This window comes from Artemia sp. Qi Xiang Cuo, chromosome 4 (genome assembly GCF_049724085.1).
Source record: "Artemia sp. Qi Xiang Cuo chromosome 4, ASM4972408v1, whole genome shotgun sequence".
Classification (NCBI taxonomy): Eukaryota; Metazoa; Arthropoda; class Branchiopoda; order Anostraca; family Artemiidae; genus Artemia; species Artemia sp. Qi Xiang Cuo.
In genome coordinates, this window is record NC_142797.1 from 58,668,197 (window position 1) to 58,956,554 (window position 288,358).

Consider the following 288,358-nt stretch of genomic DNA (forward strand, 5'->3'; position numbering starts at 1 on the left):
GTTGGTATTTTGGTTAAGTTATGTTAGTTTAGGATACGTATTTGATATATTGCGCTCTGGGCGGCCCACCTTCCATAATTCTTTGTTGTGGTTTTCATAATTTTGTTACTAAAGTATTGTATTTTCATCATATTTTTTTTTATTTCATTAGCATTCACCAAACTTCACTTCTCTAATGTGTATCATGCAACACACATAAGTACCCTACTGACTGTTTCTACTGGCTGCATAAAAGTTTTTCAAACAAAAGTAAAGAGCCCCTTTAAAACAAAACACAAGAAGATACAAAGTCCTATAATACCATTGAAAGGTTTAAACGAACATAAACCACTATCAATGTATAAATAAAGGCAAACTCAAACAGATATTGAAATGAATAATCCCATCAAACAAACAGATAAGGATACTACTATAGATGAATAGATGAATTGAAATGAAAAGAATAAGAAATTGAAATGAATAATGCCATCAAACAAACAGATAAGGATACTACTATAGATGAATAGATGAATCCTGAAGCAAAGAAAAATTAGAACAAATATCAAGTGAAGAAACTACAACAAAAAGGAGCAGCGTCATTTGCGCTTTACTGAAAAATAATTCGTATTTCAAGCAGTGTGTTTGTTTTTTGTCATAATATCAACAGCATGGCAACAAAAATACTATCAAAAGACTAATCAAGGCTTGCAAACCAGAGTGGCACTACATAACCCTCCCTTTCAAACCCTCGAATAGCTCGGGTATCAATTGTGTTCAGTTGAAAACGGTAGGCTATGGGTTTTGAGCATTGTGGTTTTTATTTGTCAAAACATTTAAAAGGAAATAAAATGAATAATCAAGTCAAACATAAACAACCAAAAATAGGCATAGACAGAAGAAGGGTTTCTGACGCCTAAACTCTCTAAAGGCCATAGCGTCACTTGCTATTCCAAGAAGAGAAGTGGAAATGTTTAATATGTATTATGCTTTTTGTAAAGTACAAATGATACTATGGGCATTAGAAAGCTTTGGATGCAATAGCCCTAATCGTGTTTGGGGTAATTTATTCATTGACAGTAACCTATATCCGTTTATTTAATTATTATAGGACTTAATTTCTGATCGTCTTTGGTGTTAATTTTCCCTTTACGTTTATTTAACAGACCTTTTTCATTAAAGTGTTTTCTTAACTAAATGTAAAGAGAACTCACATTTGGCTTCTGCCTTCAAATGCCCCCTTTTTAACTTCATACGACTGTTTTCGGAGCGGAAGATAAGGGGCTGCCTGAGATTTACGGAAACTTAAAATTGCATAAGTAGAGAAGAAATAAGGTCTCTTAAATAGATAACCTGGCATTATTTTATTAGTATATATTCGTTACCCTGGGTCTCTACAGATGTTTTTTTTATGGCGAAATTTGCTTTTAAAGAAGATTTAGCACCTAGCTTCAGCAGCTTTAGTTGTTTCGTCAAGCAATAAACAGGACTGAGAAAACTGAACTCTGACTCACAGTTTTATTCAGAAAATCTAAAGTTATACAAGCTAGACAAGTTATAAAGTTAGACAAGTTATTCAGGCAAGCAAAGTTAGAGCCAAAAATTTTGATGAAGTTGAATCCCAGGTGAACATAACAGAAAATAAAAGAACTGCTGCTCCCTCAAACACGATTCTCCAAATTTACGTTTAACATTTGCACAACAATACTTCGAAAGAAAAGGCTCATTTAGTGTGTTCGCTTTTCGGAGTATAGCGCAATTTTACAAAATAATCTTTAGTGTATACTAAATAATAATTTTTTTTTCAATTGAAAATAAGGAGTCACGTTAAAACTTAAAAAAAAACACAGAAATTATTACGTATAAGAGGGGGGCTTCCCCTCTCCTCAATACCACGCTCTTTACGCTAAAGTTTGACATTTTATTCGAATTATTTAAGAATGACTCCTGAAACACAAGAGTCGTTTCATAGGCATAGCGCTAGTACTGCCTAAGTTAAGAACGATGTGGGCACGATGTGTGTGTTTTTTTTTCTTCCATACCCGGGCACTTCGTATCGAAGAATTTGTCGTAGAAACTTCAAAAAGGGCTCATTCGATTGAAAATTGGAGTGGCTATTGTCCTTTTTAATAGTCAAAAGTGATTGGAGGGAGACTAGCCCCCCCCCCCCCCACGCCGATCAATCCCCCAAACACATCCAATCAACATTTTGAGATAGTCATTTTGTTCAGCGTAGTTGATTTCCAGAGAGAAAATATGTTTTTGAGGAGGAAACTCCCCCACAACCCTCGGGGCAAGGGTTTTAAGTTATGCCCTGAGGGCATATAAGAACGATGTTGGCACAATGTACTATATATTATTTTTTCCTTTAGAGCAGGGCACTTCATATAGAAGGGGTCGTCGTAGAAACTTCAAAAGGGACTCATTCGATTGGAAATTGAGAGTTCTAGTCTCCTTTTTAATAGTTGAAAGTGATTGGAGGGCAACTATCCCCTCCCCCCATGACCATCATTCCCCCAAACACATCCAATCAAAATTTTGTGATAGCCATTTTGTTCAGCGTAGAGGATTTCCAGATAGAAAATATGTTTTTGAGGAGGACACTCCCCCTAAACCCTCAGGGCAAGGGTTTTAAGTTATGCCCTGGGGGCATATAAGGTTTTTTATAGAAGGCGTTGTCGTGGAAACTTCAAAATAGGCTCATTCAATTGGAAATTCAACGGGCTAGTACCCTTTTTAATAGTCGAAAGTAATTGGAGGGCAACCAGCCCCCCCCCCCCCCTACGCCCATCATTTCTCCAAACACATCCAATCAAAATTCTGAGATAGTCATTTTGTTCAGCGTAGTTGATTTCCAGATAGAAAATATGTTTTTGAGGAGGACACTCCCCCAGAACTCTCAGGGCAAGGGTTTTAAGTTATGCCCTGGGGGCATAAAAGGTTTTTAAAGAAGCTGTTGTCGTAGAAACTTCAAAAATAGCTCATTTGATTGGAAATTCAAAGGGCTAGTGCCCTTTTTAATAGTCGAAAGTGATTGGAGGGCAACTATTCCCCGCCCCCCGCCCATCAGTCCCCCAAACACATCTAATCAAAATTTTGAGATAGCTATTTTGTTCAGCGTAGTTGATTTCCAGATAGAAAATATGTTTTTGAGGAGGATACTCCCCCACAACCCTCAGGGCAAGGGTTTTAAGTTATGCCCTGGGGGCATATAAGGATCTTAAAGAAGGTGTTGTCGTAGAAACTTCGGAAAAAGCTCATTCGATTGGAAATCCAAAGGGCTAGTACTCTTTTTAATAGTCGAAAGTGATTGGGGGGCACCTAGCCCCCCCCCCCCTCACGCCCATCATTCCCCCAAACACATCCAATCAAAATGTTGAGATAGCTATTTTGTTCAGCGTAGGCTAGTTGATTTCCAGATAGGAAAGACGTTTTTGAGGAGGACACTCACCCACAACCCTCAGGGCAAGGGTTTTAAGTTATGCCCTGGGGGCATATAAAGTTTTTATAGAATGTGTTGGCGTAGAAACTTCAAAAAAAGGCTCATTCAATAGGAAATTCAAAGGGCTAGTGCCCTTTTTAATTGTCAAAAGTGATTGGAGCGCAATTTCATCCCCCCCCAGGCCCATCATTCCCCCAAACACACTCAATCAAAATTTTGAGACAGCCATTTTGTTCAGCGTAGTTGATTTCCAGATATAAAATATGTTTTTGAGGAAGATACTCCCCCAAAACCCTCTGGGCAAGGGTTTTAAGTTATGCCCTGGGGGTATATAAGGTTTTTATAGAAAGTGTTGTCGTAGAAACTTCAAAAAAAGCTTATTCAATCGGAAATTCAAAGGGCTAGTGCCCTTTTTAATAGTCGGAAGTGATTGGACGGCAACTAGCCCCCCTCCCCCACGCCCATCATTCCGTCAATCACATCCAATAAAAATTTTGGGATAGCCATTTTGTTCAGCATAGATGGTTTCCTGATAGAAAATATATTTTTGAGGAGGATATTCCCCCACAACCCTCAAGGCAAGGAGTTTGGGCTATGCCCTTGGAGAATTAAGGTTTTTTAAAGAGATTATTGTCGTAAAAGCTTCAAAAAGGGGCTCTTCCAATTGAAAATTCAAAGGGATAGGGTCCTTTACAGTATTCGAAAGTGATTAGTGATATTTTTTGTTGTTGTTGTTTAGACCGGGGCACTTGGGATTGAAGGAGTTGTCGCGGGAACTTAGCAAGGGCCCCATTCGATTGAAAATCGAAAGGGCTGAAATAGAAAATGCCCTTTTTAATAGTCGAAAGGGATTGGAGGGCAACTAATCCCCTTTTCACTCCAACCCTCCCACGTATACCCTCCCATTTTCCCATTGTGTTTCAAAACTAAATGTTGCGTTAAGATTAATTCAAAATGCACTGTGATAATACTAATTCCCAATAAGGCATCTCAGCAGTATCCCAATAACGACTGAGGGTAATATGTTGAAACTTTCGGGGCTACTTCTGCTCTTGACATTTAACCACATCAAAATAGCGTAAGTGTATCCAAGCTATCAGAGAAAGTAAACAGATTTTTTTGCGAATGGTAGTTTTCCATTTCAGGTCAACTAGAGGAGGTATGAAACTAAATTAAACAGTACTATTTGTTTCCAGATTTTTAAAAGGGTTTATGTTGTTAAAAATTGCTGAAAATTTTTCTCCAGCATACAAATAGCAGGCGAAACTATACAGTCTTAAAAAACGAAAAGATTTAAAGTGTTATTTTCTTTTTCCCTGAAAAAAAACTATGTCAATATAAAGCGAACAGGAATTAATTAAAAAAAACTTTTTCCACAAATCAAGTTTTTCAAAGAAAAGGAAAGAACTTTATTAAACAAAAAATGAGCAAAAATACAATCAAATAATCTACCAAGCGAGAAGCTACCACAAATCAGCATCGATAAACAAATGAAACCCAAAACGAACAGATATTACAATAAATAACCGAGTCAAACTCAAAACGAGCAGAAATTAACATAAGTTGGGTGCAAAACCCCTATGCCTTCCCAAGGCCAGAACAAAATTTGCACTTTACTGAAAAAATACAAATGAATGTGCATTGTCAGTTTAATATATATATACTTATATTTAGCAATCAAAATGTTAATATTATTTGATATATTAAAGTTATAAAAGTAAAAACATTTATATTTTTTTCAGTAAAGTGCAAATTTTTATCTGGCCTTGGGAAGGCATAGGGGTTATGCGCCCAACTTATGTTAATTTCTGCTCATTTGGGTTTGACTCGGTTATTTATTGTAATTTCTGTTCGTTTTGGGTTTCATTTATTTATCGATGCTGATTTTTGGTAGTTTCACGCTTGGTAGATTATTTGATCTTATTTTTGCTAATTTTTTGTTTAATGGAGCTGTTTACTTTACTTTGAAAAACGTATTTTGTGGAAAAAGTTTTTTTAATTAATAATTAAAATAGTAAGCTTTATTAAAATTACTACTAAAACTGTAGCGTAAAGAGATGTATTGAGGAGGGGTCAACCCCCCTCATATACGTAATAATGTCTGTTCGTTTTAATTTTTAATGATGCTTCTTACTTTCGGTTGAAAAAAAACTTTTTTTCTTATTTAATTTCTAGTCGTTTTTGTTAATATAATGCCAGGAAATGCAGCTCCCCCTCCATGGAAATTCCCTCTCTCACAACAAATTTTTTCACGGAAAGATCCTCCTACGTACCTCTACCCCTCCCCCAAGCTATCCCCCTAAAAGTGTCTGTATATTTTCCAATAACCAATACCGTTTGTAAGCAATGGGCAAAGTTTATAACTTGCAGCCCTTCTCCGGGAACTTTGGGCGATAAAGTCATCCTTTTAGACATAGTTATTAGATCTTTAGACTATGCTGAAAATAATTGCTGTCTCAAATTTTGATCGAGCAACTTTGGGGTAAAATGGGAGGCATGGGGCATAGGAGGAGGGTAGCTGCCCTCCAATATGTTTGGTCATTTGAAAAGGGTACTAGAACTTTTTATTTCCGATGAAATGATCTCTTTCCCGATTTTCTATGATCAATGGTTAGATACAATCACCACTGAAAAAAAATAAACATCAGTTTCAGAAAGTTTCAGGGGATATATTGTGCATGTTAAAATAAAAGGAAATACACTATATACATGCAAGATTGCAAAAAAGCGTTGTCAGTAAGATTCCTAGAACAGCTGATACTATTAAATTTAACGTTTCAGGGCTTCTACAGATACTGCTGTAAATTCTGCTATTCCTACTAATGCTGCAACTACTACTTATGCTACGACTATGGAGTTAATTGTGACGTAGTCACAATTAACTCCAATTGTGACTATGTATAACTGCGATTAAAACAAGTTTAACCGTCTGCTACAACTTACGACAGCTAACGAATGCAACTGCTCGGGACTGTGACTGCCACTACTTGACACAGCGACTGTGACTTCTTGAGACTGCTACTAGTTACGACTACTGCTTTGACTACTTGGAACAGCAATTATGCCTACATGTGACTGTGACTCCTTGTAACTGCGACTACTTGCGACTGCTACTACTGCAACTGCTACTACTACTACCGCCACTGCGACTGGGACTCTTACTATTGCCACGACTACCATTATTACTGCTGCTACTGCTACTAAACTAAATCAAAATATTTTAAGTGCATCCATGTTGTCAAAATGGTAGAGATGCAATATGTCGATAACAAAATACGGTATTAATTTGGTACTTTAAAGGAAAGTTGAGGGGGATTTACAACTAAATAAAACGTAATATGCGGATCAAAATTGTCAAAAGGTTGCCTATGCAATATCATGGGAAAAACTAAAGGTATTAAAATGAAGGTTTAGGGTATATTTTGGGAATGATAAACAGAATCAAGAGACACTATGTCCCTCCATTTTTGGAGGGGCAATGAATACTTGCTGCATCTCAGGAAAGGCTAAAATATTTCAGTCAAAACTGTCAGGACATGTTAAGGGGGAAGCTGAACTACATCAAAAGATGCTATTCCCATCCAGGGTTGACAAAAGGGTGTATCTGCGATTTTTCAGGAGAGCTTAATAGAATTATGTTAAAACTTTCAGGGTATGTGGAAGGGGATAATTGATTAATATTTGCCTATAGGCTATTCAAGGTTGTAACAAGATGCGAGTTATACTTCCGTCAACCCTATAGAATCACAAAGATTATGCAGATTTTTAACCCATATATTTGAATTTCTCACGTGCCTATGTGTCCAAACCAATGTAGAAGAACTATTATTAAAAATTGTCAAAAAATGTTGTCTAACATATAAATAGTCAACCAAAATCTAGATCTTTATAGAGATTAAATAAAACAAGAAGGTTTTTAAACTGAAAGTAAGGAACGACATTAAAACTTAAAATGTACAGAAAATATTCCGTATATGAAAGGGGCTGTCCCCTCCTCAACGCCTCGCTCTTTAGGCTAAAGTTTTTTATTTTTTTAAAAACTAAAGTTGTGAGACAGAGTCAAACTTTAGCGTAAAGAGCGCGGCGCTAAGGAGGGGACCGCCCCTTTCATATACGGAATAATTTCTGTTCGTTTTAAGTTTTAAAGTCGCTCCTTAATTTCAGTTTTAAAAAAAACTTGTTTTTTTATTTAATTTCTGATCGTTTTTTAGTTAATGCAGCTTTTATTTTGGCTCACCGTCATTGAATAAGTAAACAAAATTTGCATAAAAATTTTAATTTTCTTTTGCTAGATGGCTGTCTCTAAATTTGGTTCTGACGTAATTTACAAATTAACTTACGTAACGAACTTCTATATTCGTATGTTTTTCTTCTGGCAAAAAAAACGTTGCAGATATAGTTGCAGATTTTTGCAGATATGAGCTTGAAACCTATGTAATAGGGTTTTCTGATACACTTAATCTGACGGTGGGATTTTCATTAAAATTCTTTCACTTGTAGGGGATGTTTCCCCCCTCTTTAAAAAATCAGGTAAATTTCCTCAGGCTCGTAGCTTTTGATGAGTAATACTAAACTTAATAAAATTTATATATTTAGAATCAGCATTATAAGCCCATTCTTTTGATACATTTATTTACATCAAAATTCTGTTTTTAGAAGTTTCGGTTACTATTGAGCCGTATCGCTTGTTTGTTTTATTTATTACGTATATGTTATTACGTATATGAGGGGGTTCTCCCCTTAGTCACTACCAAGCTCTTTACGTTAAAAGTTAAAAAAAAAATTTAATTAACAAACCCCTGAATCACACAGGCCGTTTAATGAGAACAGATAGCTCTTTTGAAAGTACTAAAAAAACTGTAGCGTAAAGAGCGAGGTATTGACTTGGGGGAGAACCCCCTCATATGTGTAATAATTTCTTTTCGTTTTAAGTTTTAATGTTATTCCTTACTTTCAGTTGAAAAAACTTGTTTTTTTAAAATTTAATTTCTGATCGTTTTTTAAGTACTGCTGGGATATCTGCCGCCCCCTTCATAGAAATGTCCCTTATCCCAAAGAAACATCCACCATGGAAAGATTCTCCCGAGAAACCCCCTCCTCCAACCCCCCACCCCACCAGAAAAAAATCCTTCCTGAAAATGTCTGCATACTTCGCAATAACCAATACAATATGTAAACAATGGGCAAAGTTCATATCTTGCAGCCCTTCCCCTGGGAACTGTGAGGGATTAAGTCATCCTAAAAGACATATTTATTAGATTTTCGACTATGCTGAACAAAATGGCTATCTCAAAATTTTGATCGGGTGACTTTGAGAAAAAAATGAGCGTGGGAGGGGGCCTAGTTTCCCTCCATTTTTGGAGGGCACACATCGTGATCTTTCTTCGAGCAAAAAATGCAAATTTCCGCCTTTTTGCAGATAGGAGCGTGAAACTTCTTTAAAAGGGTTCTCTGATAAGCTGAAAGTGATGGTGTAATTTTCGTTAAAGTTAATTAAAAATGCAAAATTCCACATTTTTGCAGATAGGAGTTTGAAGCTTCTTTAATAATGTTCGTTTATAAGCTGAATCTGATGGTGTGAATTTCGTTAAAGTTAATTAAAAAAATTTGCAATTAAAACAAAATTTTATTGTTTAAAAAAAAATTGAGCTTTGAGAAAGTCAAACTTGAGAGTAAAGAGTAAGGCGCTGAGGAGGGGCCAGCCCTTTCATACACAGACTAATTTCCGTTCGTTTTATGCTTAAACGTCGTCCTTACTTTCAGTTAAAACAAACTTGTTTTTTTTTATTTTATTTGTGAATAATTTTCAATTGTTGAAGGTTTTGATTTTTCCTCAGTATGCATGAATAATTAAAACGAAATTTGCATATTAATTTGGCTTTTATTTGCTTAAATGGCTTTCTCGAAACTTGTTGAATTTTATTTACGAACGTTTTTATTAGTAATAAATATGCATAACTTACGAATTAACTTACGTAACGAACTTCTATATTCATATGTTTTTAATACGTATATTAGGGGGTTTTCCCCCTAGTCAATACCTTGCTCTTTAAGCTAAAGTTCGAATTTTTGTCGAATTCTTTAAAACTGACCCCTTAATCACAAAGGCCGTTAATTAGAATAAATAGCTCTTATGAAAGTACTAAAATGAAAGATCTTAAGCCGAACTGGCCAGCCATGACAAAAAACCAACAAAGAGAAAAATCTCTAAAAAAAAACAAACAAACGAGACTGTGGCCAGTGGAGAGAAAAGAAAACAACAGAAACAAAACAACGCGGATATTTCGCCTGTATACAAACAAGGCGTCTTCAGCACGAAAGATCACACAAGATAAAAAAAAAAAAACAAGATAAAACTAAAAACCAAAAAAACCACCACAAAAAAAAAAAAACAAAAAAAAACAAAACTGTACAATTGGCGCAAACTGATCCACGTAGGGAAAAAATGCTAATATAGAGTTACTTCAGTGAGGACAACAGAGTAACTAAGGAAAAAAACTGTAAATTACTTTAATTATTCTGTTGCGAAATAATCCCTTTGTTAGCTATTACTGAAGCAAATCGTTTTGGTCTAGGAGGTAAAATAGTCCCCTGGTGATTATTTAAAATCTTTACTCCCTTATTGACTGTTGATTCACGCTTTAGAAGGTTATCATAAATTGGGTCAATATTTAAATTACCCGTGTCCCTGTTTATGGAAAGGTTAGCAAACATATGTTTTTTAATTTCTATGGCTTCTCTGGCCCATTAGGTGTAACCCTTATCATTAGAAATAGCCAAGGCTTCATCAAATTTTACAAAATGATCTGGTTGAAGCCAAATATATTTGGCTTCAACCAGATCATTTTGTAAAATTTGATGAAGCCTTGGCTATTTCTAATGATAAGGGGTTCACCCAATGGGCCAGGGAAGCCATAGAAATTAAAAAACATATGTTTGCTAACCTTTCCATAAATAGGGACACGGGTAATTTAAATACTGACCCAATTTATGATAACCTTCTAAAGAGTGATTAAACAGTCAATAAGGGAGTAAAGATTTTAAATAATCACCAGGGGACTATTTTACCTGCTAGACCAAAACGATTTGCTTCAGTAATAGCTTACAAAAGGATTATTTCGCATCTAAATAATTAAAGTAATTTACAGTTTTTTTATTTTTCCTCAGTTACTCTGGTGTCCTCACTGAATTAACTATATATTAGCATCTTTTCCCTGCGTGGATTCGTTTGCGCCGAGTGTACATTTTTGTTTTGTTTTTTTGTTTTTTTTTTTGGTGGTGGTTTTATTTGTTTTTAGTTTTATCTTGTTTTTTTTTTTTTATGTTTTTATTCTTTTGTTTGTTTTGTTCTGAAGACGCCCTGTCTGTATAAAGTCACAATATAAAAGGTGTTTTGTTTCTGTTGTTTTCTTTTCTCTCCACTGGCCACAGTCTCGTTTGTTTGTTTTTTTTAGAGATTTTTCTCTTTGTTGGTTTTTTTTTTAAGTTTTTTTTTTCAGTTTTGCCAGCACTCCTAAATCAAGCTATACTAGTCAAAAGATATTAGTTTTTTAACTTCAAACATTATTTTTCCTTTTAGTTCTCAATGTCCATTTATTTATTATTTTATTAACTTTAATCATTATTTTTTATTTTTTTATTGCTCATTAACCATATTTTTACATCTTTGTACACTTGTTTAATACTCCTAAATTTGAATTTTCAGCTTTCACAACAGTCCTACACCAAGCTATATTACTCTAAAAACATTATTTTATTAACTTCGAACATTTTTTTCTCTTTTATTACTCATTGTCTAAAATTTTCGTACACTCATTTAAGACTCCTAACTTTAGATTTCCAAATTTGTTAACACTCATACACCAAGCTATATCAATCAATAGACATTATTTTACTAACTTCAAACATCCATTTATTTTATTATTCATTAACCCTTTTTTTGCATTTTCGTACACTCCTTTCGAACTCCTAACTCTACATTTTTAGTTTTGCCAACACTCCTACACTCAGCTATACTAGTCAAAAGACATTATTTTATTAACCTCATACATCATTTTTTTTTTGCTCATTAACCATGTTTTTACATTTTTGTACACTCATTTACGACTCTTAAATTTAGATTTTCAGCTTTGCCAACACTCCTGTACCAAGCTATATTAGTCAAATACGTTATTTTAGTAGCTTCAAATATTTTTTTTTTCTTTTTATTACTCATTAACCAGGTTTTTAAGCGTTCGTACATTCATTTTAGACTCCTAACTTTAGATTTTCATACACTTCTTTCGGACACCTAACTTTAGATTTTGAAATTTGGTAACCCTCCTACACCAAGCTACATTAGTCAAAAGACATATTTTATCAACTTCAAACATTATTTTCCTTTTATTAGTTATTAACCCTTTTTGTGCATTTTCGTACACTCCTTTCGGACTCCTAAATTTAGATTTTCAGTTTTGACAGCCCTCCTACATCAAGCTATTCTTGTCCAAAGACATTATTTTATACATTAGATTTTGCTTTTATTGCTCATTAATCATTTTTGACATGTTCGCATACTTCTTTAAGACTCTTAACTTTAGATATTCAGCTTTACCAACACTCCTAAACTAAGCTATATTAGTGAAAAATATTGTTTTACTAACTTCAAACATTATTTTTTTTTCTTTCTGTTACTCATTAACCATGTTTTAACGTATTTGTACACTCCGTTAAGACTCCTAACTTTAGATTTTCAGCTTTGAAAACTATCCTAGACCAAGTTACATTGATCGGAACACATTTCTTTCTTTCTTTTGTTGCTCATTAAACTTATTTTTACATTTTCGTATGCTCCTTTTGGATACCCAACTTTAGATTTTCGAATTTGCTAACACTCCTACACCAAGCTATGCTAGTGAAAAGACATTGTTCTATCAGCTTCAAACAATATTTTCTTTTTATTGGTCATTAACCAATTTTTCGCATTTTCGTACACAACTTTCGGATTATTAACTTTAGAGTTTCAGTTTTGCCAGCCCTCCTACACCAAGCTATAATAGTTAAAAGACATTATTTTATTGACCTCTTACATTAATTTTTTTTCTTTTATTGCCCATGAAGCATATTTTTACATGTTCGTACACTCCTGTAAGAATCTTAACTTTAGATTTTCAGCTTCGCCACTCCTTCTAGACATATATAATAACTTCAAACATTCTTTTTTTTCTTTTTGTTACTACGTGTTTGCACACTCCTTCTAGACTCCTAACTTTAGTTTTCTAGCTTTGACAACAGTCCTACACCAAGTTATATTAATCGAAACTCATTATTTTATTAACTTTAAACAATTATTTCTTTTATTACTCAATAGCCTTGTTTTTTATTTTCGTGCTCTCCTTTAAGATTTCTAACTTTAGACCTTCAGCTTTGCCAAGACTCATACAAAAAGCTATCATAGGCAGCGCGCTAGCGCTGCCTAAGTAAAGAACGATGTGGGCACAATGTTTTTTTTTCTCCATACCCGGGCACTTTGTATCGAAGGAGTTGTCGTAGAAACTAAGAAAATGGCTCATTCAATTGGAAATGGGAGTGGCTAGTGCCCTTTTTAATAGTCGAAAGTGATTGGAGGGTAACTAGCCTCCCCATGCCCATAATCCCCCAAACACATCCAATCAAAATTTTGAGATAGCCATTTTGTTCAGCGTAGTTGATTTCCAGATAGAAAGTATGTTTCTGAGGAGGACACTCCCCCACAACCCTCAGGGCAAGGGCAGTAGGAATGACCCTATTGATCTGAGATACACTGCGTGCTGCCACCTACAATTAAGTGCGCATGTGCCTAACCATATAGACAATGTATTGATCCACGAGAGGGAGACTAAATTTCCGAGAACTTGATTTGCATAATCGAGGGGAATTATTGATTTACGAAAGGGGAATAAAGAAACAAATATGGCTTCTTTGATCTTAGGTCTGAGGGATAAACACTCTTTAGGTCAGAGAGAAAAATTAATATTCTATTTTTAAATAAGGCTTCATTGATCTTTAGTGTCAGGAATTAGAAATGACATCACTTGTTATCTTGGAATTATGCGGGAGTCTAAAGAGATAGAAATTCTATTTTTAAATACGGCTTCACTGATCTTTAAGTCAGAGAGATAAATTGATATTCTAACGAAACCATAATAGTGTAGCTAGGAACATTTATGAGATTAAGAGATGAACGCGGGAAAGGGTTTCCTAGGAATTTCAAATGTGACAGCGCAGTGATGCCAAAACAAAAGGAACACGTAGAAATTACGTTTAGGGATTATTTGGGCGAAACCGTTTTGAGACATTTTAGAAGATGATTTAAGCGAAACCGTTTGAGGTATTTTAGAAGATTATTTAAGCGAAACCGTTTGAGGAATTTTAGAAGATGATTTTAGAAAACAAAAGCAGAACTTTTAAAATCACAACTGAAGGTCAGTAAATAATTTCTTTGTTTTTTTTTGTTAAACACGATTGGCTGAAACAAAAGCGGAACCTTTAAAATCACAACAACTTAAGGTCAGTAAATAATTCCTATTGTTTTTTTTGTTAAACACGATTGGGTGAAATAAAAGCGGTACTTTTAAAATCACAACAACTGAAGGTCAGTAAATAATTCCTTTGTTTTTTGTTACACACGATTGGCTGAAACAAAAGCGGAACTTTTAAAATCACAACAAATGAAGATCAGTAGATAATTCCTTTGTTTTTTTTTTTAAACACTATTGGCTGAAACAAAAGCGGAACTTTTAAAATCACAACAACTGAAGGTCAGTAAATAATTCCTTTGTTTTTTTGTTAAACACGATTGGCTGAAATAAAAGCGGAACTCTTAAAATCACAACAACTGAAGGTCAATAAATAATTCCTTTTTTTTTTTAAACACGATTGGCTGAAAAAAAAGTGGAACTTTTAAAATCACAACAACTGAAGGTCAGTAAATAATTCCTTTTTTTTTTTTTGTTAAACACGATTGGCTGAAACAAAAAGGGAACTCTTAAAATCACAACAACTGAAGGTCAGTAAATAATTCCTTTTGTTTTTTTGTTAAACACGATTGGCTGAAATAAAAGCGGAACTCTTAAAATCACAACAACTGAAATTCAGTAAATAATTCCTTTTGTTTTTTTTTTAAACACGATTGGCTGAAATAAAAGCGGAACTCTTAAAATCACAACAACTGAAGTTCAGTAAATAATTCCTTTTTTTTTTTGTTAAACACGATTGGCTGAAATAAAAGCGGAACTTTTAAAATCACAACTGAAGGTCAGTAAATAATTCCTTTGTTTTTTGTTGTTAAACACGATTGGCTGGAATCAAAGCGGAACCCTTAAAATCACAACAACTGAAGGTCAGTAAATAATTCCTTTGTTTTTTGTTAAACACGATTGGCTGAAACAGAAGCGTAACTTTTAAAATCACAACAACTGAAGGTTAGCAAATAATTCCTTTGTTTTTTTTTAAACTCGAATGGCTTAAAAAAAAGGGGAATTTTTAAAATCACAACTGAAGGTCAGTAAATAATTCCTTTGTTTTTTTATTAAACACGATTGGCTGAAACAAAAGCGGACTCCTAAAATCACAACAACTGAAGGTCAGTAAATAATTCCTTTTTTTTTTGTTAAGCACGATTGGCTGAAACAAAAGCGGAACTCTTAAAATTAAAACAACTTAAGGTCAGTAAATAATTCCTTTGTTTTTTTTTTCTAAACACGATTGGCTTAAATAAAAGCTTACCTTTCAAAATCACAACAACTGAAAGTCAGTAAATAATTCCTTTTTTTTGTTAAAAACTATTGGCTTAAACAAAATCGGAACTATTAAAATCACAACAATTGAAGGTCAGTAAATAATTCCTTTGTTTTTTGTTAAACACGATTGGCTGAAACAAAAGCGGAACTCTTAAAATCATAACAACTGAAGGTCAGTAAATAATTCCTCTGTTTTTTTTGTTAAACAAGATTGGCTGAAACAAAAGCGGAACTTTTAAAATCACAACAACTGAAGGTCAGTAAATAATTCCTCTGTTTTTTTTGTTAAACAAGATTGGCTGAAACAAAAGCGGAACTTTTAAAATCACAACAAATGAAGTTAAGTAAATATTATCTTTGTTTTTTTTTTTAAACATGTTTGACTTAAACAAAAGCGGAACTCTTAAAGTCGCAACAACTGAAGGTCAGTAAATAATTCCTTTGTTTTTTTGTTAAACTCGATTGGCTTAAACAACAGAGGAACTCTTAAAATAACAACAACTGAATATCAGTAAATAATTACTTTGTTTTTTTTGTTAAAAACGATTGGCTTAAAAAAAAGCGTAACTTTTAAATCACAACCACTGAAGGTCATTAAATAATTCCTTTTATTTTTTGTTAAACACGATTGGCTGAAACAAAAGCGTAACTTTTAAAATCACAACTGAAGTTCAGTAAATAATTCCTTTGTTTTTTTGTTAAACACGATTTGATGAAACAAAAGCGGAACTTTTAAAATCACATCAAATGAAGGTCAGTAAATAATTCCTTTGTTTTTTTGTTAAACACGATTGGCTTAAATAAAAGCGAAAATCTTAAAATCACAACAACTGAATGTCATTAAATAATTCCTTTGTTTTTCTGTTAAAAATTATTGGATTAAATAAAAGCGTCGCACTTAGAATCACAAAACCTGACATTAATTAAATAATTCCTTTGTTTTTTTTTTAAACAATATGTGTTTAAATAAAAGGGTAACTTTTAAAATCACAACAACTGAAGTTCAGTAAATAATTCCTTTGTTTTTTTTTTAAACACAATTGGCTGAAACAAAAGCGGAACTTTTAAAATCACAACAACTGAAGGTCAGTAAATAATTCCTTTGTTTTTGTTAAAAACGATTGGCTGAAATAAAAGCGGAACTTTCAAAATCACAACAACTGAAGGTCAGTAAATAATTCCTTTGTTTTTTTGTTAAACACGATTGGCTGAAATAAAAGCGGAACCTTTAAAATCACAACAACTGAAGGTCAGTAAATAATTCCTTTGTTTTTTGTTAAACATGATTTGCTGAAACAAAAGTGGAACTTTTAAAATCACAACAACTGAAGGTCAGTAAATAATTCCTTTGTTTTTTTTGTTAAACATGATTGGCTGAAACAAAAGCGGAACTCTTAAAATCACAACAACTGAAGGTCAGTAAATAATTCCTTTTTTTTTTTTAAACACTATTGGCTTAAACAAAAGCGGAACTTTTAAAATAACAACAACTTAATGTCAGTAAATAATTCTTTTGTTTTTTTATTAAACACGATTGGCTGAAACGAAAGCGGAACTTTTAAAATCACAACATCTGAAGGTCAATAAATAATTCATTTGTTTTCTTTTTGTTAAACACAATTTGATGAAACAAAAGCGGAACTCTTAAAATCACAACAACTGAAGGTCATTAAATAATTCCTTTTTTTTTTTTTTTGTTAAAAACGATTGACTTAAAAAAAAGCGGAACTCTTAAAATCACAACAACTGAAATTCATTAAATAATTACTTTTTTTTTTTTTATAAACACTATTTGCTTAAACAAAAGCGGAACTTTTAAAATCACAACTGAAGGTCAGTAAATAATTCCTTTGTTTTTTTGTTAAACACGATTGGCTGAAACAAATCGGAACTTTTAAAATCACAACAACTGAAGGTCAGTAAATAATTCCTTTGTTTTTTGTTAAACACAATTGGCTGAAATAAAAGCGGAACTCTTAAAATCACAACAACTGACGGTCATTAAATAATTCCTTTTGTTTTTTTTTGTTAAACACGATTGTCTTAAATAAAAGCGAAACTATTAAAATCACAACAACTGAAATTCAGTAAATAATTCCTTTGTTTTTTTTTTAAACACGATTGGCTTAAAAAAAAGCGGAACTTTTAAAATCACAACAACTGAAGGTATGTAAATAATTCCTTTGTTTTTTTGTTAAACAAGATTGGCTGAAATAAAAGCGGAACTATTAAAATCACAACTGAAGGTCAGTAAATAATTCCTTTGTTTTTTTTTGTTAAACACTATTGGCTGAAATAAAAGCGGAACTTTTAAAATCACAACAACTGAAGGTCAGTAAATAATTCCTTTGTTTTTTGTTAAGCACGATTGGCTGAAACAAAAGCGGAACTTTTAAAATAACAACAACTGAAGGTCAGTAAATAATTCATTTTTTTTTTTGTTAAACACGATTGGCTGAAACACGAATTGGCTGAGGAATTTTAGAAGATGATTTTAGAAAACAAAAGCGGAACTTTTAAAATCACAACTGAAGGTCAGTAAATAATTCCTTTGTTTTTTGTTGTTAAACACGATTGGCTGGAATAAAAACGGAACTTTTAAAATCACAACAACTGAAGGTTAGTAAATAATTCATTTGTTTTTTTGTTAAACAAGATTGGCTGAAATAAAAGCGGAACTCTTAAAATCACAACAACTGAAGTTCAGTAAATAATTCCTTTGTTTTTTTTTTAAACACGATTGGCTTAAATAAAAGCGTAACTATTAAAATAACAACAACTGAAGGTCAGTAAATAACTCCTTTGGTTTTTGTTAAACACGATTGGCTGAAACAAAAGCGGAACTTTTAAAATCACAACAACTTAAGGTCAGTAAATAATTCCTTTGTTTTTTTTTTAAAAACAATTGGCTGAAACAAAAGCGGAACTTTTAAAATCACAACAACTGAATGTCAGTAAATAATTCATTTTTTTTTTTTTTTAAACACGATTGGCTTAAATAAAAGCTTAACTCTTAAAATCACAACACCTGAAGATAAGTAAATAATTCCTTTGTTTTTTGTTAAAAACGATTGGCTTAAACAAAAGGGGAAATTTTAAATCACAACCACTGAAGGTCAGTAAATAATTCCTTTGATTTTTTTTTAAACACGATTGGCTGAAACAAAAGCGGAACTATTAAAATCACAACAGAAGGTCAGTAAATAATTCCTTTGTTTTTTTGTTAAACACGATTTGCTGAAAAAAAAGCTGAACTTTTAAAATCACATCAAAAGAAGGTCAGTAAATAATTCCTTTTTTTTTTTTTTAAACACGATTGTCTTAAAAAAAATCTGAAATATTAAAATGACAACAACTGAAGGTAAGTAAATAATTCCTTTGTTTTTTTGTTAAACACGATTGGCTGAAATAAAAGCGGAACTCTTAAAATCACAACAACTGAAGGTCAGTAAATAATTTCTTTGTTTTTTTAATAAACACGATTGGCTGAAACAAAAGCGGAACTTTTAAAATCACAGCAACCGAAGGTCAGTAAATAATTCCTTTTTTTTTTGTTAAACACCTTTTGCTTAAAAAAAAGCGGAACTTTTAAAATAACATCAATGGACGGTCAGTAAATAATTCCTTTTGTTTTTTTTTTAAACACGATTGGATGAAACAAAAGCGGAACTCTTAAAATCACAACAACTGAAGGTCAGTAAATAATTCCTTTGTTTTTTTATTAAACACGATTGTCTGAAACAAAAGAGGAACTTGTAAAATCACAACAAATGAAGGCCATTAAATAATTCATTTTTTTTTTTGTTAAACACTATTGGCTTAAATAAAAGCGGAACTTTTAAAATCACAACACCTGAAGGTTATTAAATGATTCCTTTTTTTTTTTTGTTAAACACGATTGGCTGAAAAAAAAGCGAAACTCTTAAAATCACAACAACTGAAGGTCATTAAATAATTCCTTTTTTTGTTAAGCACGATTGTCTGAAAAAAAAGCGGAACTTTTAAAATCACAACAACTGAAGGTCATTAAATAATTCCTTTTTTTTTTTGTTAAACACGATTGGCTGAAACACGAATTGGCTGAGGCATTTTAGAAGATGATTTTAGAAAACAAAAGCTGAACTTTTAAAATCACAACTGAAGTTCAGGAAATAATTCCTTTGTTTTTTGTTGTTAAACACGATTTGCTGGAATAAAAGCGGAACTTTTAAAATCACAATAACTGAAGGTTAGTAAATAATTCATTTGTTTTTTTGTTAAACAAGATTGGCTGAAATAAAAGCGAACTCTTAAAATCACAACAACTGAAGGTCAGTAAATAATTCCTTTGTCTTTGTGTTAAACACGATTGGCTTAAATAAAAGCTGAAGTCTTAAAATCACAACAACTGAAGGTCAGTAAATAATTCCTTTGTTTTTTGTTAAACACGATTGGCTGAAATAAAAGCTTAACTTTTAAAATAAAAAAATCTTATTTTTAGTAAATAATTCCTTTGTTTTTTTAGTTAAACATTATTATATGAAAGAAAAGCGTAACTTTTAAAATCACAACAACTGAAGGTCAGTAAATAATTCCTTTGTTTTTTTGTTAAACACGATTGACTGAAACAAAAGCGGAACTTTTAAATCACAACCACTGAAGGTCAGTAAATAATTCCTTTGATTTTTTTTTAAACACGATTGGCTTAAACAAAAGCGGAAATTTTAAAATAACAACTTAAGTTCAGTAAATAATTCCTTTGTTTTTTTGTTAAACACGATTTGATGAAACAATAGCGGAACTTTTAAAATCACATCAAAAGAATGTTAGTAAATAATTAATTTGTTATCTTGTAAAAAACTTTTGGATGAAATAAAAGTGGAACTATTAAAATCACAACAACTGAAATTCCTCAAATAATTCCTTTGTTTTTTTGTTAAACACGATTTGCTTAAATAAATGCAGAAGTATTTAAATAAAAACATCCCAATGTCAGTAAATGATTCCTTTGTTTTTTTTAAACCAGTGGGACTGAAACCAAAGCGTAAATCTGAAAATAACAAACACTGAAGTTCTTTTAAGAATTCCTTTGTTTTTTGTTATACACGTTTGGCTTAAACAATCTCGGAACTTTGAAACTCACAACAGCTCAAGGTAATTTATAAATCAATGTTTTTTCTTGATAATGAATATTGGATTTAATAAAAGCTGAACTTTTAAAATAAAAAAAAGTAAAGGTAATTAAATGATTCCTTTGTTTTTTTTTGTTAAACACGATTGTCTGAAACAAAAGATTAACTGTTAAAATCACAACAAATGAAATTCATTAAATAATTCCTTTGTTTTTTTGTAAAACACGATTGGCTGAAATAAAAGCGGAACCTTTAAAATCACAACAACTAAAGGTCAGTAAATAATTCCTTTGTTTTTTTTAATCACGATTGACTGAAATACAAGTGGAACTTTTACAATCGCAACAATTGAAGGTCAGCAAATGATTCCTTTGTTTTTTTTGTTAAAAGAGATTGTCTGAAATAAAAGCGAAACTCTTAAAACAACAGCAACTGAAGTTAAGTCAACAATTGCTTTGTTTTTTTGTAAAAAATGATTTGCTTAAACAAAAGCTGAACTCTTAAAATCAAAACAACTGAAGTTCAGTAAATAAATCCTTTGTTTTTTTTAAACACGATTGACTGAAACGAAAGCGGAACTTTTAAAATCACAACAACTGAAGGTCAGTAAATAATTCCTTTGTTTTTTTATTAAACACGATTGTCTGAAACAAAAGCGGAACTCTTAAAATCACAACAACTGAAGGTCAGTGAATGATTCCTTTGTTTTATTTTTGTTAAAAAGGATGGTTTGAAACAAAAGTGGAACTATTAAAATCACAAAAACTGAATGTCATTAAATAATTCATTTTTTTTTTTTTTGTTAAACACGATTGGCTGAAATAAAAGCGGAACTCTTAAAATCACAACAATTGAAATTCAGTAAATAATTCCTTTGTTTTTTTTGCTAAACACGATTGGCTGAAACAAAAGCGGAACTTTTAAAATCACAACTGAAGGTCAGTAAATAATTCCTTTTTTTTTTTTTTAAACACGATTGGCTGAAACAAATCGTAACTTTTAAAATCACAACAACTGAAGGTCAGTAAATAATTCCTTTGTTTTTTTGTTAAACACTATTGGCTGAAACAAAAGTGGAACTCTTAAAATCAAACCACTTCACGGTAATTAAATAATTCCTTTTGTTTTTTTTGTTAAACACGATTGACAGAAATAAAAGAGGAACTCTTAAAATCACAACAACTGAAATTCAGTTAATAATTCATTTGTTTTTTTGTTAAAAACGATTGGCTGAAACAAAAGCGGAAATTTAAAAATCACAACAACTGAAGGTCTGTAAATAATTCCTTTGTTTTTTTGTTAAACACGATTGGCTGAAATAAAAGCGGAACTTTTAAAATCACAACTGAAGGTCAGTAAATAATTCCTTTGTTTTTTGTTGTTAAACACGATTGGCTGGAATAAAAGAGGAACTTTTAAAATCACAACAACTGTAGGTCAGTAAATAATTCCTTTGTTTTTTGTTAAGCACGATTGGCTGAAACAAAAGCGGAACTTTTAAAATCACAACAACTGAAGGTCATTAAATAATTCCTTTGTTTTTTTGTTAAACACGATTGGCTGAAACACTAATTGGCTGAGGCATTTTAGAAGATGATTTTAGAAAACAAAAGCGGAACTTTAAAAATCACAACTGAAGGTCAGTAAATAATTCCTTTGTTTTTTTTTGTTAAACACGATTGTCTGGAACAAAAGTGGAACTTTTAAAATCACAACAACTGAAGGTGAATAAATAATTACTTTGATTTTTCTTTAAACAATATTGGCTTAAATAAAAGCGGAACTCTTAAAAGCAAAACAACTTATGGCCAGTAAATAATTCCTTTTGTTTTTTTGTTAAAAAGTATTGGCTGAAATAAAAGCGGAACTCTTAAAATCAAAACAACTGAAGGTCAGTAAATAATTTCTTTGGTTTTTGTTAAACACGATTGGCTTAAAAAAAAGCGGAACTTTTAAAATCACAACAACTGAAGTTAAGAAAATAATTCCTTTGTTTTTTTTTTAAACACTATTGGCTTAAACAAAAGCGTAAATTTTAAAATCAAAACAACTTAAGGTCATTAAATAATTCCTTTTTTTTTTTTGTTAAACACTATTGGCTGAAATAAAAGCGGAACTCTTAAAATCACAACAACTGAAGATCAGTAAATAATTCCTTTGTTTTTTTTTAAACACGATTGGCTGAAACAAAAGCGGAACTTTTAAATCACAACAACTGAATGTCAGTAAATAATTCATTTGTTTTTTTTTTAAACACGATTGGCTTAAACAAAAGCTGAACTTATAAAATCACAACATAAGTTCAGTAAATAATTCCTTTTTTTTTTTGTTAAACACTATTTGCTTAAACAAAAGCGTAACTTTTAAAATCACATCAAAAGAAGGTCAGTAAATAATTCCTTTGTTATTTTGTTAAACACGATTGGCTGAAATAAAAGCGGAACTATTAAAATCACAACAACTGACTGTCAGTAAATAATTCCTTTGTTTTTTTGTTAAACACGATTGGCTGAAATAAAAGCGGAACTCTTAAAATCACAACAACTGAAGGTCAGTAAATAATTTCTTTGTTTTTTTAATAAACACGATTGGCTGAAACAAAAGCGGAACTTTTAAAATCACAACAACCGAAGGTCAGTAAATAATTCCTTTTTTTTGTTAAACACGATTGGCTGAAAAAAAAGCTTAACTTTTAAAATCAAAACAACTGAAGGTAAGTAAATAATTCGTTTTTTTTTTTTTTAAAAACGATTGGCTGAAACAAAAGCGGAACTTTTAAAATAACAACAACTGAAGGTCAGTAAATAATTCCTTTGTTTTTTTATTAAACGCGATTGGCTGAAACAAAACCGGAACTTGTAAAATTACAACAAATGAAGTCCATTAAATAATTCCTTTGTTTTTTGTTAAACACGATTGGCTGAAACAAAAGTGGAACTTTTAAAATCACAACAACTGAAGGTCATTAAATGATTCCTTTGTTTTTTTTGTTGAACACGATTGGCTGAAACAAAAACCGAACTCTTAAAATCACAACAACTGAAGGTCAGTAAATATTTCCTTTTGTTTTTGTTAAACACGATTGGCTGAAACAAAAGCGGAAATTTTAAAATCACAACAACTGAAGGTCATTAAATAATTCCTTTTTTTTTTTTTTAAACACGATTGGCTGAAACACGAATTGGCTGAGGAATTTTAGAAGATTATTTTAGAAAACAAAAGCGGAACTTTTAAAATCACAACTGAAGGTCAGTAAATAATTCCTTTGTTTTTTGTTGTTAAACACGATTTGCTGGAATAAAAGCGGAACTTTTAAAATCACAATAACTGAAGGTTAGTAAATAATTCATTTGTTTTTTTGTTAAACAAGATTGGCTGAAATAAAAGCGAACTCTTAAAATCACAACAACTGAAGGTCAGTAAATAATTCCTTTGTCTTTGTGTTAAACACGATTGGCTGAAATAAAAGCGGAACTCTTAAAATCACAACAACTGAAGGTCAGTAAATAATTCCTTTGGTTTTTGTTAAACATGATTGGCTGAAATAAAAGCTTAACTTTTAAAATCACAAAAACTTAAGGTCATTAAATTATTCCTTTGTTTTTTTGTTAAAAACAATTGTCTTAAACAAAATCGGAACTCTTAAAATAACAACACCTGAAGGTAAGTAAATAATTAATTTGTTTTTTTTTTTAAACACGATTGGCTGAAATAAAAGCGGAACTTTTAAATCACAACCACTGAAGGTCAGTAAATAATTCATTTGATTTTTTGTTAAACACGATTGGCTGAAACAAAAGCGGAACTTTTAAAATCACAACTGAAGTTCAGTAAATAATTCCTTTGTTGTGTTGTTGAAAACGATTTGATGAAACAAAAGCGTAACTTTTAAAATCCCAACAACAGAAGGTCATTAAATAATTCCTTTGTTTTTTTGTTAAACACGTTTGGATGAAATGAAAGCGTAACTATTAAAAGCCCAAAAACTGAAGGTAAGTAAATAATTCCTCTGTTTTTTTGTTAAACATGATTGGCTGAAATAAAAGCGGAACTCTTAAAATCACAACACCTGAAGGTCAGTAAATAATTTCTTTTTTTTTTGTTAAACACGTTTGGCTGAAACAAAAGCGTAACTTTGAAAATCACAGCACCTGATTTTCGTTACATGATTCCTTTGTTTTTTTGTTAAACATTGTTTGCTTAAATAAAAGCGGAGATTTAATAATCACAACAACTCATGGTCTGTAAATGTTTCCTTTTTTTTTGTTAATCACTATTGTCTGAAATAAAAGAGGAACTATTAAAATAAAAAAAACATAAGTTCATTAAATAATTACTTTGTTTTTTTGTTAAACACGAGTGGCCTAAACAAAAGTTGAACTTGAAAAATTACAACAACTGAAGGCCATTACATAATTCCTTTGTTTTTTGTTCAACACGAGTGGCTGAAATAAAAGCGGAACTTATAAAATCACAACAACTGAAGGTCAGTAAATAATTCCTTTGTTTTTTTTAAACACGTATGGATGAAACAAAAGCGGAAATTTTAAAATCACAACAACTGAAGGTCAGTAAATAATTCCTTTGTTTTTTTTGTTAAACACGATTTGCTGAAATCAAAGCGGAACTCATAAAATCACAGCAACTGAAGGTCATTAAACAATTGGTTTGTTTTTTTTTTAAACATGATTGGCTGAAATAAAAGCTGAACTCTTAAAGTCAAAACATCTGATGTTCAGTAAATAAATCCTTTTTTTAAAAACGATTTGCTGAAACAAAAGCGTAAATTATAAAATCACAACTGAATGTTATTAATTAATTCCTTTGTTTTTTTGTTAAACAGTAATGGCTGAAACAAAAGCGGAACTATTAAAATAACAACATCTGAAGGCCAGTAAATAATTCCTTTGTTTTTTTCTTAAACACGATTGGCTGAAAGAAAAGCGGAACTTTTAAAATCACAAAACTGAAGGTCAGTAAATAATTTCTTTGTTTTTTTTTTAAACACGATTGGCTGAAAAAAAAGCGGAACTCTTAAAATCACAACAACTGAAGGTCAGTAAATAATTCCTTTGTTTTTTTTTTAAACACGATTGGCTGAAACAAAAGCGGAACTTTTAAAATCACAACAACTGAAGGTAAGTAAATAATTCATTTTTTTTTTTTTTAAACACTATTGTATTAAATAAAAGATAAACTCTTAAAATCACAACAACTTAAGGTCAGTAAATAATTCCTTTGTTTTTTTTTTAAACACGATTGGCTGAAATAAAAGCGGAACTTTTAAAATCACAACAACTGAAGGTCAGTAAATAATTCCTTTGTTTTTTTTTTAAACACGATTGGCTTAAAAAAAAGCGTAAATTTTAAAATCACAACAAATTAAGGTAATTAAATTATTCATTTTTTTTTTTTTTTAAACACTATTGGATTAAAAAAAAGCGGAACTCTTAAAATAACAACAAATGAAGGTCATTAAATAATTCCTTTTTTTTTTTAAACACGATTGGCTGAAAAAAAATCGTAACTATTAAAAACACAACAACTGAAGGTCTTTAAATAATTCCTTTGTTTTTTTGTTAAACACGATTGGCTGAAATAAAAGTGGAACTCTTAAAATCACAGCAACTGAAGGTCTGTAAATAATTCCTTTGTTTTTTTTGTTAAACAAGATTGGCTGAAAAAAAAGCGGAACTTTTAAAATAACAACAACTGAAGGTCAGTAAATAATTCCTTTTTTTTTTTTGTTAAAAACGATTGGCTGAAACAAAAGCGGAACTCTTAAAATCACAACAACAGAAGGTCAGTAAACAATTCCTTTGTTTTTTTGTTAAACACGATTGGCTGAAATAAAAGTGGAACTCTTAAAATCACAACAACTGAAGGTCAGTAAATAATTCCTTTTTTTAAAAACGATTGACTGAAACAAAAGCGGAACTCTTAAAATCACAACAACTGAATTTCAGTAAATAATTCCTTTGTTTTTTATTAAACACGATTGGCTGACCAAAAAGTTGAACTCTTAATATCACAAAAACTGAAGGTAATTAAATAATTCATATGTTTTCTTTTTGTTAAACACAATTGTCTGAAACAAAAGTGGAAATTTTAAAATCACAACAACTGAAGGTCAGTAAATAATTCCTTTTGTTTTTTTTTAAACACGATTGGCTGAAACAAAAGCGGAACTTTTAAAATCTCAGCAACTGAAGGTCAGTAAATCATTTGTTTGTTTTTTTGTTAAACACAATTGGCTTCAACAAAAGCGTAACTTTTAAAATCACAACTGAAGGTTATTAAATAATTCCTTTGTTTTTTGTTGTTAAACACGATTGGCTTGAATAAAAGCGGAACTTTTAAAATCACAACAACTGAAGGTCAGTAAATAATTCTTTTGTTTTTTTTTAAGCACGATTGGCTGAAACAAAAGCGGAACTTTTAAAATCACAACAACTGAAGGTCAGTAAATAATTCCTTTGTTTTTTTGTTAAACACGATTGGCTGAAACACGAATTGGCTGAGGCTTTTTAGAAGATGATTTTAGAAAACAAAAGCGGAACTTTTAAAATCACAACTGAAGGTCAGTAAATAATTCCTTTGTTTTTTGTTAAACACGATTGGCTGAAACAAAAGCGTAACTTTTAAAATCACAACAACTGAAGGTCATTAAATAATTCCTTTGTCTTTTTTTCAAACACGAATGGCTGAAATAAAAGCGAAATTTTTAAAATCACAACAACTGAAGGTCAGTAAATAATTCCTTTGGTTTTTGTTAAACACAATTGGCTGAAACAAAAGCGGAACTTTTAAAATCACAACAACTGAAGTTCAGTAAATAATTTCTTTGTTTTTTTGTTAAAAACAATTGGCTGAAAAAAAATCGGAACTATTAAAATCACAACAACTGAATGTCAGTAAATAATTCCTTTGTTTTTTTTGTTGAACAAGATTGGCTTAAATAAAAGCGTAACTCTTAAAATCACAACACCTGAAGATCAGTAAATAATTACTTTGTTTTTTGTTAAACACGATTGGCTGAAACAAAAGCGGAACTTTTAAATCACAACCACTGAAGGTCAGTAAATAATTCCTTTTATTTTTTGTTAAACACGATTGGATGAAACAAAAGCGTAACTTTTAAAATCACAACAATTTAATTTAAGTAAATAATTCCTTTGTTTTTTTGTTAAACACTTTTGGATTAAAAAATAGCGTACATTTTAAAATCACAACAACAGATGGTCATTAAATAATTCCTTTGATTTTTTTTTAAACACGAGTGTCTTAAAAAAAAGCGGACCTATTAAAATCACAACAACGGAAGGTCAATAAACAATTCTTTTGTTTTTTTGTTCAAAACGATTGGTTTAAAAAAAAGCGTAGCTCTTAAAATCACAACAACTGAAGGTAATTAAATAATTTCTTTGTTTTTTTTTAAACACTATTGTTTTAAAAAAAAGCGTAAATTTTAAAATCACAACATCTGAAGTTCAGTAAATAATTCCTTTGTTTTTTTGTTAAACACGATTGGCTTAAAAAAAAGCGGAACTTTTATAATCACAACAACTGAAGTTCAGTAAATAATTCCTTTTTTTTTTTTTTAAACACTATTGTCTGAAATAAAAGCGGAACTCTTAAAATAACAACAACTTTAGTTAATTAAATAATTCCTTTGTTTTTTTGTTAAACACTATTGTCTGAAATAAAATCGGAACTTTTAAAATCACAACAACTGAAGGTCATTAAATAATTCCTTTGTTTTTTTATTCAACACGATTGGCTGAAACAAAAGCGGAACTTTTAAAATCACAACAACTGAAGGTCGTTAAATGATTCATTTGTTTTTTTTGTTAAACACGATTGGCTGAAACAAAAGCGGAACTCTTAAAATCACAACAACTGAAGGTCAGTAAATAATTCCTTTTTTTTGTTAAACACGATTGGCTGAAACAAAAGCGGAAATTTTAAAATCACAACAACTGAAGGTCTTTAAATAATTCCTTTGTTTTTTTGTTAAACACGATTGGCTGAAACAAAAGTGGAACTCTTAAAATCACAGCAACTGAAGGTCAGTAAATAATTCCTTTGTTTTTTTTGTTAAACAAGATTGGCTGAAACAAAAGCGGAACTTTTAAAATCACAAAAACTGAAGGTCAGTAAATAATTCCGTTGTTTTTTTTGTTAAACATGATTGGCTGAAACAAAAGCGGAGCTTTTAAAATCACAACAACTGAAGGTCAGTAAACAATTCCTTTTTTTTTTTTTTAAACATGATTGGCTGAAATAAAAGTGGAAATCTTAAAATCACAACAACTGAAGGTAAGTAAATATTTCCTTTTTTTAAACACGATTGACTGAAACAAAAGCGGAACTTTTAAAATCTCAACAACTGAAGGTCAGTAAATAATTCCTTTGTTTTTTATTAAACACGATTGGCTGAAACAAAAGCGGAACTCTTAAAATCACAACAACTGAAGGTCAGTAAATAATTCCTTTGTTTTTTTGTTAAACACGATTGGCTTAAATAAAAGCGTAACTAATAAAATCACAACAACTTATGGTAAGTAAATAATTAATATTTTTTTTTTTAAACAAAAGTGGCTTAAAAAAAAGAGGAACTTTTAAAATCACAACAACTGAAGGTCAGTAAATAATTCCTTTGTTTTTTTTTTAAACACAATTGGATTAAAAAAAATATTAACATTTAACAAAACAACAACGTAAGTTCAATAAATAATTCCTTTGTTTTTTTGTTAAATACTATGGGTTGAAATAAAACAGGAACTTTTAAAATAACAAAAACTGAAGGTAAGTCAATGATTCCTTTGTTTTTTTGTTAAACACGATTGTCTTAAAAAAAGCGGAAATTTTAAAATCACAACAAATGAATGTCATTAAATAATTCCTTTGTTTTTTTGTTAAACACGATTTGCTGAAAAAAAATTGGAACTTTTAAAATCACAACAACTCATGGTCGTTAAATGATTCCTTTTTTTTGTTTTTTTAAACACGATTGGCTGAAAAAAAAGCGGAACTCTTAAAATCACAACAACTGAAGGTCAGTAAATAATTCCTTTTTTTTGTTAAACACGATTGGCTGAAACAAAAGCGGAAATTTTAAAATCACAACAACTGAAGGTCTTTAAATAATTCATTTGTTTTTTGTTAAAAACGATTGGCTTAAACAAAAGTGGAACTCTTAAAATCACAGCAACTGAAGGTCAGTAAATAATTCCTTTGTTTTTTTTGTTAAACAAGATTGGCTGAAACAAAAGCGGAACTATTAAAATCACAACAACTGAAGGTCAGTAAATAATTCCTTTGTTTTTTTTGTTAAACACGATTGGCTGAAACAAAAGCGGAACTCTTAAAATCACAACAACAGAAGGTCAGTAAATAATTCCTTTGTTTTTTTGTTAAACATGATTGGCTGAAATAAAAGTGGAACTCTTAAAATCACAACAACTGAAGGTCAGTAAATAATTCCTTTTTTTAAACACGATTGACTGAAACAAAAGCGGAACTTTTAAAATCACAACAACTGAATGTCAGTAAATAATTCCTTTGTTTTTTTTTTAAACACGATTGGCTGAAACAAAAGAGGAACTCTTAAAATCACAACACCGAAGGTCATTAAATAATTCCTTTTTTTTTTTTTTGGTAAACACGTTTGGCTGAAACAAAAGCGGAACTCTTAAAATCACAACAACTGAAGGTCAGTAAATAATTCCTTTTGTTTTTTTGTTAAACACGATTGGCTGAAACAAAAGCGGAACTTTTAAAATCGCAACTGAAGGTCAGTAAATAATTCCTTTGTTGTTTGTTGTTAAACACGATTGGCTGAAATAAAAGCGGAACTTTTAAAATCACAACAACTGAAGGTCATTAAATAATTCATTTGTTTTTTGTTAAACACGATTGGCTTAAACAAAAGCGGAACTTTTAAAATCACAACAACTGAAGGTCAGTAAATAATTCCTTTGTTTTTTTGTTAAACACGATTGGCTGAAACACGAATTGGCTGAGGCATTTTAGAAGATGATTTTAGAAAACAAAAGCGGAACTTTTAAAATCACAACTGAAGGTCATTAAATAATTCCTTTGTTTTTTGTTGTTAAACACTATTGGCTGTAATAAAAACGGAACTTTTAAAATCACAACAACTGAAGGTTAGTAAATAATTAATTTGTTTTTTTGTTAAACAATATTGGATTAAATAAAAGCGGAACTCTTAAAATCACAACAACTGAAGGTCAGTAAATAATTCCTTTGTGTTTTTGTTAAACACGATTGGCTGAAATAAAAGCGGAACTTTTAAAATCACAACAACTGAAGGTCAGTAAATAATTTCTTTGTTTTTTGTTAAACACGATTGGTTGAAACAAAAATGGAACTTTTAAAATCACAACAACTGAAGTTCATTAAATAATTCCTTTTGTTTTTTTTTGTTAAACACTATGGGCTTAAAAAAAAGAGCATATCTTAAAATCACAAAAGCTGAATTTAATTAAATAATTCCTTTGTTATTTTTAAACACGATGGTTTTAAATAAAAGCAGAAAATTTAAAATCACAACAACTGAAGGTCAGTAAATAATTCCTTTGTTTTTTGTTAAACACTATTGGTTGAAGTAAAAGCGGAAATCTGAAAATAACAACAGAAGGTCATTAAAAAATTTCTTTTTTTTTTGTTGTTAAACACAATTAGCTGAAATAAAAGCGGAACTTTTAAAATCACAACAACTGAAGGTCAGTAAATAATTCCTTTGTTTTTTGTTAAACACGATTGGCTGAAAAAAAAGCGGAACTTTTAAAATCACAACAACTGAAGTTCAGTAAATAATTCCTTCGTTTTTTTGTTAAACACGATTGGCTGAAACAAAAACGGAACTTTTAAAATCACAACTGAAGGTCAGTAAATAATTCCTTTGTTTTTTTATTAAACACGATTGGCTGAAACAAAAGCGGACTCCTAAAATCACAACAACTGAAGGTCAGTAAATAATTCCTTTTTTTTGTTAAACACGATTGGTTGAAACAAAAGCGGAACTCTTAAAATTAAAACAACTGAAGGTCATTAAATAATTCCTTTTGTTTTTTTGTTAAACACGATTCGCTGAAATAAAAGCGGATCTCTTAAAATCACAACAACTGAAAGTCAGTAAATAATTCCTTTTTTTTGTTAAACACGATTGGCTGAAACAAAAGCGTAACTTTTAAAATCACAACAACTGAATGTAAGTAAATGATTCCTTAGTTTTTTGTTAAAAACGATTGGCTGAAATAAAAGAGAAACTTTTAAAATCCCAACAACTGAAGGTCAGTAAATAATTCCTTTGTTTTTTTTTGTTAAACACGATTGGCTGAAAAAAAAGCGGAACTTTTAAAATCAAAAAAACTGAAGGTCATTAAATAATTCCTTTTTTTTTTTTTTTAAAAACGATTGGCTGAAACCAAAGCGGAACTATTAAAATCACAACAACTGAAGGTCAGTAAATAATTCCTTTGTTTTTTTGTTAAAAAAGATTGGCTGAAATAAAATTTGAACTCTTAAAATCACAACAACTGAAGGTCATTAAATAATTCCTTTTTTTTTTAAACACGATTGACTGAAAAAAAGGTGGAACTTTTAAAATCACAACAACTGAAGTTCATTAAATATTTCCTTTTTTTTGTTAAACACGATTGGATGAAAAAAAAGCTGAACTTTTAAAATCACAACAACTGAAGGTCAGTAAATAATTCCTTTGTTTTTTTTTTGTTAAACACGATCGGCTGAAATAAATGCGGAAATTTTAAAATCACAACAACTGAAGGTCAGTAAATAATTCCTTTTGTTTTTTTTTTGTTAAACACAATTGGCTGAAATGAAAGTGGAATTATTAAAATCACAAAAAATGAAATTAATTAAATAAGTCCTTTTTTTTTTTTTTAAACACTTTTTGCTTAAAAAAAAGCGTAAATTTTAAAATAACAACTTAAGGTCGTTAAATAATTCCTTTGTTTTTTTTGTTAAACACGATTGGCTGAAACAAATCGGACCTATTAAAATCACAACAACTGAAGGTCATTAAATAATTCCTTTGTTTTTTGTTAAACACTATTGGATGAAATAAAAGCGGAACTCTTAAAATCACAACAACTGAAGGTAAGTAAATAATTCCTTTTGTTTTTTTTTTGTTAAACACTTTTGGCTTAAAAAAAAGCGAAACTATTAAAATCACAAAAACTGAAATTCAGTATATAATTCCTTTGTTTTTTTGTTAAACACGATTGGCTGAAACAAAAGCGGAACTTTTAAAATCACAACAACAGAAGGTCAGTAAATAATTCATTTTTTTTTTTTGTTAAACACGTTTGCCTGAAACAAAAGCGCAACTTTTAAAATCGCACCAACTGAAGGTCATTAAATCATTTGTTTTTTTTTTTTTTAAACACGATTGGCTGAAACAAAAGCGGAACTTTTAAAATCGCAACTGAAGGTCAGTAAATAATTCCTTTTTTTTTTGTTGTTAAACACGATTGGCTGGAATAAAAGCGGAACTTTTAAAATCACAACAACTGAAGGTCAGTAAATAATTACGTTGTTTTTTGTTAAACACGATTCGCTGAAATAAAAGCGGAACTGTTAAAATCACAAAAACTGAAGGTCAGTAAATAATTCCTTTGTTTTTTTGTTAAACACGATTGGCTGAAACACGAATTGGCTGAGGCATTTTAGAAGATGATTTTATAAAACAAAAGCGGAACTTTTAAAATCACAACTGAAGGTCAGTAAATAATTCCTTTGTTTTTTTTTGTTAAACACGATTGGCTGAAAGAAAAGTGGAACTTTTAAAATCACAACAACTGAAGGTTAGTAAATAATTCTTTTGTTTTTTTGTTAAACAAGATTGGCTGAAATAAAAGCGGAACTCTTAAAATCACAACAACTGAAGTTCATTAAATAATTCATTTTTTTTTTTTGTTAAACAAGATTGGCTTAAATAAAAGCGGAACTATTATAATCACAGCAACTTAAGTTCAGTAAATAATTCCTTTGTTTTTTTTTTAAACACGATTGGCTTAAACATAAGCGTAAATTTTATAATCAAAGCAATTAAAGGTCATTAAATGATTCCTTTGTTTTTTTGTTATACACGATTGGCAGAAATAAAAGTGGAACTCTTAAAATCACAACTGAAGATCAGTAAATGATTCCTTTGTTTTTTTTGTTAAACATGATTGGCTGAAACAAAAACGGAACTCTTAAAATCACAACAACTGAAGGTCAGTAAATAATTCCTTTTTTTTTTGTTAAAAACGATTGGCTGAAAAAAAAGCGTAACTATTAAAATAACAGCACCTGAAGGTCATTAAATAATTCCTTTTTTTTTTTTTTAAACACGATTGGCTTAAACAAAAACGGAACTTTTAAAATCACAACTGAAGGTCAGTAAATAATTCCTTTTGTTTTTTTGTTAAACACGATTGGCTGAAATAAAAGAGGAACTCTTAAAATCACAACAGCTGAAATTCAGTAAATAATTCCTTTTTTTTTTGTTGAACACGATTGGCTGAAACAAAAGCGGAACTTTTAAAATTACAACAACTGAAGGTCAGTAAATAATTCCTTTGTTTTTTGTTAAACACGATTGGCTGAAACAAAAGCGGAACTCTTAGAATCACAACAACTGAAGATCAGTAAATGATTCCTTTGCTTTTTTTTTTAAATACTATTGTCTGAAAAAAAAGTGGAACTTTTATAATCACAACAACTGAAGGTCAGTAAATTATTCCTTTGTTTTTTTTTTTAAAAACGATTGGATGAAAAAAAAGAGGAAGTTTTATAATCACAACAACTGAAGGTCAGTAAATAATTCCTTTGTTTTTTTGTTAAACACGATTGGCTGAAATAAAAGTTGAACTTTTAAAATCAAAACAACTGAAAGTCAGTAAATAATTCCTTTTTTTTGTTAGACAAGATTGAATGAAAAAAAGGCGGAACTTTTAAAATAACAATAACTTAAGGTAATTAAATAATTCCTTTGTTTTTTATTAAACACGATTGGCTGAAACAAAAGCGGAACTTTTAAAATAACAACATCTGAAGGTCAGTAAATAATTCCTTTGTTTTCTTTTTGTTAAACACGATTGGTTGAAAAAAATGTGTAACTCTTAAAATCACAACAACTGAAGGTCAGTAAATAATTCCTTTTTTTTTTTTTTGTTAAACACGATTGGCTGAAAAAAAAGCGGAACTCTTAAAATCACAAAAACTGAAATTCATTAAATAATTCCTTTGTTTTTTTGTTAAACACGATTGGCTGAAACAAAAGCGGAACTTTTAAAATCACAACTGAAGGTCAGTAAATAAATCCTTTGTTTTTTTTGTTAAACACGATTGGCTGAAACAAATCGGAACTTTTAAAATCACAACAACTGAAGGTTAGTAAATAATTCCTTTTGTTTTTTTTTTAAACACGATTGGCTGAAATAAAAGCGGAACTATTAAAATCAAAACAACTGATGGTCAGTAAATAATTCCTTTTGTTTTTTTTTGTTAAAAACGATTGGCATAAAAAAAAGCGGAACTCTTAAAATCCCAAAAACTGAAATTAAGTTAATAATTCCTTTGTTTTTTTTTTAAAAACGAATTGCTTAAACAAAAGCAGAAATTTTAAAATCACAACTGAAGGTCTGTAAATAATTCCTTTTGTTTTTTTGTTAAACACGATTGGCTGAAACAAAAGAGGAATTTTTAAAATCATAACTGAAGGTCAGTAAATAATTCCTTTGTTTTTTTGTTAAACACGATTGGCTGAAACAAAAGCGCGACTTTTAAAGTCACAACAACTGAAGGTCAGTAAATAATTCCTTTGTTTTTTTGTTAAACACGATTGGCTGAAACAAAAGCGGAACTTTTAAAATCACAACAACTGAAGGTAAGTAAATAATTCCTTTGTTATTTGTTAAACACGATTGGCTGAAACAAAAGCGGAACTTATAAAATCACAATAACTGAAGGTTAGTAAATAATTCATTTGTTTTTTCGTTAAACACGATTGGCTTAAATAAAAGCGGAACTCTTAAAAGCACAACAACTGAAGGTCAGTAAATAATTCATTTTTTTTTTTGTTATACACGTTTGGCTTAAATAAAAGCGTACCTCTTAAAATGACAACGACTGATGGTCAGTAAATAATTCATTTTTTTTTTTTTAAACACGATTGGCTTAAAAAAAAGCGTAACTTTTAAAATCACACCAACTGAAGGCCAGTAAATCATTCCTTTTTTTTTTTTTTACGCACTATTGACTTAAAAAAAAGCGGAACTCTTAAAATAACAACAACTAAAGGTCATTAAATACTTCATTTGTTTTTTTTTTAAACACGTTTGGATTAAAAAAAAGCGGAGCTCTCAAGATAATAAAAACTTAATGTCAGTAAATAATTCCTTTATTTTTTTTTTAAAAACTTTTGGATTAAAAAAATGCGTAAATCTTAAATCACAACAACTTAAGGTCATTAAATAAGTCCTTTTATTTTTTTTTAAACACTATTGGCTTAAACAAAAGCGGAACTTTTAAAATCACAACTGAAGGTCAGTAAATAATTCCTTTGTTTTTTTGTTAAACACAATTTGCTGAAACAATAGCGGAACTTTTAAAATCACATCAAATGAAGGTCAGTAAATAATTTATTTGTTTTTTTGTTAAACACGATTGGCTGAAATAAAAGCGGAACTCTTAAAATCACAACAACTGAAGGTCAGTAAATAATTCTTTTGTTTTTTTTTTAAACACGATTGGCTTAAATAAAAGCGGAACTCTTAAAATAAAAACAACTTAAGTTCAGTAAATAATTCCTTTGTTTTTTTTGTTAAACACTATTGTCTAAAACAAAAGCGGAACTTTTAAAATCACAACAACCGAAGGTCATTAAATAATTTCCTTTTTTTTTTGTTAAACACGATTGGATGAAAAAAAAGCGGAGCTTTTAAAATCGCAACTCAAGGTCAGTAAATAATTCCTTTGTTTTTTTTAGACACGATTGGCTGAAATAAAAGCGAAACTCTTAAAATCACAACAACTGAAGGTCAGTAAATAATTCCTTTGTTTTTTTGTTAAACACGATTGGCTGAAATAAAAGCGGAACTTTTAAAATCACAACAACTGAAGGTCAGTAAATAATTACTTTGTTTTTTTTTTAAACACGATTGTATGAAACAAAAGCGTAACTTTAAAAATAAAAACAACTGAATTTACTTAAATAATTCCTTTGTTTTTTTTTTAAACACGATTGGCTGAAACAAAAGCGGAACTCTTAAAATCACAACAACTGAAGGTCAGTAAATAATTCCTTTGTTTTTTTGTTAAACACAATTGGCTGAAACAAAAGCGGAACTTTTAAAATCACAACAACTGAAGGCCAGTAAATAATTCCTTTGTTTTTTTGTTAAACACGATTTGCTGAAACAAAAGAGGAACTTTTAAAATCACAACAACTGAAGGTCAGTAAATGATTTCTTTGTTTTTTTTTTTTAAACACGATTGGCTGAAACAAAAGCGGAACTATTAAAATCACAACAACTGAAGGTCATTAAATAATTACTTTTTTTGGTTAAACACGATTGGATTAAAAAAAAGCTGAACTTTTAAAATCAAAACAACTTAGGGTTAGTAAATAATTCATTTGTTTTTTTGTTAAACGCGATAGGCTGAAAGAAATTCAGAACTCCTAAAATCATAAAAACTTAAGTTCATTAAATAATTCCTTTTTTTTTGTTAAACACGATTGGCTGAAACAAAAGCTTAACTTTTAAAATCCCAACTGAAGGTCATTAAAAAATTCCTTTTTTTTGTAAAGAATGATTTGCTGAATCCAAAGCGGAACTTTTAAAATCACAACAACGGAAGTTCAGTAAATAATTCCTTTGTTTTTTTGTAAAACACGATTGGCTGAAAAAAAATCGTAACTCTTTAAATCACAACAACTGAAGGTTAGTAAAAAATTACTATGTTTTTTTTTTAAACACGATTGGCTGAAATAAAAGCGGAACTTTTAAAATCACAACAATTGAAGGTCAGTAAATAATTCCTTTGTTTTTTTGTTAAACACGATTGACTTAAACAAAAGCGTAACTCTTAAAATCACAAAAACTAAAGGTAAGTAAATAAGTCCTTTGATCTTTTGTTAAAAACGATTGGCTGAAATAAAAGCGGAGCTCTTGAGATCACAACACCTGAAGGTCAGTAAATAATTGCTTTGGTTTTTTGTTAAACACTATTGGCTGAAATAAAAGTGGAACTCTTAAAGTCACAACATCTGAAGGTCATTAAATAATTCCTTTGTTTTTTTGTTAAACATGATTGGCTGAAACAAAAGCGGAACTTTTAAAATCACAACAGCTGAAGGTCAGTCAATAATTCCTTTGTATTTTTGTTAAACACGATTGGGTGAAATAAAAGCGGAACTTTTAAAATCACAACTGAAGGTCAGTAAATAATTCCTTTTGTTTTTTTTTTGTTAAACACGATTGGATGAAAAAAAAGTCGAACTTTTAAAATCACAACAACTGAAGGTAATTAAATAGTTCCTTTGTTTTTTTTTTAAAAAAGATTGGCTTAAACAAAAGCGGAACTTTTAAAATCACAACTGAAGGCCAGTAAATAATTCCTTTGTTTTTTTGTTAAACACGATTGGCTGAAATAAAAGCGGAACTTTTAAAATCACAACAACTTAAGGTAATTAAATAATTCCTTTTTTTTTTTTTTTACACACTATTGACTGAAACAAAAGCGTAACTTTTAAAATCACAACAACTGAAGGTCAGTAAATAATTCCTTTGTTTTTTTGTTAAGCACGATTGGCTGAAACAAAAGCGTAACTTTTAAAATCACAACTGTAGGTCAGTAAATAATTCCTTTGTTTTTTGTTAAGCACGATTGGCTGAAACAAAAGCGGAACTTTTAAAATCACAACAACTGAAGGTCAGTAAATAATTCCTTTGTTTTTTTTGTTAAACACGATTGGCTGAAACAAAAGCGGAACTCTTAAAATCACAACATTTGAAGGTTAGTAAATAATTCCTTTTTTTTTGTTAAACACGATTGGCTGAAATAAAAGCGGAAACTCTTAAAATAAAAACAACTGAAGGTCAGTAAATAATTCCTTTTGTTTTTTTGTTAAAAACGATTGGCTTAAACAAAAGCGTAACTTTTAAAATCACAAAAACTGAAGGTCAGTAAATAATTACTTTGTTTTTTTGTTAAACACGATTGGCTGAAACAAAAGCGGAACTTTTAAAATCACAACTGTAGGTCAGTAAATAATTCCTTTGTTTTTTTTGTTAAACACGATTGGCTGAAACAAAAGGGCTCTTACCTTCACCTTCAGTTACCTTCTTACCTTCACTTACCAAAGCTACCCTAAAGACCCAACTCATTCTTGAATTTCTCCCAGAGATTCTTTCTCTGGCCTGCCGGTCTTCGTACCCATGGGAAATAGTCAAAGAGTTCGTGGTAACGAACTGTAAGTAAGGAGCAACCCGGCTCAATGGTAACCAAAACTGTAAAAAACAGAATTTTGATACCAATAGATACATCAAAAGAATCAGATCTTAATGCTGCTATCAAATATATAAGTTTTATCAAGTTTAATTATACCCTTCAAAAGCTACGCGCCTGAGAAAATTTGGCTGATTTTGGAAAAAAGGGGGAAAGACCCCCTAAAAGTTGTAGAACCTTAATAAAAATCACACCATCATATTCAGCGTATCATAGAATCCTACTGTAGAGGTTTCAAGCTCCTATCTACAAAAATGTGGAATTTTGCATTTTTTGCCAGAAGAAAGATCACGGATGCGCGTTAATTTTTTTTTTTTCTTCTTTTTTTTTGTTTTCCCCAGGGGTAATCGTATTGACCCAGTGGTTCTAGAATATTGTAGGAGGGCTCATTGGAACGAAAATTAAAAGTTCTAGTGCCCTTTTAATGTGACCAAAAAAAATGGAGGGCAACTAGGCCCCCTCCCACGCTATTTTTTTTCTCAAAATCACCCAATTAAAATTTTAATATAGCCATATTGTTCAGCATAGTTGAAAATTTAATAAATATGTCTTTTAGGATGACTTAATCCCCCACAGTTCCCAGGGGAAGGGCTGCAAGTTTTGAACCTTGCCCATTGCTTACATATTGTATTGGTTATTGGGAAGAATACAGACATTTTCAGGATGGATTTTTTTCTGGGGGGGGCGGCTGGCGGAGGGTTTTACTCGGGAGAATCTTTCCTTGGAGTATGTTTCTTTGGGGTAAGGGACATTTCTATGAAGGGGGTGCCGGATTTCCAAGCATTATTTAAAAAACGATCAGAAATTAAATTTAAAAAAACAAAAATTTTCAACTGAAAGTAAGAAGCAACATTAGAACTTAAAACGAACAGAAATTATTAAGTATATGAGGGGGTTCTCCCCCAAGTCAATACCTCGCTCTTTACGTTACATTTTTTTTTTTAGTGCTTTCAAAAGAGCTATCTATTCTAATTAAACGGCCTTTGTGATTCAGGGGTTTGTGAATTAAACAATTTTTAACTTTTAACGTCAAGAGCGTTGTGTTGACTAAGGGGAGAACCCCGTCATATACGTAATAACATATACGTAATAAAAAAAAAACAATAAAAAAAAACAAGCGATACGGCTCAATATTAATCAAAACTTTTAAAAACGGAATTTTGATGTCAATAAATGTATCAAAAGAATGGGCTTATAATGCTGATTCTAAATATATAAATTTTATTAAGTTTAGTATTACTCATCAAAGGCTACGAGCCTGAGAAAACTGACCTGATTTTTTAAAGAGGGGGGAAACATCCCCTACAAGTGAAAAAATTTTAATGAAAATAACTCCGTCAGATTAAGCGTATCAGAAAACCCTATAACATAGGTTTCAAGCTCATATCGGCAAAAATCTGCAACTTTGTATTTTTTTTGCCAGAAGAAAAATATACGAATATAGAAGTTCGTTACGTAAGTTAATTTGTAAATTACGTCAGAAGCAAATTTAGAGACAGCTATTTAGCAAAAGAAAAGTAAAAATTTTATGCAAATTTTTTTTACTTATGCATTGACGGTGAGCCAAAATAAAAGCTACATTAACTAAAAAAACGATCAGAAATTAAATAAAAAAATAAGTTTTTTAAACTGAAAGTAAGGAGCGACATTAAAACTTAAAACGAACAGAAATTATTCCGTATATGAAAGGGGCTGTCCCCTCCTCAACACCACGCTCTTTACGCTAAAGTTCGACTGTGTCTCACAACTTTATTTTTTAAAACAATAAAAAACTTTAGCGTAAAGAGCAAGGCGTTGAGGAGGGGACAGCCCCTTACATATACGGAATAATTTCTGTTCTTTTTAAGTTTTAATGTCGCTCCTTACTTTCAGTTTAAAAAACTTTTTTTTTTATTTAATCACAGGTAAGGAAGTTCCTTGATATGGCTCCAGGTTGCCATTGTAGTGTGGGCTGCAAAAATTTTAGTATTCGGTGTTTTACGTTTAGCAAGAGGGGTCTTTTTGCACACAGCCTATTCAAACTTGAGCAATTGAGGTACGAGACCATCGGGTGACTTGTATAGTCGCAGAATGTGTTTACTGAAGTGATGGTTAAATACTTCCAAAGATCATATTTCACATTTCTTTGAAATGCTTTATTTCTAGAATATTTTAAATTAATAAGAATGGTCTTCTTAATAAAAAAAAACTGCTTTGGCAACTATCAATCCCTCATAATGACAAACATAATCATAAATATACTTTTGAAGGGTTTTAAAACCAGCCAAAAAAAAAGAAAACAGTCAAATGATGTGAGCAGTATAGGGGAATACAGAAAAACCACGAAAATCTCAAAATTTAGATGAAACCTTGCATGAATACTCTCTCAAGTACAATCTCCTGCTCAATTGTCACCAGAGAGAATCTTTGAATAGCTCGTCTTGTCAAGACTGTATTATAAATGGGCAATACAACTACACTATAAAAATCTCACCTATAAAATCACGGATATCTTTTTGGGGATGACAACTACCCTCAAATAATGGCCTTTGCATCTGTCAAAGATGATGGCACCCACTCGTTAGGCTGTATTTACACTCACAGCTAACTTATTTATTCTTCAGCTAAGAATTTAAAGAATATTTGAACGATTCTTTTCTTTTCCCTCTTTCTTGCGAATAAAAGGAAACATCACTGTTGGAAAATGAAGCTGCCTTTCCGCTGAGTAATTTTACCTGGCTATTATCTATTTTCTTTCATCTATTTTAAATTAAGAGTGGTCTTATTATTTATAGTCTTAGGGTTCGTGAGACCCATAAAAGGAGCAATCAATGTCCAATATTATCCAGTCCGTTCAGAAATTATGATGGGACCCCAAGTCAAATTCTTTTACGGTAAAAGCAATATCATGAGACTGGTATTCCAAAATTGCTTAGGAATTCGGGGCTCCAATATATTTCTATATCTGAAAAGAATTCCATAGGAAAATCATGAAGGATATTAGGGAAGTAAAACCATTAGTGACCTAGATCCCAGAACAAAAGATTTCTCAAATTAAAAAAGATATCCTCTTTTATGAAAATGTTCCCCCCAGAGATTTCTCCAAATAGAAAATGAAAGAACGCCTACAATGAATAATGGTTTTCTTGTATTACGATTTGTTTTTCTGAGCAGTAAGGATGGAATAAAAATGTAGAGTAATTGAACTAGTTTAATATTAAATAAAAAAAAAAACGAACAGAAATTATTCCGTATATGAAAGGGGCTGTCCCCTCCTCAACGCCTTGCTCTTTACGCTAAAGTTTTTTGTTGTTTAAAAAAAATAGAGTTGTAAGAAAGTCAAACTTTAGCTTAAAGAGCAAGGCGTTGAGGAGGGGACAGCCCCTTTCATATACGGGATAATTTCTGTTCTTTTTAAGTTTTAACGTTGTTCCTTACTTACAGTTAAAAAAAAACTTGTTTTTTTTATTTAATTTTTGAACATTTTTGAATTAATGCTGGTTTTGGCTCACCGTACACGAATAATTAAAAAAATTGCATATTAATTTTACTTTTATTTGGTTAAATGGCTTTCTCGAAAGTTGTTTAATCTTATTTAAGAATGTTTTTATTAGTAATAAATATACGTAACTTACGAATTAACTTGCGTAACAAACTTCTATATTCATAGATTTTTAATACGTATATTAGGGGGTTCGCCCCTTAGTCAATACCTTGCTCAATAAGTTAAAGTTCGAATTTTGTTCCAATTCTTTAAAAATGACCCTTAATCACAAAGGCCGTTGATTAGAATAAATAGCACTTATGAAAGTACTAAAAAATCTTTAGCTTAAAGAGCGAGGTATTGACTAGGGGGTGAACCCAATCATATACGTAATATTTTCTGTTCGTTTTCAGTTTTGATGTTGCTCCTTACTTTTAGTTGAAAAACTTGTTTTTTTTAATTTAATTTCTGATCTTTTTCTTTAATAATGATGGGAAATCAGGTGCCCGTTTCATAGCAATTTCCCTTCCCCCATGAAACTTTCTTCATGAAAAGATCCTCCCATATAACCCCAGACCCCCCCCCCCACATACCAGAAAAAATCCCCCCTGAAAATGTCTGTATACTTCCCAATAACCAATACTATATGTTAACATTGGGTAAAGTTCATAACTTTCAGCCCTCCCCCCGCGGACTTCGGGGGATTAAGTCATCCTAAAAGACATAGATATCATATTTTCGACCATGCTGAACAAAATGGCTATCTCAAAATTTTGATCAGGTGACTTTGGGGAAAAAATGAGGGTGGGAGGGGGCCAAGTTGCCCTCCATTTTTTTGGTCACTCAAAAAGGGCACTAAAACTTTTAATTTCCATTCCAATGAGCCCTCTTACGATATTCTAGGACCACTGGGTCGTTACGATCACCCCTGGGAAAAAAAACAACAAAAAACAAATAAACACGCATTCGTGATCTTTCTTCCGGCAAAAAATACAAAATTCCACATTTTTTTAGATAGGTGCTTGAAACCTCTACAGAATGGATCTCCTATACGCTGAATATGATGGTGTGATTTTCATTAAGGTTCTATAGCTTTTAGGGGGTTTTTTCCTTTTTCGAAAATCAGCCAAATTTTCTCAGGCGCGTAACTTTTGATAGGTAATACCAAACTTAATGGAACTTATATATTTTAAATCAGCATTGAAATTTCATTCTTTCGATGTATGTATTGGTATCAAAATTCCGTTTCTTAGAGTTTCGGTTACCATTGAGCCGGGTCGCTCCTTACTTACAGTTCGTTACCACGAACTGTTTGATCAAGTTGACTGCAAGATATTAAATCTACAAAGAGGGAATTATCTCCATTAGAATCGTCCATTAGAATCTACCCATTAGATAATCTACTACATTAGATAAATCTACCCATTAGATAATAATATTACCTCCATTAGAATCTACAAAGAGGGAGTTTACCTCAATTATCTCCATTAGAATACCCATGGTTTAGAAAACAAAGCATTTGTTTGCAGATTCTCCTCGTTCTTTTCGCCGATGAATGAAAAAAGACATGGATGAAAAAATAAAGTATCCCCTTATTCTTCTGTATTATAAAGAAACAAAATTTTACTATTTTACCATTTTTAATATATGTATTAATAGCTTGTAATTCTAAGTTGTTTTTTTTTGTTGTTGTTTTTTACACTTCTATTCAGTTGTGGTACTACCTAAGGGTAAACAACTCCAGTACGTTTGTAGTCGAGGAAGTGTGTGAAAAAAAAGGGCCTAACCCGGAACAAATTGCAACAGAAATGAGTCTTTGACTACCCGCCTCAGAAAAATGTGCTGATTCTGAAAATGCAAATTTGCTCATCTAGCTGTTTCACAAATACGTTTTTTTGGGGTTGAGGTAAATAACGAGGAGGAGAAATATGTCTTTTGCAGAAATGCGTAGAACCACGAAAAACAATATGCATTTAGGGGTAATAAAGTACGCTGAATCTGAAAATGATCTCTAACTGCAAAGATAAACAACGGTTATCAATATTTAAAGGGGAAGTATGCGGGAGGAGGGTGAATTTTCTCATCTAGTGTTAAACCACATTGAATCTGAAAGAAACCGGTCTTAAAATGTAGAATGACAACTATCACCCATTTTGATGGTTTAATTAACGATTAAAGCATTCTGAACTTTTTTAGTTATATTATATACAAATGTGATAAAAAAAAACGAAATATCAATATTCATAGATCTTCGTTATCTTCGAGATCATCAACTCCGAGAAACTCAGTTGTAACACAGTTCGCACAACTTGTTCCCTTGAAAGCTCCACAGGCCCAGGTGCATTTCATGCCATTTCTTTTGCAAGTACATCGCATATTTGAGCAGTCGGTTTTGCAGTTACAGCGAAAAACTGCAAGGAGAGAGTCGGGGGCAGCGGGGAGTTCACCAAAAATAGGGTGATATAATCCATTCTGAATTACCCAACAGAACTGGCCAGGGTCGAGATTACATCCCAGGGTTTTCCACGATTCAACTTGCAAATAAACTCGAAATAAGTGGAAGCTGCAAGCATCACTGGTGGGAGGGAGAACTTTAGACGCAACATACGAAGAAGATGCTGTAACTTTCTCGATGAATCTGAGATAACGAAATTAATCGAGGGTTGAAGTTGAGCCTGGACACTTAGACAAAAGCATCAGTGCTATCTTCTCAGCTGGTGAAATTTCGTACTAGGTGGATAGTTGGTCCATAAAAATTTGAGTGGATTCGTGAAACTCATTGCTTTTTATCAGAAGCTGTAGTCCCGCTGAATTTCCAATGCCACAGACACGAGACGCTGAATTACACCCAAGGAAGGCGCGAACATACAGAATTTTGCTGCATATACAAGCTCTAAGTTTGAGTTTCGTTGCATTTGTATCCCAAATTCTTTGCTTTGAGATTTCAGCTCGAGGTTCAGAGTAAAAGTAGATCGCTTGGCTATCTGTCTGTGCGTGATAACCGAGGAGTATAAGCAGATCTGTGTCGTCTCCAACCAGGACAGTAGGCATAAGAGAAGCAGATGGAACTGCGGTTAAAACAATGAGAAGATCAGCCTCCCCTTCTGATTGGTATACCTGACACCCAGCTTTGGTCAGGTACTCAGTGGTCATGGCTATGATTGCTTGCTTGTTCTTAAAACTGCTTAGGAACACTTCTTTCTTTTTAGAACAGACTATATTTCTGCTAAAATTGGTTTGTTGGTAGTATCGTGTCCCTCTCCGTCTCAAAGGGGTGTTGTCTTTGATTTAAGGTGCTTGGTCGTATCCGTCGAAAACCACAGACGTCCTTTGCGCCCCGTATTTTTGTGCAACGTAGTCAACGTACTTCTGGCAGATACTATCATAAGTTGAGTTTTTTTTTCCAAGGAATTCGCTGAAAGCAGTGCCCTACCACCGAGAACTATATGCTTGTCACTGAAATCTTTGACGAAGTCTTCAGTTTTCAGCTGCTGCTCTGCAACTAGATGCCACATCGCATCGGCGAGGGCAGGCTTATCGGCTGTTCGTGTAAGTCCTTTTGCTTCAAAAAGTGACAGAGGCGGTGAACACAATTCATTCTTAAAGTATGACTCCAAATCATCTTTGCTATTTCTAGCAACTGTCACCAGCCAGCAGCAACTGTCACCAGCCGCTGTCACCTGTGCAGCTTTATTAGCAAGCATTACGGTCAAAGACTTTTTCTTGAATGTGTACGTGTTGACGTTTTCCCCTGTCATGCTATCCATGATTTCTTGTCCGACGGATCTAGCTGGGTCGACGTTACCTTTTTCATCAGCCGTAACTCCAGAGCTAATGTTTCGCAAGGTCGGGTCTTCTGCGAAAGGGGTATTCTCAGCAAGAACGCAAATGAGCTTGCTAGTGTCATGGTTGTCGTGTCCAATCCTCGACTCTCTAACTTCTTTGTGCTGTTTGCTCGTCTCGTATTGAACCTTAGCAAAAGTTAGCATCGACGAAATAATTGCACTACAAGTTGGTGCTGAGAGTAACCAAGTCAGCCTCTGCAACTCACTCATGCCGCTTCCCCTTGTAAGACCACCTTTAATTTTCAACGAGCGCATGAGGACCTGCTCAATGACCAGATCTGACGACAGGCCCGCCCAAAATTTTTCGGATCTGCGGATAACATGGCTCCCGTTCTGAAAATTGTCAAACACGTCGGGATTGGTAGTTTCCAGCTGTTTCATATTTTGCAGATACACCCTGGCAGACTTCGCATATAGGAAGTGGTTAGACGCTGCGAAATACGGCAACATATCTTCAACTGCCTGAACGGGAAGATCCCAGTTCCCCGTACGCTCTGCTTGGATGAACTTCTTCAGTATGTCTATCATTTCCATCTATTGTATCCACAGTTTCGCCGTACGCGACTTTTCCAAAGTGAATGTTTAAGAGAAGAAAATTTCTTAGCGACTTCTGCCAGGGACAGATTTTTCTGTATACTTCGCATGTCTGTGTGACCTTCCAATGCACCAAGATAAACAGTGAAGAACTCAATAAGCTCGTCGGTGGCACTGAATATTTTTTCCGTGTCTGCTGAATCAGCGCCATTTTCAGTGCCGTAAAGTTCAGTGAATAAAAGTGTGTTCAGTGCCCAGTCAGTGAGTATGTATCCTCGTATAGCTCTGGAATAAGCTTTCCCAGAAATGATTTGTAGAACAGTATTTGGCGCATATATCATTTCCAACGTGTCATGAAGTCCAGAGCCTTCCATAATCCGTCCAACAGCCCCAATGTAGCTCATGAGTGTGTGGAAGCCACCCAGCCAAAGGACGATTTTTTTATAGGACTTGCATCCGTCTCGGCAGCATTAATGGTCAGAACTTTCCAGTAAAGTGGCTGATCAAAGGTCAGTACTGGAGTCGCACCGTATCTGGAACACTGTTCGCAAACGAAGCTGAGTGTGGAGTAAATACAAATGGGATCACTTGGGCACACATCTATCATGGGCATGAAGAGAATGGAGGCTTTCCCTGTGTAAGAGCCTGACTGCGTATAAACATACAGCTCGCTCATAGCTCCCTGCCAGCTAGGCAAGGGTGCATGAAAAAGTCTTGACATCTTCCATAGCAAGTCGCAATATTTTGAGGGATCCAGAATTGAAGCTCGTGGTAGCGGATCGTACAGAAGGTTAGGTTGTCCTAGTGTCTGTCTGAGATACTTAATGGGAATTCGGTTCGGTTCAGTTATCTGCCTTGACGTAACAAACTTTCTCCTCTCAAGTACTGTTGAAGACCTCAACAGTGGCGTCACAGAAACAATCATGCCCATACCGTGAAAAGTGCCGTTACCATCAAGGGTTCGGACGTTGTGGTCGACGTTATCAGCTATGTACTGCATGCAAAAAGTTCCTCCCAGTCCTTCTATGTTTATGCTGTTATAAACCGCAGCGTTACGCTCGAAGAGCTTCCTCTCGTAATATGATGAGCTGAAACCCATAGCACTGAGCATGTCAATTAGAAAGCGGCTGCCAAACTGATGATGCAACTGGACAGCTAATCCAATCTGAAGAGATGGTCTGATTGCCTTTGGCCGACAGGCTTGAAATATGCACTGACCTATTTACGCAACCTTCCTTTCTGTTTTGTCTCCTACGAAGAGAGTGTTGAGAAAAAGCCGCAAAGATGAGGGTAGGTATTCGAGGTTGTCTATTATCTCCCCGAGGTTTTCAGAATTGGGAAACACATCAATTTTTGTTTAATACCTTTGGCATCACTTTTGATTATAGCTGCTGCAGCTCGGACGATAGCTTCCTTCTCTAGTTCCACATCGATGTTTTTTGGCTTTAAGTAATACTCGTGGAGAATGGCATGAGCTGTGGCTCTTAGCGTAATGACGTTCTGTCTGTCGTTTATCTCTGCAAATACTGCGCTTTCACCAAATCTCTCTCGTATCTTTTTTTTTTCACTATATCCAGAATCCTGTGAATCGCCCATGAGCTCGTTCATCATACTAACAAGATCATTCAGTGTTAGTTGCTCATCATTGTTAGCCTGGAAAAACTCGACAACTTTCTCGAACGCCTCGTTCTGATTCAATTTCTGTGGTCGACCAGATTTTCATTTTCCAGACTGTGAAGGAATTCCGCTATACTTGTTGGGGATATTACGTTCCGCTAGAAAGTTTGAGTAGCAGGATTTGTGGTAAACTTCATCAGCAGCGTGTAGATCGGCAGTGGCAGCAAGAATTCTAGTCATCACTGCTCCTGGCCAGTCATCATTTCTCTTTCCACAAACCTCTCTTAGTGCATTTTCTAAGTCTCTTGTTCTAACCTTGAAACTGTCTTCCTTCTTCTTCGTTCTGTCAAAGGTAACTGGCGTAGAGCAAAAGAGACAATCGGATTTGAAGTTGAAGTTTCCAGATAAACGGGAAGATTCTTGCCTCTGACTTTGTTTCACCTGCGACAACGATGACAAGTACTGTTCAATAGATTTCTTGTTTGTGAAGCTAGACCTGCATGACTTATGGACAGGATCCCCAATAACTGCTGTGACATCTTCACGCTTCCTTGATCGACTAGCTTCATTCACCGAGTCTGCACCTTTCTCTCCAAAAACGACCTTTCCTGACTCTTCCACTATTTCTTTTTTGCAAATAATACAATTCATATTGACAATTTTAAGTTTAAGAGTAGTTTGGTATATATTCATCGTTCATCCTAAAAAGATAAATGAAAGTTTTAATTTTACGTTCAAAAAAAGGTGATTTTCATACTCACCGTGATCTAGTACCCTATTCTAGACATCAATTCTGTTGTTGTACGTCTTTATATGGAAACACGAATTTCACCTCCTCAAAATCAACCTCAACCTAAAAAAAAAACATATTTGTGAAACAGCTAGATGAGCACCCTTTGCATATTTGGAATCAGCACAATTTTCTGAGTCGGGTAGTGAAAGAATCATTTCTATTGCAATTTGTTCCAGGTCAAACCGTTTCCTTCCTGGACTATTAGCAAAACCCTTCCTAAAACTTAAAAAAAAACTCTGGATGCACGTGGCAGATGACCATAAAGATAGAAATAAAAATATAAAATGCACCTGTTTATGTCTATTATTAAATAAAACAGACAAGTTTTTTTAACAGAAAGTAAAGAGCGACATTAAAACTTAAATCGGACAGAAATTATTCCATATATGAAGGGGGTTGTCTCTCCTCAACACCTCGCTCTTTGCGCTATGGTTTTTTAGTACTTTTGAAAAAAGTACTTCCATACTCACACCGCACTTAGCAGAGGCTCATGTTAAAGTCACCTAATAAAATAATTTAGAGTCAGAAACAAAGAGAGCTGAGTGATGTCGCTAGTATATATTTATCCTGCTCTTTTCCCAGGAGGATTCTTTCGAGTATAGTATCTGTAAATTACTGTTGAATCAAAATCGTACTTCAATAATTGTTCCAAACCTTGATTTCAAACTGAACATACAATATTTATATTTTATAAAGTCGAAGCTAACGCTCAGATAATCTTATGCAACTTATGAATTTGAGTTGGATATTTTAATTCTTAAGCTGAAGAACTGAAAAAGCGGGGAAAATATTTATTATATAAACAAAATACATTATATAACAACGAAGTAAAACAAAATACACAATAAATATATTCACTTCTTTGACTTTAATAAATAAAATCGTATCAAAACTTTAACGAATAAACATCAGTATATGTATATGAAACTGACAATCAACATGCAAATTATGTTCCGGTCTTGTGAAGAAATTGGGTTGTTAGTTCTACTCATATAAAATTTGGCTCGTTTTGAGTTTGACTCGGTTATTTATTGTAATTAATTAAAAAAAACTTTCCGAAAAAATATGTTTTTCAAAGAAAATTAAAGGCCTTTTTTAAATTTAGATCGACAGATACAAATACATGTTAAAATTCAACATACAAACAACCATAAATTACTATTAAAGAATAAATGAAACCCAAAAACAACCGAAATCAAATAAACAATCATAGCAAAAACATATAACAGGTAATAATATAACTGAATAATAAATCTCAAAGCGAGTAATGCTTAGATTGAATATGAAAATCAATCTGGAGACGAAAAAAATATTTACCTATTGAGATACAAATGAAACTTAAAACGAACAGAAATTAAATAAAAAATCAATGCAAACAAACATACAATAGATATTAATGTAAATTAATAAATAAATCTTAAAACGAGTGAAACTTAAATTGAATTTGCAAACTAAGCTTGAAACAGACAAAAATCACCACAAACAAGAGTTTGGGTATCACCTCCTTTTCTCACTGTAAAAGTCTAAAACCTACTGCGTCATTGCCGCTTTACTGAAAACCAATTTTGTAACAAATATTTTCTTTTGTACTTATCTCTGAAAATAAATATTGAAATTATAGTAACATTTTGAACTGATGAGCTTTCAGCAATTAATATCATTATACATCAAATATTCAGTTTAATTTATTAGATCTTTTTAAAGTTGTTAAAGACGCATATAGTTTCCTACAAACAAGTGATTGGATACTGCCTCCTTTCCTAACTGTAAATAAAAACCAAAAGCCTACTGCGTCATTGGCGCTTAACTGAAAACGGATTATATTACAAATACTTTCTTTTCCAGTTCTTACAGCATTGAAAATAAAAACACATTTACAGTGAAATAAATTCTTGAACTGATGTATCTTTCAACAATTAATATCATTATACATCAAATATCCAATTTGATGTTGTTTATACTTTCCAAGAATGTTCAAGACGCATATAGTTTTCAGTAAAGCGCAAAAGACGCAGTAGGTTTTAGACTTTTACAGTGACAGAAGGAGGTCATACCCAAACTCTTGTTTGTGGTGATTTTGTTTGTTTCCAGCTTAATTTGCATATTCAATTTAAATTTCACTCGATTTAAGATTTACCTATTAATTTACATTAATATCTATTGTATGTTTGTTTGCATTGATTGTTTATTTAATTTCTGTTCGTTTTAAGTTTCATTTGTACTTCAATAGGAAATATTTTTTTCGTCTTAAGCTTGATTTTCATATTCAATCGAAGCATTACTCGCTTTAAGATCTATCTATTCATTTACATCATTACTTGTTGTATGTTTTTGCTATGATTGTTTATTTAATTTCTGTTCATTTTGGGTTTCATTTATTCTTTAATAGTAATTTCTGGTCGTTTTGAGTTTGAATTTTAAAAAGTATTTGTATCTGCTGAGCTTAAGTTTAAAATGGCCTTTACTTTTCTTTGAAAAACTTATTTTTTCGGAGAGTTTTTTTTTAATTAATTTTTGTTCGTTTTTGATTGCAAAAAATTTCAAGTTTTTAAAAATTCCTTATTTCAAAATCAAACTTTAAAAAAAAATCAAATATTCATCAAAGCATCAAAACTGATATCAAAGTAACAATATCAAAGTGAATTAATGGGTTTGTGTCAACCTCGGAGTTTTTATTATCTGATGTTTGAACTATTTTTAACAAAATTGTTATCTCAAAATTTTTATCGGATAGGTTTGGGGAAAAAGGGCGTGGGGGGACTAGATTAAGCTTCGTTCTCTTTTGACTCTTTAAAAGTGAACTAGAACTTTCTATTTTCAATCAAATGAGTCCTCTCATTCCTCTCATTCCGAGTATCCCTTCTTTAAAAACCATATAAATCCCCAGAGTTTAACTTACAACGCCTGTCCCTCGGACCTGGGAGTTTGTGTCGACCCTGGAGTTTCAATATCTGATGGTTGAACTATTTCTAACAAAATGTTTAACTGAAATTTTTATTGGATGGGTTTATCCATCCGATACGCCCAAAGGCGTGGAGGGTGGGAGGGGCTAGTTGCCGTCCGATCTGTTTCACCCTGAGAAAATGAACTAAAACTTTTAATTTCCATTCAAATGAACCCTCTCTGAAGTTTATACGAGTATATCTTCCATAAGAACCATATATGCCCCCAGAGCAATACTTACAACGCCTGCCCCGGCCCTGGGGGGGGGGGTGTGTGTCGAAAGAGGAGTTTTTTTTATCTAACCTTTGAACTATTTATAACGAAATGACCATACGTAAAGTAGTTTTGTTATATGATCTTTGAACTATTTTTAACAAAATGGCTACCTCAAATTTTTATCAGATGTATTTGGGGGAAAAGGGCTTGTGGGGTCAGTTGCCTTCTGATCACTTTTGACTCTTAAAAACGGCTGGATTTCAATATCCAATCAAATAAACCCTCTCTGAAGTTTATACGAGCATCCCTTTCATACGAACAATATATGCCCCAGGGCATAACTTACAACGCCTGCCCCGGGACCCTGGTGGGTTGTGACGACACCTGAGTTTTTGTTATCTGGCTTTTGAGAAATTTTTAACCTGATGCCTATCTCAAAATTTGTATTGGATGCATTTGGGGAAAAGGGGCGTGGGGGGCTAGTTGCCCTCCAATATCTTTTGACTCAAAAAAACTTAACTAGAACTTTCAATATCCAACCAAATGAGCCATCTCTGATTTTTTTACGAGCATCCATTCAATAAGAACCATATATTCCCTAAGGGCATGACTTACAACGCCTGCCGTAGGGCCTAGGGGGGCTGTTTCGACCCCGGAGTTTTTCATTATATGGTCTTTGAACTATTTTAAAAAAAAACTATCTCAAAGTTCTTATCGGATGGGTTTGAGGAAAAAATGGCGTGGGGGGAGGGGCTAGGTGCCCTTCAATCTCTTTTGACTCTTAAAAAGTGAACTAGAACTTTCAATTTCCAATCAAATGATACCTCTTTGAAGTTAATACGAGCATCCCTTCCATTAGACCCATATATGCCCCCCAGGGCATAACTTACAACATCTGCCCCCGGGCCATGGTGGGCTATGTCAACACCGGAATTTTTGTAACATAATCTTTGAAATATTTTTGACAAAATAGCTATCTTAGAATTTTTATTGGATGCATTTGTAAAAATAGGGTTTGGGGGGGGGGGAGATGGTTACTTTCCAATATCTTTTGACGTTTAAAAAGTGAACAAGAACTTTCAATTTCCAATCAAATGAGCCCTCTCTGAAGTTTATACGACAATGTTGTCCATACAAAACCTTATATGCCCCCAGGGCATAACTTACAACCCTTGCCCTGAGGGCTGTGGGGGAGTTGTCATCCTCAAAGACTAAATTTCCAGAACTTAAAACTACGTTTATTTAAAATGGCTGTCTCAAAATTTTTATTGGATGTGCTTTGGGGAATGGTGAGCGCGAGAGGGGGGATAGTTGCCCTCCAATCACTTTAGACTATTATAAGGGGCAGTAGCCCTTTGTATTTCCAATTGAATGAGCCCTTTTTGAAGTTTCTACGAAAATGCTTTCTATAAAAAACCTTAAATGCCCCCAGGGCATAACTTAAAATCCTTGCCCTAAGGGTTGTGGGGGAGTGCCTTCCTCAAAAACATATTTTCTATCGGGAAATCAATTACGCTGAACAAAATGGCTATCTCAAAATTTTGATTGGATGTGTTTGGGGGAGTGATGGGCGTGTGGGGGGCTAGTTGCCCTCCAATCACTTTCGACTATTAAAAAGGGCACTAGCCCTTTGAATTTCTAATCAAATGAGCCTTTTTTGAAGTTTCTACGACAACACCTTCTATAAAAACCTTATATGCCCCCAGGGCATAAGTTAAAACCCTTGCCTTGAGGGTTGTGGGGGAGTGTCCTCCTCAAAAACATATTTTCTATCTGGAAATCAACTACGCTGAACAAAATTGCTATCTCAAATTTTTCATTGGAGGCGTTTCGGGGACTGATGGGCGTAGGGGGGGGGGGGGGTTAGTTGCCCACCAAATATTAAAAAGAGCACTAGAACTCTTGATTTCCAATCAAATGAGCCCCCTTTGAAGTTTCTACGATGACCCCTTCCGTATGAAGTGCCTCTGGGAAAAAAAAAAAAATAATAAAACATTGGAGCTGTATGGCCTTTACTATAGGCAACGCTACAGCATTGCCTCTTATTTCTGTTCGTTTTGGGTTTCATTTATTTATTGATTGTGATTCGTAGTAGTTTTATACTTGGAAGGTTATTTGACTATATGTCTGCTCATTTTTGGTTTAATAGAGCTATTTACTTGTCTTTGAAAAAATTGTTTTTTGGATTTTTTTTTTTTTTTTTAATAATTTCTGTTCGTTTTTTATTGACATAGCCTTTTTCACGGAAAAAAATATATTTTATATTTTTCCGTTTTTTTTATAAGAATCAATAGTTTGGCTTGTTATTTGTATGCTGGAGAAACGTCTTCCGCAATTTTTAATCCTGATACAAATACCCTAGTATTGTTTAATTAAATTTTAAACCTCCTCAAGTTAACCAGAAAACTAAAACTTAATACCATTCCCAAATATTTTATCTATGCTCTCTGACAACCTAGATACACTTAAACTCTTTTGATTTATATAAATTGTAAGAGCAGAAGTAGTAATGGTAGTAGCCCAGAAAAATTCAACTCAATACCCCCAGTCATTCTCGACATATTGCTGAGGTGTCATATTGACAACCATAAACACAATGCCTTTCGATTTAGTTTTGAAGCATAATTGGCCAATTGCATAATTGTGGGGGGTTGACACATTCAATATCCATAAAGAAATGGTTACTGGACCGTTCTACTGTGCTGAACAAAATGACCTTTTCAAAATTTCTACTAGATGTGTTCGGAAAATGAATTGGTTTGGAAGGAGGGCTGCTGGCCCTATTTTGACTCTTGAAAAGAACCCTAGAACTCTTCATTTAAAATCAAATTAGCTCCTTTAAAAGATTCAATTATACTTCAATCCATTATAGATCGGCATAGCAATGATATTGCTCACATGCCCTTTTGAAAACCAGCCTGCATATATTTTTTTCATTTAATTGAAACTTCCCCTAGACGTTCTCTAAAATTGTCACCTTAATGTCATTTGCGTCAATAGTTACAGTAATTGTAGTGGTAATTTTAATAGTATACACTTAGTACCTTCTGGCTAGTTCAAAATCCACCATAACTTAATAATGTATGCCGTTCTTGAGATATTGCTTTGTCACCCTTTTGATAATCTACATGCTCTGAGTTCGTTTTGATTTAATTCAACATCCACCTAAATATTCCTTGAAACCTTCACCTTAATGCTTTTCGCTTGCGTAGTAGCAATAGTTGTATAGTACCTTCTGGCTAGTTCAAAATCCACCATAACTTAATAATGTAAGCCGTTCTTGAGATATTGCTTTGTTAACCTTATGAAAATCTGCATGCTCTGAGTTCGTTTTGATTTAATTCAACATCCAGCTAAATATTCCTTAAAAGCTTCACCTTAACGCTTTTCGCTTGCGTAGTAGCAATAGTTGTAGCAGTATGAGCATAGGGCCTGTGTTTTTTTTTAACATCCCCTTCAGCACACACTGAAAGTTTAAGTTAATACCATCAAATCTCCCTGAAGTATTTCTGATATGTCCTCTTGACAACCTGTTTTGGTATAGAGCGTTTCGAATTAGATCGATACAGTTTCCACATTTCCCAAAATTTTCATCTTAATATTCTTAGTTTTAGTAGCAGCAGTAGTAGTATCAGCATTAATAGTAGTAGCAATAGAATTATTAATAGTAGGTTTAAGCATAGTTGTAATAGTAGTCACAGTAGAAGCATTGGTATTATTAGTAGCAGTATTGATAGTAATAGCGGTAGCACTAGTAGCTGCAGTAGTATTAATGTATTGCCTCTTGTCTTGTTGAACATCCCTCTTATCAATTCATGGAAGTTTCAACTTAATACAATTAGCCATTGCTATGACATTGCTGATATGTCCTTTACATAACATGTATATTCATATACTTCTTGAAAATGTCATCTTAATGCTCTTAGCCTTACAAGTAGCTGCAATAGAAGTATTAGTTGAAGTAGTAGTAGTAGCAGCAGTGAATGTAGCACTGATAGTAGTTTTAGTAGTAGCGTGCATATATTGCCTTTTGGTCAGATGACCTTGCCCTTTAAGTATTCTCTGAAAGTTCCAACTTATACACAAAACAATTATTGAGATATGCTCTTTTGGCAATGTGCATGCATACGGTGTCTTTTGATTTAGTTCAAATTTCCCCTCATTATTGTAAATAGAGTAGTGTGGTAGTAGTAGTAGTGGTGGCAGTTGTAGTAGTAGTGGTAGCATGCATATATTGCCTTTTTGATTCACCCTTACTATTTTCTGAAAGTTCCTAATTAATCTAATCAGTCATTCCTTAGTTACACCCTTTTGACAATCCTTGTGCATATAACGTGTTTCGACTTAGTTCAACATTCCTCCCAACATTCTCTGAAACGCTCACCTGAATGAAACTCCTTTCTTTCGAAAGTAAAGTTCAAACATGCATACCTTTCTCAATAACCTATTCTATATGGAAACAATAAACGGTCCCTGAGGACTGCTTGGAGGTTGACATCCCCAAAGACATAAATACTGGACCTTTCAACACTGCTGAACAAAATAGTTCTATTAAAATTTTGATCAGGTGTGTTTCGGAGAATGATGGGCTTGGGGGAGGTTTGCCCACCATTCACTTTTGACTTTTAAAAAGGGCACTAAAACTTCCAACTTTCAATCAAATGAGCACCATCCAAGGTTTGTAAGACCACTCGTTCCATTCAAACCTTATATGCCCCGAGGAATAATTTACAACCCTTTCTCCTGGGATATGGGGGGGGTTGTTTCCACCCTGGAGTTATTGTTAAATGCTCTTTGGACTATTGTGAACAAAATGGCTGTCTCACAATTTCAATCGGATGTGTTTGGAGAGAGGAGGGTGACGGGGAGAGGGCTGGTCGCCCTCCATCACTTATGACTCTTAAAAGTGAACTAGAACTTTGCATTTCCAAGCAAATGAGCCTTCTCTAGAGTTTGCGCAATCACCCCTTACATAAGAACCTTATATGCCCCCGGGGCCTAAATTACTTACAACCCTGGTGACTTTGAGGATTGTGTCCCCCAGACTTTGGGGGATTGTGTCCACCCCGAAGGCCTTTTAATATGATCTTTGGACTATTTTTTGAACAAATAGCTATCTCAGAATTTCTATCGGATACATTTGGAAAAAAGAGGACGTGAGGGGGTCGACTAGTTGTCCGCCGATCGCTTTGACTCTTAATAAAAGCAAAAGAACTTCTGATTTCTATTTCAATGAGCCCCCTCCGAAGTTTACACGACCACCCTTTCTATTAAACCATTATATGCCCCGAGGGCATAATTTGCAACCCTTGCATTGAGGGCTGTTGGGGGTTGTTATCCTCAAAGACATAATTTCCAGACCTTCCAATAACGCTGAACAAACTGGCTATCTCAAAATTTTGATTGGATGTGTTTGAGGCAATGTTGGGCGTGGGGGGTGGTTGCCCTCCAATCACTTTCAACTATTAAAAAGGGCACTAGCTCTTTCAATTTGCAATCGAATGAGCCCGTTTTGAAGTTTCTACCACAACCCCTTCTATATGAAGTGCCCTGGTCTAAAAAAAATAATAATAATGATAATAATAATAAATACTATATTGTGATCACATCGCTCGTTACTTAGGTAGTGCTATTGTGCCGTCTATGATTACAGATGGGTTTTTAAGTAAATAAATCATATTAGTAATTATCAAAGACCCATGTCATTAGAAAGATATTGAATATGGCTTGTGACATTGCTGACGCCTGTTGCTTCGTGCTTTTCCCACTATCCTTAGTAAGGGATTATCTATTTTTCCCAAAGATAGAACATGTATTGTGCTAATTATGAAAAGTCATGAGAAGAAAACTTAACGGTTTGTAAGGATAGTTTTACTCGTTAAGGACTTTAACCCTAGTAGTCTCAGTGGCATTTTACTTACTACCACTTTACGATTATAAAGGTTACACGTACTGAAGTAGCAGTGCTGCTTAAGAAATTACAGTACTAAATAGTTAAAGCGTACCCACTAGGTTCTTAGTCAAGATTGACATTTGGTCTAATAAGGTTGAATAGAAAAAGGTTTGATAAAGAAAAAAAATTAATTAAATTAATGTAAATAAATAAAATTTTATAAATAAGTAAATTAGTAAAAAAAATAAAAATTTTGTATAAACCATATAATGACGATAGAAAAAAATCTTGATGAGTATACAGTACCTGGGGAAAACTCAAGTTTCAAAGAACTTCCAAAAGCTATAGCATTTTGTCTGAGTTTTTTTCCCATTTTGCATACATTTTCTATACATGTAAGTATGGATAAAGGGGGCAATTCGTTACCCAAAAAAATCTTGAAATTTTGAAAACTTTAAAATTCTCTTTCTGATTTTCTCATTACATTTGGACTTTTTCGAGTTTAAAATGCACACCCCTTAAACCTAACATATAGTTTACTACACCAAAAAGAAGGTCCTGCCAACATGTTTTGTGCCTAAAACGTCATGTTTATGCCGAAGCCATCTGACATAGGGAACTTTAGGGACATAGAGGATGTGGAAGTAGAGAACTAAGTACCATTTTGCTTAGACGTACAGGAATTACCATGCTATTTGCTTAGACGTATAGGAATTCCCATACTATTTGCTGGGACCTCTACACCTTTTCAAAGAGAGTGAGTATCCTCTCACATGGCCTTCCATTTTGCTTGAGGCCCTAGGAATTACAATGCTATTTGCTTGCAGCACGTTTCTTAGCACCTCGCCATGCTATTTGCTTGCCTTATGTTCCCTTGGTACCTTTCCAAGCAACGTGATTAAACACGTTTTGAAACTATAGTCGAGATTGTATAAGACAATCATACTGGTTTTTGAGACAACGCCCATTCTTTAGGGCCAATCAGAGACAGCGGAGGTTACTCCATACACGATAACTTTATTGGTAATTGGATTCGAATAAAAGGAGTGATTTTCATTGCAATTCATATTAGTAAGAGAATTGAATTCAGAGAGAATAGTTTATTTGAGAGGATATTAGTAGAGAAAATGAGTGGAGCATTTACACTATTGGAGATTGACTGTGGAGCCGGCAGCAGCAAAGATATACGAGTACCAAACGTGGCTGTGGAAATAACAGAAGGCTGTAGACTATGCCTTGAATGGGATGATATGTATGCTAGATATGTGATGTCATTAAGCAAATTTATAATGGAGGAGCAATTATGTTTTGCTGCAAAACTGAACATTGTGCATATAAATAGACTTCAGTCTGCATTAGATTTGCTAGTGAAATATATTGATGAGAACAAAATGAATCATTGATTATTATTGTTGTAATTATGCTCAATTAAATTGTTTCTAAATCAAAGGTATTTTTCTTTCTATAGTAGACTAGCGTATATTTTTAGAGTAGAAAAAAAAATTCTGTTTAGTCTGAAGTTGGTTGTGAGAGTGTTAGGACTCTAAAAAATGGATAGATTTGAGAAAGAGCGAATCATGGGGAATCTAGTTCTTATGGAAAAATGTTTGATTCTAGATGACGATTTTCTAGAGCTGTCTATTCAAAGGAAGATATTTTCTCAGGGAATGCTTGTTAATATAATGAAAACTGATTCTCCGTCATTAGACTATTGCACGAAGCTTCTACGTTGTGGTCCAGATGCATTTACACAATTTATTGATATATTAATCACGACACGGCAAAATGATATTGTGGATATACTTTTAAACACTAGTTTAGAAATTTAGACTTTTTTTCTCGTGAGAAAGATGGAGTTCAAGGATGACTTACTCCTCTCTCTCTCTCTCTCTCTCTCTCTCTCTCTCTCTATCCCACTCAATTTGATGTTGTTGCTAGCTCAGTTTCATTGTGGCAGTGAGAGTGTCAACACATGAAAAAATGTTCCATACATGTCCGCTCTGCATGTACACACTGGACAGCTGGTCATCATGTGAGAATTGCACAATGATTGATGAGTATGATGAAAAGTGTAGATTATGCGACCCATGTATATTGCATAGAGGATATTCTGTACAAATTAAAGGTTTTAATTCCTGTGTTGAAGAGGTGTGTGACTCTCATCCTAGAGGGCACCTATGCTCCAATTACCACTATGATAAATGTAATCAATGGGAGAATACATATCCCGGTATGATTGGAAAGAATCCTAAGCGTGATTTTAGTTTATTGCTAAGAGATTGGTATCGTCATGGTATTAGATTGTTCTGGGAGGAGGAACCAGGTCAGCGATTCAAATGTTGGAACAACAAAAGAATTTGGTTTCTACGTCATCGTTGTGAAGACAATGACTACTACGATTATAAACCCACTGATTTTTATTTGGCAGTGACGAAATGTGATTCGCCACTTGAGGACACTGTGACATAGCTTCAAATAAGCAAATTGAAACACGTGAATTGTATAGAATAAATGAGAATAGTATCTTTGACTACACAAAGAGATATGACAAGACTGAGGTTATACTCTACTGTAGAAAATGTGACCCTGACATTGCAGTACATGAGGATCAGTATACTGTGAATTCAGATAATCTACCCGCATTAGTTGTTCTCGACAAATACCTATACCTAGTAGAAGATGAAATCTAAAGAGTAGAAAAGTCGTTTTTATCATGTATATATATTTTTCATTTATTAATAAACATTTCACATACATTTTTAGAACATTTCATTCGTAGGGTACTTAAATCAATATTAAAAACGCTTGTAAGTATATTTCCCACTAGAAAGTCGTTCAATCGAGGAATTCAACGTAGATGTCACGAAACTGCTTTTAGGTATAGCCACCACATCTGAACATGAAAAAGAGTAGTGCATGAAAGCCACATGTCTTAGTCGTTAAATACTGTACTCTTCGTTGATTTTGAATAATAGTTTTCCCACTGCTTTCAATCAAGGAGCTGATGTATGGAGTGTAGAATTTATACGTTAGGCCAAGAGGATAAAAAAATTCAATATTCTTCGCTGTTTGAAAGATGCATAGCCAATGGCCTATCTTAAAAGTTGATGGACTGCTATTAACAATGATTAGGGCGTTGTTAAAACAAAGAATTTCTTCAATCAAGTCCGATGGTATGCAATAGGACTTTTACTGGGACATGTATGGATCCATACTAAATACGTTGATTATTTGGTTTGTGTTCATGGTGCTAGGTCTAGTAGAACACTCCCGTCGGGTATGATTTCCCAATAGGTTTCAAATTGACTCAATGATATTAGCGTGATACTCTCAGTCAAAGCATCGGCAAACGTGCACTCTAAGCGTGCATTCCCTGTTCGTATTTTGCTCATATTCTTGCTCCCCGACAGGTCCAAAATATTTAAGCCAGAATTTTTTTGAAAACATTGAATTGGTTATTCCATTTTCAAACAGTTGGGAGTCATAATCTAGGGATTGCATGGTCTACTCGTACAGAGTTCTATAGGATTTTTTGTCAAATGATAGAGTGTCCAGTTGAATACCATTCACTTTGCACACAAGTCTAGATATAATGAAAAAATTGAAGTCAATGGGAGATTCAGTCCAGGATTCAACAGCAGTGTCACTCTTCACAAGGTCCAAAGCCCATTTTTATGGGACTTCTCCATTAATCAATGATGAATCGGTATAGGTACGAGAGCCGGTGGCAATGTGACGTTGATTGGTGATCGTATGGGGGACAAGAAGTTTAATGTTGTTGCCATCTGCTCTTAGCTTTTCCACTGCCAATGCAACAGAGCTAATAGCCTGTTGTTTTCGGACGTAGAGAATTGCCGATGTGATAATGACATTTGCATCGGGTGCTGCAGGAAGTGTTTTTCTCAAAATGAAATTCGACGGGGCTAGTTGCAACTTTATGTCAATCTTGACATTGGGGGTAACCATTAGGATATATTGAATATCTCATGATTTAATTTTCCAATCAGATGATATTCCTTGGTCACTGAAATAGTCAACTCACCGTCAGTATCAACATCTGATCGATATTCATAGCCTAATGGCTGTCCTCTCAACTCCTTATAAGCCTTTGGTGTCATCATCATAAATTGTATGTAGCTTGCATAGTTGGATAAGTTGGATAAGTTATTGCTAGTGCTCACCAATGTTCCATTAATAAATACATTAATTTGTTTGAACAGTTTGTGTAGAATACAGTTTTCATAGGAGAGACCCTTGGCAGCAGTTGGAGTTGTATTATCTGACTTTTTCTTCACCGCAACATTTAAATCAATAAATGTTGATGACATATCAATGAAATAGTCTTCATTGGAAAATATTTGAAAGTGTATATTTTCCGAGAGGGGTTGTTGGGGGTGAAATTGTTCATAGTAGCAATACATCACACTGACATCAACATTTTCAGCATTGAACAGATTCAATGAGGAACTGATTGATGGATGTGATTCCTTGTGGGGGAGATAAGTCATCTTAAGAGAAGAATTCCTTCTTTGATCTAACAATCTTTTCTTTTTCTTCTTCTTATTGTTCTTCCTTGTTTAATTCTTCAAAGTCCTTGTTGATATTTTTCGCTTCCCGCTTTGGTAGAGACTGATAAGTGAATTACGCGCACGTATCCTTTTCAATCCCTTCCCATTTTACTGAGACTTTCATTCCTCATCAACAGATCTTGCTGAACATCTAATATTTTCCCTAACACTCTCCTTGAAATTCTTGCCTGTCCCCCAGTCCGTTAGCATGGAGGCAGAAAAATTTGATACAGCAGGTACATGATATTTTCTGGCAAGGGGTAGTGTAGAAAGAAATAGCCTAGCAAACCAACTACCAAGAGCATGCCAGACATTGTAGTACGCCCCTTGTAATAGTCGAATCCATTGCCTATTTGACTTGGACTCAGAACACCGACAGAGCACTCGATGCCGGGACAGAGAAATGGAATTCTTCTATTGTTCATTTTAGGTGAAGGTGCTGGTATCGTTAATAATTGGTCAAAATCGATATGTAATCACTGCTAAGCTTTTTTTTATTGATTGAGGGTCCCCCACTTCACTGGTTAGTATTAACTGACAGAGTTCCAAATACGAAGTGTTTACAGGAACATACTGAAGATGCTTTATATTATAGTGATGAACAAGTTCATGAGTTGTTTTTCGTTCAAGAACACGTAGGAGGGGGACATTTGAATTACCAACTCTCGATGTTTCCACAAAGGATGCATAGAGACATATGCAAGAGTCCGAGGCGAAACCAGGTGGATACTCAGCAAAAAAACTTGGTCCATCCCGTAAACGGTGCCAGCGTTTTTCCCATTGATCATATTCTGTTTAAAGCCAAGAATGTCTCTCAGATTATCATTGAGAATAATCATTTCAGTGTCAACAGGTGAGGTAATGTAAATCCTATCTTGTTCCATTGAATAATTAAAATGGAATCTACCATTCCTACGATATGAGATTTTTCTATTGATTGTACGACACAGAACTATCATATTATCATATTCAATATATTTCAATTTGACATGTGGATATTCGCTAGATTTAAGTGCTTCAACCCATTCATACTCGACGAAGAGTGAACAATCGAATGGTATAACTTTTATGTCATACACACGATCCTTTCTCAGGATGTCATAGGTATTTTTGAGAATACAGTCAACAAGAGCCACTTCATACTTTCCGTCATCGAATTTGACGGCGGGGGAGAGTTTTGTCCAAAACTCACTTGTTTTATTCAAGTCATTGTAGAGAGGATCGGAAACGTTGGACATAAATGTTACATAGAAATCATTGGGCATTGTCAATATCTTCAACACTTATCCAAGAATCAAAATCAGAGTTGTATCCTAGCCACCGAACAAGTAACTGTAACCTACCCCTGTGAGTACGAGTCTTTAATATCTATTCAATTTGATAGATTTCATTATTATTTTTAACTTTTTGTAGTTCATAGTCATAAAAGCAGCCGAGAATCTCTTCATCTTTGGTATCGTGCAAACGATAAGTTATGGGTTTAGTGTCTAGGATTTTTGCCACTTTAAAAAGTTCTGCAGGCCACAAGTAATTGCCCTTTTCAAAAACATTAGTTGTACAATTATGTCAAACTTCATCACAAACATTGAATTAGTTCTTTTTGACAATCGTTTCATTGCAATATGGCTTAAGAAATGTGTCAATTGCATCATGATCAAATTTATAAACTTCCGTTGGGGTTGAATTGGACAATGATTGATGAGGTCGTTGATTATAAATCAACATGATTTTGTCTAAATCATGAATAAAAGCAGATGTATTTTTCAATGTACAATATCTTGAAATTAAAAGTCAAATAGTTCTTATCAATCGTTCTGCCAATGCAGCCTTTATAGGGATATGACTATGATAGAGCAGTGTATTATATTTCGCTAGTACTTTTGCAACATGGGGATTAACAAATTCACTACCGCATTGCGTTTGAATTTTTTTATACGAATCCTGTTTTAGAAGACTTTAAATGGCCTGAGCAACTTCCACACCTCTCTTTGTCCGCAATGGAATGGCATATGCATAGCGACTAAAAACACTGATTGCAAGTAGAATGTACTTGTACGGTGTATTGTGACGTCTTTGAATCTCATCTAGAGTTAGGAGATCTGCTTGCATTATATGCAATGGGGAAAAGGCTTTAGTTTTTCGATAATGATTAGCATGAAGCCTATGATTTCTATGCAGAGTGTAACTTGATTCATTTTGTAGATAGTCTTGTACACTTTTAGCGTGACCACCAGTGACTTTGGAAAGAGTGGTGGGGGAACTTAAACTCCCCACTTCACCAATATTTTCATAAACACGTTTCAGAACTTCAACCATTTTGAATGTAAACGTGTAGTGTAACGTCCGCTACCCTTTTGCATACTGGTGGTTGGTGGTGGTGACTTTGACTTGATACGTCTTCGTTTTTGTCTAGCTATCAGTGGTGTACTGCTCCTCCTTATTGTCAAGTTTCCACTAGGTGTACTAGTATTTTCCAAGATTGATTTAAAATCTTCTTTTACTTCTTCATATTCATGTTTTATTGGTGTTGATGATGATGATGATGGTACATGTTCATTTAATTTTTTTAGAATTTGTCTATTGATAATAAGGCTTTTTGGGAAATTTATTGTATTTAGAAAGTTGTATAGATTAGCGTCAAATGATAAAAGTCCTTTCAGATTTGTAACCATATCATAGATTAAATTAAGTAGATTATAGCTCTTGCCTTGAATTATAATCTCTTTCCCATTGCTATCAACTTGAATATGATCTTGACCACTTTCCATGAGATATATTATGAGTCGTGTACTTTGTTCACGATATTATTGGGGCATTAGATTTTCAATTTTAAATACAATTGAATGCAATTCCTCCTTCTTTAATTGTGTTCCAGCAGCAGCAGCAGCAGAATCCTGAGGAGATGATTCTTTTTTGTGATCAATACCACTGGCCTTCGCACGATAGGGCTTATGTTTGTCCACTCGGCGAAGTGCATCTTGAAGTAAAAGCAGTTTTCTATCATCCTCAATATTCTCGTTGTCAATAAATTTACTCAGATTGTCCTCAAAGTATTCCACGGGAGAGAGAGCGAGTTCTATTGGAGTCAATTTATAGGATTTGGCCATTCTCAAGAAAAAACTGTTTACAAGGCCTGCAATTATTGGCAGTATAAGTGTGAAAAAGCTACCGCCCGCCTGAAGAAAACTTTTCCTTTTAAAATTCTTTCCTTTTTTTAGAGGCCAATGTACGTACAATGGAACGATGTTGCTTTGCCTGTTGCTTAACTACTTCTAGAAGTTGAATTTTGCCCTCGGTCAAATTTAAACAAAGTTCAGATATTAGATTAATGAAATCATTGTCAATACCATGTTTGAGTATGGCTTTCCTAAGTGGGGGTTTTGAAGTGCTTAGAACTGAAAATAAATGTCGTTTCTTCAGTGTCATGATAGCAACTAATAGGCCTTTTTACTATTCACGGGGAGATATACTGTAGTTTCATTGTCAAAAATATCTTTGACTACACGCAAATCCTCGGGTGTATTTTGATTAAGATCCAATAGGATGTAGCCATAGGGTTTATTAGTCGCCTGATTGTATGCTGAGAGTAGAAATTTAGGTGCACCAGCGTATATTTGTTTATTGAGAGTTATTAGCAAGCCAGAATTAAGAACAACTCTGTAGATGATATAGTAGGTGCAGTTCAATGCAAGTGTTTACATACAATTTCTCTGATGAAAGAGGTTGTTTAGAGCCAGAGTAATGGAAATCTGTTCATGATGAGAGCGAACGGTGAACAATTGCGGCATTTCCTGGGACCATTGTTCAATAGATTCGGCCAGATCGTCAATAATCAGCCAAGAGTTTGGTTCAACAATGTTGAAAACATCAAGTCCCTGTATAAATTTTATCCGCACCAATCCCGCCGTGCCAATTGCTTTTATTTTATCGTATGACTCTTGCCAACTACTGTAACAATAGTAGATTTTTTTCGGCTTTTCCACAAACATTTTATCACAATTTGTAATTATTTTAGTTCAGAGTGTTGTTTTGCCTGACATTGATGGCCCACACAGAAACGATCTGAATGGAGTTTTAAATTGATACATGTTCCCTTCAACAGTTCACCTAGACAACTAACTGTAGACTCTAGTTGTCTAGTGACTCAATAATTTCCCTACTAGTCCGTTCAAGAATAATGAGAAGAACAAAATCAATAAGGAATCATATTTCTTGTATTAAAAAAACAGCACTTTACAGAAAACAAAGAAAAATACACTTAAGATTCTTTATTTCTTTATTTATAATAAAAAAAAATATTTATTTTAAAAAATGCACTAGAAAAAGCACTTTAATAAATATACTTTATTTTAAAAAAATACAACATTTAATGAAAAAAAATACACTTAGAAGAATATCACTTTTTTAAACCATTTTTTTTAATTTGAATGCAACATGTATATTTAAAAAAAAATCCGCTCTATGTAAAAAAAATAACTTTAGTAGTGGCGGCGCGCCCCCCGCTGGCGGTTGGCCGGGCGCCTCCCCGGCGATTCCTATTGCGAACCCTCTCGCAAATTTTACCAAAAGCCAAATTCAAAATGAGCTTATATATTTCTTTTTCGGCTATTGTCTGCGCTTCAGAATGTTTCTTGACAAAAGTGTCAACAAATGTTTTCAGATAGGGTTTTGGCGAAAATGAAGGGCTCTATGAACCTTTGTGACGTTGAAACCATTGTTGCACATCCATTTTAAAGCCACATGATGTACAACAATATTTTTCTTTGGCAGAAGGTCAGCAATAAGTTTTTGTTTTGAAGGTGACCATTGCAATCCCTCCACCTCAACCAAACGTCTGTTGCAGGGACTCAAAGAGGCACTAGTCACAGGTCTATTGATGCATGGAAAAACAAAATCCTTTACCGAATCATGAAGCTCCACTGGTATCTCCCCATCAATTTCAAAAAACCATCCATCCGGCCTATTGTCCTCAACACTGTCAATGTTGGGGAAATTGGGGGCATGAGGGTCATTGAGCCATTCATAGTCATCGCAGGGTAGCGCATAATGGGACATGGCCGAGGGGTAGAGAGAATTCATATGAAGGAAAACTGCATCTGATTTTGTCCCCGTCTTCTCTCCAGTTGGATCAGTTTCCAAGATACGATCCCCGTGAAAAACGTATCCACCCCTCATTGACCTCTCGATGAACAGGTGCTGATCGATGTCGGTGATCAGCCTGATTTTTTGCCCGCTAAGTTTTAGGAAGAGGTCCTTTTCCAGATGAGAAAATGAAAAATAATACCCTTAATCAAGATTAAATTCCTCATTTATTTTGTCCGTATTTTTACACATAATTTCTAACAAAGTTGAAACATCACTCGACATACACAGCTTGCAGTAGTCAAATCCATTTTTACATCCTCCCTCTGCCCACACTTTTTCTGCCAAACTGTATTCATCAGGGGTGCACCTAAGATCGTGTAGAATGTCGTAAAACAATTCGATCGAGGGAATAGTTTCCTCGGTGAATTCTCGACATGGAACAGTAATAATCATAAGGATATGAGCCTTTTACCGTCAACAAATCATATAAATCATTTGGAAATTGTTGCTTGAGAAAAGTAATTGTTGCTTGAGGAAAGCGTTGCAGCCGTCATCATTTTTCTGCACTTGAATTAATTCGCTCAATGATTTAGGGAAAAAACTGTAGGAATTTAAAAAGCGAATTTTATTCGTTTACTCAATGTCTTCCTCAACATATCTCCACATAAATTCCAAAACAAGCAAATTTTCCGACGATTTAGGAATGACTTTGTAGGAAAAGCTGTCTATCACCCATACATCATTCACTGTTCCATTTCTTTGAAGATGTGCCATTGCTGGTAGCACATACTTCAGATCGTAGTTAGAATTATGTATAAAAACCGGAAGAAAGAGTTGCTGTTTAATTTTTAAATTACATGAATTGTGATCTCACCCTCGAAAGTTACTTTTCCCCGTTGAATTGGGGTCAATAAGATGATTGTGATCCCTGACCGCGTCTTTTGGGGCAAGAGTACCCCTACAAACCCAACAAATTGTCCCCTTTTCTAGTGCCCGTTGCTCCTTATCTGATAATGACATTGGGTAGTTGGTGTGAAGCAATCCTGAAATTGCACCGTTTGCAGTTTTTATTAAAGACACCAATAACTTCTCCATGCTACCCTCCTCATCCATAGTAAAAAAACTCTTCCAATTGCATTTTATTATTGGAATCGTTACGGGCATGCGCATAGGAACACGCAACCAGTTTGTGTTCCTTGACTATATTTGGCCTTGATGAGTCCGATACCTCCAACAGTTTTGATTCACAATCTAAAGATACTTTATCAACCTGTAGCAGGGAATTTTGGAAGTCTTTAAATTGTAAAGTATCTTTGCCTTTTGCCGGCATTTCTATTCTTTGATTGCCATGAATTTTGCAACATCTCATGTGATCTGTCAATGTTCGTTCAGATCTAAATGGGGAAAGGCACATGGGGCAATAGTGACGTTCCTGTTTCTGAACACCTTGAGATAAGAGTCGACTTATTGCCGTAACGGGGAAAAAATGACCATAGGAATTTACATCTTTGGGAGGTTCATAAATAATCCAAGCCCAGTTTTTAACATTATCAACCAACGGTGTCCTAACTGAATATAAAACCCCTTTTTTATTTGGTTTCTTTCCCCCATTTACAAATCCTGTGTCAAACTGGAGAACAACCACCCCCAACCCAAAATTTTCATTTGCTTTTTTAAATATGGTTATTTCTTTTAAGGACACCGGATATTTTCCCTCTTAACAGTCAAAATTTACTTTAGGGAAATTTTCTCCACCGTTACGTGCAAGTCTGTCGAGATTTTTTATTTTTGAATCATTTTATAATGTTTTATGGGCTGCTGCTAAAAATACATATTTAAAGCATTGCAGCCCTGTGTCAAATCTGAAACCCTGAACCCCTCCTTTAGCTGACAAATCTGGGTGGTATTTTATTTTGTTACCCCGCCCTCCCCTTAAAATAAAGTTTTTTTTTAAATCTACTGAGATTCAGATCCATTTTTTCAATGTATAAAATGATGGACCCGCTTCCCCTCTCGTTGAATGTGTATTAATTTATTAACCCAATTAAAAAAGTTACCCTCAAATTCATTTAGACCAGGGTAAAAATTTTGGTTGCCAGTTGAAAAATTAAAATAAAAAATGTCCCAAGATTTCCCCTTTTGTAAATAAACTTTTTTATTTACCTATGCTTTAATCCCCCCGTGACCCCCCCCCCCCAATTCTGAATCTGAATCTCAATATTTGCTTGAATTCAGTCGATGTAGGTATGAAGAACATTTACAGTCTGTTAAAATGACACCCCCGTCAACCAGGTTTTCCTCGGAGGGATTAAAATCTACCCTATGTGTTTGCAAGTGACCTAGAGCAGACTCTAGCAAATAAAATTCACGTGACATTATTTTCATGTCCTGCACCTATTTGCACTGGACCCTATTCACTAATAATAAAGTCATCGTCAAAAATGTCCCTGGAAACATTAGATCCAACAATTTCCATAAGGCTATCCATTTCTTCTGTTGTAAATTGAAAATCCAGGGGGATAGTAAACGACGTACCTTCACTAACATCATCCGATTGTTCCGGCGATAGTGGATAATTACCAATGATATTCTGAAGTCCTGGGCCAGGGAAGGCAGTTGTTTTTGTAGCTTCCCCCTGAAACTAAAATGAATGGATTGAGTTTTTTTTCTTTGAGGAAAGTTTTATCACAATTATTACACACTATTTATTTTTTCTTAGTCGGATTTGCATTCATATTATTTATCAAACAAATGTTGGGTTTTTTTCTTAATTGGATTTGTATTTAACAAATAAATGCATAATAAATTACAAATTTTGCTTATAGCATTATTTATAAAAAAAGTGCATAATAAATTACAAATTTTGTTAATAGAACACACACACACGTACACGCTCACACACACACACGCTCACACACACATACGCACACGCTCACACGCATACAAAATTTTTGCATATAGTATTATTTATAAAACAAGTGCATAATAAATTACAAATTGTGTTAATAGCGCACACGCACACATTCACACACACACGCATACACACACACACACATGCGCACAAACACATTCCCACACACACACATGCACACACACACACACACACACGCACACGTACATGCTCACACACGAACACACGCGCACATACACAAACTCAAACGCACAGACGCATACAGATTTTTGCATATAGCATTATTTATAAAACAAGTGCATAATAAATTAAAAATTTTGTTAATAGCGCACACACACACGTTCACACACACTCACAAGCTCACACACACACACACACGCGCACACACACGTTCACACACACACGCACAAACACACACATACACGCTCACAAACACACACACACATACGTACACAAGCGCACGCACACACGTTCACACACACATGCACACACACACACACACACGTACACGCTCACACACACACACATTCGCACAAACGCGCGCACACATCGCAACGTTTGACTAATAGCAATAAAATACTGTAAAAAAAAAACTCAATAATTGTCTTAATACCTCATTAAAAAAACTGACTCTTTTTTCCTACAAATCTAGCCATCAATAAGAAATAGCGATCAGACTAGAAGCAGATTCCTTTTCCTACAAATCTACCCGTTTACAAATCTACTATTTGTAATAGCAATAAAGTAAAGTACATTAGGTAAAAATGCTTACAGTTCCAAATTCAGACAGCACTTGTGTGCCTGAAGGCCCTTGGCAGAGCATGAAGGGGGGCAACCTCACGCTCTTGAGTAGACGGGGCTGAGGCATTATGAGAAGCCATCCACTCTCTTTTCAATTTTCTGCCAGGTTGCATAGAGGTTTGCGTAGAGCTGGCACTGTCGTTCGAGGCTCCGGGCATTAAAAGTTGAGTGGACAATGGGTGGTCCAGAGCATGTGTAATGGAACCGGCATATCTTATGATGGAGGGCCTTGCAGCTTGCATCGATGTGGCATCGTTCCCTCTAGCTCTCTTTTCAGGGGGAGAGTAATTGTCGGAATCCTCCTTAAAAAAGAATTTAATTTAGTAAAAATTTAGTATGGAAAAACGATTCCCCCTTTTTTTACAGAAGAAAAATTAGTACCCCCCGTCCCATAACCAGAATTTTGTCTAGAAAGCACTTATCGCAAAGAAGCCTCCCCACTCCTCTTTTCAGCTAAGCAAAAAGTAAAAATTTGCAAGAAATATAGTAGGCTTAGAAATCAAACGTTTTATTGCACGACTTGTGAAAAAATAAATCTTGACAACCAGTAATCTGTAATCTTAGGATAGAAATCAGTGTTTCTATTTTTTACCATTTAGAAAAAAAATTAAATGCTCCAGTCTATAGTTTTTAAATAAGATAAAAGAGATTGTTAACACACAGCTTACAGGCCATAAAAATTGCAATCATAGATAAAAATGCTATTAAATTTACGCATAATAAAGCTCTGTATCTTTTTTGCTTAACCCCCCCCCCCTCCCCCCATATAAACACTGAGTACTCAAAATCGATAACAAATACTTTATGAAACTAACACCCATTCCCTCTTTGCATTTCAAAGGATTTACTCTCGCTAATTTGACCAAAAACAATCTCTTTTTCAAACTGGCTAGAATTACACAAACGCATCTGGCATTAATCTGTGCCGATACCAAAGGCGTGTTAACTTTGTTTTATAAAAATTACCCTTTTGTAAAACGATTAAGCAAACATGGTTTTAACCTATACTGCAATCAAAGCACAATTTAAATGCATGATGGGAAATGACATTTTGAACGAAATAATTATTTCCAATGAATGAATTAAACTCGTAAACAGAGGGGGGAGGGAAGAGGCGACTTACATAATGGAAAAAAGAGCGAATTTTACGCTTTCTAGCTATTATAAACATCATATTGTGGAGTTTGTATTGTGGGGGGGGGATATGCCCTGAATTTGAATTTACTGGAGGGGGTGACTACGTAAAATGATTTTATTTGGAAACAAATAAAGAAAATTTACTAAACTGAACTCACATTATAAATTGATGTATCCATAGCTTCAAAGTCAATAATATCAAATGTGTTATCCATGGTGTTCTAAAACATTATGAAAATTTAATCGTAACGCATGCCCGTTATATACAAAATCTCAAGGACGAATGAAAATCACTCCTTTTATTTGAATCCAATTACTAATCAAGTTATCGTATATAGAGTAACCTTCGCTGTCTCTGATTGGCCCTAAAAAAGGGTGTTGCCTCAAAAAACCAGTCTGGTTGTGTTATACAATCTCAACTATAGTTTCAAAACGTGTTTGACCACTTTATAGGGTTGCTCGCTTTTTGCAATTTGCACGTCAGACTGTACTGCATATTCTTGTGTAATTCCATGTGTACTTTCAATCAATAGCAAAAACCAGTCTGATTGTGTTATACAATCTCGACTATAGTTTCAAAACGTGTTTAATCACGTTGCTTGGAAAGGTACCAAGGGAACATAAGGCAAGCAAATAGCATGGCGAGGTGCTAAGAAACGTGCTGCAAGCAAATAGCATTGTAATTCCTAGGGGCCTCAAGCAAAATGGACGGCCATGTGATAGGATACTCTCTCTCTTTGAAAAGGTGTAGAGGTCCCAGCAAATACTATGGGAATTCCTATACGTCTAAGCAAATATCATGGTAATTCCTATGCGTCTAAGCAAAATGGTACTTAGCCCTCTACTTGTGGAATCCTTGTTAAGGCATTTTTGACAATTTTATCAGGCCTTGATAGCATTTTAAGGCATTCATTCAAATCGCATGGACTAACAAATCGTAATGTAAAATCAGTAAATATGCTGCACCTTAATTTTCCTTAGCCCTTTTGTAACACGACGGTGCCCTTTGAAAAGAAGCACATGAAGCTCTTCATGTCGATGTTAACCTAGCTACATCTTACAAATAGTGCTTAAGTTTCTTTTCCCATATTTGTTAGCACGTGACGTCACCGCCAACTTTTCAATTTAAAATCTTTCAAACAGTTCATGGTAACGAACTGTAAGTAAGGGGTGACCCGGCTAAATAGTAACCGAAACTCTAAAAAACGGGATTTTGATACCAATAGATACATCAAAAGAATCAATTTTGAATGCTGATTTCTATTATATAAGTTTCATCAAGTTTAGTCTTACCCATCAAAAGTTACGCTAAAAAGAGAAAATTTGGCTGATTTTCGAAAAAGGGGGAAAGACCCCTAAAAATTATAGAACCTTAATGAAAATCACACCATCAGATTCAGCTTATCAGAGAACCCTACTGTGAGGGTTTCAAGCTGCTTCCTGCAATTTTGTAGTTTTTGCCAGAAGAAAGATCACGGATGCGTGTTTATTTGTTTTTTGTTTTTTTTGGGTGTTTTTCCCAGGTGTGGTGATCGTATCTACTCAATGGTCCTAGAAAATCGTGGGAGGCCTCATTGGAATAGAAATTAAAAGTTCTAGTGCTCTTTTTAAGTGACCAAAAAATGGAGGGCAACTAGGCCCCCTCCCACGCTCATAAGTCACCCGATCAACATTTTGACATAGGCATTTTGTTCAGCATGGTCGAAAATATGATAACTATGTCTTTTAGGATGACTTAATCCCTCAAAATCCCCGGGGGAGGGCTGAAAGTTATGAACTTTACTCAATGTTAACATATAGTATTGGTTATTGGGAAGTATACAGACGTTTTCAGGGTGGATTTTTATGGTAGTGGGGGGGGGGTCAGGGGCTATGTGGGGAATTCTTTTCATGAAGCAAGTTTTCATGGGGAAAGGTACATTGCTATGAAGGGGGCCGGATTTTCCAGCATTATTTAAAAAAATATCAGAAATTAAATATTAAAAAAAACAAGTTTTTCAACTGAAAGTAAGGAGAATCATCAAAACTTAAAACGAACATAAAATATTATGCATGTGATTGGGTTTGCCCCCTAGTCAATGCCTCGCTCTTTAAGCCCCAGATTTTTTAGTACTTTCATAAGAGTTATTTATTCTAATTAACGGCCTTTGTGATTAAGGGGTCATTTTTAAAGAAATGGAACAAAATTCGACGTTTAGCGTAAAGAGCGAGGAATTGACTAGGGGGCGAACCCCCTAATATACTTTTTAAAAATATATGAATATAGAGGTTCGTTACGTAAGTTAATTCGTAAGTTACGTATATATATTACTAATAAAAACGTTCGTAAATAAAATTAGACAACTTTTGAGAAAGACATGGAACCAAATAAAAGTAAAATTAATATGCAAATTTTGTTTTAATTATTCATGTACGGTGAGCCAAAACCAAAACCTACATCAGTTCAAAAACGTTCAAAAATTAAATATAAAAACAAGTTTTTTTAACTGAAAGTAAGGAGCGACGTTAAAACTTAAAACTAACACTGTGGGTTAAAACCTAGAATATTGTGAGAGGTCTCATTGGAACTGAAAGTAAAAGATCTAGTGCTATTTTTAAATGACCAAAAAATGGAGGGCAACTAGGCCCCCACCCACACTTATTTTTTCCCAAAGTCACCCGATCAAAATTTTGACATAGCCATTTTGTTCAGCATGGTCGAACATATAATAACTATGTCTTTGAGGATGACTTTATCTTTCAAAGTCCCTGGGGGAGGGCTGAAAGTTATGAACTTTACCCAGTGTTAACATATAGTATCGGCTATTGGGAAATATACAGACGTTTTCAAGGGTGATTTTTCTGGTAGTGGGGGGAGGGGGTCAGTAGATAGTATCTATTGAATTCTGATGACCCTATAGCAATTCCTATGTTATTTGCGTACGGCACGTTCCATGCTAGCTTTCCAAGGCATAGTCTACAGCCAGCGGTTATTTGGCAGTGTATAATGTCCTCAAGCAGGTTTTTTTTCTGTTTTTGTTGTCAATTACACAATGAATGTAGGTCATGAGTTCACATACACATTCTTAAAACTACACGTGATTAGACACGTTATAAAACTACATGCTATTTGCTTATGTCCTGTTGGTACCATTCCAAACGAGTGGGGATTCCCCACCTGTTCCTAAACATTGCAAAAAAGATAACAGTATGAATGGGGGATTCCCCGCGCACATTTGTTTCAACTCCAAGTTTTTCAACCAGACTGGTTTTTCGAAAGCATAGTGTGTACATGTGTGTAGGCTTTGTTATTAAAAACTTGGACACTACAATAAGAATTGTTTGATTAAACGTTTAAAAAGGGGTAATGAGATTTGCGAATTGGAATACAAATTTTTAACTAGAAATGGCTGAAAAGTGTTTTGGGGGAGATGGGGTGATTGTGTACTGTATAATACACATGTGATATTTGGACAGTGTTGTCAGTTTAAAATAGTTTAACGTTCCCTTCGTTCCCCCATTTCTGAGGGCAGGGGGGAGGGGGGGTCAATTTTGGAGGGCAAACCAAAAATACTCAGAATCGAAAATAAATGGGATCTGCCTCAAGGGCAAGGCTCAGAGGCCCTTCGTTCCCCCATTTCTGAGGACAGGGGAGGGGGGGGGTCAATTTTGGAGGGAAAATCAAAAATACTCAGAATCGAAAATAAACGGGATCTGCCTCAAGGGGAAGGCTCAGAGGCCCTTCGTTCCCCCATTTCTGAGGGCAGGGGAGGGGAGTCAATTTTGGAGGGAAAACCAAAAATACTCAGAATCGGAAATAAATGGGATCTGCCTTAAGGGGAAGGCTCAGAGGCCCTTCGTTACCCCATTTCTGAGAGCAGGGGGGGGGGGTCAATTTTGGAGGGAAAACCAAAAATACTCAAAATCGAAAATAAATGGGACCTCCCTCAAGGGCAAGGCGCAGAGGCCCCTCCTTCCCCCATTTCTGAGGGCAGGGGGGGGTCAATTTGAGGGAAAATCAAAAATACTCAAAATCGAAAATAAATGGGATCTGCCTCAAGGGGAAGGCTCAGTGGCCCTTCGTTCCCCCGTTTCTGCGGGCCGGGGAGGGGGGGCTCAATTTTGGAGGGAAAGCCAAAAATAATCATAATCGAAAATAAACGGGATCTGCCTCAAAGTCAAGGCTCAGAGGCCCTCCTTCCCCCTCAGAAAAAGTTTTAACAAGAAATGTCTGAAAAGTTTTTTTTTTTGGGGGGGGGGGGGGGGGGTGAGGGCGATGACAGAGTGGATGTCTTAGACTAGTTATAGTGCTGTGGTACAAATTGCTTGTGAAAAACCCGGATGAATTAGTTGAAAATAAAGTTTTAACAAGAAATGTCTGAAAAGTATTTTTTTGGGGGGGTGGGGCAATGACAAAGTGGATGTCTTAGACTAGGGATAGTGCTGTACTGTGGTACGAATTGCTTGTGAAAAACCCAAATGAATTAGTTGAAAATAAAGTTTTAACAAGAAATGTCTGAAAAGTATTTTTTGGGGGGTGGGAGGCGATGACAGAGTGGATGTCTTAGACTAGTTATAGTGCTGTACTCTGGCATGAATTGCTTTCGAAAACCCGGATGAATTAGTTGAAATGAAGTTTTAACAAGAAATATCTGAAAAGTATTTTTGGGGGGGGGGGGGCGATGACAGAGTGGATGTCTTAGACTAGCTATAGTGCGGTACTCTGGCATGAATTGCTTTCGAAAACCCGGATGAATTAGTCGAAATAAAGTTTTAACAAGAAATGTCTGAAAAGTATTTTTTGGGGGGATGGAGCGATGACAGAGTGGATGTCTTGGACTAGTTATAGTGCTGTACTCTGGCATGAATTGCTTTTTAAAACCCGGATGAATTAGTTGAAAATAAAGATTTAACAAGAAATGTCTGAAAAGTATTTTTTGGGGGGTGGGGCGATGACAGAGTTGATGTCTTAGACTAGTTATAGTGCTGTACTCTGGCATGAATTACTTTCGAAAACCCGGATGAATTAGTTGAAAATAAAGTTTTAAAAAGAAATGTCTGAAGTTTTTTTTTTTTTTTTTTTTTTTTTTTTTTTTTTTTTGGTAAACACAATTGGCTGAAATAAAAGCGGAAGTCTTAAAATCACAGCTCAAGGTCAGTAAATAGCTCCTTTGTTGTTTTTTTTGTTAAAACATGATTGGCTGAAATAAAAGCGGAACTTTTAAAATCACAACAACTAAAGGTCAGTAAATAATTCCTTTGTTTGTTTTTTTTGTTGAACACGAGCTATTGTAGAAAATAATTTCAAAGTACCAAGTCACATGATAGTTACACTATTGTAGAAAATAATTTCAAAGTAACAAGTCACATGATTGTTACGCTATTGTAGAAAATAATTTCTAAGTACCAAGTCGCATGATAGTTACGCTATTTTAGAAAATAATTTCAAAGTACCAAGTCACATGATAGTTACGCTTTGGTAGAAAATAATTTCAAAGTACCAGGTCACATGATAGTTACGCTATTATACAAAATAATTTAAAAGTACCAAGCAACATTATAGTTAAACTATTGTATAAATTAATTTCAAAATACCAAGTAACATGATAGTTACGCTTTTGTAGAAAATAATTTCAAAGTACCAAGTCAAATTATAGTTACGCTATTGTAGAAAATAATTTCAAAGTACCAAGTCACATTATAGTTACGCTAATGTAGAAAATAATTTCAAACTACCAAGTCCCATGATAGTTACGCTTTTGTTGAAAATAATTTCCAATGAACTACTCTCAATTTAGTTGCGCAGAGATATTATGTAAATTTACTGGCCAATCACATTTGATAGTTTAGCTACTATATAACTTAATATATAATCAACAAGTACATGTATATAAACGCTTTGATATGAAGTAATAAAAATGTTCATTCTGATATTATAGTTAAAATATTATAGAAAATAATTTCAAAGTACCAAGTCACATGATAGTTACGCTTTTGTAAAAAATAATTTCAAAATACCAAGTCACATGATAGTTACGCTATTGTAGAAAATACTTTCAAAGTACCAAGTCACATTATATTTACGCTATTGTAGAAAATAATTTCAAAGTACCAAGTCACATGATAGTTACGCTTTTGTAGAAAATAATTTCAAAGTACCATGTCGCATGATAGTTACGCTTTTGTAGGCAATAATTTCAAAGTACCAAGTCACATGATAGTTACGCTTTTGTAGAAAATAATTTCAAAGTACCATGTCACATGATAGTTACGTTATTGTAGAAAATAATTTCAAAGTACCAACTCACATGATAGTTACGCTATTGTAGAAAATAATTTCAAAGTACCAATTCACAAGATATTTACGATATTTTAGAAAATAATATCAAAGTACCAAGTCACATGATAGTTACGCTATTATAGAAAATAAATTAAAACTACCAAGTCACATGATAGTTACGCTATTATAGAAAATAAATTCAAAGTACCAAGTCACATTATAGTTACGCTATTGTAGAAAATAATTTCAAAGTACCAACTCACATGATAGTTACGATATTGTAGAAAATAATTTCAAAGTACCATGTCACATGATAGTTACGCTTTTGTAGAAAATAGTTTCAAAGTACCATGCCACACGATATTTACGCTTTTGTAGATATTAATTTCAAAGTACCAACTCACTTGATAGTTAAGCTATTTTAGAAAATAATTTCAAAGTACCAAGTCACATGATAGTTACGCTGTTGTAGAAAATAATTTCAAAGTACCAAGTCACACGATAGTTACGCTTTTGTAGAAAATAATTTCAAAGTACCAAGTCACATGATAGTTACGCTATTGTAGAAAATAATTTCAAAGTACCAAGTCACATGATAGTTAAACTATTGTAGAAAATAATTTCAAAGTTCAAAGTAACATGATAGTTACGCTATTGTATAAAATAATTTCAAAGTACCATGTCACATGATAGTTAAGCTATTGTATAAAATAATTTCAAAGTACCAAGTCACATTATAGTTACTTTATTGTAGAAAATAATTTCAAAGTTCCAAGTCACGTGATAGTTACGCTTGTGCAAAAAATAATTTCAAAGTACCAAATCACATTATAGTTATGTTAGTATAGAAAATAATTTCAAAGTACCATGTCACATGATAGTTACAATATTGTAGAAAATAATTTCAAAGTACCAAGTCACATGATAGTTACGCTTTTGTAGAAAATAATTTCAAAGTACCAAGTCACAAAAAAAAGGAATTATTTACTGACCTTTAGTTGTTGTGATTTTAAAAGTTCCGCTTTTATTTCAGCCAATCGTTTTTTAACAAAAAAAAAAAAGGAACTATTTACTGACCTTGAGTTGTGATTTTAATACTTCCGCTTTTATTTCAGCCAATTGTGTTTAACAAAAAAAAAAAAAAATTAAGACATTTCTTGTTAAAACTTTATTTTCAACTAATTCATCCGGGTTTTCGAAAGCAATTCATGCCAGAGTACATCACTATAACTAGTCTAAGACATCCACTCTGTCTTCGCCCCATCCCCCAAAAAATACTTTTCAGAAATTTCTTGTTAAAACTTTATTTTCAACTAATTGATCCGGGTTTTCGAAAGCAATTCATGCCAGAGTACAGCACTATAACTAGTCTAAGACATCCACTCTGTCATCGCTCCATCCCCAAAAAAAAACTTTTCAGACATTTCTTGTTAAAACTTTATTTTCAACTAATTCATCTGGGTTTTTCTCAAGCACTTCATGTCAAATTACAGCACTATAACTAGTCTAAGACATCCACTCTGTCATGGCCCCCCCCCCCAAAAAAAATACTTTTCAGACATTTCTTGTTAAAACTTAATTTCAACTAATTCATCCGGGTTTTCAAAAGCAATTCATGCCAGAGTACCGCACTATATCTAGTCTAAGACATCCACTCTGTCATCGCCCCCACCCCCAAAAAAATACTTTTCCGACATTTCTTGTTAAAACTTTATTTCAACTAATTCACCCGGGTTTTCGAAAGCAATTCATGCCAGAGTACAGCACTATAACTAGTCTAAGACATCCACTCTGTCATCGCCTCCCACTCCCCAAAAAGATACTTTTCAGACATTTCTTGTTAAAACTTTATTTTCAACTAATTCATTTGGGTTTTTCACAAGCAATTCGTACCACAGTAAAGCACTATCACTAGTCTAAGACATCCACTCTGTCATCGGCCCACCCCCCCCCCCCCCAAAAAAATACTTTTCAGACATTTCTGGTTAAAACTTTATTTTCAACTAATTCATCCGGGTTTTTCACAAGCAATTCGTACCACAGCACTATAACTAGTCTAAGACATCCACTCTGTCATCACCCTCACCCCCCCCCCCAAAAAAAATAATTTTCAGACATTTCTTGTTAAAACTTTATTTTCAACTAATTCATCCGAGTTTTCGAAAGCAATTTATGCCAGAGTACAGCACTATAACTAGTCTAAGACATCCACTCTGTCATCGCCCCCGCCCCCCAAAAACAAAAACGTTTCAGACATTTCTTGTTAAAACTTTATTTTAAATTAATTCATTTGGATTTTTCAAAAGCAATTCGTACCATAGTACAGCACTATTACTAGTCTGAGACATCCAATCTGTCATCGCTCCATCCCCCCAAAAAATACTTTTCAGACATTTCTTGTTAAAACTTTTTCTGAGGGGGAAGGAGGGGCCTCTGAGCCTTGCCTTTGAGGCAGATCCCGTTTATTTTCGATTCTGAGTATTTTTGGCTTTCCCTCGCAAATTGACCCCCCCCCCGCCCCTGCCCTCAGAAACGGTGGAACGAAGGGCCTCTAAGCCTGCCCCTTGAGGCAGATCCCTTTTATTTTCGATTCTGAGTATTTTAGGGTTTACCTCCAAAATTGACCCCCTCCTGCCCTCAGAAATGGGGGACGGAGGGGCCTCTGAGCCTTGCCCTTGAGGGAGATCCCATTTATTTTCAATTCTGAGTATTTTTGGTTTTCCCTCCAAAATTGCCCCCTCCCCCTTCCCTGCTCTCAGAAATGGGGGAACGAAGGGCCTCTGAGCCTTCCCCTTGAGGCAGATCCCATTTATTTTCGATTCTGAGTATTTTTTGGTTTGCCCTCCAAAATTGACCCCCCCCTACCCTGCCCTCAGAAATGGGGGAACGAAGGGCCTCTGGGTCTTCCCCTTGATACAGATCCCGTTTATTTTCGTTTGTGAGTATTTTTGTTTTCCCCTCCAAAATTGACCCCCCCTCCTCTCCCTTGTCCTCAGAAATGTTGGAACGAAGGGCCTCTGAGCCTTCCCCTTGAGGCAGATCCCATTTATTTTCGATTCTGAGTATTTTTGGTTTTCCCTCCAAAATTGACCCCCCCTCCCCCGCCCTCAGAAATGGTGGAACGAAGGGCCTCTGAGCCTTGCCCTTGAGGCAGATCCCGTTTATTTTCGATTCTGAGTATTTTTGGTTTTCCCTCCAAAATTGACCCTCCCCCCTGCTCTCAGAAATGGGGGAACGAAGGGAACGTTAAACTATTTTAAACTGACAACACTGTCCAAATATCACATGTGTATTATACAGTACACAATCACCCCCCTTCTCCCCCAAAACACTTTTCAGCCATTTCTAGTTAAAAATTTTTATTCCAATTCGCAAATCTCATTACCCCTTTTTAAACGTCAATCAAACAATTCTTATTGTAGTGTCCAAGTTTTTAATAACAAAGCCTACACACATGTACACACTATGCTTTCAAAAAACCAGTCTGATTGAAAAACTTGGAGTTGAAACAAATTTGTGCGGGGAATCCCCCATTCATACTGTTATCTTTTTTGCAATGTATAGGAACAGGCGGGGAATCCCCACTCGTTTGGAATGGTACCAACAGGACATAAGCAAATAGCACATAGTTTTATAACGTGTTTAATCACGTGTAGTTTTAAGAATGTGTATGTGAACTCATGACCTACATTCATTGTGTAATTGACAGCAAAAACAGAAAAAAAAACCTGTTTGAGGACATTATACACTGCCAAATAACTGCTGGCTGTAGACTATGCCTTGGAAAGCTACCATGGAGCGTGCCGTACGCAAACAACATAGGAATTGCTATAGGGCCATCAGAATTCAATAGATACTATCTACTGGGGTCGGTGGCTATGTAGGAGGAACTTCCCATGGAGGAATTTTTCATGGGGGAAGGGATATTGCTATGAAGGGGCTGACGGATTTCCCAGCATTATTTAAAAAAAAGATCAGAAATTAAATAAAAAAAAGTTTTTCAACTGAAAGCAAGGAACAACATCAAAACTTAAAACGAACAGAAAATATTACGTATATGATTGGGCTCGCCCCCTTGTCATTAATTCGCTTTTTAAGCCAGAGATTTTTTAGTAATTTAATAAGAGCTTTTTATTCAAATTAGAGGCTCTTGTTATGAAGGGGTAATTTTTAAATAATTGGATCAAAATTCAAACTTTAGCGTAAAGAGCGAGAGATTGACTAGGGGGCGAACCCCCTAATATACGTACTAAAAATATATGAATATAGAAGTTCGTTACGTAAGTTAATTCGTAAGTTATGTATATTTACTACTAATAAAAACGTTCGTAAATAAAATTAAACCACTTTCGAGGAAGCCATTTAACCAAATAAAAGTAAAATTGATATGCCAATTTTATTTTAATTATTCATGTACGGTGAACCAAAATCAAAACCTGTATTAATTCAAAAACGTTCAAAAATTAAATAAGAAAAACAAGTTTTTTTTAACTGAAAGTAAGGAGCGACGTTAAAACTTAAAACTAAAAGAAATTATTCCGTATATGAAAGGAGCTGTCCCCTCCTCAACGCCTCGCTCTTTATGCTAAAGTTTGACTTTCTCACAACTCTATTTTTTTTAACAGTAAAAAACTTTAGCGTAAAGAGCGATGCGTTGAGGAGGGGACAGCCCCTTTGATATACCGGAATAATTTCTTTTCGTTTTAAGTTTTAACGTCGCTCCTTATTTTCAGTTAATAAATTTATTTTTTTCATTTAATAAAACAAGAGCACATTATCCTTTTTGTAACTTCGTTCCTTCTGTAACCCTTTTTCTGGCCGATAATGCAGATATGTAGGCACACGCAGTGACAAATCCATTGAGGGACTCTCCCGCCTCGGCGTTGGGGTAGTTTGCTCTTTTACAATTTTTACATATGTTTATAAGAGTCTGTCAAGCAAAAAGAAAGTAATTAAAATTCATTTCTTGTTTGTGAAGATTATAGAAATTCTAAACTATGAACCCGTCAAGCAAAAAATACATGTCATATAAATTATAGCTACTCAGCTGAAAAATTCTCCCCGGGGGAAGGGGTACTTTTTCTAAGTCATCTGATGAACATTCAATAAAAATATCAACAGATCCAAAAACTTGGCGATGAAACTAGGTAAAGCATTAGCAGCATATAGCGTAACCACGGTTTACTCTTGATTATGATTAGAACATCTATCTTATTTTAAAAAAAGTAGTTTATTATTTTAAAAGTTGAAAGCTAAAAGAATGTAAAAAAAAATCAAGGTTTCACTTTCGTTGATTATAGAGTATATATTCACCGTGAACGGCATCGTAAAACCAACCTGAAAGAATCTCTTTGAAGGCATTTTTTCTTTCATATTACGTAGGATACGATGAATATAAATAATACAGCCGGTCCCTGTACTCCCAATCCCTAATTATTCCTAATGGAAGATGAAAGACCTGCGCCCAAAGATAAGTTGGAGACAATCAACAAGTGGAAGCTCTTAGAAGATTTCAGTAATGGTCTATTAGCCAACCGGCTTAGATAAGCTTTCGGTGAAGGGGTAATATGAAAAGAAAAAGGAAGGATTAGTGACCGTAAACACATTTTACAGGTACATAGTCAATGCTTTATATCTCTGGGTTTTAGTTTCAGTTTTCGTTCGTGCAGCAATGGCTCTATGAGTTGTCAGGCCAACTAGAGGACAAAGTTAAGGGTCCTTGAAACTTTTGTATACTACTCAGAGAGTCAAGAATTTGCCACGACTTAGAACAAAGCAAGAGTATGTTTAAAAATTACTTATTGTGTGTATGTTCTACTTCGGGGCTGAATGATATGCATAAGTATTTTTGTCATTAAAAATCCAAAAAAGAAAATGGCTTTGCACAAAATTACGCGTTTCTTAGAAATGGGGTTTGATCCCCAATGTCTACTGAAAATATGTCTCCCTCAATTTAGAGTATAAAGTCAAATATGTTGTAATTTTTACGTTTGTATCCAAATTTCATCAATGCTGGACTCATAAAATTAATCATGCCAGAGATTATCCAAATATCAAACAGTTCGTGGTAACAAACTGTAAGGAAGGAGCGACCCGGCTGAATAGTAACCAGAACCCTAAAAAAAGGAATTTTGATACAAATAGATATTTGAAAAGAATTGGATTTTTATGCTGATTTTAAATACATAAGTTTCATTAAGTTTAGTTTTACCCATTAAAGGCTCCGAGCCTGAGAAAATTTGTCTGATTTTCGAGAAGATTTTTACCAGGATTGAATTGTCCAGAGTTCTATCAACTGAAAGTAAGGATCAACATTAAAACTTAAAGTGAACAGAAATCATTACATATAATACAGGGGGCACCCCCTCCTCAAAACCTTGCTCTTTACGCGAAAGCTCAAATTTTGTCCTGATTCTTTAAAAACGACTCCTGAAACTCAAAGATCGTTTAGTTAGAACAATAAGTAATTTTTTTAATGTGCCGAAAAACTTAAGTGTGAAGAGCGAGGTGTTGAGGAGGGGGCAACCCCCGTCATATACGTAATAATTTCTGTTCGTTTTAAGTTTTAATGTTTTCTTCTTACTTTCAGTTAAAAATAAAACTTGTTTTAAGTTAATCTCACAAAAAGGAGGCCAAAGACGTAAACAAATCACAATGGAGGTAATGTATTTGCCAGTTAGTCAAATACCTAAAAAATCCTTTCTCCACTTATTTTAAGGGCTGTTGCTGTAATAATTTTGGTGGAGGAGGGAGGGGGCTTCCCTTTAAAAAAGCGTTCAGACTTCCTTATCGTAACACAATTAAAACTATTCAAGTATAACAGATTCCTAAATCAATTAGAATGTAATTTTCAATTACAGGAATCCCAGACCAGGAGTTTGGTCTTGGTGGACTAGACTATAAAATTAAAATTAAATATCAATAATGGACAAAATTTGATTGATCTCAATCACACTAAAATCTGTGGGGGGGGGGGGGGTTTAATGGGGGTAAATTTTCCATGGAGGTATTTCTCATGGAGGGGGGGATGTTCCAGGCGAAACTTGTAATGGAGAGGAAAGGTGGATTTCTCAGCATGATTTCAAAAATTCCTTCAGATTGAAATTAAATAAAAGACAAATTTTTCAACTGAAAGTAAGGAACAACATTAACACTTGAAACAAACAGAAGCTATTCCGTATATGAGGGGACTGCCCCTCCCTCAACCGTCACTCTTTGCGCTCAAGTTTGACTTTTTGGTCCAATCCTTCAAGAACGACTGTTAAAACACAATGGCTCTTTAATTGGAATGAACTTAAAAGAAAAGTAAAGATCTCCATTAAACCAAAAATGAGCAGAAATAAAGTCAAATAATCCTCATAGTGTAGAACTACCACAAATCACATCAATAAATGGATGAACCCCAAAAGAACAAAACATAATTTGCACTTTATTTGCATTTCGAAAAAAATGAATCTGGATTGACAGTTTAATATACACATACTGATATTTATTTCTTAAATTCATAATAATTTTTAATTTGTTAAAGTTCAAAAGTGAAAACATTTAAAATGTATTTAGTTTTGTGTTAAGTACAAATAATGCTCTGGTCTTGATAAGGCATGGGGGTTGTCATCCCTATTATGTTAATTTCTGCTCGCTTTGAGCTTGATTCGGTTTTTATTGTAATTTATGTTCGTTTTGGGTTTTATTTATTCATTGATGATGATTTGCAGCAGTTTTACGCTTTGAAGATTACTTGACTTTATTTATGCTCATTTTTGGTTTAATATAAATTTGGTTTTGTGAATTTTCAAAATGCCATTCTTCCAACTCGATGCACCTCTTCCAACGCTTTACACACCCCTCGTAGGTTTCCTCGAAGGTGTCAACAGAGACCACTTTTAGACAGGGGTTTGAAGCGTCTTTTACCCCTTCCAGCGTCCCATAGTAATATCCTTTGACCAATCTCTTGATACTCGGGAATAAAATAAAAAAAGTCCGGCGGGGGCAATAGTAGAATGCGCCTTCTGGATTCTACGAGATATATAAATACTTCTACGAGACATATTCACCTTTTATAAGAGAGCAAGTATCCCCTCGCAATGTCGTCTGGATTCTACGAGACATATAGCAAATACTTCTACGAGACATATTCACCTTTTCAAAGAGAGCAAGTATCCCCTCGCAATGTCGTCTGGATTCTACGAGACATATAGCAAATACCATGTTATTCTAACAGACATATAGGAAATATCATGTTATTCTACGACGCCCCCGTACCAAACAGGTTTTTCTGGTAGTCCTATTCTACAGGTCATTACACCTTTGCCAAGAGGAACGAGTATAACTTGATTGGTGATTAGGATTTGAATAAAAGGAATAGTTTTCTTTACAATTCATATTAGTAAGAGAATTGAATTCAAAGAGAATAGTTTTTATTTGCAAGGATATTAGTGGAGAAAAAAATGAGTGGTGCATTTACATTATTGGAGCTTAATGATGGAACCGACAGCAGCAGCAGCAACGATATACGAGGACCCACTGTAGCCGTGGAAATCACTAATGGTTAGAGACTATGTTTCGAATGGGACATTATGCATGCGAGAAATATGATATTAAGCAGTAAATTTAAGCAAGAGGAACAGCAATGTTTTGCTGGAAAGGTGAATATTCTCCATATAAATAAGCTTTGATCAGATTTAGATGTTCTATCGAAATATATTGATGAGAACAAAATGCATCAGTGAATATTATTATTGTAATTATGATCAATAAAAATGTTTCTAAATCAATGGTATTTTTTCTGTCTATAGTAGACTAGCGTATATTTTCTAGAGTAGAAAAAAGAAATTCTGGTTAGTCTGAAGTTGATCATGAGAGAGTTAGGACTCTAAAAAATGGATAGATTCGAGAAAGATTGAATCAAGAGGAATTTAGTTTTTATGTAAAAATGTTTAATTCTAGACGATGATTTTCTAGAGATATCTGTTCAAAGGAAGATATTTTCTTGGGAAATGCTTGTCGATATAATGAAAACCGATTCTCCATCATTAGACTATTGTATGAAGCTTCTACATCGTGGTCCAAATGCATTTACACAATTTATTGATATATTGATCACGACACGACAAAATGATATTGTGGATATGCTTTTAAACATTAGTTTAGAAATTTAGGACTTTTTTCATAAGAAAGATGGTGCTCAAGGATGATTGACTCCTCTCTTTCTCTCTCAGACAATTTTTGTTGTTGCTAGCTCAGTTTCATTGTGGTAGTGAGAGTCTCAACACATGACAAAATGTTCCATACATGTCCGCTATGTATTTACTCACTGGGCAGGTGGTCATCATGTGAGAATTGCACAATGATTGAGGAGTATGATGAAAAGTGTAGATTATGCAACCTGTGTAAATTGCATAGAGGATATGCTGTACAAATTAAAGGTTGTAATTCCTGTCTTGAAGAGGTGTGTGACTCTCATCCTAGAGGTCACCTATGCTCCAATTGTCATTAAGATAAATTTAATCAGTGGGAGAATACATACCCTGATATGATTGGAAAGAATCCTGAACGTGATTTCAGTTTATTGCTACGATATTGGTCTCGTCGTGGTTTTAGATTGTTCAGGGAGGAGAAACCGGGTCAATAATTAAACTGTTGGACCAACTAAAGAATATGGTTTTTACTTCATCGTTGTGAAGACAATGGGTTTTATGATTATAAACCCACTTATTTTTATTTGGCTGTGACTGAATGTGATTCGACACTTGAGGACACTGTTTATGAAATTGCTTCAAATAGGCAAATTGAAACATGTGAATTCTATAGAATGAATGAGAATAGTATCATTGACTATACAAAGAGATATGACAAGAGTGAAGTCACACTTTACTGTAGAAAATGTGACCTTGACATTGCAATACATCAGGATCAGTACACTGTGAATTCAGATAATCTACCTGCACTAGTTGTTGTCGACAAATACCTAGTAGTGGATGAAATCTAAGTAGTAGAAAAGTCATTTTATAATGTATATGCTTCTTTTTTTTATTAATAAACAATTTCACATAAAACTTTATAAAAATTTATTATTATGGCACAAAAATAAAAATTAAATAAACTTGTAAGTATATTATCCACAAGGAAGTCATTCAATTGAGATAAGTCAACATAGATGTTGAAAAACTGCTTGCAGGTTTAGCCACGAAATCTGAACATGAAAAAGAGTAGTGCAAGAAAGCCACATATCTTAGTCGCTAAATCCTGTACTCTTCGTTGATTTTGAATAATGGTTTTCCCCCTGCTTTCAATACAGTTGCTGATGTATGGAGCATAAAATTTATACTATAGGCCAAGATGATCAAAAAATTCAATATTCTTCGATGTTTGAAAGATGCATAGCCAATGACCGGTCTTCAAAGTCGATGGACTGCTATTAACAATGATTAGGGTATTGTTAACTCTTGGAATTTTTTCAATGAAGTCCGAAGGTATGCAATAGGACTTGTACTGGGACATGTATCGATCCATACTAAATGCGTTGATTATTTGGTTTGTGTTAATGGTGCTAGGTCTAGTAGAACACAGCCATCAGGGGTGATTTCCAAATAGGTTTCAAATTGGCTCAGTGATACTAGCGTGATACTCTCGGTCAGAGCATTGGCAAATGTATAATATAAACATACATTCACAGTTCATACTCTGGTCATATCCTGCATGACTGACAAGTCCAAATCAATAACCCCATGATTTTTTGAAAACATTTAATCGGTTATTCCATTTTCAAATAGTTGAGTCATGATCTAGGGATTGCATGGTCAACTCGTACAGAGTTCTATAGGAATTTTTGTCAAATGATAGAGTGTACAGTGGAATACCATTCACTTTGCACACAAGGCTAGATAGACCAAAAAAATTTAAATCATGGGGGGATTCAGTCCAGGATCCAACGGCACTCCCTCTTTTTACAAAGGCTAAAGCCAATTTTGATGGGATTTCTCCATTGATAAAAGATGAATCGCTATAGTTACGAGAGCCGGTGGCAATGTGACGTTGATTGGTGATCGTATGGGGGACAAGAAGTTTAATGTTGTTACCATTGGCTCTTAGCTTCTCCACTGCCAATGCAAAAGAGCTCATAACCTGTAGTTTTCGGACATGGAGAATTGCCGATGGGATAATGACATTTGCATCGGGGTCTACAGGAAGTGTTTTTCTCAAAGTGAAATTCGATGGGGCCAGCTTTAGCTTTATGTCAATCTTGACATTTGAGGGTAGCCATTGGGATATATTGAATATCTCATGATTTAATTTTCCAACTAGGTAATACTCCTGGGTCACTGCAGTAGTCAACTCACCGTCAGTATCAGCACCTGATCGATATTCATAGCCCAATGATTGTCCTCTCAACTCCTTGTACGCCTTTGGCGTCATCATCATAAATTGTATGTAACTGGCATAGTTTGATGAATTATTGCTAGTGCTCACAAATGTTCCATTAATAAATACATTAATTTGTTTGAATAGGTTGTGTAGAATACAGTTTTCATAGGAGAGATCATCGCCGGCATTTGGAGTTGTATTATCTGACTTTTTCTTCACCGCAACATTTAAATCAATAAATGTTGACGACAAATCAATGAAATAGTCTTCATTGGAAAATATTTGAAAGTGTATATTTTCCGAGAGAGGTTGTTGGGGGTGAAATTGTTCATAGTAGCCATACTTGACACTGACATCAACATTTTCAGCATTGAATAGATTCAATGAGGAACTGATTGATGGATATTATTCCTTGTGGGGGAGATAAGTCATCTTAAGAGAAGAAATCCTTCTTTGATCTAACAATCTTTTTCTTTTTCTTCTTCTGCTGCTGCTTATTGGCCTTCGTTGTTTTATTCCTCAAAATCCTTGTTGATGTCCTTTGCTTCCTGCCTGGGTGGAGACTGATGAGTGAATGACGCGAACGCATCCTTTTCAATCCCTCCCCATTTTTTCTAGATTTTAATTGTTCACCAACGGCTCTTGCTGAAGATCTAATATTTTCTTTAACACTCTCCTTGAAATTCTTGCCCGACCCCCAGTCCTGTAGTGTGGAGGAAGAAAAATTTGATGCAGCAGGTACAAGATATTTTATGGCAAGGGGTAGTGCAGAACGAAATAGCCTAGCAAACCAGCTACCAAGACCATAGCCAGACATTTTAGTACGCCCCTTGTAGTAGTCCAATCCATTGCCTATTTGACGTGGACTCAAAGCACCAAGATAACAATCGATATCGGGACAGACAAATAGAATTCTTCTATTGTTCATTTTTTAGGTGATTGTACCGTCGTTGTTGACAATGGGTCGAAAATGAAATGTAATCACTGCTAAGCCTTTTGAAATTGCTAGAGAATCATGTAATTTAGTTCTTAGTGTTAACTGACAGAGATTCAAATAGGAACTGTTTACGGGAATATACTGAAGATGCTTTATATTGTAGTGATGAACATGTTCTTGATTGGTTTTTCGTTCAAGAACTCGTAGGAGGGGAACATTTGAATTACCAACCCGAGATGTTTCCACAAATGAAGCGTAGAGAAATATACAAGTGTCCATGTAGCAGCCAGTTTGGTAGTCATAAATAATTAAATGAGTATTTCCTGTACTTCTCAAGGTGATTATATTGAGTTTAAATCCAATAACATTCTTTAAGTTTTCACTGAGAATAATCTTTTCATTTGAAATGTGTGACCACATATAGATCTTGCACTCCTCCTTTGAAAAGTTGAAATGAAAAGCTCCTTTTTTTACGAGCAGAAATTCTTTTATTGATAGTACGACATAAATCATTCATGCAGGTGAGCTCCTCGTCGGGTAATTCAATATATGGATAATCCATCCAATTGATTTTTTGAATTTGTTCTTGATCACCTGTTGGTGGCGGCGAATCATAGGGTCTAATTTTTATTTCATATTTACAATCCTTTCTCAGGATGTCTTAGGTATTTTTTAGAATACAGTCGACAAGAGCCACTTCATACGCACCGTCAAATTTGACGGCGGGGGGAGAGTTTTGTCCAAAAATAACTTGTCGTATTCAAGTCATTGTAGAGAGGATCGGAAACGTTGGACATGAAAGTTACATAGAGATCATTGGGCATTGTCAATATCTTCAACACCAATCCAAGAATCAAAATCAGAGTTGTACCCTAGCCATCGAACAAGTAACTGTTTCTTACCCCCGCGAGTAGGTGTTTTTAATATCTTTTCAATTTGATAGATTTCACTAGCATTTTTAACTTTTTGCAATTCATAGTCATAAAAGCCGCCAAGAATCTCTTCATCTTCGATATCGTGCAAGCGATAAGTTATGGGTTTAGTTTCTAGGATTTTTGCCAATTTAAAAAGTTCGGTGAACCAGAAGTAATTCCCCTTTTCAAAAACCTTAGTTGTTCTATAAATTCGAACTGTATCACCAACACTGAATTTATTTTTCTTCTTCTTGGTCTTTGATTCATTGGTATAGTGATTAAGAACGATGTCAATCTCAACTTGATTCGAATGGTGAATTTCTAGTTGCTATGAGTTGGTCTACGAGAAATAAGATCGTAGAGTGAAGCTCACCAAGATTGGTTCTAGGCAATTTATCAAATATGGTGTTAACGACTAAGCGAAATATCATGACATTGTAATTTGAATTGATCATATCACACTCTCAGTCAATACGGCTGTCTGAGGACTACGCCCATGGGGGAGCTGCTTACTATATTTGTCTTGTTATTGCGAAACTTTCAAATCAACAGATACAATAAAATAAGGTGTTTGAATTTTTTATATGAATCATGTTACAGACTAAACTTAATGACCCGAGCAACTTCAACACCTCTCTTTGATCGCAATGGAATTGCATATGCATATCGACTAAAAACACTGATTACAAGTAGAATTTACTTTCATGGCGTATTTTAACATCTATGAATCTCGTCTAGAGCCAATATATCAGCTTGCATTATGTGCAATGGGTAAAATGCTTTAGTTTTTCAATATTGATTGGCACGAAGTCTATAATTTCTATGCAGAGTGTAACTCGGTTCATTTTGTAGATAGTCTTGTGAACTTTTAGTGCAAACACCCGTGACTTTGGAAAGAGTTGTGGGGGAACTTAAACTCCCCGCCTCGCCAATATTTTCATAAACACCTTTCAGAACTTCAGCCATTTTGAACGTAAACACGTTGTGTAGCGTCCGCTACCCTTTTGTATACTGGCTGCTGGTGGGGACGTTGACTTGATACGTCTTCGCTTTTGTCTAGCTATCAGTGGTGTGCTAGTATTTTCCAAAATTGATTTAAAATCTTCTTCTTCTTCTTCAAGTTCATCTTTCAATGTTGATGTTTACTATGCAGCTTCATTTATTTTTTTTATAATTTGTCTATTGCCAATAATACTTTTGGGGAAGTTTAATGTATTTAGAAAGTTGTATAGACGAGTGTCAAATGATAATAGTCCTTTACGATTTGTAACCATGTCATACATTAAATCATGTAGAATATATCTCTTGCCCTGAATTATAATTCTTTCCCCATTGCTCTCGGCTTGAATTTGATCATTTTCCAAGAGATAGGTTAAGAGTCGTGTGAATTTTTCACGATATTAGTGGGGCATTAGATTTCCAATTTTCAATACAATTGAATCCAATTCATCCTTCTTTAATTGTGTTCCAGCAGTAGATTCTTGAGAAGATGATTCTTTTTTGGGATCAGCAGCAGCAGCAGCAGTGGGCTTTGATCGATAGTGTTTGTCCACTTGGCGAAGTGCATCTTGAAGTAAAATCAGTTTTTTATCATCCTCAATAGTTTCATTGTCGAGGAATTTACTCAGATTGTCCTCAAAGTGTTCGACGGGTGAGAGAGCGAGTTCTATTGGAGTCAATTTATAGGGTTTTGCCATCTAGAGAAAACTGTTGACAAGTCTTGCAATTATTGGCAGTAAAAGTGTGAGAAAACTACCGCCCGCCTTAAGAAGTCGTTTCCTTTTAAAATTCTTTCCTTTTCTTTTTAGAGGCCAATGTACGTACAATGGAACGATGTTGCTTTGCCTTCTGCTTAACTACTTTTGGCAGTTGAACATTACCCTCCGTCAAATTTAAACAAAGTTCAAATATTAGATTAATGAAATCATTGTCAATACCATGTTTGAGTATGGCTTTTCTAAGCTGAGGTTTTGAAGTGCTTAGAACTGAAAACAAATGTCTATTTTCATGTAGTTTCTTCAGTGTCATGATAGCGACTAATAGGTCTTTTTAGTGTTCACCGGGAGATATACTGTAATTTCATTGTCGAAAATATCTGTGACTACACGCAGATCCTCGGATGTATTTTGATTAAGATCCAATAGGATATAGCCGTGGGGTTTATTAGTTGCCTGATTGCATGCTGAGAGCAGAAATTTAGGGGCTCCTGGATAGATTTGTTTATTGAGGGTTATTAGCGAGCTAGAATCACGAACAACTCTGTAGATGATATAGTAGATACAGTTCAAAGCAAGTGTTCGCATACATTTGCTCTGATGAGAGAGATTGTGTAGAACCAGAGTAACGGAAATCTGTTCATGATGAGAGCGAACAGTGAACAATTGCAGCATTTGCTGAGACCATTGTTCAATAGATTCAGCCAGATCGTCAATGATCAGCCAAGAGTTTGGTTCAATTCAAAACAAAAGTCCCTGTATGAACTGTATCTGCACCGATCCCATGGCAGCAGCAATTGCTTTTATTTTATTGTATGACTCCTGCCAAATACTATAGCAATTGTAGATTTTTTTCGGCTTTTCCGCAAACATTTTATCACAATTTTTAATTATTTTAGTTAAGAGTGTTGTTTTGCCCGTCATTGAGGGCCCACACAGAAACGATCTGAATGGTGTTTTAAATTGATACATGTTCCTTTCAACAGTTCACCTGGACAACTAACTGTAGACCCTAATTGTCTAATGACTAAATAATTTTTCCCTACTACTACTACTCTGTTCTTCAAGAAGAAGAAGAAGACAAAGACAAAGACGAATAAAGAATCATATTTTCTTCTTTTATTATATGCAGATAAAAAAGTAACAATACTTAAAAAAATACACTTTTTTTAAATTTATTAATAATAAAAAATACAACATTTACATGGGGATACAGAGAAAAAACACTTTTTTTTTGTTTATTTATAGAGAAAAAAAATACAACATTAAATTAGAGAGAGAGCACTTGAAAAAAAAATACACTTTTTTAAATTTATTTATAATAAAAAAAATACAACATTTACATAGGTACAGAGAGAAAAAACACTTTTTTTTATTTATAGAGAAAAAAACATTAAATTAGAGAGATGGCACTTGAAAAAAAAAATCTGCTCTAAGTCCAAAAAAAAGATAACTTTGGTGGCGATGCGCCCCCCCCCCCACTGGCGGCGGCCGGCCCCCCCCCCCCCGGTCCGCGAGGCCCCCCCCCGGGCCGCGAGGCCCCCCCCTCCAAAAAAAAAAGGTTTTTAGGAAATAATTTACAGGACTTTATTTAAACCGAGACTTTCCCTGTGGGCAATACCTTCGATCCGGTCTGAAGTTAAATAGTGTCCAAGGGGGAGGGTGGTCACACCATCTTGAAAAACATAGACCTTGTCGGAAATGGTACTCATGGCTATTTTTTCTACATTTACAGTAAAGTTCCTCTAGTTCAATGAACGAATTGCCAACAATTTGGCTCGTGGAATTGCATTTTCAACAATACAATTCCTATAAATGTCCAGGTCGAAATTCTTGTCCACATAGTGGGTGGGTACTCCTTTGCAACGTCTCTTGATTTCCTCGTCGTATGTCTGTATAAAGTACACCTTCGGACCTACAAACATACCACGGGAAATCAAGTCGCGCGCGGTTTGAGATTTAAAAAAAAAAAGCGTATTTGGCGCCCAAAGTTTCACTATCTCAGGGTAAATAACACCACACCCAATTGTGTAGTCCAAACGTGAGCTGATAATTTAACCTTGCGCCAAATCATCAATTAGATTTGGTGTTTTTACTTTCAGCAGTAGAGAATCCGTGTCACCGTAGCAGACCTCTACTTGCCCCTTTTCCGGCCACTGTACCCTAGCCACATTGTAGTAGAATTCCAACATGAGATTTTTTGAGATCTCCAAGATAGCACTGCCTGCAGCAATATTTTTATTCAAGACAATGCGTCTTTTTTTTCTATTCAAAAGTACCATGTCCGGGCCAATGATTGTAAAGGAAGTGTAATTGGGATCGGCAATAATTCGAGCAAATTGTTCTGGATCGGTAACAACGTCACAACGATTCCTATTGCGAACACTCTCACACATTTTGCCGAAAGCCGAATTCAAAATGAGTTTATAAATTTCTTTTTCGGCTTTCGTCTCTGCTGCAGAACGTTTGCCGACAAAAGTGTCAACAAATGTTTTCAAATATGGTTTTTGACTAAAATCGAGGGCTCGGTGAACCTTTGTGACGTTGAAACCGTTGTTACAAATAAATTTTAACGCTAAATTGTTTAAATCTATGTTTTTTTTTCTGAATTCGTTCGTAAATAAGTTTTCGTTTTGAAGGTGTCCACCTATATACGTCCACCTCTAATAAACGCCTCTTGCGAGGACTCAAATAGTCCTTAGTCACAGGTCTCATGATACACGGGAAAACAAATCCCTTACTGAATTGTGAAGCTCGACTGGTATCTCTCCATCAATTTCAAAAAACCATCCAACCGGTCCATTCTCCTCAACACTGTTAATGTTGGGGAAATGGGGAGCTTGAGGGTCATTGAGCCATTTATAATTACCGCATGGTAGTGCATAATGGGACATGGCCAAGGGGTAGAGAGAATTCATATCGAGGAAAACTGCATTCGATTTTGTCCCCGTCTTCTCTCCTGTTGGATCGGTTTCCAAGATACGGTCTCCGTGAAAAACAAAACCCCCCTCATTGACCTTTCGATTAACAGGAGCTGATCAGTTTCGGAGATAAGCCCAATTTTGTCCCCTCTGATTTTCAGAATAAAATACAGAACTATATGATGCGAAGAAAAATATTAACCCACCCACCGGTTTAATATTTAGTAGATTTTATTTCTATTTTTACTTATAATAAATCAATGGTTTAACATTTTTCTCATTAAATACAGCCTTTGACTACAAAGCCTGATGTACAGCACACCCCTAGCCCGAACTTTTTTAAAACTTTTATTCCTGGGGGGTGTACCTCCGATCGTGAAAGCTATCGTAAAATGATTCAATAGAAGGAATAGTCTCCTCGGCGAATCTCGACATGGAACAATGATAATCATAAGGATAGATGCCCTTGACCGTTAACAAATCATATAAATCATTTGGGAACTGTTGCTTGAGAAGGGGGAAAGCATTGCAGCCGTCATCGTTTTTCTGCACTTGAATTAATTCGCTCAATGATTTGGGGAAAAAACTGTATGAATCTAAAAAGCGAATTTTATTCGTGTACTCAACGCCGGCTTCAATAAATCTTCACATAAATTCCAAAACAAGAAACTTTCTCACTGATTTAGGCATGATTTTGTACGTAAAGTTGTCTACCATCCATGCATCATCGTCATCCACTGTTCCATTTCTTTCAAGATGTGCCAATGCAGGTAGCATATACTGTAGATCATAGTTAGAGTTATGCATAGAAACCGATAGAAAAAGTCGTTGTTTAATTTTTAAATTACAAAAATTGTGATCACACCCTCGAAAGTTACTTTTTCTCGTTGAATTGGGGTCAATAAGGTGATTGTGGTCCTGCACATCGTCTTTTGGGGCAAGGGCACCCCTACACACCCAGAAAATTGTTCTCTTTTCCAACGCCAATTGTTCTTTAGCCGACAATGTCATTAGATAATTGGTATGACGTAATCATGAAATTGCCTTGTTTGCTGTTTTTATTAAAGAAATCAATAACTTTTCCATACTGCCCTCCTCGTCCATAGTAAAAAAAACTCTTCCAATTACATTTTATTGATGGTGTCGCGACTGGTATGTACGTAGGAACACGCATCTAGTTTGTGTTCCTTGACTATATTCGGCCTTGATGAGCGCGATACCTCAACCAGTCTGGTTTCACAATCCAAAGACACTTTATCAGATTGCAGAAGGGAATTTTGAAAATTTTTAAGCTGTAAAATGGCTTTGCCTTCTACCGGCATTTCTATTCTTTGAGTTCCGGGAATAGTGCAAGGTACCATGGGGACTGAAAATATTCGCTCAGATGTAAACGGGTAAAGGCACATGGAGCAATAGACACTTTCCCCATATTTTTGCCTTGATATAAGAGTCGACTTATTGCTGTGACGGGGAAAAAATTACAATAAGAATTTACATCTTTAGGAGGTGCGTCAATAACCCATACACATTTGATTACATTTTTCACCATCGGTGTCCTCAGTGAATACAAAACTCCTTTTTTTTTCGGTTTTTTCCCCCATCTACAAATTCAGTGTCATACTGGAGAACAACCACCCCCACCCCAAGATTTTCATTTGCTTTCTCGAATATGCTTATTTCTTTAAAGGACACCGGATACTTTCCCTCTAAACAATCAAAATTTACTTTAGGAAAATTTTTATCACCGTTACGTGCAAGTTTGTCAAGATTTTTTATTGTTGATTCATTATGTCATATTTTATGGGCTGCTGCTAAAAATGCATATGTAAAGCATTGCAGCCCCGTTTCAAATGTGAAACTCTGAACTCCTTGGTATCCGACAAATCTGGGTGGCATTTTACTTTGTTACCTCGCCCTCCGCTTAATATAAAGTTTCTTTTAAATCTACTGAGATTCAGATCCATGCGTTCAATTTATAAAATTTTGGACCCACTCCCTCTCTCATTAAATGTATCAAATTTTAAATTATTTTATTCACCCTGTTGAAAATGTTTTATAAAAATTCTTTTAGACGTGGGTAGAAAGTGTGGTTGCGTGTCGAAAAATGAAAAAAAAAAACGTCCCCAGATGTCCCCTTTTGTAAATAAACTTTTTGATTCACTGATGCTTTAATTCCCCCTCGATCTCCCTGATTCTGGATATGAATCTCAATAAGCGCTCGAATTTTGTCGATATAGCCATGGAGATCTTTCACGGGGTAAGTTGAAATAATACCAGTGTTTTCCTCGGGAAGGCTAAAATCTTCAATGTATATGTGCAAATGACTTAAATCAGATTCTAACAGCTAAATTTCCGTTGAGTCCGGGGAGGTAGCACTTTCTTTATGTTCTGACCATGTTTGTTCAGGACTTAATTCACTAATTGTAAAGTTATCATTAAAAATGTCCCTGGAAAAATGAAAGCTAATAGTTTGCATAAGACTGTCCATTTCTTCAGCTGCAAATTGAAAATCCAGGGGGATATCAAATAACGTACCTTCACTAACATCTGGCGAGAGGGGGCAATTACCCATAATACTTTGAAGTCCTGGACCAGGGAACACAGAAGTTTTCATAGCTTCCCCCTGAAACTAGAAAATGAATGGATTAAGTTTTTTTTTGACGAAAGTTTTATCACAATTATAACACACTTTTCTTTTTTTTATCAAACAATTTTTTTTTTTAACTAAAAAGTTACCCAACCCCCAACCCCCCTCCCCCCCACCCCTCCCGGGGAGGACCCTTGGGAACCAGGAGCTTCCTTTGAGGTAGGAGGATCGATACCCTTTTGAGTTGGGGGTATCGGACTTCACAACACTGCTCAAATAGAACAGCCTCAAATTCTTTTCTTGAAAGCATCTATCAACGAAAATAATTGCTTGAAATGAATTGGCCCAAAATAATGTTTCTTGACATCATTGTGAAGACACATTTGGAGATTATTAAAAAGAGCTTCTTATCGCAAAAAGACGTCCTGTTACAAGGAAACCCCTACTTAAAATTCAAAGCGGATGAAATAGCGATGGAGTGATTTGATAAGAGCCCGGATGTGTGTGCGAAAGCTTAGCGCAATTATACCAGTTTAAGATTGCTTGCCACCTGTTAAACAGCAAATCGTTTTTGTTTTTTTTTGTTTTTAAAATAGTTAGTTTTTGTTTTAAAGGAATATTGGAATTATTGCATTATAATTCGTATTTGTTAGAATTTATAAGGTAAGGTTTTTTTTTTATAGAAATGCGTTATAAGCATTCCGTTATATACCGCTAATTTGGTTAATGAAAGCAAATTAAATAATTTAGAAACAAATTTTAAGTTTTACTCATCAAAAGCTATGTGCCTGAGAAAATTTTGTCTTATTTTTTGAAAAAAAGGAAAAAAAAAATATATACACTTACAAGTTCTGGCTGTACATCAGAAGTCTCTGGTATGGCTTGAAGAGGATTGTCCCTTCTATCTTGATCTGATGAGGCTGAGGCATTATATTAAGCAGCCCATTCCCTTTTCAACTTTCTTCCAACTTGCGTGGAGCAAACACTGGTGTAAGAGGAACCTGGCATTAAAAGATTCGCGGCTAATGGCCGGTTAAGGTCATGTGTAATTCTACCAGTGTATTTGATAATAGATGCCCATGTGGTTTGCATAAGTGCAGGTTTGCTCCATCTCACCTTCTTTTCCAGAGGGGCATTATAGCACGTATCTTCTACCTTTAAAAAAAGGCAAAACTTTAGCATGAAAAAAAAATGCATTTTGGGTTTGGAAAATAATTCAGTTTATGTTAGGCATCTAAAGTAGTGTAAAAAACATCTTGATTTCAGAATCAGGGGTTTTCAATTACTTTTTTGAGCAACTGAATCTTAATTCGACAAAAACTGGGTTTGCCACGAAATTTTACAAGCAAGATGCTTATCTTTCTGCTAAAAAGCTGGCAGGGGGAATGGGACCATTTTGGTCCTTGGGTCATAAAGATTAAGAATCCACGGATTATTCTGATTTAAACAGGGTGCATTATGTGTCTATTTTTTGCATTAAAAAACTGGTGTTAAAATAGAAGTAGCTGGATAAGTTTTTTTTTTCAATTAAATAAATATTTATATTTTCCTTTATTATCAAAATAAAATACTCATTGTTACAAATTTAGATTTTTTAGAATGATTTTCAGCTCTTAAACTAAGGTAAGCAGCATAGATTCTAAATTGTTTTGGTTCTTCTTCTAAAGACTAAAAGCACCGTTAGGTGCTTATCACTGAAATACATTTTCCAGCAGTACATGGTAACGAACTATAAGTAAGGAACAAATCAGGTTAATAGTAACCGAAACTCTAAAAAGGAAGCTTTTGTAACAATTAATACATTAAAAGAATCAACATTTTATTCTAATCCCAAATTACCGATCGAAAGCTAAGCACTTTTTAAAAAAAATCCCTAAAAAGGCCAACTGATCTTGATAAAAATTACACCGTAAATGCAGACTGGCCTGGAATTATTTTCAAAAACATCACTAAAAAAAAGCCACTGATCTTAATATAAATGAAGCTTTTGTAACAAATAATAAATTAAAAGAATCGACATTTTATTCTAACCCCAAATTACCGATCGAAAGCTAAGCACTTTTTTCAAAAACATCCCTAAAAACGCCCACTGATCTTGATAAAAATCGCCCCGTAAATTTCAGCCTCTAAGGGAACTATTTATAGGTTTCAGCTCCTAAAAACAATAGGCTTCTAAGTGCATAAGTACCCTTAGTTCTAGTGTAAGGAAAGAATTTCTTCCTTAACTTATTGACAAGACAATTTCTTTTTATTATAATAATGAGAAAATTTTACTCACCAGAAATTGCTTAGAATTATCCATTTTCTATGTAAATATTCACAAAAAATGTCAATAGTTTTAAGTTGAATAAACTAGTAAAAACTGTTTAATAATCTAATTTAAAACATTAATATATACAAAAAATAATATCATAGCAACTAAAAAAGACACACCAGTTGTGATGACACGGATTTAACCTAAAAAAAAAAACTTTTATATAATGAAATATAAATTCAGTTAATTTTGTCAGGAAAACTTGAACCAAAACAGATTATACCCAACCTGTTTGGTACGGGGGCGTCGTAGAATAACATGATATTTCCTATATGTCTGTTAGAATAACATGGTATTTGCTATATGTCTCGTAGAATCCAGACGACATTGCGAGGGGATACTTGCTCTCTTTGAAAAGGTGAATATGTCTCGTAGAAGTATTTGCTATATGTCTCGTAGAATCCAGAAGGCGCATTCTACTGGCAATATCCAGGCTATACGGTGGTTGAGGAAGCGTAGTGACATCCGTTTTCACTGACAACTCGCAAACAATGAACACGGTGTGACTCACTGCATTGTCGTAATGCAAGATCAAATCGACACAAATATTTTTTTGGGATTGTCAAACTCTGTCACTTTACTATTTTAGAAGTTGACAATAATAACGGATGTTAACAGTCTGTCCCGGGGGCATGAATTAGTAATGTACTTAACCGTTGTTGTAAGAAAAAGAGCGAAGGATGAACCTGACATCTACCTGCGATTTGCTCAGTCTTGCTTTCTTTGGTCAAGGATACTACTTTTCTTTACTTTTCTTTGAAAAACTTAATTTGTAGAAAAAAAATTTCAAATTAATTTATGTTCGTTTTTTCTTGGCATAGTCTTTTTCATGGAGAGAAAAAACAATATTTTATTTCTTTTCAGTTTTTTTCGATAAGAATCCATAGCTTGGTATGCAATGTCTGGAGAAAAATTTTCAACCCTTTTTAACAACATACACCCTTTTGAAAATCTGAATACAAAGTGCATTGTTTATTTTAGTTTTATACCTCCTCCAGTTGACCTTTAAAATAAAACTTCTAGTCGTTCCTAAGAAATTCTATCTTTGCTCTATGCTGTTGGATACACTTACACTCTTTCGATTTAGTTAAATTGAAAGAACAGAAATAGTAACAGTAATAGCCCTGAAAATTTCCACTTAATACCCTCAGTCGTTCTTGGGATACTTCTGGGATGTCTTATTAGCAACCAGCGTACACGCAGTGCCTTTTGATTTATTTTTAAAGTAACATTCGGTTTTACAGCAAAATGGGCAAATTGCATAACTGAGGGGGTTGAGATACCCAATATCCCTAGAGACGTAGTTACTAGACCGTTCAACTATGCTGAACGAAATGGCTGTCAAAAATTTTTTATTAGATGTCTTTGGAGAATCAATCGGCTTAAGAGGGCTGCTTGCCCTCCAATCACTCTCGAGTCTTAAAAAGGGCACAAGAACTTTTAATTTCCAATCAAATTAGCTCCTTTAAAAGTTCCAATAACATTGCTATGTATGATAGAGTGGCGCTGCCTATGATATTGTTTACATACCCTTTTGAAATCCTGCATGCACATAGTATTTTCGTGTAATTGAAACTCCCCCTAAACACTCCCTAAACACTCCCCTAAACACTCCCCTTAGCGTCATTAATTACAGTAATCATAGTCGTATTAGTAATATTATACACATAGTGCCTTCTGGCTAGTTCAAAATTTACCACAACTTACCCTGGAACTTATCCTGTCGACAACTGAGTTTTGTTATCTGACTTTTGAATAATTTTTAATTTAATGGCTATCTCAAAATTTTTATCTGAAGCATTTAGGGAAAAAGGGGACTGAGGGGGGCTAATTGCCCTCCAATCACTTTTGACCCTCAAAAACTGAACTAGAACTTTCAATTTCCAATCAAATGAACCCTTTCTGAAGTTTTTACGAGCATCCCTTCCATACGAACCATATAATCCCCCAGGGCATAACTTACAACGTCTGCCCTCGGGCTCTGGGGGGCTGTATCGACTCCGGAGTTTTCATTATATGGTCTTTGAACTATTTTTTAAAAAAATGGCTATCTCAAAGTTCTTATCGGATAGGTTTGAGGAAAAAAGGGCATGGAGGGGGGGGGGGCTAGGTGCCCTTTAATCTCTTTTGACTCTTAAAAAGTGAATTAGAACTTTCAATTTCCACTCAAATGAGCCCTCTTTGAAGTTTATACGAGTATATTTCCCATAAGAACCATATATGCCCCCAGGGCATAACTTACAACACGTGCCCTCGGGCCCTGGGGGGTTGTGTCGACACCGGAGTTTATTTTATATGATCTTAGCACCATTTTTAATAAAATAGCTATCTAAAAAAAATTTATTGGATGCATTTGGGAAAAACGGGTGTGGGGGGGGGGTTGTCATCCTAAAAGACCTAACTTCCAGAATTTTCAACTATGTTGAATAAAATGGCTATCTCAAAATTTTGATTGGATGTGAAATGGTGGGTGTGGGAGGGTAGTTGTCCTCGAATCACTTTTGACTATTAATAAGGGCACTAACCCTTTGAATTTCCAATCGAATGAGTCCTTTTTGAAGTTCTACGACAAAGATTTCTATTAAAACCTTATATGCCCCCAGGGCATAACTTACAACCAGTGCCCTGAGGGATGTGGGTGGAGTGTCCTCCTCAAAAATATAATTTCTATTTGGAGATCAACTACGTAGAACAAAATGGCTATCTCAAAATTTTGATTAGATGTTTTTGGAGACATGGTGGGCGTGGAAGCTGTGTTAGTTGCTTTCCAGTCACTTTTGACCCTTAAAAAGGGCACTAGAACTCTTGATTTCCAATCGAATGAGCCCCCTTTGAAGTTTTTACGACGACCCCTTTCATATGAAGTGCCTCAGAGGGAAAAAAATAATAAAACATTGGAGGCGTATGGCCTTTACTATAGGCAACGCTATAGCGTTGCCTCTGATATCTTTCAATCATAGGCAGCGCAATAGCGCTGCCTAAGTAAAGAACGATGTTGGCACAATGTATTATTTATTCTTTTCTTGATTTTAGACCAGGGCACTTCATATCGAAGACGTTGTCGTACAAACTTCGAAAAGGGCTCATTCGATTGGAAATTAGAGTGGCTAGTGCCCTTTTTAATAGTGGAAAGGGATTGGAGGGCAACTAGCCCCCCCACGTCCATCAGTCCCCCAAACACATCCAATCAAAATTTTGAAATAGCTATTTTGTTCAGCGTAGTTGACTTCCATATAGAAAATATGTTTTTGAGAAGGTCACTCCTCCACAACTCTCAAGGCAAGAGTTTTAAGTTATGACCTGGGTGCATAAAAGAACGATGTTGGCACAATGTATTATTTATTATTTTTTTCCTTTAGACCAGGGCACTTTGTATCGAGGAAGCTGTCGTAGAAACTTCGAAAAGGGATTATTCAAATGGAATTTGGAGTAGTTTGTGCCCTTTTTAATAGTCAAAAGTGATTGGAAGGCATCTAACACCCCTTCCTCGCGCACCTTTTCCCGAAACACATCCAATTAAAATTTTGAGATAGCCATTTTTTTCAGCGTAGTTGATTTCCAGAGGGAAAATATTCTTTTTGAGAAGGTCAGTCCCCCACAAGCCTCAGGGTAAAGGTTTTAAGTTATGCCCTGGGGGCATATAAGAACGATGTTGGCACAATATATTATTTATTATTTTTTTCCCTTTAGACCAGGGCACTTCGTATCGAAGAAGTTGTCGTAGAAACTTCGAAAAGGGCTCGGCTCCTTCAATTGGAAATTGGAGTGGCGTGTGCCCATTTTAAAAGTCGAAAGTGATTGGAAGGCAACCAACACCATTTCCACGCCCACCATTTCCCCAAACACATCCAATCAAACTTTGAGATAGCCATTATGTTCAGCGTAGTTGATTTCTAGATAGAAAGTATATTTTTGAGGAAGTCCCTCCCCCACAACCCTCAGGGCAAGGGTTTTAAGTTATGCAATGGGGGCATAACGATGTTGGCACAATGTATTTTTTTTTTCCTTTAGACCAGGGCACTTTGTATTGAAGAATTTGTCGTAGAAACTTTGAAAAGGGCTCTTTCAATTGGAAACCGGAGTGGCTTGTGCCCTTTTTATTAGTCGAAAGTGATTGGAAGGCAACTATCACCCCTTCCATGCCCATCATTTCCCGAAACACATCCAATCAAAATTCTGAGATAGCCATTTTGTTTAGCTTAGTTGATTTCCAGATATAAATTATATTTTTGAGGAGGACACTCCCCCACAGCCCTCAGGGCAAGGGTTGTAAGTTATGCCCTGGGGGCATATAAAGTTTTTATTGAACGCGTTGTCGTAGAAACCTAAAAAAGGGCTAATTTGATTTGAAATTGAAATGGCTAGTGCCCCTTTTAATAGTCAGAGTGACTGGAAGGCAACTGACACCCATTCCACGCCCAACATTTCCCCAAACTCATACAATCAAAATTTTGAGATAGCCTCTTTGCTCCACGCAGTTTGAAGTTCAGGAAATTATACCTTTGAGCAGGACACTCCCCCCACAGTCTTCAGGGCAAGGGTTATAAGTTATGCCCTAAGTGCATATAAGTTTGTATTGAAATATTTGTCGTAGAAACTTAAAAAAAGACTCATTCGATTGGAAATTCAAAGGTTTAGTGCCCTTTTTAACAGTCGAAAGTGATTGGAGGGCAACTAATCCCCCTCTCACGCCCACCTTTTCCCCAAACATATACAATCAAAATTTTGAGATAGCCATTTTGTTCAAAGTAGTTTATTTTGTTTTTATTTAATAAATTTTATTTTTGATTTTTTGAGATTATTTGATTTTATTTTTGCTCATTTTTGGTTTAATGGAGTTCTTTACTTTTCTTTGAAAAACTTATTTTGTGGAAAAAGTTTTTTTTTAATTAACCTCCAGAGAAAAGCTATCACGCAGTGATGCATATTGCTCCTAAGCCTATATTAAAAACCAGCCTAAATCGAACAATGGCGCCAATGCACATTTTGGGGGGGGGGGGGTGAAGAATCTCTTTATTCAAATCTAATCTCTATATCAAATCTCTAAATCAATATTAACTGTTTCAATGGAAATACATAGAATTGGTTATTTTTCAATGAAATAACCAAAAAAGATTTTTACGAAATATTTTTGCGGGACATCCAATCAAAATTTTGAGATAGCCATTTTGTTCAGCGTAGTTGATTTTCACATAGAAATTATGTTTTTGAGGAGGACACTCCCCCACAGCCCTCGGGCCAAGAGGTGTAAGTTATGCCCTGGAGGCATATAAGGTTTATATAGAACGTGTTGTCGTAGAAACGTTAAAAACGGCTCATTCGGTTGGAAATTGAAATGGCTAGTCCTCCTTTTAATAGTCGAAAGTGAAGAATTGGACAGAATTGGTTATTTTTCAATGAAATAACCAAAAAAGATTTTTTAGGAAATAGTTTTGCGGGACAAAAATCTAAGAGGGGCTCAGCTGCTCTCTTGGCCCCCCCCCCCGAATTCAAACCACTAAAATCAAAATAAAATAGCAGTCAGTGTCCTTTTAAAAATCACAATCCATAATATGTTTTATTGCAGTTAAAATTAAACAGAATGAAAAAAAATGCATCAAACAAAATGAAAAAAAAAACTGATCGCCATATCAAAAATAAAACCATTCAGGATGCATTACAATTGAGATAATTATTTTAGAGGATAGCAAACGCTGTAGCATTGAAAGTGGAAAGCTTGGTGGAAGGAGGGGGCAGTAGTCACCCTTGATTAGGGTGGAGGACAAGTGCAGTAAAGATTAAGGCAATTTTCGCACATTACAATGCTTCTTTTCCCTGTTTTATAAGCTTATACATTTAAGATCATTTAATAAATACAAAACTATTGAAAATATACTCATTTTCAGTAATATGATTCGGGAATGTAATGGAGGAGTGTGGATCCCCTTCATTTTGAGCAATAGTAGTACTTGCAACGTAAATCGGAAAAATATCTGGGAATTAAATAAATAAGACTTGAATTTTTTCTTCAAATTCTTGACTGTGGAATTTTCTTATAAATTTATTTTGAGGCTTTGATTCCAAGGGGAGGTTCTAAAATGTTTTTATATTAAACGATAGAAATTAAATTCAGAAGCAAACTTTATCATATGACAGTAGAGAGCAACGTTCCAAATTAACAGAACTTAACTTTATTGTGAGGTTGCAGCGATCCCCCTCTTCCTGCCGCTTTTATGCTAGGTTTTACTTACACTTTACGAAAATTACCTAAATACTTGGGGAATAAACTGGCTTAATTACCTATGTTTTGAGCAACATTTCCGGTAGTAAATAAAACTAATAGAAACAAGAATGTAAATTAACCCCTTGCAATTTTAACTGACAATTTTTATTTCATTCCGATCAGTGAAGGTGTTAGGCCCCCCGCCTCCAGGGGTCCCGTAAATTAGTGTAGACATAACCTAAAAATGCAAGGCCGCCTGAATGCTGTATCATCTCTATGCATCATGGAAAAAACGGACAGAACAACCCCTCATGCTGCATGGCGAGAGCTTACCCTTAAATCATATTTAAGATAATGAGGTTTAAGGAAATGAAAGAAATAAATGCGATTCCCTAGTTTGTAATAGTAGACATTGGGGCATCGTACAAAGGGTCCCAAAAGATTTAGTGCCACCACTGATTCTATTAGGTTTAAAGAAAGCTGCTAGTCAAGTTTCGGCGTAAAAAGTGGGAATATAGGGGCAGTAGCTCACTTCACATTCAGGCTTACTCCTGTTTAAGTTAATTTTCAACTGGCTCTGTGCTTTCAAATCAGAAAAATTATTTTTTTTTTGTTTTTTTTTACTACGAGCAAGAACTAGCCTTCAAAATCCTTTTCCATAGCTCTTACGAACCTTCACATTGAAATGGGATTGGATTTCATCAGATTGTAAAGTTTCGGGCAGGCTCTCGTTAGAGGAGTCTGAACTTGATATTTATGTGGAACTAAGGGCTTCCTCTAGGGCATTCCCATAAAAGAAGAATGTAAAACAGAAGGAGATTGTCCTAGAAAAAGGAAAAATAGCATAGGTAAAAAAACAGACTTAGAAATGATATGGAACGAAATAGATATACCTAAAAACAATCTTAAGTTTTGAAACGTAGTTCATAACTAAGTGTATTTTGAAGAGGATGCAAGTATTCGTGCGTGCAAAAGGAATTTTATTCTGTATATTCAAAATATACTTCAAGCTTTGGCAAATCATAGACCACCCGTGTTTAACTCTAGCACTAAGTACTGTCTTTGAACTTTAGATTTGTATTAATAATCAACGGCATCAGTTCACGAAAACGTGTGTTTTTCAAAGTCTACGGGAGGGGCAACTTTGGTTTTTATTTCATTTTTATTGAAAATCCCAAACAATAGCAATCTTTAATGATTGCAACCCCAAAAAATTTATTTCTAAAATCTAAGGGAGACAAATAAACTAGGGGGGCGAATCCCTCATGCCGCTGTTCGTATCAGCTGAATTCATTTTTATTCGACGATTTTCAGTCATTTTTCATTCAGCTGGAGTCATTTTAGACTTAAGAAATAGCTATAATTTTAGGGTGAAAAATTTAAACCCTGAAAATTTTTCATTGAGCCATTTCACTGATTAAATAATCTGTGAAAGTGATCATATAAAACCATTACTAAATTATTTATGATTATGAACAATCTTCTTTAGATTTTTGGAAATTCTCATGGCCAAAAAAAAACGTTCCTTTACACTTGCCATAGTTCCTTTGCAAATGAAAATACAATCCAAAGCGTATGAAAACAAGAAGTAGTAACAAGGCAAAACCAAAACATTTTCGACGTAGCAGAAAAGAAATAAAGTTTTGTATTTTGGGCTTGACTTGAAAGGTTTGGCTGATCAGGTTTAGCTAACCCACTTTATTTTTCTTTTTTTCGGTGTTCTACCGTTTTTTCTTAAGCTCAGTGTAAAGTAAATTTCCCTCAGTATAGATTAAAGGGAAAAAACAACTTTTTAAAGTGCAAGTAAAGGGTAATCTTAACACTTAAAATAAGCAAAAATTACCCTGAATAGAAGGATCTCTGTTGCCCTCTTTTACTTTCTGTTCGCAACAGTCAAATACTTGCTCATGGTATACTGAAAATAGCTTATTTTTAATATTTTCATTGAGAAGATGAAAATACTTCTTTTTCTATCGATTAAACCTCGTGCACCTCATGATACCACTTAGGTATTCTAGGTAGTTTATTAGTTTTTTCTTTAGTGAGGTGCAAACAAATATTCAACGTTGCGAGTGGGTGACGTTGAGTGGTGTAACAGCCCCACCCGTTAGCGAACAAAGTGCAAAGTCGTGGCTCGGTGTAATAACTGACAAAGTTCAGACTATCCCTAGTGCTCCCCCGCTACCAACTTATTTAGCGGAAATATAGACAGGTAAAAAGGAATTTAATGATTTTCTATCTCTATGACCGGTGGCCAAAAATAATTCCACGGATCCTTCGACATTCCCCTCTTCAATATTAACTTCGTAGCAGAAACATGGGCATGTTCTATTTTGTTTGAACCGGAGTAAAGCAAGCGTACATTGCTTTTTATTAGAGAACGAAAAAGGGTCGTTGGTCCCTCTGACCCTCCTTCTCCAATGCACACTTTTTTGGAAAAGGGTAACAGAAATGTGCATGAATTAACATATGTAACCGAATATGAGCAAAATATTAAAATAAATAAGCAATTGAAATTTAAGACGAACGAAAATTAAAAGGAATGAGCAATTTAAACTTGAAATGAACTAAATTGTAAAAAAGGTGTAAACTCACTAAAACTTACATAAACTCACTAAAGGTTAGAGTGTCATTTGGTCTATACTGAAGCAAAATTTATTTTGAATATTTATTTTTTTCGTTTTTTCGTTATTTCATTTTTTTTTTTTGTCTTAATGGGGATTCCCTTGGGCCTGACTAAATGCTCTGAAATGTTCAAGCTGATCAGTGAAAAAATCAGATATATTGGGCTACAATCATATTTTTGATTGTTATCGTCATATTTTTGCATTGATATCATGTACTGGTATCAATCATAATCATGTAGGCCTATTGACATAATCAATACAATCATATTTTTCTCCAAAAATTTGCTGTCCCCCTAAGCTCCCCTTCTTCTCGTCTACTTACCCTGAAATTTTCATGATTCTTGGAGAAAAATTTTTTGCACCTATCTTGGAAAGCTAAGAATTATAAAACCCAATCTTCTACAAAATATATCTTACTCTTGGGCTCGTTTTGCCCCGTGTGTATGCCTAGTAAGCCAATATTCAAGCTTTAAGGGTGTAATATTCAAGCTTTTCGGAATAAAACTCCATTGCCTTTTTTGGGGGGAACCAATATTTTTGGTTCTGTTTTTTTTTTTTTTTTTGTGCTTAGATATTCTCTTGGCTAAAGCACTTGATGAAATAAATTTTAGCTGATCAATAAAAAAGTTTTGTGGCTTTTTTGGATTCCATTTTTGTGGGACCCCCAAATTAAGTTCCTTAATATATGATGTTCAGCTTGGATTGCGGCTGCATGTTTCAGACTGATCCGGGAAAACAAGGTTTTTGGCACGTTTTCGGACCCAGAGCCCCTTCTTCTCTCCAAACAAAGATGTTTGGTTTCCTTAGCCCAGATAGCGATCCTTAAAATCTTTAAACAAAACTGAACAAATGTAAGCCCTTTTTTGTCACAATTCTGAGAGGGTACGTACCCAAAAACTAAAACTGTTCTTACAAATTAGGGCTCACTTGACCAAGGACTTCAATCACATAGTTCCACATTACTCAGAATAAAATTTAATTGGTTTCTAGGGCTCCATTTCCAGACCAACCGACATTATTTTTTTTTTGCATTTTGTTCACGAATTCAATTTTCTTGACGCAAGAACATTAATGATACAATTTTCCAGCCAAACATAAAAAATAAGTTCTTTTCGAGGCCCCATTTTTAGGGGGCCAGTATCCCTAACTAATCTTTTTTTTACCTAAGAGTCTTGTTAGCTCAGGGGCTAGTGATTTTGAGTTTAAAGCCGCTCAGAAAAAAGATTGCCTCTTTTTTGCCCTTTATCGGGCCCTGTATTGGGGGAACCAATATTTTTTTTCTCTGTTCTTATTTTTCATTTGGGTCAACTTAGACCAATAACTTAAGGATATAAGTTTCCAGCCAATTGGGAGAAGAGTTCCGAGCCTTTTTTGGGCTTCAATTGTGGGGATCTTGCCCCAAAATATGTTTTTTATATTAAGTTGTATTTGGTGCATGGACATTGGAAGACTTCGTCCATGGACATAGACGGGTGCAAGTTTCAAACAAATCACAGAGAAAAGTTTTATCAACTATTTTTTGGGCCCCCTAGCAACCTTCCTCCTCTTCAACGAAAAAAGTTATCCCCAAGGCCCGTAGTATGATCCCTGAAAGCTCTGAGCCGATCAGACACCCAAGATTGACGATGCTTTCTTTATCCATCGTACAAGATTTGTAATCAAGTGGTATTATTCGTAGCTGGGGGCTCTACCCCAGGGTTGTGGGGCTCATGCCATTTATGTAGCTTTATCTTTTGAGTCTTTTAAGTATTATGAACAGACTAGCTATTTCAAGATTTAATTTGGTACCTTGGGCTTTGCAGGGGGTTTGAGTAAAAATAGCACTAGAGGGAACTCGTTGGCCTTTAGTCATTGTCCTTTCACTCTTAAAATAGGCCAAAGATTTCTAATTTCCCATCGAAGGAGCCCCCTCTCAAGTATCTAAGACCACTTCTCAATGTGGAATGACTGGAAAAAAGATAAATAAATAAATTTATACGCTGGAAGCACTTAGTTCATTACCAAGATAGCGCTGGACCGTCGCCTTTGTGGGCGTTCAGACGCCGGATTCTGTCTCAGACTCTGTCCAAGTTCCCTGCTCAGAATGGTTGAAAGTCAGGGTATTTACAGAAATAGAAAATTTCCAATCATAATTGTCCCCTAAATATGTGTTTATAGTTCTGAAAATGCTGCTCGATGCGTCCTATTTTCAGCTTTCAAGCATTCTGAGCGGGAAACACGGACAGAGTCTGAGAAAAATTCCATCGTCTGAACGCCCACTTTTAATACATCTGTAGCTGCCACCACGAAAGGTCCGATTTTGATATGGAAATTCCTTCTTTCGAATAACATCAATATCAGCCAAAAAAAAATGAAGAATATAAGTTCAAATTACAGCAGAAACAAAGTACAGTATAATCGCTTATAAAAAATTAAATAAAAAACAAGTTTTTTAAACTGAAAGTAAGGAGCGACATTAAAACTTAAAACGAACAGAAATTATTCCGTATATGAAAGAGACTGTCCCCTCCTCAACGCCTCGCTCTTTACGCTAAAGTTTTTTATTGTTTTAAAAAATAAAGTTGTGAGACAGAGTCAAACTTTAGCGTAAAGAGCGAGGCGTTGAGGAGGGGACAGTCTCTTTCATATACAGAATAATTTCTGTTCGTTTCAAGTCTTAATGTCTCTCCTTACTTTCAGTTTAAAAAACTTGTTTTTTTATTTAATTTTTGAACGTTTTTGAATAAATACAGGTTTTGATCTTGGCTCACCGTACATGAATAATTAAAACGAAATTTTCATATTAACTTACTTTTATTTAGTTAAATGGCTTTCTCAAAACTTGTTTAATTTTATTTACTAACGTTTTTATTAGTAATTAATATTCGTAACTTACGAATGAACTAACGTAACGAACTTCTATATTCATATATTTCTAATACGTTTATTAGGGGGTTCGCCCCCTAGTCAATATCTTGCTCTTTAAGCGAAATTTCAAATTTTGTTCCAATTCTTTAGAAATGACCGCTTAATCACAAAGGCCGTTAATTAGAATAAATAGCTCTTATGAAAGTACTAAAAAATCTTTGGCTTAAAGACCGAGGTATTGACTAAGGGGTGAACCCAATTATATATGTAATATTTTCTGTTCGTTTAAAGTTTCGATGTTGCAGTTGAAATACTTGTTTTTTTTTTATTAAATTTATGATCTTTTTTTAAATAATGGTGGGAAGTCCGGCGTCCCCTTCATAGCAATGTCCCTTCCCCCATGAAAACTTCCTTCATGGAAAGATCCTCCCACATAACCCCTGACCCACCCACCCCCCCACTACCAGGAAAAATCTCCCCTGAAAATGTCTGTATACTTCCAAATAACCAATACTATATGTTAACATTAGTATAGTCCTTCTTTTGAATTTGCGCAGGCCCCCGTACCAAACAGTTTTTTTCTGTTAATTAGTTGAATAGGACATGGTTGAACAAATCATCAAACCTACTTGATCTAATGAAGTGGAACAGAAGCTCACCAAACTGAAAAGATAAATGTAATAATTAACAATTATTGGTCAGGGTCAATATGCTTTTCATCTTTGGTATTATATGATTCATTGACTGTTTGATCAATGACAGTAAAGTTTGATAGATTTTTTTTACGTGAAATACTCTAGTTTCTTTTCTTAGTTTTGACAACATTTTGGAAGAAACTAAATTTCAGTTGGAGGGGGGGGCAAAATGAGGTCTGGGGTGAAAATTTGGTCTGAGAGAGGCAGTTGTCCCCTCTGTCCCATAGGAAATTACACTCCTCAACCCAGCCCCTTGCCACTTACTGGCAGGGGCGAATCCAGGGAGAGGGTGCGCGTGCCAACCCATATTCTTCTTCGTCTTCTTGTATGAGGGATTCAGTATCACGAGGATTCAGTTGCATGGGAGTTCAGTTGTATAGGGTTTCAGTTATACAGGGGTTCACTTACAAGGAGCGATTCAGTTGAACTAGGGGGGGGGGATGTGCGAGTTGGAGGAGATGGGATGATAGTGTACTGTATAATACAGAAGTGATATTTTGGAACGTATTTTCAATTTAACGAGAATGCTTCACTATAAATAAGGCTATCGTGTTTTACCGAACTTTCTAGGGCAGGGGCAACTATTTAGTTTAAATAATTCTAGGAGGAATTGAGTTTTATGGATGGTATGGAAAAAATGCTACTTGTTAAATATTCGGGTAAACATACGACTGCTTGAGAGTTCAGTTAAAGGAGAGTACAGTTATACGGAGGTTTAGTTAAATGGGGTCAAGTTGCATGGGGGTTCAGTAGCACGAGGGGTTCAGTTGCATGGGGGAGTTCAGAAGCTTGGGATTCAGTTACATGAGGGGGGGGGGTTGTTACCTGAGTCTTTTATTCTAACTTAACTTGTAGGAATAGGACTTCATTCCATTGGCTAAATCCGTTTATTCATCTATAATGGTGAACAAAAAGACTATTAATTCTCCGTATTCTTCTTCTTCTTCTTGCAAGAGGGATTCAGTAGCACGAGGATTCAGTTGCATGGGAGTTCAGTTGTACAGGGTTTAGATTATACAGGGGTTCACTTACATGGAGCGATTCAGCTGAACTAGGGGGGGGGAGGGGGCCTTTGTGATTTGGAAGAGATGGGATGATCGTGTACAGTATAATAAATAAGTGATATTTTGGAGCGTATTGTAAATTTAACGATAATGCTTCACTATAAATAATGCTATCGTGTTTTACCGAACTTTCTAGAACAGGGGTAACTATTTAGTTTAAATAATTCTAGGAGGAATTGAGTTTTATGGATGATATGGAAAAAATGGTACTTGTTAAATAGTCGGGTAAACATACGACTAAGAAATCTATGATTTGGGATGTGTGGGTTGCTATTTTTTTACTTTTCTCAGCAGGATTTCTTATCCTTTCATAGGTGCGTATGATAGTTTCTTGATATAACATAGCAATGACTACATCAGATGGTTTTGTAGTGCAGTGAGGCGTTACTAGTAGTAGTATTTTCGTGTTTTTTTCAAGCAAATAATACTATACATTAAATTCATTAAGATATTTTATTTATAAAACAAAGCCGTGACTACATAAGATGGTTTTGTAGTGCAGTGAGTTGTTACTAGTAGTAGTATTTTCACGTTTTTTTTTTTTTGCAAGCCATTCATACTATAACTTAAGTGCATTCTTATATTTTCTTGATCAAAAATAGCCTTGAATACATCAGATGGTTTTGTGTTGCATTGAGTTGTTAATAGTAGTAGCACTTTCGTGTTTTTTTTTTGCAAGCCATTCATTGGTATGGAAAAAATGCTACTTGTTAAATATTCGGGTAAACATACGACTGCTTGAGAGTTCAGTTAAAGGAGAGTACAGTTACACGGAGGTTTAGTTAAATGGGGTCAAGTTGCATGGGGGTTCAGTAGCACGAGGGGTTCAGTTGCATGGGGGAGTTCAGAAGCCTGAGATTCAGTTACATGAGGGGGGGGGGGTTGTTACCTGATTCTTTTATTCTAACTTAACTTGTAGGAATAGGACTTCATTCCATTGGCTAAATCCGTTTATTCATCTATAATTGTGAACAAAAAGACTATTAATTCTCCGTATTCTTCTTCATCTTCTTGCATGAGGGATTCAGTAGCACGAGGATTCAGTTGCATGGGAGTTCAGTTGTACAGGGTTTCGGTGATACAGGGGTTCACTTACATGGAGCGATTCAGTTGAACTAGGGGGGATTTGCGATGTGGAGGAGATGGGATGATAGTGTACTGTATAATACAGAAGTGATATTTTGGAGCGTATTGTCAATTTAACGAGAATGCTTCACTATAAATAAGGCTATCGTGTTTTACCGAACTTTTTAGGGCAGGGGTAACTATTTAGTTTAAATAATTCTAGGAGGAATTGAGTTTTATGGATGATATGGAAAAAATGCTACTTGTTAAATATTCGGGTAAACATACGACTAAGAAATCTATGATTTGGGATGTGTGGGTTGCTATTTTTTTTTACTTTTCTGAGCTGGATTTCTTAGCCTTTCATAGGTGTGTATGATAGTTTCTTGATAAAACATAGCAGTGACTACATCAGATGGTTTTGTAGTGCAGTGAGTCTTTACTAGTAGTAGTATTTTCGTGTTTTTTGCAAGCCATTAATAATATATATTAAATGAATTCAGATTTTTTCTTTATAAAAAATAGCCTTGACTACATCCGATGGTTTTGTATTGCAGTGAATTGTTACTAGTATTAGTATTTTCACGTTTTTTTTTTTTGCAAGCCCTTAATAATATAACATAATTGCATTATGATATTTTATTGATAAAACATAGCCGTGACTACATCAGATTGTTTTTTTATTCAGTTAGTTTTTAATAGTAGTATCACTTTCGTGTTTTTTTGCAAGCCATTCACACTATAACTTAAATGCATTCAGATATTTTCTTGATAAAACATATCCGTGACTACATCTGATGGTTTTGTTATGCAGTGATTTGTTACTAGTAGTAACACTTTCCTGTTTTTTGCAAGCCATTCATACTATACCTTAAATGCATTCAGTTATTTTCTTGATAAAACATAGCCATGACTACATCAGAGTGTTTTGTAGTGCAGTGAGTTGTTACTAGTAGTAGTATTTTCGTGTTTTTTCCAAGCCATTCATACTATACCTTAAATGCATTCTGATATTTTCTTGATAAAACATAGCCGTGACTACATTAGATGGTTTTTTGATGCAGTGAGTTATTACTAGTAGTAGCACTTTCGCGGTTTTTCCAAGTCATTCATACTATACCTTAAATGCATTCAAATATTTTATTTTTCAAACATAGCATTTATTACATAATAATTTTTTTTTGTGCTTTTTTTTTTTAATAGTATTATTATTTTCATTTTTTTTTCACGCAATTCTAACAATAACTTACAAGTATTCAGACAATTTACTGATCAATCTTATATGTGATAACATTAGGTGGTGTTTTATTAAGGTGAGTTGTTACTAGTAGTAGTATTTTAGTGTTTTTTTCAAGCAATTCACACTATACCTTAAATGTATTCAGATATTTTCTTGATCAAACATAGCTGTGACTACATCAGATGGTTTTGTGATGCAGTGAGTTGTTACTAGTAGTAGCACTTTCGTGTTTTTTTTTTGCAAGCCATTCATACTATACCTTAAATGCATTCAGATATTTTCTTGATAAAACATAGCCATGACTACATCAGATAGTTTTGTAGTGCAGTGAGCTGTTAGTACTAGTAGTATTTTAGTGTTTTTTGCAAGCAATTCATACTATACCTTAAATGCATTCAGATATTTTCTTGATAAAACATATTCGTAACTACATCATATGGTTTTGTGATGCAGTTGTAGTGCAGTGAGTTGTTACTAGTAGTAGTATTTTCGTGTTTTTTGCAAGCAATTCATACTATACCTTAAATGCTTTCAGATATTTTCTTGATTCATTCTTATACCTAGATTTTCTCTATTTTAACCTATCTATCCAATATATGATGTATGTAAATCCTTTTCTTACATCTCCGATGTTTTAATAGACATTCTAAACGTTCGATATGCTAGCTTACTCTAAAAATAATGAACACATAACAATGTAAGGTATAATATATTTTTAATGAAATAATGTCATGTAGAATTGAACAACTTTGGACATTTTGAATCTGTTCCATAAAATGCTTCACCATGAACTCTCTTGATAGTATAGCTATTGTCTTCTCTTAGTTCGTAATCAGTAGAATGATCATTATTCCATTTTGACTCATACACAATTTTAATAGGTGTGTCATCGAAAAGGTCAATATGCTTTTCGTCTTTGGTATTATTTGTATTCATTGACTGTTTGATCAATGGCAGTAACGTTTGCTGGTACTTTGTTATTCATCGATTCATCTTTATAATCCTTAGTGATATTTTCTGCCAATGCCCTTTTTATTTTTCTAGAAATTTCACTATCTATTATCACACTATTTTTACACAGGTAACAGTTCCGGCACGTAGACAGGATATGGTTTATGATATTAGTAGAAGAGTAGGCCTTTCTTTTCGTCTTTGCTTTTGTTTGAATGCTAATACCCGAAAGCTGACGATGTGGTTTAACACTGGGTAACATGTTACCACAAGCACTAGCAAGAAGATGCCCCTTTTTATCAACTATTATTTTTATGTTGGCATTCTCTTTGAGTGTAATCATCTCCGGAGATCTCAATCTCGCATATCCACCATCATAAGAGTTGAATTTTTTTGGTACTCCAAAGAAATTCAATTCCTTACTGTCATAACAACGCACGCATACGTATCCGATAGTACTACCACCTGTACTTATTTCATAGTTTAAATACTTCTCCTTGTCAGCATTCAATGCTACAATAACACTATCATGTGAACACACTTTCTTAAAATGCTTCATCTTCACTTTTTTAGAGATATTAGTTATGTGTTTATCGTTCCACTGTGTAAAAAATACTGATTTAATATATGCAATAAACTAGCTAGTGTCGATAACCGGCCATAGAGCAATAGTGGGAAAGCCACATCGTGTCTCAGGGACAAGCATAGAGTACAATTCATTCAAGAAATTATGAAAATATTTGTAAGCAAGTAATAAACACGTTTTGAAACTACATGCTATTTGCATGCCTTTCCTTGGCACCTTTCCAAAAATGAGCGGGGATCCCCCACTGGTTCCTACACATTGCAAAAAGTGAGCAGTACGAAAAACTTGAAACCTTTCCAAACAAGCGGGGATTCCTCACTGATTCCTACACATTGCAAATTGTGAGCAGTACGAAAACTCCACGTTTTCAACCAGACCGGTTTTTTAGGGACCAATCAGGAGAGACATGCCTGAAATCATGAATTAGAATATTTAATTAGCTGTTTTGGGTTTTTAGACACCATAGCTAGTTGAAACTCTACATAAATATCTTCATTTTTAACCTTATTGAGTATAGTTTAAATAATTCTAGGAGGATGAAGTATTTTTCTACTTAACAACTACATTAATAACTTCTAAGATGATAGGACAGTATGACACAGAATTTATCAGTTACCGAGAGTTCAATAACTCCCCTCGCAATGACTTCCAAGGGTTTTATGACTCCTCCCCACAATGAATTCAGATGGTTTTAAGACTCATCTCACTAGTCATAACTCCATTCAACCTTTATAGAAGTTATAATAGTTTGATGAATTATTTATATGATTAACAAATAAATTAATAGCATCCAAGATGATAGGACTTTTTGACACAGTCTTTATCATTTTGAAATAATCATCTTGCGGTGTTATATTCTAATGTGCTTTTTTATTATTTTCTATTGATCTCGAAGAAATCGACTGTTATCATTGGTTAGTGAACTATAATCTGTTTGAGTATGATAAAAGCTTGTGGAGTACTACATTACGTTATATAAATAGACTGGGATTCTATGTTAGAGTGATTACACCACTTAATAATACTGGTAAGTAACTGAGAAATGTCCAGGAGGAAGTCAGTGAAATTTGCAGCTTTTTCGGAGTTGAAGCGCTCTACGTAAAGGGCAATGTACCTACAGATAAAGTTTTAATTCAAAAGTGTGACCCTAGGATTCCACTTTTCAATCTAGAAGAATTTAAGTGTCCTAAATTTGAAGGGGATTATCACCGTCCTGAAGACGAGGTTAGGTTCTTCGCACAGTGGATACCTAATAACTTACCTGATCGGGATAAATCCATAAGACATATTAAAAACTATCCTATATCAGGGGACCATCGTTTGTGGATTTTTAAGTGTTAACAATTATTACTTTTTTTTTTTAAACATTTGTTGTTGTTGTTTTTTGTTTTTTTTCTCAAAAAAAAAAATCTGTTAATACATTTAAGCAATAAATATCTTTAAGCTTAACCCCTTCATGTTCTTTAGAATAGTTCTATTCCCCACTGGTTCCTACACATTGCAAAAAGTGAGCAGTACGAAAACACCACGTTTTCAACAAGACTGGTTTTTTACGGACCAATCAGGAGAGATATGCAAAGTCGACATAGCTTTATTTCATTTTTTTAAGGTTCATTTAGCCGAGGTTACGGGCGCCCACGTAACCCATCGGGTGCTTTTTATTAAGCGTTACATATAATTAGTATGTTTATTTAAACATTTGTTGTTGTTGTTTTTTTTCTCAAAAAAAAAATATGTTAATAAATTTAAGCAATAAATATACTCATGCTTAACCCCATCAGGTTCGTTAGAATAGTTCTATTCCCAACTGGTTCCTACACATTGCAAAAAGTGAGCAGTACGAAAACCCCACGTTTTCAACAAGACTGGTTTTTAGGGACCAATCAGGAGAGATATGCAAAGTCGACATAGCTTTATTTCATTTTTTTAAGGTTAATTTAGACGAGGTTACGTGCGCGCACGTAACCCATCGTTTGTGGATGTTTAAGAGTGAACTCTAAGTACTCTTTTTATGTAAACATTTGTTGTTGTTGTTTTTTTTTCTCAAAAAAAAATCTGTTAATACATTTAAGCAATAAATATCTTTAAGCTTAACCCCTTCATGTTCTTTAGAATAGTTCTATTCCCCACTGGTTCCTACACATTGCAAAACGTGAGCAGTACGAAAACTCCACGTTTTCAACAAGACTGGTTTTTTAGGGACCAATCAGGAGAGATATGCAAAGTCGACATAGCTTTATTTCATTTTTTTAAGGTTCATTTAGACAAGGTTACGCGCGTGCACGTAACCTCGTCTAAATGAACCTTAAAAAAAAATGAAATAAAGCTATGTCGACTTTGCATATCTCTCCTGATTGGTCCCTAAACAACCAGTCTTGTTGAAAACGTGGAGTTTTCGTACTGCTCACTTTTTGCAATGTGTAGGAACCAGTGGGGAATAGAACTATTCTAAAGAACATGAAGGGGTTAAGCTTAAAGATATTTATTGCTTAAATGTATTAACATATTTTTTTTTGGAGAAAAAAAAACAAAAAAAACAAATTTTTACATAAAAAGAGTACTTAGAGTTCACTCTTAAACATCCACAACCGATGGGTTCCGGGCGCGCTCGTAACCTCGTCTAAATTAACCTTAAAAAAATTAAATAAATCTATGTCGACTTTGCATATCTCTCCTGATTGGTCCCTAAAAAAACAGTCTTGTTGAAAACGTGGGGTTTAATTAATGCTCACTTTTTGCAATGTGTAGGAACCAGTGGGGAATAGAACTATTGTAAACAACATTAAGGGGTTAATCTTAAATATATTTATTGATTAAATTTATTAACAGATTATTTTTTTAGAAAAAAAAAACAACAACAACAAATGTTCACATAAAAATAGTACTTAGAGTTCACTTTTAAACATCCACAAACGATGGTCCCATGATATAGGATAGTTTTTAACATGTCTCATTGATTTATCATGATCAGGTAATTTCTTAGGTATCCACTGTGCGAAGAACCTAACCTCGTCTTCAGGAAGGTGATAGCCACCTTCAAATTTAGGACACTTAAACTCTTCTAGATTGAAAAGTGGAATCCTAGGGTCACACTTTTGAATTAAAACTTTATCTGTAGGTACATTGCCCTTTACGTAGAGCGCTTCAACTCCGAAAAAGCTGCAAATTTCACTGACTTCCTCCTGGACATTTCTCAGTTCCTGACCAGTATTATTAATTGGTGTAATCAATCTATCATAGAATCCCAGTCTGTTTATATAACGTAATGTAGTACTCCACAAGCTTTTATCATACTCAAACAGATTATAGTTCACTAACCAATGATAACAGTCAATTTCTTCGAGATCCATAGACAATAATAAAAAGGCACATTCGAATAGAACACCGCAAGATGATTTTTTCAAACTGATAAATTCGGTGTCAAACAGTCCTATCATCTTGGAGGCTATTAATGTAGTTGTTAAGCAGAGAAATACTTCATCAAACTTTTATACCTTCGCTCAAGGTTGAATGGAGTTATGACTATTGAGATGAGTCTTAAAACCATCTGAATTCATTGTGGGGAGGAGTCATAAAACCCTTGGAAGTCAGTGCGAGGGGAGTTATTGAACTCTCGGTAACTGATAAATTCTGTGTCATACTGTCCTATCATCTTGGAAGTTATTAATGTAGTTGTTAAGTAGAAAAATACTTCATCATCCTAGAATTATTTAAACTATACGCAATTAGGTTAAAAATGAAGATATTTATGTAGAGTTTCAACTAGCTATGGTGTCTGAAAACCCAAAACAGCTAATTAAATATTCTAATTCATGATTTCAGGCATGTCTCTCCTGATTGGTCCCTAAAAAACCGGTCTGGTTGAAAACGTGGAGTTTTCGTACTGCTCACTATTTGCAATGTGTAGGAATCAGTGGGGAATCCCCGCTCGTTTGGAAAGGTTTCAAGTTTTTCGTACTGCTCACTTTTTGCAATGTGTAGGAACCAGTGGGGGATCCCCGCTCATTTTTGGAAAGGTGCCAAGGAAAGGCATGCAAATAGCATGTAGTTTCAAAACGTGTTTATTACTTGCTTACAAATATTTTCATAATTTCTTGAATGAATTGTACTCTATGCTTGTCCCTGAAACACGATGTGGCTTTCCCACTATTGCTCTATGGCCGGTTATCGACACTAGCTAGTTTATTGCATATATTAAATCAGTATTTTTTACACAGTGGAACGATAAACACATAACTAATATCTCGAAAAAAGTGAAGATGAAGCATTTTAAGAAAGTGTGTTCACATGATAGTGTTATTGTAGCATTGAATGCTGACAAAGAGGAGTATGTAAACTACGAAATAAGTACAGGTGGTAGTACTATCGGATATGTATGCTTGTGTTTTCATGACAGTAAGGAATTGATTATTTTTGGATTACCAAAAAAATTCAACTCTTATGATGGTGGATATGCGAGATTGAGATCTCCGGAGATGATTACGCTCAAAGAGAATGCCAACATAAAAATAATAGTTGATAAAGAGGGGCATCTTCGTGCTAGTGCTTGTGGTAACATGTTACCCAGTGTTAAACCATATCGTCAGCTTTCGGGTATTAGCATTCAAACAAAAGCAAAGACGAAAAGAAAGGCCTACTCTTCTACTAATATCATAGACCATATCCTGTCTACGTGCCGGAACTGTTACCTGTGTAAAAATAGTGTGATAATAGACAGTGAAATTTCTAGAAAAATAAAAAGGGCATTGGCAGAAAATATCACTAAGGAATATAAAGATGAATCGATGAAAAACAAAGTACCAGCAATCGTTACTGCCATTGATCAAACAGTCAATGAATCAAATAATACCAAAGACGAAAAGCATAATGACCTTGTCGATGACACACCTATTAAAATTGTGTATGAGTCAAAATGGAATAATGATTATTATACTGATTAAGAACTAAGAGAAGACAATAGCTATACTATCAAGAGAGTTCATAGTGAAGCATTTTATGGAGCAGATTCAAAATGTCCAAAGTTGTTCGATTCTACATGACATTATTTCATTAAAAATATAGTATACCTTACATTGTTATGTGTTCATTATTTTTAGAGTAAGCTAGCATATCGAACGTTTAGAATGTCTATTAAAACATCGGAGATGTAAGAAAAGGATTTACATACATCATATATTGCATAGATAGGTTAACATAGAGAAAATCTAGGTATAAGAATGAATCAAGAAAATATCTGAATGCATTTAAGGTATAGTATGAATGGCTTGCAAAAAAAACGAAAATAATACTACTAGTAACAACTCACTGCACAACAACTGCATCACAAAACCATCTGATGTAGTTACGACTATGTTTTATCAAGAAAATATCTGAATGCACTTAAGGTATAGTACGAATTGCTTGCAAAAAACACGAAAATACTACTACTAGTAACAGCTCACTGCACTACAAAACCATCTGATGTAGTCATGGCTATGTTTTATCAAGAAAATATCTGAATGCATTTAAGGTATAGTATTAATGGCTTGCAAAAAAAAACACGAAAGTGCTACTACTAGTAACAACTCACTGCATCACAAAACCATCTGATGTAGTCACGGCTATGTTTGATCAAGAAAATATCTGAATGCATTTAAGGTATAGTATGAATGGCTTGCAAAAAACACGAAAATACTACTACTAGTAACAACTCACTGCACTACAAAACCATCTGATGTGATCACAACTATGCTTGATCAATAAAATATCTGAATTCATTTAAGTTTTAGTATTAATGGCTTGCAAAAAACACTGAAAATACTACTACTAGTAACAACTCACTCCACTACAAAACCATCTGATGTGATCACGACTATGTTTGATCAAGAAAATATTTGAATGCATTTAAGGTATAGTATGAATGACTTGGAAAAACCACGAAAGTGCTACTACTAGTAATAACTCACTGCATCAAAAAACCATCTAATGTAGTCACGGCTATGTTTTATCAAGAAAATATCAGAATGCATTTAATGTATAGTATGAATTGCTTTGAAAAAACAAGAAAATAATACTACTAATAACAACTCACTGCACAACAAAACCATCTGATGTATTCACGGATATGTTTGATCAAGAAAATATCTGAATGCATTTAAGGTATAGTATGAATGGCTTGCAAAAAACACGAAAGTGCTACTACTAGTAACGACTCACTGCATCACAAAACCATATGATGTAGTCACGGCTCTGTTTGATCAAGAAAATATACGAATGCATTTAATGTATAGTATTAATTGATTGAAAAAAAAACTAAAATACTAATACAAGTAAAAACTCACTGCACTACAAAACCATCTGATGTAGTCATGGTTTTGTTTTATCAATAAAATATCTTAATGCATTTAAGGTATAGTATGAATGGCTTGCAAAACAAACACGAAAGTGCTAGTACTAGTAACAACTCGCTGCATAAAAAAACCATCTGATGTTGTAACGGATTTTTTTTATAAATAAAATATAATAATGAAATTATGTTTTATTATTATGGGATTGCAAAAAAAAAAAACGTTAAAATAATAATAATAGTAACGACTCACTGCACTACAAAAACATCTGATGTAGTCACTGCTATGTTATATCAAGAAAATATCATACACACCTATGAAAGGCTAAGAAATCCAGCTCAGAAAAGTAAAAAATAGCAACCCACACATCCCAAATCATAGATTTCTTAGTCGTATGTTTACCCGAATATTTAACAAGTAGCATTTTTTCCATACCATCCATAAAACTCAATTCGTCCTAGAATTATTTAAACTAAATAGTTACCCCTGCCCTAGAAAGTTCGGTAAAACACGATAGCCTTATTTATAGTGAAGCATTCTCGTTAAATTGACAATACGCTCCAAAATATCACTTCTGTATTATACAGTACACTATCATCCCATCTCCTCCAAATCGCAAATCCCCCCCTAGTTCAACTGAATCGCTCCATGTAAGTGAACCCCTGTATAACGGAAACCCTGTACAACTGAACTCCCATGCAACTGAATCCTCGTGCTACTGAATCCCTCATGCAAGAAGATGAAGAAGAATACGGAGAATTAATAGTCTTTTTGTTCAACATTATAGATGAATAAACGGATTTAGCCAATGGAATGAAGTCCTATTCCTAAAATTTAAGTTAGAATAAAAGACTCAGGTAACAACCCCCCCCCCCTCCTGTAACTGAATCCCAAGCTTCTGAACTCCTCCATGCAACTGAACCCCTCGTGCTACTGAACCCCCATGCAACTTGACCCCATTTAACTAAACCTCCGTGTAACTGTACTCTCCTTTAACTGAACTCTCAAGCAGTCGTATGTTTACCCGAATATTTAACAAGTAGCATTTTTTCCATACCAATGAATGGCTTGCAAAAAAAAAAACCGAAATTTATAATAATATTAAAAACAAACTGCACAAAAAAACAAAATGATGTAGTCAAGGCTATTTTTTATAAAGAAAATATCATAATGCAATTAAGGTATATTATGAATGGATTGCAAAAAAAAAACTTGAAAATAATACTACTAGTAACAATTCACTGCACTACAAAACCATCGGATGTATTCACGGCTATGTTTTATAAAGAAAATATCTGAATGCATTTAAGATATATTATGAATGGCTTGCAAAAAACACGAAAATACTACTACTAGTAACGCCTCACTGCACTACAAAACCATCTGATGTAGTCACTGCTATGTTATATCAAGAAAATATCATACACACCTATGAAAGGCTAAGAAATCCAGCTCAGAAAAGTAAAAAAATAGCAACCCACACATCCCAAATCATAGATTTCTCAGTCGTATGTTTACCCAAATATTTAACAAGTACCATTTTTCCATACCATCCATAAAACTCAATTCCTCCTAGAATTATTTAAACTAAATAGTTACCCCTGCCCTAGAAAGTTCGGTAAAACACGATAGCCTTATTTATAGTGAAACATTCTCGTTAAATTGACAATACGCTCCAAAATATCACTTCTGTATTATACCGTACACTATCATCCCATCTCCTCCAAATCGCAAATCCCCCCCCCCCCTAGTTCAACTGAATCGTTCTATGTAAGTGAACCCCTGTATAACCGAAACCCTGTACAACTGAACTCCCATGCAACTGAATCCTCGTGCTACTGAATCCCTCATGCAAGACGAAGAAGAAGAATACGTAGAATTAATAGTCTTTTTGTTCACCATTATAGATGAATAAACGGATTTAGCCAATGGAATGAAGTCCTATTCCTACAAGTTAAGTTAGAATAAAAGAATCAGGTAACAACCCCCCCCCCCTCATGTAACTGAATCCCAAGCTTCTGAACTCCCCCATGCAACTGAACCCCGCGTGCTACTGAACCCCCATGCAACTTGACCCCACTTAACTAAACCTCCGTGTAACTGTACTCTCCTTTAACTGAACTCTCAAGCAGTCGTATGTTTACCCAAATATTTAACAAGTAGCATTTTTTCCATACCATCCATAAAACTCAATTCCTCCTAGAATTATTTAAACTAAATAGTTACCCCCGCCCTAGAAAGTTCGGTAAAACACGATAGCCTTATTTATAGTGAAGCATTCTCGTTAAATTGACAATACGCTCAAAAATATCACTTCTGTATTATTCAGTACACGATCACCCCATCTCCTCCAAATCGCAAATCCCCCCCCCCTCGTTCAACTGAATCGCGCCATGTAAGTGAACCCCTGTATAACCGAAACCCAGTACAACTGAACTCCCATGCAACTGAATCCTCGTGCTACTGAATCCCTCATGCAAGAAGAAGAAGAAGAATATGGGTTGGCGCGCGCACCCTCTCCCTGGATTCGCCCCTGCCAGTAAGTGGCACGGGGCTGGGTTGAGGAGCGTAATTTCCTATGGGACAGAGGGGACAACTGCCTCTCTCAGACCAAATTTTCACCCCAGACCGCATTTTGCCCCCCCCTCCAAATTAAATTTATTTTATTTTAAATTGTTTTAGAAATTAAGAAAATAAACTAGAGTATTTCACGTAAAAAAAAAATCTATCAAACGTTACTGTCATTGATCAAACAGTCAATGAATCAAATACTACAAAAGATGAAGAGCATATTGACACTGTTCAATAATTGTTAATTATTACATTTATTCAGTTTGGTGAGCTTCTGTTCCACTTCATTAGATCAAGTAGGTTTGATGATTTGTTCAACCATGTCCTATTCAACTAATTAACAGAAAAAAACTGTTTGGTACGGGGGCCTGCGCAAATTCAAAAGAAGGACTATACTAACATTGGGTAAAGTTCATAACTTTCAGCCCTCCCCCCGGGAACTTCGGGGGATTATGTCATCCTAAAAGACATACTTATAATATTTTCGAACATGTTGAACAAAATGGCTATCTCAAAATTTTGATCAGGTGACTTTGGGAAAAAAATGAGCGTGGGAGGGGGCCTAGTTGCCCTCCATTTATTTTGGTCAATTAAAAAGGGCACTATAACTTTCAATTTCCATTATAATGAGCCCTTACCCTATTTTATAGGACAACGGGTTCGATACTAACACCCCTGGGGAAAAAAAAAAAAAAAAAAAACAAATAAACACGCACCCGTGATCTTTCTTCTGTCAAAAAATACAAAATTCTACATTTTTGTCGATAGGAGCTTAAAACGTTTATAGTAAGGTTCTCTGATACGCAGAATCTGATGGTTTGATTTTCATTAAAGTTCTATAACTTTTAGGGGTTGTTTCCCCGTTTTTTCGAAAATAAGGTAAATTTTCTCAGGTGCCTAACTTTTGATAGGAAAAATTAAACTTGATGAAACTTATATATTTGAAATCAGCATAAAAATGTAATTCTTTTGGTGTATCTATTTGTATCAAAATGCCGTTTTTCTAGAGTTTCGGTTACCATTGAGCCGGGTCACTCCTTACTTACAGTTCGTTACCACGAACTGTTTGATAACTTGTCTCTTCTGATTGTTCACTAGGGTGAACATTTTAATTCATACAAGCAATCTTGAAAAATTTATGTCACGTGTGATGGTCTAACCATGTTGAAAGGTATATACTCGGAACCGCATGACAAAAAGTTTTCCTATTGTGTATTTCCTCCTTGACCCTCAGTTCTTAAGTTATCGAAAGACTTTCAGTAAGTGTCACATTTTACCAAGAGATAGTTGGTTATGTATAAATCTCAGGTCGGGAAAAAAATTCATATTTTTTTTTTTTTTTTTTGGAAATTCATGTCACTTTTGCATTGCTTTGTTTAGATACCTAAAATTCTTGGAAGGGAACAAGAGCCTAATAAATCACTTTTCAGCAAGTTTATCGATTATAGTTTGCCGAATTGAGCGGAGAAAATCTTATAAGAAAAAAAAAATCAACACTCTATCACTGTGAAGCTAACAAGAGAGGTTAACATAGTAAAAACACAAAACACACTCTTTCACACAGGCCTGCACAAAAAGATCAACTAAATCCTTCTTCCCTCATAGAAAATATCTGGTGACGACTCAATTAGCGGTTGAGTTAATTGCAAATAATTGTCTATAATAATTCTTTATTATGTATGGATGGTTGTGATAGCACATAGCTCAGAACTTTGAAGGTCTTATACAGAGCCTTCTCTTAATTTTATTAATCTAAAAAACCTTTTCCACAAAATAAGTTTTTCAAATTAAACAATTAAACCAAAAATGAGTAGAAATAAAGTCAAATAATCTTCCAAGCGTAAAACTGCTACAAATCACCATCAATTAATAAATGAGACGCAAAGCCAACGGAAATTTCAATAAATAACGAAGTCAAACTCAAATTATGCAGAAATTACCATGAGCAGGGTTGACAACCCCCTTACCTTCTCAACACCAGAAACATAATTTGCACTTTACTGGGAAAAACAACAAATGAAAGTGGATTGTCAGTTTAATATACATATACTGATATTTATTCCTTAAAGTCGTAATAGTTTTAGATTTATTGGAGTTAATAAAGTAAAAAAAATTAAATTGTATTTTGCAGAATAAGTAGTTGTAGTAGTAGTAGTGGTTATAGTAGCAGTAGTAGTAGTAGTACATATTGCCTTTTGACCAATTGATATTTCCCTTTAAGCATTCTCTGGAAGTTCAGACTTGATTTCCAAATGAATTCTTGAGATACACCCCTTTTGACAATCTGCCTGCACATAGTGTTTTTTTCTATTTTATTTCAAGTTTCCCATAAATATGCTCTCGAATTATCACCTTCATAGATTTAGCTTCAATAGTACTAGCACCATATTAGTAGTGGTAGTAGTAGTGGTGGTAGTAGGAGGTAGTAGTGGTAGTAGGAGAAGTAATAGCAATAGTAGTACTGTATTAGCAGTAGTAACAGTAGTAGCAGCAGTATTAATAACAGTTGTAGCATATACGTGTTGCCTTTTGGTCAGCTGAACACCCCCATCATGATACCCCAGAGGTTTCACCTTGAAAGGGTAAACTGTTCCAAAAATATTGCTGATGCTACATTTACATGTAGCCTATATTTAGTGCTAAAGCGTTTCATGATTTTAGTTAATTCGGAGGCTAACTGGTACTGCTTAGCCAAGTGCCCGAAAATACGTGTGTATACCTAAATTATAGTGTTCTCACTAGTTTATATGTCAGAATTCAGTTTCTTTACCCCCTTCTGTTTACTCTTATTACCTGATAGACATTTGAGTGCCATTACGGAGAGCATTTGACCAAGTCTGTTCTTAATTATTTTGATTTCTCAATTAATTCTGATCATTTTTACATATACCCACACAATTATACTGTGCAATCAAATAGAATTTCTGATAATAATCTAACTGGAAAGTTATTAGCCTTTAAGAGTGCTCTACGTAAAACGAAATTGTGAAATGCCATTTAGACTTGTGTTTTTTATTCATTAAACCTTTCACCGTTACTGAGAAAGGGTCGTCCAATTTTATTTTTGTGTTTTTATTTTAAGGTTTGTTTTTATATTTTTGTCAGTTTTATTCTGCACTGAGGACAGTCAAGCGGAGGTCTTAACCGAAATGTTTTTCGGCATAATTTTTTCACTGGCTGTTGATTGTCCTCGTTTTCTTCCTTTCTTCATGATTTTCTGTTTTATCATGATTAGCCAGTGTGGTCTCAGAAATTATTTAAGAGTTAAAACATATTCCTTACAAAAGGCAGTTTTTGAGATAAATTGATGCCAACATCACTGCGTATAGGTGAATGCTTAAGAGCCAGCCAGCTCAGTTGGAGGGTATTTATATACCAGCTGACTCTCTAAAGCCTAAATATATTCCTTATAGAAAGCAGCTTTTGAGATAAATCGTGCCTAGCTTGTGCTAGAAAGGCCTCTGTTTACGCCGTGATGTTTCAAGGCTCAACATCTTTTAAATGAAGTTAGAATAGCTATATTTATTAGGAAGCAGTCATTCCGTATATGAAGGCCACCTGTTTGTTAATCCGTTAGTTTAAGCATAACCTTACATATTTTTAAACTCGTAATCTTGCAAGGATTTATAATCTACTAGACCAAAAGCTCCCAATCGGGGCCCAAGACATCCTCCCCGCCGATTCCATTTTAATCTATAAACCCAAATAAAAAGAGATCAAATTAGTTTTGAATTTCTCTTATAATTTAGTTAGATTTAGAAAAAGCTTTCAAATAAATGTAAACGCTATCTCATTTACCACTTTGATTAAAGTGCCTCTGCCATTTTAAAGGATTCAACTTCCTAATTGAAGTCTAATGGATTTTTCTTTCAATTTGTTGTTTCGTAGGACTTGGTCCTTTTAAACACTTTTTCCCTCTTTATAAAGAAAATGACAAATGGAACATTTCTTGAAAACAAGTTTATTTTGAAACCTTTTTTTCGGCAAGTCTTATTTTTCTTCAAATAGGGTAAATAACAAGCAAAATTTAGTTCATTGGTTATCTTCGATGGATATTGATTTTAGTTCGCTCTCGGGTTTTGGGAAGCCTCAGTTGCTTCTTATTTTTTAGATTTTTAATGTGTTTTGAATTTGGAAATATGAGCTGAGTAGAAAAATGGTGCTGCTCTTTTACAGAACATTTTTAAACACAAAATGTTTTTATAGCCGAAGGCGAAGAAAAAACAGCTTTAGGCCAACATTATATTTGAAAAAGTAAAGATAGTCCTTTAATCCCCCAGAATGCTTATAGAAAATGATAATTTCACCGGGATTCCAAGTATATTGGCCTTTTCAAAGTAAAATAAATAATATAAAAAAAATTTGTACTGAAAGTAAGGAGCAACATTAAAACTTAAAACGAACAGAAATTATTGCAAGCATGAGGGGAGTTGCCTTCTCCTTAATACCTCGTTCCTTACGCTAAAGTTTTTAGTCTATCCGTTATTCTATTAATTATTCTTAAATAATTGGAGCAAAAAGTCAAACTTTAACGTAATGAGCGAGGTATTAATGAGGGTGCAACCCCCTCATATTTTTAAAAATTTTGTTCGTTTTAAGTTTTAATGTTGCTCCATACTTTCAGTTGAAAAAACTTCTTTTTTTAATTTAGTTTCTGATCGTTTTTAAATAATGCCGGTAAATCCAGATTCCCCTCCATAGAAAATTCCTTCCCCCACAAAAAATTCATTAGTGGAAAGATCCTCCCATGTCCCCCAACCACCAGAAAATCCTCTCCCTCCCAAAAGTATCTGTATACTTAGCAATAGCTAATATTATATGTACACAATGGGCAAAGTTCATAGCTTCTACCCTTTCCCTCGAGGGCTGAGGGGTTCGAGTCTCCCTTAAAGACATAGTTATTAGATCTTTCTACTATTCTGGACAAAATGGCTATCTTAAATTTTCATCAGAAGACTTTGGAAAAAATGGGCATGGGAGAGAGGCTAGCTGTCCTCCAGTATTTCTGTCACTTAAAATGGACACTAGAAATTTTGATTTCCGATCACATGAGCCCCTTCCTATCTTCTAGGATAACTATTTTGATATGATCATCCCTGGGAAAAAACAAAAAAAAACAGACAAACAAAACAAACAACAAATAAACACGGATCAGTGATCTTACTTCTGGCAAAAAATGCAAAATTCCATATTTTTGTATATAGGAGCTTGAAACCTCCACAGTGGGGTTATGTGGTATGCTGAATCTAAAGGTGTGATTTTCACTAAAATCGCATGATGTTTTGGCGATTTTTCGTCCCTTTGTTAAAAATGAGGCAAATTTTCTTAAGCTCATATCTTTTGATGGGTACCATTAAACTTGATGAATTTTATACATTTTGAATAAGCATCAAAATTCAATTCTTTTAATGTATCAATTATTACAAAGACTCTGATCCTTAGAGTTTCGGTTACTATTGGGCCGCATGGCTCATTACTTATAGTTCGTTACCGCGAATTGTTTAATCGCACCAGACCAGATTCACCAAAATAAACAACTTGATAGGCCATTGACCTAGGGACAAATGATATTTAAGGGCCAGTCACTGTAGCCAACCTGCTATACACTATATAATAGGCCTTTGAATCTCTAAAAAACGAAACTATGAAAGCAATATACTCATGAAAAAAAGCTCATTTTTATGCTAATTACAAGTCGGTAGAACCGATTGAATCTGAAGTTATTTAACTTTTTCTAATAATTTTCCAGAAACGGGGAAAACATTTCGAAAAAGAGCGTTCTGTTGATGAAAATTACATCATCGAATTTAACAGGCCTAAAAGCCCCAGAGTGGAGGTTTCAGTCCCCTATCTATGAAAATACGACATTTATTATTTTTCATTAGAAACATAGTCATAGATCTGTTTTTTTTTTGTTTTTTTTTTATGGGGCAAAGGTCCTAGGAATGGCTTCAGTAAACAAATGGTTGTAAAGTATCACGATAGTGCTCTTATAAACTGAAATTCAAAGTACTAGTGCCCTTTTTAAGAGCTGTAAAGCAGCCATTTTGGTCTTAGCAGGGCCAAAATACTACCAGCCTAATACTATTTTCTAACCAATTGGTGTCATAGGTAGCGCAAGAGCGCTGCCTGAGTAAGGAGCTATATAGGCAAAATGTGTTGTTTATTTTTTTTCTGACCGAGACACTTCGTATTGAAGGAGTTGTCATAGAAACCTCGAAAGGGGTTTCATTCCTTCTTTCGTTTAGAAATGGAAAGTTCTAGTTCCTTTTCAATAGTCAAAAGTGACTGTCATTTCCCCAAACACATCCAATCAAAATTTTGAGATAGGTAATTTGTTAGACACAGTTGAAAGGTCCAGTAATTATGTCTTTGAGGATGACAACCCCCCATAGCCCTAAGAGCAAGAGCTATAAGTTATACTAGTTGCCCATTATTAACATATAGGGATTTTATGGCAGTTGTGGTCGTATAAACTTCATAGGGGGCTCATTTGATTGGAAAATAGAAGTTCTAGTGTCCTTTTTAAGAACCAAAATGATCGAAGGGCAACTAACCACCCCCTCCCATGTCCTCATTTACCCAATTGCATCCAATAGAAATTTTGAGACAGCGATTTTGTTTAAAAAAAACCCAAAGATCATATTATAAGGTGGAACGAACCCCCAAAGCTTGGGGGTAAGGGCTTTAACCTCTGCCCCGGGGGCAAATAAGGTTTTATGGAAAGGGTCGTCATATAAACTCTAGAGGAGGCTCATTTGATTGGAAATTGGAAGTTCTAGTTTCTCTTTAAGAGTCAAAAGTGATACGAGAGCAACTAGACCCCCCCCCCCCCAACGCCCTTTTTTTCAAACAAATCCGATCGAAGTTGTGAGATAGCCATTATGTTCAATATAGTCCAAAGAAGATATAGCAATGCCCCTCGGGTAGACACGATCCCACACAGCCCATGGGCAAGGTTTCCAATTTTTGCACCGGGGCATATAAGGTATATATGGGACAGCTGGTCGTATAAACTTTGGATGGGACTCATTTGCTTGAAATTCGGGATTACTACCCTTTTTAAGAATCAAAGGGGATTGGAGAGCAGCCAGCCTTTCCCCGCGCCCATTATTTTTCAAAACCCATCCAATCAAAATTTTAAGAGAGCTATTTAGTTCAGCACTGTTCAAAGGTCCAGCAATTGTGTCTTTCCATAGCCCTCAGGACAAGGGTCTTAAGTTAGGCAATTCGTCCATTGTTGACATATAGTAGCCTATATGTTATTGAGAAAGGTCGGTATGTTTGACCTTGACTTTCCAAAAAGATAAAAGGCATTCAGATAACTTTTTCAAAGAACGGTGAGGGGAGTGTTGAGCTAAATAGATACATTTTATGTGCATACAAGCTGTCAAAAGGGATAGATGATCAATAGCTAATAGCTAAGGAATAGCTAAAGTATATTAATTAGGAACTTTCAGGAAATGATAATGGGGATGATCAATTGACCAAAATGACAATATTTGCTCGCTACTAATACTGCTACTACAGTTACCATTACTACTACTGCTACCAAAACTACCACAACTACCACTAAAACTACTGCTGCTCTAGCGAGTACTTCCAAGGCTGAGCGTATTGAAATGAACGTCTGAAGAAATGTAGAAGGAAAATTTGAACTAGATCAAAACATACCATGTGCATACAGATTGCTGATACAGGCGTATCGGGAAAATTTTGGAACGCCTTACCGTATGAAAATACTGAAAATTAAAAATATTGAACATACTAAAAAACCTGCCAACAGTAGATTAATTGGGCTATATGGACAGTAGCCTATAAGAAACAACTTTCGAGTAAAATATTTTACTGTAGTCCTATTTGTTAATCTCTTCCTTAGAAGGGAGGTATTGGGTAGTTGAGGAAATAGCCTGAAAATGAGATATTTGGATATTGTAAATTGCAATTGATATCCCAAAAACCAAAAATATATAAATTAGGCTCTACGTAAAACATAGCAAAAATCATAGCATTTCGTATGCAAGGAGTTGTCATTGAAACTTCGAAAGGAACTCATTCGATTGGAAATTGAAAGTATTAGTGGCCTTTCTAAGGGTCGAAATTAAGGGCAAGGGCTATAAGTTATACTAGTTGCCCAATAGTATATTAGTAACATATTATGTTTTTATGGAAGGGATGGTCGTATAAGCTTCTGAAGGGCGGGGGTATTTGATTGGAAATAAGGAATTCTAATGCCCTTCTAAAGAGTAAAAAGTGATCGGAGAGTAACTCCCCTCCCAGGTCCTCTTTTCCCCAATTACATCCGATAGAAATTTTGGGATATCTATTTTGTACAAAATAGTCCAAAGATCATATAGCAAGACCTTCAGGGTTGAAACAACCCCTCAAAGCCTGGGGGCAATGGTTGTAAGTTATGCCCCAGGGGCACATAGGGTTATTACGGAATGGACAGTCGGACTCATTTGTTTTGAAATCGGAAGATCTAATGCCCATTTTGGAGTCAAAAGTGACTGGAGGGCAACCACCCCCTCGTGCCCTCACGCCCATCATTTCACAGAACGCATCCAATCAAATTTTTAGACAGCTATTTCGTTAAGCATCCTTGAAACTGTTGAAAGATGGATTTATTATGTTTTCGGGCCGTTACTGAGAAATGTGGGCATGTTTGACCTTTATGCTACTGTCCAAAAAGACGAAAAGCATTCAGGATTTGAGTATTAAGTTAGAGCTTTTAAAGAATTCTTAAAGGGGAATATCAATTGACCGAAAATTAATATGTGCATGCTACTACTAACACTACTACCACTGCTACTTCTAATGCTACTGCTGCTACTCAAACTACTACTTCACTTACAACAGCTTGTAAGGCTAAGAATATTAAAATTAAAATAGGCTATATATATATATATATATATATATATATATATATATATATATATATATATATATATATATATATATATATATATATATATATATATATATATATATATATTTATTTATTATATATATATATATATATATATATATATATATATATATATATATATATATATATATATATATATATATATATATATATATATATATATATATATATATATATATATATATATATATATATATATATATATATATATATATATATATATATATATATATATATATATATATATATATATATGTATATATATAAATATATATATAAATATAAATGATTTTACTTTTATAACTTTTAATAAATCAAATAATACTAACATTTTGATTGCTAAATATCAGTGTATGTATATTAAACTGACAATGCACCTTCATTTGTGTTTTTTTTCAGTAAAGTGAAAATTTTGTTCTGGCCTTGGGAAGAAATAAGGGTTTTGCGACCAACTTATGTTAATTTCTGCTCGCTTTGGGTTTGACTCGGTTATTTATAGTAATTTCTGTTCGTTTTGGGTTTCATTTATTTATCGATGCTGATTTATGGTTGTTTCATGCTTGGTAGATTATGTGATTTTATATTTGCTCATTTTTTGTTTATTGGAGTTCTTTACTTTTCTTTGAAAAACTTATTTTGTGGAAAAAGTTTTTTTTAATTAATTTCTGTTCGTTTTATATTGACATAGTCTTTTCAGGGGAAAAAAAAATAACACTTTAAATCCTTTCATTTTTTTAAAGACTTTATAGTTTGGCCTGCTATTTGCATGCTGGAGAAAAATTTTCAGCAATTTTTAGCAACATACACCCTTTTAAAAATCTGGCCTCAATACGCTATTTTAATTTGGTTAAATTTTAAGAGCAGAAGTAGCCCCGGAAGTTTGAACATAATACCCTCAGTCGTTCTTGGGATACTGCTAAGATGCCTTATTGGGAATTGGCATTAACACAGTGCATTTTGATGTAATCTTAAGGCAACATTTAGTTTTTAGACATAATGGCCAAATGGGAGGGTGGGCGTTGGAGGGTGGTAGTGGGAGGGGGATTAGTTGCCCTCCAATAACTTTCGACTATTAAAAAGGGCATCAGCCCTTTCTATTTTCAATTGAATGAGTCCTTTTCGAAGTTCCCACGACAACTCCTTCGATACGAAGTGCCCTGGTCTAAACAAAAACAACAACAAAAAATAATACATTATACTCACATCGATTTTTACTATTAAATGTCAAGCCTTCCAATCACTTTCGACTATTAAAAAGGGCACTAGGCCTTTCGATTTCCAATCGAACGAACTCTTTTTGAAACGACAACGCTTTCTATAAACACCTTATATGCCCCCAGGGCATAAATTACAACCCTTACCCTAAGGTCTGTTAGGGAGGTTGTCATCCTCTAAGACCGAATTTCCAGAACTTTAGACTACGTTAAACAAAATGGATATCTCAAAATTCTGATTGGATATGTTTAGGGAAATGGTGGGCGTGAGAGGGGCGGTAGTCGCTTTCCAATCACTTTCAACTATTAAAAATGGCCCTAGCCCTTTCAATTTCCAATCAAATGAGCCCTTTTGAAGTTTATACGACAAAACTATCAATAAAAATCTTATATGCCCTCAGGGAATAACTTACAACCCTTGCCCTGAGTGCTGGGGGGGTTGTCATCAACAAAAGCCTAATTTCCAGAACTTTCTACTACGTTGAACAAAATGGCTATCTGAAAATTTTGATTGGATGTTTTTGGAGGAATTGTGGGCGCGAGAGGGGGGTTAGTTACCCTCCAATCACTTTCGACTATCACAAAGGGCGCTATTCCTCTCAAATTTCATTTGAATGAGCCCCTTTTGAAGTTTTGCGACAACTCTATCTATAAGAACCTTACATACCTCCGGGGCAAAACTTACAACCTTTGCCCTTGGGGCTCTGGGGGTTTGTTATCCTTAAATACATATTTCAAGAACTGTCAACTACGTTGAGCAAAGTGGCTATCTCTAAACTTTGATTGAATGTTTTTGAGGAAATGGTGGGCGTAAGAGGGGGCTTAATTACCCTCCACTCACTTTCGACTATTAAAAAGGGGCAAATTCAATTTCCAATCAAATGAGCCCTTTTTGAAATTTCTGCAACAACTTTCTATATAAACTTCATTTACCCTCAGGGCATAACTTACAACGCTTGCACTGAGGGCTCTGAGGGGGTTATCATCCTAAAAGACTTAATTTCAAGAACTTTCAACTACGTTGAATAAAATGGCTATCTAAAAATTTTTATTGGATGTGTTTGGGGAAAAGATGGGCTTGAGAAAGGGGTTAGTTGCCCTCAAATCACTTTCGATTATTATAAAGGGCAGTAGCCCTTTGAATTCCAACCAAATGAGCCCTTTTTCAAGTTTCTACGACGAATATTTCAATAAAAACCTCATATGCCCCCAGGGCATAACTTATAACCCTTGCCCTGAAGACTGTGAGGGGAGTGTCCTGCTCAAAGGTGTAATTTCCTGAACTTTGAACTACGTGGAACAAAATCACTATCTCAAATTTTTATTGAATGTGTTTGGAAATAGGTGGGCGTGGAAGGGGTGTTAGTTTCTTTCAAATCACTTTCGACTACTAAAATGGGCACTAGCCATTTTAATTTCTAATCGAATGAGCCATTTTGAAGAGTTTCTACGACAAAGCCTTCTATAAAAACCTTATATGCCCCCTGGGCATAATTTACAGCCCTTGCCCTGAGGGCTGTGGGGGGGGGGGTTGTCATCCTCAAAGACCTAATTCCAGAACTTAAAAGTACGTTGAATAAAATGGCTATCTCAAAATTTTGATTGGATGTGTGTGGGGAGAAGGTGGGCATGAGAGGGGGGTTAGTTGCCCTCCAATCACTTTCGACTATTAAAAAGGGTACTAGCCGTTTGAATTTCCAATCGAATGAGCCTTTTTTGAAGTTTGTAAGACAGCACCTTCTATAAAAAAAACTTTATATGCCCCCAGGGCATAACTTACAACCCTTTCGCTAAGGTCCTTGGGGGACTGTCCTCCTCAAAAACATTATTTCTATCTGGAAATCAACTACGCTGAACAAAATGGCTATCTCAAAATTTTGAATGGATGTGATTCAGGAAATGGTTGGCGTGGAAGGGGTGTTAGTCGCCTTCCAGTCACTTTCGACCATTAAAAAGGGAACAAGCCAATCCAAGTTCCAATTGAATGTGCACTTTTCGAAGTTTCTACGACAACTTCTTCGATACGAAGTGTCCTGCTCTAAAGGAAAAAAGTAATGAATAATACATTGTGCCAACATCGTTCTTATATGCCCCCAGGGCATAGCTTAAAACCCTTGCCCTGAGGGTTGTGGGGGAGTGTCCTCCTCAAAAACATATTTTCTATCTGGAAATCAGCTACGCTGAACAAAATGGCTATCTCAAAATTTTGATTAGAGGTGTTTGGGGGAATGATGGACGTGGGGGGGGGGCCAAATGATCTCCAGTCACTTTCGACTACTCAATGGGCACTAGCCACTCTAATTTTTAATCGAATGAGCCCTTTCAAAGGTTCTACGACAACTCCTTCGATACGACGTGCCCTGGTGTGGAATACAAAAAACAAATAATATACTGTGCCAACAACGTTCTTTACTTGGGCAGCGTGATCGTGCTGCCTATGATTTTTACAACAACTTTCTATATAAACCCTATATGCCCCCAGGGCATAACCTACAACCCTTGCACTGAGGGCTCAGAGCCGTATTATCCTAAAATACCTAATTTCCAGAACTTCCACCTACGTTGAACAAAATAGATATCTTAAAATTTTGATTGGATATGTTTGGGGAAATGGTGGGCGTGGAAGGGGTGTTAGTTGCCCTCCAATAACTTTCAACTATTAAAAAGGGCACTAGCCATTTCAATTTCCAATCGAATGAGCCCTTTTTGAATTTTCTATGACAACGCTTTCTATAAAAACCTTATATGCCCCCAGGGCATAACTTACAACCCATGCCCTGAGGGCTTTGGGGGCGGGGGGGGGGGGGGGGAGGTTGTCATCCTCACAGACCTAATTTCCAGAATTTACTACGTTGAATAAAAGGGCTATCTCAAAATTTTGATTGGATGTGTTTGGGGAAAAGGTGGGCCTGAGAAGAGGGTTATTTGCCCTCCAATCACTTTTGACTATTAAAAAGGGAACTATCCCTTTAAATTTCCAATCGAATGAGCATTTCTTTAAGTTTCTACGACAATGCCTTTTATAAAAACCTTATATGCCCCCAGGGCATAACTTACAACACTTACCCTGAGGGCTGTGAGGGAGTGTCCTCTTCAAAAACATTATTTCTATCTGTAAATGAACTACGCTGAACAAAATGGCTATTTCAAAATTTTGATTGGATGTCTTTCAGGGAATGCTGGGCGTGGAAGGGTGTTAGTCACCTTCCAATCACTTTCAACTGTTAAAAAGGGCACAAGCCACTCCAATTTCCAATTGAATGAGCCCTTTTCGAAGTTTCTACGACAACTTCTTCTATACGAAGTGCCCTGCTCTAAAGAAAAAAAAAATAATAAATAATACATCGTGCCAACATCGTTCTTATATGCCCCCAGGGCATAACTTAAAACCCTTGCCCTGAGGGTTATGGGGGAGTTTCCTCTTCAAAAATATATTTTCTATCTGGAAATCAACTACGCTGAACAAACTGGCTATCTCAAAATTTTTATTCGTTGTATTTGGGGGAATGATGGGCGTGGGGAGGGGGGGTTAGTTGCCCTTTAATCACTTTCGACTATTAAAAAGGGCATGAGCCACTCCGATTTTCAAAAAATAATAAATAATACATTGCGTCAACATCGTTCTTTACTTCGGCAGCGCAATTGCGCTGCCTATGATTATTTATTATTTACTTAGTTTTTTCCCAGAGGCACTTCATATGGAAGGAGTCGCTGTAGAAACTTCAAAGGAGACTCATTCGATTGGAAGTCGAGAGTTCTAGTGCCCTTTTTAAGGGTCAAAAGTGATTGGAAGGCAATTAGCACCCTGTCCCAGCCCACCAGTTCCCCAAACACATCCAGTCAAAATTTTGAGATAGCCATTTTGTTCAACGTAGTTGATTTCCACATAGAAATTATGTTTTTGAGCATGACACTCCCTCACAGCCCTCAGGGCAAGGTTTATAAGTTATGCCCTGGGGGCAAATAAGGTTTTTATAGAAGGCCTTGTCGTAAAAACTTCAAAAAAGACTCATTCGATTGGAAATTTAACGCGCTAGTGCCCTTTTTAATAGTCTAAAGTGATTGGAGGGCAACTAAACTCCCTCTCACGGGCACCTTTTCCCCAAACACGTCCAATCAAAATTTTGAGATAGCCATTTTCTTCAACGTAGTTGAAAATTTAAGAAATTAGGTCTTTGAGGATAACACCTCCCCCCACAACCCTCAGGGCAAGGGTTGTAAGTTGTGCCCTGAGGGTATAAAAGGCTTTTATAAAAAGTGTTGTCGTAGAAACTTCAGAAAGGGCTTATTTAATTGGGAATTTAAATGGCTAGTTCCCTTTTTAATAGTCGAAAATGATTGGAAGGCAACTAACACCCCTTCCACTCCCACCATTTCCCCAAACCCAGCCAATCAAAATTTTGATATAGCCATTTTGTTCAACGTAGTTGAAAGTTCTGGAAATTATATGTTTGAGCAGGACACTCCCCCCATAGTCTTAAGGACAAGGGTTATAAGTTTTGCTCTGGGGGCATATATGGTTCTTATTTAAGGAATAATCGTATAAACTTCAGAGAGGGCTCATTTGACTGGAAATTGAAATTTCTAGTTCACGTTTTAAGCATCAAAAGATATCGGAGGGTAACCTGCTCCCCCACCCCCAAAAAAAACCTTTTTTCCCGAATGCATCCGATAAAAAATTTGAGATAGCTATTTTCGTTATAAATAGTTGAAAGATCATGTAACAAAAATTCCTGTGTCGACACGACCCCCCAGGATCCGGGGGCAAGCGTTGTAAGTTATGCTTTAGGGGCATATATGGGTCTTATGGAAGGGATGCTCGTATTAACTTCAAAGAGGGCTCATTTGATTGGAAATTGAAAGTTCTAGTTTACTATTTAAGAGTCAAAAGAGAATGGAGAACACCTATCCCCCCTCCATGCCCTTTTTTCCTCAAACTCTTCTGACAAGAACTTTGAGATTGAAAGTCTTAGTTCAGTTATTTAGAGTCAAAAGAGATTGGAGGGCAACTAGGTCCTCCCACACCCCTATTTCCCCAAATGAATCCAATAAAAATTTTGAGATAGCCATTAAGTTAAAAATTGCTCAAAAGTCAGATAACAAAGACTCAGGTGTCGTTACAACCCCCCTGGGCCCGGGAGCAGGCGTTTTAAGTTATGCCCTGGGGCATATATGGTTCGTATGAAAGGGATGCTCCATTAAAATTCAGAGAGAGCTCTTTTGATTGTAAATTGAAAGTTCGAGCTCACTTTTTAATAGTCAAAAGAGATCCGAGGGCACCTATCCCCCCCCCCACGATTTCTTTTTCCAAACCCATCTGATGAAATTTTTTAGATAGACATTTTGTTAAAAATAGTTCAAAGGTCAGATAAGAAAAACTCTGGTGTAGATACAGTCCCCCAGGACCCAGGAGAAGGCGTTCTAAGTTAAGCCCTAAGGGCATGTATGGTTCTTATGAAAGGGATGCTCGTATAAACTTCAGAGGGCTCATTTGAATAGAAATTGAAAGTTCTAGTTCACTTTTTAAGAGTCAAGAGAGTTAAGGGCAACTAGCCACACCCCCCCCCCCTTGCCCTTTTTCCCCAACCCATCCACTACAAATTTTGAGATAGCCAGTTTTCCAAAAATGGTTCAAAAATTAGATATAAAAAAACTCCCCCAGGGCCCGGGGGATAGGCCTTATAAGTGTTGTCCTGGGGGCGTATATGGTTCTTATGAAAAGGATGCTCGTATAAACTTCAGAGAGGGCTCATTTGATTGGAAATTGAAAGTTTTAGTTCACTTTCTAGGATTCAAAAGATATCTTAGGGCAACTAGCCCCCCCCCCCCCACAAATCCTTTTTTCCCAAGCCCATCCGAAAAAAATCTTTATAATAGCCACTTCATTAGAAATAGTTCAAAGGTCAGATAAGAAAAATTCTTGTGCCGACACAAAGCCCCAGGGCCTGGAGGCAGGCGTTATGAGTAATGTTCTAGGGGTATATATAGTTCTTATTGAAGGGACGCTCGTATTAACTTCGGATAGGGTTCATTTGATTGGAAATTGAAATTTCTTTTTCACTTTTTAAGAGTCAAGAGAGATTGGACTGCAACTAGCCCCTCCCTGGCTCCGCGCCCTAAATGCATCAGATAAAAATTTTGAGTTAGACATTTTGTTAAAAATAGTTCAAGGTTCAGATAACAAAAAAACTCCAGTATCGACACAGCAGCCCCGGGCCCGGGGGTAGGCGTTGTAAGTTATGCCCTGGGGGCATATATGGTTGTTATGGAAGGTGTGCTCGAATAAACTTAAGAGAGGGCTCATTTGATTGAAAATTGAAAGTTGTAATTCACTTTTTAAGAGTCAAAAGTGATTGGAGGGTAGATAGCCTCCCCCCACACTCCATTTATTGTTTCTTCCAGAGGCACTTCATATAGAAGGGATCGTCGTATAAACTTTAAAACTATATGCTTCTTGAACAGTCTTGGAAAGTATTAACAACATCAAGTTGAATACTTGATGTATAATGATATTAATTGTTGAAAGATCCATTAGTTCAAGAATTTATTTCACTGTAATTTTATTTTTATTTTCAATGCTGTAAGAACTGGAAAAGAAAATATTTGTAAAATAATTCTTTTTCAGTTAAGCGCCAATGACGCAGTAGGCTTTTGGTTTTTATTTACAGATAAGGAAGGAGGCAGTATCCAAACACTTGCTCTCTGTGAAAGCGTATTCGTCTTGATTAAATTTAAAAAGACCTAATAAAATAAACTTAGTGATTAGTATAAAGTGCCGTTAATCGCTAATAAATTATCATTTCAGATTTATACATTACGTCTAATGTTTATTTTCAATATTAAGCACAACAGAAAATATTTGTATTGCAATTTATTTTGATTAAAGCGCCAATGACGCAGTAGGTCTTACACTTTTACAGTGAGAGAAGGAGGTGATACCCAAACTCTTGTTTGTAGTGATTTTTATTCGTTTTAAGGTTGATTTGTATATTCAATTTAAGTTTCAATCGTTTTAAGATACATTTATTAATTTAGATTAATATCAATTGTATTTTTGTTTGCATTGATGGTTTATTTAATTTTTGTTCGTTTTAAGTTTAATTTATACTTCAATAGGAATTTTTTTTTTCGTTTTAATCTTGATTTTCATATTCAATAAAATAATTACTCGCTTTAAGATTTATTTATTCATTTATATATTACTTGTTGTAGGTTTTTTGCTATGATTGTTTATTTAATTTTTGTTCGTTTTGGGTTTCATTTATTCTTCAATAGTATTTACTGGTATTTTAACCGGTGAATATATGCTGAGCTTAAGTTTAAAATTGCCTTTATTTTTTTTTGAAAAACTTATTTTTCGGAAAGTTTTTTTTTTTAATTAATTCACAAACAAAGCGCCCCGGTATTATTTTTCTACATGTATTGCATAAAATGTGTGATTTCGTCTACAAAAAAATGTGGCCATTCCAAGGACATTTTTGTGCAAATTAAATTCAGAATAATCGGTTTACTGAGTTTCTTAAAAAATGCACAATATACCTTCTTACAGATTATCTTCGGTAGCCTACTGATCTGTTATAGTGCCAATGTTAATTCTTCATTCATTGACATATTGTAGAATCGGTTCTTTTGATAGTTTATTTTAGTTTAGCATGAGACGAGACGAAGACAAGAGTAGTATAGCTACAATATCTACAAGCGCAGTGTCTCCCCATATAGCTATAACATCTCCGAGCGGAGTGTACCACCATATATCTATAACAGTTCCGAGCGCAGTGTACCACCATATATCTATAACAGTTCCGAGCGCAGTGTACCACCATACAAGCAGACAGTGTAATGACCGGAATTCAACCACCATGAAAATTCGTGCAGTTGTTTCTGTTAAAAGTCGTGCGTGTTTCACAAAGTAGAAACTTGCAATTATTATTTTAGTCTATAGTTGGTAGTGGGAGTATCAAGGATGATTGGATTTGAGAAACAGAAGATCTTACGGAATCTAGTCAAATTGGAAAAATGTTTAGTGTTAGATGATGATTTTTTGGAATTATCTCTTCAACGGAAAATATTTTCTCTAGAAATACTTAACTGTATAACGGGATCTGATTCTCCATCCTTGGATTATTATATGAAGCTTATGCATTGCGAATCAAATTCATTTACTCAATTTATTGATATATTAATTGAAACGAAGCAAAATGACATTGTGATTCTGCTTTTAACCACTACCTAGAAATCCATTCTTTAAAACAGTAGGAAATAAGTTTTTGTGACGATGCTCGATTACTCCTCCTCTTCCTAGAAGACATTGTTATTTTTTTATTGATTTTGAGTCAGTTTCTTTCTGGCAGTTAGACGGACAACATCGAAAAAATGTATCATACATGTTCACTATGTTTATATACATTGGGCAGCTGGTCTTCATGTGAGAACTGTACAACAGTTGATGACTATAATGAAAAGTGTAGACTATGCAAGCCATGTAAATTACATAAAGGATATGCTGTACAAATTAAGGACTGTAATACCTGTCTTGAAGAGACTTGTGACTCTCATCCTAATGACTATCTATGCTCCAATTGGCATTTTGATAAGTGTGACCAGTGGGAAAATACTTACCCTGGTATGATTGCAAAAAACCATAAACGTGAGTTCACTTTATTTCTAAGGGGTTGATATCGTCGCGGCTTTAAATTTTATTGGGAAGAAGAATTTGGAGCACGTTTCAATTGTACAAACATGAAGAGAGTATGGTTCCTGCGTCATCGTTGTGAGGACAATGCAAGTAATGATTATAAACCTAGCGATTTTTATTTGGCTGTGACAGAAAGTGATTCTTCATATGAGAATATTGTGTGCGATATTACTTCAAATAATCAGAAAGAAACAGGTGAATTTTTCAATATGAATCGTAATAGTATCATTGACTTCACAAGAAGCTTTAATAAAAATGAAGTTACAATATATTGTGGAAAATGTGATCCGGACTTTGCACAACAGGATCAGTACAAGTTGAATCCAAATGATCTGCCACCACTAATCGTTGTCGACGACGATGATGATGATGATGACAATCTAAATGACTATGAAGAAGAAGAAATATAAACAAATGAAGACAATAGACTTTTTTATAGTGCATATATATATTTTATTAATAAGAAAATTCACATACATTTTCAAAACACTTTATTCTTCGGGCACTGAAATCAACATTATACAGATCTAAAAGAGCATATTCTGACAGTAAATAATTCAAACTAGGGCCTTGTACATAAATGTTGAAACTTTCACTAAATTCGAAGAAACAGAACCGAAAAATGAAATAAATTAATGCTTGAAAAGCAAAACCTTTGGTTAATAAATCTTTTTCTCACATCCAAATTTACTTGACTGTAAATTTACTGCCCCCAAAGATGTCTTTTGTGTGTAGTGTGTATAATGCATAGGGTAGACCAAGAGGATCAAAAGTCTATATTCTTCGCTGTTTGATAGATGCATAGCCAATGACCCGTCTGCACAGTCGATGGACTACTATTAACAATGATAATGGTTTTGTTAACAGTATGAATATATTGCAGAAAATCTTAGAGTATACAGTAGAATTTGTTTCTGGTCATAAAAGTATACATATTAAATACATTGATTATTTGATTGGTGTTCATGGTGCCAAGTCTAAAAGAACACTACCATCGGGGGTAATTTCCCAGTGGGTTTCAAATTGATTGCGTGAGATTCATGTTACACTCTCTGTCAACGGTTTGTCAAAGGTACACTCTAAACGTACAGTGCCCGTTTGGACAATACTCAGATCTTGAATACCAAACAAGTCCAAGACAAAGATACCCTGACTTTTTGTAAGCAGTGAATCGGCTACACCGTTTTTATAGAGTTGAGAATCTCTATCCAGAGATTTCATTGTCAATTAATATAGCGTTTCATAGAATTTAGCAAAGGATAACTAGTAGAGGTGAATTCTGTTTACTTTACAGACAAGTGAGGAAAGTCCAAATAATTCAAATTCATGTGGCGAGGTTGTCCACGATCCTATGGCACTGGCACTTTTTACAAAAGCCAAGGCAAGTTTCGATGGAATTTCACCATTGATAAATGAAGAATCGGTGTAGGTACTTGATCCAGTGGCAATATGACGTTGATTGGCGATTGACTGAGAAACGAGCAGCTTGATATTATTTCCAGAGGGTCTTAGTTTTTCAATTTCCAAAGAAACAAAACTCATAGCCTGTTGTTTTCGCACATGAAGTATTGCCGAGGTTAGATTGACATTAGCATCGGGTACTGCATCAAGTATTTTTCTCAATATGAAATTGGACGGTGCAAGTTGTAACTTTATATCAATTTTAGCATTGGGGGGCATCCATTGGGATATATTGAATATTTCATGATTGAGTCTACCAACTAAATGATACTCCTTGCTCACTGCCCAAGTGAGTTCACCGTCAGTATCAACATTTGTTCTATAGTCATAGCCCATTGGCAGACCTCTCAATTTCTTATAGGCCATTGGAGTCATCAACATAAATTTTATGTAACTAGCATAGTTTGATAAATTGTTGCTGGTGCTCACCAATGTTCCATTTATGTAGACACATATTTGTTTAAATAAATTGTGTAGTATACCATTCTCATAAGATAGTCCATCGACGTTGGAGGGAGGTGAATTGTCAGACTTTTTCCTCACCACAACTTTTAAATCAATAAATGTGGATGATAAATTTATGAAGTAGTCTTCATTGGAATAAATTTGATAATACGTATTTTCAGAGACGGGTCGGTTTGGGTAGAATTGGTGATAGTATCCGTGTTTTACACTGATATATACACTCTCTGCATTGAAAATATTTAGAGATGTAGTGACAGTGGGATGAGTTTCCCTGTGGGGTAGATATGCCATCTAGGAAAAGAAATCCCTTTTCGATCTGACAATTTTTCTTCTTGGTTTCTTTTTCTTACTTTTCTTTGACAAGAGTGATGATGATGATGTCTTTTGCTTCTGACCTGAGTACAGATTAATGAGTGAAGAGATGTTTTTCCTCCTTTTAAAACCTTTTCCACTTTGTTTCAATCGCTTGCCAAGGGATCGTGCGCTGGACCTGAGATTTTTTGAAACACTTTCTTTAAAAATCTTTACCATCCCCCCAATCGTGTAGCGTAGAGGATGGAAAATCTGCAGCAACCGGTGCAATATATTTTTTAGCCAGCGGTATTGCAGAACGAAACTGCTTAGCAAACCAACTGCCAAGACCGTAGCCTAACATTGACGAAAAGCCTTTATAATAGTCCATTCCATGACCCAATTTTCGTGGTTGGAGAGCAGTAACATAGCAATCAATATCAGGACATACAAATATATTTTTCTATTAGCCATTTTGTTGTTGTTGTTGCCGAATAGGTCGAAAAGGACAGGTAATCACGGCCAAACCTTTTGTTATTGCTAGAGGATCACCTAATTCAGTCCATAATGTTAATTGACAGAATTCCAAATACTAAGTGTTCACAAGTACACACTGAAGATACTTTATATTATAGCGATGAACTTGTTTATGGGTTGTTTTTTGCTCAAGAACACGTAGGAGGGGGACATTTGAATTACCAACTCTCGATGTTTCCACAAAGGAGGCGTAGAGAAATATGCAAGAGTCCGAGGCGAGACCAGGTAGATAATCAGCAAAAATAACTTGATCCATCCCGCTAACGGTTCCAGCGTTTTTCCCATTAATGATATTCTGTTTAAAGCCAAGAACATCTCTCAGGTTATCGTTGAGATGAATCATTTACGTGTCAACAGGCGAGGAAATGCAAATACTATCGTGTTCAATTGAATAATTAAAATGTAATGTACCCATCCTTCGATATGAGATTTTTTTATTGATTTTAAGACACACATCTGTCATAGTACCATATTCTTTATATCTCAATGTAACATCTGGGTATTCACTAGATTTAAGTGCTTTAACCCATTCATACTCAACAAAGAGTGACCAATTGAATGGTATAACTTTTATCTCATACACACGATCCTTTCTAAGGATATCATAGGTATTTTTGAGAATAAAGTCGGCAAGAGCCACTTCATACTTTCCATCATCGAAATTGATGGCATGGGAGAGTTTCGTCCAAAAATCACTTGTTTTATTCAAATCATTTTAGAGGGGGTCGGAGACATTGGACATAAATGTTACATACAAATCATTGGACATTGTCAATATCTTCAACACTGATCCAAGAATCAAAATCAGAGTTGTATCCTAGCCAACGAAACAAGCAACTGTTTCATGCCCCTATGAGTACGAGTCTTTAATATCTTTTCAATCTGATAGATTCCAGTGTTTTTAACTTTTTGTAATTCATAATCATAAAAGCCGCCAAGAATCTCATCATCTTTCATGTCACGTAGACAATACGTATGGGTGTAGTGTCCAAGAGTTTGGAGACTTTAAAAAGTTCAGTGGACCATAAGTAATTACCCTTTTCAAAAACATTAGTAGTTCGATTGATTCGAACAGTATCACCAGCATTGAATTTCTTCTTTTTCTTTTCATTACCACCAGCACCATTGGAATACTGTTTAAGAAAAGTGTCAAATGTATTGACATTATGATGAACTTCTGTTGGAATTGAGTTGGACAGGGATCGATGTGGACGTTGATTAGAAATCAACACGATTTTATCCAAATCATGAATAAAAGCAGCAGTATTTTTTAAAGTGTAATATCTATAAAATAAAAGTTGAATATTTCTTATCAGTCATTCGGCCGATGCTGCCTTTATTGAACTATGACTATGATAGAGGATTGTATTATATTTCAGTCGAACATTCTTTACATGGGGATTAACAAATTCACTACCCCGATGTTCAGATAAAGCTTAAATATCAAAAGTAGCAAAACAGCTATACTGATAGCCCTTCCAGTAACAAAACAGCTATACTGATAGCCCCTCCCTAAAGATACTGATAGCCCTTCCAAACACCCAAAAAATGTAATTTTAATACCTCTATGATATTTTTATATAAGGCTTTAGTTATCAGGTAAGCATGCTAAAAAAGACAAGGGGCAGCTTATCTAAAGACGGTTGGGAGGGAGCACAAAAACGGCATTTTATGCCACTTTACTGGGAGGGGGCCCTCTTTTTTGCAGATACTCCATCCACCAAATGAGGAACCTTGATTGGGAATTTGCCTTGTTCACAATTGGGAACTTTTTTTTGAAATTTTACTTAATAATTTATATATTTTGCTCCAGTTATTATTGAGAGACAGTATTTAAGTGTGTTTTCCTCTAAAACTACGCCTTTTTTCGTTTTTATGGGTGTTTATAAGTGTTAAAGTTCCACAATAACAAAACACCATCAAACTATCTAAGTTGCATCCAAAAAGCGTGTAATTACTAGTTAACCACTTCAAGTGAAGTTCTTAGGAGCCAAATGTATAATAAGTGTGTGGAAATATACAAGTTTTGTTTCAGCCTGTGAGCGTGCGCCTGGAATGGGATTTCTGAGAGGATGGACGGAAGAATCCAGCTTTGGAAGATGGTTTACAGAGTTTCGTCAATCCAGACGACTGGTTTTGCTCATTGTTGCCATAGCTCTGCTACTAGACAATATGCTTTTGACAACTGTTGGTAAGACCGCATTAAATGTAAAAATTCCTTAGAGTAACTAGCAACAACCATTAAAACTTAGATAACTTGTATATTCAAGGATCTCCAAATGGGATATGATACTCAGCACAACATAAAAGCTGGACTATCATGACCATTAATACTAAATTAATCAGTCTTGCAGGCAACCATTTAGTCTAATCATTAGTTTATTCCAGGATTTGGAATAAGTTCTCTCCCCAACCCATTAAAAGAAACATCTTCTCACGATAAAAAAGGTATTGAAAGCTTTACCATTGTTCGAGATAAATTAGGGAGAAAGCATCTATAGTACCAAGTTCCCATTCAAACTGTTCTATAGTTGCAGGGTTTGTTGATTTTGGAGTTCAATTAGACACTTTCTGTCTTTTAAGATTACATCATTGATATTGATAAAGCTTGCTACAGCAAGGAATCTATAAACAATAATATTTGCAACAATTTGTGATTAGAATCATATATATTTTAATTTTGTATTATTGTAGAAAATATATATTCTAACTTAATACTTGAGATCAAGTGCGGGGATGAGGAGTTTGAACAGGTGGTAAAATTGAAATACCTGGAAAGTATATGAAAATAGTGGCTTATTGCAGAAAGAAGTACCACAGAAAGAATCTGGTGGTAGAATGAGTTTTCAATTCGGATCGGACTCTTCAACAACAATATTCTGTTGATTCTGGTAAGCAGCCAAAATATTGAACATCAATGAAGAGCAATAGCGTCGGATCTTAGTCTTTGAAAATACATGTATCCGAAGAATCCTGAGTATACACTCGACAGATCGAGTCTTGACGCTGAGATCCGAAAAATGATCAGCCCACCTCTTATTACAAATACCATCCACCAACGTCGATGGCAATATCTATTCCATGTCTTGAGAATGGAGGACCTTAAAACTCCCAGGGCAATCTTCCAGTGGCAAACTGCACAATAAAGAAGAAGGTGTCATCTTAAGAGCACCCTACGCCGCACATACCAGCCGGATCTCCGCTCTCTTTACACGTTCCTGCAACCCGAGTGGGAAGATATCCTGGTGGCAGCAGGATATCGCGAAGACTGGAGACTTCTTGTTGATGAGCTAGGTATCTCTGGAGGCACAGGAGAATCTAGGAGTCTAAGGAGGAGGAGTATGGAAATTGATTTGCACTAAGTTAGTTTTCAATTAAAAATGAAGCTCAATTACATGTAATTTCTTAATTATTGAAAGCCCAAGACTCTTATAAACTAGAATACTAGTAGAGTAGCTAAAACAAAAGCAGAAGGCGGTTAAAAGCAATAGATATTTTCTTACTCATGAAGAGCGGGAAGAAATCAAACAATTGTAAATATTAATATGAAGTGCCGGGTGTGTCAACATGCATATAAAACTAAATTCTTGGGCAAGCGATACTTTTTTTTATTTTTTTACTTTTTTTTATTTTTTTCTTCTATGTCCTTTAGTTTGTTCAAACAATTCTAAAAAGGACAGTAAAAATAACGTGTAAAAATGTGTTTCACGATGAGTCGCAGGAAAATTAGTTTCGTTAAAAGACAGATGCTTGGGCAAACAAGATCCATAAATTTTTGTTTTTTCTCTTTTATGTCTTTCGGTTGTTTTCCAGAATACGCCAAGAAGGAAAATGAAAAAGTTCATTCGCAAATGGGAACTACAGAACGAAAAGACAGGTTATAAGAACGACAAAATATACAATTATATGCTTGGGCAAACGTATTCCATACATGTTTTTTTTTCTTTTATGACTTTCAGTTGTTTTCCAGAATACGCCAAGAAGAAAAATAAAAAAGCATTCGAAAAATCAGAACTTCAGAACGATAAGACAGGAGATAGGAACTTGATTTATATTTCTTTGATAATATAAATCAATCTCTAAAATTTTAATCGATTTGCTTTGATTACCCGTGTCTTCTCTTTTTTTTCTTTTTTTACTTCTTCTTTTTTTCTCTTCTTCATTTTTAATTTTATGTTGTTATGGTCCTTCATAAGTTCGCTTCCAGGATCTGTGTTGTTATTGGTGTTGTGCTTTATTTTTAAATGAATAAATTGAATTAAATTGAACGAAAAAATATACAATTATTAGCTTGTGTAAACGTACTCCATGCACGTTTTTTTTTATGTCTTTCAGTTGTTTTCTAGAATACGACATGAAGGAAAATGAAAAAGCATTTGAAAATGAGAACTACAGAACGATAAGACAGGTGATAGGAAAGACAAAATGTAACCAATGTAAAATAGCTTTCAGTTTTAATTGTGATTTTTACAATGAAACGTTAGTGGAAGACACTTAAAGGGTTTTATGCATTGTTCGAAGTATGATGTGTCAGCTATGACAGGTCAGGATGGTTTTTATTTAATACATCGACTACAAAAAAGAATTATTGGTGCAACATAGTTACCACTATGTAGCAGTCTAGTTTTAATATAAAAAAAAACTAAAATGCTGGCTTCTCGTGTTTGCTCAACTAGTTAAATAAAATACCACTTTGAATCACCATCATCCAGTTGCATACAAATGCAGACACATTTTCATGGGAGATACTGAAATACTGTCCCCTCGTGTTCTTGTTTGCTCAACTTCTTAAATAAAACATCACTTTCCTTTCCAATCACATACTTTGGACACACAGAGATGTTCTACCACTTTCAACGGATGATCAGTAGAGATTTGTTTAAAAAATATCCTAAATTATAAATATTTATTTTTAAAACTTATTGATTCATTAATTGCTTTGAGATATTTCCTGTTTTATCATCATGATGCGCTAATTGATGAAAGCTTTCTTAAACCTGTTGGCTTCTTTCAGTGCAGGCAAGAAACGTTTTCAGATTTACGGAGGTATATCCCTAGAAAAGTCTATTATTCATTGTTTATAAAGGATTTCTTATTTTAAAATTATTAACTAGAATTTTAAAAGCAATCCATCCATAATGAGAAAACATTATGCAGTTCTTAGTAGTAGTTTTACTGGCCAACAGGTTATTGACGCAAAGTTAAAAATTCACGCACACCAAGCCGATTTTAATCCTTATTTAACTCAATCTCGCAAGAAAATTAAATTAGTTCTTTAATTAGGCTTTTTTAAATGGCTATGGCCTGCTGTATCGATTGATAGTGTCTAATTAAGCACTAGATCCCTTATTCCTAATATACTCTGATTAAGAACACAACCCATTCTTTTATTTTCTATCTGACTTAGCCAATAAAAATATTGCATTTGTTTTGTTTTGATTCTGAGTATCTGAACCGTTTTCTAAAAAAAAAGGCTTAGAAAAGTTTTCTTTTATAAATTGAGTAAAATCATATTAACTTATCATACAGAATTTAAAAGTATGTACTTTATAGTTTAATACCTCCTGAAAAGATGGGGAAGAAAGGCCTCAAGAAAAAAAAATATATCGCTCAATTTTTGCACATGGTGAATGGTGTATAGGATATGCAAAGAAATCTAATCAAAAATCAAAGAAAATAAATAAAATAAACAAAAACTTATCGTCAAAAATTGAATAAAATCAGCATGCTTTTCAAAGTTATATTTATTGTATATGGGGCAAAAAATTTGAGAAGGGGGACTAATGTTTTGTGAAACCAAAAAGCATGCGAGTTAATTCAAAAGTACGGAACAAAAATCACTAAATCTTAAGACTTCAGTAGGAAACAAGCCCAAATGTTCCTTCCCTTGCGTACCGGCCTGCTCCTTTTGCTTTGACCTTTCGAGAGAGTGTAGATGGTAGGACTGTATGCCAGATGTAAAAAAAACAAGAAAAAAATATTCTTATGGGATTCATCAACTGGAAAACACAAAAGTACCTAGCTAAATTGCATTATTAACAATTTATGCAGACTTAAAAGATTCATGACTAGATTTTGATATCCAGATGTTAAAGGAAATGGAGAAACAGAAAAAAAGGAAAATAAAGCAAAAGAAAAGAAGTGGTAAAACAAGCAGATGTAAGCCAAGAACTGTAGTGACGCTGGAGTTGAAATCAATCATTGTCAAAAATAATTTGGGCTATTGACCCCTTTGCATGCAAGCCCTCGGAAGTGCCTCAACCTGTTTTTTTTCTGACCTGTGTTTATATTTGTATTAAAATCTTTATCATATTCGAATTTTATAAAGAGACTATAAATTATAAAGTTCGGTAGGCATTCAGCTGGTTAATTTTTTTTCTTTTCAGTCCCAATCATTCCAAACTACTTGTTCAATATTCGCCACAGAAAAGACAATCTAACAATTCCTAGCGATGGCGTAAGTGCCGTTAACTGTACACCAGGTACACCTTGTTCAAATATCTTGGTGTCACCTGCTCCATACACTTTCTGTAACACAACAACCAACTGGGATGTAGAGCCTCCAACACAAACCGCTTATAGCCAAAAGAGTAGAAGAGATGAGTTAGAAGATGAAAACCTCGAAGTCAGCATTTTGTTTGCGTCAAAAGCAATCATGCAGCTTATTGCGAATCCTTTTGTTGGACCACTGACTCACAAGTAAGCCTGCACAAATATTTTTTTTTAATCAATAATCTCCAAATTAATCATATTGGAAAGTTGGTAGTTTTCTGAAAAAAAAATGTCTCCCGGGCCATTCCAAAGGAAGACCCATCTCCCTCCCTCTTCAAAAGCTCTGCTGGAAACAATGTATGTCAATGTTGAATAGCACTGGAAACCTTCTCCAGTCAAAGTTTCTAAAATGTAGCTGAATTTGATGATTTTCAAGGAATCTAACAGATTATTGCTCAGTGAATCTGTTGGAAATTAGGCTAGGAAGTATAACTTACGGAAAAACTTTGGGATATTGATTAAAGATATGGAAAGGTTTTCTTAAAAACTCCTAGTTTCCTGAAAAATCCCCCCCATGTATCAGGAAGGAGTCAGATTGCCCATGCCATCACCTATGTGTGTGTAATCACTAATTCAAACCAAGAGAAAGCGCATAAAATAATATTATTTTAATTCACTTTTGATTATTGTATGTGTATTTCATAATGAATAAATCTTATCTTAGCTCTTATCTTATTAAACTTTTAACAACTGAATTAGTTGAATGACTAATTTATATCTCAAACTCGAGCGAGTTGAAAAACCCGTTTTTGAACGGGATGATACAAGACACCGTTGTAGAGAAATACAATGTATAGCGTGGTTTTAATTGCGTATACGATATTTAAAGTGTTGTTTTTGGGGTTTTGGGGGGGGGGGGGGGTGGTACCTAGGTTAGGTTCGGTTACGTATTTAGTATATGCTATGCTTTAGCCCACCCCCATCCCTAATGTGCAAAGATATAGCCAAAATTTGTTTCTAAAGTATTGTATAGTCATCCTATTTTATTGTATTTCATTAGCATTAACCAAAGTAGCACTATATAAAAGAGTCCGGTTAATAGAAGAGTACCGAAACAAAATATAGTATAAAAACATAATAAAATCAACATCAATAAAAGGAAACCGCAATTAGCAGTGGGAGAATCAAGAGGCTGGTTAAGCCATATAACGTTCCTCTAACTTAAATTGGTATAAATGGTAAGGTAAAAAAATGTTTTAGTTGTTTATTCAAATTACATTACAGTTCCCCATCTTGAGCAACAAGGAAAATAACTTTTTCACATGGGATACAGTGAGGTGTCTCGTTTTTAGTTTTTGTCACTGATAGTCACGCTGTAGTTTGACTCTTTGTCAAAACTCTACTTTTTAAAGCAATAAAAACTTTAGAGTAAAGAGCGAGGCGTTGAGGGGGGACAGCCCCTTGGATATATGGAATAATTTCTGCTCGTTTTAAGTTTTAATTTCCCTCCTTTCTTTTAGTTTAATTTTTTTTTTTTTTTTAATTTCTGAACGTTTTTCAACTAACGCAGGTTCGAATTTGGCTCACCGTATATGATAGATTAAAACAAAAATTGCATATTAATTTTGGCAGAATTATTCCGTATATGGAGGGTTGCCTGCTCCTCAATATCTTCCTCTTTACGCTAAAGCTGTTAACACTTTTAAAAAAGCATCGTATTCTAATCAAACAGCCCCTGTGTTTCAGTAGACACTCTTAAAAAATTGTGACAAACAGTCAAACTTTAGTGTAAAGAGCAAGGTAATGAAGAGGGGGAAACCCTTCATATATGGAATAATCTCTGCTCATTTCTCAAATAATTCCGGTAAATCTGACTCACCCTCTATGAAATATACCCCTCCCCCTCACGGACAATTCCTCAGTGGAAATTCCATCCAACATAAAGTGCACCCCTACCCGTACAATTCTCTCCGGACAACTCCCTCCTCGCTGAGAATCCCCGCTCCCAGTAAAATTGCTCACGGACAATTCAGCCTGAAAAATTATCTTTAGTATTCTTTCATTTGAATAAGACTTTAATCTCTAATCAGTTTCTCGATGACTACTGAAATGCTTCTGTGGAAGTTATTTCCCGGAAATCAAAACACACAGAAAAAAGCCCCTGGAAAATTCCCCCAGAACATCTCCCCATGGAAAATTTCGCGAAGAGAATGTAAGACAATTAAGAAGAATTTCGTATAGTAATTCTGTTAAATCCCCATTGGGATATTTCCAAAATTTCCAGTGGAATATTCACCACTCCGAAACTTTCCTCCCCAAGGAAGGTTCTCCCTTTAGAAATCCACCCCAAGCATACCACCCACCGCTAAAAACCTGTCTGTATACTTTCCAATAACAAATACTATACGTAAACAATGGGCGAATTTCATAGCTTTCAGGCCTCTCCCCAAGGACTGGGGGGGGGTCATTTTACACCTAAATACATAATTATTTGATCTTTTAACTAAACTGAACAAAATGATTATCTCAAATTTTCATCTGGTAATTTGGGGGGAAACTTGGGCGTGGGAGGGGGTCCAGTTGCTCTCCAATCTTTTTGGTCACTTAAAAAGCGTACTAGAACTTTTAATTTCTGGTCGAATGCACCCGCTCCTGATCTTTTAGGACTATTATTTCGATACAATCATCGCTGATGATCCTTAGGAGCTGAGCAAAGGCAATAAGAGAACGCAGAATTCATTGGGAAAGTAAAACTTCACCACACTTAGATTATTCTGATGATTTAAGCATCCTAGATGAAAATGTTAGCAAAAAGAATTAATTTTAAGAGGTTTTGCGAGTTCAGGGTGAAAGAATAGGCTTGAAAATGAATGTTAAGTAGACTAAGTTGTTAAGACAAGGAATAATTGAAGGTGAGAAAGTGATGTTGGGTAACGATAAAATTAATCAAGTGTACGGCTTCACTTACCTAGGTAGTATTATTAGTAAGGACTTTGGGTTCAGTGAAGATGTTTGAAGTAGAATAGCCAAGGCCCAGGTACTTTTTCATAGTTGAAGAAAGTTTGGAAGAATAGGGAAATATGCCTGGGAACCAAGAGTAGAGGATTGGATGCTACAGGGATACACTGGCCAATTATATTTGTGAAGCGTGAACACTCTGACGGAGATGGAGATGGGTTTGCTAGAAGTTCGTCAGAAAAACAACCTACATATTTTTTTCTTGGTACCTGATTGACTAACCCTTTGTTAAATAGAAAGCTATACAAAAAAATATTGTACCATTTCCTCCTTCTATGGCTATAATGGGAGAAAGGATGAGATGGCTAGGACACCTTCTGTGGATGAACGATGAAAGGTTGCCAAAGATTGTTCTTGTTGGGTAACCGTCGATCACAATGCGAAAAGCAGGCCGTCCATGAATGGTGTGGGAGGATGTCATAAGGAAAGATTTCATGGAAATAAGAGCTTCTGTAGGGCTGTAAAGAGGGAGGCTTTGAGTAGACTGGGATGGAGGAGGAGCGTGCGTAGCTGTGTTGGCCTCAGGTGGCTTGTTACTGCCATGAGTTGTTAGTAGCACTAGTAATGGAGAATTTTGCTGACTCTATGATGCCCTCGAAATTTAATGCACTCATCCTGATCAGAAATTAGATAGTGACCAAGAGTGAGTACTTTTATTCTATCTCTACAAAGGCACTCCTTGTCTGATATGGAGGTCATGGCACTTTTTTTTTTAACTTTTAAAGTATAACTCTTACAATTCAGACAGTGGATTGCCAGTTATTTTTCTCGAGGAATGGTGTCAATTTTCACGCATTCATGATACTCACTCATGTCAAAATGCTCATTAACACAGTATATGGGCAAATCCTTTGACCACTTTTTTTTCCCATTGTTTGTTAGCATAAAGTACACTTTGGGCCTCAGGAACACACTTTTGGAAATAAAATGACTACGATTTCTTGTTTGAAGTATATAAGCTGATTTGGAGCCTGGCGCTACATTAGTTCCGAGTAGATCTCCACATCCCAGTCTGTAAAATTCATCCGAAATCTTATATACATTTCGTCACAAGGAAAGTGATATTTCAGAATTTCTATGAATTTCCATTTTCCATTTCCATTTTTCTATGTATTTCCAGGTGAAATCCATGGCAAGCAGCTTTTCTGTTGATTTAGCTATTATTTTGTATTGAAAACTATCTTTGACCCATAAGCCATTGACGATTCCATCTTTCTGTAGTCAACCTACTGCTGGGAGCATGAATTTTAGTTCATATTTTGAGTTATGAATAAAAAGGAGATAAGGAGTTATTGTTTTATTTTATATTACATGAGTTGAGGACCCACCCCCTGAAATTATATCCTGATGAAACGGGGTTAATAATATGATCGTGACCTTTTACTGCGTCTTTCTCACTTACAAACCTAACATGTTAAACCTGAATTAATAGTTTTGTCATCCTAATATGATGGTGAAACGGGATAGGACGTATAATCTAATCTTGATATACAGTACACTTATTTTCAGGATTAATTTAAGACGTTCTCATCATCCCCTCTTGTTTCAAAAAATATATACAAACTATATGATATTAGCTTAGTCGTTTTGGGCATGGGCATAAGAAATAGCTATTATCTCCTGCTCCATGACTAGTTTTGAATTTGATGGGTCATATACATCCACAAGTTTTGCTTCACAATTCTGGTTTTTTTCACCTACTTGTAAAAGCAGACTTTTAAAAATCTTAAACTATAAAATAGCTTTTTAACCTCAAGGCTCTCTACTGATTGATAACCGTATTGTCTGCAGTGATTTAAATGATTTAAAAAGTTCTATCACTGTGAAAAGCAGATAAACACATGGTTCAGTAGTAACAAACCTATGGTTTCCTCCAAGAGTAAGCATCGACTTACACTTGTCAAACAGTTCGTGGTAACGAACTGTAAGTAAGGAGCGACCCGGCTCAATGGTAACCGAAACTCTAGAAAACGGGTTTTTGATACCAATAGATACATCAAAAGAATCAAATTTTCATGCTGATTTCAAATATATAACTTTCATCAAGTACAGTTCTATCCATCAAAATTTAAGTGCCTGATAAAATTCGGCTGATTTTCGAAAAAAGTAGGGAATAACCCCTAAAAGATATAGAACCTTAATGAAAATCACACGATCGTATTCAGTGTATCAGAGAACCCTACTGTAGAGGTTTCAAGCTCCTATCTACAAAAATGTGGAATTTTGCATTTTTTGCCAGAAGAAAGATCACGGATGCGTGTTTATTTGTTTTTTTGTTTTTTTATTTGTTTTTTTTTTTTTTTTCCCCAGGGGTGATAGTATCGACCCAGTGGTCCTAGAATAACGTGGGAGGGCTCATTCGAATGGAAATTAAAAGTTCTAGTTCTCTTTTTAAGTGACCAAAAAAATGGAGGGCAACTAGGCCCCCTTCCACGCTCATTTTGTTCCCAAAGTCACCCGATCAAAATTTGAGATTGCCATTTTGTTCAGCATGGTCAAAAATATAATAATTATGTCTTTGAGGATGAATTAGTCCCCCGAATTCTCCAGGGGGAGGGCTGAAAGTTATGAACTTTACCCAATGTTAACATATAGTATTGGTTATTGGGAAGTATATAGAAGTTTTCAGGAGTTTTTTTTTCTGGTTTTGAGAGGGGGTCGGGGTTTATTTTAGAGGATCTGTCCATGAAGGAAGTTTTCATGGGGGAAGGGAAATTGCCATGAAGGGGGCGCCGGACTTGCCAGCATTATTTATTGGTTAGTGGGAAGTATACAGACATTTTCAGGAAGGATTTTTTTCTAGAGGGGAGGGGGCTTGAGGAGGTGGTTACTCTGGAGAATCTTTCCGTGGAGGATGTTTCTTTGGGGTAAGGGACATTTCTATGAAGGGGGCGCTGGATTTCCAAGCATTATTTCAAAAACGATCAGAAATTAAATAAAAAAAAACAAGTTTATTCAACTGAAAGTAAGAAGGAACATTAGAACTTAAAACGAGCAGAAATTATAACGTATGTGAGGGGGTTCTCCCCCAAGTCAATACCTATCTGTTTACGCTACAGTTTTTTTTAGTGCTTTCAAAAGAGCTATCTATTCTAATTAAACGGCCTTTGTGATTCAGGGGTTTGTGAATCAAAATTTCTTTTAACTTTTAACGTAAAGAGCGTGGTATTGATTAAGGGGAGAACCCCCTCATATACGTAATAAAATATACGTAATAAAAAAAAACAATAAAAAAACAAGCGATACGGCTCAATAGTAATTGAAACTTTTAAAAACGGAATTTTGATGTCAATAAATGTATCAAAAGAATGTGTTTATAATGCTGATTCTAAATATATAAATTTTATTAAGTTTAGTAGTACTCATCAAAGGCTACGAGCCTGAGAAAATTTACTCGATTTTTTAAAGAGGGGGAAACATTCCCTACAACTGAAAGAATTTTAATGAAAATCACACCGTCAGATTCAGCTTATCAGAAAACCCTATTACATAGGTTTCAAGCTCATATCTGCAAAAATCTGCAACTTTGTATTTTTTGCCAGAAGAAAAATATACGAATATAGAAGTTAGTTACGTAAGTTAATTTGTAAAGACATCCATTTAGCAAAACAAAAGTAAAATTTTTATGCAAATTTTGTTTACTTATTCAATGACGGTTAGCCAAAATAAAAGCTGCATTAACTAAAAAACGATCAGAAATTAAATAAAAAAAAAAGTTTTTTAAACTGATAGTAAGGAGCGACATTAAAACTTAAAACAAACAGAAATTATTCCGTATATGAAAGGGGCTGTCCCCTCCTCAACGCCTCGCTCTTTACGCTAAAGTTTGACTCTGTCTAACAACTTTATTTTTTAAAACAATAAAAAACTTTAGAGTAAAGAGCGAGGCGTTGATGAGGGGACAGCCCCTTTCATATACGGAATAATTTCTGTTCGTTTTAAGTTTTAATGTCGCTCCTTACTTTCAGTTAAAAAAACTTGTTTTTTTTATTTAATTAAGGGAAAAAGTGTCTGTATCAATTTTTATCTTTGTGAGGTTTCTAGATAACCCAAAAGCAAAGTTGTAAGACGTGTATAGCCGGCACCCTAACAGAATACAGCAGAATTTTAAATTTTCTATGAATAGAATCCCTGATCCACTCCCTCTCTCGTTAAAATTTCAGTTGCCTTAAGAGTGTTTTCCCCCCAAAATCTTGCACAGTAATAACACACTCTTACATTGTGTTATCAAAATTGTCTATGGTAATATTAAAATCTTCTTTAGTATTGTCAAAATCTTGCATAGTATTGTGTTGTGAAAATCTACTCTGATACCATAAAAACCTTGCTTGGTATTAAAAGCTTACCTGATGTTACCAAATCTCACCTGGTACTATCCAAATATTGCCTGGTATTATCAGCATCTTGCCAGGTATTATGAAAATTTTGCATGATACTATTCAAATCTCGCCCGGTTTTTAGTTAGAAGAAATAAAACTTGGCGCAGGAAAAGTTTATCACAATTCAGTAAGAAGACAGAATCAACCACGTGAAGAAACAAAAAGTACATGAAAGTTTAGTCTTCAGAAAAAAATACTGGAAAAAAGTGCATTAAAATTCAGATGGATGAAAATAATATTGGGTTAGAAAACTGGTTACAATACAAAAATAGAGGAGAAATATTTTATTAAAATTTAGCTAGCAGAACAAATTCTGTTGTCTTAGAAATTATTCGAGAATTCGCTTTTACACTGGATCAAAATCTAAGCACACATTTGATCCCAATCTTGAAAGAAAGTAATAGGCTGCTAAAACACTGTGTAGTGTAGCAATCAAGTATGGACTGAGCGAAAATCAGGAAAACATCGAGTAGAGTGAGAATTTTTTTTAAGAAAGGATTTAAAGCCAGTAGCAACTTCATGGGAAAGGTTAAAAGGTGATACCTTTTTACCTCTTCTGAATAGTTATAGGCATCATGGGAGTGAACGCAGTTACATGGGTCGTAAATGGCTTGATGTTTCCTAAGGATCCCTAGGCACAGCTCATCTTCCCTGTTCTCAAATAAAAAAATTAAATCTTTTAAAGCAATTTAAATTGTCCCGGAATTGTACCCAATGTTATAAAGTACCACTAATTTTATATTAAAAATTTATGGCAACATACTACTAGAAAACTCTGTCATATATCCCACCAGTCAACCATTCACCTCGTCTTGACGATATAAAGCAATATCCAGTCTAATAAGGCACTGTTCAGGGCGTTTTTCATGTTCCTAAATATATTATATATGTGCTTACTTTTTCAGGATCGGCTACAGTATACCTATGTTCATTGGTTTCTTCATTATGTTTGTCTCGACCATAAGTAAGTCTATTTTTATTGATGCATTATTAAATTCATACATTGTCTAAATTATATTTGGAAGGCTCAAAATTAAATGGAATAAAGTTAGTTTTACGCATATTGAATGGCTTTTCAATACTTGCGTCACTTGGAGATTCAATCCTTTGCCCTTTTACAAAACTAGTTCAACAATCTATGTGGTAGCATCAAACTTTTTTTGACTTATCTTTGATCCCTAAAGGAAGAACTGTTAGTATAAGCAACAGGTCGCTAATGTCAGTCATTACATCTGAAGTAAATTTTCTGTTTTTGTGGAGTCCTTTGATTTGTTTTGCTCTGTAACATACCAACTTTTTACCGCAGCTGAGCAGTCATTAGCACTAAAATCTTTCTGTGCATGAAGAAAAGCACGAGATGTAAAGGATCACTAGTTAATACAAAATTTAATTTGGATTTTGATATAGAAAAAAATAGTGAAAAAACCAGACAAAACCAGAAAAAACTGACTTCGTTCATTCAAGAAATTTGCTGCAGTCGTGGTTACACTTCTACGCCAAATATTATCTACAAAAAAAAACTAATAAACGTTTATCCACCTGGGAGCAAAACAAATCGGATTCCTCATCACAAGAAAACACACCCGAAAAAAAAACAAAAATTCATAGACACACAAGGTTTTCTGCAAGACTTTTTGAAAATTTAGATGACTACATCAATGTTACAACACAAAAGTTGATATAAATAGAAAACATTAATCAAACATATGCACAATTGTGGCTCGTTTAAATAACTAAAAGGCATATAATTCTAACAAAAATATGTTTTGGTGGCAGTATTCAATGCTTTCTTCCACACAGCATTATGTTCATTGTTCATTTTTTAAGTGGCAGCAGAACTTGTTATGAATGGTAGCTACGTTGCCATTTAGAACGAGAAAATGTCACGCACAACATACCATGATTAAAAACAGGTGTACAGAGGTTGACGCCAACAAACTCGAAAGTTTTCCCTTGTGATTTTCTTATTGTCATCGCCGATGCCGGTCGAAGTGGAATTTAATTTCGTTGAGTGTAACCCGAGAAATATGAACTTCTTTTCCTGATTTTTTCAAGTCGTTATATTTACTTTAACAATTTCGTCGCATAATTCAGTAACAATAAGACGGGCTCCATTACACATCCCTTAAATATCTAAGTTACTCATAAGCAATACTCTTCTATTTTTCATTTTTAAATCATGGGGTTACAAATCTGCAGCCTCAATTGAATTATGGAATTCTGAAGTAAATTCAATTTACTCCAGGTGATAAGGTATTTGAGGTGGCATATCCAATGTCCATCCTGACGTTCCAGTTGGAAAAATCAATGGGTAGGTAAAGGGCTCCACGCGATGGTCGGTATTTTTTAAACTGAAAACATTTTTGCTACTTTATTTCACAACCATTTGATTGAACAGAAAGCCATCAGTAAGAACAGCGCATACTTTATTACTTGCAAGAACCGTCTTTAATCCACACCATCTGGCACACTGAAAACGAGCTGCACTTTTTGAGGTTGTTTTCCCAATGAAGCAGCACGTTAATTTACATCATCCTCCACTTTGTGCAACTTTATAGCCTTTGGCATAGTTGTTTGTGGCCCTTACTATTTCTTCCAAGAGATCCATTAGATTACAAGAGATCACATAATTTAAAGGATGTGTAAGACGTCCTTCAACAGCGTCATCAGGGTCTAAAAAGTACATTTGGCCACATGAAGGTGTTTCAAATTAATTTTAGCGGTTTATGATGGATGTGCCACGAAATTGATTTTGTGATAAGTTGTCTAGCAACTTTGAAACTAAAAAAATACGCCTATTGATGGTTCAATCATTGCTTACTTTAAATGAAGCTAAGACTAAACATGAGTTTAAATTTTAGATTCGTTTGTGAAATTCTTCAGAGAGCAAATGACGTCCTAAAGAAAGGAAAACCAATTCATTTGGAAAATGTGGAGGTGGCAATACAACTAGACTATGCAAGTAGCAATCTCCAAGTGAATCACCTTCATTTGCTCTTCTTTCCTCAGGAATTGGAAGGTTCCACAGTGAATACATACAACGTTAAAGGGTCCCAATGACTTGTAATTTAAAATTGCATAATTTGCAGCATTTTTGTAGGTCTCTACTGATTTCTGTACCCCAGCCTGTTGGCGTCGAATATTGAGACGGCGTTGTTTTTCTAACCACATATTTCTTTCTTCTTCCCTTTTTGCTTTTGATTCGTTCTGATCTTCACTATCCCTTGTCTTCTAACCACACATCTTGAATAGTTGAAATTCTTGTTGACGCTGTCTTCTAACAGTATAGTTTTTTGTTCTTGATTTTGAATTTTAGTTACTTCAGAAATGTTACCATTTCCTTTGCTTTAGCTGCTAAGATTGGCCTTGTTTCATTAGATGGTCCAGGTTGTTCATTTTCACCCATTGTGAAGCTGAGTTTTTCGGGTCGTTCTCTTTGTCTTATGACTTTTGACGACTCAGGTGGTGAACAAAAATTTCTTCTTGTTCCAAACAATCATCATTTATATCAATTGTAAATTTTGTTTTTTGGGTCTTCATCTTAGCATTTATTTACGCTTATAGAACTGCTTAGAAAGCTTTTGAATAATAGACTGATAGATTTTCCTATGCATAGCTAGTTCTATACTATGATTGAAGTCATTAAAATAGATATTATGATGTAGATGTCAAATATCGCTGTAACATCCATGGAGCCATTTATATTAGTGCCTGATGTCATTACAAGACTGATGAAAAATGTGACGTCATTCAAAAGGAAAGTAAGTTTCCAAAATTTAGGCTCTAAATGAATTTCATCTAACTCGTGACTTATCTAGATCGTTTTTTCAGGCTAGAAAATTTCAGGACGCCAATTAAAAAAAAAAAAAATACGACGCCATTTTTGCGAAAAAAATTATGCATACATACATACACAGTTATTGCTCGTTTTAAGAGAGTAGATACGTTAATTCCGCTTACTTTTCATGGACGAGTTTCCCGTGAAGGGAGTGAGTCTCTCGTGGAGGGGGAGCCGGATTTACCGGTATTATTTGAAAAACGATCAGAAATTAAATAAAGAACAAGTTTTTTTTTTCAATTGAAAGTAAGGTGCATCACCAAAACTTAAAATTAACATAAATTTTTCCGTATATGAGGAGGGTTACCCCCCCTGCCATGGTACCTTGCTCTTTACGCTGAAGTTTTACTGTTTGTTCAATTCTATAAGGACGACTCCTGAAACACAAGGACCGTTTAATTAGAATAAGAAGTTTTTTTAATAGTGCTAAAAAAACTTAAGCGTGAAGAAAAAAATATCGTGCAGGGGGGCAACCCCCTCATGTACGGAATAATTTATGTTTCTTCTGAGTTTTAATGTTGCTCCTTACCTTCATTGGAAAAACTTGTCTTTTATTTAATTTAAAAAGAGTTACACGCTGTTGATGACATCCTCTTGAGGTATCCTCTGAGAGACACGGTTATTTATCACTCTCATAAGTAATACACTTACTAAAAGGAAAAATAGACATCTCGTCAAAATTAAACTGCTTTATATACAGAACTCTGAAAAAAATCATTATACTTCCTTTTCTTAACATTCAGAAAATTAGAACCGAATTAAAAAGGAACTGACTAAAAAATATTCTTTTTTTATTACTTTCTAAAGCAGTTTCAGTGTTGTAAGTAGCTCTTATGCAAATGAAAAGGACCCCAGTCACTCGTGAAAAAAGAGGTATATCAAATAGCTTGTAACTGCAGAAGTAGCTTTGATAATGAGGAGCGTCAGAACTTAAGAAGAGCCTTTGCAGTAGGAGAAGGAGGGTATAGTAAAGGCAACACAATTAATTAACTAGAGAAATTAATTAACTAAGGATATTTCAGGCAGGCCTATTGGAGAAATTTCACCCTACTAAAAGTTTCACCCCCCCCCCCCCTCTCCCAAAAAAAAGTTTATAATGGTGCACTTTATAGCTGTTGCTTAGTTTACCGTAGAGATTATTTTCATTTTACTCTGAAAAACCCTTTTTTGTACAGAAGTTATGACTCTTTTGATTCAGCTCAAAGTAGTCATACTATTGAATGGAACCACCTACTTAGCAATAACCTAGAAATTAGCGACATTGTCAGCAAAATTATCATTAAGTTGATAGTACCAAATTTTGCTGAAAACGATAGGCAATCAAAAACCAAGACGATATAAGATTATTTGAAGCTTCCATTTCCAAACACTACCAAATTAGCAACCATAAAAGCTAATTTTTTTTTCTATTTAGTGAATATCTTTTAAGGATCTTTCAGCTGTTATAAGAATTTCTTTCCAATATTTCCTGCCTGTTGCATCTGAAATGAAAGTCTTCTAAGAAGCTTACGAATTTCGACTTTCCATTGATGATAAAAGCAATATTGAACAAAAGAAGGCCAAAATATTGGAACAAAAGCAACCTAATGAACCGTTCGTCCTAAAAGGATAAATGATAAAGGGAGTAAATCATCTAATAGCCCCTTAATATAACTGTGAAGGCTGTACCAGAATACTATATCCTTTCAAATGTTGTTAGAATGGATAAATCATAATAATAAGCGTAAAATCTACAGTCAAAAGTGTAACAGCAGAAAGCCCTGAAAATATACCCCACCACACGGGTTTAACACTTTAAATATATTTTCCTTTCCGTGATTATAGCAAACAATATTATGGTTACCACCTGTTGTTTCACTTGTTTATGTGATGTTATCACAATTTGACGTTCTTAGTGTTTATTCTTCTTTTAAGCACGTTTACCTTACTTTTTTTTTCTCTTTCCACTCAAAAACTAGTACATATTTTGATTCCATACCTTGTAGCCTACGTCGTACATAAGGATAAATAATGTATCACAAATTTCTAGCTGAGCTAGGATTTTTATAGTTCTGCCACTCACAAAATAAATTCCCCTACAAGAAAGCGTTTATTATCTAGGTTTTGTTTTTGTTTTTGTTTTTGCAAAGAAAAGTTCAGTTTGGTTTGGCTTCTAAATTGTAATCTTTGGTCACTTCTTTTCTAAGCTCAAAGCTTATACTCGTCTTTTTAGTGAAGTTTTCTTAAGCTTAAACTAATATTATCATAAATTAGTTGGTAGAGATCCCGTAATGTCTGTATGTCAAGAACTCACAGGATAAAAGGAACTTTCTAGGTCTGTTGGAATTATAATCCAAACTTTTTTTAGATAACTTATAATTGCATATTTGGAAACTTAATCTAGAGTTGTCTTTTTACTAACAAATAGAATAAGCATAAGCTCCAAATCATGACAAAGTTGTGACCAGATCCTTCTTTTATTTTAGTTTTCGCTTTTGGAAGAGATTATAGCATCCTCTTCATTGCCAGAGCTCTTCAGGGAATTGGGTCTTCATGCTCCAGTGTATCAGGTAGGCTTGTATTACCTTAAAACAGTAAATTGTGTCAATGAAATAAAGAGCTAGGTCAACATATAGAACAAGCAGGGATTGCTATTAATGAAGAGATTTAATTTAAAACTAATGGAAATTACAATGACCAGAAAAGTCAAAATAAAATAACAAAAAATTATAAAAATCGCTGTGGTTTTGCCACATCTCAACCTCCTCCCCCCCCCCTTAAAAAAATAGGGTATAGTGGCATTTGTGCATCTTATTATAGATTTGGTATTTATTTTGCACTACTTGAACGCGTATTTTAAGTATAATTAAGCAAAAACAAATTTTTTCAACTGAAAGTAAGGAGCAAAATTAAAACTTGAAACAAACGCGAAATATTCTATACAGGAGGGGTGCTACCTCCTCGTCAACCCTTGCTCTTTACGCTGAAGTTTCACTTTTTGTCACAATTCTTTAAGGAAAACTGCTCAAACACAAGGGCCGGCGAATATGAATTACCAGTATTTTTAAAGAGCTTTAAGACCTTGGCATAAAGAGCAAGGGTTGAAGAAGGGGTATCCTCCTTCATATACGGAATAGTTCATGTTCATTCTAATGTTGCTCTATACTATTAGTTAAAAGCAACTTTTTTTATTTTTTTTCAGATCGTTTTTCAAATAATGCCAGAAAATCCACCACCCTGTCATGAATCACCTATGTAAATTATACTTTTAGCTAAATCCTTTTTCATGTCAAGTCTTTCTCTGTGTGTGATTGCGTAAGTGGGTGTTTAGATGGCTGAGCCGCTAAACTTAGATTGCCATGAACTTCTATTTTATTCATTTTCGTTATGTATGATTTGTCTGTTTAAGAATAAACAAGAGATTTTTCGTATTTGGATAGTTTATTAGAATAGGGAGAAATTAGTCGGCAACAAATTGGTGCCAGAAGTGGGATACTGAAACACGTTTCACTTGTGACGAGGTAAATTTTTATGCCAGATTGAATTTCGCCGTGTGAAAAAGTTAAGGAAATGAAAAATCAGTTTTTTTTTTTTTTTACGGTGTTATTTTAAACAATTAAAGTGAATTTTTATGAGAATTGAATTAATTAAAAGAATAGTTACGTAAAAGATAGTAAATCAAATTGGACTTTTTAGATAAAGATACCTTGTTGGTTATTTGATTTATATTGCCGTATGACTAATTTTTTATATTGGTCAGAAATTCCAATAAATAGTAAATTAAAGTAGTAAACGCAACTTAGTTTTGAAAGAATATTCCGTGTGTTCTAAGGCAGCTTATCGGTGGTGCAGCGGTAAAGATGAATCTGTGTGGACCGGTTAAACTTAGTGCCTTTATCCTGTGTTCTATAATAAAGTGGGTAAGCGCTAGTCTTGTTAGAGCGGCAGAGGTTTCAAGTCCCGGCTCTGCATGATACCATTCAGTGTAGTTAGGGCTCCGATTTACTCCAAATTTTGCCGTAATTTTATATTACTGTCGCATTCGTTCTATACCAAATTTTGCAGTAATTGTATATTACTCTCGTATTGCTTGACAGCTGGATGCCAAGGTGACAGGAGCTTGCAAGTGATAACAACACTTACCAAACACCCCACAAGTCACTGGAAACCCAAATTTGTCGACGGAGCCACCGAATCAGTGCTCAAAGTGCTCAAGAGGCTTCAAAAAGCTATTATCGACTGACTGTTCAGCCCGAGACTAGTACGTCTTCCAATCGTTCCGTTGCTTTAAATCTTAGTGGCTACGACGCCAGGTGGGAGACATCTGCCTTGGTAGAATTGGAGTTGAAGGCTAGCATACGTTTACCACTAGAAGCAAAGACAGGAAGTTCAGAGGAAGAAGGAGAAAAGGAGTCAACCCGATCCCAGGATAATTCAGGTGACACTGTCGTTGGCATAGATCAACGCGTCACTATGGACCAAGAGACATTTGTAGCCCTGCTAAAAGAGACCGTCAGGTTGAGCATGAAAGCGATGACTGTCCGTTTTGCTGCCTTTGCCACGCATTTTAGTCCCGCCTTTCACGCAGCCCGAGCTCCAATTCATAACACAACCGCAACAGCAGAGATGTCGCTTATTTCAATAGGAAAGCTCAGCAATGATGAGGACATTGATACATACCTCAACACTTTCGAGTGTGTGGCTATCCAAAACCAATGGGACAAAGTCGACATGGGCAATGAGGCTGCGTGGTTTGCTGTCAGGAAAAGCCGCCGAAGCTAGTTCGATGCTTCCACCAAATTAGCGATCAAATTACCGAATTAGCGACTATGATGAGGTCAAACAGGCAGTTCTTCGTAGTTTTAGTGTCAGATCAGAAGCCTACCGACTTCGTTTCCGCTCCCAACAGAAGGAGGCAGATCAGTCTTTCATCGACTATGGGAGAAGCCTGGAGCGACTATCTATCAAATGCTTTGAGTTCCAGAATTACAAAACAGAAACAGATCCTGAGATTTTCGGACCGAAAATAGATGATATTCTTCGACTGATTGAGGTTGAAGTATTTATGGGTACTATGAAAATGACCAACTACACATACGTCTCAAAGAACTCGACCAGCCGCCTTTGGAGGAAGTATGCAGATTAGCAGATTCGTTCTTTCTCGCCAGAAGAGACGAAAAACTAGATTCGAACAATTTGCCACGGAAACAAGACAAATCTCGAGAAACTCAAAATCACGAAGAGAGGCCTAAGACAGAAGAAAGACCCACAAAATTCAGCCACTTGCAGCTCCCCGTCACAGAAGAATTATCAAAGCTGTTATAACTGGGGGAAGAAAGAACATAGGGCTAAGGACGGCCGACAGCCAAAGAAACGAACTCTTCTAGCTCGAAATCTTAGCCAATTGTAGGATGCAAGGGAACGTTTCTATTTAGAAGGCGAAATTGAAGAGCAACCAGCAACTTTCCTGGTCAACAATGGTGCCACCCTATGTATCATGCATAAGAAGTATATGCCGGACGATAGCTTTCCTTCAAATAAGACTGAAGTTTGCTGCGTTCATGGAGACTGCAAATCGTATCCTAGTAAAGACGTTCACATCCAGATAGGAAGGAGAAGGGAAGGTTTCAGTGTCTGCATACCCGTTGATCGGCATCCGTGATCGGCTCGCCTCCAGAAACATCAACCTGAATGAAGCGACAACCCTCGCCCTGAACCGACCACTCTGGAGAAGACTGACGGCGCTGACGACTGATTCCCTCTACGCTGGTGACGCTGCCGAGCAAGAGCTTTAAGTAAGTAAGTACCCGTTGCTGTCTCAATCGAATTACCTGTGGACGTGATCCTAGGGACATCATTTCCTCTTTTCAATGAGCTTTGCAGTCAGCACTTTGGAAAGAAATTGCCTAATATCAAAGTTCTTTTCGGCACAAGGAAAAAGGATTACTCGCCTGAAAAGCTTAAACAGGATGAATCCGTACCAAAGATGATTGACTCGCCTCCAATGCCGAGCATTCCTGATTCACCTTCTCCAAAGGATGGGGGAGTGGATCTTCCAGAAGAGGATATTTGAACAATATATGTGGATCCTGGAAACACTTGGAGGCCTAACAGACGAAAAAGGAGTCAAAAAGAGGAACGCATAGAACTTGATTTGTAAAAGCCTCTTTCGTAGGGTACAACTCAGGAGATAATACCGGATTAGCTGACTGGGGATGAACTCAAACGACTACAGGAGGCTAACAAAATCTCGGTAAGTTGTTTCAAGCAAGCCCCGGTACGTGAAAGCTATGATATCCTTGATGGTGTGCTGTATAGGAAGAAGACTTCGTCAGAGATCGAGGAGGTATTGCAACTTGTTGTGCCTAAGTCTTGCAGATTCTTCGTCATGTAGTTGGCCCAAGACTCGCCGTTAAGTGGACATACTGGTAACCAGCGGACTTGTGATCAGATTTTGAATCGTTCCTCTGGCCAGGAGTAAGATGAGATGTCCAAAAATATATTTAACCGTCTAAGCCGTGTCAGCTCACCGCTAGGCTGAAAGCGAAGGATAAGGTACCCCTGATTTCCTTACCATAGTGGAAGAGCCCTTCTACCGCGTGGCTATGGAAATTGTTGGGCCATTAACATCATCACGTAATGGTCATCGGTTTCTGCTTGTAATTTTGGATCATGCCAAAAGATATCTGGAAGCCTTACTTCTACGGACGACCAATGCAAGAAAGATTGCGGAGGTCCTCGAACAATTCTTTTGCCAAGCTGGAGTCCCTTTTGAGATTTTGACAAACCAAGGAACAAACTTTCTGTTCAGAAGTTTAAGGGAAGTTTATAAAATGCTTGTTATAAAGGCAACAAAGACTTCTCCATATCATCCTCAAACTGATGGGCTGGTGGAAAGATTCAATGGAACCTTAATCCACTTGCTTAAGAAATATGTTATGGACAATACAAAGGAATGGCCTGTACATCCTCTACATTTTGTTCCGTATCGCAAACAGTTCACTTCACTTATTTTCAGCCCCTTCGAACTCCTGTATGGTAGGCGACTAAGAGGACCACTGGACAAAACTCTAAGACAAAACCGACCAACTGCTGAACTGTTGCAAGTACGCTCGTGCATTGAAAAACTGATGAAGGCAGCTCAACAAAACTGGACAAAAGCAGCGAGCCAACAAAAGAAGCGATTCGACCGTCGTGCAAAGCCTCGAGAACTTCAGGAGGGAGATGAAGTTTTAGTGCTTCTGCCTGCAGGTGGGCACAAGTTGGAAATGCGGTGACAAGGCCTTTTTAAAGTCATGCAGAAAATTGGCATCTCAATTATGAAATTTGAGATGCCAGAAGCGAGGAAGAAATACAGAATACTTCACATCAACCTTCTGTGGCGATTCGAGAGGAGACTGCCAGAATTTTCGATGACAGCCTTTGACAGTAGTCTGAACGTATGCGAACATATGAACGGTGGCGACAGCGAAGTTTTTTCTGGTCTGTGTGAATAAGAAACTCACATGGGCGAAAAGAGGAAGGAAGAGCTGTTAAGTCTATTTCTGGATTTCCAAGAAACTTTCTCAGGGACACCGAGAAGAACTAGGATCGTGAAACATCGGATTAATACCGGTGAGTCACGACCTTTGAGGCAGAGGCTACATCGCATGCCGCAAAGCCAACAGGTCACCGTTAAACAGGAAGTCAATCGCATGCTCGGCTTGGGCATCATCGAACCCTCTTCTCGTCCATGGTGCTCTCCAGTCGTCATAGTCGAAAAATCGGACGGATCGCTATGTTTCTGTCTTGACAATCATGGGCTTAACAATATATCTCGTTTTGATGGGTATCCTTTACTTCATATAGACGAGCTCCTGGAGACGGTTGGCAGCAATAAAAATTTAGTGTTCTAGCCTGAGTTAGAGGGTACTGGTAGATCGAAATTGAGAAAGGTAGCCGGGAAAAGACGACATTCCAGACGTCTTCCGGACTCTATCAGTTTCTGGTCATGCCATTCGACTTACATGGTGCTCTCGCGACCTTTCAGCGTCTTACAGATAAGGTTTTAGAGCCCTGTAAGGCATTCATTCGTTCCTATTTATATGATATTGTCATCTTTATTGACTCTAGGGAGGAGCACCTGGCACATGTTAAAAGAACGCTAGAGAGCATACAAGAAGCAGGTTTGAGTATCCACCCTAGAAAGATTAGAATGGCTCAGAATGAGGTTTGTTACCTATGTCACCGCATTGGAAATGGGGAAATTGTCCCATTGGAAAGTAAGGTCAAGGCCGTTTAGGATTTTCCGTTTAAGGAAACTGGCCCCAGCTGAAAAACGTTATTCGACTGTTGGAAAAGAAGCTCTTGCTCTCAAATGGTGAATTGAAAGCTTCGAGTACTAAATGAAGGGACGCCATTTGTTCGTAGAAACAGACAACAGCCCTCTTAGGTGGCTTAATATTGCTCGAGGTTACGACGCTCATTTGACTCGCTGGTCATTAACTCTGCAAGGATTCAAGTTTACCATTAATAGCCAACCGAGATCGGTGAACGCAAATGCTGATGGTCTTTCAAGGCTATTCTAAGTAATACTGTGTTGATGGTTGTTAAGAATGTCTCTGCCACCCTCTTGTGGAAGGGAGGGGTATCATCAATCTCCTATGTAAATTTTACTTTTAGCTAAATCCTTTTTCATGTCAAGTCTGTCTGTGTGCGATTGCTTAAGCGAGTGTCAAGATGGCTGAACTCGGACAGTAATGAACCTTTATTCAATTCATTTTGTTAGTTGTAATTTGTCTGCTTAAGAATAAAGAAGGAATTTTTTGTATTTGGATAGTTTATTAGAATAGGGAGAAATTAGTTGACAACACCCCCTTCCAAGGAAAATCCCCCCACAAAAAATTCCTTTATAGAAGGCTCCTCTCGTGTAAAATCCCAACCCCAGAAAATTTACTGCGGATAATTCCGCGAGGAAAATTCTCCTTAACCTTCTTTCACTTGAAAAAAGACGTATTCTTTATTTAATTTATGATTGTTCTTCAAATCATGCCGGAAATCTTCCCTCTGTGGAAAATTTTCGCCGGAAATCCTCCCCTCAATGGAAAGTTTTTACCACGGGAAATTCCCCCAAGAAGAGTTTCTCCCGCGGAAAATTTGTCCCTCATGAAACAATCTCCAAGAAAATTCCAGCCCTGTTGAAAATTTCCAACATCTCCACATGTAAAATTGTGTTTTACATTAGGAATTCTGACAAAGTTCCCCGTGTAAAACTTCCCCTGGATAGTTCACCCCCGAATACTTTCCTCCCCACGGAAAATTCACCCTGTGGAAAATCTCTACCCTGCAGAATCCCCCCGACAATGTATGTATGTATTCCATTAGCAAATACTATATGTAAACAATTGGCAAATTTGTCAACTATGATGAAAAAAATGGATATTTCAAATTTTTGGTTAGATGACTTTAATGTAGCCCTCCACTCTTTTTGGTCACTTGAAAAGGACACAAGAACTTTGAATTTCCGTTAAAATGAGCCCTCTAATTTTGTTCGAATAGGACCATTGGTTCAATGCAATCACCCTTAGGGAAAACAAGAAAACAAACAAAAATAAATATATAAATAAACACGCATCGATGACCTTTCTTCTGGCAAAAAAAAAATACAAAATACCACATGTTTTCAGTTTATAGCTTGAAACCTCTGCCCTATGGTTCTATGATACGCTGAATCTGATTGTGTGATTTTGATTAAGGTTCCTTGACTTTTTGAGGGCGTAACCACCTTTTTCAGACGCAAATTTTCTCAGGTTCGTATCTTTTGAAGGGTAATATTAAACTTAAGGAATTTTTGTAATAAAAATAAAAATCCAATTCAATTCATGTATCTGTTGTTATCAAACCTCCATCATTTAGGATTTCAGTTACTATTGAGTCGCGTCGCTCCTTACTTACAAGTTTGTTACCACAGACTGTCTGACAAAGAAGAAATAGGTTATAACTGCGAAAGTAATTGCAGGTATTTAATACCGTTGTTAACTGTCCTTCAACAGTCCCAGAAAAAAGCCAAGAAGAAGTAATAACCGACAAATTGGGAAAATAAAAATTAATGACATAGAAATGAATGCAAGTAACCAAGAGAACGTATCGTTACTTAAAATTACAAATTTAGATTAATAGACTCAACTCAAAGTTTTTCGCTTTCCAAGAGCTAGCTCATCTATGAATACCTCAATTGTAAAAAATGAATACCTCAATTTACAACCTCAATTGTAAAAAATGAATACCTCAATTTACAACCTCAACTGTAAGTAATGATATCCTCAATTTACAACCTCAGTTGTAAAGAATGAATACCTGAATTTACAACCTCAATTGTAAAAAATGAATACCTCAATTTACAACCTAAATTGTAATAAATGAATACCTTAATTTACAACCTCAATTGTAAAAAATGAATACCTCAATTTACAGCCTCAATTGTAAAAAATGAATACCTCAATTTACAACCTCAATTGTAAAAATGAATACCTCAATATACAACCTCAATGTAAAAAATGAATACCTCAATTTACAACCTCCATTGTGAAAGATTGATACCTCCATTTACAAGCTCAATTGTAAAAAAGGAATACCTCAATTTATAACCTCAATTGTAAAAAATGAATACCTCAATTTACAACCTCAATTGTAGAAAATGAATATTTCAATTTACAACCTCAATTGTAAAAACTGGAATACCTCAATTTACAACATCAACTGTAAAAAAATGAATAGCTCAATTTACAACCTGAATTGTAAAAAATGAATAACTCAATTTACAACATCAATTGTAGAAAATAAATATTACAATTTACAACCTCAATTGTAAAAACTGGAATACCTCAATTTATAACCTCAATTGTAAAAAATGAATACCTCAATTTACAACCTCAATTGTAGAAAATGAATATTTCAATTTACAACCTCAATTGTAAAAACTGGAATACCTCAATTTACAACATCAACTGTAAAAAAATGAATAGCTCAATTTACAACCTGAATTGTAAAAAATGAATACCTCAATTTACAACATCAATTGTAGAAAATAAATATTACAATTTACAACCTCAATTGTAAAAACTGGAATACCTCAATTTATAACCTCAATTGTAAAAAATGAATACCTCAATTTACAACCTCAATTGTAGAAAATGAATATTTCATTTACAACCTCAATTGTAAAAACAAGAATACCTCAATTTACAACATCAACTGTAAAAAATGAATAGCTCAATTTACAACCTGAATTGTAAAAAATGAATACCTCAATTTACAACCTCAATTATAAAAAATGAATACCTTAATTCACAACCTCAATTGTAAAAAATGAGTACCTCAATTTACAGCCTCAATTGTAAAAAATGAATACTTCGATTCACAACCTCAATTATAAAATTGAATAATTACACCAGGAAAACAGATTACACTACAAGATACAGTATACTTAGCTTTGCTTAACGCCTTTTTATTTATTACAGCAGAGTTTCTTTCATCTGTAAGATATTATCCTAAAAAAAAGTGTTTCCTTGTTTAGTCAGTACATGGGGTGGCACTGTTATGCATATGCTGGTGCCTAGCCTCTCAGCCTAGTAAATTACTCGTGTGACTTATTTGGCTTCTTAGCTTTTGTTTTCAACTCGAAAGTGAAAAATTTTGGAAAACTGTGCATATTTGTGCAAAGAAAGGGCAAAAAATTGCCAAGACTGTCACATAAGGGAAAATATTTTTTTTTTCGAAATTCTAACCCCCTTAGTATAAGTATTTGTGCACAATTTTCTTATCAAACATAAAAGAAATATTTATTCTTTTGTTGTTTGTTTTTAAGGTGATTTTGATTTCTTCCATTATTTCTTAATTTATTCTTGTATTTTTAAATGCACACATTTTTGCTAACCAGAACCAAATTTTGTATGATCCAAATAGAACCAAATAGTCTACATACTTATAGACTATTCGTCCCTACAGATGATCGCATCGTCTAAGCGCTTCTTTGAGCTTGAAGATTGTGTTTGTTTTCTCGTCGAGTGCCGCAGGTTATAACACCTTATAAAAGGCAAATGCCGAACACTTTTTCCTACTTACAAAAGAAGTCTCATAGAAAAAGTACTTGGGAGTGATTGCCTCTAGCAATATTGAAGGGAATGAGTCATGTTCTTTCAAGAGCTTTGATTCTAAGAAAAAGAAACTGTAGAAAAGGTTATTTTCTATTCTAATAGAACTTGCATTGGAGCTTTAACAGTAGTAAACATAAATTAAATTTGCAGGGTTTATGCAGTTATTTTATTTATGAGTTTGTAAGAAATAATTATTGAATGTGCTCAGGTACGTACGCAGGGGGGGGGCAGCCTAGGAGTCAACCCAAAAATCCTATTTTTCTCAGTTTCTGTGGACTTCTTACTCAAATTATCAATTTATTTATTTTTTAGTCCCTCTCCCTTGAAAAAACATTGTTTCCAGTATGTGATGCGTAGATGTGATTAAACCGAAATTACTTACCCGGTAAAGGCTTTGAGTTAAAAAAAATTAGACATTTTAAACAGCAAAAAAAATTTCAGTTGCCTATAGTCTGCTCACCACAGAGATTATGAACAGTGGAATACAAAAGCAGGACATTGTATTTGCGATAAATACATGTAGTAGTTTTGAGGGCAGCACACATGATTGGTAAAAAACACTTAGGTGGTGAAATTATTAGGGTAAACGAAAAAAAGTTGTCTACTTTCATATCACTATAAACTTTGATTACACAAAATGAAGAAACAGTATATAAAGTCCTAACCTTCTTAGCAACATTTTGAAGGTTTAAGTGTTGCGGTGTAATCCTAAGTCCTAAGTGTTGCGGTCTCATAGTCCTAAAGCTATTAGTAAATTATAGGCTACGGACTATTTTCACGATTTATTTTATATTTATTTCTTTCTCTTGTCTTCCCTGTTTTCCTGTCCATGGAGCCTTCCGGGGAGAGGAAGGGGATTTGCTTTTTGTGTATTTTGTGTAAATTAATTGTTCAATAAATGAACTCTGAACACATTGAATTGATAATAAATATAGAAAATGAGAGAAAATCCAGATAATAATAAATAATAACTATTCAGTTATACTTTCAAGGTTCTCCTATGAAATAATTGAAATTCATGCTTACTATGGCATAAGTCCACGTTTATTGGAATGGAGTTTTAAATTTTTGTACCAGTAGGCTTTGCAGAAAAAAATGGAGATACTGTTGCAGAAACTAATTTTAATGAAATACGAGCCCTTAAAGACTTTTTTTTCAGAATCAAGACCATGAAGTGTGGCTAGATTGGTCGCCTCTGGCTCAGTGACAATAATTCACCCAAATATTGCGGGGGAGCCAATTGTATTTTTTAAATTCTAGAGGAAAGTTTAAGTTTTTTCGGTTTTTCAATGAAATTAGAACAACCAGATTTCTCAGTGAAAACACTAAGGATTGGGTGCTGCCCCCACCCCCACAAAAAAAAACCATCCCCCTTTATATAAAGAAAATACTAAAAAAAAAGTATTTTTCAAAATCCATGGGGAGGGGAGATATGGGGTTTTTTCCTTGCCGAATTCAGATATTCGGCTTCGTATACAATGAGAAAATCCTATAGTACAACAGGTAAAGTAGAGTTAGAGAAAAAAAAACACTTCCTTAATTGAACAAACTGATCATATGGTTCCAACGTTTCAGAACTCTTAGAAAGGACGGGAGATAATCAACTAATCACTGACAACTATCAAACCATTACTATCGACTGACTCAGTAAAGAAATGGGCCTTCTTTTATGCTATTTAATAGTGCTGATAAATTCGTCATTTTAAATTAAAAGTGGCGTCTCGAAACCATTTCATCTCAAACATCAGTAATGATGCAAATAATCCAGTTTCAAATAAAAGTAATGTGTAAATCTTTTGAATTCACAGAACTTAATCAAACTGAAAATTCTACAGCTTTTAAACTTCAAACAAAAGAAGTTTAAATTTCAATATGCTTAAGGTACAAATTGTTATTCGCAACTTCCATTCTTTTTTTAAACGCAGTTTTTTCTTTTAAATTTCTTCTTCGACTATATCATGGGACTTAAATCGCGAAGTCTTTTTTCATTGATTTATTTTTATTTCACCTTCTAATAGATTTTTAAAGATAGTCATATTTAACAACAAAAAGTATTGAAATGGCTGGCCCCCATCCCTCCATTGCGCTTCCTGGCTGAAGGGCTATAAAACGGAGACCAGCACCGCCTGTGTGGACTGAAAAGTCCAATGCTGTACTCTGTACTTTTATTTTACCTAATTATATATCTGGTCCGGCTTTCTACTTCCAGACAAACATGATTAAAGTACCAACATCTTAAATATAGCTAAAATCACATTTTATTAGATAACACGAGTAACTCTTATAATAAGATTAAAATTGGGAACCTTCAGAACTTCCAGAATACTTGGTTTGATGATTATCTGAAATTAATCAACGCAGAGCCAAGTACGCAAAATATCTCACATTCTCAGAAGCACACGTTGCCTAAGAGAATCCCTTTTAAATAATAAGGGATTAGTAAACAGATCTGGATCTCCCCATGTTCGACCAAATTACTTTTATGGAAGGGTGAACCTTAGCTTTTTTTCGGAACTAATTATCTATACTAGTTATTTTAAATAATCAATAAGTTTTAGATATCGGAAACAGAGGTCATATATATGTTTGCATTTTGTCCAGAACAGGAACACGTGCAAAGGGAGGGCCCCCCCCCGAAATGGCTCTTTTTAATTTTCAGGCACTTCTTATTTAAATTATCAATAAAGATTGTTTTCCATTATTGGACCCCCCCCCACCCAAAAATAAAATAAAAAATAAAAAATAACTCTGCGTACTTACCTAGTCCAAAAACGATAGCATTTTAACTAAGGCTGACATGTTTCCCTATTAGGCATGGCGGACACACATCAGCTTTCTATCACATTCAATGGGGCAAATTTAAAACTTGCCTTACAACGATTCTTCCAATCTAATTAGAGTTTTTTTTAATCATTCAAAAAGAAAAAATAGCAGTTTGTCCCATTAAAAATTGGATTTTGAGTGCTTTACCGTGACATTTAGCTTATGGAAATATTGCTAGATGGAAATGGAATGCAAATATTTTAGTGATATGATAGAGTGATAAAAGCGAAAAAGACTCAATAAAAATAGAATCTCACTAACCTCCTTTTGGTAAATCCTCAGCAATATTAGATATAAAATAAGTTTGTTTAAGTGAAAGCAAAGATCAGCATTAAAACTTATAATGCATAGAAATCGTTTTGTGTATGAGGGGGCTGCTCCCTTACTTCCTTCTCTCTATGCTTTTAAATGATTTCTGAGACCACACTGGCTAATTATGAAAAAACAAAGAAAATTCGTAAAGAGGAGAAAATGATTATAATAACAGCCAGTTTTGGTCTAATCCCATTTCTGGTCCGCCTTTTACTTTCCGACAAACCTTGTCAAAAATACCAACACCTTAAATACAGCTGAAATTAAATTTGGCGAGGAAACACGAGGGGCTCTTACAATGACATTAAAATTGGGAACCTTCAAGGTATTTAGCTAAAAATGATTTTTTTTTTTTTTCACGGAATACCAAAATATTTTCTCGTCTTCGTACTTCATAAACTTTATCAAAACATAAAAACTTGTGAATTGCATTAACTTCTTAACCAGCAATCAATTCTCAGTCCTACTATGCCTCAGGGGCCTTTCAAAATTTCAATTCTTTGGCATTCACTTTTGGTATCTACTCTATAGTTAAGCCTCTTTACTAACCTTTGTTAACACCGAGGAACCTACAAAACAAGCATCTTAAAAGTTATTATTTCTTAACCTTTTTTTTTTTCATTTCAATACCTGGCAACCTTGTTTTGCAATTGTTTACTGCTCTAACAAACTTTAATACAAAGTTAATCAGTTTTATTTTAGCCACCAAAGCCAAACCTAGGGAACTGATATCTCTGGAAAATTAGTTCAATCAAAGGGAGACCTTACACTTAAATAGTTAGAAAAATAAGATTTTCTGGTATAATTAGGCTTTTAATAAATTATCCTGCTAAAGTGTGATTTCACCGCAAATCCAAACACACAAAATTTTCACGCACTACGGATTTGTCGAAAAAAAACTGCCGACGGAGTATCGTCATTTTATTTTTTAAAGGTACAAAATAATGTAATGTATTTAAGATGTGAGTGAATAATAAATTTTGAAAGAATAACACATTTTTCTGTGGCTAAAACTTTTTATTTATACCTCGGATATTTCAGCATAGATGGCAGCCGTACATTAGCAACAACTAAAGACATTATGAGCGAACGTAGACAAAGAAATATGAATTCTGAATGGATTCTGAAGCTATATAAGTTTTAGAAGATACTCACTCGAGACAAAGCTACTTTTTTCTCTAAAGAATAAGGATTTTTCTTTCAAGGGATGAAATATGCTATCAAAACTTAACATATAAATGAGGTTACAACTATTATGCCCATTAAGGAAACCCTTAAAGTGCCAAAGCTATACACCCTTCTTAAACTCTTTGGTTTAATGCGTTTTTAGCTTTTTTTGCTAATTTTTAATTTGTGTTTCTTTTTTAAATTTGTAATCCGCTACTGCACTCGGAGGTCTTTTCGTTAAAAGTTCAACGTCTGATTTTTTTTATTTTTTAAAGACATATATGGTTGTGTGAGTGGTTGTGCATGTGTGGTTGTGTCTCGCTTAAGAAATTCAAACACCAGATTTTATAAATAAAATTTGATTTTATTTTCGTTGTTTCTGGTAGTTCAAAGGGATTTACTACCATCTCAAGGTTTTTACCTTGTATTTAAAGCCAGTATTAGCGCCTAGCAAGACTTAGATGGTAATACAGTAACGCTGAATACAAAATCAGACATTTTGTGAAAGTGATCGAAATATATGTTCGACCATTTCATTTTTGTATGACTACAATTTTCCTTAAAAATTGTGACTTTCCTTTTACATAGCTTCTCTTCAAAGGATTTACTTTCAACATGCTTTATACTCTTTTTAAATCAAAACTTGAACTAGTTTTTTTTGTTTTTTTTTTTAGATATATACCAGCCTCTTCTTAAAGATCATTACTGTTTTCAGCATTGAAAATTTAAACACATTTGTTCGTGGCTTAACTTGCAGAAATTCTATATCATCACTTACACAGTTTATATTTTTGATGTAAGAGAAGTCTGAGGCTTCTCTTAATAGAACTTAGATACAACTTTTAGTGTATAATTTCTTCTGAGAAAGTATTCTACGTCAAAAGAAATCCACGGATGAGTCTTTGGTATACATATTTCAAACATTTTGTGGTAACGGACTGCAAGTAAGGAGCGACCCGGCTCAATAGCAACCGAAACTCCGTAAAACGCTATTTTGATAACAATATATATATCAAAGGTCCCAATATTATGCTGATTCCAAATATATAAGTTTCATTAAGTTTAGTCTTACCCATCAAAGGCTTCTAGCTTGAGAAGATTTGCATGATTTTCGAAAAAAGAGGGAAACCCCCCTTAAAAGTCACAAATATTAATGAAAATCACGCCATGATATTCAGAGTATCAGAGAACCCTATTGTAGAGGTTTCAAGCTCCTATCTGCAAAAATGCTGAATTTTGTATTTTTTGCCGGAAGAAAGATCACAGATGCGTATTTATTTGTTGTTGTTTTTTCCAGGGGTGATCGCATCAACCCAGTAGTCCTAGAATATCGGAGATGGCTCATTTGAACGGAAATTAAAAGTTCTAGTACCCTTTTTAAGTGACCAGAAAGGTTGAAGGGCAACTAGGCCCCCTCCCACGCCCCTTTTTTCTCAAAATTGTCTGATCATAATTTTGAGATAGACATTATGTTTACCATAGTTGAAAAGCTGAATAACTGCGTCTTTGAAAATAACATGAACCCCCACAGCTACTGGGGAAAGGCCTTTAAGTAATAAAATTTGCCCTTTTTTATGTATAGTATTTTTTATTAGGAAGTATGCATATATTTTTTCGGGTGGGAGGGGCGAATTATCTGCTTGGGGATAGTCTTCAGGGGAAATTTTTACACTTGGGGAATTTGCCATAAATCCTTTACGAAATTCTTCTCATGTCTCGCTCTCTCTTTGCCGACTCAATTTCACGCGTGGAGATGTTAAGGACAATTGCCCGGGGTGAACTTTCACCAAGATTGAATTATCTAGATGATATATCCATAGAGAGGAGGGATATTTGTGGGGAGGTTGAGCCAGATTTCCTGCCATTATTCAAAAAACGATCAGAAATTAAATTTAAAAATGATTTTTTCCGATTGAAAGTAAGGAACAACATTAAAACTAAAAACAAACTGAAATTATTACGTATATGAGGGGGGTTTCCCCCTCCTCAACACGTCACTGTTTACTCTAAATTTTGAATTTTTGTCCCAGTTCTTTAAGAACGACTCTTGAAACACAAGGCTCGTTTAATTACAACAATAAGAAGCTCTTTTAAAAGTAATAAAAGACTTTAGCATAAAGAGCGAGGTGTTGAGGAGGGGGAAACCCCCCTCATATACGTAATAATTTCTGTTCGTTTTAAGTTTTAATGTTGCTCCTTCCTATCAGTTGAAAAAAACTCGTTTTTTTATTTAATCTGGATAAAAGTTCATCTGCTACTATCTCATGCACATTATCAATATTTATTATTGCTTCGAATTTAAAATCTTGCGTCCAGTAAGGTTAATTTGATGGAAGCTTAATTAGTATTTTTCACTTTAAATCAATTCTTTTTTTCTAAAGAAGCAGGTATAAAGATATATTTGTAGGACAATTAAGATAGAAACAAAATTATAGTTTGTTTTGTCCAATTTTAGACAGCTGGCTGGTAACTTCAAGTTTATTTATTTAAGAGAAAACTGACAAAATCATATTCTAAAAAGCTTTTAACACAACTTTTTTTTATTACAGGATTATGATTAGATTATAAGTGTTTTGCATTTTTAACTGGTATTTCTCTTTAGTACCTAATCTGTAACTATTTACAGAATTTATTTCATTCATTTTATTAAACAATTATTTTAATTCCTTCTTGTAGGAATGGGAATGATTGCTCAATGTTATCCAGATGACAAGGAAAGGGGAAATGCGATGGGAATTGCGTTAGGCGGCCTTGCACTTGGAGTTTTGGTTGGCCCCCCCTTTGGTGGCTTTATGTATGAATATGTTGGAAAAACTTTGCCTTTCCTGATATTAGCAATGCTTGCTTTAGGAGATGGATGTGAGTTAATTATTTTTAGTACTAATTCAATTGTGCTTATTTTCAATACATTACTGATATTAATCACCTAACTTGTTAACTTTATATAATAGATTATATGTTAATTATATAAATTTTTAACCAAATAAGTTCTTAATGTAAATTTACTTTTTTCTGTTTTAGTGTATTAGTCATTTTTTAGACATTTTGAACAATGAGAGATACTTCATAGAATGTTAAAGCTTGTTAAATGCTTATACCTTCCAATAGGATCTCTCCATATATCATAAGATACCTAATGGTCGTCCCAATAATTAATTTTGGCATTTTTTTTTTAATTTAAATATTTTGCTGTTCTATTTTTTTCAGAACCAACGACGTTTTCATTGAAAGGAATTGTTTTCAATCTTTAATCAACTTTTATTAGCATTACAGTTTAATCTATTTAAGAAAAACTTTATTTAATCAATCAAAATTTTAATTTACATTTAATTGGGATTAATTTTTATTTAGAATGTTAAAGAAATGGTAGCATAATTTAAAGCTCGAAATTTTATCGCATTTGGATCTTAGCTCCACTGCACATAGTTATTTTTTTAAATTGATTTCACTTGTAAACTCAAAGTAGCTTAAAAAAGAAAAACATTCAAAGACACTAAAATTTAAAAATTTTACAATTACAACAGCCTAACTATAAAAAATATATACAGTTGTTTCTGAACCAATTTTTTTTTTTTTTTTTTTTTTTTTAAGCATCCAATTTCAGTAAAAATATTACCTTTAAAATAGGATAATTTCCCTATTATAAAGATAACCCTACAAAAATCGACTAAATTTGCCTGTAGAATAAGGAAAATCCAAACGTGGCAGCGTATACCAAAAATAATAAATTACAGAAAATACACAGGATTTCCAATATTTATAGAAAAAAAAATTAAATATAGTTAAAATTATCTAAATAATAACTAGATATTGTTTTCTGTGGTTGAAAATTGGCTTGCAGTTTTTTTCTGATTTATTTGGTTGTTTGTAAATAATTTCTGAGACCACACTGGCTAATCATGATAAAACATAAAATCGCGAAGAAAGGAAGAAAATCATGACAATAAATAGCCAATGAAAAATTTTAAAAATTATGCAGATCTTTCGGTCAAAACCTCCATTTGACCATCTTCAGTGCAGAATAAAACTGATAAAAATATAAAAACCAAACCTTGGAATAAAAACACAAAACTAAAATTGGACGACCCTTTCTCAGTATTTTACAGTTACCCTTTTACCGTTACTGTGAAAGGGTCGTCCAATTTTAGTTTTGTGTTTTTATTTTAAGGTTTGGTTTTTTATATTTTTATCATTTTTATTCTGCACTGAGGACGGTCAAGCGGAGGTCTTGACAAAAATATTTGCATAATTTTTCAATTTTTTCACTGGCTGTTAATTGTCCTCGTTTTCTTCCTTTGGTTGTTTGTTTATCTTACAATGAAGAATAATTTTGACTGTTTGTTTCTAGTGCTTCAGCTGTTAGTCCTCCAGCCAGGAGTGCGAAAAGTTGAAGAAAAAGCACCGTCACTGAAAAGCCTGATGACGGATCCTTATATTGTTATCGCTGCAGGTGAGCAAAATCTAGGGAATAAACTTTTAAGTTCATCTTTTATTTGTTTTTTATTTATTTAACCACAGATTGTACAAAATATTTGTGATTTCAAAATGTATGATTAAATGTTGCAGTAAGAAAGAAGAAAAAAACAGTCAAAACCAGTAATGTTAAAGCCATATGCTCTAATGCTAGAAGGAAGTTTTAGTAAACTTATTAATTAAGTGTGCTAATATAGTGCATAAGAAAGTAAGCTGTTCCCGTTAAAAGAACCCCTGTGTGAAGTACCCAACAACCAAAGAATGCAAAGTATTCTGCGACTCAGTAACCCCTAGAAATGAATGTAGCCCTATTTTTAGTTTTTCAGCATGAAGTTTACTCCACGACAATGGTTGAAATTCAATAGACAGTTAGCAGCAACATCTTCAATATTCTTAGCAATCTAAAATATATCCATGAGATCTCTATGTCTTCTGTGACAAAAAGAGAAGCAATGGTGATTCTTCGGATCTGGTGATTCTTTTGGCCTGGTGATTCTCTGAGATTAGTATATGTCTTTCAGATACAGAGTTATCCATGTAACTATTTTCTCAACTCTCTAAACGCTATAATTTTATATTAAGGTTGTTGGGATTCAAAGAGAGTAAAAATATTCCAGAAAAGTACGATTCAAGGGATTTCGGACATATATTTTTTTAAAGCTACTCTTTAGGGCTTATAGAGGACAATTAGCAATTATTACAATTTTTTACTCATGGCTATTAAATTTAAAATGCACCTCACATCGTATAAGCTCCCTTCATGGAAACTGCACATTGAGAATACAGATTGCCTTCTTCCTTCGGGTGAAGTTTGCACTTTATGTGAATCATTCGAGATAATTTTTTTTTTTTTTTGTTTAGTATCTGTCTTTTGAACCACCCTAGAACCACCACTGTGAAGTAGTAAAATAATTAATATCTCCGAGATATTATTTTTTTTTATTCTTATGATTACATATTTTGAAACATCTGAACAGCCTAATTCAAAACAGTCTGCTGCTCCATTAGAGCTGGTTTAGTTCTTTTTCAGCCTTCCATAAAAAGCTGCCTGCTTTTTTTCTTAGGAATTTTAAATGTATGGGACGAAAAAAACACACACAATTCCGTCGCCAGCAGGTCTAACAGCTTTAGTCAACTAGCTTTCTCAGCCCGACGGCTATTCCAAAGCTAACCTGTGTCTACTTTGCAAAGGCTGGACTTTGGCAAAAAAAAATAATTTTAAAGAACAATGAGACACTGACTAGGTATCACTTACTGAGAAATTTCAGGTCTATTTCTATAACATGCACATTACCTGTATAAAATCATTTTTCCTTGAAATTTTCCAATTTTTAATGAAGTCATCAGGTACTACGCTGTCAGGGGCACTAGTTTTTTTAATCCCTATGTTCTCATGTTTCACCACCGAAGATCCAACTCTTATAAGTTTTCCATTCGTCTTAGGTATAACAGAACGACTTTCTCTGAGTTTATATCTTTAGGCTTTCCACTGTGATACCCCTCCCCCCACCTTAACTTCATATATTGAGAGAACTATTTTAGTGTCTTTTTAGTGCCTATATATATTACATTTTATTAGAGAATAAGGAACTCGTATTCAGACAGTTTTTAAAAGTATATTAGAAGAGTTATATCTAAGGTCCTGCGTCTTTTGCTGCTATATAGCCTCATGTGTGCCATGTTTCTCAATCAAGACATTTTTGTTGGCGTCTCAGTATTTTTATTTGAGTTTTAAAGTTTCTAAGGTCCCGGTTTGTTTTTACTGCTACATAGCTCCTTCTGTCCTATTTTTTGCCATTGAGACACCTTTTTTAGCGTCTCAGTGTTTTTATTTAAGTTTTATTTAGCAGTTTCTAAGGTCCTGCTTTTTTTTACTGCTACATAGCCCCATCTGTCCTAATTTTTGCCATTGAGACACTTTTGTTCGTGTCTCTATCTTTTTATTTGAAATAGCTGAGTTAACATACTAGTTTAAAGGTAAAACATAACAGGCATTTCTGAATTAAGTTCATTCTTTTCACGGCGGTATAGCAACTTACTCGAATTCTTTTTTTTAAGGTGCTATAACATTTGCAAATATGGGCATAGCGGTCTTAGAGCCCAGTTTACCTATATGGATGGAACGAACAATGAACGCTAGTGGTTTTCAAGTAGGCATAGGTTTTCTTCCTGCTGCTGCTTCGTATTTGATAGGGACAAACATCTTTGGTCCCGTTGGTCATAAAATGGGCCGCTGGCTTGCCAGTATGCTTGGGATGATCATTATTTCACTTTGTCTCGTATCTGTAAGTATATTTTACATTTTTCTGGTTATCCCTCTTTCTATTGAATAAAGCTGTAACAAAATGCCTGATAGTTAATTTTTTAAGCAAACTTGGAGCAAACTTAAAAAAGAGGGCGATGCAACTTTCTTTACAATAATGAGAGTTATGAAATCTGGGAAAAACTCAAAATTTAAGGGCATCTTAAAATCTGTTTTCTCGATATATTAATGACAGTTCTAGATCAAAGTTCTACTCGGTATAAAATATGAAAGTGCTGGTTGACCAAAAAAACTCCTGCCATGACTGATAGCGTAGATATATTAACCAACGTATTCTGTGAATTGACCTAGAAATTTTCTTGTGTAATGATTTATTTTTTTATGCTCACTTTTCAAATTTAGAAGTTTGACAAACCCGAACGTAGTTTGTACCCTATAATTTTTACATCTGCACTATTCGAATGTTTGGAGAAAACATTGCGTGTGGTTAGCCTGTAATTTAACGTTTTGGCTTGAATCCCAGCTCTTTTGACATTTTTGGCTCTAAATCCCAGTTTCTCTCATACACTATTCTGTCCTTTCGATCTATGAGGTATTCATTTTTTTCGATATTATATTGAAATTTGTTTTTGTTCCAGTAAAGGTGGCGCAACGATACCCCAACTTTTGGATGCTCGAGTCAAATTACGTGCTCATTAAGCAGCGCAGCTGACTTAGCCAGGACTCCCTTTCAGGATGGGTTACAATTTTAATCGGGGTGGGGTCTAACTGTGATAAAGTTATTTTCTAGGCTTTATATAACCGTAAACCACTCCACCAAGAGCTTTATAAATCTAGAGATAGGACAGGAATCCCAAATCACTCTGCTGTAGTATTGAAGGACATTAATTGGAATAGGCTCAAGTATGTGGGTTATATTAAGTTGGTTTTATTTAAGCATTGATTTAGGCTGCTTCCATGTCTATTTCATTGTCTAAATTTTATGAGGGGAGGTCAAATCCAGTCATAAGATATTGGGTGATATACCTTTTTAACAGCCTTCTTGAACATAGTGTTTTGATTTAACTCAAATTTTCCCTTAATATCCCCCATAATTTTCACCTCCATTCGCCTATTTGTATCTTTTTGGTAGATGGTATGTAACGCCAAAAATTTCACTTAATACGTAGCTATGAATAGGAAATGACAATTGAATCGGTTCTGTATTGGCCTGTTCCGTGCCTATTTTCTTCGGAATGCACCAGAATAATGGCACACACAATTTCGCTGTATTAGTTATTATATTCAAAGATATCCATAGATCATCAGTAAAACCGCCAAGTCTTTTATTTGGTGTTTGCATGTTGAGTCCTGGGTTGTGTGCTCGTGTAAGCATAAAGCTGTTCACCTCATGACAAATGGATATTTGGAAATGCTCAATGGTATAATATCCATCGATATATATATAATAACAACAAACATATAATAACAATATCTAATAATAATATCTATTGTTGTTAGATATTCAAAAGGTATTTCTGGAAAATGGCCTACGACTTTTTTTATGAAATAAGCTGTATAAATTTAGGTCCAGTTCCCATCATAAGGAGACATTTTAAAAAAAATTCTTACGTCATAATATACAAAATTATCCTAGTTAACACATTTTACTCTGGGAGCATTTTTACAGTCACTGCTTTCCTTGTTTTTCCAGTTTTCCAATCATATTTTTCAATATTTTGTCCTTTCTCCAAGTCTTGAAAATCGTTTATCAAACAAACACCCAAGAGCCATTTAGCTAATCTAACCTAGCCTATCCAAACCTAACCTAACAATTATTCTAATTTTATCACTATTAGCCTATTTGTATCTTTTTGGTAGATGGCAGTGATGCTGTTTAACTTCCCTATACAGAATAATTGAAAACGAAAAAATGCAATCAGATATATTTGTTTTTACAATTTTGTTAAAAGTAAATGTACAAAAGTGAAAATAGTGATGATGAAGGTGCTCCAGAGGAAAATATGTTAACTAGGATTATTATGCATATTATGAAGTAAGAATCGTTTTCTTATAGCATGTTTCTTTATGACGGGGACTGGACCTAAATTTATACCAAATAAGCTGGTAATGTGAGTTATTTTTAATTTGACATCTGTTCATTTGCTTTTTCCGGTGATATTTGCTTTGGACCTAATAACTTACTAACATGTGCCTCGATGGGGTTTTACCAGCATTGCCCCATTTATTTGCACCTTTACTTGTCACTTATTCTAGCACAATTAGGCCAACTTGTTGTTGTTGATGGTAGGGCATTTGCGAGCAATGTAGCATGTTATTGCTATCACAAGTAACGATTTTGATTTATTAACACTATTCACTTATTGTTAAAGGGGTTTGATAGAAAACCTGGTGGAGAGAAATGCACAATTTTTTCGCTATATTATCTTTCTCTTCTGTAATCACCAAAACAGCCATCTCTACTGACTGCATTATTCCCACCCATTCATTTTGTGACTCTCACAATCCACTTTGCCAATAAGTATTAAAAATGAAATACAGTAAAATAAAGAAGCCAGAATACCACTTTTATTTTTTGTCTTATTCATTATATTAGGCCAACTTAGCAAGAAAAAAAATCAAATAAAGATATAACCTGACGTAAATAGTCCAAATCACCAGATCTTTAAATTAACTGAACAGAAGCGTCATCTTTGAAAATATTAATAATTAAGTAAGATAGTTGCCGTAAGTTAATAAAAAAGTTGGTATTGAGATTTTACATTTATAGCCTAAAATATCCCAAATGAACTTAATGGTATCCTTATAATGTGTTATAGAATTCCAAATGCCTATTATAAATTACTAAAAGATTTCAGGAAGCTCTTTTTCGTAAGATAGTTAAAATTTAACTTATTTTAAATCAACTGAATATACAATGCTTTAAAATGCAGAAGCAAGATAACTGAATTTTATTTTGCATACTGAAACAACACAAAAATGGTATAAAAATTATAGGTTTAAACAAGCACAAATAGTTTAAAGATATTAAAGATGTAATTGATTATAACAAATTTATATTCTTATTTAAAAAAAAAAGCTAAAAAAGAAGTTAACTGGGCCTATTATATTCTGCTTTCAAAATCTGGAGGTACTAAAGTACCGAAGATATCAAGTATATTAAAGTGCCAAGCATATCTAATTTAACATAATGTAAATTATATTTTGAAAAAGCTAGAATATGTGAAAAATTGTTTATCTTGGTCCAAAAGCCGCTTTTGTGCATGTGGCAGTCCAGAATAACCGTGCATTAAGTAGAGGATTGCAAATAATCCTAATCAAATCATTTCACTTTGAAATTTGACAGAGAATGCACCAAAAAATAATATACACTTACTGAATGAGCTTACAAAATGAATACGTCCATAGCCTGAAAAAATTTATTTTCGATAGATATGGCTACTGAAATTCACTAGTTGGATAAAATTTATGGTTCTGAAAGAATTATAATTAATAAAATTTGTTAGAAAGGGGTTATGTTACTATGCTACTTACATGATTATTGTGGAGTTAAACTAGAGTAGAGTAAATTCTAATAAATTGTTCCCTAAATACACCTGACAACAACAAATGAACTGCACATAAAGACTATTACCTGGCAAGGGCACCCATAAGCTGAATTCCAGGGGGAGGGGCAAACCTGGTCTAATTGGCACTTATAATGCTATATAATAGGAATCTCAGAACAAAAATATAAAACTAAGGCAGCATTATTCAGCCAGGGGGCGAGTGCCCCCCTGCCCCCCCCCCCCCCTTATGGGCGCCCATGCAACCTGGCATTTTTCAATGATAATCCTTAGTAAGTTTTTGACTAACCAAGTATTGTGGTGACAATAAAGGAGATGCAATTCAATAACATTAGATCAGTGGGATTACCCTGTTCTAAAGCACAAGCCACTTTTAAAACAAGTGGAGTTAAAGTAGAGTAAACTCAGGCTAGGTACTTGTGCGATATACTCTCTAACTAATATTCTTCTAATATGTTCCTGTGACGCTCAATTCAAACCAAATATACCTAAGTAAGATAAAATATAATACTTTAGAAACAAATTTGGGCTATATATTTTCACATTGGGGGGGGGGAGGTGAAGTATTGCGGATCGGCATGCCTAGGCACAATTTTTCTCCATATTATGTACTAAGAATTGTTTTGTAACTTCAAACTGTCCACACTATCCCCTGATGTACAAATATATAGCCCAAATTATATATATTCCATCTATTCTGTCACTATTTCTTTCAGCTAAGCTGAAAGAAACTAACTAAAAAAAATCGGTTCTATAATGCATCAATGAATGAACGACTTGAGCGGTAGGGGGTTTATCATACAAGTACCTCGGGATACACTAGAAGTAACTCCAAAATTCTAATAAAAGCAAATTTTTAACAAACATAAGTTTCCTGATTCCGTTGGTTTGCAAGGCCGTATCTAGGGGGGGGGCTAGGGATTTTGATACCCCTCCCTTCCCTCAAAATGTTTTTCCGAGTCGTAAAAACATAACAAAATTGAATATAAACAAATTTTTGATAAGTTTTTAAAGCTTTTTAGGGTAGAACCCCCCCTCTCAATAAAAATTTTTGTAACCCCCCCCCCCAAAAAAAAAATCTTGGATACGGTCCTGTTAGTTTGCATTATTTTTTTACGCTTTTTTCTCGTCAACAGTTGGTTACACATGAGAATAAAGCAGTATCAAATACATGAGAATAAATTAGCCCCGGTGTAACCCTTATTTAAAAAGTTCAATTTTTCAGATTCCTTTTGCCACACAGCTGGAACATTTGATTGCGCCAATGGCTGGCCTTGGCTTTGCAATTGGAATGGTTGATAGTTGCATGATGCCAGAATTGGGCTTTCTAGTTGACCTCCGCCATACAAACATCTACGGAACAGTTTATGCAATCGGAGATGTTGCATTCTGTTTGGGCTTTGCACTTGGTAAGTAATAAACTATGAACTTCCTAAACCATAATTCCTAAGAAGACCTTCAAGAGAAAAAATATTGTACTATATGACAGGATTTTAGAAAGGCTGCTTCATCTTAACAAAGTTTTATTAAAAAAAATTAGTAAAAATATTTGAAAGACTGGCTGATTATTTTTTTCTAAACTGCTATTTAATTTATTTGCTAATATATTAAACATAAATGTAAGAATATATCTTGGCGACTGTACTAGACCAATAAAGTTTATTCTTAAAGGAGAATTTCCCTCAATTTTCAGCAACTTAGTCTTAAGTATTTCCATTTCGACCCTTAAAGGCTTATAGATTTTCATAGGTGTATTTCCAGAAAGAAACTATTAAGAAAAGTTCTTTTTCTTAATAGATTATGAATATAAGTCATTTCCTAAAGGTTTCTATTTGAAAGTATAAGGCTACTTCCACGTGCTCCCTGTTATTTAAAAAAGTTTCAAGTAACAGGGTTTTAAGTAACCTGTTACTTTAAAAGTTTTAGCAATCCGGAAATGTTTTTGTGTTGCTAAATGTGTGTCACCAACAGATGTTCTGTTTACTCGTACTTTTGGAAGCTTGCCTTAGCGAAAAAATTAATAAAAGCAAATGCAAAAATTATTTGAACTAGCGAGAAAAGAAAAACAACCTTCGAAATTGCAATTTAATTCATAACTTCATTAGTATCACGCCAGTTTTATCATAGACAGCATATTGTGGTATATCATTTAGGTTCTTTTGGAAAATTGTAAACAACTGAAAAACGAAAAATAATTAAAAAGCTTGTTGAGAATTTCTAACAAAGAATTACTAATTAGGTCGACGCTAATATTAATTGGATGACAACTAACAGGCCAAAAAAAAATGAAGAATCAATTATTTCTTTCATTTTTTAGACCCTTGAACATCCATATTCGAGCTTCAACCTAAGTGAAACGATAGCCAATTTTAAGGTCCCCTATGACAAACGTCGAAGGGCTGAGCTACCCCCTTCCTTCAGTGGTGAGAAGCATCTATCCACGAAGCGATGTTTCTATTCGAAACAGTTATGTACTTGCAAAAGAGCTGATTTCACTGGATTTTGTCATTTCCCTCTGCATTTCCCTCTGCAATTATGGCCTAACTTCACTAGTATTACTCGTTACGGTTATAAAGGATGCGAATATTAGTCAAAACGGCTCATATTTTTAATAGACTTTAATTAGATTGAATTAGCTATTTTTACCAAACGCAAGCTTTTGCAAAACTTGAACCAACAACATTTCCCGGAATTTCTCTTGCATATAAAAGAGAAACAAAAAAAGAGCTAGACCATTCTTGTATCAAATTATTTAGTTGAAGTTAGCTTTTTTTTCAGTCAGACGTACGTACGTTTTTTCCATTTTTTTTCTTCTTTGTACCACCCAACACCTGTTGCTTGGCAAAAACTGCCTATCTATGCAACAGGTGATTGCCAAGAACAAATCTAAGAAAAATGAATAATCTAATAGAACTTAGTTTCCTCAAAGAAAATCTTTATTCGAAAAATACATTCCTTTTATGTTAAAGAGAAACCAAGTTTTATGTCAATAGAGCTTAAAACACTTTGATGTAATTCGCAACTCCAGCACAGAAAATAATAAATTGGCTCATATATTTTTTATTGATAAAGAATATGGGCCATTATTGACGATATCTTTATTAAAAGGTAATTGAAAGAAACCCACTAAAGAACTTGTATAGTAGAGTGTTAAAATGAGAATTATCATAAATAGACTGTGACAGTTTTAAAGGTAGCAGAAGAATCCGAAAAAGAAAAGAAATGCTTTCTTGATTGAAATTGCAACAAAGATATAATTTAATGAAAAAAAATACACTTATTCGTTCAAAAAAAGGAAAAAACAACACAATTCCCAAGCAAATGCGAAGGGGATCTTTGATGCTTGTCCCCTCCCCTCTGCCAGGAAATCTCAAAGCTTTCAAGATTTTAAAATAACTCCTTATATTTTCCATCAAATGGGCATATTTTGACCCCTTTCCCTGAATTTGTACCCCTCCCTCCTTCGGACATACGGCCCTCGGACATGTGCCCCCTCCTCAAAAGTAAATTATGTTTCCGTGGCAACCGTAGAACAGAGGGCAGGCCTAGTCATGTTCAACCGCTGTACGCATTGAAAAAAGAAAGGCAGGACAGAGAGAATTCCATTGAACAAAAGAGAATCATTTATGACTAATCAAAATATAGAATTTATGTAGTCATTAAGTTTATGCAGATATTAAAATTTCTACATCATACTACGCTTACAATTGCACAAACATTCTTTTGCAAAGAATTCCCGAAAGTTTATCCGAATATATGAACGAAAAAAAACAACTTTTGTCTCGCGTATGGGTTTTAGTGTGGGATTGCCTACTCTCTGCAATCTGGTGTACATCTCTGAGTCAACTAAATCTTCTAGCATGCCCATGAACTTGCAAAGGCAAGCTGTCCTAGGGGCGTGCCAGGAATAGAAGAAAAAAAAGAGAAAATTTTAGTACTAGTTTACAGCACAAATTAAATATACCAGAAATACTGATAATATAAAAATAATATATGTATATGTGTATAAATAAAAATACATAATATCTTGCTGAATTGCTACTGGAGTCACCGTAACGACGAAAAAAAAATATCCAAATAATCCACTATACTCCTTCGCACACCTCAAACAGTAAAAGAAGAAGAAGAGAAAAAATTCGAATTATAGTTTAGGACTCATTAATAGGATACATTTTTTCCTTGACTTTATTTCTAAATTTTTTCAAACCATTTTATACCATTAACTATCATACTATTACTAGCCCACAAATTTATAAATAAAATAAAAATAAAAATGACAAATAATAATTTAAAACTCATAATTAGAACACATTTTTTCCTTAACTTTATTTCTAAATTCTTTAAAACTTGTTGTGTCATTAATTGTCTTATCATTACTATTCTATAATTTTATTCCTCGATAAATGAAGGAGAACTTAGACCTTGTAGTAATGGCAATTGGAGCACACTGTGCCTTGCTTGTTCGAGTATTATAATTGTGGCAATCAGACCTAACCTGAAACATGCCTGAGAAGCATAAAGGCAAATTATTTTAAGCAAAAGGTAACTCTTTATGAGAAGCATAAAGAGTGCAAGTTATTTAGCATTGTGCGGTACGCTGCAGCCACACCATACTTTTTTTAGTGTCCTGCATGGTACACTTTTCGCCACATGTGGCACGTTTTCATCACGCCTTGCATGTACTACTCAGTATGCACCATTTTCAAAAATGGGGGACCCCTCGGCTGTCAGCCTGCAGGAGCTTGTTAAACTGACACATAAAATGATATTCCAAATGCGTGTTAACAAAAATAGGAATGCATTTTGATCAAGAATAGGCTACATTTCCCACGGTTTTTAAGTTATTCGGGTACATGATCTAAGTTTTTGCTCCAATTAACAAATGCTTAATTGAATTGTATTTCCAGGACCCGTGTTGACAGGGCCGCTCATTAAATCCGTTGGTTTTGGCACTGTTCTGTCTTGGGTGTCTGTTATAAGCTTGTTATATGCGCCCTTGTTGTATTTTTTGAAGAATCCACCGGCAAAAGATTTGGAAGAACGTCAGGTAAGTCTCTTCCCAATTATGAGCATCAAGGGAAATAACGTTTAAAATTAGAGGCAAATAATACTACAAGTAATGTTTTTTTTTTGCTTTATTAATTTGTCTAAAATCAAGTTCTAAAATAAACAGGTGGCACTTTCTAACCTCAGCGTTTCAGCGGCCATCACGACCAAGTCCACTTCCTTTTTTTATCTTGCACCAAAAGCACTTTTTGACACTTAACTTTATTCACAATCCAAGATGTTCACTAAAAATAAGGATTGATACCAATAAACTAAATAGTATTTTTTCACATCGATCGCTACCTAAACTTTTTTTTAGTCTCAAGCATACATAGAAAACTAAGTGAATCCTGGAAACTCTTCTACCAGTTGGTAATTAAGATAAAATAAAAACCAGAAACAAATCTCCTTTTGGATTTTTTCGGCTGCTTGTTTTGACGACTTTTTTTATTTGGCCTCTGAACGGCTCAAATGAAGACTTCGACGATGAAGTATGTAAGAAAATGACGGAAAAGAGAACATTGTTTCCCTCAATTTCTCCTAAATAGAATTCTTACAAGAAGGGTGATATTTGGCAATGTATGAAAAAGTAGATACCTTCGCCAAATTCTAACATTTTAAGCTACATTTCAGCTAAGAATTTCCTCCTGTGAGAGAGATCCCTATTAGCGAAAGATCAAAATCTTAAAAAAAAAAAAAAAATAGCCGGTAAAGCTAATATCATTTTCATCGAAGTAAAGGTATATCCCTGGCGTCTTCTTTTTTAAGATTTCTTTGAGCTTCTTAAAACATTGGACAGCTATGTATGGATTTTGATAGGCAATTTCCTCAGATAAATTTCCTGTGGTAAATTTGCTTCCAACTGCGATGTCAACTATTCCTACTCTTCGTAGATAATCTACTTCATTTTGGGACACAAAGGAACTTATATATATATATATATATATATATATATATATATATATATATATATATATATATATATATATATATATATATATATATATATATATATATATATATATATATATATATATATATATATATATATATATATATATATATATATATATATATATATATATATATATATATATATATATATATATATATATATATATATATATATATATATATATATATATATATATATATATATATATATATATATATATATATATATATATATATATATATATATATATATATATATATATATATATATATATAAATAAAATTAGTCTGGCTTCAAATATAACTTTAAATTACGTTAGAAATAGCAGGCATAGCACGTTAAGGACATAAAACTATGTCATGATATTACCATAAATTAGGCTGTCACTGAGGTAAAAGTACAGCAGCAAATTTAGCCCAGTGCTGGCCGGCCAAAAAAATTTTTAATTTATGTCCCTAATTAGTAATATGTAACTATAATGAGGTGTATAACGAGGCATATGTTGAACTGCCGCAGCTAAATTATCCTATGATAACTTGTACAAAAATTTTCTAAGACCCTATGTTAAAAGAACCCCTAAAAGGTGCAATAGAAAAAATTCCTCTAATTCATAAGCATCAGCTTTCTGGGTTAGGACATGAGGGTGAAATTGTGTTGCGGTTTGACAATACAGTGGCAAGCATTTTCCACCAGTTGCGTCATCCTTCGATCTTTGGAAGTCCTGTGTTAAATTTGATTAAAAAGCAACACTCATAGCCTGGTCCGGAGCTTGGGAGATTACGCGCTTGGATTGGCCATTTGTTATCGTGCGTATTAGGTGAACAAGACGGGATGAGTCGTCTGTTGCTTCAATTATAAAGGAATAGAGTAGTCAAGAGAAATAGCATATACTGCTGAAAAACTTAAGCGAAATAATCCTAAAGTGGGTTGAAAATCCACTATTCGTGCTAATCATGCGTAAGGAAACATTTGCAGCAAAACTTTGGATGAGCCCTACATACATCAGAGCCACCGTGACATGTGTTCTCGTCTTAAGGTTCGCCTAGTGCTCCATTCATCATCTAAAGTGGATGGCCCTCCAATGTACCATTCTGCTTCTAAACGCACACACCCACTCTTGATATTTTTGTGGGCGTCGAGAAAGGTACCCGTCAAAGTGCCATTTCATCCCCTTCACTCTTCAACAATGGGGTTCTTAAGGCACACTCCGCTGCTCCCTCGTCTTTCATCCTCGCCGGTCTCAATTTTTGTCTCGTCTGTTATACAGACGACATTTTAAACTCAAGTTGCACTATTCAGCGCATTAGCGACGTTTTCACATCGCTAAAATCTGAGAATGTAAAACTCGGTCTTGATTTCAATTCTGAAAGGTCGGAAGTTGCATTCTTCAACTGGAAGCACGCACTACAGACAGATATTCCTCTCGGGAACAGCAAAATCAAGCCAGTTGATCACATTACTTACCTCGGTATCCCCATTGCTTCCTCAATAATGCACACATGACAACTCCTTGTAGCTCACATCGAACGCCGAATAGGGCTATCATGTGCTTCTTATTCCACAAATAATCTACGTTTCAACCACCGTCTTCTTTCGAAACTTTTGAACTCAGTTGCTCAAGCACATTATTTATAGCCTACATAGCACCGTTTTGGAAAATGTTTACTAAAACAGGCAAGTCGGAACTTCGCTGAGTTTTCTTTCGTTTCACAAAATCTCTTGTATGTTTCCCCACTTGGACTTGCAAGTCTAATCTTGTTAGAAAATTGAGCTTAGCTCACCCTGTTATATCTGTAGAAAAGCAAATCGATGCATATAATACGCGTCTTTTGAAGCTGAACCATCCTTGATCTCCGATGCTATCGCAGCGATTTATGGAAGAGTTTGATGTGTTCTGTATTTGTTTGCGTTTAGTTGTATTTTTTTATGCTCCGTCTTTCTTTCTTTTTTGTATGACGGGTTTTCACATAAATAATAATAATAATAATTTATCTATAAAACTGTTAGTTAAAGAGACATAAAAAGAAAACCACAATGACGATCAAGGACACTAGCAGATAATTTTTCCAGGGGATGGTGGTAATTTTCCAATGAAAAGGGGCGATGGTAATAAATTAAGAAACTCTAGATGTGTTAATATGTAGCAACATCTTAATTAAAATGAAAAAATACTTGATTTTAAGTATGAGGATAAAGGAAGGCGTGTCGACAAGGACCAAGGTTTCAATGTAAACTTTGTATTGTCTTTCCTTCTTCAGAGGCTAACACTGTGCCCTCTTCCCTGTTGCCTCTCTTATGGTATCCATGGTTTGAAAGTCTCCAGGAGTCTTGGAACCTAAAAAGCACATTTTCAGAGTCGGTTCTTATAATTATTTTCTACAGCCAAGTTTAGCCTCATGCTTCATATTGTCTTGTTATTTCGATGTCCCACTTTCCAAACTTCGTGATAAAGCAAGGACTATTATTCAAGAAACTAACCGCTTTTTATTTAAACCCTTGCTTCCTTTGAAATCTCTTTATTTTCTTTCGTGTGTTTCTTTCACTTTCCTACAATTACATAGCCACCTTCTTGGTCCCTTCTGTAATAATATATATATATATATTTATCTTATCAATCGTCTTATTATCTCTGCACTTCCAACAGCTTACAGATTCCTCATACTTCATCACTGCGGTCTGATTTAAACTCCCTGACGCTCCCAGAGTCTGCACAAAGCTGCTACTTATTTGTCATCTTCAAAACAGAATGTCAAAGAGTTTTTAGTAGTATTTGATTTTTTTGTATACTTTTCTTGTTGATATACTTTTATTTTTCGTTTCTCCCCTGTTTCTTCCTGGCCATGGAGCCTTACGGGAAAACTATGTTGAAGTTCTTGTTGTATAAACTCTGAAATCTGAACTATTTGTGCCTTATTTTTTCTTCTTATCCTTTTCAGAGCCTGATGCTTCGTGAGAAATCCACTGTGAAATACACACAGTACAAAAATGAAGAAATGTATGAAGAAGTGTATCCCTGAATTTTAGGAGTTGTTTTACGAGAAAAATAGACAAATGCGTCCAAAAAGTAGCCTCGAAAGAAAAGAAATTTGTTTTATTGGAGCCACACAAACTTTCACCAATGGCTGGGTGATTGGGAAGGTGGATCAACAGTTAAATCTATTTTTTTGGTATAAGATAATAAATCGCCAGTCTATTTTTCTTCAATCAACTCAAATTGCACAAAGAATAGTTAGATTTTATGCACTTGATCTTGTTTATTGTAGCAAAGTGTTTAAGCTTTCCGTGTTGGTTTAATGTTAAACATATATAGTTGTTAATTAGAAAATCAATGGTTATGTCAAACTTATATTTGTAATAAAGCTGCCTTACCAGACTTTAGATGTTTATCTCTTTATTCAAGTGAAAATAATATTTTGGTTTAATTGCATGCTATTTTTTAGAAAGAAAACACCAGGAAAAGCAGATCAAGTTTATTTCAAAATGCTGGTGTTACAATAAACATAACCACACACAAATGTAAATAGACAGAGTAAGTTTGACTTTTTGACAACGGTTTAAAGATACTCGAATCTTGTTTCGGTGGATGTCTCCCAAAGACAGTTTGTCACCTGGTCGACTTCAGTTTAGAACCAGGGATAAAACGTTTCTCGCTTTCAATCAGATAAACCAAACCAGAACCATATGGTGACGTCACATGGCTGTCTTTACAGTCTCATGGCCGAATGCTACTCATTTTGTCGATGATTCTCAAAGCACCAAGGACAATGAACTCTGTTTGTTTGCACGGGTTAAGTGGATACTTACATTAAAAATTAAGCTACTATAAAAACTTGGTTTTCAGGTGAGCGTTCACCTTTCTTTAATTTAATATTTTAATAGTTTAATTTATTTTATTTTAATGAAATAAAAATTGCTCGCATAAATATTCTTTGAGAATGGCTTGTGTCCCAAAAGGTGTCAAAATTTGTTATTTAACTACATCAAAAGATCAAGTTTTGAATGAAATTAAGATTTTATTGGACAATAATTCAAATCCAGTACCTGGGTGAGGGATCGTTTCTTAAATCTACTTTATATTTTCTGTGTTATTAATTCTCTCGAAAAGAGATCGCAAATATTTTCTCGACAACATATACGAGTGATTTAAAATCTGTTTGAGTTACATATTAGGACCATTGGAAAATGTTACCCAGCCGTCTTTTCCGCACAAGAAACAACCGCTGATATTAAATATGCAGACGATTGTAGTCTACTCGCAGACTCCGCCCAGAAGCACAAAATATGATAGAAATAGTAGCGAATACGGCTAGTGAGACAGGACTCGCGATCAGTATCCCCAAAATAACGTATCTTTCAACCAAAGAGAACACTTCTATATACCTCAGTGGAGAACCTATTGAGAGGCTGGAAGAGATCAAATACCTTAGGGTCATCGATAAATGCTAAAGGCGGAGCCACTAGTGAGATTCAAGGTAGGAGTAGCAAAGCTTGGTCCGTCTTTGGCCGCTCCGCAAACCGCTTTGAACTAGAAAAGAAATCAACCTCGTTACGAAGCTCAGGATCTACTCAGCATGTGTGCGTTCAATTTTGTTATATGAGACCTGGATCCTCAAGGCGAAGGAAGAGCATCAGCTTGACATGTTTGACCGAAAATATCTACGGAATATTAGCACCATATGACTGGCGCAAAGAATCAGCAACCAACGGCTGATGAAAGTGTGCGGACAAAAGCGGGACGTTTCCACCATGATCAATAAAATACGTTTCACGAGGTTAGGTCACGTAAGGAGGCACCTAGAAGAGACCTTGACGCGTCAGGCACGACTAGCAGTCCCGCTCCCTCATGGAAGAAGAAAACAGGTGGCCAGATGAAATCTTGGCATGATTTCGTTAGAAAGGATGTCGAACGGCTTGGGGGATTCCCAAAGCATGGTCACAAGTGCGACAAAGCGCGGCTTGAGCTTGTTCGATCACTTAGAGAAGACAGGGCCCAATGGAAGCATTCGGTCCAGCAGCTTCTTGATGCCGAGTTGGGCAGAATGGCCTGTGTCTCGTCTTAAATAAGTAATTAAGTATATTGATTAGGTTTTTTTGTTCAACTACAAAAAATAATTAAATTTAATAATCGATAAAAATTGAGTTGTTTCTGGTAGAAAATAAAAAGTGAACTATAAATAGAATTTAAAATCAACTCTAAATATAGCATGAACACCCTCAGGGGAAGGGGAGCAGACCAGAGACACTTCACCGCCACCACCATCCCCAATGCTATGCAAAGAGATGAAAACATGGTGTAATATTTTACAAAAATGCAACATTTTTCTGGCCAACTTTTTATCAAAACCTCGCTCCGCCAACTGATTTAAAATTAACATATACTATTTAGGACACTTTAATAAAACTTTCTGAAATGTCAATCGGTAATGTTAGTAGTTATCTAGGGAGCATGAAAACTAAATTCAATCTTAAAATTAACAAAAATAATAGCAAGTAAAAGTAGAGCTGCCTCAACCCCCCCCCCCCCCCTCTTAGATTGTTAGGTCAAAGAAAACGGGATGCAAAAGAACACTCCCGACCTAAAAATACTTGTGAACATTGATTGAACTGTAGCATCCTAAAATCTTTTCATTCTTGACACTGTATTTTTTCCCTCTTTTAATTCATTCCTTTCAAAAATATTGAAAATCAGTGGCTAAGCAAAAATTTGAATTCAAGCATCTTTTTAGTTTCTTCTTACTCGATATGAGCGTTCTAACCTTTATGGGTTTTGTGGGGAAAAGAGCAACACTAAATTGTTCATTGCAGTTTATATCTTTCTTAGGTTCGACCTATTCATTCTTTCTAATGATGTTCATTTTAAGCTGGACGTCTTATATAAACTATTTTATTTTATGCTGGTTCAAACCTATTTCCAATTTTTAGGGAAAAGCTTTTTCTATTTAATTTTTGTTTGTGTCTTAACTGACATACATTTTTATTTATTAATAGCAGTAAGATTGGCTAATGAGAATTTATTAATAATGAAAGTTAAGCTTAATTAAATGTGGAAAGTTGATATTAGTAGGGGTGATAGTTGTGATTAGTAGAAGTTGTGTTTTTCAGGGAAAAATTTTAGATGAAGTCTGTATATGAAAACAATCTACATTTATGGTGATGTCAATATTTAAATTTAATCAGTTTTGAATCAGTTTGAATCAGTTTTACCCTTCAAAAGTTACTGGCATAAATTATTGTGAATAATTCAGGAACAAGGGGGAAATACCACCCAGAAGTGATCTGGTGTTCTTGAAAACTGAAGGGTCAATTTATACGTGACCGAAGAAACCCTTAGAGTAACAAGAACAGTGAAAATTAATAGAGATTATTTGGTGAAGTAGTTGGTTAATTATAAATTCAAATAATCGTATATATATATTAATCAAAAAAACTTTTTGCACAAAATAAGTTTTTCAAAAAAGAAGTGAAGAACTCTATTAAACCAAAATTGAACAGAAATAGAATCAAATAATCTACCAAGCATACAACTAACATAAATCAGTGTCAATAAATAAATGAAACACAAAACAAACAGAAATTAAAATAAGTCAAACTCAAAATGAGCAGAAATTTATTTGAGTAGGGTTATAAACCCTATGCTTTCTAAAAGCCAGAATGTAATTTGAAATTTACTGAGAAAAATTCAAATAAAGTCACTGAAAAATGAGTGCGCTGTCAGTTTAATATACATATACTTATATTTATTACCTAAAATCTTAATTAATTTTTGATTTCTTAAAGTTACAAAAGTGAAAAAATTTAAGAGATTTTTTTTCAGTAAAGTACAAATTATATTCTGGCTTTTAGAAAGCATGGAGTTTAGAACCCTACTCAAATTAATTTTTTCTCGTTTTGAGTTCGACTTATTTTAATTTCCATTTTTTTTGGGGGGGGGGGGTTTCATTTATTTATTGATACTGATTTATGCAAATTGTGTGCTTGGTAGAGTATATGATCGTGTCTTTGTTCATTTCGGGTTCAATGGCGTTCTTTACTTTTTTTGAAAAACTTATTTTGTGAAAAAAGTTTTTTGATTAATTTCTGTTTGTATTATACTGACATAGTCATTTTCAGGAAGAAAGACTGAGCTCCTCTGAAGTTAAACAACCATCCCTTCCTTAAAAACTCTAATACCCCCTGAGCACAACGTACAACCCTTGCCCCTAATCTCTGGGGTTAGTTTCAATTCCAAAAGCCTTGTTATATGATATTTAGACTATTTTGAATAGAATGGCTATCTCAAAATTTCTATCAGATACATTTCGGGATAACATGACGTGTGTGTAGGGGGGAAAGGGTAGCTGCCCTCTGATCACTTTGACTCTTAAAAAGAGCACTAGAGCGTCTGACAACCAATCCAATGAGCCCCCTTTGAAGTTTAGAGCCATTTTTGAAGTTTTTACGACAACACTTTCTATATGACATTATGTGCCCCCAGGGTATAATTTAAAACCTTAGCCCTGAGGGTTGTGGGGGGTTGTCATACTCAAAAACATAATTTCCGGACCCTTCAACTACGTTCAGTAAAATTGCTATATCAAAATGTTGATCGGAACTGTTTGGGGAAATGATGGGTATGGGGGGGGCATTCGCCCTCTGATCAGTTTTGACTATTAATAAGGGCAGGGCACTAGCCCTCGCAATTCCTGATCTAATGAGTCCTTTTTGAAGTTTCTACGACAACACTGGCAAAGACCTAATTTCCAGAACTTTCAACTACGTTGAACAAAATGTCTATCTCAAAATTTTTATTGGATGTGTTTGGGGAAATGGTGGGTGTGAGAGGGACGTTTGTTACCCTCCAATCACTTTCGACTATTAAATAGGGCACTAGCGCTTTGAATTTCCCAATTGGAAAGTGGGGGGGGGGGTTATCATCCTCAAAGACATAATAGCCAGAACTTTCAACTACGTTGACAACAATGGCTATCTCAAAATTTGATTGGATATGTTTGGGGAAATAGTGGGCGTGAGAAGGGAGTTAGTTGTCCTCCTATCAGTTTCGACTAGCCTGTTAAAAAGGGCACTAGCCCTTTCAATTTCTAATTGAATGAACCTTTTTTGAAGTTTCTACAACAACAAATTCTATAAAAAAAACCTTATATGCCCCCAGGGCATACCTTACAACCATTACCTTGAAGGCTCTGGGGGGGGGTGTCATCATCAAAACCTAATTTCCAGAACTTTCAACTACGTTGAAGCAAATGCCAATCTCAAAATTTTAATTGGATGTGTTTGGGGAAATGGTGGGCGTGAGAGGGGGGTTAGTTGAATTTCCAAACAAATGAGCCCTTTTTCAAGTTTCTACGACAAAGCTTTCAATGAAACCCTTATATGTTCCCAAGGCATAACTTACAACCCTTACCCAGAGGGCTGTATTGCGAGTGTCATCCTCAAAGACATAATTTCCGGACCTTTCAACTGCGTTGAATAAAATGTCTATCTCAAAACTTTGATTGGATGTGTTTGGGAAAATGGTGGGTGTGAGAGGGGGGTTAGTTCCCCTTCAACCACTTTCAACTATTAAAAACCACTAGCCCTTTGAATTTCCAATCGAATAAGCTCTTTTTGAAGTTTCTACGAAAACACTCTCTATAAAAACCTTAATAACCCTAGTGCATTACTTACAACCCTTGACCTGAGGGGTTTGGGGTGGTTGTCGTTCTTGTTCAACTACTTTGAACAAGATGGCTATCTAAAAATTTTGATTGGATACGTTTGGATAAATGGTGGGCGTGGAAGGGGTGTTAGTGGCCTTCCAATCACTTTTCACTATTAAAAAGAGCACTAGCCCTTTCAATTTCCAATCAAATGAGCTTTCCTTGAAGTTTCTACGACAAAACTTTCTATAACAACCTTATATGCCCCCGGGGTATAAGTTACTGACCTTATACCCTTGCCCTGAGGGCTCTAAGGCGGTTATTATACTAAAACACCTAATTTCCAGAACTTTTAACTACGTTGCACAAAATGAACATCTCAAAATTTTGATTGCATGTGTCTGGGGAAATGTTGGGCGTGAGAGGGGGGGGGCTTAGTTGCCCTCCAATTACTTTCAACTATTAAAAAAGGGCACTAGCCCTTTCATTTTCCAATTCAGTGAGCCCTTTTTGAAGTTTGACGACAACGCTTTCTATAAAGACCTTATATGCCCCCAGAGCACAATTTACAAACCTTGCCCTAAGGGCTTTAGGGGGAGTTTCATCCTCTAAGACATAATTTCCGGACCTTTCAACTGCGTTGAGTAAAATGTCTATCTCAAAACTTTGATTGGATGTGTTTGGGAAAATGGTGGGTGTGAGAGGGGGGTTAGTTCCCCTTCAACCACTTTCAACTATTAAAAACCACTAGCCCTTTGAATTTCCAATCGAATGAGCTCTTTTTGAAGTTTCTACGAAAACACTCTCTATAAAAACCTTAATAACCCTAGTGCATTACTTACAACCCTTGACCTGAGGGGTTTGGGGTGGTTGTCGTTCTCAAAGACCTAATTTCCAAAACTTTCAACTACGTTTAACAAAATGACTATCTAAAAATTTTTATTGTTTGTGTTTGGGGAAAGGGCGGGCGTGAGAGAGGGGTTAGTTGTCCTCCAATCACTTTCGACTATTAAAAAGGGCACTAGCCCTTTGAATTTCCAATCGAATGAGCTCTTTTTCAAGTTTCTACGACAAAGCTTTCAATAAAAACCATGTATGCCTCCAGGGCATAACTTACAACTCTTGCCCTGAGGGCTGTGGGGGGGGTGTTATCCTCAAAGACCAAGTTTCCAGAACTTTCAACTAGGTGAATACAATAGCTATCTCAAAATTTTGATTGGATGTGTTTGGGGACATGGTGGGCATGGAAGGGATGTTAGTTGCCTTCCAATCACTTTCGACTATTAAAAAGGTCACTAGCCCTTTGAATTTCCAATCTAATGAAGCTTTTTCCAAGTTTCTACAACAAAGATTTCAATAAAAACCTTATATACCCCCAGGGCATAACTTATAACCCTTGCCCTGAAGACTGTAGGGGGGGGGGGGAGTGTCCTGCTCAAAGGTATAATTTCCTGAACATTAAACTATGTGGAACAAAATAAATATCTCAAAATTTTGATTGGATGTGTTTGGGGAAATGGCGGGCGTGGAAGGGGTGTTAGTTGCCTTCCAATCACTTTCGACTATTAAAAAGGGCACAAGTCATTTCAATGTCCAATCGAATGAGCCCTTTTTGAAGTTTCTACGATAAAGATTTTCATAAAAACCTTATACGCCCCCAGGGCATAAATTACTACCCTTGCTCTGAGGGTTGTGGGGGGGGGGGGTTGTCATCCTGAAAGACCTTATTTCGAGAACTTTCAGCTACGTTGAAAAAAATGGCTATCTTAAATTTTTGATTGGATGTGTTTGGGGAAAAGGTAGGCGTGAGAGGGGGGTTAGTTCCCCTCCAATCACTTTCGATTATTAAAAAGGGCACCAGCCCTTTGAATATCCAATCGAATGAGCCTTTTTTGAAGTTTCTACGACAACGCGTTCTGTAGGATCCTTATATGCCCCCAGCGCATAACTTACAACCCTTGCCCTGAGGGCTTCGGGGGAATGTCCTCCTCAAAAACATAATTTCTATGTGGAAATCAACTACGCTGAACAAAATGGATATCTCAAAATTTTGATTGGATGTGTTTCTGGAAATAGTGGGCGTGGAAGGGGTGTTATTTGCCTTCCAATCACTTTCGACTTTTAAAAAGGGCACAAGCTACTCCAAATTCCAATTGAATGAGCCGTTTTCGAAGTTTCTACGATGACTTCTTCGTTACGGAGTGCCCTGGTCTAAAGGAAAAAGAATAATAAATAACACATTGTGCCAACATCGTTGTTATATGCCCCCAGGGCATAACTTTAAACCCATGCCCTGAGGGTTGTGGCAGAGTGTCCTCCTCAAGAACATATTTTCTATCTGGAAATCAACTACGCTGAACAAAATGGCTATCTCAAAATTTTGATTGGATGTGTTTGGGGAAATGGTGGGCGTGAAAGGGGTGTTAGTTGCCTTCCAATCACTTTCGACTATTAAAAAGGGCACAAGCCACTCCCATTTCCAATTGAATGAGCCCTTTTCGAAGTTTTTAAGTCAACTCCTTCGATAACAAGTGCCCTGGTCTGGTAAAAAAATAATACATTGTGCCAACATCGTTCATTACTTAGGCAGCGCGATTGCGCTGCTTATGATTTCTGTTCATTTTTGGATTAACTTATTCATTGGTATTTGTTATAAGGGATTTGTGGTAGTTCCTCCGTGGAAGTTTTCCATCAAAAAGCACCCCCCCCCCCACCCACCCCCTAGTTGAAAGTTGCTCCCACAGAAAGTTCCATCTGGAAACTATATCCCAAGAAAAATCCCCCCCATCTACAGAAAGACACTATACAATTCCAACCCAGTAAAAACTTTAGTACTTATGCATTATGTGGGTCCACGAAAGAAGTCAAGTTTGGTTAATGCTAATGAAATAAAATAGGATAAATATATATAAGTTTAGAAACAAATTTGGGCTATATATTTGCACATTAGGGAGGGGATGGAGGGTAAATCATAGCATATATTAAGTACGTGACCTAACCTAGGTATCTCCCCCCCCCCCTCCACTCTAAACCTAAAAAACAACAGTGTAAATATTGTAAACGCAATGAAAACCACGCTTTGCATTCCATTTCTCTATTGCAAATACCCGTTTGACAGGTATCCATTAGTAGTTTCTTGCACAATATATAGTGGTGGGTCCGCATAATGCATAAGTACCAAAACTTCCCTTGTATGAATCACCTTAACATCTCCACATCTAAAATTGAGTCGGTAAGGCAAATAGAAATAGCAAATAAAATTTCTCCTGGAAAGTTCAGCTCCCGGAAACTTCCCTCCCCACGGAAAATTCTCCCTGTGAGAAATCCCCACAGAAGAAAATTCACCCGCCCCCTTGAAAAGTGTCTGTGTACTTCTCAATAGCAAATGTTAGGCGTAAACAATGGACAAACTTCATGACTTACAGACCTCTCTCCAAGAGTTGTAAGGGGTCATGTTATCTCCATTAATAACATCCCATCTGCCCACTCACCTAAAATTATGTAGTAATTTTTTTAACATTTATTGTAAAAAAAAAACTATTGCTGTTCGAAAAATTTTAATATTCAATTGTGTCCAAAATCTTAGTTATAGTCTACAACTACTTAATTCTTAAGTAGAAAAACTGAAATCTACTTTAAAAATACTCCTAAAATTAACAAATACAATAGCTAAAATCTACTTTAAAAATACTCCTAATATTAACGAATACAATAGCTACGTCATATAAAATCGAACTATAACTAATTAAAAAAAAATGTTCCCCAAAAAGGAAGTTTGCTAAGAAAAATAAAGTCATATTAAAGCCAAACATTAGCAGAAGTAAAATCATATAGTAATTCAAACTTAAAACAAATATAAATTACTACCAATTAAATTGAAACTATAAAGGGATCCAAATCAAAATGAATAATCATATCCAGCATAAAGATAAAGGATACTGCTATTGATGAATAAATGGATCCGCAAACAAAAAAATATTAAAGTGGACTATAGAATGAAAATTAAAACAAAAATAAGATTGCCATAAACAGAGGTAGGACTATCAACCCCCTAGACCTCCAAATGCCAAAGTGTCACCTGAACTTTACTGAAAACAAAATATATTTCAAAGTTCTCTGTTCTATAATTATAAAACTAAAATCTCTTAGACTTCCAGAAACTGATATTATTAAATATCAAATAACTAGTCCACTTTTATTAGTAAATTTTGATTAGCCTCACACTATTACTTTTTATTGTTTCGCTGTTATTGTTATGACGAATTGAAAATTGTCTGAATCACCGACGAAGCGCTTGCAAAATCTTTTTGTCACTTACTGAGTTAGAGCCCAGAGAAAACCCGCCTTCCTTACTGTAACCGTACTCCTCAATTTGCAAATTTCTGGGAAATTGGCTGTGAACGTCGTACCAGGTTTGTAGCGTAAAGTCATCTCTTAGAAACTTCAACTCCATGTAGGGCTCCGATGGCTTCCATTTACCCTCATTATATGTAAGCCACAATTTCAACCTGATTTCACCTCTTTCAATGGTGCAAGGATCAGGAAGTCCTGATGCTATAGAATCTAGACTTATCGAAAGGCATTATTTATTTTGAAAGGCAATCGGAAAAAAAAACCTCATACAATCACCAAACCACAATGTTAAGTCTACTAAAAACGTTTGGGGTTAAGCAGAAGCTAGACTTGAGCAAAAAGGACTGCATAAACGATAGCCCCCTTCATATGCAGGATAACATTCACTCGTTCTGAGTTTCAATGGTGATTTTTATGACTATTTTATTTGAAAAAAACTTCTTTTGTAAACTAATAACTTCAAAAAGCGACGTATTGTAGTCTTCTATTAACACTAATTGAAAGAAATCCCAAAGACTATAAATGTTTATTTTTTTTTCTTTGTCCATACTTTTAGTCTAAACACCATATTAAAATATCTTAATCATAAACATGCTTCAAGTATAGACACTCGTGAACAGATTTTGTAGTTAACCTTTATGTTACCATTTATTGTTTTAATGTTATCATAGTCTACGGTCATTAATGTTCGAACAAATTGAAAACTGTATCTGTAAAGTATTGCTACAATTCATAATTAATTAGACATTACGGTCTTAAGAACTGCTCCTTTATGGGACCTGAAAAGCTATAAACTGGAAAAGTAAAAGCAACTATTATCAAGTGTTTTTTGCTCTTACACACATGTCACAATTATTTATCGATCTTCAACACCCGCTAAACGTAGAACGAGAAACATAGTCCAAGGAGCTCCCACTTGTCTGGCACTGGTGTACACAGCTTTGTTTTCCCAGCTTCGCCCCCGTACCTTACTTCCTGGCTCCTTCCCTTTTGAGTCTGAATCTAATTATACTTCCTTGTCTACAGTCCTGCCTTCAAGCCTCTGATGCGCATAAAGTAGCTGTATTGTTAAACCTTTTGTAATCTTTTCGGATTGTTATTGGCGGAAATTTCAAGGTTCTTTTTCTTTCTTTCAAAAACTCAGAGTCGAGAAAGCAACTTCTGACAAAATCAATACAAAATAAAAAATATTCCTGCTTTGGAATTGTAGCTACAGTACTGCTACTACTACTACTACTACTATCAACTCACTTCTGCACGTCAGCAATTTCTCTGGAAAATATCTAGCAAATCTTCATCTGCTTTTCGGAGCGCCCTTGCTTCAGAGTCATATTTGACCACTATCATCACTGTAGCTTCCAATATTCTAATCTTGGTTTACAGAATTATTTTCTTATTCTTCCAAACTTTTTTTGACTGTGAAAAAAACACCCTGAACATTGTCTAATCTACTTTTAACATCTTCTACTTTTAAATGCCTTAGTGACTTAGTCTTCTTAACATTAACTTTTAAACCTATTCTAGCACCCTGAACTCGCAAAACCTCTAAGAGTTCATTCATTTTGCTCAGAGTTTTATCTAGGATGCTTAAATCATCAGCATAATCTAAGTCTAGGAGAGTTTTTCCTCCCCATTTGATTCCGTAGTCTTCAATTGTCTTTCCTGTGCTCCTTAAGACAGAGTCCGTCAAAACGATCCATATAAAGGGAAATAGAACACAACCCTGCTTAACTCCTGATTTAATAAGAAACCAGCTGCTAACCTCATTTCGTACCTTAACCGCAGCAGTGTTATTCTCGTACATAGCACTAATTACCAATGTATTTGTCTGGTATACCACACAAGAATAAGACCTTCGCTAAAGCTCTTCTATCAGCCGAATCGAAAGCTCACTCATGATCTATGAAACTGAGTACCACAGGTGTTAGATAATTCAGGCACTTCTCAATAATCAAACATTCCATGGTAACGAACTGTAAGTAAGGAGCAACGCAGCTCAATAGTAACCGAAACCGTAAGAAACAGAGTCATGATAATAATAGATACATCAAAAGAATCGAATTTAGATGCTTATTCAAAATATATAAAATTGAAGAGGTTTAATATTACCTATCAAAAGTTACGAGCCTGAGAAACTTTGCGTAATATTTGAAGAAGGGCGAAACACTCCTAAGAAATCAAGTGATCTTAATGAAAATCACACCATGAGATTCAGGATATCAGAGAACCCGGCTGTAGAGGTTTCAAGAGAGGTTTCAAGCTCCTATATACAAAAATGTGGAATTTTGAATTTTTTGCAAGAAGCATGATCACGGATGCGTGTTTATTTTTTGTTTTGTTTTTTATTTTTTCCCAGGGGTAATCTTATCGAACCAGTGATCCTAGAAGATCGGGAGAGGGCTCGTTTGATCGAAAATCAAAAGTTCTAGCGCCCTTTTTAAGTGACCAAAAAATTGGAGGGTAGCTACCCCCTTCCACTCCCTTTTCTCCCAAAGTTGTCCGATATAAATTTTGAGATAGTCATTTTGTTCAGCATGGTCGAAAGATTTAACAACTATGTCTTTGAGGAAGACTTGACCCCCCACAGGCTTGGGGGGAAGGGCTTCAAATTATGAACTTTTCTCATTGCTTACATATAGTATTGGCTAATCGAAAGTATAAAGATATTTTTTTTTGGGGGGGGGGAGTTCTGGTTGGTTACGTGGAAGGATATTTCCATGGAGGATTTTCGTGGGGGAAGGGAATTTTCCATGGCAGGGGAGCTGGATTTCTCATAATTAATTAAAAAACCATCAGAAATTACACAAAAACAAGTTTTTTCAACTGAAAGTAAGGAGCAACATTAAAGCTTAAAACGAACAGAAATTATCAGGTATATGAGGGGGTTGCCCCCTCCTCAATACCTCGCTCTTTACGCTAAAGTGTTTTTTGAATTTGTAAAAGCTTATAATTCTATTTAAACGGTCCTTGTGTATCAGGAGTCATTCTTAAATAATCGGAACAAAATGTCAAATTTTAGCATAAAGAACGAGTTACTATGGAGGGGGCAATCGCCTCATATACGCGGTAACTTCTGTTCGTTTTAAGTTTTAATGTTGCTCCGTACTTTCAGTTGAAAAAACTTTTTTTTTATGTAATTAACCTAAGAGTGAAAATTTGTATTTATTCAACATTGAACACAACAAACTTTGTTTATTTTAGGTGTATTTTAGTTTTTTGCTGCATTTGCCTTTCAACCTCTGCCACTTTGTCAATTGTCAAGTGTGACAACCTCAACCTCAAATTGTCAACCTCAGCCAATTGTGACAATTTGCTGTCTGAAAATATGATCGATTATTCAATTTAGAAATTAAACTTCTGCCTATTTTTGGAAGAGACGCGCCGTGGAGAAGTCAAAATACATATATATTTTCTTTCACTACAATCATTATTTGTTGGTCGTATCTTAAGATAATTTAGAGCATTGACATAACATCCTGGCTGCCGGAGCATGTTCCGCCACAATAAATATTTATAGATAATATTTTTTATACACTATTTTTTATTAATTATTTAATGCCTATCCAAGCATTTAATATATTCCCAATGTCTTTTATTTTTAAAGGCGGGCATTTACGCAAAGAGGGGGCTTTCTGTCCAATACCCATCAGGATCCCAAGATTCTTTTATAATTTCACTATGATCTCTCATATTTTGCGGTAATTCTCATACTTTTGACGCTTCCAAGAGCTATGCCACCCCCCCCCCCCTTCTAAAAAAAGAATATGTATGCCTGATTACGGTGTTGGAATCATTTAATAAACTATTTATCAGTTTTTTCTACACGCTTGAAACACCGATCGAACAAAAGGTCAAAAAGATCGAAAATATTAAGATGGTAACATAACAACAACATTAATAATACTAGCAGTGAAAAGACGGTGCTGGCGTTCTTCCACAAGTGTACACATTTCTCAGCGAATCTTACCTTATCCGATTTTACTAATGCAGACAGTAGTTCGGACAAAATCCTGAGTAAATACAAGTGTTCTTTTCTTTTTCTTTTTCATAGACAACACCATAATCATGGTGGTAGCGATAGAGCAACCTAGTAAAGAATGAACTAGTACATTTTAACCAAAACTAAAAAAACAATTAGAAAAAACTGTCAAGAGAGGAAGGATCGCTGCTTCAAACTGTTTCGGAAATGGCAACTGTTATTTTGGCTAATCTTAATATTAAAGGTTTACGGTAAAAACAAATCTATTAAAATTTAGAAACCCTTTCTGAAACCCATTGAAAAGGGTGTCGGATTGAACTGAGAACTGCAACATTGGAATTATCAAACAGTTCTTGGTAACGAACTGTAAGTAAGGAGCGACCCGGTTCAATAGTAACCGAAACTCTAAAAAACTGAATTTTGATACCAATAGATACATCAACAGAATGAAATTTTAAGGCTAATTTCAAATATATAAGTTTCATCAAGTTTAGTCTTACCCATCAAAAGTTACGTGCCTGGGAAAATTTGCCTGATTTTCAAAAAAAGAGGGAAACAACCCCTAAAAGATATAAAATTTTAATGAAAATCACACCAACAGATTCAGCGTATCAGAGAACCCTACTGTAGAGGCTTCATGCTCCTATCTAGAAAAATATGGAATTTTGTATTTTTTGCCAGAAGAAAGATCACGGATGCGTGTTTGTTTGTTTTTTGTTTGTTTTTTTTTCCCAGGGGTGATCGTATCAACCCAGTGGTCCTAGAATATCGTAGGAGGGCTCAATCAAACGGAAATTAAAAGTTCTAGTGCCCTTTTTAAGTGACAAAAAAATGGAGGGCAACTACGCCCCCTCCTAAGCTCATTTTTTTCCCAAAACCATAAAACCAAAATTTTGAGATAGCCATTTTATTCAGCAGGATCGAAAATATAATAAATATGTCTTTTAGGATAAGCTAATCCCCCAAAGTCCCCGGGGAGAGGGCTGAAAGTTATGAACTTTGCCCAATGTTTACATATAGTATTGGTTATTCGGAAGTATACAGACGTTTTCAGGGGGGGGATTTTTTCTGGTAGTGGTTGGGGGAGGGTGGGTGGGTCGCGGGTTATGTGGGAGGATCTTCCCACGTAGGACGTTTCATGGGGGAAGGAATATTGCTGTGAAGGGGGCACCGGATTTATCAGCATTATTTGAAACACGATCAGAAATTAAATAAAAATAAAATAAGTTTTTCAACCGAAAGTAAGGAGCAACATCAAAACTTAAAACGAACAGAAATTATTACGTATATGGTTGGGTTCACCCCCTAGTCAATACCTCGCTCTTTAAGCCAAAGATTTTTTTAGTACTTTCATAAGATCTATTTATTCTAATTAACGGTCTTTGTGATTAAGGGGTAATTTTTACAGAATTGGAACAAAATTCGAACTTTAGCGTAAAGAGCGAGGTATTAAATAGGGGTCGAACCCCCTAATATACGTTTTAAAAATATATGAATATAAAAGTTCGTTACGTATGTTAATTCGTAAGTTACGTATATTTATTACTAATAAAAACGTTCGTAAATAAGATTAAACAACTTTCAAGAAAGCCATTTAACCAAATAAAAGTAAAATTAATACGCAAATTTTGTTTTAATTGTTCATGTATGGTGAGCCAAACTAAAAACCTGTATTAATTCAAAAACGTTCAAAAATTAAATTAAAAAAAACAAGTTTTTTTAACTAAAAGTAAGGAGCGACATTAAAACTTAAAACGAAGGGAAATTATTCCGTATATGAAAGGAGCTTTCCCTCCTCAACGCCTCGCTCTTTACGCTAAAGTTTGACTCTTTCTCACAACTCTATTTTTTAGAACAATAACAAACTTCAGCTTAAAGAGCGAGGCGTTGATGAGGGGGCAGCCCCTTTTATATACGGAATAGTCTCTGTTCGTTTTAAGTTTTAATTTCGCTCCTTACTTTCAGTTAAAAAATTGTTTTTTTTTTAATTTATTAAGGAACGATGTTTTTCCATGGTATTTTGTTTTGTTTTTTTGGCTTCATCGTATAGAGTGGGCGATCATCGAAAGTTGCGGGAGGGCTTGATCAATTACAAATTAAAAGTTTTAGTTTACTTTTAAAGGGCATCCCCAGGTTGCAAGGAATAAAACACTCAACGTCAAGATATGTCGATGAAAACGATGGAACGGTCCAAAAGTATCCTATGTAAAATAATAGCTTAGCTTTTACATTCTAGAAAAAATTTGTACATGTTATAGCCTACCTAGCTGCAATCAGGATTATCAAATCAGGATCATGAAATCAAATATTTCGGTCAATATAAATGCAGAATCCTGGGGCCCAAGCCCCTCCACTTCTTAACTTTATATATATAGACTTGTTGTACTGCTGTACCAGTTTCAACTTATGATTGTTCGTGTATTATCTAGAGAGGTGTCTAGAGTGGGGTCAAGTAACCATCCCAAACCTAAACACGATTTGAAGTCTACAACTACAAAAATAAGGTTGGAATTACAAAACAGCTCGGAAAAAAATGAAATACGTTATGCAGCATACATATTTGATAGAATTATCTCAATTCCCATCATTGTACTACAAGAGTTAAAAAAAAAGCCACACACAGTAAGTAAATATCTCACAAATGGTACTTAATGTTCATCCAAGTTCGTATTAACGACTTTTGAAGTCCAAATCATAGCCCAGAGTCGGAGTGCTCAGCCTCTTAAATACCATGCCCCAATATTTGCACATTTTGCGCGCCAACTATCTTCAATCTTCAAGACCTGTTATAATTTATAGGACATTATTAAAAACACAAAAAGATTAGCCTTTGCTTATACTTACACATTTGATTGGGAACACAAAATTCTAATCCTTTAAAAGCCCCCCTAAGCCTGGATATTCTCTGATACCTTTTGCCTGTGCCCTCCCCCCGTCTCTCCTTTAGATCGATGCTAATGTTTGCAGTTTGCATCGAGCTTACGTCACAATTGAGCACTTGATAATTCTAGGAATTCATTTAATAAGCAAATGAAAGTAACAGTTTAGATTGCCACTCTCACACATGCAGTCATAGGCAGCGCAATAGCGCTGCCTAAGTAAGGAACGATGTTGACACAATGTATTTTTTTTTCGTACCAGGGCCCAGAGTCGGAGTGCCCAGCCTCTTAAATACCATGCCCCAATATTTGCGCATTTTGCGCGCCAACTATCTTCAATCTTCAAGCTCTCTGCTTCAAGGCACTTGAATTGTTATTATTTTGCCCACAGATATGATTCACCTTTTCTAAGGCATCTATGCTCTCTTGGGTTCAGGCCTGTGTCCAAGACCTGTTATAATTTATGGGACATTATAAAAGCACAAAAAGATTAGCCTTTGCTTATACTTACACATTTGATTGGGAACACAAAATTCTAATCCTTTACAATCCCCCCAAAGCCTGGATATTCTCTGATACCTTTTGCCTGTGCCCTCCCCCCGTCTCTCCTTTAGATCGATGCTAATGTTTGCAATTTGCATCGAGCTTACGTCGCAATTGAGCACTTGATAATTCTAGGAATTCACTTAATAAGCAGATGAAAGTAACAGTTTAGATTGCCACTCTCACACATGCAATCATAGGCAGCGCAATAGCGCTGCCTAAATAAGGAACGATGTTGACAAAACGTATTTTTTTCCGTACCAGGGCACTTCGTATCGAAGGAGTTGTAGTAGAAACTTGGAAAAGGGCTCATTCGATTGGAAATTGGAATGGCTAGTGCCCTTTTTAATAGTTGAAAGCAATTGGAAGGCAACTAACACCCCTTCCATGACCAACATTTCCACAAACACATCCAATCAAAATTTTAAGATAGCCATTTTGTTCAGCGTAGCTGATTTCCAGATAGAAATTATGTTTTTGAGGAGGACCTAGGGAGTCCCGAATAACTCGTGACCCGCACCACTGCTGTCATCTACAATTAAGGCTAACGCTGACGGGCTATAATTTATCCAAGGAATATCGATCGAGTCTAATGAGGTCAAGGTCAATTGATTTGTTGTTGTTCGTCTAGGTGTAATGACACTGGGGGTGAAGTTTGCACATGTACAATGACGGGGGAGAGAACTATTGGTCTAGGACTCGCGGGGGAGGTAGATTTTTGATAACTTGATTTACATAATCGGTTGGAGAATTTTTTGATCCGATAACGGGAAATAGGATCACGTGTCTTTCTTTAAGCCAATCAGGGAAGCTATCTAAGTTTTCTCATTACATCACAATTTGCCCTTGAGATTTCGCATATAACGGACATGCGTTGTGATTAAACTTTCAGAAAGTTCTATGACACCATGGATAAAGCATTGGATATTATCGACTTGGAAGCTTTGGCTACAGCGACTTATAATGTGAGTTCTGTTTAGTAAATTTCATAGTTTATTTTCAAATAAAATCATTTTACATAGCCCCCACAATATATTCAAATTCAGGTAACCCCCCCACACACACACACAATAAAAAATCCACTATATAATGTTTATACTCGATAGAAAGCGTGAAATACGGTCTTTTTTTACCTTGTAAACCTGCCCTCTCCCCCCTCTGTTTAAGACTTTAATTCTTCCAATGGAAATAACTATGTTTTTGAACTCTCCTTTTGACAGCGAACTTTCTGTCAATCCCTTAGCTATTAAGCCACTATGGTTTGACTTACAGATTTCTCACAAAGTTTTAAATAGCTGATAATTACTGTCACGCTTTTAAAGTACATCCGGCTTCTTAATCCTTACGTTTACGGTTTAACCAAAAGTTTCACTGAAAAAGGATAGTTTTTCCCATCAAGTTAAAACATTTTCATGCAGAAAGAGATTGCGTTAATTAAGCTAAGCCTTAACTAAACCTGTATGGAAGTAGAGAAACGAGTTATTTCCAAATTAATGCATAGCAATATTTTTAGGACATTATGTAAAGGGGGGAGGCGGGGAATGGGCAATGCCTCGCTTCTAACACCTTCATTGTAAGGTGAAAACAAACTGTTTCTTCGTCTGAAAAGTGAGGGGGGCGGGTTTAAGAAAAAGATACATAGCTTTATTGTGTGTAAATTGAATAGCATTTTTACCTATGATCGTAAATTTTAGGCCTATAAGCTGTGTGTTAACAATATTTTTTCTATTTTAAAGCCTATAGACTGGAACATTTACTTTTTTCTAAATGGTAAAAATAGAAACATTGATTTCTATCCTAAGGCTACAGACTACAGTTTGTCAAGGGAATTGTTTTTCACAAGTTGTGCAATAAAAACGTATGATTTCCAAGCCTAGTATATTTGTTGAAATTTTCACTTTTTGCTTTGCTGAAAAGGGGAGAGGGGGCTTCTTTGCGATAAATGCTTTCTAGACAAAATTATGGTTAGGGGGGCGGGGAGTACTAATTTTTCATCTGTAAAAAAGAGAATCATTATTTCATACTAAATTTTTTCTTCTTTTTAAGGACAATTATGAAGAATGTTTGCCCCCTCCATCGAAGAGAACAAGAGAGCGTGAGGCAGCCCCTATGCAGTCTGATCAAAACCAAAAAGACAATTGGCCACAAGGATGGAGAACCCCGCTGTACAAGCCGGCAACATAGATATCACATCTATGCAAGCCCTTCTTCATCGAGCCTCAATGCTGCCTCGTCAAGTTACAACCTCGGTTGCACGAGCCCGGTATATCGCTGGCCCGGCTGCGAAAGATCGTGAGGTTGCCCCCCATCATGCTTTGCCAGGGCCTTCAAGAACTGACACTTCTATTCAAGGTCAGGAGGTTGCCCTCCAGCATGCTTTGCCAGGGCCTTCAGGCACACAAGTGCAGCCGGAATATAAAAATGTAAGCATTTCTACCTGGTTATAGAAATATCTATTTATTTCTTCCAACTCTTTTTTAGCCTTTTCTTTTCACCATTTTTCAACACTGTAAAAGTCTGTCAGAGATATTAAAATGTTATTTTCGCTATAATCCCCCCTACACCCCATGTTTTAAATTTCACTGCTCCCTCCCCTCAGAGATACCTAAATATAATATTTTTTTTGCTTGTCAAAGAAACCGCTCTTTTTTTCTATCACCTTATTTTCTCTGCCTACTGCAGGCATCTTCGCTATTTTTCAACCACATAATAATATTTTTAGCTAATTTCTAGTGTACTGTTAGAGAGTCCTTTATTTCACCATATAAAACTAATAATGCTATTTTTCGCTAGAATATAATAGTTTTAAGGGGCATAGAAGTAAGCCATTCTTTTCATCATAGTAAAAGCGTGTCAGAGATATTAAAAGAAATTGTTCCCCCTTTTGAATCAGGTCAATTATTGTATATATTCAGCCTGCTGAATTCTCAAAACGAAGCCAAAAAAGGCACTATATCCCGGACATAATTTCACGAAAGCAAAATCTTTACGTTATAAACTGTATTATTTAAAAACAATTTTCTATCGGAAAGAGTTGTATATAGCCTGAAGGAGTTAGGCTACATAGTAAAGGCCCCAGCTTTTTTAAAAGCATATATAGAGTATTAATATTAAATTTTTTGAGGAGTTGTTTGAACAAAATCAAAACCTTCTATGTCATCTTTTAGATTGTATTAAGGTTTAACTTTCAGAATATATATAGAGTAGGGAACTAAATGCTACTAAGCGCATTTTAAATAATAATCCAATTTTAAAAAATAGGGATGATTTAGACACTTTGAAAATAAGCTATTTTTCTTTTATAGGTTGTATTGGTGCCTTATTCACCATCATCCTCCTCATCGATTGGAGAAGGAGAAGATGTGCCTCTGGATATCTCAAACAATTCAACATGGAATATGAATTCAATGGAAATACCAGATAACATTGATGATTTTTTATCTGATTTTTTTTAATATAGAAAATAGCACAGTTTAGCAGTGGGACATGAGTCCAAACACCTTACAACTTTTAGATGGTTTTACCCGGGAATTAACAGGGAACCCTCCCGCTACTGAATACATACTTCCACATCAAACTAATGAATTGGTTTCCCATAGCTCTATTATTGATCCATTTGGGGGAGGGGCTGGTTATAATGTACAAGAGGGGGAGGATGGGATGTCTTCGAACAATCATATTGATGAACAATGTGGGGGGGGGGGGCGGGGGGTGGAGGGTGGTGGTGATAATATACAAGAGGGGGAGGGTAATATCCAATTTACATCATTTCCTGACTTTCAGCTCACCAACACAATTTTAAATACAATAGTTTTTTACACTGCAACTTTTGGAGACCCTTTTAATTCGCTTTTGTTTGGTAATTTTGTGTTTGACCCTGTAGAAATTGTTCATGAATGTGTGGATAGAATTCGTGCACTGCTAGAAAACCAGATTTAGTTGTGGGGAGGTAGGGATTCAATTAAGGTTTCTATTGTTTTAAAGGTGTTTTATTTAAATGAGGGAAAAAGTGAGGTTTGTCATCATTATGTACAATACCGAGATGCGAGTGGTCTATCCACATTTAGAGAATTTTGAGGGTGTTTTTTCAGATTGGATAGGCCATATTATTACGCATCTTGAGAATTATAACGAAAATGGAAGTGGGTCTGTAGTTTTATTTGTTGAAAATTTAAGCGTTAATATCTGTAAATTTCAAAAAATGATTTTAAGAGGGGGTGGGGGGGGTCTGAGAGGGATACAATTTTAAAATATAATCCAGATTTAGAAGGGTGTAAAGGTTTTCAGTGAATCTGTTTTGAAACAGGTCAAAAATGTTTCAAGTACGCTTTCCTCATATCAGCATTAAAGCCTCTAGCACGTGACGCTTCAAAGAAAAATTTAGACGATTGGGCTCTACATGGGAAGGAGGGGTCCGATTTTCCCATTGTAGATTTTTCTTGTTTAGAGGGGAAATACCAGGTAACGCTCAGGTTAATTGATATTTTTAAAAGGGCCAATGCCCATTTAAATATCGGCGTTACTGTGGTTCAGTATGAAACTGATTTTGAGGATGGGGTTCGTTCTAAAAAGAAGGGGGTGGTGTTCCCAGTAAGAGGCCCGTCGATTGAATTGGTGAAGCACTGAGTTTGGTTGTTGTACACACCACCTAGCCCCAATGCAATTGGCCATTTTAACCCAATTACAGACATTAGTAGAGTTCTGGGAGGGGGTTAGAAAATGGGGGTATTTTTCTACTGTCCAACATGCCTGTCACAATTGCGTAGCGATATAAAATTACGGGATCATATGAAACATTGTAGACAGCATGGCTACAAGTCAGTGGAAACGGTTTCAGGGGATAGGGCTATTTTACGCTTTAAAAATTTTCAAAACACCCTCCTTCAGAGCAATAAAATCTCTTTGGATTGTAAAGCGAAGCTAGTGGAAGTGAACGATCTTCGATTTCCAAAACGAATCAAAAAATATCAAGCTATTGCAGTCTCCTACGCCCACGTGCAAAGAGACAGTTCTAAAACTATGCAGCTGTTAGAAATAGTTGAAACGTTGGATGAGGGAGAGTGCGGGATCAAGGCCCTGACTAAATTAATTGGCACCGCTAATGGTGCTATTTCTCGTTTGAGAAATACACATTACCCAATGGTGTTGTCTGCAGAGGATCGTCTCGCGATTAAAAATCAGAAATATGCTGGGTTTGTAAGGGAGAGTTTGAAGAGGTGGATAAGGGGACTAGAGGGAAAAGAGGGGGAAAGGAGAAAGTCAGAGATCTCAATCACTTGTGTCAGGAAATAGCCTCTGGGGGTAGTAATTTTAGAGGGGTAGCGCATCAATCATGCAACTGAAACGTTAGCCAGCAGTTTTTTATTCCAGTTTTTACTCATAATTTAAATTATGATTTAAAATTTATTTTTACCGGCACTGGCACGTATGCACAGGAAGGGAGGGGGAGTAGATAGTCCACGGGTAAATAATTCATTTACCTATAACAACATTCCCAAATCAGCAGAGAAGTTGGTGCTTCTCAAGTTGAAATGGCAGGTAGTAAATAATGGGCACACGTGCTGGAATAAAATCAGGTTTTTAGATTCTTTTAGTTTTTTTCCCAAGGCATTGAGTCAATTGATTCAAGTGCAGAAAAGTGACAATTTTGATAGTTTTCCTTTGCTTAAACAGCACTTTCCAGACAGTGAAATGTATGAACTATTGACCTGTAAAGGTGTATATGCATATGACTATTACTGTTCTGGCGCTCGCTTCAGCGAGGTGAAAATACCTCCAATTGAAGCTTTCTATAATTCACTCACCAACACTGAATGCACAGCCGAGGAATATGAATTTGCCAAAGGTGTGGGCTAAGGAGAATTGTAAAAATGGGTGGGATTATTGTAGACTGTACTTGGACAGTGACGTTTTAACTCTGTTAGATATTGTCTGCAAGAACACAGATCAAATCTATTCAGAGTTTGGACTAGATATAGGATATTATTTTTCCACGCCACACTTGGTGATGGACTTGATTTTAAAAATTAGTAGGGAAGAAATAGGCTTAATAACTGATGTATATCAACACCTTTTTGTAGAAAGATAAATGAGGGGGGGGTGTGTTTTTCATGGGGATCACGTTTTGACAACAGATCCAAGCGGACAAAACAGCACCGGTGCAAAGTCAAATGCAGTGTTCTTGGACATGAACTCATTGTATCCCTCGGCAATGTCTCACTACTCTTTGCCGTGTGTGAACTATAAATGGTTTGAGAATCCTTGTGAGTTCCCCGACATTAACACCGTTGAGGACAATGGGCCACAAGGATGGTTCTTTGAAATTGATGGTCACATTCCATTGGCGCTTCATGGTTCAGTCAGAGATTTTGTTTTTCCCTGTATCAATCGACCAGTGACCAGGGACTCACTGAATACCTACAATCGATCATTGGTTGAGGATATGGGGATGCACTGTACCCATTCTAAGCAAAAACTGATTGCAGATCTGGACCCTAAAGAGAATATCGTTGTTCATCATGTGTTTTTGCACTGGATGGTGAACAATGGTTTAGAGATCACCAAAATACACAGGGTCCTGCAATTAAATAAGAAACCCCATTTAAAGAGGTTTATCGACACTTTTGTTGATAAACACTCTTGGGCAAATAGTAAAGTAGAGAAAAACTTGTAAAAGAGCATTCTAAGTTCTACGTTTGGCAAAATGTATGACAGTGTACGGAACGGATGTCATTGTGACGTCGTGTCTGACCCTCAAGAGTTTGCACGGGTTATTGCTGACCCCAATTTTACATCGTTCACGAGCATAGAGGCGGGCATGGTTCTTCTACACAGAAAAAAGAGAAATGTGGTACTGAACAAGAATATAGCAGGAGGTAGTTCAGTACTTGAAATTTCCAAAAAGCTCATGTCGTCGTTTTTTTTTACAATGTGTGCAAGGTGTAATAGCCAAGGGAGGGGGAGGTTCAAGTTTACTATAGGGATACAGATTCTCTGCTGTTAAAGGTAAAAACCGGGGATTTATTGGGAGATTTAGAAAATGGGGAAAACATCAGCTTGCGGATGGATTTCACCAACTAGAATCCGTCCCTCTACCCCGAGTTGGTGAAACGTCAAACTCCAAATCAACTACTAATGTTAAAATCAGAGACGGGGAGTGATTTGATATCCAAGGGGGTGTTCCCGGGTCCTAAAGTATATTGCGTGGAAACTCATAACAGGGATGTAAAGCAGGCACGTAAAGGGGTGCCTACACATTTTGTAAAGAACAATTTTAACATGAGTGTATACAGAGAATGTGCAGAGAGTAGCCTAGTGCCGAGAGCAAAAGTGCTTGTAATTCGCTCTCTACAGTATAAAAATTATACTGTAAGAGTGGAAAAGAATGCAATTTCATGTATATCCGACAAAGTCTTTGTGCTCGAGAATGGTGTAAATTTACTCCCCCATGGCCACTACCGTATTTCACACCGAGTTAAATGCATAGACAATCACAATCAACTTGGTCTGGATAAATTAAACTAACTCAAACCTCAATGCTCTAACCCAAACCTAACCTTTCATAAATCCAACCTAACCCAATTTGTAGCAGCAGTGACGACGACTATTGTATACTGTTTCGATCCCGGGGGTGGGGGTCCCACCCGCGGCCGGCTTTCGCACCGCGGTCCCCGGGGGGTGGGGGGTCTCACCCGCGGCCGGCCTTCTGCCCGGGGCTCCCCGGAGGGTGGAGGGTATTAAATTCATAATGTTCAACTGTGCTATTTTAAGTTCATATTCGTGTTTTTTTCAAGTTTTGTACAAAAAGTGCTAATGTACAAAAATGTGTGTGTGTGCACAAATAGTGTGTTCTTGCTGAACAAAAAGTGTTTTTTTATGACAATAAGTGTTGTACATATAGTGTCATTGTTCTTGTTGAACAAAAGTGTTTTGATAATAAATGTTGTTCTTTATGTTTGAACAGAAGTGTCATTTTTTATGTGAATAATGTTTGAACAAATAGAGTTTTTGATCTTGCTGAACAGAAGTGTCATTTTTTATATTGTTCATGTTGAAAAAATAGTTTTTATGTCGAATAAATGAATGAAATATTTTTTTTGTTGTTCTTGTACTAGATAGATCTAAGAAGAAATTACTACTTATTCATTGGACATGTATGGTTTACGGTTAGTTGTAGCCTGACTGTTGTCAACAGCAGCAGCAGCAGTATGTATCAATTTAAAACACCATTCAGATCGTTTCTGTGTGGTCCATCAATGTCGGGAAAAACGATACTTTTAGCTAAAATAATTCAAAATTGTAATAAAATGTTTTTGGAAAAACCAAAGAAAATTTATTATTGCTATAGTATTTGGCAGGAGTCCTATGATAAAATAAAAGCTATTGCCACATCTATACCAATACAATTCGTATGGGGACTTGATGTTTTCAATAGTATTGAACCAAACTCGTGGTTGATTATTGAGGATTTGGCTGAATCCATTGAACAGTTCTCACAGGAAATGCTCACAGGAAACCGTTCGCTCTCATCATGAAAACATTTCCATAACCCTAGTTCTACACAATCTGTTTCATAAGAGCAAATGTATGAGAACCCTTGCTTTGAATTGCACCATCTATATTATCTATCGAGTCGTTCGTTATTCTCGCTCGCTAATCACTCTCAATAAGCAAATATACCCAGGCGTTCCCAAATTTCTGCTGTCAGCGTACAATCAGGCAACAAATAAGCCCTACGAGTATATTTTGCAAGATCTTAATCATAGCACACCCGAGGATCTATGTGTCGTCACAGATATTTTCGATAAAGAAATTACTGTATATATTCCGGGGAACAGTAGAAAAAGCTATTAGTTGCCATTATGACATTGAAGAAACTACACGAACAACGGCATTTATTTTCCGTTTTAGGCACTTCAAAACCTCCACTCAGGAAGGCTATACTCAAACATGGTGTTGACAATGATTTCATTAATCTAATATCTGAACTTTGTTTAAATTTAAGTGAGGGCAATGTACACTTGCCGGAAGGTGTTAGACAACAGACAAATCAATCGTTCCACTGTACGCGCCTTGGCTTGTAAAACCAAGGGAAAAAATTTTAAAAGAAAACGTCTCCTTCAAGCGGGCGGTAGTTTTTTTACACTTTTACTGCCCATCATTGCAGGACTTGTAAACAGTTTTCTCTAGAGAATGGCTAAACCCTATGAATTGACGCCATTTTAACTTGTCCTCTCGCCCGTGGAACATTTTGAAGACAATCTAAGCAAATTTATTAATGATGAGAGTATTGCCGATGATAAAAGCTGCTTTTACTTCAAGATGCATTGCGACGTGAGGACAAACATAGACCATATCGTGAGCAATCCGCCGTCGCCGTCACAGATCCCTCTAAACAGGAAACATCTCCTCAAGATTCTGTGCAATCAAAGGAGAAGGAATTGAATTCTATAGTGACAACAGTTGGAAACCTATTGCCAGTGACCTATCGAGAACAGAGTAAAAGAGTATTATCATATCTCATGTTGAAAAGTGCTCGTGATCAACTTCAAGTCGATAGCGCAGGGAAACGAATTATAATTCAGGGAAAAAGTTATAATCTAGTTAATTTAATTTGTGATATGGTGACGAATCGTAAAGGACTTTTATCATTTGACAATAATCTATACACCTTTCTAAATGCATCAAACTTCCCCGAAAGTCTTATTGGCAATAAGTAAATTCTAAAGAAACTAAGAGAATTTAGTCCTTCAACAACACCAACACTACCACCATTTAAAAAAGAAGAAGATTCAATATTGCAAAATACTAGCAGCAGCAGCAGCAATGATTTTAAAACACCTGTGGCGGCTAGTCAAAAGCGAAGACGGATTGGTTCACCCTCCAGTGTGCAAAAGGGGAGTGGACATCACAGTACGTGTTTGCATTCAAAACGGTTGAAGTTCTGAAGCCTGTCTATGAAAATATCGGTGAAGCGGGAAGTCTAAGATCCCCCAAAACACCTTCTAAAGTTGCCTCTGGCAGCACATTAAAAAAAGCAAAAGAGTATCTACAGAATGAACCGAGTTACACACTGCATCGGAATCACAGGCTTCGTGGCAAACAATATCGACAAACTAAAGCCTTTTCCCCTCTGCATATAATGCAAACGGATCTTTTAACTTTAGACATGACTAAACGACGTCACAATGCATCCTACAAATATATTCTAATGGCAATCAGGGTCTTTAGTCGCTATGCCTATGCCATTCCATTATTGTCAAAGAGAGGTGTTGAAGTTGCTCATGCCTTAGAAAGTATTCTTGAACAAGATTGCTATAGAAAAATTCAATCAGATCGTGGTAGCGAATTTGTTAATCCCCATGTGCAAAAGGTTCTTTTTAAATATAATACATCACTTTATCATAGTCACAGCCCGATAAAGGCTGCATTGGCTGAACGATTGATTAGAACGATTCGTCTATTAATTTTCAGATATTGTACACTGAAAAACACACCTGCTTTTATTCATGATTTAGATAAAATCATGCAGATATATAACCATCGACCTCATCGTTCCCTGTCCAACTCAAGCCCTCGGGAAGTTCATTGCAGTGAAAATACATTTGATGCTTTTCTAAAGCAATATTCCATTGAAAAAGGAAAAAATGTGAAGAAGAAATTCAATGTTGGTGACACTGTTCGAATTAATAGAACCACCAATATTTTTGAAAAGGAGAATTATTTATGGAGCACTGAACTTTTTAAAGTGTCCAAAATCCTAGACACCGAACCCACAACATATCGACTGCGAGACACTAAAGATGATGAGATTCTCGGCGGTTTTTATGAATATGAACTGCAAAAAGTTAGAAACACTAGTGAAATTTATCAAATTGAAAAAATATTAAAGAGCCGCACTTGCAGGGGCAAGAAATAGTTGCTTGTTCATTGGCTAGGATACAACTCTGATTTTGATTCTTGGGTCAGTGTTGAAGATATTAACACTGCCAAATGATTTTTATGTGACGTTCATGTCCAATATTTCTGATCCTTTCTACAATGACTTGAATAGAACAAGTGATTTTTGGACGAAATTCTCTCCCACCATCAAATTCGACGACAATGGAAAGTATGAAGTGGCTCTTGTCGACTTTATTCTCAAAAATACCTACGACATCTTGAGAAAAGATCGTAAATATGAAATAAAAATGAGACACTATGATTGGCCACCACCACCCTCAGGTGATCAAGAACAAATTCAAAAGATCAATTGGATGGATTATCCATATATTGAATTACCCTACGAGGAACTCACCTGCATGAATGATTTATGTCGTTCTACTAATAAAAGAATTTCCGCTCGTAAAAAAGAAGCTTTTCATTTCAACTATTCAAAGGAGGAGGGCAAGATCTACATTAGTTCACCTATTGCCATTGAAAAGGTTATTCTCAATGATAAACTAAAGGATGTTCATGGCTTTAAGCTCAATATAATCAATGGTAAAATTGCCGGAAACACTAGTTTCATTTTTACTGACAACCCGCCTGCCTTCTCCACGGACACAAGTATATTTCTGTACGCTTCATTTGTGGATACATACCGGGTTGGTAATTCAAATTTTCCCCTCCTACGAGTTCTTCAACGAAAAACCAATCAAGAACATATTCATTATTACAATATAAAGCATCTTCAGTATTGCCCTGTAAATACTTCCTATTTGGAACTCTTTCAGTTAACACTTAAAACGGAATTAGGTGATCCCCTAGCAATATCAAAAGGTTTGGCTGTGATTACATGCCATTTTCGTCCCATCGTTCAACAAGAAGTCTAATAGAAAAGTGGTATTCATTTGTCCTGATATTGACTGCTATGTTCATACTCTTGACCCAAGACAAAAGGGCAAAGGAATGGACTATTACAAAGGGCGTACTACAATGTCTGGCAATGGTCTTGGCAGTTGGTTTACTAAGCTGTTTCGCTCTTCACTACGTCTGGCTAGAAAATATCTTGTACCGGCTGCAACAGATTTTGCATCCTCTAAACAATGCGATTGGGGCTCTGCCAAGGATTTAAAAAAAAAGTGCTACGGACAATCTTAGGTCCAGTGCGCGAACCCTTCGCGAGAAATTAAAACAAAATGGAAAAGGTTTAAAAAGGTCGATAAACAATGCATCACTCATCAGTCTCTACTCAGGTCAGAAACGAAAGACAACAACCCTGTCAAAGATAAGAAGGAAAAAGCCGACACACACTGTAAACAAAAGTAGAAGCCCCAGGAAGAGAATTGTTAGATCGAAACTAGATTTCTTTTCCTAAGATGTCATATCTACCGCATAAGGATTCCCAACCTTCAATCATCTCCTCATTGAATCTATTCAATGCTGAAAATGTTGATGTGAGTCTCAAGCATGGATACTATGAACAATTTTATCCTCAACACCCCCTATCCGATAATATCCAGTTTCAAATTTATTCCAATGAAGACTACTTTATGGACTTGTCTTCGACATTTATAGATTTAAAAATGGAAGTCCAGAAATCCAATAATACATTTCCAATTCTCGCCGATGGAATGTCCTATGAAAATTGTATATTACATAATTTATTTCGTCAAATCAGTGTCTACATCAATGGCACGCTGGTGAGCACAAGCAACAATCTCTCAAATTGTACAAGCTATATGCAATTCATGCTGATGACACCCAAGTCATACAAGGAATTGAGAGGCACCTCCAATGGATATGAATATATTACTAATACTGATAGTACAGATGCACTTAAAAATGCTACAACTAGTGAATTACATCTAGTTGGAAAAATATATCATGAAATGTTTAATATACCCCAATAGCTACCACCCAATATTAAAGTGGATATAAAATTGACATTGGCTCCATCCAATTTCATTTTACGAAAGGAACTTTCTGCCAATCCTGATGTAAGTCTCTCCCTCACCTCAGCAATACTTCATGTACGGAAACAACAAGTTATGAGTTCTGTTGCTTTGGCAGTGGAAAAATTGAGAGCCAGTGGAAATAATATAAAACTACTTGTTCCTCATACAATCATCAATCAATGTCATATTACCATGGGGTCACGCACCTTCACCGACTCATCCTTTTATCAATGGCGAAATTCCGTCAAACCTTGCTTTGGCATTTGTAAAAAGATCTAGTGCAATATGATCGTGGACTGGATGCCCACATAAATTTAAAATGTTTGGGCTTTCATCTCTTGTGTGCAAAGTAAACGGCATCCCACTCTACAATCTATCTTTTGATAAATTCTATAGAACATTGTATGAGTTGACCATGCATATCCTAGATCATGACTCACAACTATTTGAAAATGGTATAACCGAAGAAATGTTTGCTAAAACACATGGTATCATTGTATTGGATTTGTCTGGCACCCAGGATATGATAGTACGTACGGGGAGTGTGCGTTTAGAGCGTACATTTGCTGACCCGTTAGCTGAGAGTATTGCACTAATCTCACTAAATCAATATGAAACCTATTGGGAAATCACTCCCGAAGGTAGTGTTCTACTAGACTTGGCACTATGAACACCAGTAAAATAATCAATGTATTTGATATGGACCCCTACATGTCCCAATACAAATCCTATTGTCTGACCTCGGACTTTCTTGGAAAACTTCAAAGTGTCAACAATACCCTAATTATAGTTAATAGCAGTCCCTCGACTGTGCTGACGGGTCATTGGCTGTTCATCTTTCAAACAATGAAGACGATTGAATTTTTTGATCCTCTTGGTCTACCCTATACATTCTACACACCCCACATCAGCAACTATATTGAGAGCAGTGGGAAAACAATTGTTCAAAATCAGAAGAGAGTGCAGGATCTGACGACTAAAAGCTGTGGCTTCCATGCACTACTATATTTTGTGTTCCGATGTCGCGGCTATACTTAAAAGCAGTTTCTCAACATTTATGCTGACAATCCACGTCTGAACGACTTTCTAGTGGAAAATATCCTCTCAGACCTGTATAATATAAATTTCAGTGCCCTAAGAGAAAAGTGCTTACAAAATGTTTGTGAATTTGTTTTTTAATAAATGTATACATACAACAATGTCTTTAAATCTTCACTTTAGATTTCTTCTTCTTCGGTGTATAGGCAACTGTCGTGAACCACTAATGCTGGTAAATCATTTGGATTCACTGTATATTGATCTTGATTGGCTACAAAGTCAGGGTCACATTTTCTACAGTATAATGTAACTTCAATCTTGTCATATCTCTTTGTATAGTCAATGATATTATTTGCATTCATATTATGAAATTCACGAGTTTCAAACTGTCTATCTGAAGCAATATCATATACAGTGTTTTCTAATGGGGAATCACATTCAGTAACTGCCAAATAAAAATCACTTGTTTTATAGTCATAATAGGCAGTGTCGTCACAACTATGACGTATAAACAAATCTGTCTTGTTACCCCAACAGTTGAATCGTAGACAAGATTGTTCCTTCCATAATAATTTAAATCCACGACGATACAAATCTCGCAGAAACAAACTAAAATAACGTTTGAAATTCTTTCCAATCATAGCAGGGTAAGTATTCTCCCACTGATCACATTTGTCAGAGTGACAATTGGAGCACTGATATCCTCTAGGGTGAGAGTCACAAATCTCTTCAAGACGTGAATTACATCCTTTAATTTGTACTTCATAGCCTCTATGTAATTTACACGGATTACATAATTTGCACTTTTCATTATAGTCATCAATAATTGTACAATTCTCACATTGAGTCCAACTGCCAAGAGTGTACATGCATAGTGGACATTTATAGAACAATTTTTTTTTTTTTTTGGTTTCGATGACAACTCTCTCACAGCTAAAACGAAACTGATCGTCCTAGCTCAATAAATTCAGGTTGGAGGAATGGGAGAGGAGTAACTCTGTGACGTCACCTTTTTCAAATGGTGAGCCATCTACAATGAATTTATGACAATGTTTTCAAAAGTAGATCCACGATATTATTCTGCTTTGTTCCAATTAATATATCAATAAATTGAGTATAAGTATTTGAGTCACATTGACATAGCTTAATACAATGGTCAGGTTGGGAAGAAATACTTCTCATTATATTGTCAAATGTTCCTTGAGAGAATATCTTTCTTTGAAAAGATAACTCAAGAAAATCATCATCCAAAATCAAATGTTTTTCCATAAACACAAGATTCAATCTAATTCTCTCTGTTTCGAATTTATTCATTTTTCAATCCTATCAATCTGACTGCTGACTCTATACTGACCATGAATCGTTTGCCTAACATTCTAACAAAAAGAAACGGAATATTTTCGATTTCGAAACAATTTTTTTGAATAATTACAACAATAATACTAAGCATGTACAATTAGCGATGCAGTTTATTGTCTTCGATATGTTTCACTAATGCACTTAAAGCAAATTGAAGTCTATTCACATACGCTATATCAACTTTTGCAGCGAAACATAATTGATCCTCCTTTTTAAATTTGCTCAAGGATATCACATATCTTGCATATACTTCATCCCATTCCAGACAAAGCCGTGATCCTCTCGTGATTTCCACAACCACGTTTGGTGCTCTTGTATTATTGCTACCAACTCCACTATCAACTTTTAATAGGGTAAACATTCCACCCATCATCAGCACAAATATATTCAAATGAGTAAAGTCAAACTGTTCTCGCTCCTTTGAATTCTATTTACACACTAATAAAAACTATAGCAAAAATCCTTTCCTTATACTCTCTGCAATCCTCTCCCGCTAATATTTCTGGCCCCCTGATTAGCTTAGAAGGACACACGTGATCCTGTTTCCCGTTATCGCATCAATAAATTCCCCTACCGATTATGTAATCAATTTCTCGGAAATTCACTTGTCCTATTCGATTACGCAATCAATTTCTCGAAAATCCTCTCCCCCACCGATTATGTAAATCAATTTCTCGGAAATCTACTTCCCCCTCGAGTCCTAGATCAATACATCTCTTCCCCCCGTCAATGCACATGTGCAAACTTTGTCCCGGAGACAATACACCTAGATGAACAACAACAAATCAATTGACGTTGACACCATTAGACTCGATCGATAATCCTTGAATACATTATGTCCCGTCGGCGTTAGACTAAATTGTAGATGGCAGCACACGGTCCCCCCTGGGCTGGTACCCCCTTTTCTACTGACACTCCCCCACCACCCTCAGGGCAAGTGTTGTAAGTTATGCTTTGGGGGCATATAAGAACGATGTTGGCCAAATATATCATTTATTATTTTTTCCTTTAGACCAGGGCACTTTGTATCAAAGAAGTTGTCGTAGAAACTTCGAAAAGGGCTCATTCAAATAGAATTTTCTGTGGCTTGTGCCCTTTTTAATATTCAAAAGTGATGGGAAGGCAACTAACACCCCTTCCATGCCCAACATTTCCCGAAACAAATCCAATTGAAATTTTGAGATAGCCATTTTGTTCAACGTAGTTGATTTCGAGATAGAAATTATGTTTTTGAGGAGGACACTCCCCCTAACGCCTTAATGGCAAGGGTTGTAAGTTATGCTTTGGGGGCATATAAGGTTTTTATAGAAAGCGTTGTCGTAGAAACTTCAAAAACGGCTCTGAAAAAAATACAAATGAATGTGCATTGTCAGTTTAATATACATATACTGATATTTAGTAATCAAAATGTTAATATTATTTGATTTATTAAAGTTATAAAAGTGAAACATCTATATTTTTTCAGTAAAGTGCAAATTGTGTTCTGGCCTTGTGAAGGCATAGGGGTTTTGAGCCCTACTCATGTTATTTTCTGCTCGTTTTGAGTTTGACTCAAAACGTTATTTATTGTAATTTATGTTCGTTTTTGGGTTTCATTTATTTATCGATGCTGATTTGTGGTAGTTTCACGCTTGGTAGATTATTTGATTTTATTTTTACTCAGTTTTGGTTTAATGGAGTTCTTTACTTTTCTTTGAAAAACTTATTTTGTATAAAAAATGTTTTTAATTAATTAGAATAAAAACAAGAATTGGTGAATATGAGTTCATATTCATAAAACTCACAAAAAGAAATATTTTTTTTCAAACTTGGAAAAAAATCACTTGGAAACAGAAAAAAAACCTGGATAAATGGAAACAGGACTTCTGTCTTAAAACAAAATTTTCAGGGCTGAGTTTGATGCCTTTATTTTTAAATCACGATCATTCATATCTATTTAATAGCCTAAGATGATTTGACCAAAACTTAAGTAGATCTTTTAAAACGCATACGGTATCCAGTTCAAACAATATGTAATCATCAAACAGTTCGTGGTAACGAACTGTAAGTAAGGAGCGACCCGGCTCAATGGTAACCGAAACTCTAGAAAACGGTATTTTGATACAAATAGATATATCAAAAGAATCAGATTTTAATGCTGATTTCAAATATATATTTTTCATCCAGTTTAGTCCTACCCATCAAAAGTTAGGCGCCTGAGAAAATTTGGCTGATTTTCGAAAAAAGGGGGAAAGACCCCCTAAAAGTTATAGAACCTTAATGAAAATCACACCATCATATTCCGCGTATCAGAAAACCTTATTGTAGAGGTTTCAAGCTCCCATCTAGAAAAATGTGGAATTTTGCATTTTTTGCCAGAAGAAAGATCACGGGTGCGTGTTTATTTGTTTGTTTGTTTGTTTTTTTTTCCTCCAGGGGTGATCGTATCGACCCAGTTGTCCTAGAATATCGTAGGAGGGCTCATTAGAATTGAAATTGAAAGTTCTAGTGCCCTTTTTAAGTGACCAAAAAAATGGAAGGCAACTAGGCCCCCTCCCACACTCATTTTTTTCCCAAAGTCACCTGATCTAAATTTTGAGATAGCCATTTTGTTCAGCATGTTCGAAAATATTATAATTATGTCTTTTAGGATGACTTAATCCCCCGAAGTTCCCTGGGAGAGGGCTGAAAGTTATGAACTTTACCCAATGTTAATATATAGTATTGGTTATTTGGAAGTATACAGACGTTTTCAGGGGAGATTTATCCTGGTAGTGGGGGGGGGGTGGATGGTTCGGGGGTTATGTGGGAGGATCTTTCCATAAAGGAAGATTTCATGGGGGAAGGGACATTGCTATGAAGGGGACGCCGGACTTCCCAGCATTATTCTAAAAAAGATCAGAAATTTAATATAAAAAAAAACAAGTATTTCAACTCCAACAGCAGCAACATCAAAACTTTAAACGAACAGAAAATATTACATACATAATTGGGTTCACCCCGTAGTCAAATCCTCGTTCTTTAAGCCAAAGATTTCTTAGTACTTTCATAAGAGCTGTTTATTCTAATTGACGGCTTTTGTGATTAATTGGTTATTTTTGAGGAATTAGAACAAAAATTAGAACTTTCGCTTAAAAAGCAAGGTATTGAATAGGGGGCGAACCCCCTAATATACGTATTTAATATATATGAATATAGAAGTTCGTTACGTAAGTTAATTCGTAAGTTACGTATATTTATTACTAATAAAAACGTTCGTAAATAAAATTAAACAAGTTTCGAGAAAGCCATTTAACTAAATAAAAGTAAATTAATATGAAAATTGTGTTTTAATTATTCATGTACAGTAAGCCAAGATCAAAACCTGCATTTATTCAAAAACGTTCAAAAATTAAATTAAAAAAAATAAGTTTTTTAAACTGAAAGTAAGGAGCGACATTAAAACTTAAAAAAAACAGAAATTATTCCGTATATGAAAGGGACTGTCCCCTCCTCAACGCCTCGCTCTTTACGCTTAAGTTTGACTCTGTCTCACAACTTAATTTTTTAAAACAATAAAAAACTTTAGCGTAAAGAGCGAGGCGTTGAGAAAGGGGACAGTCCCTTTCATATAGGGAAAAATTTCTGTTCGTTTTAATGTCGCTCCTTACTTTCAGTTTAAAAAACTTGTTTTTTTTTATTTGATATTCTCCAGGAATGACTCCTACGAAAATTTTTGACAAGTCGGCTTTAAAACTTAATTTTTTTCAAAATCAGGTTAAGCTGTTTATGGTGATAATGTATGTTCTTTCAATGTGTTTTGAAAAAGACCACCTCAACTCAGTCTGTCAACTAAAACTGGTTCCACAGGTCACGTTTTGACCTTTTTTCTTTTCTTATTTAGTTCCTTTTACTGCTTGACTACGAGGTCTAAATTTATTCTTCAAAGCGCATTTTAGTTTACGAATTTTAAAAATTAGCTGCCTTTCATTCTTATTCATTTTTAGTTATATGCGTATCTTATGAAAGAATAACTAATTTAAATTTAAATTTCAATGGAATACTGATTTTCTAATAAACGGGTTTAGAATGATGACAAGTTAAGAATCAATTAAAAATAGGAAATTGGGAAATCTTACTTTTTGTATATAAAATATGTAATTGAGAAGCTCAGTTATCGAAATTACATTCCCAATTATTTATGTGTCAGTACTGAGTAATTATTACTTGTAATAATTTTTTACGACACATAATAAATTATTGGTTACAAATAATAAATTATACTTCAAAAACGATTATCCCTAGTTTTTCTGATAAAAGTTTGCTTTCTTAACAACACTCTATTGATGGTATCTCTATCTAAAATACATGTATATCTGAAAAAGCCATTTTGCTGACCAATAATTCAATAATAATTGTGATTACCTATGTAACTCGTACTGCACACTTTAGCAGCATCACCATAGACAATGAACGCAGATCAGAAAACGAGAAACTGAGAGATTTGTGTCATAGAATTTCGTTTTAAAAGAGGGCTTTAATGCCAATGATTTATTCTTTGTGATGTATTTTCGTGGGCCAACATTCAACTGAATATTGAGAGTTCTAGTATACAAATAAACTAGTATATAAATAATCCACTTATACCTTTTTCACTGCCCTAGCTTCCTTTGATATTGGATTGAAATTTAGACGTTGCATTTTTTTGGGAATAATCAGTAGGTCCAAATAATTGGATGTTCAAGAATTACATGACCCCCACAGTCCCTCGGGTACGGAGCGGAAATCAAGCGCAATTCCCATTTTTTTACGGGATAGATTTTAAAGAGAAAAGAAAGACATGTATATTCGTTTTTTTTAAAGGGTAATCATATCGAAACCAATGATTCTAGAAAATTAGAAGAACGCTCATTGTAACAGGAATTAAATGATTCAATGTCATTTTGATGTTGACAAAAGGTAATACCGCGGAAAACTAGCGTTTTCTGCCATTCTGTAGTACAAAACAACAATTTTTACCCAAATGGATGAAACCAGGGGCGTATTTACTATGGGGCACGGGGGAAAATGCTCCATCCAGGCAGGGGCGCCAATTAGGGGGGAAGGGGGGGCATGGCCCCCCTTAGACTTTGAAAATTACCTTCTTATTTATATTTGACAGCTATTTTCTATTTTAGCTATGTGCTCAAGGGGTTTTGGTCAGCAGATTCTTGACGTTGTTGAATAGTTTATGGGATGACTAGTCCCAGTGGAGTGTATGGGACTGTCGTGAACAGGAAATGTAAGTGATTGGTTTATGGGGTTTCTAAGCGGGGTAGTTTCACCGTGGAGTATGGGAGTGATTTTCTATGTGAGTTTCTACGTGTTTCTTCAGTTCTTCTCTTGCCGTGTCTGAGTGAAGTCCTTGTCTACAACTCTTTTAAGTATGAGTAAAAAGCGACAACAAACTTTGGATTTTTTTTTCGGTGAAAATAAGGAAGAAAAATGAAGAAACTTTAGTGCAAGAAACTGGCAATAGTGTCAGTTCCCAAAGTCTCGGGTTAGTTGAGATAAATTCCCCCACCTGTGACAGAATTTCGGAAACTAGCGGAACAATAAATGGCTCAGATCAACATGAAAGTTCGGTCTGCATCGCTGAACCCCTTGCAGGTTCTAATAGTAGTCAACAAACTCTCAGATATCTCTAGGACTCGTCACGACAAATCAGCTAAACCTATTCTTGAGAGATATCCGGCTTCCACTTCTAACGGAAGGAAATTCAGTGCACATTACTATAAGACTTATGAATGGATTGAATACTCAAAAAATTTGAATTCCGTGTTTTGTTTTGCTTGCCGCCATTTTTCTATGGGGACTCTAAGAGCTGGAGAAACTGCTAGAAAAAGGGCTTTCATTGAGTCAGGATTTTGCAAGTGGAAAGACAGTTCTGCTCTATTAAAGCAACATGATGGTTCTGAAAGACATAGGCATTGTATGTCAGCATGGACGGAATTTAAGATAATGAGTACTGATAATTCGAATTCTGTAGCGAATGCCTTAATTCAATCCAGATCTCAAGAGGTTCAGGAAAATAGAGATCATGTGAAGTACATTTTTCGCGCTATTTGCTTTCTTGGCCGCCAGGGTCTTGCTTTGAGGGGTCATGACGAATCAGAAACATCTACAAACCGGGGTAATTTGGTTGAATTGATGGAGGAAATGTCTAAAGGCGACGAAAAGCTGAAGGCCAAGTTACAGCGCCGATATGGTCACTATTGCAGTCATCAGTACCAAAATGAGGCAGTTACACTGACAGGAAATGCCTTGCGCCAAGATATTATTTCAGAAGTAAAATCAGCTAATTACTTTGCTATTCTTGTCGACGAGACAAAAGACGTTTCTAGAAAAGAACAATTAGCGATCCTACTCAGGTACATATCAAATGGAAAAGTAGTGGAGCGACCACTCGGCTGCTATCACATGCACAAATTAGACGCTAAGAGCTTATCCACCTCTATTTGTGAAACTATAGAAAAGCTTGGTGTAGATTCGATGCTGTGTATTGCCCAATGTTATGATGGCGCATCCGTTATGAGTGGGGAATTTAACGGAGTTCAAGCAAAGTTCAGGGAGAAGGTGCCTCATGCAGTTTATGTACACTGTCACGCCCACAGATTAAACTTGGTTTTGACTGACTGCCTAAAAAATATCGGCGAACTTTCTGAATTTTTCTCTGTGGTGCAAAGACTTTACGCATTTATATCATGCAGCAATACTCGTCACGAGATATTTGTGGAATCCCAGGGTATTAGCGGGCAAAAAGTCTTGGAGCTAGAGAGGACCGTCCAGACTCGCTGGTTTTACGCAGTCCGCTCTATTTCGAAGGTGAAGGCCAGATTTGATTGTATTGTTGCTGTGCTAGCCGCAGTCTCTGATAGTTAAAACGACGAGGCAGCGTGTGAAGCAAAAGGACTACTGGACAAAATCAACTCTGCCTCTTTTGTTTCAACTTTACACATAATGGAAAAAGTATTAGTCATTGTAAATTGTTTATCAGAGCAACTTCAATGTGGAAGTTTGTTGATTTATGAGGCACTTGCACTGAATTCTGGAACATATGAGACACTCCAAAAGCTGAGAAATGAAAACGAATGGAACAACTTGAGCAAAAACATATCTGAATTCTTGGCTTCAAACAATATCCAAGAATCAAAATCTCCACAATCTAAAACCAGTGCTCTAAGCAAGAGAAGTCAAGCCATTTCCATTCGTCTCAAAGACTTTCTTTGAAACTCAACAACCGGTAAACGCAACACCAGTCAGCCAGTTGAATCAGACTGCGGTAAACTTCTGTACTTTGAGGTAACAGATCGTTTCACGAGTGAGATGGACCAACGTTTCATGCAGAATATGCCTCTGCTCGACGCTTTATCTGCCTTCGACCCCTTCCAATTTAGTTCCAATTCTGTCGAATTTTCGAAAGTGGAAAGAGTTATGTGTCATTATCAAGAGATTCTCGGTGTCGATGACCATGCCATAGAATCCCAGCTTTCTCTTGCAAAGCTGCATCTGTTAAAAAGTGATATTTCAAAAATAGATCTTCTTTAAACTATCGAAATCTTATCCGACCTCCCAGTTGCATATTTTGCAGTGCTAAGACTGATGAAGTTACTTGCTAATTTACCTGTGACCACTGCCAGTAATGAACAATTCTTCTCGGAAATAGGGCGTGTGAAATACTATCTGCGATCAACAATGGGAAACGGCAGACTCAGTGATCTCATGATAATGGCCATTGAAAAAGAGGAGGTAAAGAAACTGGATTTGGATAGATTAGTTGACGATTTTGCCAAGCAGCGACCTCGCCGCTACCCCCTGTTTTAGGTATGTTTTCTCACTGTTGTTCTTTTTTTGCATCTTAATTAAAAAAAATCGAAAAAAAAATCCTTGCCCCCCCCCTACATTTTCGTGTATTGGCGCCACTGCATCCAGGCCCCAGTTTATCTCCCTGAGCTCAGTCTGCCCCTCAAGCTGAAAATTAGCTTATTCAAAAATTTTGTCAAAACTAAGGCACAATTCAAGAATCCATAATAACAAATAAAAACTGTAGTTCAAGATACATATAATTTTCGCAAAAATTTGAACTAAACTCAAATTTACATTCAACCTCTAATCACACAATTAGCATTGTCATTAAATTATGTTTTCGGGTTTTTCTTAATGTTACGAGGAATAAAAACACACCGCTCAAAACACAGTCTGTATTCAGTAAAGTGCAAATGACACTGTAGTCTTTAAAGAGATTAAGAGAGAGGTAGCCTCGTTCTTATTTATGATGATTTTTTTGTGTTAGGTTTGGTTGTTAATTTTAATTTCTGTTCGTTAATTTCTATTCGTTTTACTCATTTTGAGCTCTGCACATTTTAGGTTCCATTTATCCATTCAAATTAATTTTTATTAGGGTTAAGTTTGACTTTTTATATACTTTTATTTCTGTTTGTCATTGGCTCTTTATTTTTTATTTGAAGAACTTTTCTTGAAAAAAGCTTTTATTGAACAATTAATAGTGTTTCAATAATTGACGAATACTTTTATGAATAGCTCATACAAGTAACTAGTCCCTTATTCTCAAGCATTATTGTATATTAGTTATAGTTTAGCATAAAGATCAAGGCGCTGAGGAAGAAGGGAGCCCCCCTAATTTACCAAAACCTGTATTATGTTAAAAACAGACAAAATTAAAATTGAAAAATTACATGCTTTTGAAATACAATATAGGAGCGACGATTAAATTAGATGAGCAGGAATTATCTTATTTATGAGGGGGCTATCGCCACCTCAATATCCCCCCCCCCTGTTGGGCTTAAGGGTGACTTTTTTTTTGTCAATGATTCGAAAATGAATGCTGTTGTACATAAGCAGTGTGCTAAAACGTTCAATGAAAGAAAAGTTGTATAACACTTATTAATACTGTTTGTAGAATAAAGGGTTTAATCATTCACATTTGCTTTTGATAAACAAAAGAGTTGCAACTTAAAATGGTTTAACAGGCAATCCGTAAATAAAACAGCTACAGCTGCCACTTGGCTTTGTGTTTTGCACTCTAAAATGCTCTTTGGAAAGTATTAGCCAAGCTTTGCAATAGCAAGTGGAGAGTTCAAGGCGTGACAGTCAACCTCATATACAGAATAATTTCTGTATTTTTCTGTTTTAATGTGGATTTTTAACTTCCATTCCTAAAACTTGTTTTTATTTAGTTAGGTAAGGAATAATGCGTCGAGATAAGAACAAATACGATTTATTTATAAATTTTATGAAGGGACAGTAGTAACTTCATAAAGACCTCCCATGCCCACTCCCCTGGCCGACAAGATTAATAAGAGATGCAACATTTGCAACGTTTGAAAATACAAAACCCTTTTGTGGCCCAACCTTTCGTTCCAATCAGTACGAAATCCGGTTGGCTTACTCCTCCTGAAATCGTCTGGATTGGTTGCCAGGGTTTATACACTTCTGATTTTGTTTTTGAGGGCTTTAAGCAATACCCTAAGAATTCATTACATGGTAGCGCAGTGGATTGATCTGTCTTTATCAAAAAGGGGTTTGGGACTCAATCCGAGCAGCCGCAAGGCTGGGCAATAGGGTTGCTACCTGTCTTAGTAAAAATGACCTGGGAAATGAAACATCAACAATTGCTGACACCCTATGCACCATCTCTTGTGCATGGTGCATATGCACTATGGCTCTGGAGGATATTCATCCTTATCTCTTCATCCCTAAGTATTGGTTTAAAAGGGTGGCACTTTTTTTTGGTTTTATCCACAAGAAACATTTCTAGTTTTCCAGCAAAACTTTGATTTGTGGATTTGGATTGTTTTTGTACTTGTTGCTCCATGAATGAAACTACTTTTAGAGTTAAAGGTATCTTGGACTTCACAAAATCCTGCTCTCTTCAATCCAGGGTAAGCAGTCAAAATGTATAGATAGCAGTATGGGTGTTAAAAAAACTTTGAATACGAATTGACAATTGGAAAGCTTACTTAAAGAGTCAAGTACAAAAACTCGTCTATTGTGATGAGTAGTAGAAAAACTGAAAAAAAAATTTTTCAACAACACATCTAATCAAATCCAATAACAAAGAGATTAGTAATAATTAGATTAAACGTTTGACCAGATATAGAATCACGCAATCATGATTAAACACTAGCTTTTAAACATATTAAAGTTAACTGTGCCTAAACTTTGTTACCTGGCTAAAATTTAGGTTTAATAAAAAAATAATTTTTTCTTTTGATTTATTTTTTTGCAGTTTAGTTCTGTTGTGTCGCTAAAAACTACTTATGGATAAATTCTTGGTTGTTTGGGCCCAAAGGTATTTCCGAAGAATAATATCTTTTGAGCCCCCTGTAATAAAAGCTTTCTGACTTCCATTTATTCTAGTATCATCGGAAAATTTAAACCTCTTGATTTAAGATTTTGAAATTTCTGAAATTCTAAAATCTTAAATTCTAAACCTATGTTTCGATAATAACAGATTTTCAGCATTCAATTTGTAAATATTAAGCGAGATTTCAACTACGACTTACTGTTTGGTACATTTCCGAAGCGTCAAGTATTTTTAACTTGATATTTCAGGGTGAAGCCCTTCAGTCACACTATTCAGAGATTCTTCGAAAATTTTAAAAATATGGTTTTCAATAAAAATAAGGAGTTACTTTAAACCTTAAATCGAGCAGAAATTAACTTATATTCGATGTGAAATGAAAAAAAAACTAAAACAACTATGAATGAAGAAATGAAACCTAGGTCGAATGGAAATAATAATGAATGATGAAACCAAACTTAAAACCAACAGAAATCGCAAAAGATATTTATGATGCTGCATCTATTTTAATCAGCCCCCCCTCCTTTCGGTGGCTTCAATTCATGAAAATGTAGGGGAGATTGTCAAAACGTGTTTTTCGAAATCTAGGGGCAAATTTTTTTCAATGAAAATTAGAAAATTGCACTTTTTAATGAAAACATAAAAAAAAGGTAATTTTCAAGGACAAGGAAGGAATTCCCACTGGCTCCCGTTGACGTTTTTGACTCCCCCTCTCCCATAAAAGGATCCGACCTCATCTTTGCTTTTACCGAATATTAAAAAGATAGCTTAAATTGATTTTTTCTAGCAATTTGATTGTCTTTAAATTTAAAAAGATTGATTTAGAAGGAAATAACCACTGGCGAACAATAGTTGCGAATTAGACTAACTACATTTCCTAATTGATTTTAGCAGGTATACAGATGTCGGGAGAAAATCCTCCAAGTTTGAAAGTTTTTTGACGGTTAAATGCTATAACCAAAAAAAAAAAAAAAAAAAAAAGCGGACAAGAATATTTTTCTTCAATAAAGGTCATATCTTTGGTAACACAAACTGCCATCATATCAAAAATTAGCTAAAAATTTTCAGGAGACACACAAGCGCAGACAAGAGCTAGTTTTGGTTTTGTCAGTCAATACCTATTCTACTCGTATATTTGAGGATGTCAGCTAATTTTTCATCTTTTATCCCCTATCTATTGGAATGAAACTAGGTTGAAAAAAAAACAATACTAGGTTTGCTTGTGAAAGTGGCTCTATACCAGAAAAGATTCCAGAACTAACTCCGTATCCTGACAATAAATATCTTTTTATCATGTTCATCTTTATGTTTGCATAAAATTATCTGAGACAATCATGCTTAATTTGACCTATTTTGTCGCATACCTAGTATCCCTCCAAAAGTATCAATGTCTTGTCAGTCCCCACACCTGGACATAGAGGGGACATGCAGACGATTTTACTCGCACATATATCAAATTTAAGTAAAACAGACAGGAAAATACAGTTTTTAGGCTGGGTAGTGGGACGAGGTGACTATACCAAACCTAGATTCGCTATATTTTGTTTGTTTCAAGTGTGGTTTATGGTTCACTGTAATTTCTTTTTGTGTTTGGACTCCAATTGTTTGTTCCCAGCTAAATAGTTATTTTGGCGTTGGACATCTAAGGTAATCTAATTTCTTCCCGTTTTAAATTTTGATATTGCTCTTTATGTTCAATGAAAAACTTTTTTTTTATTTCAAGTTCATTTAAAATTTTCCTTTTTTTTGTGCGCAGTAATGTTGGTAATGCCATATTAAGTGGTACTCCTTTAGTATACCTACTCTTTTATATATCTCAAACTAAAGACTCGATGACAAACCCGTTTTTGCAGGATGATGCAAGACACTGCTGTAGATAAATACAATGTATAGCATAGTTTTAATTGCGTATACGATATTTAAAGTGTTGCTTTTTGGGTTTTAGGGGGCGGGAAAAAATTACCTAGGTTCGATTAGGTTACGTGTTTAATATAACACCCCCCTAATGTGCAAATATATAGCCCAATTTTTTTTCTAAAATATTATATAGTCATCCTATTTTATTTCATTAGCATTAACCAAACTAGCAGTATAAAAGAGTAGGTATACTAAAGAAGAAACGATTAAGTTTTGTTAATAATCGCAGTTATTTTCAATTATTGGTATATATCCGGTAGCGTCTTATGACTGGCACAATAGAGTAGTAGGAGTTGATTATAATTAACTTTACTACGCAAAACATCATTTTATATATATATATATATACATATTATATATATATATATATATATATATATATATATATATATATATATATATATATATATATATATATATATATATATATATATATATATATTTTATATATTTATATATATATATATATATATATATATATATATATATATATATATATATATATATATATATATATATATATATATATATATATATATATATATATATATATATATATATATATATATATATATATATATATATATATATATATATATATATATATATATATATATATATATATATATATATATATATATATATATATATATATATATATATATATATATATATATATATATATGTGTGTCTTTGTGTGTGCGCGAGCGAGCGTGTGTGTGCGTGTGTGTGTGTGTGTGAGAGTGAGAGATTGTGTGTATATCGCACTATGGTTGTGTGTGTGTGTGTGTGTGTGTGTGTGTGTGTGTGTGTGTGTGTGTGTGTGTGTGTGTGTGTGTGTGTGTGTGTGTGTGTGTGTGTGTGTGTGTGTGTGTGTGTGTGTGTATATATATATATATATATATATATATATATATATATATATCAACTTACACTGTTTTCATTGTGGATTTCTGTGTCTCAATTATACCCTCTAGTTTTTAGTAAGCAAACTCAAACTTTCATGGTAAGCTAAGTCTTTTTTGCAACATGTAGGATATGTACTTTATTTTGTTTTACGTCGTACTGGAGATTTAGCCACGAATTTGTAATTTAGGATTTTTTAAGTCCTCACTTGAGAGCATCAGTAAAAAGCAAACACTATTTGAGGAATATATATGGGTCTGTTTTGCTTTTTGTCTTCTGTATTGCAAACTTAACCTCGGATTTAAAAACAGAAAGCTATCACTACAATACAAATGCTTTCAGTACAAATTTCGTGGGCAAATAGGAAGCCATCTTTGGAGACTTTTAGGTTTCGTGCTATAATTTTATTAAGGCGGATTTTATTTAATTTTGTGCCCTCGCGTTTGTAATTACTGATTTCGAAAACCTTTGGATGCCGACTATGCTAAAAAAAAAAAAAAAAAAAAAAAAAAAAAAAAAAAAGTTGAGATAGGGCGGTTTGGCACGAATGACTGGATTTAACGCATGATACTCTTCTCTATCAGTTTCTGTTGAAATCTTAGACCTCCATGTGGCAGAAGCAAACTAGCTCTTCAATCATTTTACAGTGTTCAAGGTATAACACCTTATTTCAACTTAGGTCACTTTACTCAGTGAATAATCAGTCTCTTTTTACTATCCCAAGTTAAGATATGGCATTTTCCCGTGAATTTGGAACCTGATGGAAAAAACTAAGTTCAAGATAAAATGACCTATTTCAAGACAAGGAAGAAAATTCATTTATTAAGAGATTTTTCTCGAAACTACGATATTCGACATAGGGTGTTTTACATAGACACGGTTGATATGGAGAATATATGTTTACCGTCTTTTACTCTGGACTTCCAAATGGCATTATCTACTTTGTATCATAATCAATTAAATATGTAGGCGACACACTCCGCTCTATCTAGAGCACGTGTAAGCCTACCCCAATCGCAGCCTAATATTTGTAATTAAATGGGCTTGTGTTACGACGAGTTGTTGGTCAGTAAGTAAATAAGTGTTCTGGTTTTGAATTGCTTCTTTGCAATATATGTTCCCGCTGTGTAGTCGATTAAACACACAAATTCTTTTACGTACTGCAGTTGAAACTGGAATTATCTGTAAAATATGCGGACAGTCCGCTGTCTTTTGTTGAAGGTTCATTTTGTCATGCAAGGTTCAATGAAGGTTCATTTTGTCGTTTTAACCTCATATTTATAACAAGTAACTTCAAAAATGTTGAAATACCTGCTTTGCTGTTTTCTGTTTCGTAGCCTGCTGCCTACATCTAGCCTGCCTTTCCTGTTTTTATTTTATATTCATATTAGCCTCACCTCGCATGAAGTAAGCTTCATCACAGCTTCAATATGAAGTCCTCAGGTGACCATCAGGTGATCAGGTGACCAGGAAAGGCAGTTGGCTTAGCATTGTTACCTAACGCTTGCAAATAGCGTCCCATCCACAGTAAAAAATTTTTTAGAAACGCTAGAATACATAGGAAGATAAGACTCGAAACGTTAGCTGTAGGAACACACTTTTTTCCTGTAGAACACCCCTCCCCCTTAGTTAGAAAGCCACACCAGACAAAAATTGAAATTTTAAGTTTTGGGGATCAGCAAGCAGCATAAGGTTTTACTATTATTTCAAAATTGCCCAGTTTATAATCCAAATTAAAGTAAACTGAAAAATACTGAACAATTTTTTTTCAAATTATTTTTTTCTTGCAAAATATTTTGTCATTTAATTGTGATCCCTAAAAATCGAAAAAAAAATAATAGAATTGATACCATTTTGGAGTAATCTTGATTCATCTTGAAAGAGAGCTAGAACTTTCAATTTCCAATCAAATGAACCTCTTCCAAAGTTTATAAGGCCACTCCATCAAAAAAAAACCTTATACTCGCCTGGGTGATAACCTACACGCCTTGCCTCGGGGCTGTGGGGGCGGGGGAGGGCTATATCAACCTCGGAGGCATTGTTATATGACCAATGGAAAATTTTGAGCAAAATCGCTATCTCAAAATTTCGAAAAGATGCATCTAAAGAAAAGAGGGCATAGGAGGATAGTTGCCCTCTAATCACTTCGACTCTTAAAAAAAAAAAAAAAAAAAAAAAAATAGGACTTTGAATTTCCAATCAAATGAGCCTCCTCCAAAGTTTATATGACCACCCTTTCCATAGAAACCTTATATGTCCTTGAGCAATAACTTACAACCCTTGCGCTCGGGCTCTGGGGGCTGTTTCCACCCCGGAGGATAGTCGTATGATGTTTGAACTATTTTGAATATAATGGCTATCTCAAAATTTCGATCGGATACATTTGGGGAAAAGAGGGCATAGGGGAAGGGGGCTAGTTGCCCCTTGATACGCTTTTGACTCTGAAAAAAGGGAACAAAACTTACAATTTCCAATCAAATGAGCCTGCTTCAAAGTTTAAACGACCATTGCTTCAATAAAACTTCGTGTGACCCCGGGGCATAGCTTACAGCTCTTGTCCTGTGGCTCTGGGGGGCTGTGTCAACCACGGAGGCATTATTAAATGATGCTTGGACTAGTTTGAGAAAAGGGGCTATATCAAATTTCGAAAAAATACATCTGGAGAAAAAAAGGCGTGGGGGATAATTGCCCTGGAATCCCTTCTGGCTCTTGAAAAAGAGACTAGAACTTTCAATTTCCAATCAAATGAACCTCCTCCATAGTTTATAGGAAAACCCCTTCTATAGACACCTTATGTGTCCTTGGGCAATAGCTTAAGACCCTTGAACTCGGGCTCTGGGGGGCTGTGTCCACCTTGGACGCATTGTCCTATAATATTTGGATTATTTTAAACCAAATGAATATCTCAAAAGTTCTATCGGACATATTTTGGGAAAAGAGGGCGTAGCAGGAGGGCCTAGTTGCCCTCCGATCACTTTTGACTTATAAAAACGGAACTAGAACTTTCAATTTCAAATCAAATGAGACTCCTCCAAATTTTATACAGACACCTCTTCCATAACTACCTTATATACCCTCGGGGCATAGCTTACAATTCTTGCTTCTGGGCCCTCGAGAGAGGGGGGGGGCTGTTTCCAGCCTGGAGGCATTGTTGCATGACATTTGGACTATTTTGAACAAAATGACTATCTCAAAATTTTCGATCAGATGCATTTGGGGAAAGGAGGGAGTGAAGGAAAGGGGCTAGTTGCCCTCTGATCCCTTCTGATTCTTAAAAAGGGAACTGGAACTTTCAATTTCAAACGAAATATGCCATTTCCAAAGTTTATACAGACACTTCTTCCATAACTACCTTATATACCCTCGGGGCATAGCTTACAATTCTTCCCTCCGGGTTCTGGAGGGGGGGCTGTTTCCGGCCTGTTGGCATTGTTGTATGATCTTTGGACTATTTAAAAAAAATGGCTATCTCAAAATTTTCGATCAGATGCATTTGGGGAAAAGAGGGCGTGGGGGAAAGGGGCTAGTTGTCCTCTGATCACTTTGATTCTTAAAAAGGGAACTAAAACTTTCAAAGTCCAACCAAATGAGCCTCCTCCAAAGTTTATACACCCCCCCCCCGTCCCTAAAAATCTTTTGTACCCACAGGGAATAACATAATATCCTTTCCCCGGGCTCTAGGGGGTTGTGCCAACCTTGGAGGCATTGTTATAGGACCTTCGGGCTATTTAAAAAAAAAATGGATATCTCAAAATTTTGATCAGATACACCTAGGGAAAAGAGGATGGAGGGGGGGCTAGCTGCCCTCTGATCACTTTTCATTTTAAAAAGGGATATAGAGCTTCATTTTCCAATCCAATGAGCCTCCTTCTAAGCTTATACGACCATAAAAACCCTAGATACACTTTTTGCATAACATACGATCCTTGCCCCCGGGCTCTGGGAGTTGTATCGACCCTGGAGGCATTGTTATAGGATCTTTGGCCTATATTGAAAAAATGGCTATCACAAAATTTCGATCAAAATAGTCCGGGCACCGGTACAGATATTACAGGCAACGCTAAAGCGTTGCCTGTAATAGAGCGTTGCGCAACAAGTAGAATTGTGTACAATACTGTATAGAGCAGTGAACAATTGACTTTGGATAATTGGATAATATTATAACCGCTGCTGTTGATACCAAAGTACGACATAGCAAAGATTTGTAAGTCTGCGCGGTCCATCGGGCCACCAGCCACAAAGGTGATCGCCAATGCCATCCGTGGGCCTGCTCAGGAAAAGATGAGTGATTTTGGATTTTTTTTTCTCGTTTGTGTCTTTATCATGCCCTTTAAAAATTTTGATTTTGCCTAGCTCATTTCCAAGGATTCCCGTTATGGCCAGTCAGAGTCCTGCGGATCGTTAAAGATAGCAAAGGCCGAGAATACTTCATTTTTTTCTGCTAGGGAGATCACAAGGAAATTAGGTTCATTGAAAAAAGTTTAGTATCGTATGAAGATAATATAAAGGAAAAGGAAAAGGAGCAAAAACGGGAAAAGGAGCAAAGCTTGCGTTTGAAGAAGCTAAAAACTCTCCCGAAATCTACGAACAAAGCAAATTCTACGCTGCGCTTGAAATCAGCGAGCCAGCGAGCTCGTCATCTCAGCTGTTGGAGAGAATTGTTGCTAGCGAGGATGAAATTGCAAGAACGCAAAAATCAATGATGGAAAAAATTACTGAGAAGCTTTTAGAAAAGTGCGGGGATAAACAACAGAAAAGTGTGGATTCCCTAAAGCAATCGTGCGAGACGATAATTATTGAAATCTATGCCTCTGTATCTCTTGAGTTTACACCAAAGTTCCATAGCATATTACAGTCATACAAAAGTTTCAAATCAGAAGTTCAAGGGTTGGAAAATTGCGTAGAACAAATGGAAAGTAGAATAGATGATTTTGATCAAGAAAAGCTTCTAGATAGCCTAGTTTTCAGGCTAGTTTTCAGGCTTCGTATGATGAGATATTTGATTTTCTTTTGAAATGTAGGAATCTCCATGTTATGGCCCTTTGTGAAACATTTTTGAGTAAGGATAGTCCTCACTCGTCTTTTAATTTTCCGAACTACCAGCTTACCACGAGGAGTAGAGCGTCAATGAACCGTGGTGGACTCGGTTTGACAGTAAGTGATTCACTTAAATGGAAGCCCAGGGAGGATCTTGATGTCTGGAGAGAAGGTAAGGTAGAAACACTTTCTATTGAAATTGAGATTGGCATGAGGCTTGGTGTGAGTAAAATTATCCTATCAGTAGTTTATAAACCTCCAAGTGCTTCATATGAGGAATTCACAGAATGTTTCCAAAATCTTCTAATGATAGTTCAAAAGTCGCAGCAAAAGTTAATACGTATGGGTGATTTTAATTTTGATCTTTTAATTTAGATTTTTTAAATTTTATGGTTTCTAATGATCTTTATCCCACTGTAACAATTCCTACTAGGATCACGGACCACTCTGCTACCCTGATTGACAAAGTGTTTGTCTCTTCAAAGTATATCCGAAAGACCTTTTCTAATATTGTAGTGAATTCGGCATCTGATCATTTTCCAGTGGTATTTAGTTTTCATTTACAAGTTTCACGCCAGAAAAAGCAAAAAAAAATTATTCAAGAGATAAAACCTGAAAACATTCGGAAGTTTAAAGAAGAAATAAGTGCAACATGTTTTGAATCTGTATTGAACCAGAATGACCCCTGTGATGCTTTTGAACAATTTAGTAGCATCATAACTACTGCATTTGACAAAACTTGTCCGCTGAAGAAACTCAGACAGAGACCCAATATACCGAGAAAACCATGGGCCGATGAAGAGCTAGTTAACTTATTTGAACAGTGTGACAGTGCATTTTAGGATATCTGAGATCTCCAAATGAGGAGGATAATTTTCATTTTAAACAGATTTGGAATATAGCAAACTCACTGAAAAGGAAAAAAAGAAACAATATTACTCTGTACTTTTTGAGGAAAATAAAGAAGGTCCGAAAAGAACTTGGAAAGATAACAAGGAACTGGTTAGAGGGCCTCGGATAACTCACGACCGTCGAATTGAAATCGAAGGAGTGGTTGTAGAGGATAAACAAAAGTTGTGTGACTAGTTTGTTGATTATTTTAGTAAGATTGGAACGAAGATACAAGCGGAAACTAGAAATTCCCAAGCTCTTGTTGGTAGCAACTCGTGTGCTGATGGGAGGAACGAGGGAACGGAAATGGAATTTCATCCCTGTGATTCATATGAATTAACAAAGATCATCAGCTTGATTGGATCTAACAGCGCCAGGTTAGATTGTGTTGACCTGAAGAGTATTCGATCAATTCTGGTGTACATTCTTCCTGTGCTAGTGCACCTAATAAATTTATCAATGGAGAAGGGAGTATTTCCCAAATTATTGAAAACAGCAAAGATTCCATCTCTCTACAAAGGGGGCACTCCAACGGATATATCAAACTGGAGGCCTATTTCTATTTTGCCAGTGTTTTCGAGAGTGTAAGAAAAAGTTATCCATGGAAGATTTTATGATCACCTCACGAGCATGCATGCATTGTATGATGGGCAGTTTGGATTCCAGAAGGGCCATTCGACTTCGCATGCTGTTCAACATCTTGTTAGAAAATATTAATTTAGCTTTTGAAAAGGGTGAATATTGTATTAGTATTTTTATAATTTTAAAAAGACATTCTATGCCGTTGATTTTAGCCTTTTATTGGATAGGTTAAGAGCTTTGACTGCAAACGGGGGATGGTCGGATTTTCTCAGGTTGTATTTGAATGGTAGGTGAATTTGGGTGTATCCAGGGGAGAAGTTTTCTAAGTTTTTCCCTGTTTCTTGTGGAGTTCCCCAGGGTCTTAGGACCCCTGTTGTATTTAGTGTATGTTGACAGTATACGGTTTTATACTCCTGTTGCGTCTATGACATCTTTCGCCGACGAAACAGCACTTGTTGTGGCAGTGAAGAAACTTGAAGAATTGGTCCAGAAAGCAAATAGAGCTCTGCAAGGGTTGAGTGACTTTGTAGGCATTAGCTTACTTAGCATTAACGTGGCAAAGAGTAACTATATTCTGTTTAGTCGGAATGGTGTATCCCCAATCTTCCCAGTGAAATAGCAATAAATGGTGAAGTACTAAAGCGGGTTGAGGAAGTGCGGTACCTAGGTTTTATTCTTGGTCAAATCCTAAGCTGGAGAAGACATGCTAATGTGGTTGCGTAAGTAGCGAATGTCCTTGGGATTTTAAGACGTTTTCAACATTTTTTACCTTCTCATATTTTAGTTCATTTGTACCATTCTTTGATTGCACCGTATATAAATTATGGATGTATGATTTGGGCTAGTAATTTTACGTGCAATTTTAAACGAGTGCAGATTCAGCAAAATAAAGCAGTGAGATTAATTGGTAAGTATGATACGGGAGTTTTAAGTACAGAGTCGATTTTTAGGAAACTTTGGGATTTTTAGGATTATTTTGATATATCTATTTGTATCAAAATTTTGTTTTTTAGAGTTTCGGTTGATATTGAGCCGGGTCGCTCCTTGCTTACAGTTTGTTACCACGAACTGTTTGATTGCTTGTTAATATTTAAAATGGTTATTTTTACGCTTGACATGTAAGGTAATCTAATTTCTGCTCGTTTTACGTTTTGATATTGCTCTTTATTTTCAGTGAAAAACTTTTTTCTGCTCGTTTTAAGTTTTAAATTCGCCCTTAAAAAAATTAGAAACGCTAGATTACATAGGGAGCTGAGACTCGAAATATTAGTTGCATGAACACACCCTTTCCCAAAGAATGACCCCCTTAGTCAGGAAGCCACACGGTAAATAATTTATATTTAAAGTCCTGGGTGATCAGCAAGCACCAATGGTTTTACTGTTTTTGTGCTCAAACTGATGTATTTACTGATGTGTTCAAACTTGCAGAGTGAAAAAATCAGCCTTATATAGCTGAAAAATGAGTGTAACATCCCTATTTCTTTAATGTCCTAAAAAAATCATCTAAGCTGATGAAAATTCCCTTAAAATTATTTAAAAATTCACAACCACTTCAAACTTGCCCAATTAATATTTCAAATTAAATAAAATTGAAAAATACCAAACATTTCTTTCATTGTTTTTACTGGCAAAACATTTTGTCATTTAATTGCAATCCCTAAAAATTACGAAAAATATATTAGAACTTAGAGTATTTTGGAAAAAAATGATCCATCTTGAAAGGTTACCTTCATAACGTACATTTTTTATTACAAGATTCTTTAGGAAATTTATTCCTTTTACAAAATGAGTGACCAATCATGCTGTTGCTTCTTGAGTGGAGCTCTATACAGTAGACAGGGGTTTCGTTTCAGGGGAGGAAGTTGTCCCCCAATAATTTGGGGAAAATTTTATTACATAGCTCATGCCCCTTGTATTTCCGGATCTCGAACCCTCTTGCCCCCTCCCCCTCCCAATAAAAATGTTGGAGCTACGCCCCTGACAGGAGATATAATTACTAAAGGTAAGTTTTGCATATGAAAATACTGAGATATTCATCACCTTGATGCAACCAAATATGGATGGCCTCGTGTAGAAATATTATCCTCTGAAACGAAACTGCAATATGAACCTTTTCCTTTTGTCTAAAAAACTTATTCAGCGAAGAAAGTTTGGTAAGATGTAGCGCTAAAATTCTAGTTTATCTACTTTTTATTATCTTGGAAAGGGGTTGGATTAGGAAAAATGAAACTTTCAGTGGTGGGTCTACAGACTAAAGTACGCCCTGGGAAGGTGTTTTGAAGTACCTACCTCCACATCTTCTCCCTCTAGAGGTTAAAGTGAGTTTTTCTACAATTTTCGAACCTCCTTTAAAAAATACTTATATATCCCTTAACACTTTGGGGGTGCATAAGGAGGGTGGGGAAAGCCCCCTGGTCGATACCCCCTCCCCTTTGAAGTCAAAAGAATTTAGCATACCTCTATTTCTGGGTTTTGATCCCCATCCCAAACAAAAAAAGCTGTTCCTCAGAACAAATTTCTCTGTACGTGTCTGGGACTAGGATCTGTGTAGACTAATGCTATCCCATTTAAAAGTTGTAAAAATGAACTAGCGGCCATTCTGACAAAAATTAACATTAATAGACATTGATCCTTAACATGGTACTGAATAATAATAGGGTCTATTATATAGATAAAATTATTGCTTTTGCATTCGCAAACAAAAATTGCAGCGGTAAAAAGTTTGAAAGTGTTCCAATTCAATGCAGTAAAGTTGACATTTTCCTGATATATTATATGGAGATTTACAACAATAGAAGCTTGATGTTGATCGTAACTCAGAGAGTTGATGGAAAAGAAAAGCAAATTCCCACAGATAACATCCATAGTTGAATACTTTGACAATGACCAAAAGTGAGTTTTGATGGCAGGCGAACTGAGTAAAAGTTCAATACAATTTAGATGGGAAATAGATAATGAGCTTCGTTGTTAATTGTAAACACATCTGACAAATAAATGTCCAGCCGTCCTACGTGAAAATTTACATAACTAGGTATTCGGTATAAGTAAGTACCTCGTATAACGCTCCAGGATAGCTCACATGTCACATGCTTTGAATGCTTTTAGAATCTCTAAGCAAGGAAGGACTTGTAAATCAGACCTACGGATCGTAAAAATATTCTTGAATACATGTTCTTCTGGTCAATTTAGCAGTGATAAATCATAGAATACAAAAATTTAGAGTTGGAATAATACTAGGTAACTTGGCCTCGGCGCAGCTGGACAGCTCAAACCCTTTCTTGGCGTCACACTGGGAAGCTCACAGCGTAACTCTGAGACCAAATGTTACCTTTGATTCATAACTGAACCGTCACTATTACGAATGCATAAAGATAGCTAAAGATAAGGAAAAAGCTTTGTGTCTCTTCAACTCTACGGGTATATCCGAACTTGGAAGCTTATTGATCAGCGACATAATGCATAAGCATATTATCTCTTGAGTCTAAAAAAAGAAGAGAAAAACACAAAGAAAAAATTAATGATTTAGAAATGCACCGAAAATTGAACTAATCAAAAATGAAACCCATTTGATGGCAACTCACAAAAGATATCTGCGCAGACACTTGCATAGGAATTTATTTTAGACAATCCTGTATTTTGGGCAGTTGTATCAATTCACATAAATGTTGGGGGAGTGTGAATATATTTTTCATAATCTAGGGAAGAACTTTTTTTTTCATTTTTCAATGAAAATGCCAAAAAAGGGTACTTTTCCGATAAAACACCTAATAAGGGAATTTTTCAGAATCTTGGGAGGGTTGAAAGATCCAGGGGGAGAAAAAAAACTGTGATATACCTTGGTGCCACAGATTTTGGGAGAGAGGGAGACAAAAAAAAAAAAAATCAAACATGCAAACCGTGTGAAAATGTAGAAAATGATAAGACACATTGTAAAACTTTGAGAATTCAGAGTAGCCAAATCCCAGTGATGTCGATCGGGAGAGAGAATCAGGAACACAGCTGAGGGGGAGGTAAGGCCCCGATTAAAGTCACAAGGAGTCGGAACTCCGTGTCAACTGCTTGGAATTTTGGGCATCTTTGGCGTCTTAATTTAGCTGATGTGTTCGCACTTGTCAGTACACTGGACTATTTTTTTTGGCATATTCTTTACATCCCTGGGGAGGAGTCGGGGTAATCGGCCCACCCCCAGGATATTTTTGTTCTTTCTCACTAATTTGGAAGAAAATACTGTTTTTCGTTGTTTTTATTAAAAAACAGATTTTTTAGTACTTTCACTGGGAAACTTAAAAACAAAAAAAATGCCCTTCCTCTAGATTAAAAAAAAAAATTTCCCTTCCATAAGTTCCGTGAATCGAAGCCAATACCAGACCCTGAATAATCTAGAAGAAAAATTTGAGTTTTGAGAAAAGGTTCTATTAATTTGAAAAAAAATCTTCTTAAGACGCCAATCCGAAATAAAAAACCCGTTAAACTTTCGTGAATTGACGCCTCTGCAAGCACAAATATAGGAAGTGTTAAGCCAGTTATTTTGTTTGGGATGGGGGTCAGTGGCGTCAATCTGTAGGCTCAGCCAGAGTTGACCCAGCTCTAAAAATGGGTACCTGGAGAAATCTGGCGAAGGTAAGCAGGAAGGGTGTGCGAAAGCACAAGATGGCTGGCCCCCGACCTCCTTCCCCTTCCGCTTCCTGGCTTTAGAGCCACGAAAAGCAGATCAGCACCGCTGGTTTGGAACTTAAGGGTCTAGGGCCGTCATACTTACTAGCTTACTTACTAAAGATCGTGCATGATATTTTAATGTTTCTGAGTTAATTGCTTAAAACTGACGATGTCCTGCTGATTCACGAGTTGAGATCATCTATCAAAACAATTTTCCACAACTATTGCAGGAGTTTAAAAATGTCTGACGAAGTTAAAAGTTTAAAAATCACACGATAGGTTCCATGTAAAAAAAAATTTTCCAACGGAAAGTTGATATCTATCGAGTTACAGATACAACATTTTTCAAAATTCAACGAAAGAGCTTGTCATTCTTTACGCATACCCATGACAACTTCTGAAACTTTCAAACACTATCTTTTGTTGGTTATCAATCGTTACACACAGCTACATACAAGGCAATATCCAGGGGGGAGGGGAGGGTTAGGGGTTGGTACGCCCCCCCCCCTCTCCGAAATGTTTGTCTGACTCGTAAGAATGTAACAAAAATGGATATAAACGATTTTTTATGCATTTTTTGAAGTTTTTTTGTAGCCCCCACCGAAAAAGTCGTTGTGTAAAACACCCCCAAAAAAATTCTGGATACGGCCCTGGCTTCATACTTTGGTTAATTTTTTTTTCTCTCTAACAGTTTTTATAGAATTTAAACATACAAATATGCGGGAATTTCTGAGCCAGACCCTCTAAAATCCCGGGCTTTAGATAGTTTTCCCTAACTTATGTTATAATTGTTATTAATCTTGTATTTTTATTTTCATTCCAAGGAACAAACCATTCCCCCTCACCCACAACCTGAAGAAAGTAAAAAGCATTATAACTCCTCACCCCCAATAAATGTTTATATATATATATATATATATATATATATATATATATATATATATATATATATATATATATATATATATATATATATATATATATATATATATATATATATATATATATATATATATAATATATATATATATATATATATACATATATATATATATATATATATATATATATATATATATATATATATATATATATATATATATATATATATATATATATATATATATATATATATATATATATATATATATATATATATATATATATATATATATATATATATATATATATATATATATATATATATATATATATATATATATATATATATATATATATATATATGAAACAAAAGACACTGCTCCAGTTCTCTTTTCTAAATTCCAAAAAACTAAAAATTTGTCATCAAGATCGGGCTTCGGATAATATTCCTTTAATAAAAGGCAGTTTTTGCCAGCGGGAATCCGATCAAGAATCAAAAAGTTATTCAGATCTACGGAGTGGTTTCAATTCGAAGCGTGACCAAGACTTTGCCTTTTGCAAATCTTGTCTATCAAGCTTCCCGCTGAAACAGATGAAGACTTACAAACTACAAATCTGGTTTCCATTACCAATGACGTAATGGAAGAAAAACAACATTAAAAATGCAAAAATAATCAGCAATTCCCTCCCAAAAATTGCAGTTTAGATTCAATGCAGCTAACGCTGTTGGACCAAGATGCTTTTATTTGCCAATTTAAAGGAGGGCCCAATGTTGCAGACATAATGTCAGAAATGTACTATCTTTGACGTTGAAAAGACAGATTGAAATGAGCAGCAGAAAAAAACATACTTCGAGAGTGCTATATGATCATCTAGACAGCTACTTTTTAAGTTTTTGTTGATTGGAATTCAAAGAAATTATTTGCCAGACAGTTGTAGCAAACAAAAAAAGAGAATTTGGGTTGAATTGAATTGGTGTTTGGCTATAGCGGAATTGGTTGAGTACTTTAATGCTTTTCCCACAGCGGTGTCATTTAAATGAGCCTAATTGAGTAAACCACATAAATATATTTTGCAAAATCAGACAAAACTGGGTCTTTTTAGACGGCGAGACGAGAAGGTAACCAACAGTAAAGTCTCGATATATCGAAACGGATGGCCCCCCTAATTGAACGGCATAGAGTTGAATGGGCAAGTTTACATCAACACTACAAAAGTGGGGGACTTTTTAAGACCTTAAAACTAAATGAACTGCCGCAATTGTTCTATTTTGATAAGGTTTTACCACAAATAAGTAGAGTTTCGGCTTTGGAACTCTATGGGAAGGGGTAAGGAGTTAAGCTTTGATCAAGTTGAACGAGAAGGGTGAGCAGCTATGCTCACCTCGGATGGCTTGATATATATATATATATATATATATATATATATATATATATATATATATATATATATATATATATATATATATATATATATATATATATATATATATATATATATATATATATATATATATATATATATATATATATATATATATATATATATATATATATATATATATATATATATGTATATATACAACTATTCGAAGTCGAAGTTATTTCGATATTTTTTTATAGATAGGTTACCAAGTATCCAATTGTTCTAAAGCTCTTTTACAAAGATTTATGAGAATCTTTTAATAGCTCTTCACCGACCCCCCATCAATAGTCGTCAGTAATTAACAGTCAACAAATCATCAATATCATCAGTAGGCTATATGTGAAAACAAATATTCAGAATAAACAAAAGTGGAAAAAAGCTGCTTGGAAAAGAACTTTTCCTGTCTGTTACTTAAACTGCTTGCATCGAACTTGAACCGTCATGTTCCAAAATGGAATTTACAACTAATTACAAGCAAAGTGTGTATGAGCACTTTCTAATTTTAATTTTGACGATATATTAAGACTTGGCACGTACAAGTTCGATGTTGTCAAGTTGCAAAATGTTTGCCTCGATACGACGAATATTGGTTTTAGAAAACTTGTATATATTTAAATATCTCGTTTTTGTTTAAACTTTTATTCTTTAGTCATATATATTACGGCATATTACAGCCCACATTGCTCAGTCAACATGTTTTTTTTGGAACATTGATTGGAAAGGTTGGCACAACAATCTTGTATGGCTGGAGTAAACCGTCCAAACCAATGAACATTAAAGTATTTTATTTAATAGACTTAAATCAACTGCTAAATTCTGGTCACAGAGTGAGAGATACAGAGAGAGAGAGAAAGAGAGATAGACAGAGAGAAGGGGTAGGGAAGGACAAAAACATAAACAAAGTAATGAAAGGGGCTTAAGTTGCAGCTTAAAAGAGCTTTGCTTCAAGTACAGCAAATTGCTTGAGATATCCCATTGCAAAAAAAGAACAGAAAAATTATTCTCAATCTACGCATAGGATATTTTTGAGACAAAAATGGTTTTAATACATATTTATCAAAAGTTTTATAAAAATGGCGTGAATTCATTCCAGGTCACGTTATCGCAGGAACACAGCAACTGGTGCATTTGGATTATAAGCCTGAAATTAGGGCAAGACTACTGCAGTTAATGATTTTGGAGCTATGCGGTAAGTTCCAAGGTAATATCAACCAAATTATCCATTTTGTGAAAGCCTATTGAGTAAGCCGTTCATTAATATTTTTCAGTAACATTTATAAATGAGAATAAAATTGGAAAAAGCCAGTTTTCTGAAAATATTTGATTTTGTTTATAACAAAGTTTTTTTTCGCAAAAAAGTTCACCGTAATTATTTTCTTTGGCTTAACAGAAATATTTGAGTTTCAACTACTTAAACATCCATAAATTTGTACAAAATGTAAGTGTGATACCAATTCTCAAGTCCAAAAGGGGCTCAGAACTGCAACCACAATTGTAGTCTCAGGCAACTAAGCGGGAACTGATAAACAGAATACGGATTAATGTTGTGTGATATTTTTTTCCCCTGGGGAACATCGTGCCAAATCACAGGGTTCACTATCTACATGGCTCGTGGTTCATGGAGACATGGCTCATTTGAACAGAAATGGAAAGTTGTAGTGTCTTTTTAAGAAACAAATATATCCTGCTATAGCAAAGCCCAAATTTGCTGTTTTTGCCAAAACTCAATGACTTTTGGTCCAAATAACACCAAAATGGTATAAAACAAAAATTCTGAGATAGCCAATTGGTCAAGGACTGTCAATCCTGCAGCCTGAAAACTGCTATTTGGCCCTTCATCTGTATAGGAGGCCCAAGGCGGTCAATCATTTTGATAAAAGCTTCCGTCAATTGATTGACGTGTGCTTCAACCAACCTTCAATTGATCCTTCTTCTTATTTCGAAAATAGAAAATTTTGGTGAAAAACAACAATCTTTGCAAAATAAAGTCGAATGGGTACTTATCTGTTACAGCACCGACACTCAAGAAATGAAGTTAGGTTAATCCTAAGAAAATGTACCTAAGTATGATGAAAATATAATATTTAAGAAACAAATTTGGGCTATATATTTGCACATTAGAGGATGGGTTTAAAGTATAGCAGGGACTTTAGAAACAAATTTTGGTTATATATTTGCATATTAGCAGGGGGGGGTGAAGTATAGCGGGTCTGTATGCAAAATGCGTTAGTTGTGAACAATTTAATATTGCATTATTTTTTAAGCTTTACAAAACTCAACTAGTAACTATTTGGGTTAATTATTGCTATTATTATTAAATTTTTGCCTCCAAATTCCATAAAAACTGTCTATTTAAAAATGCAAGAAAGAAAGAGTCGAATCTGCCTCTTTTACCGTTTATAATCCACTTGATATTGGCAAACCTAAAAACCCAAGCATTCAATTAAACAGATTTACCCTGCACGCAGCAATTTTATTTCGTTCAGTGAGATTATATTAATAGTGACAAGCTTGCTTAACTGCACAGACACATTTTCCGAGGTAACATCTCACAGATGCCACAAGCTTTACTCATTACTAGACATATATCAGAATTAGCAAGTAGCCTTTATGGTATAAGTAATTACCGAGGAAATGGGCACAAGAAATGCCTCACCGTTCTTTAATCTTCACGTCGTTTTGTTGCGTGATTTATGCCGACCCCTTGTGAAGAGATGGTTATTTGCTATAGCGAAGAAAACAATTCAGAACCATAAGCCTCTGTATATCCAAGTAAATCTGTTCAAAAGCAATTTACTTCGCAGATTAGTCTTTCCTTGTCTTGAAAAGCACTTATCAACTTGTTTGACCAGTAAGGGTACAATACCAAGATACACCAATTATGATCTATTAGAAGAAAAAGAAGGGAAGAAAAAACAAACACGTGATTCAAGTCTAAAACTAGTAACAATTGATGCATATGTCCAAAATTCCAAATAGTTTTCTTTTTAAATCATCTCTCATGTTTTGATTCACAAAGAAATTTTGTTGATTTTATCTATCTTTGTAAGATAGTATTTTATTGCTTTTAATATGGATATACTGATACTCGTATGTTTTTCCGCCTTAGTTTGTTTTCTTTTCTTCTCTCTCTCTGTCTCTTGTCTTTATGTTTATTGTGATTTCTAGGTGAGAGCAGGCAGGATGAGATTTAGCGGGGTGTTCCCATTTGAGCGCTTTCCCATTTGAGCGCCACGGAATTTTGTTCCATTTGAGCGCCATGGAATTTTGTTCCCATTTGAGCGCCACGGAGTACCATTTGAGCGCCAAACCCAAAATTGTGATTTTGCGGTGGATGAAGCGTGGTTTGCTGCCACATTGACCTGTAGAAATATTTATTGCCACGAAGACAACGAACAAAACTGAGGATTTTATTGGGTCAATGGTTGTGAAAATAACTTCCATTTATAGTATTATAAACTAAGTAAATATATATAGTATTTATGTATACCATATATATTTACTACTAAAGGTATATACAGGTACTTATGCATTATGCGGTATCCACCGCTATATACTGTATGAGGAAAACAGACATGAAGACCCGTCGGTAAATTTTTCGCAGTTGATATTATTGACATAAGAATAAATTAAACAGCCCACTCTATACATTTTTTTTGCACTTACCAAATAGAATAATAATTTTTTCTTATATGAATTTTACCCCCCCCCCGAAATATCCAATGTCAGTTTATATAGTTGCAAATTAGGGGGGGGGGGGGTAATTTTTATGTGTTTGGTTGTTGGTAGGGACTTTTTAAATTTACCCCCACCCCCCTAATGTGCAAATATATACCCTGGATTGGTATACATAGGGGGGGGGGTAAAATTCATTTCCGACAAAAATGATTATTATATTTGGAAAGAGCCTAAAAAAGGCATCGAGTGGTGTGTTTACTTTATTCGTAAGTCAATAATATGATTTGCGAAAAATTTACCTGATCACCTAGCTATATCACCTAACATACGCACAATATTATCTGGCGCTCAAATGGGACACAACTGAACTAATTAAAATACGGCGCGCAAATGGGAAATGCCCATTTGCGCGCCATGGCGCTCAAATGGGAAAGCGCTCAAATGGGATACACCCGATTTAGCAACCCGCTTACTACATCTCTAGGCACTAGGTTATCTTTATTATTTTATTTTTTTTTAGAGAAAAAAGTTTCGACATTTTTGCAGATAGGAGCTTGAAACCTTTACAGAGGGGTTCTCTGATACGATGAATCTGATGGTGTGATTTTCATTGTTGAGATTGCTTCACATTTTGGGGAGTGTCTCCCTCTTTTCAAAATACAGACGTATTTTCTCAGGCGCATAGCTTTTGATGGGTAGCCTGACATTAAACTTAATGAATGTTATGTATTTTGGATCAGCATAAAAATTTAATTCTTTTGATAAATCTCAGTTCGTCAAAGTTCGTTATCACGAACTGTCTGATAATTTAATGTTTCCGGGTTGTAGTGAAAATAAATACCGTATTAAATTTTTAGTGAGTTTGGAGATAAAAGAGTATCTTTATGTTTTTCAATGCTAGATTTAACTTTTATAAGTTTTTGGTACATCTTTCTGAAGAGTAGAGTAAATCTTATAGTACCCCATCCGAAGCGTTAACAGGTAGAGGTTTTTTTTATGTAAACAAGTTTCTGTTTTCTGAAGATCTTAACCTCTCAAAAACTATGTTTCACTTACCGTTGATGCTACCATCCCTCCATGTCCCTCACTATCAGTGGCAGATCCAGAGGCGGGGGGCAAGGGGGCGCGCACCCCCCTAACGTAGCCTAAAGTAGTATAATTTACTTAATTAACACACTTTTGCGTTAATTAAACTTGCTCCTAACGCAAGTTTATCAGATCAACCTATTTTGCCCCCCCCCGCCCCCTAAAAAAATCCTGGATCCGCTCCTGCTCTCTATATAAGTTTTTCTATTTCGATGGCTGGGGATAATTGCCATCAAAACATTTTAATATTTCTGATCCGTCACCGATGCTGACTGCAAAAGGAAAATGATATTCATGGATCCTAAAATTGTGGCCAATTAAGGAAAAGATGAGAGATTTTTTTACCTAAATTGCACTCAGTTTTAATTGACCATTCGGTTTTATTTATTTAGGGAACTCATCTTATTTTTGCATGTGACCTTATTTCAATTATTAAATAAAAAAACAAGTTTTTTAAACTGAAAGTAAGGAGCGGCATTAAAACTTAAAACGAACAGAAATTATTCCGTATATGAAAGGGGCTGTCCCCTCCTCAACGCCTCGCTCTTTACGCTAAAGTTCGAGTTTCCCATAACTTTATTTTTTTAAACAATAAAAAACTTTAGCGTAAAGAGCGAGGCGTTGAGGAGGGGACAACCCCTTTCATATACGGAATAATTTCTGTTCGTTTTAAGTTTTAATGTCGCTCCTTACTTTAGGTTTAAAAAACCGAATCACTTTGGCTCTTACAAAGGGCAGTAGAACTTTAAATTTACAATTGAATGAGCTCCTTCTGAGGTTTCTGCGACAACTCCTTCTATATCAGAAAAAAAATACATTGTACCCTCTTCGCCCTTCACTTAGACAGCGCTATTATGCTGCCTAGGATACACATTTATAAGGTTTTCAATCCCCACAAAAGAGTATACGGAGCGATTTGTTTTTGCCTCATGTGCGATTGATTCTACGGCTACTACAGAAATTAATGTTAGAAATATTGACGTATCTGGTTTTTCAAACGAAAAGAAACGAAGTATTTTTGAGAACCATGGCAATCAAGCGTGTCAGAATTTTTGGAAAATCATATTTATGCTTAAGTGTTAACGGAATACTAGTGAGGATATTTTTGCCTGATGATTTAGCGTCAATAGGTATCCCACAAAGTATAGGGGTGTGGGGGGCTTCATCTCCCTTTTTAAGAATATCCACGTATTTTTTTGCTACAGTTTGACAGAAACCCTGATATCTCTGATATTGGATATCCCTCTCCCTCTCATATCTTTTTTCCTAAATAGACAGATTCAGTTGATCACTCTAGTTTTAGGGCAGGGTTTTTCTGTAGAGACTCGAGGTTTCATAATCTCAGTAAAAGTTTTCCGAATTTTTGATTTTTTTTTTTTTCTGCAAACCGAAAAGATTTCTCTTTCGACACTAGTCCAAACTATATACCGTACCGTCCACTGGTAGTCATTTTCCTTCCAGAGAAAAATGCTGATTTTGAATTTAATAGCCAATCTTGTGTCAGAATTTTTCATAATACTGAAGAACATCGCTTTTTGAAGATTCAAAACAGCCCGTATCCTACTTAGTTGACACGCAGAATATGACATTAAAATAAGGATTCAACACAATGAGATTTTTTTTGGAAGATTAAAACAATATTTATTTCAATTTTTGCGGCAGAGAATTCAATAGTAGAACTCAAGTTGAATTCAATATTCAATTTGGTGTATATAGTTTTGTTAATGAAGAAGGACGTCGTGTTGAAGATACATTTTCAAGTTTTGTCATTCTGTTCAAAAAATAGAACTGGCTTTGAAAAGAAGTTTTCAACCGTGAGTTGAACCTTTATCATTTTGCCAGATTCAATAAAAAATAACAAGTTTTTTTGACTGAAAGTAAGGAGCAGCATTAACAATTAAAGCAAACATAAATTGTTCCACGTATAAGATGGGCAGCCCCTTCCTCAACCCCTCGATCGTTACGCTAAGGTTTTTTAGTGCTTTAGAAAAACTTTTTATTCCAATTCATCGGCCGCCGTATTTCAGCAGTCGGTCGAACAGAATTGGGATAAAAATTCAAAATTTAGCGTAAAGATTGAAAAGATGGAGAGAGGGCACCCCCTCCCATCTTCATTTATGAAATAATTTCTGTTCGTTTTAAACTTTAAAATTACTCCTCACTTTCATTTTCTGTCAATTTTTTTTCTGATCGTGTGTCAAATCATACCCTGGCCTAAGCAACATATGAAGTGGTATACCAGCCCCATGAACCTCCTATTCCTTTCTGATATATAGTATAAGTCAATAATTGTAAATTGATTGGTAATATCCCGCTTTTTCAGTTTTTGCGCTTAAGAAATAAAATGTTAGATTGTGAATAAAATTTTGACAAGATATAATGCCTCACCTTTCCCATCACTGTTCCGGAAGACAGGTAAATGTAATATTTTATGCTACATACAAAAAGGTTTTCGCATTAGGAGGGGCAGTAATATTCCCCCCTTGCTTCAATAATAAAGGCATAGACCAAGAACATTCCCAGGAATCAAGAGGTATTAGCTATCCATTTCTACCATCACCTCTCTCTTCCCCACAATTCATCCTATATTTATCTGAAAGCTCAATGAGGGTTAGGATATTTAGGTATTAAAATGTACTTTTTGAGGTATCTGTACCCCCCCCCCCCCGCCTACAAAATGAAACATAACCTTTCCTTCATTATAGTCGATGCGCACTCACATAGTATAGCGTATAATTTTATGAAGTATGAATCAAATCGATCTAGTTAAATGAAGCTTTAAAATAAATGTCAGAAACATTTTCCTACAATAAGAAGAGAGGTATAACCCACATCACCTTTATTCAGGCTTAGTTTAAATGACGGAAGATAGTGCAAGAAATGAACTCCTGCCCCCTTGCCATGCCTCTTCCCATATTTTCTGAAGAATCAAGGAGAGTTAGACAATTTTGGCATTGAAATGCTGGTTTTTAGGCATCCAATTCCCCTCCTCTGCCCATCTTTCATAACAGCTAAGGTGCAATTACACACCTAAAAACGTAATTTCGTGAAAAATAATATCATCTTAATCTTAATCAACGTAGTTAATATAAAAAATTCCTCCATACGCAAAATTGAGCAGCCATAGAGAGATAGTACAAAAGTAGTATGTTACCATATACTTCTACGAGACATATAGCAATTACTATGTTATTCTATAGAAGCTATAGGAAAACATTTCTATAGAAGCTCTACACCTTTTCAAAGAGAGTGAGTATCCTCTCACATGGTCATATACTTCTATAGAAGCTATAGCAATTACCATGTTATTCTATAGAAGCTATAGGAAGATGTTTCTATAGAAGCTCTTCACCTTTTCAAAGAGATTCAGAGCTCCCTCACATGACCTTCCGGATTTGCTCGGAGGTATAGCAATTTCAATGTTATTCTGGACCTTGTATACACCTTTTCAAAGAGAGCGAGTATAGCTTGATAGGTGATTGGGATTTGAATAAAAGGAATAGTTTTATTTACAGTTCATATTAGTAAGAGACTTGATTTTAAAGAGAATAGTTTATTTGTATAGATATTAGTAGAGGAAAAAAAATGAGTGGCGCATTTACATTATTAGAGATTAATGATGGAACCGCCAATAGCAGCAGTGATTCACGAGTACCTAATGTAGCAGTGGAAATAACTGCTGGTTGTAGACTATGTCTTGAATGGGACACTATGTATGCTAGATATGTGATATCATTAAGCAAATTTAAGCAGGAGGAGCAGCTATGTTTTGCTGGAAAAGTGAATATTCTCCATATAAATAAACTTCGGTAAGCATTAGATGTCCTATCGACATATATTGATGAGAACAAAATGCATCAGTGAATATTATTATTGTAATTATGTTCAATAAAATTGTTTCTAAATCAATGGTTTTTTTTTCTTTCTATAGTAGACTAGCGTATATTTTTTAGAGTAGAAAAAAATTCTGGTTAGTCTGAAGTTGGCTGTGAGAGAGTTAGGACTCTAAAAAATGGATAGATTCGAGAAAGATTGAATCATCTAGTGTTTATGGAAAAACGTTTGATTCTAGATGACAATTTTATAGAGTTGTCTATTCAAAGGAAGATATTTTCTCGGGGAATGCTTGTAGACATAATGAAAACTGATTCTCCATCATTAGACTATTGTATGAAGCTTCTACATTGTGGTCCAAATGCATTTACACAATTTATTGATATATTGATCACAAAACGGCAAAAGAATATTGTGGATATGCTTTTAAATATTAGTTTAGAAATTTTAGACTTTTTTCATGACAAAGATGGTGCTCAAGAAGGATTTACTCCTCTCTCTCTCCCTCTATCTCAGACAACTTTCGATGTTGCTAGCTCAGTTTCTTTGTGGCAGCGAGAGCGTCAAAACATGAAAAAATGTTCCATACATGTCCACTGTGTATGCACTCACTGGGCAGCTGGTCACCATGTGATAATTGCACAATGATTGATGAGCATGATGAAAAGTGTGGATTATACATACTGTTTAAATTGTATAGAGGATACGCTGTACAATTTAAAGGTTGTACTTCCTGTCTTGACGAGGTGTTTGACTCTCATCCTAGAGGTTACCTATGCTCCAATTGTCATTATGATAAATGTAAGCAGTGGGAGAATACATATCCCGGTATGATTGGAAAGAATCCTAACCGTGATTTTAGTTTATTGCTACGAGATTGGTATCGTCGTGGTTTTAGATTGTTCTGGGAGGAGGAGCTCTGTCAACGATTCAATTGTTGGAACAACAAAAGAATATGGTTTCTACGTCATTGTTGTGAAGACAATGGGTGTTTTGATTATAAGCCCACTGATTTTTATTTGGCTGTGACGGAATGTGATTCGACACTTGAGGACACTGTTTATGAAATTGCTTCAAATAAGCAAATTGAAACATGTGAGTTCTATAGAATGAATGAGAATAGTATCATTGACAATGCAAAGAGATATGACAATAGTGAAGTCACACTCTACTGTAGAAAATGTGACCCTGACATAGCAGTACATCAGGATCAGTACACTGTAAATTCAGATAATCTACCTGCACTAGTTGTTGTCGACAAATACCTAGTAGTGGATGAAATCTAAAGAGTAGAAAAGTCGTTTTATCATGTATATAATTTTTTTTTTTTATTAATAAAAAATTTAAAATAAATATTTGTAACATTTTATTCTTAGGGCACTAAAATAAATATTAAATAAACTTGTAATTATATTATCCACTAGAAAGTCGTTAAATCGAGGTAAGTCAACGTAGATGTTGAGAAACTGCTTGTAGGTATAGCCACGGCATCTGAACATGAAAAAGAGTAGTGCATGAAAGCCACATGTCTTAGTCGTTAAATCCTGTACTCTTCGTTGATTTTGAAGAATGGTTTTCCAAACTGCTTTCAATAAAGTTGCTGATGTATGGCGTGTAGAATTTATAAAATAGGCCAAGAGGATAAAAAAAATTCAATATTCTTCGCTGTTTGAAAGATGCATAGCCAATGACCGGTCTTCAAAGTCGATGGACTGCTATTAACAATGATTAGGCTATTGTTAACACTTGAATTTTTTTCAATGAAGTCCGAAGGTATGCAATAGGACTTGTACTGGGACATGTATGGATCCATACTAAATACATTGATTATTTGGTTTGTTTTCATGGTGCAAGGTCTAGTAGAACACTGCCATCGGGTGGGATTTCCCAATAGGTTTCAAATTGACTCAGTAATATTAGCGTAATGCTCTCCGTCTGAGCATTGGCAAATGCACAATCTAAAAGGACATTCCCTGTTCGTACTTTACTCATATCCTTTGTGCTAGACAAATCCAAAACAATAACTCCATGATTTTTTGAAAACATTGAATCGGTTATTTCATTTTCAAAAAGTCGTGAGTCATGATATAGGGATTGCACGGTCAACTCATACAGACTTCCATAGGATTTTTTGTCAAACGATAGAATGTACAGTGGAATACAATTCTCTTTGAACACAAGGCTAGAAAGAACGAAAAAAATAAAATCATGTCATGATACAGTCGAACATCCAACGGCATAGCCACTCTTCACAAAGGCCAAAGCCAATTTTGATGGGATTTCCTCATTGATAAATGATGAATCGCTATAGCTACGAGAACCTGCGGCAATGTGACGTTGAGTGGTGATTTTATGGGGGACAAGAAGTTTGATGTTCTTGCCATTGGTTCTTAGCTTTTCCACTTCCAATATAACAGAGCTCATCACCTGTTGTTTGCGGACCTTGAGAATTGCCAATGTGATAATGACATTTCCATCGGGTGCTGCAGGAAGTGTTTTTCTCAAAATGAAATTCGATGGTGCCAGCTGTAGCTTTATGTCAATCTTGACAGTGGGGGGTAGCAATTGGGATATATTGAATATCTCATGATTTAATTTTCCAACTAGATGAGACTCCTGGGTTACTGCAGTAGTCAACTCACCATAAGTATCAACACCTGTTCGATATTCATAGCCCAATGATTGTCCTCTCAACTCCTTGTATGCCTTTGGCGTCATCATCATAAATTGTATGTAGCTTGCATAGTTTGATAAATTATTGCTAGTGCTCACCAATGTCCCATTAATAAATACATTAATTTGCTTGAATAGGTTGTGTAGAATACAGTTTTTAGAGGAGAGACCATCACTGGCATTTGGAGTTGTATTATCTGACTTTTTCTTCACCACAACATTTAAATCAATAAATGTTGACGACAAATCAATGAAATAGTCTTCATTAGAAAATATTTGAAAGTGTATATTTTCCGAGAGGGGTTGTTGGGGGTGAAATTGTTCATAGTAGCCATACTTGACACTGACATCAACATTTTCAGAATTGAATAGATTCAATAAGGACCTGATTGATTGATATCATTCCTTGTAGGGGAGATAAGTCCTCTTAAGAGAAGAAATCCTTCTTTGATCTAACAATCTTTTTCTTTTTCTTCTTATTGACCGTCGTTGTTTTATTCCTCAAAGTCCTTGTTGATGTCCTTTGCTTCCTTTCTGGGAGGAGACTGATGAGTGAATGACGCGAACGCATCCTTTTTAATCCCTCCCCATTTTGTAGAGATTTTAATTGTTCACCAACGACTCTTGCTGAAGATCTAATATTTTCCTTAACACTCTCCTTGAAATTCTTGCCCGACCCCCAGTCCTGTAGTGTGGAGGCAGCAAAATTTGATGCAGCAGGTACAATATATTTTCTGGCAAGGGGTAGTGCTGAACGAAATAGCCTAGCAAACCAGCTACCAAGACCATAGCCAGACATTGTAGTACGCCCCTTGTAGTATTCCAAACCATTGCCCATTTGAGGCGGACTCAAAGCATCAAGATAAAAATGAATATTAGGGCAGACAACTAGAATTCTCCTATTGTTTATTTTAGGTTATTTTGCTGTCGTCGTTGAAAATCGGCTAAACGAAGCGTGTAATCCCTGGCTAGCTTTTTGTTGTTTATGAGATCTCGCCCATGACACTTTTTAGGCTAATTTAACAGGATCCCACGGTTACAGCGTTAAATGAGTCGTGCTGCCGTTTTTTTAGAGGATGGTTTTGGACAATTTCGGCAGATGTTTTTTGTTCAATAAAACGTAGGAGGGGGACATTTGAATTACCGACTCTCGACATTTCCTGAAAGGATGCATAGAGAAATATGCAAGAGTCCGAGGAAAAATCAGGTGGATAATCAGCAAAAATAACTTGATCCATCCCGTAAACAGTGCCAGCATTTTCTCCATGGATCATATTCTGTTTAAAGCCAAGAACATCTCTCAGATTATCATTGAGAATAATTGTTTCAGTGTCAACAGGTGAGCTAATGTAAATCCTATCAAGTTCCAATGAATAATTAGGATAAAATATACCAATCCTGCGATATGAAATTTTTCTATTCCTTGTATGACACAAAACTCCATTATTATCATATTCAATATACTTCAATCTGACATACGGATAGTCACTAGGTTTAAGTGCTTCAACCCATTCATAGTCGAAATAGCCAAACCCACTCATAGTCAAATCAAATGGTATAACTTTTATATCATAAACACAATCGTTTCTCTGGATGTCAGAGGTATTTTTGAGAATACAATCGGCAAGAGCCAATTCATATGCACCGTCAAATTTGATGGCTGGGGATAGTTTTGTCCAAAAATCATTCGTTATATTCAAGTCATTGTAAATACGATCGGAAACGCTGGAAATTAAATCTCCACAGAAATCATGGGGTATTGTCAATATCTTTAATATCAATCCAAGAATCAAAATCAGAGTTGTATCCTAGCAATCGAACAAGTAACTGTTTCTTGCCCCTGCAAATACGTGTCTTTATTGTCGTTTGAATTTGGTATATTCCACTAGGATTTTTAACTTTTTGTAGTTCATAGTCATAAAAAACACCGAGAATCTCATCTTTGGTATCACGCAAGCGATAAGTTAGGGGTTTAGTGTCTAGGATTTTTGCCACTTTAAAAAGTTCAGTGGACCACAAGTAATTCCCCTTTTCAAAAACATTAGTTGTTCTATTACTTCGAACAGTATCACCAACATTGAATTTATTTTTCATCTTGCCTATGTATTCATTAGAATATTGTTTAAGAAAGGTGTCAATTGTACCACGATCAGAATGATGAACTTCCGTTGGCTTAGAGTAGGACAATGATCGATGAGGTCGTTGATTTTAAATCAACATGATTTTATCTAAATCATGAATAAAAGTCGATGTATTTTTCAATGTACAATATCTTGAAATTAAAAGTCGAATAGTTCTTATCAATCGTTCGGCCAATGCAGCCTTTATAGGACTGCGACTATGATAGAGCAGCGTACTATATTTCTCTAGTACTTTTGCAACATGAGGATTAACAAATTCACTACCGCGATCCGTTTGAATTTTTTTATATGGATACTGTTCGAGAATAATTTCAACGGCCTGAGTAACTTCAACGCCTGTCTTTAATCGCAACGGAATTGCATATGCATAGCGACTAAAAATACTGATTGCAAGTAGAATGTACTTGTACGGTGTATTGTGACGTCTTTGAAGCTCATCTAGAGTCAGGAGATCTGCTTGCATTATATGCAATGGGTAAAAGGCTTTAGTTTTTCGATATTGATTGGCACGAAGTCTTTGATTTCTAAACAGAGTGTAACTTGATTCATTTTGTAGATAGTCATGTACACTTTTAGTGCGAACACCAGTGACTTTTGAAAGAGTGGTGGGGGAACTTAAACTCCCCGCCTCACCTATATTTTCAAAAACACCTTTCAGAACTTCAGCCATTTTGAATGTAAACACGTTGTGTAATGTACGCTACCATTTTGTATACTGGCTGGTGGTGGTGACGTTGACTTGATACGTCTTCGCTTTTGTCTAGCTATCAGTGGTGTGCTAGTATTTTCCAAAATTGATTTAAAATCTTCTTCTTCTTTAAGTTCATATTTGAATGTTGATGATGATGCAGGTTCATTTAATTTTTTTAGAATTTGTCTATTGCCAATAAGACTTTTGGGGAAGTTTAATGTATTTAGAAAGCTGTATATATGAGTGTCAAATGATAATAGTACTTTACGATTTGTAAACATGTCATACATTAAATCAAGTATATTATAGCCTTTGCCCTGAATTATAATCCTTTCCCCATTGCTCTCAACTTAAATTTGACCACTTTCCAAGGCATAGGTTAGGAGTCGTGTTATTTTTTCAACCAATTTTAGGGGGCTTTTAATTACAAATTTAAAAGAAAAATAATACAATTAATCCTTCTTTAATTGTGTTCCAGCAGCAGCAGCAGAATCTTGGGAAGATGGTTCTTTTTTGGGATCAGTAGCAGTAGGTTTCGATCGATAGGACCTGTGTTTGTCCACTTGGCGAAGTGTGTCTTGAAGTAAAAGCAGTTTTTTATCATCCTCAATATTTTCAATGTCAAGGAATTTACTCAGATTGTCCTCAAAGTGTTCCATGGGTGAGAGAGCGAGTTCTATTGGAGTCAATTTATAGGGTTTTGCCATTCTCACTACAGAAAACTGTTTACAAGTCCTGAAATTATTGGCAGTAAAAGTGTGAAAATGCTACCGCCCGCCTGAAGAAGATGTTTCTTTTTAAAATTATTTCCTTTATTTTTAGATGCCAAATTAAGTACAATGGAACGATTTTGCTTTTCCTGTTGCTTAAATAAATCTGGTAGTTGAAAATTACCCACAGTTAAATTTAAACAAAGTTCAGATATTAGATTAATGAAATCATTGTCAATACCATGTTTGAGTATTGCTTTTCTAAGCTGAGGTTTTGAAGTGCATAGAACTGAAAACAAATGCGTTTTTTCATGTAGTCTCTTCAGTGTCATGATAGCGACTAATAGGTCTTTCTAGTGTTCACGGGGAGATATACTATAATTTCATTGTCAAAAATATATGTGACTACATGCAGATCCTCTGGTGTATTTTGATTAAGATCCAACAGGATATAACCGTGGGGTTTATTAGTTGCCTGATTGTTTGCTGAGAGCAGAAACTTGGGGGAATCTGGATCGATTTGTTTATTGAGAGTTCCTAGTGAGCTAAAATCGATAAAGACTTTGTATATGATATAATAGGTGCGATTGAATTCAAGTTTTTAAATTCATCTTCTCTTGTCAAGGAGATTGTTTTGAAATAGAGTAATGCAACTACGTTCATAGTGTGCATAAACAGTGAACGTTTGCAGCATTGCCTGTGACCATTTCTCAATAGATTCAGCCAGATCGTCAATGATCAGCCAAGAGTTTGGTTCAATAATGTTGAAAACATCAAGTCCATGTATGAACTGTATCTGAACCGATCCCATGGCAGCAGCAATTGGCTTTATTCTATTGCATGAGTCCTGCTAAATACTGGAACAATAGTAGAGTTTTTTTGGATTTTCCACAAGCATTTTATCACAATTTTTAATTTTAGTTAAGGGTGTGGTTTTTCCCGACATTGACGGCCCACACAGGAATGATCTGAATGGTGTGTTAAATTGATACATGTTCCCCTCAACAGATCACCTGGACAACTAACTGTAGACCCTAATTGTCTAATGACTAAATAATTTCCCTACTACTACTCTGTTCTTCAAGAAGAATAAAGAATCATATTTTTCTTTTATTATATACATAAAAAAAAGTAACAATACTTAAAAAAGCACATTAAACATAAAAAAATACTTTTTTAAAATTATTTATAATAATAAAAAAAAATACAACATTTACATAGGTATACAGAGAGAAAACACTTGAATACTTTTTTTTGTTTATTTATAGCGAAAAAAAATACAGCATTAAATTAGAGAGCACTTGAAAAAATATCACTTTTTTTTAATGAAACATTTACCAAAAAAAATCTGCTCTAAGTCAAAAAGATAACTTTGATAGCGGCGGTGCGCCCCCCCCACCGGCGGTGGCCGCCCCCCCCCCCCCGGGCCAAGAGCCCCCCCCCCCTGCCGCGAGGCCCCCCCCCCCCGCCGCGAGGCCCCCCAAAGATTTTAGGAAATAATTTACAGGACTTTATTTAAACCGAGACTTTCCCTATGGGCAACATATTCGGCCCGGTCTGAAGTTAAATAGTGTCCAAGGGGGAGGGTAGTCACACCATCTTGACAAACATAGACCTTGTCGGAAATGGTACTCATGACCATTTTTTCTATATTTAAAGTAAAGTTCCTGTATTTGAGAGAACGAATTGCCAACAATTTGGCTCGCGGGATTTAATTTTCAGTAACACAATTCTTATAAATTTTCATGTCAAGATTCTTATTCACATAGTGCATGGGCACTCCTTTGCAACGTTTCTTGATTTTTTCATCATTTGTTTCCATAGAGTACAAAATTGGACGTACAAGATGGCCACGGGAAATCAAATCGTTCACCAGGTCAGTTTTATAAAAAGAAATATTATTGGACGACTGACTGTTCACTAGCTCTGGGTTTATCCTACTCGCATTGGGTTAGTAAAATTGTGAGCAGATAATATAACTGTACGTCAAATCATCAATTAGATTTGGGGTTTTTACTTTTAACAGTAGAGAATCTGTGTCCCCATAGCAGACCTCTTCTTGCCCCTTTTCAGGCCCCTGTACCCTAGCCACATTGTAGTAGAATTCCAACTTGAGCTTTTTTGGAATCTCCAAGATTGCATTGCCTGCAGCAATATTTTTATTCAAGACAATGCGTCTTTTTTTCCTATTCAAAAGTACCATGTCCGGGCCAATGATTATGAAGGAAGTGTAATTTGGATCGGCAATAATTCGAGCACATTGTTCGGGATCGGTCACAACGTCACAACGATTCCTATTACGAACACTTTCACACATTTTGTCGAAAGCCGAATTCAAAATAGGTTTATAAATTTCTTGGTCAGCTTTTGTCCGCGCGTCAGAGTTTTTGTTGATAAACCTTTAAACAAATATTTATAAATAGGGTTTTTGGAGGAACTCAAGATCTTTTTGCACCTTTGGGACTTTGAAACTGCTCTTTCAGATAAATTCACAAGACACAGAATGTACAGCTATGTGTTTTTTTGGCAGAAGTTCAGCAATGAGTTTTTATTTTGAAGGTGTCCAATGCAATCCGTCCACCTCGACTAAATGCCTATTGCGAGGGCTCAAAGAGTTCTTAGTCACAGGTCTATTGATGCATGGGAAAACAAAATCCTTTACTGAATCGTGAAGCTGGAATGGTATCTCTCAGTCAATTTTAATAAAACATCCAACCAAGCCATTCTCCTCAACACTGTTAATGTTGGGGAAGTGGGGAGTTTGAGGGTCATTGAGCCATTTATAGTCACCGCAAGGTATTGCACAATGGGTCATGGCCGAGGTGTGGAGAGACTTAATATTGAGGTACACTGCAACTAATTCGGTCCTTGTCTTCTCTCCTGCTGGATCAGTTTCCAAGATAAAGTCCCCGTGAAAAACAAAACCCCCCCTCATTGATCTTTCAATGAACAAATACTGATTAATGTCTGTGAGTAGCCCGATTTTTTCCCAACTAATTTTTAGAATGAGGTCCATCACTAGATGAGGCGAAGAAAAATAATAGCCCAAATCAAGATTAAATTCCTCATAGATTTTATCCGTATCTTTACACATAATGTCTAACAGGGTTAACACGTCACTCGACAAAGCTTGCAGTAGTCAAACCCGTTTTTACACCCTCCCTCTGCCCAAATTTTTTCAAAAAAACTGTACTCCCCGGGGGAGCAACTACAATCGTGAAGACTATCATAAAACGATACAATTGGAGGAATAGTTTCCTTGGCGAATCTTGACATGGAACAATAATAGTCACAAGGATATATGCCCTTGACCGTTAACAAATCATATAAATCATTTGGAAATTGTTGCTTGAGAAGGGGGAAAGCATTGCAACCGTCACCGTTTTTCTGCACTTGAATTAATTCACTCAATGATTTAGGGAAAAAACTATATGAATCTAAAAAGCGAATTTTATTCGTATACTCAATGTCGGCTTCAACAAAATTCCACATAAATTTCAAAACAAGCAATTTTTCCGATTATTTAGGTATGATTTTGTACGTAAAGCTGTCTATCACCCATGCATAATCTATTGTTCCACTTCGAAGATGCGCCAATGCTGGTAGGACATACTTTAGATCGTAATTAGCATTATGTATAAAAAGCAGAAGAAAAAGTTGCTGTTTAATTTTTAAATTAAATGAATTGTAAGCCCACCCTCGAAAGTTACTTTTCCCCTTTGAATTGGGGTCAGTAAGGTGGTCGTGGTCCTGGACAGAGTCTTTTGGGGCAAGGGCACTCCTACATACCCAACAAATCGTCTCCTTTTCCAACGCTAGTTGCTCTTTATCTGACAATGTCGTTGGGTAATTGGTAAGACGTGATCGCGAGATTTCCCCGTTTACTGTTTTTATTAAAGATACAAATAGCTTTTTCATGCTGCCCTCCTCATCCTTAGTAAAAAAAACTCTTCCAATTACATTTTATAGCTGTAATCACGACGAACATGCGCATATGAACAAGCAGCTAGTTTGTATTCCTTGACTATATCTGGCATTGATGAAGCCGATACCTCAATCGGTCTTGTTTCAAAATTTAAATACACTTTATCAGCTTGTAGAAGAGAATTTTGGAAATTTTTAAATTGTAAAGTGTCTTTGCCTTCTGTCGGCATTTCAATTCTTTGATTGCCATGAATTTTGCAATGGTTCATGTGATCTGAGAACGTCCGCTCAGATGTGAATGGGGAAAGGCACATGGGGCAATAGAAACGTTCTCCTTTTTTCACACCTTGAGATAAGAGTCGACTTATTGCTGTAATGGGGAAAAAAAACCATAGGAATTTACATCTTTGGGAGGCTCGTAAATAATCCATACCGAATATTTAACATTATCTACCGATTGTGTCCGCACTGAAAACAAAACTCCTTTTTTATTTGTTTTTTTTCCACCATCTACAAATTCAGTGTCATACTGGAGAACGAGCCCCCCCCCCTCCACAATTTCATTTTCGTTCTCGAAAGTTCTTATTTATTTAAATGAAACCGGATACTTTCTCTCTAAACAGTCAAAATTTACTTTAGGGAAATTTTTTCCACCATTACGTGCAAGTCCGTCGAGACTTTTCATTGATGACTTATTATATAATGTTATGTGGGCTGCTACTGAAAATGCGTATTTAAAGCATTGCAGCCCCATTTCAAAATAGAAACCCTGAACCCTTTTGGTAGCCGACAAATCTGGGTGGCATTTTATTTTGTTACCCCGTCCTTCTCCTAAAATAAATTTTTTTTTAAAATCTACTGAGATTCAGATCCATGTGTTCAATGTATAAAATTGTGGACCCACTACCCCTCTCATGAAACGTGTCCAAAGTCGATATTAGTATATTCACGCAGTTGAAAAAGTTGTGTTCGAATTCGTTTCGACCTGGGTAAAAAGTCTGGTTACCAGTTGAAAAATTAAAATAGAAAATATCCCCAGATGTTCCCTTTCGTAAATACACTTATCGATTCACTGATGCTTTAAGTACCCCCTGACCTCCCAATTTCTGAATCTGACTATCAGTTTTCGCTCGAATTCTGTCGATATAGCTATGGAGAACTTTCACGGGGTCAGTTAAAATAATGCCACCGTTTTCCTCGGGGGAGCTAAAATCTACCCTATATGTTTGTATGTGACTTAGAGCAGATTCTAACAAATAAAATTCACGCAATTCTGGGGACTTAGCACGATTTTCATGTCCTGCACCTATTTGTACAGGATCTAATTCACTAATAGTACAGTTATCACTAAAAGTGTCCTCGGAAAAATTAGCCCCAACAATTTGCATTGTTGTATCATTAAGCGGAATGTCGGAGGGTGGCTCAGAATTGTCAATACCCCCGGTCTGTTCAATTGCAGGGAGTTGAGGTAACATGAGGTCCCCTTGTACTTATTACAAGGTATTTGGGGACAATTGATCTAGCCAGCCTGTAATTTCTGTGACGTAATTTGTTTACGAGGACCCGGTTCAGTTACACTAGTAACACCGCCTAAATGTTCATGCATAAATCCATCTACCCAGTCCGGATCCTCTATCATATCAGTATCACAATTTAAGTCGTCTAGGCTAGCTATGTCCCCAAAAATATCGTTAAGAAAACTCTCTTGCCATTCCATATTATCTACAACTAATGTAGGTTCGTCTCTGAACTCCATTGGAGGCGAGAGAATTGGCCCTGTAAATTTCGATGTTTCATTATCCAACGGCAGTTCAATTTCATTAATCTGTAGAAAAAAAAGATTTTATTTTCCATGTGAAATAACCTTTATTTTTTTTTATAAAGTTAATAAACTCTTTTAATTTTTTAATAGTCATTGCACACACACACACACACACACACACATACACACACACACACACACATACACACACACACACACACACACACACACACACACACACACACATATACATACACACATACATACATACATATACACACATAAAGATACACATACAAACACATACAAACACAAACACTCACACACACACACACACACAAACACACACACCCACACATAAACACAAACACACTAAAAAACTCCCTCACACTCTCTCTCTCTCACTATCTCTAACTCTCACAAACACAAACTCTCACTCTAACACAAAAAAACCTACACCCAAACATACACACACACACACACACACACACACACACACACACACACACACGCCGAAATATTCTTACATTTTGAAATTGTGTTTCTAACCCTTTAGCCTATATTCCATTAGCCTATAACGTGCTGCGGAAACAACATCAGATAGAAATGCGCTGAAGTCAGATAGAAACGTGCTGCGGAAACAAATTATGCGATGTTTGAATTTCTACTTCGAAAATTCTAAATTTTCTCATAGTTTTTTGATGGGTTAAAATAAAATTCAGTTGATATGTAGTAAAGCATTGGAATTATCTGATATACAGAAAAAAAGCGGCACATGTACCGCTCACACAGGGGGGGGGACCTTTGAGGTCTGGGAGCTTCCTTTGCAGTAGAAGGATTGGAGCTCTTTCGAGTTAGGGTAGAGGACTTCACAATATCGTTCAAATAGAACTTGTGTATTATATCAACCCTAGAATTTTAGTCTCAAATTCTTTTCGAAAACAACCTTTAAGAATCCTTTTTTCTCGTGTTAATATCTTGTTGAAGATAAAAAACATCCTGTCGTTTTAAAAGCACTTTTGTAGCGATTAAGGTTAAAATTTATGACTGTAGGATTAAAAATTAAACCTTCTCGATGGGACATTTTATAAACGAATTAAATATACACAAAAAATCTAGGTACAAAACACATCTCAGTTTAAGAATGATTGTTCGATTTTCAACTGTGAAATAAAAGTTACTTGTTTAAGGAAATAGTTGATTATTTCATTAGAAAAACGTCTTGTTTGATGGAAAAATTACAGGTAAAGTTTTATACAAATGCATGATAAACTATTTGGTACTTCAGCGTTACAACAATTCTTTTTTATGCAACTAATTTGGTTAATGAAAGAAAATAGATTACTTTAGAAACAAATTTAAGTTATACTCATCAAAAGTTACGTAGTTGAGAAAAAATTTGTCTTATTTAAAAAAAAAAAATACGGAAAAGACAAAAAATATATATACTTTTACAAGTTCTGGCTGCCCTTGTACATCAGAAGACCCTGGCAAGGCGTGAAGAGGAGTGTTCCCTCCATCTTGATCAGATGAGGCTGACTCGAATTTCTTGCTAGGTTGCAGAGAGACTCCTGGCTGGTCCAACGAACCTTGCAAATCTGATTACTGTTGGCCTTGCAACTTGCATTGATGAGATATCATCCCATCTTGGTCTCTTTTCGGAGGGAGGGCAAGACTCCAGCTCAACATCCTTAAAAAAAGAAGAAAAAATTTAGTAATAAAACCTCTTTCACAGATAAATTGCTCTCTAAAGTTTATTCCGATGTTTGTAGCACTTTAGAAATATTTAAAAAGCTTTTAAAAATTTAATTTTTAATTTTGAGTTTGGAGGGAAGGGTGATTTCAAAAACATCTCCCTATAATATAATTTGACCTATAAAGTCAATTCTGATGTTTGTAGTATTCTATGTCTTAAAGCTTTACAGATATTTAAAAAAGCTTCTGAAGTAGAATTTTGAACAATTTTGAGTTTGGAGGGAAGGGGGATTTTAAAACCCTCATTGATATAATTTGACCTATAAAGTCGATTCTGAAACTTGTAGCGCTCAATCTATTAGTGCTTTAGAATGCCTGCTACTTTTTACAAATTAATATTTTTCTGCTCAAATGTTCCTTCGCGTCCATACGAATATCATGGTACTAAACTCCCAAAATTTGAAATAAAAAAAAAATGACAAAATTTAATTAGCTAGCTCAATTCTTACTTATTTAAAATATTAACAGGGGGCATTGAACCCTCAATCCCATAGTATCGAAACACAAAAAAGTTGACAATTATATGCAAAACTTTTAAAAGTTATATACCTAAATTACGAAATACTTAAAATCACGGAAAAAAAAGGAAGAAAAAGATTCCTGGACATAGCCTAAACTAAAAAATTATTATGTATATAAGGAACTCACCCTCTAGCCTATATCTCACCCTATACGCTTTTTTTTTAAACATTTTTCAAAACAGATATCTTAACCAACCATAGTGATTGGAACGAAATTCGAACTTTAGTGTATAGAACAAGATATTGAGCAGTGAGGTTACCTTTCATATCTTCCTAAACTAATATGCAAATTCTATTTTAATTTTTAATACACAATGAGCCAAAAATCAAATTGAGTATGCCTCTCTTTTTTTTGAATATTTACTAAAATTGAAAGACATGGATCGTTTAATATTTAAAAGAAGGAAGCTTTTTTAAAAGACGTAACCACATAGTGAAAAAAAAACATAGGGAAGGTAATTCTTCCTTAACTTAATGATGAGGCAATTTCTTTTTATTATAATAATGAGAAAATTTTGCTCACCAAAAGTTGCTTATAATTTTTCGTATCTATGTAAATGATCGTAAAAATACCGATACTAATAAGTTGAATGAACTATTCAAACTGTTGAAAATCCTAATCTGAAAGCCGAATATATACAAAAAATAATTGAATATATTAACAGCTAAACAAGACGCGCAGGTTTTCTAACACGGGATTTACCCTAAAAAGACATGTATATACCCTGAATTAGAAATCTAGTAAATTGCGTCAGAATAACTTGTCCTTCATCAAGTGAAAGACAAGTCCTCAAAAGTATAAGACCATGTCTGGTTGGCATAGAAACATATCCGGTTGGCCCGGAATGTGAGGGAGCTCTGAATCTCTTTGGAAAGGTGAAGAGCTTCTATCGAAACATCTTCCTATAGCTTCTATAGAATAACATGGTAATTGCTATAGCTTCTATAGAAGTATATGACCGTGTGAGAGGATACTCACTCTCTTTGAAAAGGTGTAGAGCTTCTATAGAAATGTTTTCCTATAGCTTCTATAGAATAACATGGTAATTGCTATATGTCTCGTAGAAGTATAAGGTAACATACTACTTACAAAATAAGGTACCTCAAGATTTCGATCCTGAGGAACAACAAAAAGACCAGATTTAAAAATAGGACTAAAACTCTCAATTTCCGATTGAAAGAGTTCTTCCGAAATTTCTTCGACCACCAATAAATTCTGCTTTTTGGGGGGTTTGATGTTACTCATTACAAAGGTGTAGACCAGAAATCTTCCAGAAAATTAAAAGAGACTATATGTCAATTTATACCTCCATTACCCCTTGCTTGAAAACTAATTATATATTTATCTGAAGGCTCAATAAGAGATGGAATACTTTGGCATTAAAATGCACCCTTTGAGACATCTACCGCACTCCCTAAATTCAAAACGATCAGAGAACCCAACTGTGGAGGTTTGAAGGTGTCAACCATAAAAATTTGGGATTTTGTATTTTAAATAAATAATCTTATTAAGATAAATAATCTTAATCAACGTAGTTAAATCAAGCATTAAGATAAATGCTATTGTTTAGTATTTATGTTGATTCGACTGCGTAACTTTTCAGGAACAAATTCGCTACCATGTGGCATTACTTTCTATGAAACTGGGGAGTTCAATATATAGTTTTTTGATACTTTTAAATCAATCAGCGGTATCAGAATTTTCAGTCGATAGCAACTTGGGCCTCTTTGAGGGGAAATTGTAGTGTAGTGCCACAAAATGACAAAAAATGCCATATTCTCATGGCACAATCTTTTTGGTTACTTAAAAGTTGCACTAGAGCTTTTAATTCCCGTTTAGGCGAGCCCTCTTTTTATTTTCTAGGACTATTGATTTGATACGTTCAACCCTAGAGAGAAAAAATAATACAAGAAAAGACAAATAAACACGTATCCGTCATATTCTCAGGTTCGTGGCTTTTGATGGGTAACATTAAACTAAATAGATTTTATATATTTTGAATCAGCATAAAAGGAGTTTTTTTTATGCAGTAATTGTTTTCTATATTCCCTTTTTAGAGTTTCGGTTACTACTGTCCCGAGTCGCTCCTTACGTAGAGTTCGTTGGTTGTATTACACAGTTTCGGGTGGACAGAGAGGGGTATTATTGTTCAAACAGATGTAAATTCTTAGTGACTTTGGATCTTTTACGCTGCCGAAACCATGGCAACCTCTACAATAGGGTTTTCTGATTTTTAAAAACATTTTATAAATAGGCTGTTTAAATGCATAGAAACAATGCATACAACTAGGAAAAAAACATTACCATTTAAAGTCCCTGAAAACGAAGCTCTCGGTAATACTTGCCACCCCCACGATAAATTTTCTGGCGGGAGTCATGATGACCCGCTTCACATTTCCACAGATATGCCAGACAAGTGAATGTATTGTTTTATGCTATGAAGAAAAAGACTGTCACAATGGGGGGTTTATCCCCCCCCCTCTTAGTATATATAAGAAAGGCGTAAACCAAAAATATTTGCAGGACTCAAGTGGGATTAGTTATCAGTTTGTACCATGTTCTATCAGTTTCTATGTAGTCAAAGAGGGCATTTTAATGTCCAAATGGAGTGTATTTAATGCAGTGGGTGGTCAAGGAGGGTCTTTCAGGCCTTCCTTGACGAATCGCCCCTTCTTCATAATAGAAGATGAGCAATTATCACAAAACTAAACTTGACCCATTGTTAATTCCATGAAAAATCAAGTGAATCACCTTCGTTAAATAAAAAATTAACACAAATATCCATACGAACCATTTATCTTGTACAAGTACCGTGTTACTTTTTAGGAACGAATGCACCATCATACGACATTACTTCCTCTGCAACTGGGAAGCTCAATACATTGTTTTTTGGTACATTTAAATCAATTTGCTATCTCAGAACTTTAAATCAATAGCAACTTGGTTCTCTTTGGGCGAAGTCGTTGTTTGGTACCACAAAATAATGGAAAACACACTTTCCCCCTTGCACAATAGCTTTTGTCACTTTAAAAGGGGACAAGAAATTTCACTTAAAGGAGAGGGCTCTGATTGAGGCTCACCGTATTTGGTGAGCCTCATTTGGCTCACCGTATATGAAAAATAAAAATAATTACATATTAAATTTGACAGATTTATTCCGTATATGAAGGGTTGCCCCCTGCTCAGTATCTTGCTCTTCACGCTATAATTTCTGTTGGTTTTTCAAATAATGCCGGTAAATCTGGCTCACCTTCTATGAAATATACCCCTCCTACTCACGGAAAACTCCTCCGTGGAAATTCCATCCAACGTAAGGAGCAGCACCCGTAAAATTCCCTCCAGATAGTTCCATCCTCACTGAGAATCACCCCCCCCCCCTGTTAAATTGCTTGCGGACAATTCAGCCTGAAAAATTCTCTATGGGATTCATTCACTTGA

The 288,358-nt window shown here is 35.1% G+C and overlaps 1 protein-coding gene across 1 annotated transcript; it reads left to right on the forward strand.

Moving 5' to 3' along the window:
- Positions 1-84,436: 84,436 nt before the first annotated feature.
- Vmat (Vesicular monoamine transporter) lies at positions 84,437-203,235 on the forward strand. The gene is made up of 11 exons (XM_089087601.1): positions 84,437-84,512; positions 151,453-151,608; positions 155,804-156,116; positions 164,212-164,270; positions 169,610-169,693; positions 186,236-186,418; positions 187,908-188,009; positions 190,091-190,317; positions 195,087-195,270; positions 198,769-198,908; positions 202,799-203,235. The coding sequence occupies exons 2-11, from the start codon at positions 151,473-151,475 to the stop codon at positions 202,877-202,879; spliced, it is 1,509 nt and encodes a 502-aa protein (XP_088943727.1). The 5' UTR covers positions 84,437-84,512; positions 151,453-151,472; the 3' UTR covers positions 202,880-203,235.
- The last annotated feature ends 85,123 nt before the right edge of the window (positions 203,236-288,358 follow it).

What these genes read in the sequence shown, in the direction of transcription:
- Vmat (XM_089087601.1), top strand. Translation starts at nt 151,473, where the DNA reads ATGGGATTTCTGAGAGGATGGACGGAAGAATCCAGCTTTGGAAGATGG. An exon ending in TTCATGCTCCAGTGTATCAG is followed by an intron (nt 169,694 to 186,235) that starts GTAGGCTTGTAT and finishes TCCTTCTTGTAG; the next exon opens with GAATGGGAATGATTGCTCAA. An exon ending in CTGTTTGGGCTTTGCACTTG is followed by an intron (nt 195,271 to 198,768) that starts GTAAGTAATAAA and finishes TTGTATTTCCAG; the next exon opens with GACCCGTGTTGACAGGGCCG.